Source organism: Schistocerca gregaria, chromosome X, assembly GCF_023897955.1.
Source record: "Schistocerca gregaria isolate iqSchGreg1 chromosome X, iqSchGreg1.2, whole genome shotgun sequence".
In the NCBI taxonomy this organism is placed as follows: Eukaryota; Metazoa; Arthropoda; class Insecta; order Orthoptera; family Acrididae; genus Schistocerca; species Schistocerca gregaria.
Window position 1 is genome coordinate 209,764,054 of NC_064931.1, and position 288,358 is coordinate 210,052,411.

Genomic DNA, 288,358 nt, shown 5'->3' on the forward strand with positions numbered 1-288,358 from the left:
ACAAATAATTGCAAGATATATGGTCTATTCAATCTGATAAGTGGAGGGGACACCTGACTTGTATGTGTCACTAGCAGTAACGGCCTAGGATTCGTTCCTCTGGCTCACAACAGCTAACTCATGCCCTCTCTTAAGATGGCTGCTAGATAAAGGAGCCCATACACTTAGATATAGACACTTGCTGGTTTTCCGAAGCTAGTGTGAAGGCAACCTTAAGGAACATTCTAAAATTACTTTTTTATTACATGGCTCATTTACGTCATTGAACACACCTGTAAGATGCTGTATTGACCCACGTAGTTTCATTAACAACAATCCATTCATTACTTACAAAAACACACCCTACTTGTACTCATTACAATATTATAATGAGGTGTAAAGTGTTGGACATTAAGATTTTACCTTGAATACACCTCTCCCCTGGTTCACATATATCATTCGAGATCTAATAACAACCCCTTCTATGACACAGTCATTGCTGACAAAGAGCAAATCAGCTATCATAGTCAAGTTCAGTGCCTGATGTTTCTGAGAAGATTGGTAGCCGAGTTTACCTGCACTGTGAGAATTTATTAAGTTGATTGTAATAAGAAAAAACCTTTCCAAGACAAATATGCAGGAAGATGTGCCATGTTTACCAGTGTGATTGGAACCTTTAAGACATATGTTATGGCTACATATGTAGTGGTTCATTACAACTGATTTATCACAAGACTGACTTGCATGCACTGTTTCCATTGAAGGGGAAGAAAAGAGTTATGATCAACCGATGAGTTTTATAAGGTTGCTGGCCACACTTTGTAGTACTGAATCTTTTGTTGCTTATAACACAACCCTTATTAAGTAAAAGACTTCTACAAAAACCAATAATGTAATGCTGGACTTCTGGTAGGTTCAATCAACACCCTAGTATTATGTGAACTCAAATTGGACAACACTCTTTACGTGTAAAGACTATTGAGATGTGACATTCATAGCCAGCACAAATTTCATGTAAGATAAGAGAAACTAGGGATCAATAGACTTGTTTTTCTCTAGTGAGTAGCACAAGTTACTACATTGAGTGTGTGTGTGTGTGTGTGTGTGTGTGTGTGTGTGTGTGTGTGTATCTTATGAAGAGAGACGTCATGTTCTAATGATCCTCTTATAAGCAATAAGTGACCTAGAGTTTGGAAAAGCATTTTAAAAAACACAATTAGTCTGTGCTAATATTTGTTTGGAAATATATAATTATATAGCCATGGTCGCTAAAGAACTTACTTACCCTACCTGCGTCTCACTTGGCTTCTTTGTCTTGCGTTATCTGGTGAATGCGGGGGGGGGGGGGGGGGGGGGGAGGGGGAAAGTGGTATGTATCTGCAGCAGTCCTTGATATTTCCACCAACATGTTTGGATACCACTAGATGCCATAGGATTACACCACAACTTTCATGATCGTTAGTGGTTTGGGGGGAGCATTCGCAGCTATGCCACACATGTTGGAGTTCTAGGGGTGGGGTATCATGCATACAACATGCTTTGGTAACATTTTTGGCTGGGGTAGTTGTAGATATTAGTCAGCTCTCACTCCAGGTGCATGTTTCGTAGTGCTATGCTACACACAGAGTTTGGAAGCCTCAGAATTTTACTATGATGTCACATAATCTAGTAACATGGTGGTGACTTAGAATGTGGTTTATCTATTGTGGTAAGTGATTTCTTAGTCATACAGCATCTTTAGTTGGAAATCAGTAAGCCTCAGAAATTTTGCTATGATCTCACATAATCTAGTGTTCTGGTGGTGACTTGGCAGGAGGTGAGGTATTTCTTATACATACACTAACTATATAATTCATTGTTACATCATTTATATGATGTGATGTCATTATTTCTACCAGTTTGTTTGTTTTTAATAGATACACAGTGAAGTTGAGAGCAGCATGATGTTGACACGGCATGATGCAATGTCGTCATGACATAACGCGATGTGATGCAACATTGCTGTGACAATGTGGCACAATACTGATGTGATATCAAAACAGTACTAAATTAATCAGGTAAAATGCTAATATCGTGGCAAATGGGGAAAAAATGAGAGTACTTCCATACATGCCTTGGTGTGGCATTTGCTGGTGCCAAAAATGATGAAATATTCGACTGGTATTAACAAATGGGTGTCAAGTAACATAATTTGTTGTTAACAAATAGACATAGCCTGGATATCTTCCTATGCTGCTCAGCCACCATGTAAACTGCACCCACCCAAGTGGTCCAATTATAAAAGGTGAAGGTTGAGAGGAGAAGGGGGGTGGGGGGGTACTTGATCCTCATTCGTCCATTGAGCTACCCACCATTTTAAACCATGTGACCACTATAGAGTTACATCATGACCTTGAATATAACTAACACAATTGCCCAAGATATGTGGGGGAGTTCCCCTGGATGACCTTGATCAATTCCCAGTGGTTCCCCATGGCAGAGGACGTGAGGGTGCCCTTGAATATATGTCTGGATGTGATAAGATCATTATATCATCCTGAATTGCCTTTGCTACCCTACTACTTCTAGTCTTCATTTCTCATGTATACAGAAAAAAATAATCAGAAAGAAATGATTTGAATGTAAATTCTGTGTATAGCATTATCAGAAAAAAAGAAATGTATAAATTGATGATGAAGCCAATCTGAATGAAATATAAATATTCTATAAAGCATACAGAAATACAATGGGAGTGTAGTATATAAGTTGTCCAATTTAAGTACCTGAGATTATCAATTTTAAAGCAGTAAATGAGAATATAAAGATAGAAGAATATAAATATCAATATAAATAGAAAAGAAATGATTAATGTAAACATAGAGGAAGAAATGTAAATACTGAAACAAATCAAAGTACTGATTAAATGTAATAGATAGTATGTAAGTTAATCTAGTCATAGATGAGATGATTAATTTAAAAGAAAAATTAATGTAATCATGTTACAAGACAAAAAATTAATTTACTGTAAAATAACATTGTAAGTAAACCAGAAAATATTGTTAATAATTGTGCAAAGAATTTTGTTACCAAAAAAGTTACTAACAATAAATTATAAGGTGTTTTTACATCATTGTCATCATTTGCAAACCCTTTCACTGCAGAGAACAATTGACCACACTCATGCAATAATTGAATTACATATAGAGAGAAAAAGTTATTGTTGATAATTTTTCATTGTTCATAAAAACCTACAACTCTCCCCCATGATGCCCAGACCTTGACTGAAGAGGCCTACGCACCATGGAGCTAGTTGATAAAGGAGAAGTAGGAGGTAGGGGTGCTTGATCCTCATTTGTTCAGTGGGTTTCCCACCATTTTATTGTGCTCCCATTGGCTAAGAGGGATTTCCCATCAATATTATATAATGCAATCAGTATCGAGTCCACTTGCATAAGGTGTGTGGGTAGGACCATGTGACAGTCATTGAGTTATGTCATGACCATGAGTATAATTAGCACTATTGCATAAGATGTATGTGTGAGTGGTGGGAGTAGGTATCTTCTGGGTGACATTGATTAATTCCTGGTGGTTCCCTGAGAGTGGTGGTGACCTTGAATATAAGTCACCCAAATGGGTGCCGGCCGCGGTGGCCGTGCGGTTCTGTCGCTGCAGTCCGGAACCACGGGGCTGCTACAATCGCAGGTTCGCATCCTGCCTCGGGCATGGGTGTGTGTGATGTCCTTAGGTAAGTTAGTTTTAAGTAGTTCTACGTTGTAGGGGACTTATGACCTAAGATGTTGAGTGCCACAGTGCTCAGAGCCTTTTGAACCATTTTTGAACCCAAATGGGTAACCTGACACTGGATTTGATAGGATTGTTGTCTGGGCTAGAACCTACTGTGCTATTCTACTATCAGGTCCATCCTGTGGTGCAATGTTTGTTCCTCAATGGAGACAGGACTCCTGTTCACACAGCTTGCATCATCCGAGACTAGTTTTGTGTGCACAAGGATGATTTGTCAGATCTCCTCTGGCCACCACAGTTATCCAGTGTCAGTATTATTGGGGCTTTGTGGTCTACTTTGGAGAGAAGGATGCATGATTGCCATCCACTTCCATCATTGTTATCTGAACTTACCACTATTTTGCAGGAAGATTGGTACAAAATTCCTTTCAGTACCATACAGTCCTTGTATTTATCCATTCTGAGACAACTGGAAGTTGTTTTGAATGTCAGTGCTTGTCCCACAACATATTAGGCATGGCAATGTGTTCCTGGAGTTTCCATATTTTTGTCCACACCCTGTATCTATAGCCCTATGCTTTTTTACAGCTCTTATAATAAAGTAGTCTCCGTTTCCTTAGAAGTTTCCACAGAATGATTGTGTACCATGGAGAGTCCCTCTCATTATAAACTGTTCTGGGTACATATCTATCCAGCAGAATGTTTCATGATTGGAGGGACCCGCCATGGTATGCAGTCACTGTAAGGAAAGTTCTAAAGAAACACTTGTCCAGTGCATGGTCAATTATTCTTTTCAACTTGAGCCATAGTTCCTCTACGTGCTCTAGTTCTGAATGAATACTCTAGAGACGAATGAGAATCTCAGCTTGTCATAAATATGCAATGTGAACTGCAGTTTCAAATCCGACGATAACTGTTCTTACTTTCAGTACCTTAATTTCTTAATGCATCTTTGTTGAGAAGATCCTGGAATTTTGCTTATGTGATTCTTAAGTGGATGAAGTAGCTTCTGGAATTTTCGATATCAGTTTTTTTCAGCAAGATTGCAGAACCCCAGAGCTGATGTTTTCTCTTTATCCAGCCACGAATCGAAACAAGTTTGCTGCTTCTCATTTTTACTGTTTTGAAACAGATAAGCATGAACCCGGTCACTACTAATCTAATGGCCCAGTTTTCATTTATGATAGGACAATGGTGCTACAGCGCTCACAAAATGTCAGAACTGAAGTTGCCCGATCGATGAAGACCAAGAAAGGTTGAATAGGGGGGAAAATCATGTAGTTGCTAATTTGTATACAGTGGTAGGAGAGAGGGCCACGAACAACTTATAAAAAATCCTGACAGTTGGTATGTGAATGGTAGAGTGGGAGGAGGGGGTTGTTTAAAGGTCACTTTTTTGTGTTTTTCTTGAATGACTTGAAAACCACAGTTTATAGCGAAAATGTTTCCCAGTACTAAATAAGCTACATTATATTTGTACAAGAAAGGTCCTATTCATTGTTTCCTATGACCAACAGTTTCAGCATTGTAAGAGACGGAAAATAACAAATTGTTAAAAATAGTGTTTTAATGGTGTAAAATTAATGTTTAATTTTAAATGAAGGGGGTTAAAAACAAATATTAGATGTGTGTACCATGTCTAAGTACAGCACAGCCATATTAAGATATATATTGTGTTGGGGGATGTAATAGTACGGAACTGGGCTATGGTGGATGGTCAGGTGAATGAAGGCAGGTTGATGGATTGGGGTCATTCACTCTGCTCCTTCATAGGTCTGCAAACTGAAGAGCAAGCAGTTTCATCCCGCTCTCTCTGCCCCACTACATCACAAGAAACAACTGCAGGGTGTTTCACATACTTATACCAACTTCCCTACTGCTCACCTTATGAATCACTGGTGACACAGTGCACACACACACACACACACACACACACACACACACACACACACACCACACACACACACACACACACTTGGGAGTATTTGTTTTCCACTAAGTCTGTTAAGTAGAATGTAGGTATGAATCACTAATAATAATAACGCATACGGAGAGATTCTACATAAATCTTTGTACACTGTTCTACACTGGCACAGGGGATTGTTACTCATTCTGTACAGCAGTTGTAGCGTCCCCCCCCCCCCCCCCCCCCCCAATAAGAACAGTTTGCAGTTTGCTTTTCAGTTTACAGAGAGATTCACATCCCTAGCATTTCGTGTCCATTCTATTGTCTGAGTAGGCAAAAGTTCACTGATCTCGTGTTTGTATGTAAAATATGTTGCTACAAACAATGGCTGAGAAATGTTTCGTTTGTATGTTTGGTGTCAGTGACCTATGTAGTGCTGGTTGGAAAGGGATTGAATGGGTAAATGTGGCATCTTGCTGCTACATTTCATTGACAGCTTATTGTAAAACTGGTAACCATGTTGCAGTCAGCTAGTGGTGAATTAATGAGTGCTCATAAATTTTTTTCACTTCTTTCACCATGAATTGTGTTACTGGTAGATTGCTTAAACCTCTTGCATTCAGGGGTTTCTGGCACTTCTAGAGTGTTCTGCACTGAGTGGAGCCACTTACCACACTTTCTTGACTAATGATAAAATATCTGAAATTCCATAACACCTAGGTGACCTACTTCTGTTGCAGAGGAAACCCATTTAAGCCCCTGGGCATTTTCGGTGTTGAGCCAGCTGAGGTAATGCATCTGATACCACTCATGTCCCAAAAAATGTCCCAACCACTGATAGGAGCCAGTTGAAATAAATATTGTCTAATACATGTTGACAGCATGTCAAACTTGGGCAAGTTGCTCAGTGTGGTATGCAGTTAAGAGTCCAGCTGTGGAGCTTTTTTTATATAATAGCTCAGATTACAACTGCAGATAAATGCTGATTTAACAAACTGAAAATAACTTTGGATAGGAAATGCTGGGGAGATGTAGTGTCTCTGTAAACTGAAAAGTGAGCAGGGCTTGTGGTGGGTGAAGTTGCCTCTCCAAGAAGAACATTACAGCTGCCGTATAGGATGACTAAGAATTAATTTCCTATCTAGCGGTGTAAAACAGTGTGCAGATATTTATCTAGATTCTGTTGATATGTGTTCCTTGCTTTGGTATTATTATTAACTCATATTTGTATTCAACGTAGGGTTAACACACCATGTGGGAAGTAAACACTGTCAGGTGTGTGTGTGTGTGTGTGTGTGTGTGTGTAAATTTCATTGCCATTGATTCAAAATGCACACAGCAGTCTGCAGAAGGGTTAAAATAACTTTGTGAAACATTCCGTAGTTGCTTCTTGTGATGTAGTGTAGTAGAGGGAGTGGGGAGTCGCTTGCTTGCTTTCAGTTTGCTGACATATGTAGAGCGGAAGAGCATGGCCACAATCCGGTGACCTGACTTCCCCCATGCGACCACCCTCCACCTCCCACCCACGTCCTATTATACACCCATAACACAATTTATACCTTAATATGACTCTATTGCACTTATATGTGGTGTGAAAATTTGATAGCTGTTCTTAACCCACTTCACTCCAAGTTACACATTAATTTTATATAATTAAAACACTATTTTTAATAATTTGCGATTTTTCCAGGCTCTGCAACGGTGAAGCTGTTGGTCCTAGAGAAACAGTGAATCAGACCTTTCTTATAGTAAATTTAATGTAGTTTAATTTTGTACTGGGAAACATTTTCGCTAAAAGCTGTGGTTTTTTTAGTTGTTCAAGAAAAACATAAAACAGTGGTCTTTAAACGCCTCCCCAACCCATTGCTCACACCCCACCAGTCAGGACTTTTAGCATGTTGTTCATGGCACTCCTTCCCACTAATGTACGACAATTTGCGACTACACGATTTTTTTTCCCCTAAGTGTCCTTCGTCGATGAATTAAAGTGCTCACTGAAGTCGCCATAGTTATTTACGAAACTAGTTTTGCAACATTAGTTTCAGTAAACAAGTTTCGCAAACTAGTGTCTCCGTGTGAGCGAAGCTTAACTTTTTTAGGTTGAGTAAGGTAAAGTTCCAAGTTGTGGCCGTAGACGGGCTAATGAGGCCCGACCGATCGCCGTCTCTTCCTGCGCCAATGGCGTCCTCGGCTGCGATATGGAGGGGCATGTGGCTAGCACACTACTGTACTGGTCGCCGTCGGGTTTCTTGACCTTGGTACCGCTGCTGATCGATCAATCGAATCCAGTTCCCTCGCGGAGTCCGGAGGGGGTAGCTACGCCTGATTCGGGAACTGCTAATTACAAGATGGCGGTCACAAAGTGTCACTAGAATGCACAACAAAATAGGTTCTATTCTATGTCTGCCTGAATCTTAATAAGCGGATGTACTGCTTTAAAACTAGTGCAAAATATGTTGATAGTTCTGCTGCATTATTCCAAAACTTGAATGTGATCCAAACTTTGACAGGCTGATAAGGAAATTGATTATGATTTATTTTCGCTTATCGATACGCTTTTCTCATTCATTCCATTCGCATTATGCGTTGAGATGCACAAGAATTGACAAATTAGACATTAAATTAGCCATACTTTTAAGTGTGTGTAATTTTCTAAATGAAATATCCCACAGGTACAGGGTGTTTCAAAAATGACCGGTATATTTGAAACGGCAATACAAACTAAACAAACAGCGATAGAAATACACCGTTTGTTGCAATATGCTTAGGACAACAGTACATTTTCAGGCAGATAAACTTTCGAAATTACAGTAGTTACAATTGTCAACAACAGATGGCACTGCGGTCTGGGAAACTCTATAGTACGATATTTTCCACATATCCACCATGCGTAGCAATAATATGGCGTAGTCTCTGAATGAAATTACCCGAAACCTTTGACAACGTGTCTGGCGGAATGGCTTCACATGCAGATGAGATGTACTGCTTCAGCTGTTCAATTGTTTCTGGATTCTGGCGGTACGCCTGGTTTTTCAAGTGTCCCCACAGAAAGAAGTCACAGGGGTTCATGTCTGGCGAATAGGGAGGCCAGTCCACGCCGCCTCCTGTACGTTTCGGATAGCCCAAAGCAATCACACGATCATCGAAATATTCATTCAGGAAATTAAAGACGTCGGCCATGCGATGTGGCCGGGCACCATCTTGCATAAACCACGAGGTGTTCGCAGTGTCGTCTAAGGCAGTTTGTACCGCCACAAATTCACGAAGAATGTCCAGATAGCGTGATGGAGTAATCGTTTCGGATCTGAAAAATGGGCCAATGATTCCTTTGGAAGAAATGGCGGCCCAGACCAGTACTTTTTGAGGATGCAGGGACAATGGGACTGCAACATGGGGCTTTTCGGTTCCCCATATTCGCCAGTTCTGTTTATTGACGAAGCCGTCCAGGTAGAAATAAGCTTCGTCAGTAAACCAAATGCTGCCCACATGCATATCGCCATCATCAATCCTGTGCACTATATCGTTAGCGAATGTCTCTCGTGCAGCAATGGTAGCGGCACTGAGGGGTTGCTGCGTTTGAATTTTGTATGGATAGAGGTGTAAACTCTGGCGCATGAGACGATACGTGGACGTTGGCGTCATTTGGACCGCAGCTGCAACACGGCAAACGCAAACCTGAGGCCGCTGTTGGATCACCTGCTGCACTAGCTGCGCGTTGCCCTCTGTGGTTGCCGTACGTGGTCGCCCTACCTTTCCAGCACGTTCATCCATCACGTTCCCAGTCCGTTGAAATTTTTCAAACAGATCCTTTATTGTATCGCTTTTCGGTCCGTTGGTTACATTAAACCTCCGTTGAAAACTTCGTCTTGTTGCAACAACACTGTGTTCTAGGCGGTGGAATTCCAACACCAGAAAAATCCTCTGTTCTAAGGAATAAACCATGTTGTCCACAGCACACTTGCACGTTGTGAACAGCACACGCTTACAGAAGAAAGACGACGTACAGAATGGCGCACCCACAGACTGTGTTGTCTTCTATATCTTTCACATAACTTGCAGCGCACCGAGCGAGGTGGCGCAGTGGTTAGCACACTGGACTCGCATTCGGGAGGACGACGGTTCAATCCCGTCTCCGGCCATCCTAATTTAGGTTTTCCGTGATTTCCCTAAATCGCTTCAGGCAAATGCCGGGATGGTTCCTTTGAAAGGGCACGGCCGATTTCCTTCCCAATCCTTCCCTAACCCGGGCTTGCGCTCCGTCTCTAATGAGCTCGTTGTCGACGGGACGTTAAACACTAACCCCCCCACTTGAGCGCCATCTGTTGTTGAGAATTGTAACTACTGTAATTTCGAAAGTTTGTCCGCCTGAAAATGTACTGTTGTCCCAAGCATATTGCAACAAACGGTGTATTTCTGTCGCTGCTCGTTTAGTTTTTATTGCCGTTTCAAATATACCGGTCATTTTTGAACCACCCTGTACTTGTCTTACAAAGCTGTCATCGTTTGCTCGGAAATGTCACTACTGATGCTAAAATTTTCTAATGAACTACGGAAGTACTCCTTAAGTAAATACATATTAACAACTGCAATTACATCTTGGGTACTACTCAGTATTAAACGAAGTACGCGGCTTTGAAAAGTTCGGTAAATGGTCTCAGAGAATAAAGAAAAGAAGAGTTACAAAAAAATTACCTTTACTGGCTCTTAAAGTAATCGCCACTAGGTACCACACACTTCTGACATCGATTGTAAAGTTATTGGAAACTATCACCAAAGTACGCTTCTTGTGGAATCGCTCGATGCGCCGTGGTCACGCGCAACGTCCACAAATCGAAAGCTTTTGAGGGCTAATTTAACCATCGCGATACCAAGGGGTGGTACTTTATGCTCACTTTTTGAAACTGTCGTAATCTAGTCATGTACTTCACATTTTAAAGTCCTGAAAAAGTAGTTATTGTTTTTATGAGTTCTTATACTAGATTCCGTAACTGTTTTGACTTTTTTTTTTAACTTAATACAACAATTTCAGTCTCCTAAAAGATATCTCTCCACGTTGTGAGCACCTACTTGTAGAACAGTTGGTTGGTTGGGTTGTTTGGGGGAGAAGACGAGACAGGAGATTAGGAAAGGACGTGGAAGGAAGTCGCGCGTGCCCTTTCAAAGGAACCATCCCGGTATTTGCTTGGAGCGATTTAGGGAGATCACGGAAAACCTAAATCAGGATGGCCGGACGCGAGATTGAACCGTCGTCCTCTCGAATGCGAGTCCAGCGTGCTAGCCATATAGAACAGTACCTATTTAAAAAGTATGTTGTTAATGAAAGTTAAAAATTATAAACGAAATTTGTTTCTTTTTTGCGGTAGTCATAAAGTATCTCCAACCCCCCCCCCCTCCTCCCTTTGATAGTACACGCTATGGAAAATGTGTTTGTATTGCTAGTGGTAAGGAGAGGAAATGAAAAGAAGTCTGGTGGCGGCGCCATATCTGGAGAATAAGGATGATGTCGAAGAAGTATTGCTTTGAGCGCTTGGGCCGAGAGCACAGACGTTGCGGATATCCAACAACGCACAGCGCTTCGAGCGATTCCGCAAGAAGCGTTTGCTGGGCAGTTTCCAACAACATTACAACCGATGTCAGAAGTTCAAATGGCTCTGAGCACTATGGGACTTAACTTGTTAGGTCATCAGTTCTCTAGAACTTAGAACTACTTAAACCTAACTAACCTAAGGACATCACACAAATCCATGCCCGAGGCCGGATTCGAACCTGCGACTGTAGCGGTCGAGCAGTTCCAGACTGTAGCGCCTAGAACCGCTCGGCCACCCTTGCCGGCTGATGTCAGAAGTGTTTTGCAGCTTATTGTGATATCTTTGAAGGCAAAAAAAAGTATTTTTTTGTAACTCTCGTTTCCTTTATTTTCTAAGATTATTCATCGAAATTTTCAGACGCACCTTGCACATTTTAATATTCTAGGTATGGCGTATACGTTGCCACTCAGTGTCACGGAGACACGTAGTGCAAATGAAATATGTATTTTTTTTCAACGGGGCATTAGATGCCTAGTTTTCAGAAAAAAGATATGCACTTCCAAATGTGTCTATTTTTACAACAGAGCGACATGTATAACATGCCAGAAAATGTATTCGAAAACAGTGTTGCAAGTAATTTTAAGTTTCTTGCAGTATATACGAAATAAATGCGCCTTCACAATATAATTTAATAAGTTATTCCCAATTATTTGTTACATTTTGAAGCTGTTTCAAAGTTCGTAACTTGTGTAAATGAATGAAATTATGGCTGTACTAATAAAGTATTGCATTATTGTGCTGATCTGTTCCTTCTCTGTTTTGTACAATGTTATAGTCAATGACATACTGTTTGTATACTGAAATAAGTTGAAAAATGGTTCAAATGGCTCTGAGCACTATGGGACTTAACATCTGTGGTCATCAGTTTTCTAGAACTTAGAACTACTTAAACCTAACTAACCTAAGGACATCACACACACCCATGCCCGAGGCAGGGTTCGAACCTGCAACAGTAGCAGTCACGCGGGTCCGGACTGAGCGCCTTAACCGCGAGACCACCGCGGCCGGCACTGAAGTAAGTACTGTAAATAATGCTTAATCATGTGCAGACAGAGGGAAACATTTTGCCTTACAGTAATTTGGAGGATGATGTAGGCTATAGGAATTTATATGCACACTTAAGTTCTATGCTCAGTTCCCTTTCACACTGCAGCGAACACACCCTCGAGAACTCTCTCTGGAGTACACGCTATGCGCACTCGTGTGCAACCGGCATAAGCACTTGCGTTGATTGTCGGTTTTTCAGCGAAGCATCAGAGGAAGTTCGCGTCCTGTGCGCTTCGGCGCTAGCAGTACATAATTAGTTTCCGACTGCAATCTTCTCGACATTTCTTGACATGAGTTGCGTGAGTGATGTAGTGGGTCGATAGGAATGAAATGTTATTGAACGAAGAATGCTGATATCGTGCGTGCTTCTGGGATCCAAAAGATCACAGTGAAAATTCTGAAGCAATAGAACTATGATTCGTACAAAATTGCCGAAACACTCAAAGGCCCAACTGGGACGTGAGAAATTCGTTGCATGTTTGCATCAGGCGCGAACGTTGTGAATAAGCACAAGCTTTGTAATTCTTTTTATTAAGAAGGAAACGCACAATAAATTACCCTGAAAGCAAACGAGTTCGAACATGTATCTACTACGCTGGTTAAAATTAAAAATACAGGGCGATTAAAAAAAAATGTCACTACGGGCATAAAGCAAGAATCAGCAAGGACATATTAACCGGGGGTCGAAAAAGCCACGAGAGGACTATAAGGTCACGTGAGCTTGGCGTCATCGGGGACTGTTTAATTGGCGTCGTCGGGGACTGTTTAATTGGCGTCGTCGGGGACTGTTTAATTGGGCCGTACATCCTCGTGGACACGGTTGATGGTCGCATGTATCTGGCATTACTGGAGAGGTTTTGCCAAACATGCCTATTAGTCACCGCATTCGATTTCAGCACGACGGAGTTCCCGCGCATTTTAGCAGATAAGTAGGGCCATATCTGCAGGTAACCTTTCCCATCACTTGGATTGGTCGCGGTGGGTCAGTTGCATGGCCCCACCACAGTCACCCAATCTGTTCCCAATCGATTTTTTCCTGTGTGTGTGTGTGTGGGGGGGGGGGGGGGTGAAAGGCCATGTGTATGAAACATCCGTCCTTGTGAGCATGATTATTGCTCTAGCAGGATGCGAGATACACGAGGTGTCTTTGAGAAGGTGCGCTGTCGAATGTAGCGTCGATGTCAGACGTGTCTCGATGCATCTGGACAAAACTTTGAGCATCTCCTGTAGTGGACGTCCATTTGTAGCAAGTGATTAAATAACTGCGACGGCATTTAACAGCCCTGAATGGGTTTTGCGACCCCCCAGTTCCTATGTGACATGAATGTGCAAAATGTTGGACCACCGATAACGCTAAAGAAAGCTGGCGCTCCAATACAGTTCTAAGTGAGCGATCTCCACGCATCTCACGGTAAAGTACAAAGCGATATACCTAAATTCTTCCTTTCCAAGTTGTACATTTCTGTTCACCGTCGCGACTATAATGCGCTGTACGGAATAAGTTATGCGATTTTACAGCACAATGTTAGCGCCAAAAAAAAAAAAGTACAAAGCGTATGCTTCCATTTTATTTTCCTCGCGTTCCCATCCGTTCGTCCCAGCGCAAATTCTTATTTTCTCAAGTTTAAGTCAGTGATGTTGCGTACAACAGAATCCCCTGCGCATAGTTTGCGTTTGCGCATTCCGTTTTGATCGCTTTGGTGTGAAGGGTGCTTCGGAGAACACAGTTCTACATCCAGGTGGTTATGATATTCCGCTGATTTCGTCGTCCTCTGGAAATACGCTGAAAGCTGCGATTATGTGTAAATGCTTTAAGCCTGCTTTTCTAAGGAGCAAACAATGTTCGGTTGTGTCCGTTTCGCATATGCTCGTTTGTGTACCGTCAGCTCGCAGCATAGAAAGCATTCGCCTGCTGTATTGCGCGAGCTACTTTTTTAAAAAAATTGTAATAAAAGAACGTAGATAACGTACGTGCTTATGAGACCCACAGCATAAAAATATATTTAAAAAATCTCTCGATGATCCAAACGAAGACTTGAAAAAGACGATAAATTCATTACTGTGTTTGCTTCCATCAGGTGGAAACTGAGTAAAAAGGCATAAACGTTTGGAATTGTTTCTATTGAAAGGAATAGCACTATAAAGTTCCTTTCTTGTGAACAAATACCAATATGTATCTATTAAGATGATTAATGTAAAATTTGAAATATATGGAAGATCATTCTCGTAGCTTAACGGTCAAGGTAGCTATAATTACATCACAGATGTAGTTAAGTTATTGTGGGAGCTTTTGGTGTAAAATCTATCTGTACACCAGCAAACTAAATTTTATCAAGTAACCTATGTGGCATGTCGCATGTGTTTTTCACATTACGTTAATCACGTTATTGACATTATCTTTCTTAAGTATACTTAAGTGGTTTTCATCTGTCACTGCAGACATCAGCCACTGAGATATAGCAGTTAATGAAATGCAAGGAATTAACAAGGTAATAGTCTCCAGTTCCTAAGATCTGACTGTAAGAAGTAGCCTGTCTCCAGGTTTTGTTGCTTATTGGGTGTCCGGCTTGTAAATTACTTCATCAGGTCCAATGAGAAGCTTTAACGGATATACGTACAAGTTTGAAATAAAGCCTGAGACCTCATCAGTTTCCAGCACTGCCAATGGTCGTTCACAGGTGCGATTAACTGCTCGATTGCGGATGTTGACTTTTGTTCGATCTGCTTGAAACGAGTCTCAGCACAACGCGGTACTGTAAAGTCATTTAAATTAAGTATTAGATATTTGTTGTATGGTCGAAAAAGATTTGAAATATTTCTAAATTTTAGAATGAAACACAAGGAAAAGCGTCTCAGATTTTGCAATGTTCGCAGGACTGCACGCTGAGGCAGAAATATACGTATATGACGCACTAAGAGAAGAAGAAAGAAAGAAAACCGAAATACGCCCATCAGTGACCATATAGTTTGAAACTGGTGGTGGTCCGCGCATGGTGAGTGAATCGCATTAATACATGGTAAAGTATATGAGATGACAAACTTGTCACAGATCTGTTCAGTTACATTTTAAGGTAAGCTCACGCAGCAGCGAATACTATTGTTTGCTAATATTCATGTTAAAATTGTAATTAAGTAATGCTGTAGCGTGTGAAATGGCTATTACTTTGTAAAAACAAAAGTTATTCTATATTGTACATGCCACGCATTATGTGGTGTTTTCTTAGCCTTCCGCGATCTCTAGCAACACAAACATCTTCGGAAGCTGTTGAATGGGGAACAAAATGGCTGCCTCCTCCCACCCCATTTATCTCCTGATTTAACGTAATCCTTTTGTACCCAGAACATCGTGCTGTTGAGTATACTGCCTTTTTTCCTGTTGGCCAATTTGCCGTTAATTGTTGCCACACAATCCACAGGTAAGACCATAATATATACATCATAAATATTGGAAATCATTAAACTGTAGGATTTCATTTGTTTATTATGCACCGACAACTATCTGAATATCGTAAACATTCTGGCATTTTGTTTATTGTAAAGTGTTACACAGAACAGTAGGTTCTCAAAGAGCTCCTTTCAGCCACAGTTTTGAGCTGTGTATGGTACCTTACGTGTAGGTCGCAAGCAATAAACATATTTTTTTCATGTATTTAGTTTTATGTTCATTATTGGTTCAAAAACAAACTATGCGATAATGCTTAAGCTGCATCTCAAAATGTGTGCAGCGCGTGGTGTTAATGGCTAGCATTGCATATACTGCATATTAAGTCACAATGCCATTACAACATTTTTATGAATCACACACATATTCAAAAGCAATAAGCGTCTTTTATAATGTAGTATATTTAAATTTACTCATTACAAAACTGCTGTGAAAATTTTGCAGAGTTAACATTCATCTTACTTTGAATGTCAAGCGACATTATTTTGAGTACATCTACCATTGGTCACAGATGTGTCCAAGTATTTTCAAATCATATCTGGTCATTGTTTGTGCATCAACTTTGTCTTCTTCTGTGTTGATGGTATCTAGGGACTTTATTTGAATATGTATTCAGTATAAGTCACCACATACTCATGAAAATTGAAGAAGTTCTCTTATGCCCTTGTAGTTTTCTCCTTTATGTTCAGAAATTTGACAGATGTCTGGATAAGAGACTGTGCATTGTGAAGATCTTTTAATAATTGTGCTGGGTACTGGGTGTTCTCTTGTTAATACCTATAAAGTTTCTAGCAGACAAAGAAAATCAGAAACAATAAAAGTATTTGTGTCACAAAAAGTTGATTCGTTAGTGGCATAGCCATTTATGAAAGAAAAACTACATGAGACTACCTGTGCGATGACAATTCTGATTTAACCTTCGGTATGTTTCGTAATGTAGCATATATTAATATTGTAATCGACTCATCACAAGACTGCTGTGAAAACAATATAAATTGTTAGAAAAATTGTATGAACCTATTTTGTTGTTGTTGAAAGTCAACTTGTGCGGATTCTGAGTGATAAAAGAACATTGTTCAATATAGATCAACCTAATGAGGCAGTACATTTGTTAAGACATTGATCTCATATTATGGAGGGTGGAGTTCGCTCAAGTCATCCATATTTAGGGTTTCCTATATCATGGCAGGTTGGTTCCTACAGCATGGTTGACTGTGACTTTTCCTACCGTCGTAAGACATCCGTATATTATATTCTGTGTGTCTTTATTTTTGAGCTGTTCAGTTTCATCGTGATGACAAATCCCATATAGATAGTATCATGATCAGTTGTTCTAAATAAAATAAATAGAGCGTATAAGATATTCTACACCCGTATACTGATTTCAACCAAAATTGGAAGACGTTCCTCTGAACAGGAGTCACGCCACTGTCAGTAAGGGTAGACAATATCTTACCCAAACAGTAGATGGTGAAATACGATGTCAGGTGAGATACAATTTTGTTGCTTTTCAGCATAAATGCGCATGTTGTATTAAGACATCAACAATGTTATCTGACACTGTAGGAGTATTTGCTCAAAACACAATTCATAAAGGGTGGGGGTTAAATATTTTAATTAAATTACTGTGGCTGTAGGATCATAGTGCCTACACCTAACATCTCAGGTGGAAGAAAAAAATTTATATCCAATTATAATTCAGGAGAGCGAAAAAAGACGGATTGCTTTCAAATACTGTGACAGTGTTAACACAGCTGTATGAGGAAACTTGGCAGGAGATATATTTAAGGCTCTTTTGAGATGAGTTGACATGTTCCCAATTTATTAATTAAATGAGACAACAAAATGTGGTTCTTTGCATCCCCTCACGTACTAATGACACGAAATTGTGAAGTAGCGTAATGGATACCTATGTTTCTGTTATCGGTTTTCTGCAGGTATAGTAAACAATAGAATACTGCTGGCACGCACGTGCAGAGTCAGTTGCCAATCATATGCACCAGGTTCTTATTTGCGACATAGAACATATAGGGTACGGCTACCTTCAACAGACGAAATCTACTTATAAAGTGTGAGATCAATTCTTCGAAATAATTGGGCTACTAAGTTTTATCTGAATTGATTTGATTTTTAAAGGTGTTTTTCCTTGTTGTTACAACACGGTTCGCGCGGAATAACGGGGAGATATTCCGAGACAAAGAAGAAACACTGCAACTGTAGAGAGCTCATTGTGATGTGTGGAACAATAACTTTTAGGTAGAGTTTGTTAGATGATAATATGGAACACAAACATCAAAACTGCTATTTTTATACTGTGAACAGTCAACTGTTCACGAAAGTGAAATGCAACATTTTACAATAGATCTTCCATAAGTTGTACTCCACGGATTTGGTAAAAGACCTATATAAGCTACCATAAAACCATAAGGTTAGTGTATCGCAGTGGTGAGCGATTATTTTTTTTTTCCACTCCAAAGCGTGGGAGTGGTTCGTTCCGAGATCCGGCCCATTAAAGAGTCGGCCAATTATCAGACAAGCTGATAGTGGGGCAAATGGGAGATCCCAGTTGGGAATAAATGGGACGGGCTTATCAGTTCCGGCATTCGCCTTAGAAGCAAGGGAAACCTCCCGAAAACCTTGGTCAGAACTGGCGTATTGGAACCGTATTTATTTCTGGGACATCGTTCTTCGTTGAGACGCCGTCGCAGTCGTAAATTAAAATACTGTGTGTGTGTGTGTGTGTGTGTGTGTGTTTTATTAAAAGGAGTATAGCGTAGCCCGAGATCAAAGTTAGGTTGCGACGTGATAATTTTAAACCAACGAACTTGAACGCTAAACAAAGATTGGTGTTACAGACTGATCTATTGTGTTGCCTGTTACCATTAGCGCCATATTCAACGTACTTTCCAAGGTAAAAATGAAAACTACAATTGTAAATCCGGAATAGTGATATTAGGTAATGGACAAACTGTCAAGTATTTTTATCTCTTTTTCGATAATTTATCGTACGTAAACTACGAAAAATGCAAAGAGGTTCATTAAATATCTTTTCTGTGCGTCTACATTTCTGCTTCGCCACTCTCGTTACTGCAGATAACTTCTGACACGCTCAAATAAGATTAAATAACACGCCAAGTAAAATTCTAAATTTCAGTTGGGATTCTTCCCATACTACTGGACACAACGGTTTTGATCACCCGTTTTCTGAACTTTAAAGCGTATACCAGCAGTAAAGCTACTGGTGATTCACCTGCGAAACAGTGTATTTGTGAGGTTATTTTTTACTTCAATTTTGAAGCCTCAGGTTAAAAATTTTGGCAACTTGCTCAGTTTCGTGGGCGTTTTATCTATTTTTAATTACTTGTAACTTGTGGGAATTTCAATAGGAAGGGCATTCGTTGAAAGATGAACGTCGATTTCGATTGTTTGCTGAAGTGTAGTGTTTTCTTTGGTTTGGCTGTAGGCAAGATGTTCTTTACGCACAAGCTAAACGGCATTTGCGCGCAAACATGCGGATACGTGATCGTCAGTTGTTTGTTGGGAGTCTACTTCGTTATGTAGAGAAACAAGGTTTGTTTGGTGTGTAAATGGGTGTCAACCATGGGCAAATTCCCCGGCAAGCCATCAAAAACGTCGACGCGGAAGCGAATTAAAGTGTCGGAGTGTGTAACGGAACTAGTGAACGAGTCAGTCAGGGCCGCTCAAGTGATATATTATGGCCTTACTGTGTTTAACGAGACGTTTGGAAACGAGGAGCAGGTAAGTGGTTATTGTTGTGTTTGTTTGTTAATGCGGCAACTGCACATATGTAGTACAGATTGTCATTTTGCCTGTATTGTGATACTATCTGAGTTTAGTGTTTACGATAAGAGGTTAAGGGCCATATTTGTATTTATGTGTATAATCGCGTATCTGTATTGTGTTTATGTCATTGTTTATTTGTGTGTGATGCACTGTCGAGGCGTACCTTGGTAATAAATCAAGTATTTATGTCTCTAGGTTATTGACTTTCGTGGATTCACACATCAACAAGTCAAGGAAGCAGTAGAAAATGCGAGGAACTTCCATAAAAGAAGAAAGTCAACTGATGGTGAAAACAAAGATACTGCTAATTTTATTAATAAATTTGAAAGTGATCTAAAGGAGGTTGGGTTTAGTGCAAAGTGCTGTGATGGGCAAGGGAAATCGGATTCAGATAGCCTTGTGGTTGATAGTGAAAAATGTTTTGATGGTGGTGGCAGAAGAAATTCAGTGATTGCCGTTAGACGTATGAAACGAATGAGGAAGTATGACGGCAGGACGAGGAATCCACCCTCTGTGAAGAATGTGATGGCAAGGAAACTATTGCGTAGGGCAAAGAAAACATCTAGTACAACTCCATTGGCTGTCGATAATTGCCAGCAAGAAAAGGGCGCATCAGGTGCATCTCGAAAGTTTGTGCTTCCTAGTCACAGCGCTCATTCTTCTCGTGTGATAAAACCTAATAAGAAATTTATAGATAACGACGCTGTTACTTCTGAAACCTCGACTGGTTTATCTCCTCCAGTAGATCTTAAGAAATCCAAGAGTGTGTCTAGTGAGTCTCTGAATTCGGACATTCCACAATCGGATAAGTGTTTGAGTACAGTGGAAAACAAACAGTCAGATTCAAGTGATGTCAAAAAAACCTTGTGCAACCTTCGAACTGCGAATGCGAGAAGGGAAAGTGCATCCGGAAATACTGTAGATTCCTCAGGCCTTATATTGGAAGGAAAGCGCAAGTGGAAACCTTCATATAAACTAGGTCTGCAGTTGAACTGGTACGGTAGTACAGCTGATGGTGATGATACTGGCAGAAGAAGAGTGAAACAAGATGATAAAACCGAAAGCTCTGCACGTTGTCCAGAAAAAACCGCCTCCCCTTCCTCTACAACAATCAGTGCCAGTGTAGCCGATTTTGAAATTCGAAGTGATGAAAAACAAAGTAGTACTTTTTCTAAGTCGCCAGGTAAAGTGATTTTACGGCAGGCACGTCTGAAGCTCAACACACAATCGTCATCTTCTAATGACGGTCCATTCAGTCATGGCTATGGTGAGTACACACCACCACCACCACTGCTACTACTAATACGGTGTACTGTTGTTATTAATGTAAGACAACGTGTTACTATAGCTAATGTGGATAAAATGTTTAAAGGTAAGGAAATAAAGAACATGAATACCAATGGTAATGTTGCACATAAACGAAAGCTAGTAGAGTAACTGAAATGTTTTGAACATTGAAACCAATAAATAAGAATAGTTTGCATATTTTCGTTTGTTTAAGTTACATGAAATTATATTTTAGGTAATTCCTCACCTAGGAAAGAGCAGTGAGTTGTATACACGAGTTATTAGAACATTGTTTGGTGTTCAGGTACATCGGATGTCATATCTTGTAGACATTAGTTTTCACTATTTGGATTATTAAGTACTCTGTGCTCCTCACAGAATATTCATTCACAGATGAAATTTTTCAGCAATCTATTTGAATTTAAGAATGATATGCAGATTCGCAAATATAATACTAGAAGGAAAAATATCTCCTCCTCTCTTGTATTCCAACTATGGCAGTAAAAGGGATGAGACATACAGATATAAACCATTCTCAAAATGTTTGGCTGGCTTCTGCAGCTTTTTCAAATTGAAATTTATTTATATGAACTATCTATAGAATAATTATTTAAGACTATACATAAGTAATAATTTTCAAACCTGTCAAGAAGTGTACACTACAATTGTTGTTCATTAAATAATAAACATTTTCAGTCTTCAACTGAAATTATTATTTATTTTTCACTGTTGTCCAGTTTAGGCTATTATGTCATTATCAAGTGATAGTTGATGTGTGCACAAGCACATATGACCAAGCTATCCAAGCCGCCAGTGTATGGTGGGCCGACGTAAAACTTACTCAAAGTAGTCATACGTACAATCAGTATAAAAGTAATTTAATATTAGTTATTTTTTGTACCAAAGTGCAAACTTTGCACAGCTACTTTTTGCAAAGACCTGTAACCATCCTTGGCAACGTGCAACCATCATATAGTCAGGCCGACTATTTCGTCATTGGTTTCCATGTTGTTGTTGTGGTCTTCAGTTCTGAAACTGGTTTGATGCAGCTCTCCATGTTACTCTATCCTGTGCAAGCTTCTTCATCTCCCAGTACCTACTGCAACCTACATTCTTCTGAATCTGCTTAGTGTAGTCATCTCTTGGTCTCCCTCTACAATTTTTACCCTCAACAGTGCCCTCCAATACTAAATTGGTGATCCCTTGATGCCTCAGAACATCTCCTAGCAACCGATCCCTTCTTCTGGTCAAGTTGTGCCACAAACTTCTCTTCTCCCCAATCCGATTCAATACTTCCTCATTAGTTATGTGATCTACCCATCTAATCTTCAGCATTCTTCTGTAGCACCACATTTCGAAAGCTTCTATTCTCTTCTTGTCCAAACTATTTATTGTCCATGATTCACTTCCATACATGGCTACACTCCATACAAATACTTCCAGAAATGACTTCCTGACACTTAACTCTATACTCGATGTTAACAAACTTCTCTTCTTCAGAAACGCTTCCCTTGCCATTGCCAGTCTCTCTACTTCGACCATCATCAGTTATTTTGCTCCCCAAATAGCAAAACTCCTTTACTACTTTAAGTGTCTCACTTTCTAATCTAATTCCCTCAGCATCACCCGACTGTTTTGGTTATAGTTACAAGGCCAGATCAGTCAATCATCGAGACTGTTGCCCCTACAACTACTGAAAAGGCAGCTGCCCCTCTTCAGGAACCACACGTTTGTCTGGCCTCTCAACAGGTACCCCTTCGTTTTTTTTTTTTTCCTTCCCCTCCAATGTTTGGCTCCCCTTTCTCTGTAATAAGTAGTGGCTCTGTAGTCAGCTTTGTAGTTCAAAGTGCTGATTAGATTGTGGCATAGTCTCTGCCTCTCTCCTCCATTTGTTAGCACTGTGGTGACAGACTAATGAGATATAGGTTATGTTGAAACGTGATCGTTTAGTAATACCAATGATTGCAAAATAAAGAGTATGGTGTCAAACTGCTCTGGAGGATAGCCCAAGATTAGTGTTTAATCTAGATTTTGTGCATGTTTCCTGCTGCAAGGTAAATATAGAAAAATCTGTTACGTAATAGACAAATTAGTGACAACTGTGTTGGTGCATATGATACACATTTATCATACTTCAACTATGAACAATGCAGAGATCTGCAAGTTTGTAACTTGTAATGATCTGCGGGATAATTAAAGGTTCAAACTCATTTTCATTACATTACACTTACAATTTGACAGCTGTCACCTGTAATTTGTCATTGTTATGTCCTATGAAGTTGTTTTGTTATGCTGGCAATAAATCTCTCTTCAGTCTTATATTGTCACATTGTAACTACAGTCATGGATGTTGGAGTCTAGTTTAGCCTTGTTCTGCACATCCACATCACGCATTCTACTAGATACCGTAAGTGTTCAGTAGTGTTCTGAGCACTCTGCTGTGAATTTCGTAGACACTGCAACCATTAAATGTGATTCCAACTACCGATTTAGTGAATTTTCATTCTGTTTGTTGCAAGTTATCCTCGCTGATGGTGGTAGCAAGTGAAAAATTGTACGTAAGCAAGCAAGAGATATAATTTGTGTGATATGTGCTGTCTTACAGTACAAAGCACATGTATGAGCTTATGGCAACAGTCATGGGGAACTCACATCAGTGCATTCCCTGTCTGCCTTGAGCAGTGCGAACCACCCTCATTCATGAAAGAGGCTGTAGGACAAGTGACTAATTTGAAATTGGACCATACTGTTTGTACTTAAAAAGTCATATTAAAGCACCAGATTTTCTAGTTTTTTTTTTTTTTTTTTTAAAATCAGCATTCAATATGTCGATTTCCTCAAGTTATTTAGCTTGTAGGAGAAAAATATCCACCAGACAGCCATTATCCACCCCCCCCCCCCCTCCCTCTTTTTATTTGCAGACCAGTTTTGGTTACAAAGTTTGCTTCCATTCTGTTTGATGTATTGTGATCACTGACACTACACAAGAGCCTTTCTTTGTCCTTACCTTTTTGTTACTCAGGTTTGGCTTTCTTAATTATGCTGTGTCTTCTGTCCCTCTGGTAGACAATCTTCCCTAGGGCTTAGTTTCTTCATATCACTTAAGATGTTCGTCAGCCTGCTGGTTTGAGGCCTTCATCTCCCTTTCCCCTGTGTAGCCACTGGAAGATAATTTTTCATGACTTGGTCTGTAAATCATTATATTATTTGAATGTGATTGGGCTGGATTCTAAGAATAGAAAATGTGAATACAAAGTCTTAGAATTGGTGACATGCTGATCTCTAGTGTAGCCTGGGGTTTAGGTTGGGTTGAAGTGGTACTGAACGCTTCAACTAGTCTAATGGTTTAGTATTTCATATGTCAAAATATTTATGAAAGGCAATATTTTTGTATGTACAGGTATATTTAGGACGCCTATGTATCATTTGTAATGATAAATTGGCACACAAATGTCTAAGTAGGCCATGGGCTAGTGAAGCTTAGGAAATTTGCATGTTAATTACATTTCAACTGTACGCAAATATACTACGCCATTGTTTGTGGAACTTAATTTTTTTAAAGCTACATTGCATTAAATAAATGTATAAAGATGAGATAATTAAATGGCCTCATTTAAAAATTACTTTGATTTGCAGAATTTTTGATATCACAGTATGTTTCTGATGTAATCCATGTGTTGGAGGAGGGACAAAAAGAAAAATTATTTTCAGATTGAGATGGTACTTTTATTTAACTATGTGTTAATGAAAACTATTTTAGAAAAGACTGATTGTTCATGTAGATGCCTGTTGTCTTGCACCCAAAAAACTTAAATGATATAAATTATACATGATTACTGTAGTGCTGCATAGTGATAGTATGTTTTAAGTATGCTGGTGAACTTACTTAGTATGAATGCGTAGGTTTTATTGTTGTTCTCATACGAAAGATAGTTTATATTTATTCCACATTTCTAATGATGAAAAATGACAGGATTTATTAAGATGATGTCACTGTCTGCCAAACACTTTACTTAAAAAAAGGGGAAGGGGGGCACTACCACAGTATTGGAGCTCATGAGGTATACTTTGTGTACACGGTCTTTCAACTTTTAAGATCCTGTTACTGATCCATGATGTGCTACAACTGTCATTTAAATGTGTAAGTGGAAATAAAGGTTGCAGAGAGTAACAAAAAGAAGAATTTTTGGTAGAGAATTTGTGATACTTTGGGGCACTGTCATCACTGAAAGGTGTCTCCAGATTACTATACAGTATGCAGCACATAACTGTGAGGAGCAGCACACAGATGTAGCATTTCTACATTTGTCTTCATAATGAAGACGCTCCATTGTGTAAGCACTTCTGGAACTCGGTAACGTCGAGTTAAAAACTAACTTAGATGTCATTATTCTTAAAAACCATTTTTTATTGTTTGGTAAAACTATTAGTATTTGCCAGTAGTTGTGTAAATGAGGGGAATAAAATTTTCTGTTAAAGTTAGTAGCTTCTCTAGTGCTGGTATGGGAATACGGCTCTTTTGAATGATGTTTTGATTAAATGACTACACGCCTGCCTTCAGGAACTGTCTCACTTCTTGCTGGACAATTTAATTGTTGATTTATCTCATGTACCGAACTGTGTTATTCATTCATTTAAGTGTGTTGTGGTTGCTCTTCTCTGTAGTCATACATTTTGCATGTGGAACACACTTTTCTCATCCTGTGAGCCTTTGCAGGTATTTTTACTTTAGCCAAAATATTGACAAGTTCTGAAGCAACAAGCAGAGTGAAACTTAGGAAATAAAATGTTAATTTAACCAATAATAATATATTCAATGAAAATTTTTTAATTTTTTATTATCACCAAACTATTTATGCGCTTTTGAGCCAGAAAATATAATGTATGCAACTCATCAGTCATTGTATGTAATGTAAGACAAAATGGTATGGAAATACACACTAAGCCTCAGAGCATCCATCAATCCATTTATTCCACTTCTGTTATTTCCCATGAATGTGTGCTAAATACATGCCTGGTCGTTCACACAAGTCCTTCTGTTACTAGACAATCGGTATTAATAAGTGCTTGAGAGGTGGTATTGCTATTTATTGGCCATGTGCAATAAGGATTTGGTCAAATAATTTGCAATATGAAACACAGGTACAAGTGAAATTAATTAACTAGTGCAGTAATTACCGATTGAAAACCTTAAAAAAACAACCAGGCAAGCTGTGGTTAAGTTTGTGTTTCTTTTTACTGGCAGATTAAAATAGCACTTGGACTGCCATGCAATTGAGTTCAATCAGCTTAAATTTGTCAGCAGGTTACCTGTAAATGTAGCATATGGAAACAGTAGCCAAAAATTTAAGTGCTTATGAAGTATTTTACTGATAACTAATAATAAATTGAACCAAGTAGTGTATGTTAACCCCAATCTGTTTAGTATGCCCGTATTTTTATTGTTATTTAAATTGCACTTTATGTTTCACATTTTTAAGTATTCTGTTCCTTTGCAGTTCCTTCTAGCACATGTGCCCCCCCCCCCCCCCCCCCACACACACACACAAATCAAAACCATTGCTGTTATGCAACATCCTTTCAAAGTGTCTCAGAGTAAAAACTGGTTAATATTTAATTAGTGTATGTCTTGGAATGGAGTAAGAACTTGGAGAGTCATAATAGTACACAGTGCTATGGAAATGCTCACTGCAATCTCACTTTTCCATTCCAAAAGGATGTGACATTTTGATGAGTGTTATTTTCTGGAACACACTGACAAGTTCTGGTGGCTAGAAACTCGATAACTCTATAGTAGTTGAACTCACAGGGAAACACAGTGAGAGAATGTGTGAACTGATTTTTATATTTATGTTGCACGTTTTTAAGTCATGATAATGTGTGGAACCTAGTACTGGAAAAATCTCTTATTGTTTTTGCAGCAACTGGAATTTTTTTATGATTACAATATTTTAATGTAAACCCATGGTATTGCAATTGTATTTAGACATAGATGTTCCAGGTGACCCACATTCAAAATTTTATGGTCTGTTGTTGTTTAATGTGGGTATTATGGTTAGAATGCACCACTAATCCAATGAGTAACTTCATACTTCTAATAAAAGGAGATTTGCATAACGAGATTAGAATTGGAAACTGCATGGCTACAGAAGCATACAGATATGTTTTATTTGGGACTGCTAAGCCATATATTTCATAGTATCCTCCGTTTGTAATAAAATTATTATTCTGAAGTCAAAAATGTCCTAAAGGTAACAAACTACCTCCCCCCCCCCCCCTGCTGTTCACACCTGTGGTAAACTTTGTTGTTTCCTGCTTTTCTTACAGAGATCGAGTGCACAATTTGCTGTCTTCATCTCTCTCTCTCTCTCTCTCTCTCTCTCTCTCTCTCTCTCTCTCTCTGTCTCTCACAAACTCAAGCTTCTCTGCAGATCTGTTTGTACTGAACTTATTTTAAAATATCTTGTGAATACTGTTTGCATAGAGATAGAATGAGAAGTGCAAACAAGTAACACTTTCCTTGATTCGTATTCACAGTAAACATTTTGGGCATAATTGGAGATTGTGGTACCACCTGTTGGTTTTGACCTATGATGTCGTCAAGGTGGCGGACATCCCCTACTGCAGGCATTTACAATATGTTGGCAATTATGTCACTCATTTACACACAGAGATAGTACGAGAAACATTTAATTGCAGAAATACATTGAAACTAACAGGACAACCAGAGAAATTAATGGGTTTCGATGGAGACAGTAAATATACATCAATCATAATAATGAAGACATACTCAAACAAAAATCAAACAAAACCTTCAGCATTCAACAAAACATCAATAAAAACATGGAAAGAAACTGGTATCGTAAGTTTTATCTTGGCCTATTGAACTTCAATGAAATCAACAGTAGCGCAAAACCACATACAACTCAACAGATCTGTTATCTGTCATTTCACATGACCTGAATAGCCAAAGCAAAGTCTTCAGTGCCACAAAACTAAAACTCGCTCAGAAACCTAACCTCAAAAATGTGGGTAAAACAAACTCCACACTATCTACCAATCACAACCTAAGTACCACAACTAACAACACAATCAAAAAATTCATAAAAAAAAATTTCATTGACACCAATTTCGATGTATAAGAAACATATAATTACACACATAAACACATACCATATGTACTACAATAAAGAAAAATGAAATTGTAAATACACACTTACCATTCGAAGTCAGCCTCAGCCATTATAGCAATAGCAAACATAATGTCATCATCATAATGTCTTGAATGGCCAGCCTACACTTCTCAAAGTGAACTACTTCTGATAGAATGCCATGTGTTGTCCTGCCAACAACACTACATCTGCTGACTACTGGTTTGATATGCAGCAACTTTGGCCAGTCTCATACCTTTCACAAACAGAACTCCCCAACCATAAACAACACACCACACCAATATTTCAATAATCCCAAACCCGAAAACTGCAGAAATCAAAATAACACTCTTAACAAATCATCACATACTCTTCCAGTATTATTGTCTTGGATAGCACTCACAAGAGTGCAATGAATCACTAACATCACCCACAAACAATTTAGAAACATGAACTCACCGCAGTAGAGAGTGCCACTGCATTCTGCAACAAGCCCCTTGCAAACATGATGCATTTTGCGTAAGCTGGGCTACCATGATTTCACGTAACACATCCCTCCATTTGTACCGGTTGCTTGTCCGTTCGAAACTCAACTATGGGTGCTTTGTTTATGTGTCTGCACACCCATCCCTCTTACGCCGTCTCAACACTATCCACCATTTTGGCATCCGTTTGGCCATGGGTGCCTTTTGCACTAGTGTCCGTATGTTGAAGCTGCTGAACTACCACTGTCCTACTGCCGTGACTTTCTCCTTAGCAGGTATGCATGCTGTTTGTCGTCCATGCGTGGCCACCCATCCTATGCCGTCTCCTTTGGTGATTCCTTTGATCATGTGTATGGGGTTCATCCCTCTTCCCTATTACCTCATAGTCTGCTTTCGGCACTTCTTACGGTGGTTGACCCACAGCTATCTCCTTCGCCATGAGAACCCACCCAAGTGTCACTGTGATGCAGGGCTGACAGTGGTCCATCTTCCGATGGACTGCCCCCTTGTGGCAGTCCTTCAATTTACCAGCTGCACTTCCTTTAATTCTAGGTGACGATGCCTCTCTAGCTGACTCAGTTTTAAGTTTTATCTATGCAGCTGGGTTTTATCACTCACTCTAGTGTGGGTGCTCTCGCATGATTTCTCAGGCTCCACCCACTGCAGCGACTTTTAATTGTGACGTGGATACCAAAATAGTGTCTTTTATGGTAACAAGTTGTGTTGGTACCCCTATCAACGCTTTCCAGCTAGAGGTTCTTCGTTTTTAGTTGAGTGATTGACCTTTTACTTGATCCATCAACCACTGTAGTTTGTTTTACTCTAGTCAACTATTTGCTCTGCTCCTTTTAAGTGTCCTCCATTTTGTGTTATTGCGGTGTTCATTTTAGCTCTGTACTCTTGGTGTTCCCTCCCTCTGGGTGCGGAGGTTACGCTTTTACTGTATAGGCCTTTTACAAGTATGTCTGTTTGGAACATGGGACTGATGACCTTGATGTTTAGCCCCCATCAAAACCCAAAACCAACCAACCAACTTCTTACAGTGGCTTAACTACACACTACCTGCGACTTTCCCAGTGAGTGCGAACCCTTCACCACCTTTGGCTTCGTGAAGCGGCCCATTTTAACCTTGGCCTTCATTCGCTTCCTAAGGACACTACTCCAGCCTCAGTCTATAGCCTTCAGTTTCACGACCTTCGCATGTAACTTTGTGATAGAACCTTTGTATACACTGATGGCTCTTGGACTGACCATGGGGTCGGGTATGCCTTCATCGTTGGCACCGCGGTCTTTCGATATCTGCTTCCGGGACATTTACAGCCGAACTCTTGGACCTGCATCAAGCCATGGAGTACATCCGGCGACACTGGCTTTTCAACTGTGTCCTCTGTTCAGACACTTTGTGCCCTCCGAAGTCTATGTGTGCTGTACACTGTCCATCCCTCAGTACAGTGAGTCCAGGAAAACTGCCACTTGCTCACTCTTGATGGAGCCAGTGTCATGTTTCTGTGGGTTCCTAGTCATGTTGGGCTGCCAGGAAATGAAGCTGCTGATGCTGTTGCCAAGGCTGCAGTCCTCATACCTCAGCCCGCGAGTACCTATATTCCCTCTGATGATTTCTGTGTCACGGTCTGTCAGGAGGTTGTGTCCCTTTGGCATCGCCTATGGTCATCCTTTCATGGGAATAAGCTTCGGCTTATTAAGCCTCTCCCAGCACTTTGGATGATCTCCTCTTGCCCCTCCGACTGGGAAGAGATTATTTTAACTCTGCTGCATATTGGGCACTGCCGTTTTAGCCATCATCATTTGCTAAGTGGCGCTACCTCACCACTTTGTACATATTGCGATCAACTTTTAACCGTTTGCCACTTTCTGATGGACTGCCCTGATTTATCAGCCATTTTATCGAATGATGCGTGGGCTGTCAACCACATTTTACTTTTTATCCACCAAAGCAATATGGTGAAGGCCATTTAATTTTTAGTTTTGGACCTCAGTTTCTGTATGGTGTTGTTTTTAGCCCTTTTTCCATGTGCCTGTTTTTAGCTATCTTCTCTTCTGTCAATTGGGACTGCCAAATAGTTGTTTAACTCCTTTTGTGTTCGTGTTCTATAGTTCTGACTTGGGCGAGTATGACCCCAGCTGTTTTTTGCACTCTAAAGCAAAACGAAACAAAATGTAACACAACACAGTAACACCTTGGGTCAAAGCAGACAGACGGTACTGCAAACTTCAGTTAACCCACATTTTGAAGTCTGGAATCTGTCATTTAAAGAACTATTATATGTATTTAATAAAAGCTATAAATTATGTGGCTACAAGTTCGAATTTAAGGGTTTGTGTTAGAGAACCTGTGTCTGTTTCTGAATCTATCTGTTGTACAGGAAATGCCAAAGAGAAGCAACACTGATGTGCCTTTTAAAGCACCATAACACTCCCATAAGTGTTACTTCTTTGTTTTATGTTGGAAGCTAGTCTGCTGAACAGCTTTGAGTTCCAATATTGTAACAAAATTGTTCTTTTTTTCACTTATTGGTTGTTACGTTTGCCCAATGCCCATTCTCTTTCCCTCTCTGTAACTGGTGTTACTAAGGGTTCTGAAGAGCACCAGTCTCTTCTGTATTAAATTTAATTAAGTTTTAGCAATGCTCACCAGACATTTGTCTGTTTTATACTCTGTAACACACACAGTTTTGCTCATCCAAACAATATGTTAACACCTAATAATGCTTAACGAACTTATCAACCATTAAATTTACATTAGACTCTTGTCTGTCTGGACTAATGTGACGGAAGGTCAAACCAGACAGGCTGGAGTTCTATAAATTCTCTCTTCTGACCCTGGCCAGATCACAAAACACCCTTTTTTTTAAATACCAAAACCCAATTTTATTAATATTTTCTGACTTCTTGGTGCCTTCCATTCTGCAACATCCTCTGCATCAACATCCTCAGAGCCCGGTACATTTTTGAGCTATGAAACACCATCAGCATTTTCATTTTTGACATTTGTTTCATACATGGATTCAAAGTTAAAATTTTGATGACTGTAATGTGGCAGTGATTCCTGATTTTTCAGGTTTTTGGAAGTTCTAGGTTTCTGTGATTTCGTTATTAATGTAAGCCTAAGCTTGTGGTTTAGCAGTTGCATTACTACAAGCCAATATGGCAAAATGGCACATTCCTTACTTTTGTTGTATTCGGGTGCCGCAGCTTCCTTTTTTGAAGCAAATGTGTATGTAGGGAGCGTCTTGTGATTTAAAGAACTCTCATAGCAGTTGTACAACTTCCCTCAATGTCAATTAACTCCAAAAGATACTCTTCAAACAATGGCTCATCCTGTTTGTTAACAGATAAAGCGTCTCCACTAATGGTAATCTGGTGAATGCTGTATCTTTTTTCTACTGACCCAACCATCCATCACTGACAATAAATTTTGAATCTTGTCCTCTCTGCTATTGAAATTGCAATGTTTTTTTCCTGTAACCATCATACATTAGAAACAATGGTATAATCAGGAGTACCCCAGGGAAGTGTGATAGAACTTCTGTTGTTCTCAATATACATAAATGATTTGGTGGACAGGGTGGGCAGCAGTTTGCTGATGATGCTGTGGTGTACGGTAAGGTGTCGAAGTTGAGTGACTCTTAAGAAGATAAAAGGTGACTTGGTCAAAATATCCAGTTGGTGGATGAATGTCAGCTAGCCCTAAATGTGGAAAATGCAGATGAGTAGGAAGATCAAACCTGTAATGTTCAGATACAGTATTGCTAGTGTCCTGCTTAACATAGTCAATTCATCTAAATATCTGGGCATAATGCTGCAAAGCAATAAGAAGTGGAACAAGTATGTGAGAACTACGGTAGAGAAGGCAAATGGTCGACTTCGGTGTGTTGCAAGAATTTTAGGAAGGAATAGTTCACCTGTAAAGGAGACCTGCATCTAGGGTGCTGGTACCACCTGTTCTTGAGTACTGCTAGAGCGTTTGGGATCCATTCCAGGTTGGATTGAAGGAAGACATCAGAGCAATTCAAAAATGGGCTGCTTTATTTGTAAGCAGTAGGTTTGAACAGCATGTAAATGTTATGGAGATGCTTCGGGAACTCAAATGGGAATCCCTGGAGGGAAGGTGGCATTCTTTTTGACAAGCACTGTTGAGAAAATTTAGAGAATTGGTATTTGAAGCTGAATGTTGAACGATTCCACTGCCTCCAACATACATTGTGCTTAAGGAACTCAAAGATAAGATACGAGACATTAATGCTTGTACAGAGGCATATAGACATTAGTTTTTCCCTTACTCTGTTTGCGAGTGGAACAGGAAAGGAAACAAGTGGTAGTGGTACAGGATACCCTACACCAAGCACTGTAAGGTGGCTTAAGGAGTATTTACGTAGCTGTAGATATTGGCCCAGTAATGAGCAAAGCTTTTCCTCGTAGATGTTTATGTCACAAAAATAAAGCTTTCTAGGCTTCTTTAATCTTAGCTTTCAACATTGTCTTCCCTACATTTATTCCACTTCCACTACCTTGGGAAGCCCCACATGTTAAAGCTTTGAAAGAGTACAGTACATATAATAAATTAATATTCAATTTATGACAGAAAAGTATTATTATTATATTAATTAAATAGGACGAATAGTATGAAGGTTGGATAGTCATGAGCTGGGTAGTAGCATGTTTACTGTCTGTGGTTGTCCTTACAATTTGACACATTATGATATAAAACATTTCATTCTCAATCTCCCCCCTCTCCCCCCTCTCCCCCCTCTCCCCCCTCTCCCCCCTCTCCCCCCTCTCCCCCTCTCCCCCCTCTCCCCCTCTCCCCCTCTCCCCCCTCTCCCCCCTCTCCCCCCTCTCCCCCTCTCCCCCCTCTCCCCCCTCTCCCCCTCTCCCCCCTCTCCCCCCTCTCCCCCCTCTCCCCCCTCTCCCCCCTCTCCCCCCTAATAGCAACTGATGTATAGGTGTGCATAGCTTGATACAAACCTAGGTTTTGTGTGTCAGAGAGTACTTCTGGTACCACTTTAATTTTTCTCCTTTCATATTCCATTCATAGGTAAAAGTACACTTAACATGTCAATGGCTTTTCTGTCATGTACTGCTGTTGGTAACTGTTTGCACCATGAAACAAGGGAAATCAACACAGTTTGAGATGTACGTGGAGGTACAATAAGATCTAGATAGCCAGAGAGATACTTATTCATAATTTCATGTGGTCCGTAAATAAAGTTTGCTGGTATTTTGTCCCATAATATTATAATTTAAAACCATAACACCAGAATGCTCAACAAAATTTGAAATAACACTTAGAAATAGGTTATTTCAGTGAGGTATATCTTGGGCTAAACTACACATCCATCTGTTATGGCAATCTTGTTTTCATGTCGAGATCATTGGCTTTGCCAACTCACAAGCAGGTGCACATTTAATCCTATCCTAGATTTTGGGCTAAACTACATTCAGTCTTTACCACAACCAGTTTTTTTCTTTCATAACCAAACTGTCACATTCCAACCTAATGTTGGCCTTGGACTATGCCACAGGTCAGTTCATCACCACATTCAGGTTTTTAAGTGCCACATTTGTTGTCTTCGCCAACTCACAACCAGACTGTCACATTCGAGCATTACCTAGGTGTCAGAATGCGCTACTGGCCAGTCTGTCAGTACATCTTGGTTTTCCCAGTCGCCAGAGAAATTTCAAAATTTGCGAGCAGCCTTAAAATTAATTATAACCAGATCAATAAAAATTATTGTATTTCTCTAAATATTGTAAACAGATTTAATAAATTAATATCTCCTGCCAAAATAAGTCAGCGATTTTCATTGGCTGTCATATACAGGGTGATTATAGTTAAACTTTTGCTACTTGAGCCAATGTAGATGGAAAATTATTAATCTTATGGTAATGATGTTCAGACTGTGCACTGCAAGATTTGTGTTGCTATTTGTGTTAGTGTAATGACTTGCTGTTAGGCCCTGGTATGGGGACGTAGGGTTAAACACAAGCAATAGTTGCAGACAAACAATGTTGGCGTGGACAAGGTTTGAAGGGCTGCACTTGCAAAGCTGTTTTATCAAATCAACAACAATAGTGCTGCTGATTTTCATGGGTATCGGCACATTAAAACAGTACGGAGAGCTCCTCTTCCGCACTGAGGTTGAAGAACATGTTTTGGAAGTTTGAATTAACTGAAAATTTCGCATGTCTCCTGGAAGAGGTCAATTTCCAACTGTACCACAAATTGTTGCCTGGCTGAGAATGCTGGATGCAATGTGTGATCTTCAAGAAGTGCACAAGCTATGTTATGCCAGCTGAACATTTCATGGTCCACCGTTCGTAAAGTGCTGTGAACCAAGGTGAAATGGTACCTGTAAACAGTTCCAGGCTGTTGCAGATGCGGATGGTTGTTATATTGACCAGTGTTCGTAACCAGGAACGTAAACATGGTATACAGTTAACAAACGTTACTGGCTCACGCGGAAATTAAAACACACTTAACAAACATTACTGACTCTTGCAGAAATTAAAATGTGTTTCAATGATTTACTCGTTATTTCTCTTCCGAATGTCCTTATAAATGCTTCCAAAAAGATTCAGTGTCCTAAAATCAGTCATTTCAAGGAGCAAAATCTTAATTATAACCACCCTGTTCTATTTCCCAATTCGTTACGTCAAACGCCGACGAATTGCCAACAACCACACAACGCAAGAGCTGCTAACACTGTAAGTTTACTTCAGCTCAGTCATGAATGGTGTGTGGAAAAGCTATTTTCAGTTGTTGGTGATGACAGGACCCTTATCTTTTGTTAAGTGGATGTTACTTCTAGTGTGTGTGTGTGTGTATGAAGTCTCACATACTAGATAAAGTAGCTTGTTTAGAAGTGTACTTGTAGAGTTTGTTTTGTCACGTGCCCTGAGCACTCAAAACAGTATTAAAAATAAGTTTCTGTAACACTTTGAAAACAAATTAATTGACAAATTCACTGCATCGTCTTAGAATTCTCTGAATGTGAGTTGTCTCTGTTTGCGTATAATCAGTTTTAATTCTGTGTGCCTTACTTTTGCCTACATTTAAGGTCAGCTGCCATTCGTTACACATTACAAAATATGTGCTAAGGTAATCCTAAATTTGTGTAATACAATGCATTTTTCTACGCAACAGTGCCATAACCAAAGAAGTTTAAAATACAGGTATCTGTCTGAAAGGTCATTTATGCTAAAGAGCAAATGAATTAAATATATCAAAATGGTTGAAGGAAGAGCACTGTCATAATCTTGCAAAATGCAAGTATTTGTCATCAGACACTACAGTGAAGCCATTAGATGTTGGACTGGGAGAGGACCAGATGATGCTAAGAAATATCGGTGCATTTGCTGACTGCCAGGTTGTACGATTTGGTACCATGAAGTCTGAGTGAAACTGCTGCTACCAGAATAAACTGCCACCTGAAATCATGTTTTTTATAGCAGAAGTCACCATCAGCTTGCTCTGTACTGGGGCCAAGTAAGACAGCGGAGCATCAAGCAGTTGTTGCATGTCTCAGAATGAATATGCAGGAGTCACCATCTCATATGAATCTCTCTTCTGAAAGCATGCCACTGGACAGGCAGTGAATAGCAAAGACACATGGCCAACACTGTTGAATGCTCTGTTGAGATGTGTCTGGAATTACACAAGAATTCATAGCTGTGGTTATGGGGAAAGTAAGGGCTACGCCTTACATGGCAGATTTCAATAATTTGATTGCTGTATTGTCTTGTTTACATAAGCAACCTCAGTGTCCTTCATTCTTGGGTGCCCAGTGTTGTGTGTGTTTGGAGAGAAAGCATATTACTGTAGGCTTGGCAAGAAATATCAACAAAGTCATGTGGTATGTTAATCTGCTCAATTTGTGTTTAGCATAAGCAATTTAAAATTGGTATTTTTGATCAAGGCTTACAATTGTTGCCTGAAATCCCTTAATAATGAAATGGTCCCTTTGATTTGCTCCTAATTTATATTTATCTTATGTTAGTTGGTTTTTAAGGTGCTGTAATGTGGTTTGGAATATGTTTTAATTTTGAGAGCAAGTGAGCACATTTGTTTGATCTGTGACATTATTTTTCATGGAACCAGAATTTCCTTAGATTTTTCATGGAAAAATAACATCATTGTTTGGCTTGCTTGTGCAAATCCCAAAACCCCTCCAATCCATTGTTCCTTCAATAAGACCATGGTAGATTGCTTTGGTCATCACGCTCCAGATGAGTAGGTTTCCCATCTCAAATGACGGATAAACTGCAACCTTTTTTCCACCAAAGTTTTTGGCGCAGGCTGCTCATATGAGGTATCTGTAGAGTAAGGTCTCCACGTCATTGTAGCCATGGTGAATGCTTTTACATCAGATCCAGCAAACCTGATGTGCATCTCGGCTACACTCCCCCCCCCCCCCCCCCCCTCCCGCCCCCTCCGGTCCTTTTCCCCTTCAAATTCCCACCAATCCAAGCCCATTGTGATGCTCAATCCTGACTGGCAGTCGTTCGCAGTGGAGCTCCCCCTCACATCTCCCACCAGGTGCGAGTTGGATGCAGCGATCCGTTTTTTGAGTTCGAAAGGCACTCCTCCAGTTGACATTTCATTGTCAGTTATGTGAAGTCTGTGGGCCACAGTGTGTGGACGTCAAAAACATGTTAAAGGGGGTGATAGAGTTCACGGATGGACACAACGGGTGTCCATGATGAACAATGAACTGGTCGGCCTTCGATTTTGGCTGAAACAGTTGCAAAAGTAGAGAAAGAAATTCTTGACGATCGGAGTGTGACAGTTCGTAAGCTGTGTGAATGGATCCCTGAAGTCAGTAAGAGCGCAATTGAGAAGTTTTCAACCGAACATTGACATAATTCCAAGGTGTGTGTGAAATGGGCCCCCAAACTGTTCACTATCGACCACAAACGGCAGCCAGTTGAAGTGGCTCCTGAATTCCTGGAGCTCTGTGTAGAACAAGGCAAGCAATTTTTGGATTTGGTTGTCACTGGCAACAAATTCTGGATACACTACACAACACGTGAAACTAAGGAAACGTCTAGTCAGTGGCGGAATTAGAATTCCCATTAGCTGTGACAGTTCAGACTAACATTGTTTGCCAGCATATTGTGGACAGTGTGTTCAGGAACAGAAAAGGTGTATTGCTGTTTGAATTTGAGCCTTCCGCCACAGCAATAAATGCTCCTAGATACAGTGAGACTTTAAAACAACTGCATTGTGCCATTCAAAATCGGAGGGGAATGCTGATGAATGAAGTGTCTTTTCATAATGACAATGCTCATGTCCATACTGCCCATACAACCACCGTTCTTCTATTCCAATTTGAATAGGACATCCTCACTCATCTCCCCCCCCCCCCCCCCCTCCTACAGTCTAGACTTAGTACCCAGTGATTTTTATCTGTTTCCCGAGTTTAAGTAGTAATTGTATACAACCCATTTCCAGACCAACGAGAAGTTGAAAAACGGGATCGATCAGTACCTGCGCAATGTTGTGGGAGAGTTTTATGAGAAGGGTAAACAAAAAATGTCACTGCACATTGATTGGCAATAAACATGTTTTCTCTCTCTCTCTCTCTGTGTGTGTGTGTGTGTGTGTGTGTGTGTGTGTGTGTGTGTGTGTGTGTGTGTGTGAGAGAGAGAGAGAGAGAGAGAGAGAGAGAGAGAGCTCTGTGGGATCTGTACAAGAGTGGCTAATGAGGATGCTTAAAATTTGTGGATGTCTGAGTAGCATGTGAATATTCATTTGAGTTCTGACCACAAAACACTAGTTTCACTAGCATCCCTTTCACAGCATTGAGGTCTCTTACTATGTACTGTGCCACCACATGGTGTCATAGGCCCACTTTTTAAATATTGCCGTGGTGTTGCAACTGTGGTTTGTAGAGACTCCTTTAATTCCATGAACTGTGAGTAGACTTTCACCGAAATACAAAATGTTTCATTTGCAACACTTTTTCTCTAAATCTCTTAATTTGTAATAGGCATTTTGTTAAAAAATGACAGCACTCGTATGTATTCAGAATTATTTTATAACTGAGAGTAGGCTTACTTCCTCATTATGGCACCGAGCGAGGTGGCGCCGTGGTTATTGCACTGGAGTGGCATTCGGGATGACAGTGGTCCAACCCGCATCTGCCAATTCTGATTTGGGTTTTACGTGATTTCCCTACATCACTTTACGCGCATACCAGGATGGCTCCTTTGAAACGGGCATGGCAGACTTCCTTCCCCATCTTTCCCTAATCTAGTGGGACCGATGACCTCGCTGTTTGGTCCCCTTCCCCAAATCAACCAGCTAACCAACCTCAATATGGAAACCTGAAGGCCATTAACTAAAATGTTAGTGGGTTCAGATCTGTATACACCCCTTTGCATTTTTAAGAAATACAAACTAGTTAAGGAATATTTACTTCATGGGCAGTACCTCTTCCATCAGTATTCCAAAAGTTATCTAATAATATTGTAACATATTGACACAGTCGGAAGATTTTTGAAGCTTCGCAAATACTTAAGATCCCCGCCTCCTCCTTGTTTATAAAGAAACTGAGCTGCTGCTACCTTGCTGGATTGGTTCTTTAGGAAACCAATTTGGGCTTTACAAATTAACTTTATTTGTTTATAAAATAAATGACACTTACTGTAGGTAGCCTTTTATTTTAGTTTGGAAAGGCAAGTGGGGAAAAAAGGTAGACCTGAATCATCCATTTTGGAGGTCGCCTTTCTTGAAAGGGTCATTCCATATCAAATCACCCAATAAAAAATAAATTTTACACCCACCTTAGATTTTCATAAAATTTGGCTCAAATGGTTCTAATACCATTCTGACAACGCCTGCAATTTTTTTTGCTGTATCTCTTATATTTTTTTAAATAAATTTTTAAAGTTTTTGTTTTGCGTTTTCTGAACCTTCGGAAATGGTAAATTTAATTTGTATTCAAAACTTTAAAATTGCTTATCTTAAAAACTCTTTTAGATAAGATCATGAATTTTTGCAGGAAGTTTATTTATTATACATATTTGAAGATAAAAATGAAACTATTAAAATATATTAATATTTTCTATGAAAAAATTTATATGTATTTTTTCTTTTTTTTAACGGATGTTTTGTTTTATAAGAATTGCAATATTTAGAGTCTCAGACCTGATAGAATGCTCAAATTTGTTTTACTTTACTCTTAAACATATAGGCTACTTGATAACAGAAAAATAATGATGGCTTTTTAACATGTTTATTAATCATAGTAGATTACATTAGAATTATGTACAAAGATAGTATACTTATGAAACTTATGTATAACCCAACTGATTGCTTGAAACATTGATTTTTTTGAGTAATTTTGTCTTTTTAATAAACATTAATGCTGATTCAAACTTTTTCCACTTCATCCAAGAGCTTTCAGTTCTTTTGATACAGTCTTTTTTGAAGTAATACATACTTCCAGTGCCGCTTGATTGAGGTGCGTCTACTACACAGACTATGTGCTCCAAAGGCACTATGCAAGAATCTTCCATTTCAGGCCAATAAAATGATGCAGCTGGTCCTGAAGGATGTAGAAATAGAATTTCTGCACCTTCTTCATCATTGACTATTGTTTTTACGAGTCCAAAGTACCAGTTTCCACCATAATTTGCAGCCTCATAGCTATTTATGGATGGTTCAACATGAATCCAATCAGAAGAAGAATGGAAAGAAAAGACTAAAGAGGGTTTTAAACTATCTGTAGTCCTAATTTCAAGGTTGTTTGTTTGAAGTGGTTTGAAGTTATGAAAACTTCTTGTTCCAGGAATGGTTCGGGTTACTGAAAAACATTTTTCTAGTTTTAACCGTAGCAAATCAGCTTCTTTTTTTGTCAATAAAGTGAAAATGAATGTTTTCAATATTTTTTCACAAAACTTGTACACATCGATTGCTGTCATTATTTGTTCTTCATCTGAAAGCTGTAGACTGGCTTTCCTTAAAATTCTTTTAATAGTTCCTCCTAGGCCATCACAAATTGACTTCCCATGACTTGTCTCAAGTGTTCAGTCAAATTTTTAAAACTGTTTCTATTTTTGTACTGCCCAGCACAACCATCTGTAAAGTAGTGAACTGAGTCAATGTCAGTATGATGTAATGACGGCCACTTTGTAATTTCTTTTTGTACAAAGTTAATAACACCAGTGTCATGTTCTTGGTCATCACTAATAAAACAGTGGTTGGAAACAAAAACATCGGTTTCTTCATTTCTTAGAAAAACTCAAAAAACCACCTCTATTCCAGTGGTAACTTTGGATCTCATTTTGTATAACAAAGGAATAATTTTCACTGAAATCCATCACAATAATTGCTGTTTTGGGAGGTGGGTCTTCTTTCAATCTTTTAAAGGCTGCTGATTGGGATTTTGCTATAAACGAGTGCGGGGTGAGCTTTTCCAATGACCTAACCAATAAAGAAATGTAGTCTTCAACACTGATAGACTGTTTGATCATTTCTGCCCTCTCTGTGTTAACCCACTGACTGATCACAATTTCTTCTTCAAAATCATAATCTTCACTTTTTTCAGTTAAGTACTCAGTTGGTGCAGTATTTGCAGGACAGCTGTCGCAATGATGTAGCATGCAGTTTTGGTTTTCCGTGTTGCACACAAGCATCTTAATTAGGTCTTTATAAGATTCTTCAATTTTCACAGCATCCAGTAATAGTTTAACATTCTGGTGGATACTGCATACACTTAGTGTGTGTGCCTGCAGCAACAGCAAGGATACACTATTTAGGTCTCAAGAAACAAAATTTTGAAAATCCTACTTCTATCTTGGGATTCTCCCATTTGAAAGAATAATAGAGTTCTTTCAAGTTACACAAAATGAGTCTCTCTCTCTCTCTCTCTCTCTCTCTCTCTCTCTCTCTCTCTCTCTCTCTCTCTCTCTCTCTTTTTTTCTTTCTTTTCCCTCTCTCTTCATGTACACATTTTTTTGAACACTTACTTTGTCTTTTGTTCCAGGTAGCACTCTGAAAGTTTCATCCTTTTCATAAAAATCTGCTACAAGTCTTACTGTATTTTCAGAAAGAGTTTTACCTTTTTTTTGACCAGGAGTTTCCAAAATACCCTTTTCAGATTTTAGCTTTCTAGCTTGTCGCACCATGTACTCACTTGCATTAAATTCTTTCATCACTTTATTTTGACTCCAAGAATCTGGAGCCAAGGTCTGAATCTGGATTTTTCTAGACCTCCCAACAGATCAAATCTTCTCTTTAATAAGAGAAATCATTACATCAAAATCCTTTGCTTTCGCAACCGCACTTGTATCTTCTTCGTCATCATCAGAACTTGGAGCATCATATTTTAATGCTTTTGAAACCAACTTTTTTGCAGTCTTTTCAATGCTGCTAACCTTCCTTTTAAAATAAGACCCTTTACTTTGTTGTGACAAGCCATGAAGCTTTATTGGTGTTAAACCTAAATTATCAAGAGCAATGTTTGTTTGTACGAGGGATTCATTTCTGGATTCCAATGATTCTAATTCAACTTCATCATCTGTTTCACTTTCATTGACTTAAACTCTTGATTTTTCCTCACAAAAGTTACGACATGTTGAGCAAAGTTTTTGTCCAAGTTTTATGGGAATATTCTTTGTCAGTAATTGTTTAGAAAGATCCAAGCCTACCCTTCTCAACGATTTTTTGATGGGCTTTTTGTGTTTTTTAATGGGTCTACACATGTTGTTTGATACTTTTCAAAAACATTTTAAAAGTAGTAGTTGTGGTGTGAACATATATTCTTAAATTCACACAGATTAATTCCTGATCGTAAGTGGATCAAATCTTTTTCCTCCTCACTCAATTCAGATACCGGTTGTAACTTTTTTGAAGATGTGTAGGTTGTTTCGAAACAGTCAGATTTTTTAAATAACCCTATGCTACAGGTTTGAATATCTGATATACTGATTTCACTTTTGGGCTGATTACTGTTCTGGTTACTTTTATAGGATATTGGAAAAGAATCTGTGTAAACTAAGTAACAGTACTTACTGAAAGTTCGAATAAACTTAATAAAATACTATCGAAGCATTATTTAAGACTGTAATAATTTTTTACTTCAAAACACAGGAGTAACAAAACAAAATCCAAGCGTACATTGTTACTCCAAGAAGACAAACACTTATTTTCGGTCTCTAAGTCACTTGGTACTTTTTATTTGTAAAATATAATTAATATTATTTTAAAAATTAGATAACTATTAAACATCTTAAAAAGCCAACATAATTTTTCTTTTATCTAATAGCCTATACAATTAAGAGTATTTTAAAACAAATTTGAGCTTTCTATCATGTCTGAGACTCTAGATATTGCAATTTTTATAAAACTAAACTTGTAAATTTTTTACAGTTGGAAGATTTTTATATATCTTTATGGTAATTTTTTAACATTTAGATATAATACACAAACTTATTTCAAAATTTTATACTGATATCTTTAGTATTCTTCAATATTCAAATTTTTTTAGTTGTGAGGACACGTTTAAGTTAACATTTCCGACTTCTGAAACAACGCCAGATATAAAAACTTTAAAAATTTATTAAAATTAAACTATAAGAGATAGAGCAAAAAATTTTTACAAGTGGTTTCAGGATGATAAAAGAAGTAATTGTACCAAGTTTCATCAAAATCTGACATGGTTGGTGTCAAAGCCTGGGCGACTTGACATGGAATGACCCAAAAACTAGCGTTACCCGGGATATTTTCTTTCATTTTGGAGTCACAACTTTTTCAGTTACATCACTAACTGCAGCAGGTAGAGATTAAAACTGAACCTCTCAGTACTGGATATAGGCTTTGGCTTGTGACTTAACGAAGTGATATGTTATGTTGGCACTGGCTGACAAAAAACGTGAAGTAGCCAGAAGGCATGGTCAGGTGTCAATGTAACATTGTACATGTGCACACCATCAGAGGGTATATCATTGACTTGTGTTGCAATTCTCTCTGACAGGTAGAACTGCAACCAGAGGGCATTAGAACTGTTCATATTTAGTGTTGTCCACCAGGCATAGAAGGGTGTAGAATAGCTATGAACAGTGTCAGATGTTGAGTGATCTGAGTGTTATCAACACATGACAGAGCTTGAAAGAGCCATTATTGTCAGTCACGATTTGACCGGCAGGTTGAATTGTGCAATATCCAGATTTGTAGGGCATTTGGATGTGAGAGTGGCCCAATGTTACTCTCCATAGGAACATGAGGGCAGGCATGCTTATTGTCAATGTTCCGGTGGGCCACATCTGACCACCATAAAACACATTTAGTCACACATTTCAATGACAAGAACAAGTAATGAACTTGCTGCAACATTCTGTGGTGTCCAGCACCACTGGTTGTACACTAGCACCAGCCAGACTAGGAAATGGTCATCCCATATGTAGGCTGTCGCTAACACCACAATGCAAACAGCTACTTTTGGAGTGATGCTCTGAGTGGGAAGCATGGACTCCTGATGAATAGCATCACATTGTGTCCAGCAATGAGCCACTGGTATGCACTACCTAGGATTACCATTGTTGTCGAGTCTAGTGACAACCTCGGGAGATACCCCATTACACTCTCTCTCAACCAGTGTAAAGTTATGTTTAATTCCCATATGCCCTTCTGGGTGCTTCAAAATAATAATAATAATAATAATAATAATAATTTGTCAGAGAGTATATTTTGAATTGTGTGCAGTTTGATGTGACCCATTGTCGTGGTGAGTTTTAGTGGCTGGAAAATTTTATGAAATGTTGTTATTTCTAATTTACACCTTTTCATTGTGCTTATCTGTTTTGTTTGGGATGGATCCAAAAAAAAAAAAGGAAGTGTAACAGTCAGGTGTTGTATGAAGAGATGCATGAAATGACCGCTTCTGTAACTTATGTTCGATATTCTAGTGTGTTGAGCAAAATGTGAAATGCCACAAATGCGGGAAAATGAATAAAATGATTAAAGTTGCTGTGCCCTGTGTGAAAGATTGGTTTATGTGGCTGTGCTGGGAAGGCATTGTTCAGAGGTCTGTTTACAAGGCACTTTGATTGAAAAGTCCAAGTCTGCGATCACAGTGAAAGAAGTACTTTTATTCCTAGAAAACCATTAATTTGAAGTGCACCCATTAGCAATTGCAAAAGCAACTGAATTGTCATCTGATCCTGTTTTAGCCTTTTCCATGTTTCTTACAGGATCACTAAATGCAGGAAACTGGTGATTTGAGAAACACTTTTTTTTCTATTTAAATAGTTCTCGGTGAATCCTCTAGTCAGTAGTTAAGTATTGTTCCACCCATCACCAATAATGCTGTTTGTAGAAGAATTTTGGCACTAAAAATATTTATTGAGTAGTTGTGCAACATTGTCTCTGCCCTTCAATTGAATGAAGATTTTTTTTGTAATTTTTTATTCTCCATAGACAAATATAGGATTTGTTTTGGAGTGGGGATGTATTTTGCACTTCCTGTCATAACTTTATAGGAACTACTATAAACAATAAAAGACACACTAGATATCTTAATCACTGGTAACTAAATTCTGTTGATACAAATTGTTTATGATAGCAGTACCTCCACCTTCTCTTACACTTCTATCTCTAAAACCCATAATCGGCCTTATGGTTTGTGGCACAGGGTAACCCTGTGGTATTATCATGTATTACCTAGCCTCTGTACATGTTCAAGTATCTCTGATTTCGTGCCGTCGAGGCTATTTTGTGATATAGGTGTATTAGAAAAAAATACATTGTTGTGCTCATTTCAAAATGTATGTCCTTGAATGGCCGATTTTAGAATCCAATATGGATTCCCAAAGAGATTTTTGGACTCTCAAAAAGTCATAATGTGTGAAACACATTACGTAATTTTACAACACTGACATCAGTAATGTGAGACTGTAGTTACATTTAACTATCTGATCACCCTTATGTAAAACTGGTTGGATTTTTATGTTTGTCCCCATGTCTGAAATACCTTCTTACTTTAGGAACTTCTATTAAAATTCAGCTATAAGGGATATATTTCTTTTTTACATAATCTATCCAGAATCATAATGTCCATCTCATTAATGTTTGAATAGGGACTCACAATAAAATAAACATACATTAAATGTGTCAGCCCCCCTGCGGGTTCGGGGGTACGAATAGGCCTGCGGTATTCCTGCCTGTCGTAAGAGGCGACTAAAAGGAGTCTTCAAAGTTTCGGCCTTATGTGATGGTCCCCACTTGGGTTTGACCTGCCATTTTCAAAATTTCCGTTGTTAGTGCGTGCCATTTGGGGAAGGACGCCTTACGTGGTGTTTTTCTATTGGTCCATCGTGCACCTCCATCTTGCATGCTATCTATTGTCGTGTGGAGGGATTTACACCCCATGTCTTCTGGGTTGCCTCCTCGTCTTGTGCGAAATCTCCTTCTTAGCGCCCACGGCAACTGTGGACCCTTTCAACACCTAAAATCCAGCACGGTAGCCAGTCCGTTGTGGTGGGGTCGTCATGTACCCTCTTGGTGGTAGTCCCCTGACCACGCAGGGATCGCACTACAGATGCCAGAGCTGTTTTCTCCCCATGTATGCCAAGGAGTATGTGCCCATCTTGTCTGGGGCACGGGGACTCCGGGCAATGGGATATCGGCCAGGTACCCGTTGCTTTGGCTGGGTGGCGCCCTTGGGGAGAGCCCTCGTTCGGAGTAGGTGGCATCTGGGCGGATGTGGCGCAATGAAGCGCAATAAATCTCACCAAGCTGGTGGTCGCACTGCCACCAGCGTCTCTAAGCTAGGCAAAATTGAATTCGATGCTGCACAATATGATCCTCAGTCGTTCCCCTCGTTGGCTGCGCCATGGGAGGGACGCAGATCTAGTGCCAAGCAGGAGCCTTATGTACCACAATACCTTGTCTGCAGCAGGACTGATGGTGACTCCTTTCTTTCGACAAAGCCTATGTTTTTTGTGGAACACCTGGAGGATAAGTTTGGGGAAGTGGCGGGTTTGTATAAAATGAGGAATGGGTCCATCCTCCTCAAGACGTCCTCCCCAGCCCAGTCACGGGCGTTGCTCTTGTGTGATAAGCTGGGAGACGTCCCTGTTACCGTCACTCCCCACAGTAGCTTAAATATGGTCCAGGGGATTATTTACCATCGCGACCTCTTGTTACAGTCCGATGACGAGCTGAGAGCTGACTTGGAACGACGTGGTGTGCATTTTGTCCGTCGTGTGCACAGAGGACCCAAGACCATCAGGGTGGCCACCGGTGCCTTTATCTTGGCCTTCGAGGGTGCTGTATTGCCTGAGAAGGTCAAGGTAATGGTTTACCGTTGTGACCTCAAGCCATACGTCCCTCCCCCGATGCGGTGCTTCCAGTGCTGGAAGTTTGGGCATATGTCCTCCCGTTGCCCATCCAGCGCCACATGTCGAGATTGCGGACGCCCCTCTCATCCCGATTCTCCATGTGCGCCTCCGCCTGTCTGTGTCAACTGTGGGGAACACCACTCTCCATGCTCGCCGGACTGCCCCGTTCTTCATAAGGAGCGGAAGATTATGGAATTTAAGACCCTGGACCCGCTTACTTATCGCGAGGCAAAACTGAAATTTGAAAGGTTGCATCCTGTCCCTCTTCAAACTTCTTATGCTGCAGCTACGTTATCGTCGCCCTCGCGGGCGGCAGTTGTCGCCTCCTCTGTGCCGCCTTCAGTTGGCCCTCGGGGCCGTCCATCTCTGTCTGCCTCCCTCGTGCCTTCGGGCAAGCCTTCCTCTGTTGCCCCCTTAGCAGTTGGGGGCAAACCCCCTTCTGTCACTCCCCCTGCACATGCTTCAGGAGTGACATCTGCTCCAAAACCAGGGGGCTCGATCCCTCCCCCTCCCCCTCCCCCTTCTCTGCCGGCGTCGTCTCCGCCGGCGTCGTCTCTGCCGGCTCCTCTCTCGCGGAAGGGGTCCCTCGGGGCCCTCCCTTCTTCCGTTTCTTCTGCTACCCCGCCGGATGTCAGCCAGTGGCTGAAGGTTCATCCACATGCTGGTCGTAGGGCTTCTGCGTCGTCGTCAGCCTCTGATGCTCCTTCAGAGAAACTCTCTCAGCCCTCTAAGCCAAAGGACAGACGCGAGAAGAAGGTCCGGAACGGGTCCAAGAAGAAGGACGCTCCGGCAGTTTCAGTACCGCCTGCTGTCAATAGCTTTGGCTCTGGGGATGCGGTGGAGATCCTCGCCTCTGCCGCGGATCTCACCCTCACGGAACCCTCGGGGACCTCCCCTATGGACACAGCTGACTCTCGCTCAGTGGCGGCCGTTGACTCTGCGGCGCCGTCTGCCTCTTAGTCGCCTTCACGCCCTCCCAGTCCCTTCCTGCTTCCATTCTCCAGTGGAATTGCGGCGGTTATTTCCGCCACCTGCCTGAGCTCCGGATGCTTCTGAGTGTTTCCCCTGTTCTGTGCATTGCTCTTCAGGAAACTTGGTTTCCAGCAATGCGGACCCCTGCCCTTCGCGGTTATCGGGGATACTATAAGAACCGCGCTGACTGTCATCGAGCTTCAGGTGGAGTTTGCCTCTTTGTTCACCACTCTGTCTGTAGCTCACCAGTACCCCTTCTCTGACGCCTTTAGAGGCAGTCGCTGTCAGGATTGAGCTCTCGCCGGCTATTACTGTTTGCTCTGTTTACGTTCCTCCGTATGGGCAACTCCCCCGACATGTCTTGGCTGCGCTGCTGGCTCAACTCCCGCCGCCATTGCTGCTTCTGGGCGATTTCAATGCCCACAACCCTCTATGGGGTGGGACTGTCTCTGATGACCGTGGTCGCGCTGTGGAGCATGTGTTGGCTCAGCTCGACCTTAGCCTCTTGAACACCGGTGCTCCCACGCATTTCAGTGTGGCCTATGGCTCGTTCTCGGCCATCGATCTCTCTCTTTGCAGCCCCGGACTTGTCCCATCCCTTCACTGGAGAGTGCATCCTGATCTGTGTGGTAGTGACCATTTTCCCATCTATTTGTCACTGCCCCAGTGTCATTCTTCTGGGCGCCTGCCCCGCTGGGCTCTCAACAGGGCTGACTGGCTGGCTTTTACTTCTGCTGCCACCATTGCTTCTCTCCCACAGGGTGACATTGACGGGGTGGTCCGTGTCTCGACCTCGTCAATTATTTCTGCGGCCGAGACTGCCATCCCTCGCTCTTCTGGACTCCCTCGGAGGAAGTCTGTCCCCTGGTGGTCACCGGAGATTGCTGAGGCTATTCGCGACCGTAGGCGGGCTCTCCAGCGTCATAAGCGGCACCCGTCTCTGGAGACCCTCATCGCTTTTAAGAAGCTCCGTGCCTTGGCCCGTCGTCTTATTGCACGGCGTAAGCAGGAATGCTGGGAGAGGTACATTTCATCCTTGGGCTCCCGTGTCTCCCCGTCGCTCGTGTGGTCCCACATCCGGCGGATTTATGGATACCACACTCCTATGGGTGTCCCTGGAATCTCCCTGGACGGTGCTGTCTGCACGGACGCTGCCACCATTGCTGACCACCTTGCCACGCACTTTGCTACGAGCTCTGCGACTGCAACTTACCCTCCTGCCTTTCGCTCTCTAAAGGAGCGCGCCGAGCGGACGCCGTTATCGTTCCACACACGTCGTTCTGAAAAATACAATGCTCCTTCCAGCGAGAGGGAATTCCTCACTGCCCTCGCCAATTGCCCTGATACAGCGCCAGGACCGGACTGCATCCACGCGCAGATGCTGAAGCATCTCTCCAGGGACTGCCAGAGACACATCCTCACCATCTTTAACCGCATTTGGAGCGAGGGCATGTTCCCGTCGCAATGGCGAGAGGGTGTTATCGTTCCCATCTTGAAGCCCGGTGCGGACCCTCTGGCGGTGGACGGCTATCGCCCCATTACACTAACCAACATTTTGTGCAAATTGCTCGAACGTATGGTGGGGCGGCGTTTGTGTTGGGTCCTTGAGTCGCGCGGTCTCCTCGCTCCATCCCAGGGTGGCTTCCGTCAGGGCCGGTCTGCTGCGGACAATTTGGTGCGGCTGGAATCTGCTATCCGTACGGCCTTTTCCCGCCGTCAGCATCTCGTTGCTGTATTTTTTGATCTGCGGAAGGCATATGACACAACATGGAGGCATCACATCCTTGCTATGTTGCGCGAGTGGGGTCTTCATGGTCAGCTCCCAGCTTTTCTTCAAAACTTTTCATTGCGCCGCTCTTTCCGGGTGCAAGTCGGTGCCGCCTCTAGTTCATCTTATATACAGGAAAATGGGGTCCCGCAGGGCTCGATGTTGAGCGTTTCCTTATTTCTAGTAGCCATTAATGGTCTGGCTGCAGCCGTGGGGTTGTCGGTGTCTCCTTCTTTGTATGCCGACGACTTCTGCATCTCATTTAGCTCAACGACTACGGGAGCCGCCGAACGCAGGCTGCAAGCAGCCGTTCGCAAGGCGGCATCATGGGCTCTGACTCATGGATTTCAGTTCTCTGCGGCCAAGACTCGAGTTATGCACTTCTGCAGGCGTCGGACGGTCCACCCTCATCCGGAACTTTACCTCGACGGTCACCTACTTGAAGTGGTGGACACTAGCCGCGTCTTAGGACTCGTCTTTGATGCCCGGCTCACGTGGGTTCCTCATATTACTCAGCTGAAGCAAAAGTGCTGGCAGCACCTCAACGCCCTCCGCTGCCTGAGCCATGCGTCTTGGGGTGCAGATCGCAGCACGCTGTTGCGGTTGTACAGAGCCCTTGTGCAGTCCAGGCTTGATTATGGGAGCCTGGCCTATGGGTCTGCATCGCCCTCAGTGTTGACGTTGTTGGACCCCATACACCACTGTGGGGTTCGGCTTGCAACTGGCGCTTTCCGTACGAGCCCCGTGGATAGTCTGCTGGTGGAGGCCGGGGTTCCCCCACTGCGGATTCGCTGCCACCGACTGCTCGCCGACTATGCTGTCCACGTGCATTGCTCACCGGGCCATCCCAATCATCGCCTGCTTTTCCCTGCCAGGGTTCTCCCTCTGCCCGACCGGCGACCTAGGTCTGGGCTTTCCATTGCTGTCCGCGTCCAGTCCCTGCTGTCTGAACTGGGGTCGTTCCCTCTTCTGCCGCCCTTCCGGGCCTGTGCACCCGCGCCTCCCTGGTGTATGACCCGTCCGTCCGTCCGCCTGGACTTGGCACGGGAACCCAAGGACTCGGTTCCGCATGTGGCCCTCTGTCACCGTTTTCTTGCGCTCGTCGCCTCGTTTTCAGGCTGTGAGCCTGTCTACACTGATGGTTCCCTGGTGGATGGTCGTCCTGCCTACGCTTTTGCTCACGCTGCCCATGTTGAACAGCGCTCCTTGCCGGCTGGCTGCAGTATTTTTACTGCAGAGCTGGTGGTCATATTGCGCGCTCTTGAGCATATGCGTTCCTGCTCAGGTACGTCCATCGTCATCTGCAGTGACTCCCCGAGCAGCCTCCAGGCTATCGACCGCTGCTATACCTCTTCTCCTCTGGTGTCCTTTATTCAGGAGTCTGTTTTTGCCATTACCCGCTCTGGTCGTTCGGTGGTCTTTGTTTGGACGCCAGGTCACGTTGGCATCCCGGGGAATGAACGTGTCGACAGGCTGGCCAAAGGGGCGGTCGACGCCCCCACTTTGGCGATCGGCCTCCCGGCTCGTGATTTGCAGCTGGCGTTGTGCCGTAAGGTGCTTCAGATGTGGCGTGACGAGTGGCGTAGCCTGACTTCTCCGAATAAACTGCAGGCTGTTAAGGAGACGACCGATGTGTGGCAGTCCTCCCTGCGGGCTTCTCGCAGGGACTCTGTCATCCTGTGTCGGCTCCGCATCGGCCATACCTACCTGACGCACGGACATCTTTTGTGTCAGGAGGATCCCCCCCTGTGTCAGTGTGGGTCCCGGTTGACGGTCGCCCATATTTTGTTGGAGTGTCCCCGCCTGCGCACCCTCCGGCAGACTTTTAATCTCCCGGGCACGTTGCCTTTGGTTTTATGCGACGATGCCTCCATGGCTGACGACGTTTTAAATTTTATCCGTGGTAGTCCTTTTTATGGTTCCATTTAGGGGGGACCTGTCCCTTTCCCTTTCTGTGTATCTTGTCCTCGAGTGTCCCATTGGTCGCAGATTTTAATGTGTGTATTCGGGTGGTTGACTCTCTCCCAATTTTTGTTCCCATGGTCAGTCAACCAGTCTCCGACCCTCTTATTTTCTTCCGTTTCTTTCTGTCCAGTGTTCGTCTGTACTCTTCTTGTCTCTAGTGTTCGCTGCCACATTGGTGTTCTTTCAGTGACTGGGGGGAGGGGCGTCTCCTCCCCCCTTGGGGTTTTACCTGTTCCGTAAATTTTGTTTCGCCGGTTTTTTGGAATGGGGGACTGATGACCTTAGCTGTTTAGTCCCCCTTAAACATCCCAACAACAACAACAACATTAAATGTGTCAGTGTTATTTCTGGTTATCTCTAAGTGTCAGGTGGAAAGCAAATAAGATCTCTTGTCAAAAATTTTGGATTTTGAGGTATTGTAATTTTTACATTCAGCGTTAAATTCTGAACAATTTGTAACGAAAAGTTACATTTCTCTCTAAATTTCAATGAGCTGTGACAGGTTGGATATTGGTGATGGAAAATAGGTGTTTTGAGATAACATATTTTAAAGTTTCGTTTATTACTGTTGTTTAGTCAGACATGTTTAGGAAACAAATTCTGCATATGTATTACCCTGAAATGTCCTTTGAGTGGTATGTGGTTTTTAAAGTTAACACTACACAATAAGTGGTTAACCTCTTCTGACCTGTAGCACGTTACAGTGAAAAAAAAATATTTTAAACCAATAAATTGGCTCCAAATTGAAAGAAATTAGCATATCCTGCACATTTTTACTCTATGCTATGGTATCTTTTAGATTAGATTTTGATTTTGAAGCCATTAATGGGCTCAAAACCACCTAAAATTTTGAATTCACAAGACCACCAAAACTAAATTGCTGATATCCTCTGTTTTATAGTGGCCTAAAGATTTGATTTTCTACTTACAAAATACTGGTCTGAAGGGGGTTCAAGATCATTCACAAACAGCATTTTACCTCTTCTTCTTTGCTTTTTGAATATCTGGCTGGTAAGATTCTTCCTCAGGATCTCCATAATCACTGACTTCAGGTTCAGGTTCTCGTTCTACTTAAAGACATAGAATGTCTTTTTATTCATCTTTGCTGTAGGTCCTGATGTTTTTAAAAAGATAATCCTTTCATTGTTTTGTCATCCCTGCAGGAATTATTGCATCAGGAAACCCAATGGGTCCGGTTTCTTCAGGGAAGATCTGGTGCGTAAATTCATTTTCGTTAATGTCCATTTTGCAATGTACACTAGGTTTGTAGCTATCAATGAACAAAAAAGAGGGTCTATTTAGTTATTTGAGGTGCTTTGTTATTGCTACTAATCTTAAAGACATTTAACGAGTCATATGTATACACAGCAACTTCACCTTTTTCATTTCTAGCAGCAGCAGAATTAACATATGTTGTAGGTGTAGGATTTATTGCTGCAGTTATATAAGCTGTCAGCTGGCATTTTAGGGCTAATGTCTGCAAATTGGTAACAGCTGCAGGCATTTGTAACTCTCATACAAATGGGACCGCTTATCTTGTTTGGCAGTATTATATTCACAAAGCGTTCTTCTTTATACAAAGTTATTCGGAGCTCCTTAAAATGCCTATAAAATTTAGAAGATACTATTTTGTGAAGCATTACATTTTCAGCTGCAAAATTTAGAAAAGCAGCCTCTTGTTGGGCTAGTATTATTTTCCCATAACAACAAAAATTCCTTTGTCAGAAAACGGTCATTGGTTGTTTTTAATGACATTATTGACTTCTGTTGGACTCAAACAACTTTCAAATCTATACGAATGTGTTCAGAATTAAGTAAACTGCCATAGTATACAAAGAAATGAAAATAAATATTTTAAATATCATTGAACTTTTTGCTTGTATTGAAAATTGTTTCTTTGACAAGAGGTCCATCTTTACTTTCCGTTTCTCAAATATTGAAATGACAAATGTTTGTGGAACAGTTTCTACTTGTTCAATGGATCATAAAACTGTATCCATGTAATTACAATTGCAAGGAGTAATGGAAAGCATAAGGTGACATTTTTTGATGAAAATTTGTTATTTTTTAAAGAAGAATGTCCTTTTTTTGTCAAAAATTTCTAATCTGTTGCTCTACACACATTCGGATATTGATTTTGAGTAATATTGGATGGGGAAATTTGGCCACCAATTTCATACATGTGTATGAAGTTAATAGAAGCTTGTAAAAATCCAAAAATATGAGAATCAGTGACAACACTTGCGGCATACTAGTAACCTTGAAAAGTCTGGTTGCATTGGTGTCTTGAATAACAGTTGTGGATGAGATTCAGATTTAACTTCCTTCAAAACGGGAAGTGTGCTTGAGGGTGATACCAAGAGAATCGATACCCAATAGTGTTCAGTAAATGACATGGAAAATGTGTTCAGTGTGAATGTCACCAACAATAGGAAATGGAGAAAAACGATACTTGAAGATGGAGAATGGGGAAGGTGCAGAGTAGAGAGGACAATAAGTAACCAGCACAAGTTTTTGTACAGCAGAGTGTGAACTCTTTTCATGTGCTAGGTGTAGAGTGGCCACCTGATTACATCAACTATTACGGTTTGTCAGTAATTGCTACAGATTTATCATCTTAATTACGGAGTTATGGTAAGCTACTAGGAATTATGAAAATAGGCATTTTACATTTTGGTGTTTTTAAAAAATCGAAAAAGTTACTGTTTTCATTTCACTCATCATATGCTACCAAAATTGTTGATTGATTGTAACGAATTCCTTTTTGGGTATGTAGTAAACCTGTCTCCAAATGATTTCGTCTCCAAGGCTTACTAAGACAGGTTATGTTAAGTGATGACAAAAATTATTTGTTCTACATGTATCAGCTTAAAGGAATAGGAATAAAACTGCTTCTGAACCAGTGAACTTCACAAGGTTCCAAGGCTTCATCTGTAAGCTATTATGGTTTTTCTAACCAGGTGACAGCACAAGACGCGCAGTTCACCTATCTATCCATACTTAACACACCACTCTGATACTATTATAGTAATTATTTTTGATCACCATTGAATATATAAATTCTGTATTATATAAGTATAAGTACAAGCAAAACCCCAGTTACCTGAAGTAAAGGGAGAAGCCCAGGTTAAGCAATGAACATCTAACATGTACTACAATATTTTGTATTGCATGTGTTTTTGAAGGTGAAACAAATAAAAAAATCTCTTTGAAGGGGTTCTGTATTAAAGTTAAAATTACAGTTTTAGAATTACAGTACATTAATATGCAGCATATTGTGCTTCATTGTTTACAGCACAGTATCAAAAGACACATGCAGCCGAAAGAAACAACCACTTAACTGCACTATTGTCGATAGTGTAGCTTTGTTTAAGACTATTGAGTTGGTGGGTGGGTATGCAATCTGAGGCCAGGCATTCACCTCTCTCTGCTAATCGAAGTCCAGCACACTCTCAGCTCAAGTTATTTCCACGAGTACAGGATTTCTTTTAATTTGCGATTTTCGGAGTTGTTTCGGATAATCCACATTTTAGTTCAACCAAGTTCGGTTAACTGGGGTTTTACAGTAGATTGAGGAAGAAGAAGAAGAAGAAGAAGAAAAAGAGGCAGTGAATGAGGAAGGCCTGTAAGTGTTTTTGTATAACACACTGAAGACAGGCTTCTCATATAATAGTGTAAGTGAACTTTGTTTATAAAAATGTAAGTGCATTTTGTTTCCATGTTTTACTCATATTTTCAGTAATAATTTGTGAGATGTATGTGTATTGATTTTGCAGTATTTGAAAATTACATAAATTTTTTGGAGGCACCATTCATGTTTACTAAATTAATTTTTAGCCATTTCCACTTAACATGATTTTTCATGTACAGCTGCTTTTATTCCTGGAAAAGGTGTAAATCAGGCTTCTGATTTTTTAAATTATTTGGGAGTGAGGGCGGACCCACTCCATATTTTCTATGTGATTACTGATAGCTTTTTCTCTAGGTTGACAGCTATGTAATTATGAAGTTTGGAAGAACTGGTCTATAGGGTGTGAGTAATTAAGATGCGGATGAAATTTACAGTTTTGTGTTTAAGCAGTGTGTGGGCAGTCAAAAATATTGTCTATATTGCTAAGCTAACCTAATTATCTTTCGTCAGATGCTGTGACTGCCCAGAATGCTACTCAGTTATTACAGCAGAGTTAGTATGTGGCACATCAGCTATCACAGCCTTTCAAAGGGGGAACAACTTGAAGAAGTGTGCTACACACATGTAAATTAGGGTGAAGTGGGGTAAGTGTAACCATGGGGTTAGTGTAACCACGGCTTATGGTGCCTTAAAGAAGCTGTATTTTTACCTCTGACCTATCACACATATTAATTTATCCCTTTCTTTGTTATATTTAACCATAAGTTGTCAAATCTGACATAAATTGGTAATTTGCGAGTGAGTGACATGCTCGGAATTTGGTAGTCTGTCATTTTTGCAGTTTTAAAGATAACTGCACAATTTTTTGGTTAAAAACTAACTTTTGCATGACAAATTCAAATATGAGATTCATTTTACTCTACTGATAAAGCTCTTGATATGCCAGGCATGGTTACACTTACCCCAACTTTTTCCCATGTGGGGTAAGTGTAACCAACAGGCTGTGGAAAGTGTAATTGGGGGGGGGGGGGGGGGGGTTACATTTGCCCCAAACAAACTTACCGGAACAGATTTATTTATTTAAGCCGTAACCTTGTTTTTGCTATCACACTAAACTGGCCTTCCTGTACATATTGATACCAGAATACCTGATGTGCTGGATTTGTAGGCCTACTCAGTTTGTGTGAGATATATTTTGTTTTTTATTTAAGTCTACTATATTTTTAAACCATGTTTCCTTTTATAAAATATGACACAGTCCAACAGTGTAGTCCCAAAAAAGATTTTAAAGGAAACAAGGATAATAAGGAGAAAGCAAAACCTAAAAGCATTATCGACATAAAAAAGGGCTTGGTAATGAAAGTAAATCTTCCAAACAAAGTGCTGTTACTTTATTCGAAATGGCATCTCGGAATGTTGTGGAAAAAAATCCCTGATTGCTCATATGGGTAACAAGTAAAAAAGACGAAGTTGAATCAACAAGTGAAGAAAGTGAAACTGAAGGCCTATCTTTAATAAGTAGTGATGAAGAAAATGAGACTATAATAACACTGGACGATCTCAGGAAAGAAATGATGAACTGTGAAGAAGGAAAAGATGCAAACTTTTTTGAAGCCAAAGGTAAAATTACAATTGGAAACTATGTTCTGCTAGCTTTTGCAAGAAAATGTAAGAAAGTTCATTTTATTGGCCAAGTTACCAAAATTAATGATTTAGAAGATCCAGAAGTGATTTTCCTCAGATGCAAAAATAAGACAAAGCATGGCACCACATTCTACTGGCTGACAGAAGAGATGAGACGGAAGTTCCATCCTCTGATGTCATTTCAGTGCTGCCTGAGCCTACTTAGAGTTGCAGGGGAAACCTGACATTTGGTGTTAAATTTGATTCACACAACATCCAGTGACTAAATAATAGTTAGGGCCTAAGTGTGAATATATTAAGTTGAATTAGGGCATTTTAGCTTTAAACACAAATTGCCAACAACTTTAGTTCAATTACCATGAAAAATAATAGAAAGTGAACTTATAAAGTGAATTTTTCTTTTCTCTAGATATTTTATTATTTTTGTAAAATTGCCTACTACAGAAAAAATATTACTTTTGTAGAATTTAAACTAATAAATTACTGGCATAAAACACAAATAAATCATCTATGAAGCATTCTGTTTCAGTGTTTTATGGTTTAGGCTAACACTTATTTTTTAGTTTAGCTAACATTTTCTGTGTATTTCATAATATACAAAGAGGCGTGTGCTAAAAAAAAAGTTCATATCTTGATTAAAATTTAAGATATTTTAATAATTTAAAAATCCTCAAATTCATTAAAAATTGGGTAATCAGGTCACCTACCCCAAATTTCTTTTACAACCCTCTGTATGGGTACAACAATGCAGGGTTACACTTGCCCCGAACCATGGGGCAAGTGTAACCTCACAACACAAAATTTTGAAAACAATTAATTGATCATATAATTTATTTTTTCAAAAACAAAATGTAGATTGTTTAAAAGTCAATAAGTCAAACTTTAAGCATGAGAAATTTCAAAATCATATCTTAAATAACAAGTTGGCAATTTTGTGTCAAAGTTGAACTATGCCAAAACGTGGTTACACTTACCCCACTTCACCCTAAATATAAATATTTAAATTTTATGTGCCAGTATTTTACATGTGAAGTTATCTGTATGTATAATTTCAAAATATAAAACTCTCTCAAGATATCAGAACTTGTGGCAATATATTGTAGTAGAAGTAAAGAAATGTGCCTTCTTTTTCAGGTGCAGGTGGAGCACATTTACCAGAAACTGTGGAATGTGGGGTCTGTGGTGCTGTTAGATTTTATCGATTTGTAAAACAGGCCCGGAAATTTGGAATATTCAGTTGTGAGTCCTGTCGAAAGTTCATTTCTAAGATGATCAAGAGACAGTCCTCTCTGAAAGGAAGTTCATCACCTTTGGAATGTCACAAAGGCAAAGGTATACCAGTGAATAATTTATAAAATTTAAATAATAATAATAATAATAATAATAATAATAATATGTCCTAATGCAACCAGAATTGTCATTTCATGTTGCCCTGGGACAGTTTCTGTTTCTAACTAGTGCAGTATGTAATTGTTATCAGTTTGTTTTATTATACGTTAGATTTCTTAGTACTGTCATGTGTTTAGATAACCATATTGTGTTTCCATTCTTTTGCCATCATTGTTGGCTGTAATGCTGTGATGAGGATTGTAGTTTTGTTGTGTTTATTCCAAGGAAGGTTTAAACGCGCATAAAATTGCTTCTCGACCTTCAGAGATAGACTAGACTGTTTTAGAAAAAATAAATGCTAGAATTCAGTCTTCTAACCATTTGTTAATCATTTTAGGATGTGTCTTGGTTTATACTCTCATTCGCTAGTTTTCAGAAGACTAAAATGAAAATACTTTCAAAAAATAGTTACTTAAGATTGGCTTGTTATTGGATAGGAGCAGGACACTGAAATCTTTTAAGAGGATTTGATAGAACCACTACAGATAAAACTGAAATGAAAATATTAAATCTCTAGAGCTGAAGATAGTTGGGAAAAACTCTTGGAAGTTGCTCATTCAGTATTTTAAGAGGGAACATAAAGCTGTCACATTCACCATCCAAGATACCTGTGATGTAAATGACACTGAAATGTGATTGCTTGTTTATTTATTTTTTCATTTTATTGTTTTGTAACTATATCATGGAACAACTTTTCGGATTACAAATAATATTTCTTAAGTAAAAGAAAGTTAATCAGGAAGATTTGTAGCCCTAGTGTGTGAATTCCCTGTAGGATGTTGTTGAAGAGTAAGAATTCCAACATTTTCACACAACTTTATCGCATTGACTCATTCAAAACTTGCAGCATTCACTCTGTGAACATAAGACAGGAAAGCCATCTGAACTGGGATAATATTTCTTTAATCATTGTAGAGGAAGATATTATTATGTAGGTTTAGTTTTCAGAGGGCTTCCCCTTACAGTTCATATGGAATACACCGATACATAATTGCAATTTTGTACTCATCTAGGTATGCTGCCATCATATACGTCATATAAGGACATTATTATATTGTATTGTGAAACCAAAGACACAGCTGTTTGATTATATTGTTTATTTCAATAGACCTATTTTGATCTGGTTGCCATCTTCAGGTTATATTAGCTGGTCTTGATATCTGTATGACTTATAAAATAGTGTGTCAGCAACTGAGACGTTGACGTCATGTGGATATCAAGACCATCTGATACAACCTGAAGATGGCAATCACATCAAAATAGGCCTATCGTAATAAACAATATAATCAAACAGAGCAATGTCTTTAGTCTCTCCACGTAATATAATTATTGCCATTGACATTAATACACCAATCCTCATGCATAGGAAAGAAATGCATGGCTTTATTATAGAAACTCTTTGGGTGCCGATGGATCCAGTTTTCCATGGTGTTCTGCACTTTTCACAGGTGAACCTCTGACCTTTGAGAATTTGTTTTAAGAGGCAAAAGACAGGCGACTCACATGAGGAGATATTACGGCTGTAAGGAAGGTGTTCGAGAACCTAACATTTTTGGAGGAGGTTAAGGGTCTTCTTGGCCTATGTGACTTAACGTTGTCCTTGAGAAGCAGTATCCCATTCGAGAGCTTGCCCCCTGCATGTGTTCTTGATGACCTGTTTGAGCCTCAGCAATTTGTTTCTTTAAGATGATAAATCTGTAGTGTTAAATGTTGCACCCTGTGGTAGCCAGTTGATGAGTAGAGATCATTCTTCACTAAAAATAAACTGAGCATCACTTTTCTGGCCTTAGTGACAGAGTGGGCTTCTTTTGTTTTTGGGACAAGGGGAGTCAGGATGCCGCCACTCTGTGCTCATCCATTTGGAGGCTGGGTCAGAATGGCGATACCACATTTTGTCATATACCACAATGTCAGCAGTGAAATCTGTTACTCTCTCCATGTATCTCAGCGGATGGGTCAGGTAAACGTCAGTTCTCATGATATTCTAATTCTCTGAAAGATGCTTGGGAACCCACTGTGCACAAACTTTGATATAATGAAGCTTCTTGTGTTTATGTGCTTATCAACATTTCAACAGCAAAGTGTCAGATAGTGTTCTGATGGTTTGTACATGTGAGCTCCTCCACAGCCAAAATCGTGGCACTGGTGGTGACAACACGTGCGTGCCCTGGGTGTTGTAGGTCCTGGATGTTTATACGTTCCGTTTCATAAAGCTGACATGACCGGAATATTGTGCAACCCGCGAGACATTGCTTTCCATACATCTATTTTATCCTGTAATAAATTTGTGAGGCATGCTTCCCTTCTGCACAGAGAAATTGGATAACCTGTCTTTGTGCTGATTGGGAGGAATCTGTTGTGCAACAAACTGCGGAAACACCTCTCCAGAAATGAAGAAATTGCTGCAAAGCCATTAGTTCTGTTCGTGCAAACTGGGACTACCAGTATCCAGTCTCTCAACACACACATTCACGCACTGGAATTACATGGTCTCCTTTTCAGTTGGGCATAACTTATAAGTTGAATGTTAATGCTGTTTTTGTTCTTTGAATCACAACACAAGCAGCACAGGTTTATACACTTACTTCTTTTGAATTTGCTCATCAGATGATATTTGCTGTGTTCTGATACATGAACCACTGTTTAGTATAAATATTTGCGGTATTAAAAAAAAAGTCATGATTGGGCACAGTTGCTATATGAACTTCTTTATTGAAATGCTGCGAATTTTGCCCAACACCATACCATCTCAGGTGTTAATAATGACATTAATTTCAGGTCATACATCCAAACATGATCATTTGTATTAAAAACACCGTTTTCCATTACTGTATAAAAATTATAAAATGTAGGAAAGCAGCAGGGTTAAACACAAGGTGCGTTATGTTGTCAACGAAAAGCACAAGACCGGAATCTCCAGTTTGTGTTACCATGTGATGATGAGCCAAGCGTGAAATGGAGAGAGCTAAAGAAACAAAGATAGTTGCGGTAATATGCAATATCTCTTTCCAAAAGTGTATTGGAGCTGCTAGACAACTGTAATAACTGTTCAGCTTGAAAATGTTGATTAGTGTATACATTTTTAAGTTTGTGTTCATATTGGTTGTGTCTAACACACTTATTTTTAATTACATTTTACTACCCTTCTGTCTTCTCAGTTTGGATTCAGAAGTTACGTTCATAGATCGCTGTGTATGGCATACAGGCAGTAACTTCAGACAACTGACCTTGCTACTACATTCCAACAATGGTGGCTATGAAGGAATATTTTGGAACTGTGTTTTTGCATTGCTGCTTGTAATGTAACACAACACATAAGTTTTCGCATTTGTAACTTAATATTAAAAGTAACGATTAAAAAAAAGTACTGGCATATTTCATAATATTTATCTTATTATTAATACAGTGCATTACTAATAAATGGACTACTACAATTATCCAGTTTCGGAGTTCTATTGAAATGTACTTGTTCAGGTGGAGGTACACATGTTTGTTTGGTGCAATAATCATTTTGTTTTTATTTATATATGAGTTTGAAAATGAATCAGATTTAAATTATTAAATTCGTAGATGCAAAGCTTATGTAAAATACGTGCTTATGATAAACATTTCCAAGTCATTTGGCTTTTGAATACCAGTAAGCATAAAGAGGATGTTGGAATAAAATTCATGAAAAGTGCTCCTGTTCAAAAATTGGTTGGTGGATTTTCTAATAATAGTTCTCTTAGTTCCCTTTCAAACTCTGTGGAGCCTTTTTGTGTAAAGGTGGTACATTCTGTTGTTTGAATCAAATAAGTATGTATTGCAAATTTAATAGAAAAGTGTACATAGTGCAATGATCTAGATGACTCCATTAAATGCTAAAACTGTATGAAGCAAGTCTATTATCTTACTATCAAAGACATCGAAGGTAAAACAATTTTTGTGTTATGTGATGAAATATAAGACAAAAATGGACAGTCCATTGCAGGCATTGTGACTAGAACCATAAATAAGAGTGAACTGTCAACACATCATCTCATTACAAGTAAGAAGTTGTATACAACTAAAAGCGTTACTGTATCCTCATTTGTTGTTAACTCTGTGAATTCACTATGGGTAATTTCTGGTGCTGTGAATTACCTAATGGAATCTAGTACCACACTTAAATGTATATTTCCAAATGTAACAGATTTTACGTGCTGGAAATTATTGCTGCAAGTTTTCAACATTTTGGAAGTTTAGTATCTTCTGTGAATCAGGTTTTGTGTTTGTGACAACACTTAAGTTGAAGTAAGCTTTTATATTAATAGCACTTGATTTTCCGCTGCCACCAGAACTGATTACATTGCATTAAAACTTATGGTTGCAGAAAGTGGTATAGTTTACAAATCATTTGGGAACTGTTAGGGTGTTGTAAACTCATTTTATTCTCAACTTCCAGGCTCCATTCAAATTGCCAATAATATGCTGAAATGTGGGAATATATGCTACTGTTTCATGTATGCCCACTGATGCCTTCCTTCTTTTAGAGGCCACATATTCTACTCTTTGTGATTTATTAATTAGACTCAAAGCCACCATCTCTAAACTGAATTCCACCCAAGGAAGAATTGATGATTTAGTAATGAAGAAGTATGAGAACTTACATTCAGAGGACCAGATTGGAAATAAATTTGTGTTTATGAAGAAATTTTGAGGAACAAACCTCCAGTAGTAGAGAAGTAGCTCCTTTGTACACATGTGCTTAACATCCTGTGAGGCAGTGTAAAAATGTTTATATCATTACGAAATAATTGTACAACACAGTAGGAGAGAATTTTCCTTGGAACACTTCAGATATTTAGGGATACGATCTGCAGCAGAAGAGGAATGAAAAAATAAATGTGAGTAAAGTATTTTCATACAATTTTAAGATAATGATAATATTTTTATTACATGTTTTGTAGATTTTTTGTGTGCAACTAAATCATGCACTGCACAATATTCTTTTAATGCGGAAATTGTTCTGTTTCATTATGAGCAATTTACCAGAATAATTTTATTAGTACATAAAACTCTGGTCCCCCCTTGACTCATTCTGTGACCATATACCGTCGATAAAAAAAATACATGTATTTTGCTTCCAGTTAGTCATCTTGATTTTTTGCATGATATTTACATAGAAAAACAGAATCTGCCTTGCAGATTAGTCTGCAAAATAGTTTCATTATTTTCTAGCAATTTGTGTTGTTAATAATGGCATACTTCCTCAGAAATCCCTTGTTTGTGACTAGTGAATTCTTCAGTGATGTTACAATGATGATACTTGGGAAATACACAGTTTCCTTACCATACTTCACCCCTTCCAACATCTTAACCCCACAAATGCCAAAGACAAATGTTCTTTAATCTTTCACAGAATTACTGCTTACTGATACACATCCATATAAGCTTAAATATTACTAACTTCACTGTTGTCAACATGACATTATGTGGAGATGTAACATTACTGTGAAAAGAAAGTAAGGCCTTCGTCAGAAATGGACAACAGACAGACAGGCAGGCACACACACACACACACACACACACACACACACACACACACACACACACACACACACACAAATGCAACTCATGCACATGACTGCAGTCTCAGGCAACTGAAGCCACACTGTGAGCAGCAGCACTAGTGCATGATGGGAGTGGCGACTGGGTGGGAGTAAGGAGGAAGCTTTGGCAGGGAGGGGAACTGGTATAGTAGGGTACGGGTGGCAAACAGTGAAGTGCTGCTGGGGAGTGCACAGGGATGAGGTGGAGAGAGAGTAGGACAGCTATGTGCAGATGTGCAGTCGGGAGGTTAGACAGAGGGCAGGGGAGAGGTGGGGGAGGGGGTGTTATCGAAAAAGGGGAAAGGTAAAAAGACTGGCTGTGATAGTGGAATGAGGGCTGTGTAGTGCTGGAATGGGAACCGGGAAGGGCCTGGATGGGTGCAGACAATGATTAACGGAGGTTGATATGTTGCAGGAAAAGTTCCCACTCGCCCAATTCAGAGAAGCTGGTGTTGGCGGCACAGATTATGAAGCACTCATTGAAATGAAGGATTTCATGTTTGGCAGCGTGCTCAGCAACAGGTTGGTTCACGTGTTTCTTGGCCACAGTTTGCCTGTGGCCATTCACGTGGACAGTTTGTTGGTTGTCATGACCACATACATTGCAGCCCAGTGGTTCCGACATAGCTTGTAGATCACATGACTGTGTTCCACAGGTAGCCCTGCCTTTGATGGGTATGTGATGTCTGTGACTGGGCTGGAGTAGGTGATGGTGGGAGTATGTATGGGACAGGTCTTGCATCTAGGTCTATTACACAGACCATAATTATCCTTCCAACCTGGTACCAAAACAGATCTCCCTTTCCTTATCTTTCCAGTTTACCACCACCTCCCAAAGTCCCACCTTCCGGCCACAGAGGAGCACTCACCTCATAATTCAGTACCACCCAGGGCTGGAGCAACTGAATTACATTCTCCGCCTGGGTTCTGACTGCCTCTTATCATGCCCTGAAATGAGAAATGTCCTGCCCACTGTCCTTCCCACTGTCCTTCCCATCCATCTCACAGTGGTATTTCGCTGTCCACCGAACCTACACAATATACTCGTCCGTCCCCCCACACAACCCCTGCTCCCAACCCCTTACCTCATGGCTCATACCCTGTAGTAGACCTAGATGCAAGACCTGTCCCATATGTCTTACCACCACCACCACCACCACCACCACCACCACCACCACCACCACCTACTCCAGTTTGGTCACAAACATCACCTATCCAACCAAAGGCAGGGATACCTTTGAAAACTAATCATGCGATCTACTAGCAAAGCTGCAACCACTGTGGTGCATTCATTGTGGGCATGACACCCAACAAGCTGTCTGTCCGCATGAATGGCCACCAACAAACTGTGGCCAAGAAACAAGTGGACTACCCTGTTGTTGAGCACACTGCCAAACATATCCTACATTTCAATGACTGCTTCACAGCCTGTGCCATATGGATCCTTCCCACCAAAACCAGCTTTTCTAAACTGCGCAATTTGGAATTTTCCCTGCAATATATCCTCTATTCCTGTAACCCTCCTGGCCTCAACCTTCGTTAGTCATTGCCTTCACCCATCCAGCCTCTTCTCTGTTCCCATTCCAGCACTACACAGGCCTCATTCTATCATTGCACCCAGTCATTTTACTTTTCTCCTTTTCCACTATCCCATCTCCCCTCTTCCCCATCTCTCCCCTGCCCTCTGTCTAACCTCCTGACTGCACATAACTGCCCTACCCTCTCTCCACCTTGTCCCTGTGAGCTCCCCATCCTGCCACCCCTACCCTACTCTCTCTCCCCTCCCTGGCCCAGCCTCCCCCTTACCCCCACCCAGTCGCAACTCCCATCATGCACTGGTGCTGCTGCTCGCAGTGTGGCTTCAGTTGCCTAAGACTGCAGTTGTGTGTTTGTGAGTTGCGTTTGTGTGAGTGAGTTTAATCATAATGGAACACTCTTGACGCTCTTAATCATTAACATGATGCTTGACATGTTACCCATTAGACTTTGTTGATAATTTCTGTGGCACAGTCTTTCTGACCAGACAAACCTGTCAAATCCTACAGCTGTTGTCTGAATTTTCTCTGTCTCTTCTGTAAGGGAAAATAGGCTAGGATCACAAACTTACGAACAACATGAAAGAATCAGTTGGATGTGAAGCTTGTAGGTGACTTCCTTTGTGAATAAATTACATTTCTTTACTATTCTTCTAATGAATCTCTATCCGGGCTCTACCTTCTCTGTCACATTTGTTACTTTGGGCACATAACATTACACCTAAGAAATTCTCTGTGCAGCCCAACAGTAATTCTTGTTCCTTGTTGAAGATATTGAAAGTCAGACGGATAGCCTTCAGTCTTCAGTAACACTTACAATCGTCCTCCCTCCCTCCCTCCCTCCACTCCCCTCCTCTCTTTTGCCCTGTCTTTAGATGAGGCACAGAAAATTATCCACATAACCTGTTCCACATATCCTGCTCTAATAGCAATCACCACACATCCCTATATCACGTCCATAAATAGATACACAGTGCAGTAATGTGTGACCCTTTTTTGTACATTTTTAATATAACCACATTTACTGATGTGCAGTTAAAACTTTTACTTGTATTCCTACTGCAGCCGTGTACATGTATTGTTAAGGAGAAAAAGCAAGCACGAGCGCCGCCCTCTCTTCCCCTCCCCCCCCCAAAATACACACACACACACACACACACACACACACACACACACACACACACACACACACACGGGGGGGGGCATGAGGGATTTGGGAGGGGGGGAGAGAGAGAGAGAGAGAGAGAGAGAGAGAGAGAGAGAGAGAGAGAGAGAGAGACCAAGACCAGAATAATATTAATTAATACTTTTGTTTTCATTTGTGAGATGGTTGCACATTTGATGACAGTTGATTTGATACTGCTATAGAATTAAATTAAATTCATTAGTTTTTATTTTCAGGAATGTGTTCTGTCCCGCCAATTGTCAGAAGCCAACAGTGGAAAGCTGGTCGTGGTACACTGGTCAGGTGTAACTACAAAGCTCGTTGCCCTGCTTGTTGGTTGAAAATGTGTCTGAGGTCTTTCAAGATGCCTGAAGACATCCGTGGGAGGCTGCAGTCTCTTCTACCACGTGCAATGCAGGATAGCTTGGAAACTATTTCTGGTCAGCTGCTGTTGAATCCAGAGGAAACTGCATTACCAATTGCAGAAAGAAGAAGTGAATCAGACTACACCAGCAAAAGACTTAGGAGAAGACTGAAACTGCAACATAAACAAACATTGAGACTGCTCAGAAAGGATGATAATGGCAAGCAAAGTGGAAATACTAAATTGAACACTTCAGTTACACATTCGAGAAACAATATTAGAGTTTCTAAATTCCTTAGAAGGGCAGCAAGTGGCTTAAACCATACGGAAGGTAAAATATGAGATTTTGATTAGTGCCTGCGCATAACTGAGCTAACTACTTTCTGCACGCTTTTTCTTTGCCATTTCCAGTGGGGTATGGAGGAAGCAACTCGAATACCATTGGTAACCGGAATAATAAACTCGTATTGTGCTACTGTCAACGAAAATTGAACCTGCAGAACTAATGAAAATGTAATGTTTCTCAGAATTGAAACTGAATCTGCTTTACCTAGGAGGACTGCAACATGTGCTGACAAGGAACTGTGTTGTTATTCAATTTTTTGCAAAAATTTCTTGAGATGTGCTGGAATGGAAGATACATGGCATTTGAAGGAGGTCTTGTGACTTTTGCTTGTATACATTTTGGTTTGGTTGGAGAGATGGCAGCCATGCTATTTGCTCGAAATAGGGGGCCTAGAGGCAAAGAAAAAGTTAGCGGACAGTATAATTTAGATGACTCCAGTGCTTAGGTCATCATCGTGCCAGTATGAACATCTTTCTTTCCTGCTATTCCCATCATTTATTCGTAACTTAAGGAACCTTAACTTGTAATGCACCAGTCTCATATTTTATCGTTTTCCATTCATTCCCACTCAGAAATTTATTTCGAGGCACACTGTTGATAAATGCAATATGTGTAACATTTACAAACCAGTTTTTTTGCCATTTGCAGTAGTATCCATTGGCTTTTTTTCTATCAGATTTGTACTGTGTTGCACAAATGAAGGGCACTACGTATGTTATCTACTTGACCAAGAAAATAAATCCTCATGATTGAACCCCCCCCCCCCCCCCCCCCACCCCCCAGCTTTTTCCAGGAAATTTCATTTCATTCCTCCACCCTACCCATCACCCCCGTTTCCATGCCTCACATGTTTGAATGTAATTTCCTTGGCCACTTTATCAGCAGGAAATTGTTGTCTTTACAGTGTTATCTTCAGGTTCAGGGGGGAACTGAGTTTAGTATATAGATTTGTGCCAGTCTACAATTTTCACCATTTGTTATGTAGGAAAATTTTTGTGAACCAAGAACACACCATTTCACTTAAATGGCCATCATTGTCTCTCCTCGGTTACTCTATTAATCACTGACTTTTGTAGTAGAATACCAAGAACAGAATATTTACTTCATATAGCAAATGGATGGCCGAGAATTTTGCATGTGTGCAATGCTCTTACATGCCTGCAGAGCTGTGTTGCCTGGCTAAACACTTACCCCACTAACAGGCCATACAGTGTGAAAGGAGGGGGCGGGAAACTGTGAACGCACCGCATGCTGGGCAGTTGGATAAGGAACACTGAATGGTTTGCATGCAGCATGGTTTCATATTTCTCAGCAACATAGATCACAAACAAAACCAATGATTGTAATATTGTGTCGCATTTGCAACGTCATTATGGAGGCAAGGAAATGCTTCCCGAAGAAAAAAATTTAGAGCTCCTGGACAGTTTTAATGTAAAACAGTTTGCATTTTAAATGGGAAGTACGTTGCCTATCAATCAGTTCCATCTGCACATGTGGAGGGGTGCTTTCAACTGAAATGGCAAATGGTCTTGAAACAGCTCAACAACAGATGTAAGATTGGCAGTGTGTGCAAAACATGTAGAAAACTAGCATTGTAATTATTTCATTGCCACAATGAATTCTTCAAAATTCTGGTTTCTTTAGCGCTAGTGAACGTGGCAAATGGATTATGTTTTTTGTCCCTTCCATAGTGCAATTTGTTTTTTAAATTCATCTCATCAGATTGCAAGTAAAATGTTTACCCCCTTGCAGTGACTGAACTGTGGCCAGTATGTTGTCAAGTTGATTTAAAATGTAAGACCTGCAGTTCATTCTGGATCTTGTAATTTTTGTTCCTGCTATCGCTTCTCCTTCAGAATTTTAACACTAGCGGGTTTTAAAGCCAAAAATCATTCCAGGCATGTCCCTTGTCTTACTTACTTCACAGGTATATATAGTCTCCATACACTTTGTTCAGTCCTATCAAAAACTGTTACAACTGACAGTGTAATAACGCATACAGCTTCAGAAAATGTACTATTCCTACCACAAATTTCATCAGGTGCTCCATGTCTGCAAATTTAGTGCAGATTGCTTGTTGTTATACGTAACAATGAATCCTGTACAATTTTTCTGTTGATCTTTGTAATTTTTTGTTCTTTCATTGTCAACTAAATCTTTAAATTCTTTCTGTGCGGTGGTGCTATGTCGTTTCATAGCTAATTTCTGGTACCATCGATTATGTGACTGCGTGATAAATAGTGACAAATAGTGACAATTCTCATTCTTCTCTTTGGGGGCTACCATTCATTTTAAAGATTTGTGACGATAGGTTGCTGGAATGCCTAATTTTGTACAAAAACCCACTGGACCTGTGAAACTCCTTTGTGGCATAAATAAATCGCAAAGAATAAACAGTGCTGACATTATGATTCTGCTGGACTAAAGAAAACTGTGCCGACCAAAAAATACTGCATTGCACTGCTAAATGAAATATCGCGCCAATCCCTGTACTTCCCAGAAAGACTGAGCAAAGCTGAGGTGTACAGAGGAAATGCATGCGGACCGCATATGTGCAGCCATACAGTTTTGCACACTGTGGCCGACTCTAATATAATGCAACTTGCAATCATCTGTCTGTCCCTTGAGCCTAAGTTTTCCAGTTCACTCTGTTTCTGTGATAAGGATCTTCATTCGACTTAAAGATTATTCTGCTGAGGCTTGTTATGTAACTGACTACAAATTTTCTTTAGAATGTATCTCTATTTTCTCCTAGCACATCAAAATAGATGCTGACATACTTCCTACTTAAGTGGTCAACATTTTCTGCACCTGCAGGGATGATGTAACTGTCACAAATTCTCTTTTTTGGACAGTTTGTTGCAAAATTAATCCACAGTTGGTGAAGGTTTATAGCGAGCTTCCTGTTCCCTTTTCAACAGTTAAGAAATGGGAAGTTGAACTGTGACTGTACTTCTTTTGTACTTCTTTTGGTGAATTTCCACTCAAAGAACATTTTTGCTGTGCAACAATGGATGAAAAAAGATGTGCTGAAGAAGAGAATCGCCAATAAAAGGTGTACGAGACAGCTGATCTACTATTCCACTATGCACCTGAAAAGAGCGAGTATAATAAATTTTACATAAAACACTTACTATTAGAATGCATTTTTTGCAATACGGATTTTGCATTTGTCAGATGCGGATCAGAAGTAAGTGTGAAATTAATTTATCAGCAGCCTTTTAGAACATTTTAAAATGAATCCAAATTATTTGTGTGTGGATTACTTACTACTGGTGAGGTGTGGGTCCATCGCCGAACACAAGAAATGAAACAGCAGTCCAAAAGCCGTGGTTTGAAGCTTGTAGCTCTACTCTAAAACAGGTTAAGGCAATGCATTTGCAAGAAATATTGTGTAAAACAGATGCTTCTAATTGAGTAACTTGCAAGAAGGGAAATTGTGTGGATTGAAAAGATGATATTTATCTTTCATTATCACAGTGAGTAAACTTAGAGATTTGAAATATAAATTATTGGAACATCCATCTTGTCCACTAAATTTGTTACTGTTTGACTGCCACCTATTTACTCATCTGAAGGGATTAGTGGCTGGAAATCATTTTGAGTAGATATTTTCCAGCTTTAGATGAGAGTTTACCAAACAGTCCAGAATACAAAAAAGTTGGGATCTACTTGCTGTGAAAAATAGGGTAAAATGCATGTTGTGTGTGTGTGTGTGTGTGTGTGTGTGTGTGTGTGTGTGTGTGTGTGTGTGTATGTGTGTGTGTGTGTGTGAGAGAGAGAGCGCCGGGGGGGGGGGGGGGGGGGGTTAGATTTATTTTCTTGCTGCATTTCTGCAGATACAGAGTGCTGCTCTGTCTTTGCTGCAAAACTAATCTCCTTTGTCACTGATACTGAAATGCAGAAACTTGGTATACATCCTTATTGCAACTTCATTGTCTCCTATGGTATCAGATTTTTTGACAAAATGAGAATTAACAGTCTTAGCCCAAGAAATAGTAGTCAAAATAACGTGTAGTATCAGTTGTCTACAGTGGACTGCAGTTGATAATTTAGACACATAAGGAGCTGCATCATTCACTTAGAGAACACATGATGGAAAACATATTCCAACTTGGGTAACATCTCCTTAACCATTGTACAGGAAGGAATGCAATGTTCTGCAGAATCCATTTTCAGTAGTCTTCCCACAGAAGTGAAGAATTTTGGTGATAAACTCCAGGTTTTTCAAATCTAAATTAATAATCTGTCTCGTATTTTGTGTGTTTATGTAGTGATTTATTCCGTGACTTAATAGCTTTGGTTCATATAATTTTCTGTAATCTGAGGAGCGCACAAGAAAAAGTTTAAATGGCTGCTCAAGCTTATAACTGCTTTTGTCATTGTCAGTAACTGACAGTAGTAACTGAAGATATTATGTCTTGGTGTATATGTAACACCCGACTGCATTATGTTGTGCTTTATTAAACCAAGGAATTCATATATGCGACCAGAGATTGCCGTACCTGCAGTGCATAGATACTTTCTTGATGAGCTAATAATCCCAGTGCATTGATATGTAGGACAAGATTTTTATCTCATTGAACATAATTGTATGGATTTCACAACATTGACAAAATACGTGTAGAATGAGCAATGTAACTTTTATAGCTCTCACTGCGAATGCTAGAATTCTGCCAGCCCCTTAGACCAAAACATGCATTATATCACGTATAGCAGAGCTTTTATCTCCTTGAGTGGTTGAAAGCTGGGTTTATGCCATTTTCTACCTAGAAAACTGGCTATTTGTGTGGGAACAGCCTCGCAGAAAGGGAGGAGAGTTACAAGCAAATCATCTTATTATGATTGAACAGGTACATATTTTCCTTTCTTAGGGATCCCTTCTTTAATATATTGTTCAACACATCCCTTCCTTTGAAACATGTTCTTTGAGTGTATGTTGCTCCAATCCTGGTAGGTATTGTAGCTCTATGTATTTGAAACCTTTCTCTTCTGGGCTGGCTGATGAAGATCTGCCTGCTGATATAGAAGGGTGTTTCACAATTCATGTTACACACTTGTGGAGATTGTGTAGGGGACTTAGTAGATCAAGTTCTACATAGGAACGCATGTCCGGAAATGGCTCGTTTCCGTACAAGGAAAACAAGATTTACAGATTTCACTCCTATTTAATGTGATTTCACAAATGCTATTTGATATGACGACCACAAAGTTCAGTGCGCACAGAGTATCTGTGAATTAAGTTTGCATAAACTCTGTCCAACGTGTGTGTGTGATTAATCGCTTCTGCTTCAGCTATGATCTGTGCAACCAGATCTTCCTCTGAGTGGCCAGAGGTCTGGTAAAGAAGACTCTTCACGTGACTCCACAAAACAAAATCCAAAGGGTTAAATCTGGAATCTTGGTGGCTGAGTTTTTGATCCACCTCGACCTATCCACCTGTCCTCATAGACTACGTTCAGGTGGTTTTGGATGCTCACTGCAAAATGCACTGCCACACCATTGCCCTGGAACCACAATATGTGCTGATTGTTCACTGACACACCTCCCAAAAACTCCGCCAGTACTTTTTATAGAAATATGAAGTACCTGGCAGCCTATAGGTGGGGAGGAAGGGTATACAGCCAAACCCCACAACCATCGCAGATACCTGTCCAGAATTGATGCTGGAGGTGTGCTGAAATATTTGTACACACATTGCTTTGGGGCATTCTTGATCCAAAATGTGGCTGTTTCAAGTGTTCAAATACTTAACCTCTTAAAATGTGCTTAATCAGTGAACAAAATTCGCCTCAGAAACTGAGAAAAATCCACACAATGGTGTGTGAACCAAGTACAGAAATTGACACGTGGCATAAAATATGCCGGGAGCATGGTGTATACCTTCTGAGGGTGATATGCATGGAATTGCTGTTCATGCAGAACACAGAAGACAGACGAGTAAGGCACATGCAATGGTTCGAGTACTTGTTGTTGCGATCTCTTCAACTTGATGAAGCACAGCACTTCTTCTTCCAGTAAAACAGTGGCAGCTTCTTGGAGTACCACAGTTTGCTTTATCGCTTGTGCATTTGCGACTTTTCAACAGTCATTGTTTGACACTGGCAAACAATGGGGTGGAGTCACACGATTTGGAAAGTACTTGGGGTACAGACGTTGAGCTTCTATTCCGTTACAGAGTGTTTCATTGTAAATTTATAACATGTTGTTGCATTCTGTGAACGTTTACTTGGGTGTCCTGTTAATGCAGTACTAGTCACTGTAATATCTATTGATGAACCACCAGGAAGCATGAAAACAAGGGAGATGGAAATAGAGGACACATCATGTCATCGTACCATTCATGAATGTGGGTAACCTACCATAACAGGCAAACTGTGTAAGAAACGTCTAGCATGCAACTGAGTAGCTTATTTTCCTGGTAACAAACAAACGAACTGTTTCCAGACATGTGTGCCTATATAAAACTTGACCTACTGAGTCTGCTCTACAACCTCTGGAAGTATGTAATATGAATTGTGAAATACCCATGTGTCAGTGTACACTAGGTTGTTGTGTATAGAGTGGCTGAATTGCCTATCTGATTCACATGTCCAGAAGTGGTAACTTCCCTTTCCTTTTCATCTCAAATACAAACTTCACATTAGGTGCCATACTGTGCACATGTTTGGTAAACTGCTGAATAGTTTTGATGCCACACAGTCATGTCACTGTAATAAAATTGGGTTACTCCTGTAGACAGAGGAGAACCTGTAGTTATTACGTACAGGTGGTCATCAAAGTATTGTGAAACATGTTGAAAGTCTTGAGAGGATACTGGCCAGCTAACAGCCTCAGAACACATTTTACAAGCAGTTTTGAGAACAGATAGAGAAAACATCCAAGCTGATCATAATTTGATCTGGACTAATTCTGACGTAATATGTCAGTATACATCTGAAATGTTTCAGTGTGAGTCTGCAGTAACAAAGTGTGGGCACCAGTGTCTTGGTTATATATATTTGCCTAGTCTGGAAATCAACAATTCATTGCCAGTAAGGGTAGATCACACCTGAATACCATATTTGTGGATTTTAGGTGAGCTTTACAGACAGTGGGAACAAGGAGTCAAAGCTCTCAGATGCTGTAGCATGGTGTCAAGTCCCCTCAGGGGACTCACAACTCTTTTGTATGTGCATGGTGAGCATGGAGCCCCAAGATATTTCAGCAGCTACTTACTTTCCTGTGCTACAATGTCCCATCTCGTGATTACTACTCCTCCTCTTGCTCTCTTTCTCATGGTGCCAGCCTTCGATGTTGACCCAACTCTCCCCTAGGTTCTGCCTTCCTTTCTTGGAATTTTCTTTCATTTGCCATCTTTAGGTTGAAGAAATTTGTGATCCTATTCTGGGTTTGACCTTCATTTTCTATTTTTTTTCTGTGATGAGGAACAACTGTGGAAGAACACTTCACATAGTGACTAGTGCATACAGTGTGAAAGATCATCTGCACACAATATCTGTGTAGGCTCTTACTTGCATCTCGTTGCCATTGTGGTAGCCAGCCCAATGTAGAGTTTTTATGTATTCTTTCTGCTGAGCCCTGCACACTGCTGACGCCTGGGCTGCTGGTACTCCATGCATGCCAATGGGTAGGTGTCCATCTTCATTGTGCATCAGGACTCCTGGAAATGGCCATCATGTCAGATGGCTTTTGCTGCTTCTGGGTAGTGCTTATGTCCTGATCAAAGTAGGTGGCATCAGGGCATATGTTTAGCACATGAATCATATTAAATTATATCAAAACAATAGCTATTCTGATCCGGCTGTTTCATTACACAGGTATAGGAAATTCGGTGCGGATAGTTATAACCCTACTCCTTCCCAACTCTGGCTACCCCATGGGAAGATGAACAAGCCAGATGTTGAGGAGCAGAACAATTTATTCAGCACTTAGTAGCTACCTGAACTGGTGGGGATACTTTTTCTGTGCAGAAGCCATAATTTTTGTGGAACATATTGAGAACGATGAAGTTGAGTCGGGAGATATGTGGAATCGGTGGCTGTTGACCAGTGCCTCACTTCCTGCGCAATTTATGGCTGTTCACATACCTGAATGTCTGGGTGACATACCATTGTTGCACACAAGACTGAATATGGTCCAAAGAATCATCTTCCACTGAGACCGCATGTTCCATATGGGCGAGGAGCTACCTGCTAATCTTGAGTGGCGAGGCATACATTTTGTTTGACATGTCCAAAAAAGTCACTATGTGTATGGGTCTGACGTGCCCATGAGGTGCTCCTGATGCTTGCGCTTTGGTTATGTGTTATCTGATTGCACAGCCGACCCTAAATGTGGTAACTGTGGATGAACGATCTGTGAGTTCCATGGAACACCATCATCCACTTTCACTGATTTGTGCAGTCTTCAAGAAAGAAAACAAAGTACAGCAATATAAATCTATTGACCACTGGTCGTATACAGCACGTAAAAAGTATGAATGGCTACATCGTGTTGATATATAGCATCCAATTATGCGAAAATCACAGCCATCTACATCTACATACATATTCTGTAAGCCACTGTGTGGTGTGTAGCAGTGGTACAACAGTCTCTGTAAGTCATTTTTATTCCCATTCTACTCGCAAATGGAGTGAGGGAAAAATGAATTTCAATATGCCTTCGTACCAGCCCTAATTTCCCTTATCTTTGTTCATGGTCCTTATGTGAAATGCACATGTGTGGCAGTAGGATCATTCTGCAGTCAGCTTCAAATGCCAGTTCTTGAAAAGAACATCACCTTCCCTCTAGGGATTCCCATTTGAGTTTCTGAAGCTCCTCCACAATACTTGGATGTTAATCGAATCTTCCAATAGCAAATTAGCAGCCCACCTCTGAATTGCTTCAGTGTCTTCCTTTAATATGACATGGTGGAGATCCCAAACACTTGAGTGTCACACAAATGTCATATATGTGATCCTCTTTACATTTGAACCGAAGCTGAACATTTGCCTTCCCCACTACAATCCTAGCATGCTCATTCCAAATCATATCACTTTGTGATGTCATGCTTTGATATTTAATTGACCTGTGTCGAGTAGCACACTACTGATGTTGTATTTGAACATTACGGGCTCATCTACATTAACTTATATTTTCCTACATTTAGATGTAGCTGCTGTTCGTCACACCAATTAGAAATTTAGTCTGCAATCTTGTATCTTTCTGTAGTCATCTAACAATGACACATTCCCATCATCAGCAAACAGCCGTGGATTGCTGCTCACCCTGTCAGTCAAGTCATTTATGTGTATAGAGCGTAAGAGCAGTCCTATCACACTTCCCTGGGCATTTCTGATGATACCCTTGTCTGTGATGAAGACTTGCTGTCAAGGACCAAGTACTTTCCAAAAATCTAGGAATATGGAAGCTATCAGTTGGCCTTAATCCATAGTTCACAGGATCATGTGAGAAAAGCTCAAGCTGAGTTTTGAATGAGTGATTCTTTCTAAAACAGTACTGATTTGTGGACAGAAACATTATCATTTTTTTCAGAATCGATTCTCCCACCATCATCCTCTCTTGTGGTTCCTGCAGCATTGTCTCCGTGTATCACTTCCTGTATAAGGCTGGAGAAGCAGCTTCCTCCTACGGTGTCTACTGATGATAGGACACCCTATGGTAAACCCTCTTTCTGGCAACCTCAGAGGGCCAACACCAGCCAGTGGCTGAAGAAAATGTGACCTGTGGGTCCTTGCAAGAATCTCAACCACCATTGGTGGTGAAGGAGGAGGATCATCAGGACAAGGCTACTTTGATGATCTCGGTGGCACCCAATCTCCCATTCTAAGATAATTAGAAGAACTTCTTGGGCCTTCCATTAGAAATTGTTTCAGCAAGGATGCTGAGCAACTGCGCTGACGTCTTTTCTTCATCCAGTCACAAATTGAAACACGTTTCTTATTATTATTATTATTATTATTTTTTTTTTTTTCTTATGCAGCGATTCCACGCAACAAGCTTTAACTCCATCACAACTAGTGTGACGTGCAGCTCCCAAAAGTTTCATTTCAGACGCGACTCAGGAACCCACAAAACGACAAAACTAAAATGAATACTGGTGTCGCCGTGTCCACAGTCATATATGAAACCACTTGCGTGTAACTCATTCCACTGAGCAAGTGGCGCAACCCAATGTTGCCGTGTAAACTAGGCTTTATGTGTGTGAATGACCTTCCACTTAAATTTCATCAAGCAAAATTAGTTCTCTTTGTAGATAATGCTACTGATCCCATTAGAGAGAAAGTAACAGAAGAGTTATTAAATGAAATTTTCCAAAGAATTATTAAGTGGTTCATTGAAAATGAACTCTCCCTAAATTTTGATAAAACACTCTACATTCACTTCTGTGCAACAAATAGTTGTATCAACAATTGATGTAGCACATGACCAGGAGTCAGTAAGTAAGGTAGAATGCTCCAAATTTTTGGGTATACGTATTGGTGGAAACTTGAACTGAAAAAAGCACATTACTGAGCTTGTCAAACAGTCAAGTTGAGCTACTTCTGGTATTTGTATAATTGTTAATCTTAAAAACAAATGTATTGCCTCCTGACATATTTGGTGTTATTTTCACTCATTAATGCCATACAGAATAATTTTTTGGGGTAACTTGTCACTTGCAAAGAAAGTATTGAATGCACAAAAGTGATGTATGTGGTGTTCACCCACAAATGTCATGTAGGTATTCCCTTAAGAAGCTATGCATTTTAACTGCACTGTCACAATACACATTTTTGCTAATGAAATTTATCATAAATAATCCATCACAATTTGAGAAAAACAGTGTTGTACATATCTACAATGCAAGAGACAGACATGACCTCTATTACATATTGTTAAAAATGTGAGTGGTTCAGAGATGAGTTTGTATGCAGCAATAAAAATTTTTGATCATTTGTCCAGTAACATAAAATATCTGACTAGTAGCTAATCTAATTTAAAATCATTTCTCCTGGACAGCTCCTTCTGTGCCATTTACAAATTTCTAATTAAAAACAATTTAGGAAACAATCTCAACAGCCATCCTTGGTTGTTTGCTGATGATGCTGTTGTTCATCATCTTTTACAGTCATCAGAACAAATTACAAAACAGATTTAGAAACGATATCTGTATGATGCAAAAATTGGCAATTGACCCTAAATAATGAAAAGTGTGAGGTTAGCCACATGAGTGCTAAAAGGTATTTGCTAAACTTCGGTTATACCATAAATCAGCCAGCTGGTGTGGCCGTGTGGTTCTAGGCACTTCAGTCTGGAACCGCGTGACCACTATGGTCGCAGGTTCGAATCCTGCCTTGGGCATGGATGTGTGTGATGCCCTTAGGTTAGTTAGGTTTAAGTAGTTCTAAGTTCTAGGGGACTGATGACCACAGATGTTAAGTCCCATAGTGCTCAGAGCCATTTGAACCATTTATCAGTCAAATGCAAAGGCCGTAAATTCAACTAAATACCTAGGAATTAAAATTATGAACAACTTAAATTGGAAAGAACATACAGAAAATGTTGAGGGGATGGCAAACCAAAGACTGCATTTTATTGGCAGGACGCTTAAAAAATGTAACAGATCTATTAAAGAGACTACCTACACTAAGCTTGTCCGTTCTCCTTAGGAGTGCTGCAATGCAGTCTGGGATCCTTAGCAGATAGAACTATCAGAGTACATCGAGAAAATTCAAAGAAGAGCAGCACATTTTGTATTATCGCGAAGGGACATGATACAGGATTTCGGGTGGACATAATTAAATCAAAGGCGCTTTCCCTCCAGTGCAATCTTCTCACTAAGATTCAATAACCAGCTTTCTCCTCTGAATGTGAAAATATTTTTTTGACACTGACCTGCATAGGGAGAAATGATCATCGTAATAAAATAAAGGAAATCAAAACTCTCGCAGAAAGATACAGGTGTTCGGTTTTTCCATGCACTGTTAGAGATTGTAATAATTATTGGAAGAATTATTGTGATGGTAGTTCAATGAACCCTTTGCCAGGCACTTAAAGTGCGATTTGCAGAGTATCCATGTAGATGTAGATGTAGAAAAACTGGTAGCCAGTTAGAGGAAGACATTTTGATCAAAGAATTGTTCGAATTACCTAAAATTGCAATTAGCTAACTAATCCTGTCTGTCTTCGCCCTTTATTGAGGTGGCTGGTGGTGAATGTGGGTTGGGGCTTTTCTCGCAATTGGTCGAGCTCTTGGAGACCCCTTATGTGCTCTGATCTGCGTAGCAGCCCAATCCATACACTTCTTTATAAATTCTCTTTCATCTCAGTAATACTTTCAGTGCTACATCACTATTTATAGATGGACTACCGCAGGATCAAGGGAATGATGATCTCACTGTTTAGTCCCTTAGATCCCAATCAACTGACTAACCAACATTGTCAGGTAGGCTAGAATTATTCAGCAGCTTCACCATTTTTCTACATACTGGCAGCATAAGATCAAACGTAGAGTTCTTTATTTATTACATTACAGCAGTGGCTGCACTCTGCTGCGACATTATGTTGCATAAAGAATGACTGTAGCTATCCCTTATCAGCTTCCAGCATAAGTAGACCCTCACTCCTTTGCAGAGCCTGAAGTGTTCCTTCCTGTGCTGTACTGATATTTGACTTCAGGTGGTGTCGTTGCTAAACTGCAACTTTTGGTGATCCTTCATCTACATCTACATAGAAACTCTGCAAGCCACCATACGGTGCATAGCGGAGGGTACCTTGTATAACTACTTGTCATTTCCTTTCCTGTTCTACTTGCAAATAGAGTCATGGAAAAATGACTGTCTGTATGCTTCCATGCGTGCCCTCATTTCTTGTTTCGTATCTTTGTCGTACTTACACACAGTGTTTGTTGGCAGCAGTAGAATAATTCAGCAGTCAGCTTCGAATGCTTTTCTCTAAATTTTCTCAAGTGTTTCTCAAAAAGAACGCCACCTTCGCTTCAGGGGTTTCCAGTTCGAGTTCCTGAAGCATTTACGTAACACTTATGTGTTGTTCAGACCTACTGGGAACAAATCTTGCTGCCTGCCTCTGAATTGCTTTGATGTTTTCCCTCAAACCAACCTGGAACGGATCCTAAATGCTTTGCAGCATTTCGCCCAGATATTTAAATAACTTGACGGTGTCAAGCAGGACACTAGTAATACTGCATCCAAACATTACAGGTTTTTCTCCTACTCATCTGCAGTAACATTCATTTTTCCACATTTAGAATTAGCTGCCAATCATCACACCAACTGGAAATTTTGAGTAAATCGTATCCTCCTACAGTCACTCAACTTTGGCACCATCTTTACACTGCGACACCATCAGCAAACAATCATAGATCGCTGCCCCCACCTTCCAAATAATTTATGTATATTGAGAACAACAGTGGTCCTATTACACTTCCCTACGGCATTACTGACTGTACAGTTGTCTGATGAACACTCGCTGTCGAGGACAACTTACTGGGTTCTATTACTTAAGAAGTCTTAGAGCCACTCACATCTGTGAACGTATGTCACATACTTGTACCTTCATGAACAGCTTGCAATGGGGCATCGTGTCAAATGCTTTCAGGAGGTCTAGAAATATGGAATCTGACTCTTGCCCTTCAACCATAGTTCGCAGTACATAATGTGAGAAAAGGGCAATCACAGTTTCTCACTAGTGATGAATTCTAAAACCATGCTGATTCCTGGACATCAGCTTCCCAGACTCAAGAAAGTTTAATATATTTGAATGGAGAATATGCTCAATGATTGTTCAACAAACAGATGTTAGGGACATTGGTCTGTAATTCTATGAACCCGTTCTTTTACCCTTCTTATATACTGGAGTAACCTGCACCATTTCCAGTTGCTTGAGACTTTATGATGGGTGAGAGATTAGCCAAAAATGCAAGCTCGGTAAGGGGCCAATGCCGCAAAGTACTCTTTGTAAAACTGAACTGGGATTCCATCCGGACCTGCTGATTTATTTACTTTCAAATCTTTCAGTTGTCTTTGCCGGGGATGCTTATTACTACGTCACCCATACGGGAGTCTTTCTGAAGGTCAAATGATGATATGTGTGTGCAAGTCTCTTGTGTGAACGATTTCTTGAATGAGAAATTTAAAACTGTGGCTTTCATTTTGCTATCTCCAACTGCCACACTAGACTGGTCAACAAGGGACTGAATGGATGCCCCAGACCCACTTAGCAATTCTATGTAAGACAGAATTTCCTCAGGTTGTCTGCCAGATCTTTTGCATGGTGTGATGGTGGTAGTTGTATGCTTCGTGCATAGATCTTTTCACAGACACACAAATCTCAACTAACCTTCCCTTCTTGTCATTTATGCGTTCCCTTTCGAATCAAGAGTGCAACAGCCTCTGCTTCCTCAGCATCCTTCAAATTTCGTTATTAAGTCATGGTGGGACTTTTACATCCTTTACCCACTTACTAGGCTCATAACTCTTCAGACCACGATTTACAATCTGCCTAAACTTTGCCCATAATTCCTCTGCATCCATCTTACTGGAACTAAGTGATGCCAGTTCGCTGTTCAAAATGAGATGCTAATAGTTGCTTATCTGGGCTGTGTAGCAGAACCACTTTCCTAGCCTTTTTGACTGATTTATTAACTTTCGTAATCGTAATTTGCTGTAATGACATCGATATTGCTAATCCCTGTTTCTATCCTGGCATAATCGATAAGGTCCAACCAAGGTCTGAAATATTTCCATAACGTGGGCTGCCGAGCTCGCTGTGCAAGACACATTTTCAGAAAATGTGTTCAAAAGTATTTTGCATGACTGCCTGCCTGAAACCCCTCCCCTGCCCAATTAACATGGTTTCACCTACACCTATTATACGCGAAAAGATAACTTTACTGTCACACTCCAACTTCACTAGAGACAAAATTTTTGTCAGCTGCAACGAACATTCTCCCTCTTATGGCCTCTAATCTGTCTTCCCAATATACACTCCTGGAAATTGAAATAAAAACACCGTGAATTCATTGTCCCAGGAAGGGGAAACCTTATTGACACATTCCTGGGGTCAGATACATCACATGATCACACTGACAGAACCACAGGCACATAGACACAGGCAACAGAGCATGCACAATGTCGGCACTAGTACAGTGTATATCCACCTTTCGCAGCAATGCAGGCTGCTATTCTCCCATGGAGACGATCGTAGAGATGCTGGATGTAGTCCTGTGGAACGGCTTGCCATGCCATTTCCACCTGGCGCCTCAGTTGGACCAGCGTTCGTGCTGGACGTGCAGACCGCGTGAGACGACGCTTCATCCAGTCCCAAACATGCTCAATGGGGGACAGATCCGGAGATCTTGCTGGCCAGGGTAGTTGACTTACACCTTCTAGAGCACGTTGGTTGGCATGGGATACATGCGGACGTGCATTGTCCTGTTGGAACAGCTAGTTCCCTTGCCGGTCTAGGAATGGTAGAACGATGGGTTCGATGACGGTTTGGATGTACCGTGCACTATTCAGTGTCCCCTCGACGATCACCAGAGGTGTACGGCCAGTGTAGGAGATCGCTCCCCACACCATGATGCCGGGTGTTGGCCCTGTGTGCCTCGGTCGTATGCAGTCCTGATTGTGGCGCTCACCTGCACGGCACCAAACACGCATACGACCATCATTGGCACCAAGGCAGAAGCGACTCTCATCGCTGAAGACGAAACGTCTCCATTCGTCCCTCCATTCACGCCTGTCGCGACACCACTGGAGGCGGGCTGCACGATGTTGGGGCGTGAGCGGAAGACGGCCTAACGGTGTGCGGGACCGTAGCCCAGCTTCATGGAGACGGTTGCGAATGGTCCTCGCAGATACCCCAGGAGCAACAGTGTCCCTAATTTGCTGGGAAGTGGCGGTGCGGTCCCCTACGGCACTGCGTAGGATCCTACGGTCTTGGCGTGCATCCGTGCGTCGCTGCGGTCCGGTCCCAGGTCGATGGGCACGTGCACCTTCCGCCGACCACTGGCGACAATATCGATGTACTGTGGAGCCCTCACGCCCCACGTGTTGAGCAATTCGGCGGTACGTCCACCCGGCCTCCGGCATGCCCACTATACGCCCTCGCTCAAAGCCCGTAAACTGCACATACGGTTCACGTCCACGCTGTCGCGGCATGCTACCAGTGTTAAAGACTGCGATGGAGCTCCGTATGCCACGGCAAACTGGCTGACACTGACGGCGGCGGTGCACAAATGCTGCGCAGCTAGCGCCATTCGACGGCCAACACCGCGGTTCCTGGTGTGTCCGCTGTGCCATGCGTGTGATCATTGCTTGTACAGCCCTCTCGCAGTGTCCGGAGCAAGTATGGTGGGTCTGACACACCGGTGTCAATGTGTTCTTTTTTCCATTTCCAGGAGTGTATGTATTCGCAAAATATTGCAGAGCTTTCCACTTTGGGCTTCAGCCAGCTCTCGGTCCCAAAGATGATCTGAATGTGAGAACTTTCCTGGAGGGTAGTAAATTCGGGAACTTTATTACGAATACTGCAACAGTTTACTGATAAAATTGTGACAGTCAGAAGTGTCTTTATTCTGAACACTGTTTTACTTCCCTTGCTGTATATTGACTGACAAATGTTCATCAGAGCACCTTAAATTACTGCCTAGCTTAAAAACCCTCTTGTGCATTCCACAAGTACTCTGCTATCCAAGTAGCTGCTTGCTATGTTTAGTGCATCCTTGATCTATCAAGGGGATTCCTGCAAATCCCCACACAATAATGCAGATCTAGAAGTCTGCAGCCAAGACCTTCGCAGAGTCGACAATGCCTTGTTTGAGAATCTTCACTCTGCTCCAAACCACCTGACCCTGATCAACTCTGAGAACAATGCTGCAAGTCGCGAGCTCTGCTTGCACGCCACACACAGGGCCAACAGTTTTCACCATCTCCACCAGCTGCCCATACGAGCTGAGAATTGCCTCAGAACCCATGCGACAGGCATAATTGGTGCTGATGTGAGCCACTACTTGCAGATGACTGCACCCTGCACGCTCAATAACCTCAGGCTGGCTGCCTCCACATCTTGAATGAGGCCCCCTGGCAGACATGCCAAGTACACATTTGGCTTTCTTTCCAGCCCAGAACGCTTTCTGCCTAAGGGGCTTCATAACGCACCTGTAGTTGTGTCAGTGAGGATGATTACAGTGTATCATCCCTAAACAGGTAACACCAGTCTTCATGTGGCAGCATGGTGCTAAAATTTATTTGTGTTGCTGAGGTAGCTCTCTGGTGGAGTGCCTTGATCATATCAATCTGTTTTCACTCAAAAGCTGAGGGATGTGTAGATGAAGAAATGGCAGTTAAATAAACTGTTGGCATTAACGTGCTGTTCACACCATGTATCCTTTCTTTAACGGGTAGTCTTCCATAAAGTCGTCTTTACTCCAGAAAATCTGATGGGATTGACCTCAGCAAACTTTGATACTATTTAGTTGTCTTACCGAGCGAGGTGCCGTAGTGGTTAGCACACTGGACTTGCATACGGGAGGATGACGGTTCAAACCCACGTCCAGCCGTCCAGATTTAGGTTTTCTGTGATGTCCCTAAATCGCTTCATGCAAATGCCATGATGATTCCTTTGAAAGGGCATGGCTGATTCTCTTCCTCACCTTTCCCTAATCTGAGCTTCTGCTCCCTCTCTAATGACATCATTGTCAATGGGACGTTAAACACTAGTCTCCTCCTCCTCCTCCTCATTGTCTTGGCGGTGAAGGAAAGCCACATTGATAAGCAAGCGTAAATATTTGTCGCAGCTTCTCAGATGCCCACTGTGTGCAGCTTCGTCCCTGCATACATTGGATTGTGAAACTTCAAGAAGGTTGGTTACTTTACCATGGAAGTGGGCAGTTGACACACACAGACTAGGTGAATTTCGTGATAAGTTGAATTTCAGTAAGACTGGTGGCAAAACTAGCATACCTTCATCTCAGGCATAGACATAATCTCTGGTAGTACATGAGAAATCCTTGCCCATTGCTCGATAGCACCATAATGACAAGTGTTAACATACAAAATATTGTGAGAGCTGATGATGATGATGATGATGATGATATGATGATGATGATGATATGATGATGATGATGATAATGATGAAGGACTTTGCCAAATGCTTGAGCTAAAACTTTATACGTAATGATAATTTAAAGAATTTTGTCCAAGAATGTCTCTGCAAAAAAATAGTTTCCTGTAACTTTTCAATGTCTGGTTTAATAATTTCTACCTTCTTGTGTGAAAAAATATCTAACATTCATTATGAATATTTGATTTTTTAAATATTTGGTAGTGTACTGGGCTACTTATATGTAATCTTTTACAAAGTTAGTGTGTACTACTAGTTTATAACAGAGTTGTCAGAGATCGATGACAGTGTTATAATGGAGCTAACCACAGGACAAGGGATGGTTGAAAAGTTTCTAGCCCGAGATAGTTGCCGTAATGTCTCATACAAACACCACCAGCTTTGTTAGTTTTGCCACAAGGAAGTCATTGTATACCGCAGTGTAAGCAAAACGGCTAATATCGAGAGAATTGAGAACTGTGCTGTGATATCTTCATTTGAAGGGAGTGATGCCCTAGGAAATTGTGGAGTACATGCAGAATATACTTACGGATAGTGCTCCGTCTTATGCTACAGTGAAAAACCGGGTGTCCGACTTCAAACGTGGAAGATGCGCCAGGAAGCGGAAGGCTTATCACCATTGCCACTGATGAAACAGTGGTTGCAATTCATGATACGATTTTGCAGGCTTGTTGAACAACATTGCAGCACATTCAAACCACATTTGGAATCTCCCATGTGTGTGCTCATAAGATTGTTGTGGATGTTTCGGGAATGCGGAAAGTTTCGTCTCTGTGGGTCCTGAAAGATTTGAATATAGGTGAGAGGCTGTATTTGTGTGCAGTGTTGTGAAGAAATCGTCCGCCAGTTTGAAGCGGATGAAGACGTCTTTCTTGCAAGGTATGTGACAATGGACAAATGTGGGTTCATCACTTTGATCCTGTGATAAAATGACAGTCACAAGAATGGAAACATCTTTCATCCCCTATCCCCCCCCCCCCCCCCCCAAAAAAAAAAGAACTCTGGGTGCAAGAATCAGCTGGCAAGGTGATGGCATTGGTGTTCTGAGATGCAGAAAGGGTGATTATGGTAGGGTACTTGCTAAAGGGTGTAACTATCAGTACATCATACTATTGCACCTTCCTGCGCCATTTGAGAGAAGAGATAAAGAAAGCAAGGTGCAGAAAACTGGCGCGCGGAGTTGTTTTGCGTCAGTACAATGCTCCAGCACATAAAGCCCTCGCAACACTGGAAACTCTGCGTGACTGTGGGTTCGAGTTGTTAAAGTCCTCTGCCATATTCTCCAGATGTGGCTCCATCCGACTTTTTTCTTTGCCCAAACCTAAAAAAAGAGAAAAAACCCTCGAAGGACGTCAATTTGACAGTGATGATGCAGTTATTGATGTTGTGAACACTTGGTTGGACTCTAAATTGAAGACCTTTTATTTGAATGGTTTGCAGAAGTATCAGAGCGTGCTCGCAAGTGTATTACTGCACATGGGTATTATATTGAAAAAGAAATTGGTATTATGAAATCTGTCATTCTTTATTTGTTAGGCTAGAAACTTTTTGACCCTTCCTCGTATATGACACAGTGAACTACAGTATAACGCCACATTTACATACCTGGAATTAACATTTTCTAGTGGTTTATGCCTTTTTTATCATTTCCATTAAATGTTAATTTGCACCTGATTTTGCATTAACATATTTATAAATAATTTTCCTGCAATTTACACTTTATGAAAAAATGTTCTTGGAGAAACAGACTGCTGTAAGTGGCATTAAATTATGCTGCCATGGTGCTGGCCATCAAGTAATGCTTACAAGTGTTATGTGGTTAAGTTTCTTTACTCCAAGGTGCTCTACTCAGTAGATCGGAACCGATAAACGGGTAACAGTTGGAACAATTCAAACTTTATCTCCTGCCGCTACCAAGTGTTACTTAGTGTGGTGGCTGATGGGAGTAACTAGCTTCATCTGAATAAAGGTATTGTGACCGACCATAACCATTTCCAAACTCTCTCTACTGTGCATGTGCAGTTTTGTGGTTGTTGTGATCATCTTGAGTGCGTTATTCGAACCATATTTTGCGTGTTTTGTTGTTCGGCCTTGTGTGCTAGTTAACACATTTGCTGACTTTGCGGCAAATGTCTTTGGTTTAAATACGGTGCAAGATACATATTTTTTTCATGCCTAGCAACACATTTTGAAAGTTTATACTCTTTGTCAAATGCAAATATTTACATAAGTATTTTTGCAGTGTTTCACATACAAACAATGTGGTGAGTGAGAGTTTGTGTGTTGTGGTTTTCTGTGTAATTGAGGTGGCACAGTACCTGATAAACTCAAAAAGACAATTACAGTGCAAGAGATACTGACCAACCCATATGCTGACACCATACAAAATACTTATGCAAATATTTGCACTTGACAACAAGAATATAAATTCTCAAAACATGTCATGATAAGCATAGGAGTGGGGGGGGGGGGGGGAGAAAGAAAGAATAAACTGTGTAATGTTTCATTATTTACATAATTAATGACAGTTACAAGCTTTCCCAAAACATCAAGTCAAACGTTTCTATTTCCGAGATGGTTACCATTTCAAGTTACATAAGCAGTTTTCATTAGATAATAAACAAGTCACTGACATGTATTTTGATGCTGATTATGTACATGTATCTTATGTAAAGTGCGGAACTGTAAAATGGGGGGGGGGGGTTCCTATACCTTACTTTCAATGCTTAAAACATTATTTCCCACTTTTTACCACATTTTACATCATTTCTTTCTAGTCTCTTGAAAAGTGTAAAGTAAGTTTTCACTGCATGTGTTACCTCCTTCAGTTTTTGACTAATTTCCTTTGGAAGTGCCTTCACGAACTGCTTCTATTGCAAGTCACTAACTCATTCCCTTGTCTCACTTAAAACAAACAACCCTTGACACTGACACATGCAAGGTACACCACTGCCTTGTACAATATTACTCCATTATTTGATTATTTTCCTTTTCCCCCAATCTGCTTCACTTTTTTTAAATTAGTAGAATGGCTCCAGTGATTTCATGATAATTGCTGTGCACTGATGCCACTGACAGCCAAATAAACCCTTTATTGTAAATGGCACATTTAATAAATGTTCTGAATGTGTCAACAAAATTTGTTTGGGAATATTGTTTCTCTCGAACATTTATCAGTACTTTTTGAATGTTTTTTCATGCTCCAAGAAGACAGTGATTGTGTCGTAATGACACTGTGACACTTTGGTACTGTACATATAATTGTGATTGAAAGCAGTGGGACAGTGAGGACAGATCAATGATCACAGGTAAACAAACACAATAAATTTCAGAGTTTATACCAAGAACTGAGAACAGCAAAATCCTTACACACCCCATCCACCCAAAAAGTTGAGACACTGAGTTTATTTCTGGTGTATAAATGTCAATGCTGTAAATACGGTAGCATCTTGCACTAACAACTGTAAACAACAGATGTGCATTTGACCAGTCAGTTGTGAGCAGGCAATGTTAAGTGGTGGGAAAGTTGTAACTGGCACTCACTGTTCTCTTCTTTAATTTAAGATATTACACTACACACCAGTTCATTCCTTTTCCCTACTTGCTTTCCTTGATGTCATATTGAATTTGACAGGGCAGTTTCAATCTGATCATCCATCCATTGTTTGAAGGGTGCCATAAACTCCAGTATGTGAAATCAAGACATTTGTATGTGGCCGCCAGGGTAACCTTAAGTTCTGTTCAAAAAAACTGCGTAGCTCCCGGCAACATAAATTTTCCATAGAATTCTGCAGAAGTTGAAGACTGTTATCCAAACCCAAGGTGAAGCATTTTATCCTGGAAAACTCATAGTCCCCATAGGAATGACTCTGACCTAATTAATTGTGTGATGGAAAACTGAAATTAACGCAATAGTAGAGTGTTGTTAGACATGATTACTTTAGGTTCACTTTGTTGTTTACGATAATTATAACTTGCCCAGTGCATTGAAAAGTACGAGAAAACTTTTTCATTATGGAGGATACAGTATTTTTGACCAATCCTGTCATCCTGTTTGGAAGTGTTGGTGGTTTTTACCATGTTGTTCTAGACAAATGTTGGGATGATTAGAAGCAACAGCCATTACTGGTGTCTTTCCCTTTCATTCCTCGTTATCAACATTTATGGAATTAATTTAATTTAATTTAATTTTTGTAAGTTATATTTATTGGTGCCTGTGCTAATTATTATTATTATTATTATTATTATTATTATTATTATTATTATTATTATTATTATTATTAATGTTGTTGTTGTTGTTGTTGTTGTTGTTGTTGTTGTTGTCGTTTTCGTTCCAGAATTTCACTGTTCAACATTTCATTATGCTCCGATTTCTTGTTTTAACATGTTCTGGATATATTAGTACTTGTTCAGTGACCATGTGTCATTGATGGGTACCGGCAGTTGTCCAAAAATAAAATAAATAAAAAAATTAATTCATCACCTTGAATTTGTCATCACTCGCAAGGATTTTTAAGGTTAAGTAGAGTAGAATTAGCACAACTCCAGCACTGTTCTGAAATACTTGTGGTACATAACATTTCGAGAGATTTTGTATTGAAGGGACTAACAAAAGACAATTCCATTGTAATATGGATAATTAGTAAAATATACTCTGGAAATGATGTGGTCGTACTAGAATGATACCTTTGTTCTATCAGGCTCCTAAGTATGTTACTGGAGCATTATCAAGTGTCAAAAATAAAAAATAAAGTTTTAGGGGAGCTAATGGAAGGATTTTCTTTATTGAACTAATTTGTGGAAAATTGAACCTGTGTAGTTTTTAAAATGGAACTTATTGGATGAATCTGCCTACTTTTTAAAATGGAACTTTTTGGATGAAAGTTTGTAATCAGAAGGATAAATTTGTTGTTGTTTCGTGGGGAGGGTCATAAAATAGTTGTAGCACTCTTGTAATATATTTTGTTTATAGGACATAATACCAAGATGTGAATTGGCTTTCAGTAGTAGATACACGGGCATTTTTTCCTCATGCCAGTGGAACATGAAGGCTAGGAACTTAATAATAGTATGAAGTGCAGGTTCTCATTTATTCTACTGTGCCTTGCAGAGTATGGATGTGGATCCAGAAAATCTAATTCTCATGTGTTACATTATATGAGAAGTATTATTAAAAATATCTGTGAAGCATATGACTTTTCATATAGAAAACAGTACAACAAAAACAATGTTGCTATGAGCATGATTATTTTATTCAGATAATGTGAATATTAAATTGTTGTAATAATGGAAATGCCTGGATGGAATGTAAACAGTTACCTTTAAGGTGAAGTGCCGAATGTTCAGTAGGCCCTTGAAAAATAACAGCAGCTTAGACTATTAAACATTTCTTCATATTCAGTTTGGAAATAACTAAAGTTTGAGAGATCAACTCACCATTACACTCACATTTGTCATTCAACACTTTATCATGAATGTGAGTGAATGTCTGTTCTCCCAATGACTGAGAATGCTAAATCTTTAACTCTTAAAGCTTCTGTGTTTTTCTATATATCTTTGTAGTTGCTAACCTACTGCAGGCAACACATGTTACTATCACTTCTAGAAAAATGTCTTAAACTTTATTCATAATGTTCACATGTCTCTTGTCACTCCCTGGCCAAATGACTGTATCTGTATTGTCAGCTGATACTGCAACTCTGCTTACAACATCTGGAATGAAGTTTGCAAATTCCATTTTGCACACAATTTATTCTTCAGGTACACTAAGCAGTGATTTTAAGTGTGATCACTGTGCCATCTCCAATCAGACTTTGTGCTTTTGTCACTGTTACAGCCCCATTTATGATAAAGTTCAACTTCAGGTATTCTTTAACTGTCCGTATTCAATTTTATTAGCTTAAGAAATTTTGATATCTTGTATTATGAAACCATCTAATTTTACATTTACTCATTGATTCTTAGATGCAGCTGGTGATACGAATCGCAAAGTGATCACACGCAAGCGAAAGAGAAGGAAGTATTTGCTGAGGAGAAAGAAGTCGGAAACAACGAATGATAAGATTAGCAGTGAGAAATCTGCTCCCGAACAACGTCAACGAGTTGATCTGAAAGGTCCTCGTGTGAAACATGTTTGCCGAAGTGCTTCTATTGTTCTGGGGCAACCTCAGGCAACATTTCCAACAATTAAGACTAGTGGTCAATCAAAGAAGCGAGGTAAGTGTTTGTTCTAAGCCGTATTGTTTGGCTGTTTATACTGTTATAAGTCCGCAGCTCGTGGTCTCGCAGTAGCGTTCTCACTTCCCGTGGCCCGCATCTCATGGTCGTGCGGTAGCGTTCTCACTTCCCGCGCCCGGGTTCCCGGGTTCGATTCCCGGCGGGGTCAGGGATTTGGCTGGGTGTTGTGTGTTGTCCTTAGGTTAGTCAGGTTTAAGTAGTTCTAAGTTCTAGGGGACTGATGACCATAGATGTTAAGTCCCATAGTGCTCAGAGCCATTTGAACCATTTTTTTTGCTCAGAGCCATCACTTCCCTTGCACGGGGTCCCGGGTTCGATTCCTGGCAGGGTCATGGATTTTCACCTGCCTTGAGATGACTGGGTATTGTGTCATCTTCATCATCATTATCGTTCATCCCCATTACGGTCGGAGGAAGGCAATGGCAAACCACCTTCACTAGGAGCTGGCCTAGTACGGCGGTGCAGGTCTCCCAATTCGTTCCCCTAAGCTCTGTCAAGGAGTATGGGACGTCATCATCATCACTGTTATAATTAGTTAAAACAACACACACACACACACACACACACACACACACACACACACACACACACACACACACACACAGAGGGTGATTATAATTAAACTTGAACTTTCAAAATGCTGTAGAGATAACACAACTGGTCAGAATGACTTAAAATTTCAATGGAATATTATCGCAGAAGAGGGAAAAGGTATGTCAGAAGGAAAATACTTACATAACGTAGCAATAGATGGCACTGTAAAAAGTAATAATAGTTGACTACAGGTGACAAATAAATGTACAATAATGCCTAAGGTGTACGTTTGATGTTAAACAAACTGTACTACTCAGTGTGCATGGGTGTCCAGTTGTGAAACTGTTAGTTACGTAAGTTCATCCATCATGCCAAGGTCGTATCACATCGGGAGGGAAAAAGCTGTTTTTAATTGTCCTGAGGCCAAAAGCTGCATAGAAATCATCAGTCATAATCAAACCAGATTATTAATTTCCATGTGACTGGCACAAAATGTGTTCAGTATGCTGTTCACAGTTTTCTGCAACAAGTTGAAATTGAGAAACAGCGTGTTCCACAAGTGATAGTGATGTTTCTGTGGTCATGTTCAGAATGTGTTGTGCAATGCGTGCCTTCAATGCAGTTAAGTTTGGAATTGGAACACTGAACACATCATCTTTCAGATAGCCGCACAGCCAGAGGTCACACGGATTAAGATAAGGTGATCGGGATGGCCAGGCTGTAGGGAAATGGCGGCTGATAATTCTATCATTTCCGAAATGGTTCTTCAGCAGCTGCTTAACTGTATTTGCAATGTGCGGAGGTGCGCCATCTTGCATAAAAATGATTCCGTCCACACTGTTGGAGAGCTGGAATGACGTAGTTGTGCAAAAGATACTTGTAGCGCTTACCAGTGACAGTACAGGTAACAGAACCGGAAGCACCTGTCTCTTCGAAAAAATATGGCCCTATGATAAGTGATGCCATAAACCTGCACCACACAGTGACCTTTTCGGGATGAAGTGGTATTGGTTGCTTTGTGCGTGGATTTTCCATTGCCCATATTCGACAATTCAGTGTAAATACATATAGTGCCAGATGGAAGTGGGCTTTGTCTGTCTACAAAATCTTCCACGGCCAATCATTGTCCACTTCCATGCGAGCAAGAAATTCTAAAGCAAAGGTCTCTCTTGCTGGCAGGTGAACAGGAAGCAACTCGTGCACATGGGTAATTTTGAATGGATAGCAAAGAAGGATGTTTCGTAGCATTTTACGCATCATGCTCACGGGTGTGTCCAGTGTTCGTGCAATTCTCCGTGCACTACACGTTTGCACACCACCATTTGTCTCTTCCTGCCTTGCTGCGGCCATTGCTTCCACTTACGTCGAATCATTTTGTTTCCTCCCTCTACCAGGTTGCATACCAAAAGAACCCATCTTTTCGAATTTCCGAATCATTTTCTCCAGACCCATGGCAGTCATTGGACCAATGCCTTTTTTCAAACCCTTCAGTGTCCGGAACTTCTGCAGAGCAGTGAGTGCACAATCATCATTCGTGTAATACAGCATTGAGACGGTCATAGCGAATGTTGTAGATGCGAAAGGAGGAAAAGCTGTATACCCGGCATGTTCATACAATGCTTTCCCCCTTCTCCGATAATATTCCGTTGCAATTTGACGTCATTCTGACCAGCGCTGTTATTTCTACAGTGTTTTGAAAGTTTAACTTTAATTATAATCACTGTGCGTGTGTGTGTGCGCGCGCGCGTGTGTGTGTGTGTGTGTGTGTGTGTGTGTGTGTGTGTGTGTGTGTGTGTGTGTCAAATTAAACTGAACTGAGGTAATTGTAATTATTCCCCCGTGCTGAAATACAGAATTATGAGGGACAGTTTATTACAGGCATTGTTATTGAATCCTGCCTGTGTCACATCTCATTGCAATTAAGAAGTTAGAAACAACAAAAATCTTTGCCATTTCCCCATTTTTGATTAATTCTGTAAGTTCACTGTGGGTGAAATTTGGATACGCAGAGGCCTTCTGGTCTTATAAGGGAAGCCTGTTCCCACTCACTCTCATCAGTGTCTAGCTACCTATACGAAGTTTGCTACACATCTCTTGTTCAGAATTGTTTTGCTCCTTTGAGATAATTCATGGTGCCATAGTGTATTTGTAGTGGATTAACAGTTGACACAGGAATGACATGTACCACATTTCTTCTTCATGGGGACCATGGAAATGACAGAGGGCTCTCTGATTGACGTTGTTGGTGTCTCACAGCATATTTTCCACATCCTTACGAATTGAAGCTGTCACTTCACTGAGTACACCCTTATGACTGTTGACTAATGGGTGGATGTGTCACAATGTTGATGCATTGCTGATCTGAACTACTTACCTCATTTCTAGATTTGAAGTCGTTAAAATCTGATACAGGATGAAGAAAATTCGTTGGTCATACTTTTTTTAAAAAAAATATCAGACCGGGGCCTATTGGCAATTAGATAATAATTTCTTTGTCAGTGATGCCTGTACTAATAGTGTTAAGTAATTCTTTGTTAGTGGGACTGAGAGCACTATGGCAAGATACTATACTTGGATTTAAGAGGATGACGATTAAAATTACTGTCTGTCGGTCTGCCTTTAGGTAGCCAGCCATGTGTTGTTGAGGTAATAGTATGTATTTATAGATGTCATTTAAAGTAGCTATTGATGTGAGCTTGGAGATAACTGAGGAAGAGCATGGCGCACATTTCGTCACATGGGGCTCTAGGTTGCGTATTGAGGATTTTGTACTATGGCCGCTTCTTGAGACAGGAAGTGAGAGAGCGAGTCCATTTAGTTCAAACTTGGTGAAGAAGACAAATATGATGTCTTTGTGCGGAAGTTGACTTTAGCAGGAAACTTAAGAGAGGCAAATTATTCTGTAGTTCCTTGGGGAGGTGCATGCTCACAAGCCCAATTGGGTGGGTGGCATGGTAGAAGCCATTGATGGAGAATCTTTGGAGTCCACCATTGAAAGAAGGGCAAGTTTTTCAATGGTTGGACAAGTGGTCACTTCTAAACAGTCAGAAGACGTATATGATTTTCACTCAAAAAGATGAGCAAGACACTTATGACTTTTACTGAAAAACTTGGGCATCTGCTTTTGTGATGCTGGGTCCAAAATCCTCCGATGTCACTTTCATGGTGGCAACACACAGTACAGTGCACAGGTAAACTATCTGTGAATAGCAAAACCTTGGTACAATTATTCCTTTGTTTGCTCCCACACACAGTAGAATTCTTTGTGGTCTTCCATCATTGTTTGTGCTTTTTAAGTCATGAAGAATTTATGCACTTTTCACCAGCATTCCCATTCATAAAGAGTCTTGTAAGACCAGCCCAAATAACATAGTCTTTTGTTGTCCCCCACCCACCTGGCTGCTGTGGAACAGATCCATTGCCACAATATTGCTGACAAATCCTGCAAGTAAGATCAAATTGATGCTCTTTGATCCACAGCATTTCTGTGAATACTATTTTGTTTAATGTGCTTGCTTACTCATTTGAGGACGTTGCCAAGCAACAGAAATCAGGTGACTGTCTTTTATTCATTTGTTTCAACTAGCCAGACAGTATCAGTCTCAGGTGGTGACTATAATAGAGGGTGAAAGGGGGGAGGGGGCAGGGGATAGGTGCAATACCACATTCCCTGAAGTCAATCAAGGCAGATTCCAGAATAATTCCTTTGAAAAGGTCACACAAATAATTTCCTTTCCTGTCATTTCTGAACCTTTACCCTATCTCTAATGAGCTCATTGTCAACAGAACATTGAAACGTAATAATCCTTCCTGTCATTATCACTGTCACTGCCCCAGTGGTTGTCTAGTTTGGCTGTTCTCATTCAGATACTCTTGGAATTAAGTTGTGCCTGTTAATGAATGATCCAGACTTGCGCTTGGCTACTTGTGATGGTTATGATCATTACCAGCATGTAGATTGTGTTCGTGAGGTGGAGTAACTTCTTACTGTCTACTAGAGATTTACAAATTAACTGATCTACCTTATTGTCAATAACTGTCAGATAACATTGTTTATAGTGGCTAATAACTGCTCAGAACACCAATTGCACAAATTTGTATGAGTAGACTTGCCAGTCAAAAGCTGTGAGCTTCCACACCTGCAACATAAATCCAAGGATAACATCATCAATACATTTTATTAGAACCATAAATTTAGATGGTTATCTTAACTCATTGATAGTTATTGTCATAATATAGCCCCAACATAATCTCCACCGTGGTGTTAAACAGTGACCCAGTGGTCCATGTCCAGGGGTTCAGGCAGCCTTTCATCAGATATAAATAGTGGGACTTATGCAAGTGTCTTAATGTTTCACCAGAAAATGAGATGTGTTAGAATGCCACTGTTATGTGATTTGTTATGAAGCTGGAAATCTGAGAGCTTTTCATCAACTGTCATTTTTTCCTGTCTGTCGGAATACTGTTACGCTATTTCCATACATGTTTCATAAAATTGTTAAGCACTATTACCATGTTTCCCTTTCACCCATTGTGTTCAAAGTACTGATGATTTAAACACCTAAACTCTCTGTTACATAACCAACGAGAACATAAATTAATAAATGTGAACAGTTATAACTTCTAGTAACAAGAATTCCTAGATTACAGCATTGTATTTTGTGAGTTTCTCATCAGTTAATTACTCACCAAAATCTGAAATCAAATCTTTATTTAATGCTCATATGAAATTATGCTTTGCACAAAGTGTTTAACCTCTGTTGAGTTAAATAACAGGTTTACTAAACATTTTGCTTCAGTATCTGGGTGTATACGCCCCAGAACAAGTGTGTAATCTGCGAAAAACCTGGAATTTCTTTTAGAATTCTGGGAATTTTTATTGTTATAGTTTTCAGTAAAATGTTCGTAATTTTGACCACTAAGAACTCTAACAAAGATTTTACTGTAGACTAGTACTGCAGGATAATGTTGCAGCAATAAAACATAACTGAGAGAATAACACCGAAATAAAACTTCAGTTACCAAGAATATGTGCCATATAGTGCAACAAAACACAGTGCACTCGCAAACTTATGCCAATAGCAAAATGTGTCAAAGGCTTTAGGACAAAGACTGTACAATATTTGCATTTCTAATGGGTCATGGGAAAATATTCCAAATGGTGGTTTGAGAAGCGCTACTTTAAAATTAAATTTCCTTTTATGCAAGATGAACTATCATACATATGGGAATATGTGATGAATTTTTTAAATCTTATTCAGAACTTAATGCTTTGAAGACCAGCCACCTAGAAAAATTTTGGGCCTTAAAGAGCAGCCGTTAACGCCTTTCTTTTAAATTTTATTGGCACATTTGTGTTTGATATATCATAAAGGGTTAGACATGCTAAAAAGACCAATATTGTGTGTGAAAGGTTAGCTCTTCTTGTAGCTATACTGTACGTATATTAATTTAAACCATTAACTTTTCCAATTTGTGTTTCAAGCAACTTAACGTCAATGTTTCTATTGTCTGACTATATCATATGTTTTATGCTCTGAATATCTGCTGTCATTGGTTGGTGAGATCACGTGACGTGAGTTATGATTGACTGACAAATGCGCATCCCAATCTCAATTCCAGTGCTTCGGAAGTTAGCATGCTGTATATGGTGAAATTTGTATTTATACTTTCATAATACGAAAATATGCAGTGTACCTGTTGCCACGCGTGAAAGGTCTTTCCAAAACATTGTTTTTTTCTAGGTTCCGTTCCCTAATGTGCTAGAATGTTCTACACCAATGTATAAAACTTTTACCATTCAAAGGATTGATAAGTTTTACAGCTCCGAGGGAAAGTATATTGTCACTTAACACGGAAAAATGTATTTTCAGCCTGAAAAAATGTGTTTTTAACCAGAAAATTTGTGAATGTTCTTTTTCTTCTCCAAGTATATGCCCTGAATATGGTTCTTCTATCTGTGGAGTACAAAAATGTAATACCTCAGCAAGGCATAAAATTTCTCTCTTTATAACACTTGTGGTCACTTAGTGTAAAAGTCTAAAACCCAAACATGCTATTATTGAGTACTGAATGTCATTATCTGACTTGCTTATCAAATCAGTGACATGGGGCTTGCAGTAGGGAGATAATAAAGAAAAACAATGTGAATTTCCATTTGTCTAGTATCTGTATAGTATGCCTATTTTTAGTTCTTTTTCATGTCCTAGTTGTTATATATTAATCCATAATGGCTGTGTTTTATCACTGATCAAAACCAGTTCATGACCCCATCAGAGCTTAAATTGATAGGCTGTTTAAATGGGCAAAATATATTACAGCCTTTGTGCAGGTTCTAGAGTTTTACAGTATTGTGGAATAAATTAATTTTTTCAGCCTTTCAAAGATGAAATATGAAGAATGTTGTATGCAGTCGAAATCACCTATTTATTCTGAAGTCCTACATGTGTGTTGTTTATTACTTTATTTCTGGGACATTCGTTCGAATAATGCCGATATTTTGTCAGAAATTGTGGAAACATTTAAAAAAACAGTAAATGGCTTAGAAAGTTGTGTAAACTGTGGTTCAAACAATGATTGTTGCAGTAATTAAATTACAGAATACCATCCAACTAAGGCTAAAGAGAATATGTACAGTAATGGCATTAAGTGACAAACAAAAGACTATGAAGTTTTTGGATAATTGAAGGGGGGCGAAAATGCTTAAACTTAAACTGTGTAAAAAGCCAGTTTTGTTTCATAAAATATGAACACGAATTGTATAAATGGAAGAAAGATTTCCATGAAGTCCGGATACACCCCAAATTAAACTTATGAAAGTGTGAAAGAAGAAACTATTCGAAAGGTATAGAACTGCTCGTGAGAGTCAGTGCACTGCTACCGAGGGAAATCTATGAGATTGGGTGCTCTCAATTACAAATGGAGATGAACATAACTGATTTTTAGGTGTCTTCAACCTGGTTAAACAGATTTGCGAAATTAAATTATACGGAAAATGAAGTCACAAATTTATGGAGTTTTCCCCAAATAAACAAATAGAGGAGATGTAATTAACATGTATTACTATATGGAAATTTGTAGCTGACTTGAAGACAAATCATCCTTTTTATCCCCTAAAAAAGCTATGTATAAAGTCAATCAGTCAGGTTTTGTGCAAGGACTGCATGAAAACTGCACTGTATCATTTCAAACTTAGGTGGGGGGGGGGGGGGGGGCTGAAAGAGACAGTCGCTTAAGCAGTTGAAGAATGCTATGACACATTTGTATTGAATAATTCTGGTGATACATATCAGTCGATTACCGTTTTCTGTAGCTTTAGCTTTATACCTGTATTCAGGAACATAAGGCAAATTAGGACCACAAATTTTAAAAGATGACTACCGTGCGACTGCTACGGTCGCAGGTTCGAATCCTGCCTCGGGCATGGATGTGTGTGATGTCATTAGGTTAGTTAGGTTTAAGTAGTTCTAAGTTCTAGGGGACTGATGACCACAGCAGTTGAGTCCCATAGTGCTCAGAGCCATTTAAAAGATGACTGTTTACTTGCAAAACTCTTGTCATCTATGTAGCAAAATCTGGAAAAAATGGGAGAGAATAGTTTTTAGTGTCACATCTGAAAAATTTTGTTACCATTTACTGATAATTATTCATTGCTTTTGTTGAACACTTGGCCTGTACATAACGACACTTCTGTCTTTAGGATGATGACGCAAATCCTGTTAATTAAATTAGGATTCCACCTGGAATTAATAGTGAGTTTCATCCTCTCGATGATAAAAAAATTAAAATTAAAAATTAAAAAAAAGTTTTCCACAGTGTAGAGCATTTTTCAGAATATTAGCGAACAATATAATTTTTGATAGCTCTTTCTCATTTCAGGTTTATCAGCAGAACAATATTGTTAAACTTAGTCATTTTTGCGTTGTCGCCTTATATAAATTTGATAAAGTATGCCTGGTACATAGCACAATATGCAGAATGGCAGCCACGACCATTTCTTACTCCATTTCAGTTCTGTATAAATAAAAATACAAATTACGGTGTTGTACTTTAATTTGTTAATTTTTCATTTAACAGGTGTGCCTGGTGTCAGGAAAATGTTTATTTTCGTCACCCAATAGACGCTTCGCATTTTTTGTGACAATTACAGGGAATAAACAAGAAAATGTTTCATTGTTAGCTAAATATACATTACTCAAAAATTTTATTAGGAACTGAGATGCAGGAATTGTTACAAAATATTTAATATCAACAAATTAAAGTCCCAATTGATGATGGAATTCGTCTGTAATGTAACATTGTACACAACCGTGATTTACTTTCCACTGCTAGTCACTTGTATAATAGTTAACATTTGCAACACTTTCAATATGAATTTGCAAGTTATTCTAAAAATTAATGATTTGAGACACTGTTGGTTGCCAACCCATTGGTTTTTAACACATTGGATCCTAATGGGTCGGCAACCCAGTTAATACCCGTATCCTGAGGAAATTTATTTTAATTTACAATTTCTTAAGAAATTTACTAATCCACTTACCTCTTTAGGCAGTATATCAGCTTAACCTTTCATCCTTGCTCTTTATAAATATGCACATGTTTAGCAAAAATAAATTATACAGGGATTTGTAAATATCACTCTAAAGATACAGTTTTTCAGCATTTTTATTTTTCCTTGAAGTTGACAAAATTTTCATAAGTTGTAGGGAATGGTAGGCTATTGATTTAAAATCACTTGTCAGCAGGAAATACTAAATGCTTCAGTTATTAGTAATGTGTGTATTGTGACATGTTTTTTTTTCTCATTTTTACAAATTAGAGAACTTCACTTGGGTATAAAATTTTTCAAAACACTCGGGTATGAAATCTTCCAAAACACTTGGGAACACAGAAGCCTGTGTTACATGGCCTACAGTAGTACCTTGTCTCTTTCCTCACTACAATGTCTGGCTTTATTACCTCAACATATCCACTCCTATTCTTCCTCACAGTTCCAACTCCCAATTTATTTCTGTCCCATAGTTCTTGAAGGACTGCAGGACTTGTATAAAATCTGTCCATGTAAACCACATGTCCTTTCCACAAGTAAGAGGAACATAGCCTCAGCAGCAGGGATTTGACAGAATTGTCAACATTTCCTTTTCCTCCAGTATAAACTTCAGCATTGCACATGTAGCCTGCTTGAGCATCACTTACAACATACAGTTTTATCCCATATTTCCCTGGTTTGCCTTTCGTATAAACATGGAATCCATTGTTGCCTCGAAAAGGACACATCATTTCATCCACAGTCAGATGTCGTGACGGATAAGACTTTTCTGCACCTTTCTGTGAAAAAGTCCCAAACAGGTCTTATTTTATGCAGAGGGTCATAGTCTGGTTCTGTTGAGATATCCATAGTGAATTATTGTTCACATGCATCATCCTGAATATGGCAAAAAATCTGTTTCATGACATTAGCTGAGAAGCAAATGATTAAGCAAGCACAGGGTCTTCAGACCAATAATTCCTAAGTTCAGGTTTCTTTACAACACACACGTGCAAAACAATTGCAAAAAGTAGTTATACTTCATGTATCCTCACTGCTCTCCATTTCTTTCATAAAGGTTTTGGTTTGATTCTGTTCTGATGGCGAAGTTCAGAAATAGTATCAGTAGCATATGTATTCATCCCTGACTTTACTTTTAGAAACCTGCTGTGATCAAAAAATTGCAACAAACAGTCTAGTTCTGTTGATAATGTATCGACAGGACCGTGAATTTTTTCAAACAGAGCTAATTCAGGGAGTGCATCAAAATGACACCATTCATTATGAAGGGCAGGCTGTTAAACTGAATGACAAACCTGACTTATAGAAACTTGTGCATTAGTTTCATCATACTCACTCCCATCGTTTCTGTCAGCAGCACAAATTTCGCTCTCCAGCTCACGTGAGTCATTGTAGTCTTCTGAAGAATCGCCGATGTCATCCAAAGAATCGTCAAGTTCTGATCCATTGTTCTAGAGTACTTCAGTCTCTAAGTTTGGCAAGTGATGTCTGTTAGTCATATTTAGTATTTGTGTGTTTTTACACATGGGAAGGATGCACACAATACCACAACACATCAGCGGACATAGAACAAAACAAGCTCAACAATATTCCAAGTGCGCGCATAGTTCACATAACGCTGGTGCCATTCACAAGAGACTGCCGCACACTAGCCATCAACAATGCACTTACGACAAGCCTAACAATTAGTCCCACCACTTACAAACATAAAACACACATTTAAATCACTAATAAATAAGTATGAAGTGAAGAACATGTGACATACGTCCGTTGGATTTTCATGGTTAAAACGTAGTGAGCGTATCTAGTATGTCCATTGGCTCCGTTGTCTTAAGCATCTAAAATTTGCTGTGCAGTATTACGTTCTTTTGTCATGACTTCGTCTACTTATCTGCTGACATGCGTGCTAGCCAGAATAGGATGTAGAAATTGCTGTTATAAGCAGTTCTTCGTGTGACAAAAATAAGTAACTTTATCAGTTTTAAATATACTTGCAGTGTGCTTTAACAACTGAAATTTTGACAGTGCAGTTTTTTCGGTGTATTCTTCTTGTGTGAAAAATTTCAGGGTAGGTTTCAATATGTTGGATTTGAACATTACCTTGTTAGTTTGATTAGTTGTTTGTGAAAACAAATACCTACAAAATATGTGTGTTGGCATTTTTAATGTAACTCTAATTGCTTTTCCTTGTGTAACAATAATTTTTTGCCTAAATAAGGATTTACTGTCGCACATTATTGTGTAGCACACAAGTAAGGAAAATGTTTGAAATACGTTAAGATGTCATGTAATATTCATTATGTATATTCATTGCAAATGGGATTTCCAGGCCTTGTACCATAGTTAATATTGAAAGTTGCAAGATTAGCTGATTCCTTGTATTCAGAGATGTGCTTACATTTTTCCATCAGTTAACATTTTACAATTGGTTGAGGGTGTACCTTTACAGAATTAGATATAGCTGGCAACACTTACATTTCAGGCCTCTGTGCGATGCGATGTTACATGACAGTGATCATTCTATAATGTGTATTGGTAGTCCACAGATTACTCATTGGAAAGTCCATATGTAAGGCACAGATTTTCATTAATGTATGAAAAGAAGCACTGTATAGATATGCCTGCTGTTTGTTTACACCCATTTGTTAGGCAGGAAATAATGATTTATGACTCTACTGCTTTACTTTGTGTACAGCATTTTGTTTTCTTTGATTTTACTGAGTCACTTCTTTCAGATGCAGCTAAAGGATTGGGCGTTCCACCACATCATCCTGAGCTACCTGCAACTGAAGATGATGGGAGAAAGTCAAACGAAATACAGAAGTAAGTAAACAAACATTTATTTAGCTTTGAAAGTGACTAGGATTTTGTCCATTGCCTCTCATCAAAGGGAATCGGTGATGTAGCATTATTAAGTCTAATCTGTTACAGGTTTGAGCAATGTGTACATGTTGTTGTTGTTGTTGTCTTCAGTCCTGAGACTGGTTTGATGCAGCTCTCCATGCTACTCTATCCTGTGCAAGCTGCTTCATCTCCCAGTACCTACTGCAACCTACATCCTTCTGAATCTGCTTAGTGTACTGATCTCTCGGTCTCCCTCTACGATTTTTACCCTCCACGCTGCCCTCCAATGCTAAATTTGTGATCCCTTGATGCCTCAAAACATGTCCTACCAACCGATCCCTTCTTCTAGTCAAGTTGTGCCACAAACTTCTCTTCTCCCCAATCCTATTCAATACCTCCTCATTAGTTACGTGATCTATCCACCTTATCTTCAGTATTCTTCTGTAGCACCACATTTCGAAAGCTTCCATTCTCTTCTTGTCCAAACTAGTTATCGTCCATGTTTCACTTCCATACATGGCTACATTCCAAACAAATACTTTCAGAAACGACTTCCTGATACATAAATCTATATTTGATGTTAACAAATTTCTCTTCTTCAGAAACGCTTTCCTTGCCATTGCCAGTCTACATTTTATATCCTCTCTACTTCGACCATCATCAGTTATTTTACTTCCTAAATAGCAAAACTCCTTTACTACTTTAAGTGTCTCATTTCCTAATCTAATTCCCTCAGCATCACCCGATTTAATTTGACTACATTCCATTATCCTCGTTTTGCTTTTGTTAATGTTCATCTTATATCCTCCTTTCAAGACACTGTCCATTCCGTTCAACTGCTCTTCCAAGTCCTTTGCCGTCTCTGACAGAATTACAATGTCATCGGCGAACCTCAAAGTTTTTACTTCGTCTCCATGAATTTTAATACCTACTCCAAATTTTTCTTTTGTTTCCTTTACTGCTTGCTCAATATACAGATTGAATAACATTGGGGAGAGGCTACAACCCTGTCTCACTCCTTTCCCAACCACTGCTTCCCTTTCATGCCCCTCGACTCTTATTACTGCCATCTGGTTTCTGTACAAATTATAAATAGCCTTTCGCTCCCTGTATTTTACCCCTGCCACCTTTAGAATTTGAAAAAGAGTATTCCAGTCAACATTGTCAAAAGCTTTCTCTAAGTCTACAAATGCTAGAAACGTAGGTTTGCCTTTTCTTAATCTTTCTTCTAAGATAAGTCGTAAGGTCAGTATTGCCTCACGTGTTCCAACATTTCGACGGAATCCAAACTGATCCTCCCCGAGGTCTGCATCTACCAGTTTTTCCATTCGTCTGTAAAGAATTCGCGTTAGTATTTTGCAGCCGTGGCTTATTAAACTGATAGTTCGGTAATTTTCACATCTGTCAGCACGTGCTTTCTTTGGGATTGGAATTATTATATTCTTCTTGAAGTCTGAGGGTATTTCGCCTGTCTCATACGTCTTGCTCACCAGCTGGTAGAGTTTTGTCATGACTGGCTCTCCCAAGGCCGTCAGTAGTTCTAATGGAATGTTGTCTACTCCGGGGGCCTTGTTTCGACTCAGGTCTTTCAGTGCTCTGTCAAACTCTTCACGCAGTATTGTATCTCCCATTTCGTCTTCATCTACATCCTCTTCTATTTCCATAATATTGTCCTCAAGTACATCGCCCTTGTATAAACCTTCTATATACTCCTTCCACCTTTCTGCCTTCCCTTCTTTGCTTAGAACTGGGCTGCCATCTGAGCTCTTGATATTCATACACGTGGTTCTCTTCTCTCCAAAGGTCTCTTTAATTTTCCTGTAGGCAGTATCTATCTTACCCCTAGTGAGATAAGCTTCTACATCCTTACATTTGTCCTCTAGCCATCCCTGTTTAGCCATTTTGCACTTCCTGTCGATCTCATTTTTGAGACGTTTGTATTCCTTTTTGCCTGCTTCATTTACTGCATTTTTATATTTTCTCCTTTCATCAATTAAATTCAATATTTCTTCTGTTACCCAAGGATTTCTAGCAGCCCTCGTCTTTGTACCTACTTTATCCTCTGCTGCCTTCACTACTACATCCCTCAGAGCTACCCATTCTTCTTCTACTGTATTTCTTTCCCCTATTCCTGTCAATTGTTCCCTTATGCTCTCTCTGAAACTCTGTACAACCTCTGGTTCTTTCAGTTTATCCAGGTCCCATCTCTTTAATTTCTCACATTTTTGCAGTTTCTTCAGTTTTAATCTACAGGTCATAACCAATAGATTGTGGTCAGAGTCCACATCTGCCCCTGGAAATGTCTTACAACTTAAAACCTGGTTCCTAAATCTCTGTCTTACCATTATATAATCTATCTGATACCTTTTAGTATCTCCAGGGTTCTTCCACGTATACAACCTTCTTTCATGATTCTTAAACCAAGTGTTAGCTATGATTAAGTTGTGCTCTGTGCAAAATTCTACTAGGCGGCTTCCTCTTTCATTTCTTAGCCCCAATCCATATTCACCTACTATGTTTCCTTCTCTCCCTTTTCCTACCCTCGAATTCCAGTCACCCATTACTATTAAATTTTCGTCTCCCTTCACTATCTGAATAATTTCTTTTATTTCATCATACATTTCTTCAATTTCTTCATCATCTGCAGAGCTAGTTGGCATATAAACTTGTACTACTGTAGTAGGTGTGGGCTTCGTATCTATCTTGGCCACAATAATGCGTTCACTATGCTGTTTGTAGTAGCTTACCCGCATTCCTATTTTCCTATTCATAATTAAACCTACTCCTGCATTACCCCTATTTGATTTTGTGTTTATAACCCTGTAGTCACCTGACCAGAAGTCTTGTTCCTCCTGCCACCGGACTTCACTAATTCCCACTATATCTAACTTTAACCTATCCATTTCCCTTTTTAAATTTTCTAACCTACCTGCCCGATTAAGGGATCTGACATTCCACGCTCCGATCCGTAGAACGCCAGTTTTCTTTCTCCTGATAACGACATCCTCCTGAGTAGTCCCCGCCCGGAGATCCGAATGGGGGACTATTTTACCTCCGGAATATTTTACCCAAGAGGATGCCATCATCATTTAATCATACAGTAAAGCTGCATGTCCTCGGGAAAAATTACGGCTGTAGTTTCCCCTTGCTTTCAGCCGTTCGCAGTACCAGCACAGCAAGGCCGTTTTGGTTAATGTTGCAAGGCCAGATCAGTCAATCATCCAGACTGTTGCTCCTGCAACTACTGAAAAGGCTGCTGCCCCTCTTCAGGAACCACACGTTTGTCTGGCCTCTCAACAGATACCCCTCCGTTGTGGTTGCACCTACGGTACGGCCATCTGTATCGCTGAGGCACGCAAGCCTCCCCACCAACGGCAAGGTCCATGGTTCATGGGGGGGGATGTGTACATAAGTGGCTCTAATGTTGAACTTCACTTGATATTTTGTTAAAATCATTTACAAACTTGAAATGGGTATTTGAATACTCTATCTATGACTTTGATTGTAAATTAATGCATCAAACAGTTGCATTTGAAATTTTTAATTCACTTTTCATGATCATCACCTTTCATTGGTTCATCAATTTCACACACAAAAGAATTTCTCATTGAGGTCCAGATGCTAAAGCTAGGTACCCACATGAGGTTTTCATTCTGTGAGTGTTTGCAATTAATATATGTCGTGTAAACAGTGCCATTAGTAGCTTATTGGCATGTTGGAGTGTGAAGCAAGATCTCAGATAGCCGTGCTCTGCAAGTTTAGACCTCTTGTGTAGACGGCAACCTCCATCTCTAGAGAGTTGCTCACTGTAGCTCTTGCACAAGAAAAACTATACCAGCATTGTTGGGAGGGCTGAGAGTACTCAGAGTGTTGAGTGGCCATTTTGTGTCCCAGATTTGTGCCGTATTTTGCAGTTTGAGCACTACCACATATTGCTATTTTGCCATATTTGTGCACCCACAAAACTGCGTATTTTGAGCCATAATACGCGAAACAAAGAAATTGCCAGTTATACTTCCTAAAAAAGCAGCACAAGCAGTTAGGCTATTTTGAAAGTTGTAGACTTAAACAGTGCTGCGCAGCAAATAATATAAAATCATCATGGACATATTATGCAGACTTAACAAAAAAATGAAGAAATTGTCCCTGAAGAAACTCGAATGTGTGTTAATATGAAAATATGAACAAATGACTAATGCTCTACTTACCTCACCACATCAACACTGCAACGATCCTTTTTATAAACACGTGCTGGCATTGTCGGAACAGTTGAGACTACTGTTGCGATGAGTATGCTCCGTGGGTGAATGTCGGCAATGTCGCTAAAAAAGTAATGAAAAGTGCTGCCAGAAAATGGACTCTGGATGGGGACTGAGATAAGAAGCAAGTTTTTTGGCTGAAATGGTTAGTTTTTAACACCTTCACATAGAAGTTTACCAGAAATCTACAATTAGAGGAATCTGCCAAATTTGTTTTATAACATATACTAATTAAGATAGAGAAACAAGTGAAGTCCTATTTGAAAGTAATAATTTTGGAACTTGAAAAATTGCCATTTTATTTCAAGTAATCCAGCTTGTATTTTTAATTTTATATGATGTGGTATCTATTGGTTATATTGGCTGTTGAAAAACATACCTTAAGGAATTTAAAAGTGAGTCCTTGAGTCAGTACAAGTAGAAACAATCACGGAAACGTATGTCTGGAAGCGCTTCATTTATCAGATAGCCACCATATTTGGCTTTTGAACTTGTCTAATTATCAAGATGATATTACTTTAATTGCAGATGCTAGAAATATTAGTGTTACAAGCAGACTGTTTTTAACATTAATGAATTTACTAATAGTAGTATCTAGTTTGGGAATTTTGGGTTCAATTGTAAATAGTATTCTCGTAAAATTTTGATATTGCTGTGGATTTTCCATCAGAAGCTTTACAATGATATTCTTACTTGCTCCAAAATCATCCTTCTGCCAGATCTGCTTTTAATTAGTTTTTTATGTGGCACTCAAAAAATTTAAAAATCGATTCTAATTTCCTAACGCGGTTCATTTGTACTCCTGTGAACTGTCAGTTTACAAACACTAACTTCACACGCAAGTGCCTTATTCGATCATATAGCTTCAGTAAACTTATTATCACTGGAGATTAACAGTCCCTGAATGTATATTATTTCACACGCACAAGCTTCTTTGGTGATCATCGCGTAGACAGATCACCAGTAAGTCTTCACAGCAGCAATAGCTACAGTTCCACTTACTTTTCTAAATATTCCTATACTATCACAGAAGCAATCGCTTACTGTTCATTAAACTATCACAGATGCTTGGCATGCTGTCATTTAACTTATCACAGTAGCTGAGGTATACTGTCCTTCGCACTTCAATTTTTTTTTCAACACCCAAATACTTCATACAGAATTTTCATTTAATTTGAAACACTTTTCTTAAAAGTACCTCTTTAGGTCTACATGGGGAAATAATCCTTTTATTCTTCCAGAATCCGGATATTCTAATAAATACGCACCAGGATTCGGTATATCAGCTATTATATATGGACCTGTATAAATTAGATTCCATTTTCTGATGGTCTTCTTCAACCTTGATGAATTGAAGTGTCTTCTTAAAAGAATTTTCTGTCCGATATTGAAAGTCTGAATCCGTTTGATGTTTCTATCATGGATTTCCTTTCACTGTCTTGCTTTCTCCGTAATGTTAATGAGAGCATTGCGAATTTTTTCTTCACATGACATTTTGGTGTCCAACATCAGTTCATTCGGGGTAAAGTTAGTAGAACTATGTGGTAAATTATTATAAATCTGCTCAAACTTGGTCAAATAGTTTATCCAGGTAGTTTGTTTATCATGACAGAACGTTCTCGTGAATCTGTTTAGTTCTCGGAAAACCCGTTTAATTAAATTCCCTTGTGGATGGTAGTAAGATGTAAATATCTGTTTTATTCCTAGTTGTGATACTAATTTTCTCCATAAATATCCAGTAAATATCTTCGCATTGTCAGAGATTATAGATTTTGGAATCCCTGCATGAGGACTGTAGTCATTTACAAACTTTACTGTGGCAGCTCTTGCAGTTGCTGATTTTATAGGATATAGGTTAACATATTTTGTAAACACATCACAGAATCCAATAATGTACTTAACACCACCTCTGGCACTAGGAAGTGGTCTACAAATATCACATGATATAAGTGATCTTGGTGCTTCAGGTATTATTGAGTGAAGCCCAGTTTTATTTCCCTTGTTGTCCGGCTTAACCTTTTGACAGAGAGCACATTTCTGTATGACTTTGTGCACTTTTCGCCTTATGTTTGGGAAGTAATAATAATATTTAATGTTATTAGCACGCTTTACAACACCAACATGACCCCAGGTCAAATGTGTAAACCAAATTAATCGATCTTCATATTCTTCGGTTATGCAGACACACCACTTTATATTCTGAGCCTTCCCAGATTTAAAAAATAAAATATTATTCACAAGCCGGTAGTATTCCAAATTGACCGTAGGATTTTGTTGATTGAATTGTCTTATTATAGCATTCCATAGCCGATCCTTCTTCTGAAGCTGAGCCATTGTCTTACATAAATGAATATAATATAACTTGTAATCATTTTCTTGAAGAAGCAGCACGGGAAATTCTGCCTTATTATGTACATCCATTTCAGGTGTTATTCCTTCTGGAGATCTTGACAATGCGTCAGCTATAATATTTTATTATCCGGCTACATGAATAATTTGAAAATGCTATTCTTGCAGCGCCAGCGTCCACCATGACAAGCGAGGATGCAGCAACTTACAAGTTTGTAAAAAGGCTAGTGATTGGTGGTCACAATAAACGGTTATCCTTGAGTCATATACATAATAATTAAACCTTTTCAAAGACCAAATAACTGCTAAAGCTTCCAATTCCGTAGTGGTATATGCTCTTTCACAGGTGGATAAAACTCTGCTAGCAAATGCAGTTGGACAAAAGGTTTTTACACCATCGTTGTATACCATATTTACTCAAATCTAAACCGCACTTTTTTTCCGGTTTTTGTAATCCAAAAAACTGCCTGCGGCTTAGAATCGAGTGCAAAGTAAGCGGAAGTTCTGAAAAATGTTGTTAGGTGTCGCCACAACTAACTTCTGCCATCAAATACACGTAGCGCAACACAGGTATGCTTTGCAAGCACAAAGATAAATACTGGTGCCAAAACCCCTGCGTCAGTAAATAAATTGAAAGAAAAGGTAGAAGAACGTAAACATTATGCCATGTATTCTTTTGTGTTTGCTGCTATCACATTTAAATCCTGTCTGTCTAATAAACTCTGTCTCACACAACAGCAAACGCGGAAGAATATACATATCATGTCATGTTTATATTCGTATTATTCTTATGTTAAATAGTGATACAGTCAGAAATGAAACATAGCAACTGACTAGATTCTTAAATATAAGATGACTCTAATTTCCGTGCAGAATGTAATGTACTAAAGAGGCATCTGCAAAGATTTTCAAACGGAGAAAATTTTTCCCTAAACTCTTGTTCAGAACATCTTCTATCATACATAGTCTATTATTTGGTTCTTGTTGATCATTATCAAAGAAAGCAGCAGTGTAAGTAACAACAAATAGCAGTATCATGCCATTGTTTCGCTTATGAGACAATTCCTCTCCTTCTTTTTATTGTAAGGTAGCGCGCACAAAAGCAAGCCATGCTGCGAGCGGCGACAGGTCGTTAACACTCATTATCAGAATGCGACAAACAATGCATGACGCAGTACAATAATGCATTTTCAGCTTAGAGTGAAGTAAACCCCTATAACAAAGAGAACGACACTTATCAGATAAAAGCAAAATAAACAATCGATTCAAACCAGATGAAGCACGCGAAAAAGGAAGCACCTGACACAGCAATGGCTACTTGCTAAAGCTTAACTGTCAAGCTTACGACTCGAACCAAACTACTGTAGCTGTATCTTCATCCATTCGATCTCAATTGTGTTACACGTTGCAATGGATCAACTTTGTTTCGATTTGGAGGGGCGGTCTAAAACTTTTCTCTCACATTGAATTTCGAGTCTCAAATTTCAGGAGCGGCTTAGATTCGGGAAAAATTTTTGTCCCCAGTTTCGAGTTTCATTTTTCAGGTGCAGCTTAGATTCGAGTGCGGCTTAGATTCGAGTAAATATGGTAACTAATTTGAAATAAACAAGATCCTAATCCCACATCTGATGAAGCAGTGGCTAAACAGAATCAGACATTCATATCAGGGTGGTATAATAATAGAGCATTTATCAGTTAATCCTTAATTTAACAAAAAGCCTTTTCACAATCATTAGACCATTGCCATGGTACATCTTTCCTCAGGAGCCAGTTTAGTGCTTCAGAGTTCATTGCTTGAGTTTTAATAAATTGACGGAAAAATGAAGCCAAGCCTATAAAGCCTTTCAGTTGTCTTCTGTTTGTTGGAGTTGGAAAATTTTTTATCGCACTAATCTTCACTTCTGTTGGAAGAATGCCTTTTGCATTAATCATATGTCCTAAGAATTTAATTCTCTGTAGAGAAAATTGGGATTTTTTTTTAGATTTGCAGTTATACCAGTTTGTTTGAACACAGCAAAAATCCTCATAATAAGTTGTACATGTTCCTCCCAAGTTTTAGACTCAATTAATAAATCGTCCACAAAAATTGTTATTCGACTACGTAGTTCTGGTTTAAGGGCATAGTCCAACGCAGAAATGAAAATTCCAGAGCTGATATTGAGACCAAACGGAACGACCTTGAACTGATAGCTTCTCCCTCCATATGTAAAGGCAGTATATTTTCTTGAGTCCTTGTCTAACTGGACTTGCCAGAACGAACTTCTCAAATCAATACTGATTAAATAGGATACATCTTGAAATTTCTGTATTAACTCATTGATGTTTTCCGGACGTGTGCGCACAGGTACTATAATTTTGTTAATTTCCCTTGCATCTAATACCAATCGAACTTTTCCTCCTGGCTTTGGTACAACAAGCAACGGAGAACAATATGGGCTGTTCGACGGTTCAATAAGATTCCAGTTTTTTGTATCTCCTCCTGAAGTGGTTGTTTTAACCGCCAGGGAATGGGGTAGTGTGTGCGGCAAAATGTCTTGTGGGGCTTAATCTGTAATGTACAAACATATCCTCAAATAATTCCGGGCTTCTCATCGAAAACTGACTCATATTCTGTTAATATATTGAATAATTGTTCGCTCTGACTATCCATTAGGCTATCTGACTCAGCAATCTTCTGTTCGACTGTTTGTCTGAAATCCTCTACTTAAATTTACTTGATCGGTAGTCGGAACATATTATTATTTTCAGCACAAATCAACTGCACAGCAGCAGCACGGAAATATCGCTCATACACTGCCTCCTTTCTCAGTAAGATCAGTGTAACAAATTGATCTTAGATTTTAAAATGCACCTTTCCTTCTACCAAGTCCAACTTGCAATTGCAGGCTTGCAAAGTTCCAATGCCAAGAATACAATCTACTAACAACTTTTCCACTACAAGGAGTGTGCATTGTTTAGCTACATTTCCCAATTTTATCTCTATAAGCGTTTGTATCTTGACATTCCGGGATTTTGCTCCCACTGCACCTATAACTCGGCAATTTTGTACTGGTAGAACAGGGATTTTCTTAATTTTACTAATTCTGCTAAACAAAGTTCTGGATACTACGTCTGTAGATGAAGCTGTGTCCAGTACAACATTGGTTAAAATTCCTCTCACTTCTGTGATGATCTCGGACACAGGAACCCTTAAATCTTCGGCTACACAGGCCTCTTAAGTCTCTCGTAGATTTATCTGTCATTAATTCGCCCTCATTATATCTCAACATTGTCACGGAATTAATTTCATTTAAAACAGATTTGCCCCTTTTGTAATTCCCTGTACTTTACCTCCTGATTCAAGGGATGGCGCTGCAAGCAACGCGGGATAGAAACTACATCTATGGAAGTAGAGGGTACCACTTCACTACATGCCATATCGCTGTTGCTATGACGTATTCCAGTCAATCAGAAGCTGTCCTTTGCATATAAAAGTGGGAGCCTCGCTAGTCCACGACAGTCAGTTTTAGCCCTGATGACGACCATGGAGGTAGTGGTCGAAAGCTTGGAGTTTTATCCTGAATTGACGCGGCATGTACATCGAGAGATTTTTATTAAACACTTTTGTAGGCAGTGAGTTGGAGTTCGAATAGCATTCTATCTGAACGCCCTGCATCTGCTGGTTAAATTATTCTCTCGTAAAGTTATTTTTAAGATAATTGTTGGACCACAAAATCCTTTATTAAAAAGAAACACACTTTCAGGATATATATTTTGAATGTAATTTATTTATATGGCATTTCACTATGCCATCTTCAGGCCCCCTGACCAATGTGTAGGAGGAATCCAACTTCCCCTGCTGTTAAAATAGGGGCCAGCATTAAGTGACTGGTATCCATAAACTTTTGGTTTCAGCAATGCCATTCCTTCATTCATTGTTCTTCAGTTGATGAATGAAGGGATCGTGTTAGTGAAACCAGAAGTTTACAGATACCAGTTACTTAATGGTGACCTCTGTTTTGACTGCATAGGTTGTTGGATTCCTCCTACATGTTGGACAGCGGTGCTGACGATGGTGTAGTGAATTGCTAAAATTGGTCGCATAAACAAATTACATTCAAAATATAGATTGCGGAAGGTGTTTCTACTTTTACATTTTATATTGAACAGCCGAGGTCCCTCAACCATCGCGTTGAAAGTTTGACTTCTAGAGACAAAATTCTTTGTTGCAGCGGACAACATTTTAAGTGAACACGTCATGGCTAATGCACTAAATATTGTAACAGGGAGAGCTCATTAGCATATTGAATAAATGAAGGAAGCACGAGGCTACCATTTGTGAGTGAAAGGGCTGAAATGCAAGACACTTAGAGATAGTGAATGCCCTTACATATTGAGGAGAAATGATTTTGTACCTGGAAAATTGTTGCCTGATGGAGTAAAAGGAACAACATTGTAGTTACTACTTGTAATGAAAAAACTGTTTCTTGTAATTTGTGTAGCCGAAAGTTGTGTTTTATATGTTACATATTTCAAGGGCTCTAATACAATAACATAACATTTAGTATAAACTGTAATGGTTTGGACACAATTGCTATTTTTTTCATATGATTTTCATTCGAATGTAATCCCAAATATGATTTTGCGAGATATGTTCAGAATATTAGGAATGCAATTTCCTTCTTTTCTAGGAAAGAATTCGTCACTGTCAGTTTTTATGCAGAGATAAGGTGCAGCTCTTTCAGAGATTTTATTCACTTGATTATAACAACTGAGTTGCCACAGGTTCTGGAAGTCAGGGAATTGCAACCACATCAGGGAAATTTGAAGAAAAATAAAGCTCTAGAAAAATCTCATTTTTTGCCTCAGTAGATGAAATGGTTTGTTTACTGAGGTGTCATTCACAGTCACTGGCTGGGTGCAGCTGTGTCTGTGCACTGCCTCCCTACTCCCTCATTCTTACTGCTTCTCCCCTCAGCTTCAGTCAGTGTTGTCACCACTTCTTGTCACTAGCCTAGCAGCTGCTGATGAGGGGCATGGGCAATAGTTTGTTTGGATCTGTTCCTCTGAGGCTCATCTGGATTTCAGAGACTGTAGACACAGCGGCCTTAGACACTGGTCGTGTGTGCATGAGTTGTGTCTGAGTGATTGTGTGAATGTGTGTGTAGTCTTGTTTTCTGACAAAAACTATGGCAGAAAATTTAGTTGTGAGAGGATAACTGTGTCTTCTATGTGCCCGTCTGCGGGTCACCAATCATCTTGACAGTGAGTTGCTACCTATCTTAATTATTATTGATTCTCAGATTATTTGAACAAGTTATCTGTTGCAAGGATTGATCATCGCAGTCTCATTTCATCGACATGCTGTCTGTGGCTCACGAATATCTGGCCTCACAAGTGGATTTCCGCAACAGGCCAAAACTGCAGGCCGTTTTTGCAGGTATCTGTAATGGATCGGGCCTGCCATCTGAAGCCATTCGTTTCCCACTACTGTGCAGGCCCTGCCCATCGCATCTAGTCTCACCGATCTATCCACAAGCCGAGTGTGTTTGTGTGTTGCGTAATACAGAGGATTTTCGTGGTTTATCCATGGACTGAGGACTGCGGTGCTCCTCGCCAGGCCAGAGGCCACAGGCGATGTATTTCAAGAATTGCGACTGTCTCACCACAAGTACATTATACAGTGTGACAGTTTATAGACATTCTATTTCTTTTAGTACATTTTGGCACTTTGAAAAGAGTTTATGTATTAGGAAGTATGGTGGTTTGTACGTTGTGTTCTCATATATTTCTCGAAAGAAAAATCGTACAATAACTGTAAAGTAATAGATATAACACAGTAGGTAATAACCAACAATAATGAACATAGTAGTACCAACATTTTATTGGTGGTCACCTACAGCGTTGGTTTACACAATTATTTCTAGAGGCCTACTTTTTTCTGAAGTAATTTCTGAAATCAGTGAAGATGTTTTAAATCTGTCTTGCAACTCCAAGGAAATCCATTTTTTGTCACAAAATTTGTTTTGTTTTATTGAATTAAAATAACATCAGTTGTCTTAATGAAATACATAAACCATTTGGCTTGGTTTCTCCATCTAAAAACATTTAATTACAAAAGAAGTTGATGTTAGTATTTACAAGATTTTTGCTCACATCAGGAAACGCCATCTGCTTGCATGTTTTGTTAGGTATTTCCTCGTTTGTGCTATTGTTTCTTGTACCAAAGCTGCAAAGCAGATTGCAACTTACGTCTAAACTTACCTTTGAGATCTCAAAATTTTTCAGCGAAAAATCCTAGAACTTTAACATTTTTACGCTGTTTATGACATTTTTTATCGGTCCTGTCATATTTCCTATGCCCACAACGTTAATTATCACCCTATTTTGCATCAACATATTTATAATTTTCCCGCAATTTATGCATTACAAAAAAATGTTCGTGGAGAAAAAATTACATTGGCATGATGTTGGCCGTCCAGTAGTGTTTACAAATATTACGTGGTCAAGTTTCTTGACACTAGGGCACTCTACTCAGCGGATCTGAACCAGTAAGCATGTAAAATTTCGAACAATTTGTGGCGTATCTCCTGCCACTGCCAAGCTCAACTTGATATGGTGGCTGATGAGAGTAACTAGGTTTGTTTGAATGAAGATATCATGACCAATCACTGCCATTTTTAAACTGCCTCTACAGCACAGACACAGTTTCGTGATTGTTGTGATCATTGGTGACACCTTCGTTGAACCTTATTTAGTGAGTGTTGGCGTATGGCCACTTGGAGCACTAGTTGACACCGTCATTGACTCTGCATTGCTCAAATTGCTGAAATGTTTTTAGTTTAAACACAGTGCTGGTTACTTATTTTATACATGCTGATCAAAACGTGTTTCGAGAATGTATTCTCGTTGTCAAGTGCAGTATTTAGGTATGTATTGTTTGTGATGTTACACAAACAATGTGAGTGTGTGTGTGTGTGTGTGTGTGTGTGTGTGTGTGTGTGTGTGTGAGAGAGAGAGAGAGAGAGAGAGAGAGAGAGAGAGAGAGAGATTTTCTACACAGTTGATGAGGCAGAGTCCTTGATAACCTCAAAAAGATGACAGCAGTGCAAGAGATGCAGAATAACACATATGCAAACACCACACAAAATATTTATCTACGTATTTGGACTTGACAATGAGAAAAAATTATTGAAACGTGTCATGCTAAACATGAAAAACTACATAACAAATTTCATTATTTAATTAAAGAATGGCAGCTACAGACTAACAAAAATGTCGATTATGACACATGAAATTGAGTGAAACATTCCTACTTCCCAAGCAGTTATCAGTTCCAGTTACATCAGTGGTTTTTATTATCTAATAAACCTTCGTTAGATAATAAAAACGTCGCACATAAAGTGCAAGGGGGTTTCTTTTACGTAACTTGTACAGCTTAAAACGTTATTTTCCACTTTTAAGTCCCTTGAAAAGTGTAAAAGTGGGAGGGCGGGGGGGGGGGGGGGGGTGTTCTCTAATGCTTTCATATGTTTTTGGCCTGAAAGCATTTCAAGGAGAAGCTCAGCAGAAATATCTTCATGCGCACTGAAGTATGTTCTCACACATTTCAGTCTGCTTAGTGGTGGTGAGGTCGGCAATGTGGTAGTGTAATCTGGTCCTTTTATTGGCCTTATTTGGAAGATGAAATGACAGTATTGGAGGGAATTTAGTGCAATAGACCAGCAGTTGCATAAAGGCTCATTCAAATTAACTGAGTACATCTAGCTATTTTCCAACTGAAAGTGTGAAGAGGAACGAGTTACTTGACATAGCAGTATATCCCAGCTGAAATGTGAAATTTCTATCAATACCTACCAAGTGAATAGTAGATTTGTACATGGGTGTGGAAAAACCCTTTGATCGAGGACCAGAAATGGAATGGTGATTATGCATGTTTAGTGTAACTGTAACACACATAGTGCTAAATTTTCCAGTATTTTTCTACTGCTTCTTGTTCCTATTTGTATTGCAACAACCATTGTGCGTGTTGATGTGGGTTGTTTACATATATCATACATAAAGTGCAAGGGGGTAGCTTAAAATGTTATTTCTCCTATTTTATTCTTTCCTGTGTTTCTGTTTCTACAACAATTAATGCAGAAAAACAGTGTATCTGAGCAGTACAATGTTGTTACTATCCAGATACAACATTATTTGTCCAGGAAAATATAAAATATTGCTAGTTTTTCAAGGAAAACATAAGCATTTGTGTAATAACTGTTAAAAAATCCATAATGGTATTTTATCTAATATACACTGCCTGCACCAAGAAAGTCCAAATAGGAAAATGTAAAACAGGTGTTTTTCTGTAAAATTAGCTTTTTGCTAGTTACAATGTTTTGTAGGTGAGCAATTCAGTTCTACAGCATAAATGATACCTTCATTTTCACGTCTCTGCAAAGGATCTGTTAGACTCAACACTAAAGTCCAGTCTGGTGAAAAGTGGTCGTGTTTTATACAAATCAAACTGTTCAGGCCTGTTATTGATGTCTTCTGTGATTTGATCAAGTTTTACTTCAATACTTTCTAGATTTTTGTGTGATCGTTCTGCCTCAAGGTTCAGTGCATTGACCACTTTTCAATTTGAGTTGGAATCTAAATTACGATAAAAAATACAAATATACAATCAACAGGTTTAAGGAGGAAGGTACTATAAATGTTTTTTCTCTGTATGTCAAGCCACATGAGAGATTTCACAATCGACAACCTGATGTTTATGAAGTTTTGAAAGAATGCTGAAATCCATAATGGTGCTTTGGCCGCAGAAGGGGCAGCAATCCACACTTCAGCATACACTCTGTCAATCAAAATAACAAACATCAAAAAATGTGTGTCTTCCTGTGGGGATAAATTCAAATTCACCATGAAATACAAATATTTTCAAGCAGTAAGTGACTTTCAGCATCCAATGTGCATGACAGATACTTCTGGAACATTGAAAAACACTCTTCTTTTAATTGTGGTGATGGCATTTTTGAGAGAGTTTTATTATTGCATGTTCCTGGAGGTTGATCAAAATCTAGTAACTTTGATTTAACACTGCAGGAACTTGCTGTCACCAGTTAAGCTAGTTGGTTTGTGTAAAAATGATAGGAAGATCTCAATGATAGCCAGTTAAACGAGGGAAGTAGAAGAAAAAGTAACAGTGGTAAATGTTTAGTGAGTTTTCCTTTAATTTTCAAATTTGTTTATGTATAACTTTTATGTTAAAAGTTCATAAATGAATTACTTAACAAATTGTTGAAATTCATATTCACTTTGTTCTCCCAGCTGCTCTGCTTGCTCAGATACTCCTCTCTCTCATTCGCAGGTAGCTGGTAAGCAATCCCATGCTTGACTCTTGGCCATCCTTTTAACTGTTGGTTGACCAAGAACTTTTTATCTTCTTCCGAAATTATGATATTAAACACATTAGCATGTGCTATGTGAAAAATGTCAGTCTTTGAAAAACGTGTTTGTCTTTGCTTATCAGCATTCAGTGATCTTCCATCAAGTTCTTGTTGTTGCCTCCATTGTTGACACGAAATTTCTAATTTTTCTACACAGTTCCTGAGCTCATGTTTTGTAATTCGTGATTCACCCCGATAAATCATCACATCCCATACACAGATAGTGTGGCACTTTGATCCTCAGTTGATTTATCCAACCTCATATTGTAAGGGAAAACCTTTAACTTTTGTTGAACAGACGACAGTTTGCTTCCAGTTATTGTGTGGGAATAACACCCGAGTAAATAGTTTCTTCGATCACGTCATGTATCGGATTATAAATGGAGATGTTCTTAGATGAGACTCACATGTATCACGTGATAGGATAAAATGGAGAAGCTGACATGTGACAGTCTTGTTGACTCCACACAATATTATTGAATAAACTTCTAGCTCGTGAACCTCCACATGTACCAGCACAAACAGTTAATTGTAAATTAGGAAGTCACTGTTCATAGGACCTCCATATGTGATTTGGATTTTTAAGTGTTGGCTATGCTACAGTGTAGAGACCAACCACTTCATATTGTTACATTCCTTAAAAGGCAAGTCACAAAGTTCAAATAAATGCAGGCAGGAATTTACAGTTTTAAATTTTAACAAAACTGAATTTATTTCAATATGCTTGTGCCACTAATAACAAGTTAATAATGATTTAACATTGGATCAATTGATACCTGTACAAGTCTTAAATGAAAGAGGACAGTGTTTCACAGTCACGTAAACTTCCGGTAAATTATGAGAAGTAATCAAAATTCCTTTAGCGTAATTTTAATATCAAAAGTTCCACAGTGTTAGACTAGCTATAATCCTGAGTGCAAATCACTCACAGAAATAACAGTAGTAAAGATTTTAAGAATTCAGACTAGTTAACCTGACATGAAGTCCCCTAGTTAAAAATACTTCGGGGTATTCACTAACGACCTCACGTCCGCAGCTCAACATGATATAACTTCAACACACATGAGAGGTGAAATAATGCCACTCATACGTACTCCCTTCTCCAGATCCCAAAACCAACTGTCAGAGGAATGCAAACCAAAGAGACGTGCATCAAGGTGGCTGCTGCTATTTCAACCCTCACCTTGATGCGAGTCAAGCACTTACGCTTCAGACTTCTGCTAACATACTCAAAAGCTATAAATTTAATGTGATACACATGTATTGTGTGTTAATTTGCATGTAAATTTCCTAAGCTTTCTAGTGCTGTACTTAGTTTTGCTGTAACTGAAATTTATCATTTATAAGTAATGATTTTGTCCAGGAAAACACTATTTTGCATTGTCCTGTTACTAACAAATATAAATAATTAAAGTTAAGTACAATTATACAGATCAGCTATGTGTTGTTCGCGATGCTACCGCTATTTTTAGTGTTTCATTCATTATTTATGTAAAAGTTCGTGTCATTATGTGAGAAATGCTCAATCGTGCCTTTAGTTTAAAATAGGTAATGTTTATGAAAAACCTACTGTGATAGTTAGATTGTGCTCAATGAGACCTATTAGTGAACACTTCGTTTGTGAAAATTGCTTAAGGCTTTGTCAGGATATTAGTTTTTGAAGTTCACTTTGCACATAAAACATTCAACATGAAATAACTTGAAGCTACACTTTGTACTGACAGCATGTTTTTACCCACACACTCATCTTAATTTTGTTTCGTAACCATGTAAATGGCTTCTCTGTCACTAGTTGAATTCAGATTCTATTGGATTTAGTCGTAATTTATATTTATTCTCAATACTCATTCCAGCCATGGTGGTTACCACTCCATGTTTCACTCCTATGACTCGGTTTTCCCTGCCATGTGGTCGGAGCCTGACGTTACCTGACCTGCAGTATTTGTAATTCTCATACTCGGTGTTGTGCCAGTCACTAAGGCTCAAATGGTGCTGCCATCTATTGACAACACAGCAAAACTCGTGTGGCTACTGGGCTCCACACCAGCTAGTCGTCCTCGCTCGTTTCATCACAAACAGAATGCGCGCACATGGCCACGCCTGTTTTTATCGTTTCTAATCTCAGTTACTGGCATATACTGTCTTAGTAAATAAACTGAAAATGAAGAAAGACATTTCCTCAATACAGCTGCTGTCTTCTCTCAAAGTGATACTATTTGAGTGGCCTGGGTTGTGTTGTAAAAGAGAAAGACTTCTCTCCCTCTTACCTTCCTTCCCTCCCTTCCCTCCCTCCCTCCCTCCCTCCCTCCCTCCCTGTATTGAGATTACTGACCTGTCGTGTTACCCAATCAACGTGGTCTGCAACGTGAACATGGAGGAGGAGACTGAAGCATATGAACTGCCTGCATTGAATAATGAGTGAATCTATCATGCATAAGAAATATTTTGCAAAGTTTATGGTTTTATTTTTATGAATTGCCTGATTTTGAAGGTCCCCCTTATTGTAGTGAGCCAAAATTTCACATAGCTCATTTTTTACATGGAGTAGAACTAAATGTGGTGGGTAGGCAAAGAAAAATCATCAAATTTAAAAGCTACAAATCAGAGCCACACAAATGATGCATGTTAAAGCATTCTGAGGTCATCTCCAAGCTCTTTGTGTTGGAAACATCCTCAGCTGGTGTATGCCTCATAGTCTAACAATGGAAGATATTGGTTGGTGTTTTATATTCTCTCAGTACAGCCCGGTAGATACAATTTCTGTAAATCAAAATTCATATTGACGTGATGAACAGTAACTGGTGTGAATTTGTGATTTAGCTTGCATAAGCATTTTAAGATTTGCACAAGAACCTGTAAGAAATTGACAAAAGTGGGCTTCCAAAGGCACAAGATTTTCTGCAGTTATTACAAATTATTAAATTTGTTGTTGTTGTGGTCGTCTTCAGTCCTGAGAGTGGTTTGATGCAGCTCTCCTCCATGCTACTCTATCCTGTGCAGGCTTCTTCATCTCCCAGTACCTACTGCAACCTACATCCTTCTGAATCTGCTTAGCGTATTCATCTCTTGGTCTCCCTCTATGATTTTTACACTCCACGCTGCTCTCCAATACTAAACTTGTGATCCCTTGATGTCTCAGAACATGTCCTACCAACCAATCCCTTCTTCTAGTCAAGTTGTGCCACAAACTTCTCTTCTCCGCAATCCTATTCAATATTTCCTCATTAGTTATGTGATCTACCCATCTAATCTTAATAAATTATTAAATTTATATCAAACATTATGGAAAAAAACTTTGCAACTTGCTCGTTTCATTGGTATAAAGACTGTTCATTTTGGATTTGTGCTTGAATAATATGAAGTTTTGAAAATGGGTCCCTCATTTAGAATAACCCTGTAAGATGATTAGTGTTGAAAAAAATATAAATTCAAATAAAAGATCAGTGGGGTTCGATCCAGTGATCCAAAGATTACTGAGCTCGAACGCTAACCACACTACTGCTTCCAGTTCGTGCGCAGGGTCACAACGCACCTGTACACCATTGACGTAAAAGACTTCTCTTGACGTTTTCTTGAACTCACCTCAGTAGTACTCCTTAGTACTTGGATGTTGTTATCCTACTGCACTACTAATAGTGTACGAAGTTTGAAGTATATCCGTGATCTGAACATTTTGGGCTCTCTTTTTTTTTTAGGCACCTTAGATCCACATTTTGCCCCCCATGAGTTTTAACTCCTCCAGGAAATGACATTGTTTTGATTCGTGAACTTTTGTCAACTTCTTACAGGTTCTTGTGCAAATCTTAAAATGCTTATGCAAGCTTAATCACAAATTCACACCAGTCACTGTTCATCACGTCAATATCAATTTTGATTTACAGAAATTGTATCTACTGGGCTGTACTGAGAGAATATGCATGAACAGTTCTTTCAAGAAGGCATATCATTATATCTTCATAAGCAACTTACCACCAGGGTGCACAAGTCACAGTACTGTCGATAAAAAAACTTGTAATACAAAACATTTCTGGCTTGCGGAAATATGTAAATTGCTCAAAAATAGGTTTGCACCACCTGCATATCTGTAACTGTAGATGGGCTTAGATTCAAGAGGCACATAGAATAAAAGAAAAAGCATTATGGAAACTAAGAGATACTGTACTGTGAAATAAAAACAAAACTATAAACAAAATAAAGGCTGTGTGTTTAGAAATGCACTTCTTTGAAATTGTGCTGTCAGATAGCATTCAATAGTGTGTTCTTCGGCATGCTGTCTGATGGTGGTACACAAATCACACTCAAGCCCGTCCCACTAATTGACAACGGCCGTCTCGGAGTCATCCAGCGACCTGTGAGGGTTCCTGCAATGTCACAGTCTAACCCAATCGAGTTCATGACAGCAGATACCACAGGCCATTCCATTTATTCAATTCCTGTGTCTCTTAGGAAGGTGTTCTCGATGTGGACATTGTGTGCTTGTGCATTATCTTCACCCAGGACGAATCCATGGCTGAAATATTGGGCATTAGGCTGGAGAATCTTGTCCCAATACTGCACAGCCTTCAGATTGTCCTCAACAGTAATTAGTGATGTCAGTTATCCATACGTGATACTGGCTTGTAAAGTGACTGACTCACCTCTCTGCCGAACCCTCGGAACTACGTGCTCGAGATGAGCATCGGTACTCGGCCACCTTCATACGCTACTAAGATTATTGTCAGGCACTGGACAAATGCTCCATTCATCGATGGAGGGAACCAGATGCTACGCACCAATGTTCTGTTCCAGGGATGCTCTCGCACACCACAGTGCTGAGGTATTTGTTCCGCTCTTTGAAATGGATGCTTGAAGGTCAAATTGGTCACTATCTGTTGGAGTTAGCAGAAAACTCAGTTTCCTCCAAAAAGGCAGTTTGTTTTTCTATTGCACTTTCCTAGGGTATCTGTGAGCAATAATTTCTATGTGTCAGTCATTAGCTGGTGGTGTTAACTGTGGACAGTCACTAAAAGGCTTACCTTTAATATTTTGTGTATCACTATAGTGGTAGTGTGTTGGAATGATGCTGCTGTGTCATATGGCAATTTTGAGGACAACTTCCATGCTGACAACCATTCTTGCTGTGTGTGTGTGTGTGTGTGTGTGTGTGTGTGTGTGTGTGTGTGTGTGTGTGTGTGTGTGTTTTCTAAACTCAGGGCTTGTTGACTGACTGAACAGTGTACACAAGCTGCAGTGTGTGCACTTGGAGGCACATCACACGTGGCTGAAGTGCACTGAGAATGTGTGTATAGTTGTTACCTCCACTACCCAAGTACTGGCTGTTCCGTGTGGATAAAAGGTTATTGGAGAAAAGATGTCTGATCAAAAAATACAAACTGTGCAAGTCATGAGAGTGCTGCGAAAGGGTTCGAAATCTGGTTTTACTTTTTGTTGTGAGCTAAGAAAGGAGGTAGGAAGTTTGAGAGGTTGACAAGAAGTAATTAAAGTTTTTGGTGGTGGTGATTATAATGACGACTGAGAACTGTAGAAGTTATGTAAGGATTCTTAGGAAGGAGGCTGCAAGAGTTAGTCCACAAAACGAAGAGTACTTATGAAGTGAAGTGGGTACAAGATGATGATCAATGTTTCTATAATGTTACTGAAACAGAAAGGAAAAATGAAAGATAGAATGGTGCAAGGGTAAAGGGAGAACTAATGGTGAGGTAAAATCAAGAATTGTAATCAACAGTTACCTAAGGTCCAAACATGCTTCTGGGATTTAAAGTAGGCATTTGTTGTTTATTGCATCTGTAAGTCATTGCCTGGTTAGGACACCAGTAGCTGTAAGACTGGTGTAAACTGTTATGTGAGGGGTAGTCAACCTTTTTTAACTAATGCCTACATTTGTATCTCTATTAGTATGATTTTGTAACCATCCACAAGTTCCACAGTAATGGTGATTGGTGGGAAAGTAACTTAACATTATCTGTACAATCTGTTGCCCTCCCTTAAAGATGGAGCGCCCACTATTGAGCGATAGGACGAGGCTGACTGCCACTGCGTGACACTAAACACTGTAAAACAGTGTTTGTAATAATAGCATACATTTTGCATAAAACATAAGATTTTTAACAACCTTTTGATATATATATATATATATATATATATATATATATATATATATATATATATATAGTGTATCCATTCTGTACTTGGCACATAATTTCTTCAGGATGTGAAAGAAACTTGTCTACCTCTAAATGAAAAGTCTGCTATTTTTACTTTTTATTCTACTTTATTTTACATGTCTAGTCCCAAAGGACCAAATTGATTAGCAATCTCAAAGGTCATGAAATGTGTCAGTACATGAAATTACAACATAAAAGTAATAACAGATAAAAGAAAATGTTTATGAACCCAAAAAAGACAAGCCATGAATGTATATAAATGCAATCAACAATATAACACTGGAATCAGCTTAATTTTTCCAGGAGCTCCTTGACAGAATAAGAGAAGTGACCCATGAGGAAACTCTTCAGTTTAGATTTGAAATTGCATGGATTACTGCCAAGATTTTTGAATTCTTGTTGTAACTTATTGGAAATGGATGCAACATTATACTTCACACCTTTCTGCATAAGAGACAAGGAAGTGTGATTCAAATGCAGATTGGATTTCTGTCTATTGTAGTGAACGCTGCAAATTCTTGGGAATAAGTTGATACTGTTAACCAAAAAATATTAAACATATACATATTGAGAGGCCAGTGTCAGAATATCCAGACTAATTAACAGGGGTCAACAAGTAGCTCATGAACTTGTACCACTTATTACCCAAACCACCCATTTCTGAGGCAAAAATATGAGGGCTCTACCAAAAGTAAGGATCTCAATATTTTACAAATAGAAAGCATTGTCTGTTGTTGTTGTTTTATACATTGTTGCAAAGCTTACACTTTTGTCTGTGGTTCTACATAGTCTCCATTTTTTGACACACTTTTGAAGAAGATGCTCCAACTTTTGTATTCCTAAGTCAAAGAAGTCTCCCGTCAACCGCTTGAAGAAGCGTGTGGCCTCTGCTCGGACTTCATCATTGCTCTTGAAGCGTTTGCCACCTAAGTGTTCCTTTAGCTTGGGGAGGAGGTGATAATCACTGGGGGCTAAGTCTGTGCTGCGCAGGGGATGGGGCGTAACAGTCCACCCAAATTTATTGAAAAGCTCCTGTGTTTGATGAGCAACGTAGGGTTGAGCGTTATCATGAAGAAGCACTAATCCCTCGCGTCTGTTGTCCTCTGTGGTGATTCTGGATTGCTCGCCGGAGTTTGGTCAATGTTTCACAATATCTGTCTGAGTTTATTGTCATCCCAGGTTGCATGAAATCGATGAGGAGTACCCCCTTCAGATCCCAAAACACCATCACCATAACTTTTCCTGCCGAATGCATTTGTTTGAATTTCTTTGGTGGCGGTGAACCAGAGTGATGCCACTGACGAGATTGTTGTTTTGTTTTGGGGATGTAATGAAACACCCACGCTGCATCTTTCGTGATGCTAGAGTCCAACAACTTCTCCTTGTTGTCTCCCCCCTCACATTGTAGAAGAAATTTGCAAGCACAGTCAAGGCATTGCTCCTTGTGTCTGTCAGTCAGCATCTGTGGGACCCAGCTAACACACACCTTGTGTTAACCCAACCTTTCTGTTTAAGTTCTTTCAATTGTGCTGTGGGAACCTTCAGGAATGCATTCAACAAGTTCATGGACAGTGACCCTCGGATCTTTGAGCAGCTCACTGTTGATCTTCTGGACAATTGCATCTGAAACCAGCAGTCTGCCACTCCGTTCTTCATCGTGAACTTCCGTGCGACCCTCAGCAAAAGCCCTGCACCATTTGTGGATGTGCTGAACGGACATGCACTCTTCACCATAAACCTCAGTCAGTTGTCGATGAATCTCCACAGGCGGTAAGTTCCTTGCATGGAGAAACTGGATACTGCTCGAACCTCGCTCTTGGCGGGAGCAGCGATCAACACTTCCACCTCTGATGGCTGCCAGGCCAACACTGAGCGACATAGCGAATCGCAGAAGGGCAGACTCGAAAGTGGCGGAACCACTGCTCACAGCACTGTAGTCGGATTTAGCCTAGTACCTTCCCTAGAGCTCATTGGGAACCTCACTTTTGTACAATCCTCGTACCCTTTGAGAATGGTAAGAGTTACCCCAAAATATAATACCATATCTCATAAACGAATGAAAATCAGCAAAGTAGCCAACTTTTCATATTGAATTATCACTAACTTAAGATGCCATTTGAATACTAAAAATGGCAGCATTAAGTCTTGAACAAGATCTGAACTTGGCTTTCCACGGCAGTTTACTATCTATCTGAACACCTAGAAGTTTGAACTATTCAGTTTCACTAATCATATGCCCATTCTGTGAAATTAAAATATCGGGTTTTGTTGAAGTGTGTGTTAGAAACTAAAAATTTGCGTTAGTTTATTTTCTTCATGCCATGAACTTTGTCTTGAACTGAACTATTTGAAACAGTGCTAATGTTGCACACAACATCCTTTACTACTAAGCTAGTGTCCATCAGCAAACAGAAATATTTTAGAATCACCTGTAATATGAGAGGGCATGTTATTTATATAAATAAGGAGCAGGAGAGGCCCCACCACTGATCCCTGGGGTACACCCCCCCCCCCCCCCCCCCCATCCCTCTTGCCATCTCCTTTAGTTTCGCCCCACTAGGCCGCCCCCCATCATAGCCATTCTCGACACTGTGGAGAACGACCTTTTGCTGTCTGTTATTAAAGTAAAGGTAAACCAATTGTGAGCTACTTCCCTTATTCCGTAATGGTCTAACTTTTGGAACAATATTTTGTGATGAACATAATCAAACACCTTAGTTAAATCAAAAAAGATGCCTAGCATTTGAAACCTTTTGTTTAATCCATCCAGTACTTCGCAAAGAAAAGAGAATGTAGCATTTTCAGTTGTTAAATCACTTCTGAAATCGAACTGTACATTTCGTAGCAAATTATGCGAAATAAAATGAGTAAAATACAGATTATTCACTGTTATGTTTCTGTATTGGTAAAACTATATTTTGTTTTTGGAGGCTTTACTTTTATTTTACAAGCAGATTTTAAATACCACAAACAAGAGCATGCAAATTGTACCCAAAGTCTTTGTGTTGAACCACTCCTGTGATGGGTGCAGTGGAATTAAAAGTAAAGGTTTTGACCTGGAAGATTACCAATTGAATTTCTGTTTAGATTAATGCTTCTGGATTAAAACTGTGTGAAAGGCGAAGGTCTGGAGTTGAGGTGCAATCCAGCATGCAGCTTTAATATGCCTGCATACTTCACTGTTGAGTGGCAGTTTTAATCTTATACTGATTAATTATGTAAAACATTTTTCTAGGAATCAACCAACAGCAAAGTCAGGAGTAGAAGAATCTGACTCTACAAAATCATCCACACATGGATCATCGGGGATACAAGATGATGTTCCTTCATTAGTTTCATCAACTTCTTGCAGAAAAGTGGACAAATTTCTTTCATCAAATCATTCAGTGGTAAGCTTCATTTTATGTTGAAAAATATTCTCAATGTTGCTACTATAATTCCAGGTGATCACACACACACACACACACACACACACACACACACACACACACACACACACACACACACAAGCCATAGACACGACAACTTGTGTTGCTCCTTTTGCCACTTCCAAACCATGTTTGATTTAGGAATTGGTCACTTTAGGTACTTGCCTGTCCAACCAAATTCTCTGTAACTTGTCAACCAGCATCTATGGCACTACATCACCAACACATTACACGAAGGTTGGTGGCCACTGTCAAGCATTTTTACTAGAGACAGTTGCCACTTTACAGGGTGATTGTTCTCCCCATTCTTGTGGTTGGAGTAGTTTGGTATGCTACATGTTTTTGACATCACATTTAGCTTTTGCCACACGGGTAATAGTCCTGTATAGGAGGATTGGGATAAGAGATATTGGCACATTTGTTTGCTGCCATACCTGAGAGACATCCCATCTCCAAAGCCATATGACCATTGTACTTTTTGTGGACCACTGTTTTGAGGGTTTACCAAGAATATCGTGTTAACAGTTAAATGACCACCGCAGATGTCACAAGCAACAGTGTGCTGACCGTATGACTTGTTGCTGTTCACTTATGATTACAAAATTTGACAGCTGGGCCACAGTACAACAGATAACTCACTACTACTGTGCTGGAGAACAAGAGCAACATTAATGTCAGCTTTTAAGTGGCCATACAGACAAGAATTATATCCTCACTGTGAGCAGCAGGAACAATCATGCTGCACTTTTTCCTCACAGGGCATTGACATTGACATTAGCACGTCTGCAGGACTTGGCAAGTTCAGCAGGGCGACGCATCCCTCTGGCATGACCAAATGTTCTTCAGAGTGGTATCTGCATCTTCATACAGTCTCCACAAGCCACCAGTTAGTGTGTGGCGGAGGGTATCCCATACCACTACTAGTCATTTCTCTTCCTGTTCCACCTGCATTTAGAGCATGGGAAAAATGTCCATCTATATGCGTCCATATGAGCCATAATTCCTCTTATCTTATGCCTGTTCAATAACAGTTATAGGTTCACACTGTTGTGATGTAATCAGTGGTATTAATTATCATGTTTGGAGAAATCTGTGCTTTATAGATGTGTCCCATGGAGAAGCTGCACAAGAATATGAGAACTATTTTAGTTCAGCAGTTAGAAGTACATCCTTAGCGAATAGGTATGAGCATCACAAGAGGACTGCATGCAGCTAATGCAGGTGCAGACCAGATATTTAGGCATCTCTCCGCCAAATTTTGGAGAAAATTTGAGAATATGGATTGTAGAAAAATAATTATTTATTTTACACCACATAAAGGAAACTACCAAGACTGCACATATCATGTACCTTTCTAATAACAGTTACAATGGAAATGATAAAACACACAAAAATGACTAATTAACAATGTGTTGTATTATTTTAACAGATTTTATATTTTACTATGCCCCTTACAGCCACATATTACTGCCTCCCCAGTGATAACAATGAGCCATTTCTTTGGGAAGTGCACTGTATGTCCAGTACGTGTAGCTCGTTGGTTTGGCTGATGACACTGGAGTTTTCGTGACTGGAGCTGGTTGTTTACATGGCACAGATACAGGTGATCCAGAATCCATATTCTTCAGCAGAAAGGCCAGCTTGAGTCTGTCGATGGATATGGTCTTCTGACCAGGAGGTGTTTCAATAAGTGTCTTTCAGTGTGTGAATGTACCAGATATGGTCCATCATAGGTTATAGAGGTTTTCTCTGTGCATCATGTCTTATGAATAGTGGAATGTGAAGAGATCATGAATTCAGGATGGATGAAAAGAGACATAGTATGATGTCGAACATTAATTGGTTTAAGGACACCATGTGCAGTTTAGAGTTGATAATGAGAATTGGAATGTCACACTCCACTGGTGTAAGATCAAATTAATCAGCTGGAAGACTAGTTGTCATGCCACAAGTCATTTCTGCAGTGCTGATGTCATATTCTGATATCTCACAGGTACAGAGACTCATTAAAATCGTTGGTAAATTGTCAATTCAGTCATCTGAAAGTCATATTACGTTGTGATGCTGCCATTCAACTTTGCCATTCGAGTAAGCTGTGACTTTGATGTGGTGTATACCTGATGTCTTTCAGAGGTGACTGAACAGTTGACACTGAAACTGCTGTCCTGTGTCAATGGTGACGATTTTTGGGACTCCAAAATGTGTGATGCATGATAAGAGAATGCTGGCAACAATTTCTGCAGAGATGTCTTTCAATGGAACTGCCTCTGGCCAACATGTAAACCGGTCAGTCATTGTCAAGAGATAGGTGAAGTCTTGAAAGCAAGTAATGGTCCCATTAAATCGGCATGTGTATGTGAGAAGAGATCTTCAACTTCACCGAAAGATCCACAAGCTCCATTTTTATGTTTTGAAATTTTTTATTGTTGACAGCTTGCACATTTTTGTCTACAGCTGTGTATCTTGTTTCAGCGAAGTCGAAATGAAGCACTGTCGAATCAGTTCCACTGTGCCTTTGTTGTCAGGGTGAGCCAAGTCACATAATGCATGGAAGACTTGGTTGTTGGTAGGATGGATGGTCGTATGGGCTGAGTTTACCTGTAGAATTCTCATAAAGTAGCAGTTATCTATCAGGTAACAATATTGTTACAAACAATAAGGAAAAGGGGGTCTGAATTCTTCACCTTGACCAATTCTAGGTTACTGCTTTGTGCCTTTGCACATGAAATGGTGGCTGGTAATACCTGCAACACTGGAACATGTAATGGCAGGAATGTTCTCTTCTCAAAGAAGATATTGAATACCTGTGGAGAAAGATTAGATTATATTAGATTCACACTAGTTCCATGGATCATGAATACAATATTTCGTAATGATGTGGAATGAGTCAAATTTTCCAATACATGACAGAATTAAGTTAATTTAACAATATAATTAAGTTAATATAACAACTTTTTTATTTTTTTAATATATTTTTTCTTAATTTATATCTAAAAATTCCTCTATGAAGTAGGAGGAGTTGTAATTCAGAAATTCTTTTAATTTCTTCTTAAATACTTGTAGGTTATCTGTCAGACTTTTGATACTATTTGGTATGTGACCAAATACTTTAGTGGCAGTATAATTCACCCCTTTCTGTGCCAAAGTTAGATTTAATCTTGAATAGTGAAGAGCATCCTTTCTCCTAGTATTGTAGTTATGCACACTGCTATTACTTTTGAATTGGGTTTGGTTGTTAATAACAAATTTCATAAGAGAGTATATATACTGAGAAGCTACTGTGAATATCCCTAGCTACTGTGAAATGACTGAGAAATTCCGTATGGTGCAGTCGCCTGGACGTTGCTTTTTCTGGACTCTGTTAAAAAGCAAATGTTAATTGCTTATGGCTTGTGAGTATTGTGAATTTTCCACCTTCCAAAATATAATGAAAATGTTTGACTGCCTAATCTGCTGGCAGTATGCAGTCATAGGTACTACAGTTATGTTGTGTATTGGTGAGAGACCTGTAGAAAAATGCAAGAGGTTCAGGTGTTCCTATGTGCAATTGGTGTAGCACCTATAGCATAGTCCAAAGCATCGACCATCAAAATTAAGGGAAGATCAGTTGGGTCAGGAAGCAGAGTTGCGTTAGCTAGTTCTTCTTTTAACTTCTTGAGCAATTTGTCTGGCTTGCCAGCTCTTGTAACAAGGAGATTATCCTTACCCTTGGTGTTTTTGCACAAGTTAAACAAAGGCGTTTGGGATTTCTTCAGTATGTGGTAGCATACGCCTGTAGAAATTCACCAGTCCTAAAAAATAACATAGTTGTGCTACTGTTTTGGGGTGATGGAAGTTCTTGGTTACTTTCACTTTTTCTCACAATGCAGAAATTCCTTGATGTGACACACAAAAACCTAATAATGATCATGATCTCTCTTTCTCTCCAAAAACACATTTTGCTATGTTGATGTTTAGATGATATTTATCTAACCATTGAAGGAGTTGTTGCAGATGCATTACATGCTCTTCATCTGATGTTGAATCAACAAGAATATCATCTAAATTGGAATACACAAAAGGCAGACCATTCAGAATGTATGAATAATTCGTTAGAATATTAGCGCTGAATTGTATAGAACAAATGCCATTTTCAGTAGTGCAGAAAGTCCAAATGGTGCGATGACGGCTGTTTTAGGCTCATCTTTTGTTGTAGCAGAAATGGGGTGATTAGCTCAGATAAGTTCGATTTAAGGGAATATCTTTGTTGGAGAGTGGACAGTTGAAATATTGTAAATGTGGAATTGGGTAACAGTCTAGCACTGTGACAGCATTTAAAGCTCTGTATTTTCCACAGGGACCCAAGTTCCATTTTTCTTTGGAACAGGATGCTGAGCAGTAGACCAGCAGCTTTTGGAAGGACGATGTATGCCAAGATTGTCTCCTGAAATTCAAGTTTTGCTTGTGCTAATTTTTCTGGTGATCAGTGTCCCACTTGTGCATACACTGGAGCTCCTGTTGTTGCCATTGTGTGTGTACATTACCTTCAGGAAAATCATCATTAGGTTTCTTCGTGGGAATTTTAGGTTATCTCTTTAGCAAGCTTTGATGTTTATGCTCTGGGTCAATCAGAAAGACTAAACTCTCTGTAGGTATGTCTACAGAGCCTGTACTAGCAATTAAAGTTTCTCGGTCAAGTAGCTTTATTGACTTAACATCAAGCAACAGATAATAATTGGTTGGTAAATATCTGCAAGAAAGAAATCTTTCGAGCTTCAGTAATCTTTCACCGTATATGTGTATTACGAAACCATTTGCAGCATAGAATTGCTGTTTTTGAATGTTTTTGTGATGTAATACTGTTGGCAATACAGAAATCTCTGCTCTGGAGTAAACTAAAAATCGAAGATGTCTGTTGCGATCAGTTAGTAATAGGCAGCAAGATGACTTGGCCTCCTCACTCTGTGCAATGCCAAGTGAGTAGCATATCAATTTTCTGTCTGAGCATTAGTGGACTGATGAGAAATAAATGAACATGGTGGTGTATACTTCTTTGCATTCTGTTTGACTGTATAGTGGTACCAGAACACAGAATGTTTCTGTGCACACCACGGTGATTTCAGTCTGCTTTCTGATCAAGACCCAGTTTGTAGTTTCTGAATTGCGGTCTTTACTTTCAAAAGCTGTCTTTCCAGAGGGGGAAAGTCTGTCATCTTTAGATGGAGACAAAACAGTTTCTGTACTATATATGTACTGACAGGGTGTCGTAATCTCTACAATTTTGTAGGCCATAGAAACTATTTACATAGAAGATTTACATCTTGACTAGTTTCTGTTATAGAACATGCATTGATTGGTAGTAATTGAAGAAATATAGTTCTTAAAAAATTGTTTGTTACTTGCGTTCCAGCAAGAACACGCATCTCATGGAGCAAAGTAGATGTCTCCTTGTTCTAATTTGGTTAGCAACTTTTTAACCTTGCAGTACTCTGATTCTTCAAATTCTGCGGTAAGCTGATAATGGTTTGGACATGAAATTTCAAATCAGCTCAGCAACTTCGCTGTTAATTTAAGTAATAATGATTAAGTAGTTGTGGTGGCCTTATCATACCAAGTACTTACCAATAGTATTTCCCAACTGCAGAGTGATTATGACAAACACACAACTGAATAACAGCAAGCAAAAAAGCAATTCTCATGTGTATTTTAGTGTCTCCAGTGCTTTTACTGTTTGTTTACTTTTACAGACTAGGTTGCATACCTTGCCTCCTGCTATGGGGAAGGATAGGTCACAGGAATCTTCCCATCAGATGACCATAGACTTTTGGGAGAGCTATGACCCAGATGAGGTTTGCAATACAGGATTTGCTTTAATTGCGTCTGAACCATTCCCAGTACGAGCAGTTTGTTTTCTTTGTGGAAGTGCTGGTCAAGAACAAGTAAGTTATATTTGTATTGCTAGCTTATACTGAAAGAAAATTAGTTGTGAGGCTGCTGCAATGCAATTTATGTAGCTGACTAGTAAAGTAATTCATACTTTGCATGTTCAGTTTGTTTTTAGATTGTGTGTAGAAAATAGAGAGAAAGCTTAGCACATTATGTTTCCTTTGTAATGTTTACCACATGAAAATATTATTTAGTGTATGTAGAATTTCAAAGAACTCAAATGAGATGATGTCATGGACTCCTAACTCATTCACTTACAAGGACAAGTACAGCTGTTGTGACAGTTCTGTTTATGCACTACAGTGATGGCTACAGCTGTCACAGTGCTGTAGACATGTAATGTGTTTCCTCTGTAGATCAGTGATTTTTGTAGTAGCTCTATTTTAATACCAGTAGCTGGAATGAGTTTCGCGTGCATGAAACTATGCCCAAAGTACAAGCTTACACGGTTTAGTCTGTGTTTCACAAGCACAATGACAGCATGCCGTGCCCGTATGAACAAGAAGTCATGATATTATTGCATCTTTATAAGAAAGAGAGATTAATGATTAGGAGCTGGTGAAGATTGTGACAGTGTAAGTGATAAATGGGAAAGCAACAAGAATGTTAGGGTTATTGACTCAGAGGAAGCTGTAATGTTCATAATAAATATTGCTGCCTTACAAAAAAGTGTTCTGCGGAATGTTCGTAGGTGAGTGATAGGAACTGGGCCACTGTAGTTCATCATCCTGAAATATAACCCTCAGTTTGATGAATCTGCTGTTGCTGAACATAGCTCTATAAACAGACATGATCACATTTGATGAAATGAAAATCTTTTGCATCCATCTACCTACTGGGACTCTGCCATTAAAGAAGTCAGTGAGATTGGAATGTACTACTACTACTACTACTACTAATACAACAATAATAATTAGTGGTGGTGGTGGTGGTGGTGGTGGTGGTGGTGGTGGTGCTGCTGCTGCTACCAGGACAACGGCTATAACCTTAGTGGTGCATGGAAATGGACACTCAATCCTTAAAGACTACAGAGAAATAAGGTGAATTATTTACCATCTAGCAGAATCAGTGTTGCACCTAGGTTCCTCCATCATAGACATCAACATTATCTTTGGTAGCATATGGAATTTCCTTGACTTTTTAACATATCTGCAACATAATTTGGCCAACAAATACGAACACACTATTAATATGACAGACACATTATGACTTCGATGACAGAGCAAGTCATTGAAAGCTTGAATTTAGTTACAAATCATATGAAGCAAGAAATCTGAGAAGCATTTGTACAAGAATATCACCATAAGAACTAGATTCTCATATAGGTTTATATGTTGGAGGCAAGTGGATGCATTCTCAATAGAGTCAGCATTTACTTATGTGGATATTATAAGTCATTGTGGAGCCGAAACTTAGACTGCTGGTATTGCTACTTGTTAGAGCGAATTTGTATTCAATAGGAAGTAATTTAGCACATAAATTATGAAATTCATTTTGCATAGTGGGAGCTTCAGTGGTCAACAAATGTACAAATCTATTAGCTGACTGGTAACATCATGTCACTTGACAGTTCTCCCAAATTTAATTAAACTGTAAATTTTCCTCATCAGTGTGTGTGTGTGTGTGTGTGTGTGTGTGTGTGATAGGTTAGTGTTAATGGAGCAGCCTGCTAATTTTATGATTTTAATGTTATTGTCGCGAAACAGGGTTATCGCAATTAGTTACATGCGCCAAGTCAGCACCACAAAATATATCTGGCACTGAAATGGAGGTACCAATAAGCACGGGTTTAATGACTGGTATTGGAATGAAGTGACTCATTGGCACTAATTAGGGCTGATTGTATAAAAATCGCTGACTCGAGATCAAATTTGACATAAGATCATAAATTGAATTATGTTCAGGATTCAGCTCTGTTGTATAACGCTAAACTTGGATCCACTGAAGCAGGTTCAGATTTGATCTTACCCATACTTGGCAACGAGGCTAAAATTTGCTGGCGCGTGATTATTGTACTTCAACTGCAAATATTTATTGTACATCGTAATAGGCAGCATTTATTATCGAAAGTGTCTTGCTATAAACCTGGGAGCAAGTAAACAGAAAAAGGAGCAGTCATCAAACAACTCTCAATACGAGAAATATTTGTTGCTGGATATTGTGTCGGGCCAGTATAAAGATACAATTCACTGAAAACGAAACATTTCTGTGGTGTGTGAAATCTTAAGACTAACAGCAACTTCTACATTGCAGTCAGGGGTTAGTTTCTTTTGGATGATTTCATCAGTCTCGGAGCCTTAGTTCCAGTTGCTTTACAGTATTTTTCTCCAAACAAAACCTCAACTTAAATGACTTGTTATTTAACTCCAACAATGGGCTCACCCTTTTATGAAATGTGTGGTGAGCTTGTTGGGTCTTGCCATCATCATCATCAGTGAACACATCAGAATGCTTAGATATCTGTAAAGGAAACAATGCAATTCACATCGCATAGGGTTATTGCCGCAGCTCGTGGTCTTGGGGTAGCGTTCTCACTTTCCACACATGGGGTCCCAGGTTCGATTCCCGACAGTGTCAGGGATTTTTCCTCTCTTGAGATGACTGGGTGTTGTTGTCGTCGTCGTCGTCATCATCATCATGATCATCACCATCACCACCACCATCACCATTCATCCCCATTACAGTCAGAGGAAGACAATGGCACTCCACCTCCACTAGGACCTTGACTAGTACAGCAGTGTGGGTCTCCCGCATCATCCCCTATGCTCCTCGGAGTATCGAGCATCATCATCATCATCATCATCATCATCAGGGTTATTGCACACAGAATTTTACCAAATAGTGATCCAGAATGTTCAGGAAGCAGAGAGTAAGGTATGGTTTCAGTGGTATGGAATGGCATGTTAATGATGTTATGACTATCTTTATGACCCATAAAGTAGAGAAAGTAATAAGAAATGAAAAAAAAAAAAATGTTTCAAGAATTGATGTGGATTTGAACATGTGATCTTCTGCACTGCGGGGCACAGCATAACCTCTGAGCCATCGAAATTAATGAGACAGTATTATGAGGTTAGTGTATTTCAAAACACTTGCTTATGTTCTATTTATCAACACACATGGAATTGTCATAGCAATTTAAGGAAATGTTCAGTAGTTAAAAATTTAATACAAATGTCATAGTCACTCCTACTTGAGCTGAAAGAGACCTTATATATGTGATTTTTAATTATTATTGGCTGCTGTCAAAATTCCCATACTTAACTGTTTACTGCAAATATTTTGAATTCTCCTTTAATTAGTCTGCTGCTAAGTGTCTATAAAATGCCTTTGAACTAATCACATAAATTAAGTCATCTCCCAAGAACTCTCATTAAGTACACACAGTAGCCAGTAATTTCCTTAACCTAACATTCCAGATTGAAAAACAGTATTTTGAGCATCAGCGGCATGGTAATGGCACAGTCACATATTTACATGCCTTTTTTGTGTTAATAAGAACATTTTTTATTATTTCATTTGGTATCTGTTAAAAAAAGCAATGAATTGTAGTGCCACTACACTATAAACTGGGAATTAGAGCTGATCCTGACTTTAAACCGCGAATTTTCACCATCAAATATGATCAGATTTCATTGTGATGTGATCGAGGACTAATGTTTATGCAATGCAGATTTCCAGGTTAACTTTGATCTGAGGTCATTTTCTGTATTAACAAAAGGTTAAATGCTTTATACAATCAGCCCTTAGAGTGGTCAGTGCCAAAACTGAACCAAAATACTTAGTATTTGATACTGCTTAAAATGAAAATGACAGAATTGGCAATTAGGTCCAGGTATCATTTTTCAAATATCAATTATGGTAGGTGTTTAGTGTTTAACGAACTGTCGATAACAAGGTTGTTGGAGATGGAGCACAAACTCGGATTAGAGAAGCCTGGGAAAGGAACTTATCCATGCTTTGTCAAAGGAACTGTCCCGGCATGAAACTATATAGGGAAGTCACAGAAAACCTAAATCTATATGGCCGGACATGAACTGAGGGAGGCTTACAGCAAACTACAGACATATAATAGTCAAAGATATCGGGTCATGAGTTTCAAATGAATGATGTATCATAAAAAGAAAATCTTATTTGGAACATGATTTGGAAGGTGAAGCTAATGTGGAACCATAACGAATTATTAGATAAACTTCATGATGAGATGTTTGAAAAGAAGAGTTGTTTTGAAAACTAATTTAGAAGCAACTAGAAGTACATTTGTTGATGAAATGACAAATAATTTGAACAATAAATGTCATTGGATTTCAGAGTTATCTATTATCTGGAACATTTTTTATTCACAGATCCTGAGTAAATGTCATTATTCATGTTAATGAATAACATTTTAAATTAATATTTTTATTTGTCATTCAGCATTTGAATAAATGTGGCCCAACTCGGGTCATAATCGATGTCCTTTGTGTATGTGCACACTGAATATTGGTAGCCTATGTACAAGTGAATGTAAAAGTGTAACATCCACGTGACCATGGGCAATCGCTCACTTATTTATGTTATTAGGTGAGGCAGCATCAGACATTGTCGGCAACTTCTGCAGACATCCAAAAAGTGTATTCACCCTCTCTCTCACACGCTGCGGGCATGTGCAGACCCTGCAGATAGTATTACAGGGCTCTAGTAGACAGTGCAAGGTTTTTGCAGAACTCTCCTTTAACTGTGACATGTATAGTTCATTAATTCCATTATCACACATGTCCTACTTTGAGTGCTGGACTGGAGAGCTCTAAAGCCTTCTGACTTCATCCTGTTGTACTGGGTAACTAGCTCTTTGTATTGCCTTAAACTCGTCAGCTCACACTGCCCGTAGCACTACTGTCAATGTCTGCTGGGAATCGCCACAGAAAATGCCCCTAATATTACTGTTTGTGGGCCAATGATTTTATCTGATGGCATTGAAAACTCCTGTTAACTGCCTTTATCACCTTGCAGTGTACTGTACTGTATTTGTTCCTTTCATTCAGAATGAGATACACGAGATCAGAGCACAGATGGATTTTTAACATGAATGTTGTACCACAAGTACTCTCCACCACATACCATAAAGTGGCTTCAGGATTATAGATGTAGTTATAAAAGTTCTCATAGATTTGCAGTTATTTGAAAAGATTCTGTGTATAGTGTAATTACTGTAGAATATGAAATACAGTCTACCATTTTGTTGACAGATGACCTTCTGGCTTTTATATGTAATGGTGCTGCAGGGAATACTTCATAGCTTTATTTAGCAGTTGCATCATGATCAGTATAGGAAACTTACCTGGTACTGTAGGGAGCAGACAACATTTCTCCTAAATCACTGTTAAGTTTTTGGCCCTTGTTTATAGAACTTTTCTTTGTTCTTTTCTTCATTACACTTCTGGTTCCTGGCAGTTACAGGCATCCTGGTCCTCCTCCTGATTCTTGTAATTGTATCTTCCTAATTCTTTCAAACTATCTAATGCACTAAGGAAAGCCTGATGGCAAAAAGAAGGAAAACCTTAGTAACATATAGGAGGTGGTCCCCAGGGTTAAAGACCAAAGGGACTAGATCCTAAATTCAATTGAGTTTATTTGAAGGTGCTATCAGTTTGAAACAGATGTCACATTTGTGAGAATCTGTGTTCATTCATTACAGAGAAACACACATTCCTCCTCGTATCTTAAGAATATGGACAAGAAAACTTTTTGTTAACGATAATGCAAAAAATAATGTGAAATTGGCAGTTTTTTTAGCGACATCATGAATTGGCTGTTTTAACAAATTGTTTGGATATCTACCATTTCCTATACAAAAGACTATCATAAATGGCAACAATTAATTAATATTGATGACTGAAGGTAATTTAACTTTGAAATTGAATCTTGACTTTAAGGTTGACTTTTGCATGTAACCTTGAAATTACCAATCTTTTGTGCTTGTTCATTGCTTGTTTCAGTTTCACTGATGTAATGTTTCAGCATATTATTATTATTGAACTCATCAGTATGAAAGGCGATAAAAATTCTGATTACTTGATATACACACACCAATAAAAGTTTTGCATCACCTCGGTTCCGAGAGTTCCGGTACCTGTAAAGAAATCTGGGATATAATGTAAACATCATTTCCGGCCTTTTTATTGCTCGTGAAAACCACACATTGCATGTTGTACCACCATACAGCAAGACCTTCAGCGGTGATGGTCCAGATTGCTGTACATACTGGTACCTCTTAATACCTAATTGGTCCAGATTGCTGTACACACTGGTACCTCTAATACCCAGTAGCACCTCCTCTTGCATTCATGTAGGCTTGTATTCTTCGTGGCTTACTATCCACAAGTTCATCAAGGCACTGTTGGTCCAGATTTTCCCACTCTTCAGCTGTGATTCGGCATAGATCCTTCAGAGTGGTAGAGGGGTCACGTCGTCCATAAGCAGTCCTTTTCAATCCATCCCAGGCATGTTCGATAGGGTTCATGTCTGGAGAACATACTGGCTACTCTAGTCGAGTGATGTCGTTACCCTGAAGCAAGTGATTTACAAGATGTGCACAACGGCGGAGTGAATTGTCATCCATAAAGACGAATGCCTCGCCAATATGCTGCTGATATGGTTGCACTATCAATCAGAGGATGGCATTCACGCATTGTACAGCCGTTACGGCGCCTTTCATGACCACCAGCGACATACATCGGTCCCACATAATGTCACCCCAAAACAGCAGGGAACCTCCACACACAGTGTAACTCCAGGCAAAGTATACACGCAATTTCAACAGAGCAGTGTACAAGGGAGTACCAAAAAAGAAAAAAAGTTGGAACTATTTTTTAAAAGCTGTTTATTTTCAAATTGTTTACAAACAACCTTATCCCCTTCAAAATACTCTCCATTACAAATAATACATTTGGCCCACTGGTGCTTCCACATTTTTTGCAGTCATCTGTAGAAATGGCTGACAGCTCCTCCCTCGTTTTTTCTTGAGTCCTTCAGTGTTGTCAAATCAATTTCCCCTTTTCATGCGTAGAAATAAGACAAAGTTGCACAGAGTGAGGTCAGGCAAGTAAGGTGGATGGGACAGCGGAACCAAGCAAATTTTAGCCAAAAACTGTGTAACAGAGATGGCTCTGTGTGTGTGTGTGTGTGTGTGTGTGTGTGTGTGTGTGTGTGTGTGTGTGTGAGGGGGCGCGCGCGCGCATTGTTGTGATGGAAGAACCAGTCTCCTGTCTGCCACAAATTGGGTCTTTTTTGATGAATATTGTTGCCCAGTCTTCTTAAAACTTCCAAATTGGCTGTCGACAGTCTGTGAACACAACCTTTAAAATGTTGTCAATATTTTCGTCAATTCAGCAAACCGCTCGTACGCTTGAGTTTTTCCCATGGTGTCATCTGGGTAAGCTGTTTTCAGCATTAAAACAGTTTCAGCAGAATTTTTACTGAGAAGAAAACAAAATTTCACAGCTGCACCTTGTTCATTAAACTTATCATAAAAAATGAAATGAGGACAAAATAGTGGTAGCAAGAGCAGTCACTGCAGTTGAACAGAACAAGCCATGTCACCAACAGAGGTGGCAGTGAACTGGCAATGAGTTGCGCTATGCACGCCTAGTGGTAGAAATGCGTACTACATAAGCTCCGCCCACAGCAATGTTATTCTGGTTTTTGTGTGTGTGTGTGTGTGGGGGGGGGGGGGGGGGGTTGTACTCTTCTGTACAATACAGCTGAGGGATTGTGTGCACTTTATCAATTAAAATGCATATATTTGTAATACACAAGTATAAATACAGTGTGTAAATTACCATGGCAGTTGCTCAGGTTGTTAAGGTCAGCCAGTCGCAGCACAAGATCCACGACATCATGGAAACATCACTCTTTCATCACATGAACTCAAAAACACTGCCATTTGAGCACACAAAACATTAAACATGTGAAGTTTAGGAATGAAAATACCAAAACCATTAAGCGTGTAGCGAAGCTTACACACACCGCACTAAAGATCTCTCCAAAGCATGTTTTTAGTATGATTTGTTGTGGTAAACTGTCAGGAAATGTAACGTTAAGGGATAAATTAGCTTCCTAAAGATTTTATGTTGGAGTTAGATTTTGAGATTACTTAGTAGTGGATAGAAAGAAGGTACAGTATGTAAGTGTTCGGCTAGTGTGTGACATTGCCCCCCCCCCCCCCCCCCTCCCCTCCCCGTTTGAAGTCGTGGTTGTGGTGACAAACGACAAGCTGCACCTGATATTAGCTAACAGAAATGTTATTTGATAGTGACTGAATTTTGTAGACATTGTCATGAAAAGTAGTTCGAAAAGTTTCTATGTTATATACAATTGTGTTTATACATGTGACTGAAATGACGACACTGCAACCATGTGTGAGGTCACGTGACATCCCTTGCTCGCTTAAATAATATTGTGCAATCTGTTGCCACAACATGTATTTGGCATTCACATTTGTTGTCCTAGTCAACTTTCCACCAGATTCTCATTTCAGCCTATCTTAGATTGGGTTATGCTACAGATCGATCTGTCACCACAACCAGATCTACAAATTTCAGTCGAACACCCAATGTATGTCCTCACTGAAGCAACTCTTATTGAGTCAAAATTCATCTTGATGCAAGATCTTCGGCTGTTCAGAATGATTGTTTCAGATCTTTCTCCAAAGACTCAAGCCTTGTCCAGTGTCCACATTTTTTTGAGATTTCTCACTGCGTACTTTGAGATTGTTCACGAAGTAGGATTCGCAATTGTAAAAACATCATGCTCGCAGTTACTGCAACAACAGACCATGGGCGTTTGAAGGTGATGCTTTGTATGCTCCCGATAAGTTTACAGTGTTCTGTAAATACATCAGCAGTGGGATAGTGTGGGAAAGAAAAGATACTGAATTAACACACATGCCAAGTGAAACACACAAGGGAAAGAAATCAAACAATTCCAGTGTGAAAATGAAGGGACAAGCTTTGAAGTGGCTGAGGAGAAAAACAACTGTGAATATATGGCTCAAAGGGGTATCAAAATGTTTTTATAAGCCAAAATTCTGCTACACAAACTAGAAAATGAAGATTTTCGCAGTATGCAAACGAATTCATGGAAGGTAAGCTAGAATTACTGATAGTAAACAGCATGATAATTCAGATTATTGTTTTCAGCTTGCCACTGTCTGTTTAATGAATTAATAAATTTTATTAGTACAGATTCAGATTAAATTATTTTTAAACTGAATGGTAACAGTAGGATAATTTTGTTTAAGGTGCTGGTCCCATGTGTCGAGACAATGAGGACAACTGTTGTGTCTTAAGTACAAAAGCAACAAAAGATGAAATGATGCAGCAGCTAGCTGCCAGTGCTGTCGTGGTAGCTGATGAGACCACTGACAAGAGGTTGTTGTGTTTTTGCAGTTAGTGAAGACAGTTGAGGCATAGAATGAACAAAACCTTTTTGTTGCTAGTAAACAGATTCTCAACAAAAACTCAACACAGTGTGTTCATGCAATATTCTGTGTTTTGCAGAACTATAACATTTAGTATGACAATGTAAATCTGTTGCTAGTGACAGTGCAAGGTACACAAACAACTGTGTCAACTCTTTTTAAAACAATTATAGTAGACCATTTGAGCTGTGTTCAGTATTGGACACACAAGCTGCATATGACTGTAAATGTTTCTTCATAGGAACTTCTCAAGTGGAATACTGCAGTAACTAAATGAAAGGGTGCTTTCCTGAATACTAAGAAGAGAAAGCATTTATATCTGCAGGTTTCAAAGAAGTGGAGAGAGTCAAAGGCATTTCCTCTTCAAGTGTTAATGTTTTGAAACTCTTGGCTTTCCACAGTCATTTAAATGACAGATTATTTCCACACTGATGATATGCAGAAGTTCTATTGATATCTTAATCCACATTTCGGTGATGACATAAATTCAATTCTTGTGGAGGCCTCGTTTATTTAGGAATATGCAAATGGTTTTATGAAAATAAGTGCAGACTTAGTTTTCAAAGTATCGTATCGTCCATGAATTAAGTTCAAAATTAAAACAGCTGGAAAAATCTGTTATTGTGGCAGATGACGTTTTTTGGTGAAGAAACCAACAAGATGAATAATGTAAAGAAACATACACTTGAGGTGGAGATGGGAGAAATACTTAAAAGCACTGGATTATTCCTACAAACAAAGCTGTCAGTGCTCATGGCTACAGATTGCATGCAAATTTTTATTCACAGCCTTATGGTTGTGCTTCATTCATAGGGTAGTAATCACAATTTCTGTCAGTGCTTACATGGCCAAGTGTCTGTCAGGTATATGTGGTGCAACAGCTCTTAACAATATAGATATTCTGTAGGGATACAGATCCCGTCAGAATATACTTGAACAGCAGCTTTTAGCAGGAAATATGGACGTTGTGAAGTATCTGCAGTCAACTACACTCAACAACCCGCAGTTAGCTGCTGTTGGGTTGAAGGCAGTTCAGCTTCCATGTTCCAACATAGACACGGAGTGGTTAGTTTCCCAATATATTGAAGTAGTGACAAATTAGAGGCATATCTCTCAGAAGAGAATTCGGAACTGATGACACTTGTTTCGTAGGAAAAACTTTACTTCTTATGTAGTTAAAAAGAGTCATTTTTCCTTTGAGCAAATCAATATGTTCAATGTATATATATATTTTTCAGACAAAAAATGTGAATGAATTTAATGTTTAAAATAGTGTAATTGAGGGGTATATTTTCATTTTCAACATAGTACTGAAAAACAATGAAATGAGACAAAAATAAGGAACAGGCTTGAGAAATACACATTGAGAAAAATCAGCAAAAATGACTAAAATAACACATAAATTAGCTATAAAATAAAACATTTTTCCCTGACGTGTCACATAAATAATTTTTGTGTGTGACATGAAGAATATGTTGTGTCTATCACTTGAAGTGGACGTGTGTTACAGATTGTCACAGTTTAAAACATAATAGAATTTAGAATTCTTTAACTGTAAGAGATTTTGTTCCGTCTTTATTATATTATGGTTGCTGCACTCAAAATTGACAAATAATGCTTAGCTGACTTATAATGCCAGATGCCAAACAAGAAAGCATAGTGTCTGAAAAATCTGTATATGATGATGATGATTATGATGATGATAATTTAAGAAACTTATCAATGTTTAATACGTCCTGATTCAAAAATGGTAATATTTAAACTGTAAAGTAAATTCTCTTCAAATCCCAGTCTGTAAGTGGTCACCTACTTCTAACAAATATCCAAATCGCAAAGCAAATTCCTGACATACGCCATTGGTACAAGTATGACAGTATTCATCACAACCTTTGAAAGAACAACATGATATAAGCACTTCCATTATACAGGGTGATTCAAAGAAACATTTATAAATGGACATGGGACATGAGGCATACAACAAGGCTCAATAATCACATATGAATCAGGGGTTGTAAAGGCCATCTGTGGCTACTAAATGGCATTGCAGGTAGCAGCAACCAGCCAAGACACAAGTAGTAACAGAGAAGTAACTGATTTTGTGACATTTTACGACTTCCTAACAAGGAGCAAATTGTATATTTTCATCTGTGTGCTTTGGTATTTTAGTTTTGTCAGTTTCCACATGTTAATGTAATATTTAATAGACAAAGTTCTTACATTTTCGTTTGTGTTGGAAAGTAAAGCGATTTTGCAACATATTACTACACTCCTGGAAATGGAAAAAAGAACACATTGACACCGGTGTGTCAGACCCACCATACTTGCTCCGGACACTGCGAGATGGCTGTACAAGCAATGATCACACGCACGGCACAGCGGACACACCAGAAACCACGGTGTTGGCCGTTGAATGGCACTAGCTGCGCAGCATTTGTGCACCGCCGCCGTCAGTGTCAGCCAGTTTGCCGTGGCATACGGAACTCCATCGCAGTCTTTAACACTGGTAGCATGCCGCGACAGCGTGGACGTGAACCGTATGTGCAGTTGACGGACTTTGAGCGAGGGCGTATAGTGGGCATGCGGGAGGCCGGGTGGACGTACCGCCGAATTGCTCAACACGTGGGGCGTGAGGTCTCCACAGTGCATCGATGTTGTCGCCAGTGGTCGGCGGAAGGTGCACGTGCCCGTCGACCTGGGACCGGACCGCAGCGACGCACGGATGCACGCCAAGACCGTAGGATCCTACGCAGTGCCGTAGGGGACCGCACCGCCACTTCCCAGCAAGTTAGGGACACTGTTGCTCCTGGGGTATCGGCGAGGACCATTCGCAACCGTCTCAATGAAGCTGGGCTATGGTCCCATGGTCCCGCACACCGTTAGGCCGTTTTCCGCTCACGCCCCAACATCGTGCAGACCGCCTCCAGTGGTGTCGCGACAGGCGTGAATGGAGGGACGAATGGAGACGTGTCGTCTTCAGCGATGAGAGTCGCTTCTGCCTTGGTGCCAATGATGGTCGTATGCATGTTTGGCGCCGTGCAGGTGAGCGCCACAATCAGGACTGCATACGACCGAGGCACACAGGGCCAACACCTGGCATCAAGGTGTGGGGAGCGATCTCCTACACTGGCCGTACACCTCTGGTGATCGTCGAGGGGACACTGAATAGTGCACGGTACATCCAAACCGTCATCGAACCCATCGTTCTACCATTCCTAGACTGGCAAGGGAACTTGCTGTTCCAACAGGACAATGCACGTCCGCATGTATCCCGTGCCACCCAACGTGCTCTAGAAGGTGTAAGTCAACTACCCTGGCCAGCAAGATCTCCGGATCTGTCCCCCATTGAGCATGTTTGGGACTGGATGAAGCGTCGTCTCACACGGTCTGCACGTCCAGCACGAACGCTGGTCCAACTGAGGCACCAGGTGGAAATGGCATGGCAAGCCATTCCACAGGACTACATCCAGCATCTCTACGATCGTCTCCATGGGAGAATAGCAGCCTGCATTGATGCGAAAGGTGGATATACACTGTACTAGTGCAGACATTGTGAATGCTCTGTTGCCTGTGTCTATGTGCCTGTGGTTCTGTCAGTGTGATCATGTGATGCATCGGACCCCAGGAATGTGTCAATAAAGTTTCCCCTTCCTGGGACAATGAATTCACAGTGTTCTTATTTCAATTTCCAGGAGTGTAGTTTCTAATTAGGAGAGAGTTATTTAGTCTCAACTGAGTGCGTTGGTAGTCCAGTTTTTAATCTGTGCGGATTAATATAATTTCTTAGACAGGGTTCTTTCGTTTTTTTCAGTAGATTTCTGCAGCACATCGCTCTACCGTTTGTCAGCATAGTGTAGTTTTCCATAGCCTTTAGCATGGATTGGGACTGCGATTGCTGCGTGTGGATGTGAGCCCAGTTGGTGACACTTCACTCTGAACTCAAGCTGTGATGGCTTTAGATACACAGCCTGAACCTGCAGTGGATGGGCGTCACTGTTGTGGGCTGACCATGGGGATCCAGTGGACATCCAGCACTCCTGAGTCCTCCAATCAGTTTACACTGGTGGCCATCCCAGTTACTCTTTGCACTGAGGTTGGCCCCTCACTCATGGTTGAGTGGGATGTCTTCTCGAGGCATGGCAGGTGGCAAAAGACAACTCAGGAGGCCACACTTAAGGCGTCCATGATTAGTCTGACAAAGAGTTTCCAGGTGCTGTCTGTGGCTGACGTGTCGTAGCTGTGTTGGGAAGGTACTAGAGCTCCAAGAGCTAATAGAAAGCGCTGATGCTCGAATTGTTATATGCACTGAAAGCTGGCTAAAGCAAAGAGATAAGTTCAACTGAAATTGTTGTGAGGAACCTAACTGTGTTTTGAAAAGATAGGCTAAACACAGGTGGCAGTGACATTTTTGTTACTGTTAGAAGTAGTTTATCTTGTTGCAAAACTGAAGGGAGTTAGTATGGGCAACCCGAATAAAATAATAGTAGGATCATTTTACCGACCACCCAATTCAGGTGATACAGTTGCTAAAAGGTTCAAAAATAACTTCAGTTTAATTTTAACCGTGTACCCAACTCATAACATCATCCAAAATTGTGCTTGGTCCATTCTCTGAAAATTATTTCATGCAGTTAGTTCATGAGCTCATGCGAATAGTAAACAGTTGTGAAAACACACTTGACCTCCTAGCAACAAATAACCATTAGCTAATAACGAGTATCAAAATGGATACAGGGATTAGTGAACAGAGGGTTGTTCAAAAATGGTTCAAATGGCTCTGAGCACTATGGGACTCAACTGCTGTGGTCATCAGTCCCCTAGAACTTAGAACTACTTAAACCTAACTAACCTAAGGACATCACACACATCCATGCCCAAAGCAGGATTCAAACCTGTGACTGTAGCAGTCGCACGGTTCCAGACTGCGCGCTTAGAACCGCGAGACCACCGCGGCTGGCACAGAGGGTTGTCATAGTGAGATTGAATATTGTAATCCCCAGATCCTCCAGAAATAAACGAAAAATATACCTATTCAAAAAGCAGCTAAAAATTTACTTGACTCCTCCGTGGGAGACAATCACCACTCCTTCCAAATTAACAGTGTAAGTGTAGACCAGATGTGGCTTGAATTCAGAGAAATAGTATTGACATCTATTGAAAGATTTATACAAAATAAATTAATAAATGATGGAGCTGATTCTCCTTGGTTCACAAAACAGGTCAGAACACTGTTGCAGAAACAACAACAAAAAAAAAAGGCATGCCAAATTTAAACGAATGCAATACATCCTAGTTTGGCGTTCTTTTACATGGGCTTGAAATGTAGTGCGGACATCACTGCGAGATGCTTATAAGTTTCCACAACGAAACTTTTTCTCAAAATCTGGAAGAAAATCCAGAGAAATTCTGGTCGTGTGTAAAGTATGCTAGTGGCAAGACAGTGTTAATGCCTTCTCTGCAAGATAGCAATGGAAATACTATTTACAAATGTGCTGGAAAAGCAGAATTGCTAAATGCAACATTCTGAAATTCCTTTACCGAAGAAGACAAAAGTAAATATTCCAGAATTTGCATCAGGAACAGCTTCCACTATGAGTAACTTACGAGGGGACCTTCTGGAAGGTGCATTAAGTTATGAGCTCCCACTTTGCCTGCTTATAGTGTGGGTAGGCACCTAACACACCCTAAAATTGTAGGTGCCAGTGAGGCCACATTTTTGAAATATTGCCTGTTTAAGTTTGGGCAGCTCTTTATATACAGAAAAGTTTCACTGTTGTGTCAAGTGAGCAACTAGCTGAGTGGCAAGCGAGCGATACTCCCTTCCAGGTGACCCTGGTTCGAGACCCGTCTATGCCACTTTTTATGCTTGTAATTCTTGTATACAATTCTTTGTGGAATTTTCATGATTAATTATAAATTAAAACAGGCATTTGAAAAAAAGAGTATCATAGACGGGTCTCGAACCAGGGTCGCCTGGACGGTAGTATTGCTCACTTGCCACTTGGGCTACTCGCTCACTTGACACAACAGTGAAACTTTTCTGTATATAAAGAGCTGCCCAAACTTTATCAGGCAATATTTAAAAAACAAGGCCGCATTGGCACCTGCAATTTTAGGGTGTGATAGGTGCCTATCCACACTATAAGCAGGTGAAGCGGGAGCCCATAACTTGATGCACCTCCCAGAAGGTCCCCTCGTTAGAAGTAGATATCCTTGGAGTAGTGAAGTAACTTAAAATCAATTAACAAAAGCAAGTCTTTGCGTCCAGACTGTCTACCAATTAGGTTCCTTTCCGAGTATGTTGATGCAATAGGTCCATACGTAACTGTCATATACAACCGCTTGCTCAACGAAAGGTCTGCACCCAAAGACTGGAAAGTTGCATTAGTCACACCAGTATTCAAGGAAGGTAGTAGGAGTAATCCACTAAGTTACAGGTCCATATCATTAACGTCAATATGCAATATTTTGGAATGTATATTGTGTTCAAACATTATGAATGACTTCGAAGAGAACGGGCTATTGACAAACAGTCAACACTGATTCAGAAAACATTGTTCTTGTGAAACACAACTGGCTTTTCTCACACACTAAGTGTTGAATGCTATTGACAGGGGATTTCAGGATTGATTCTGTATTTACAGATGTCTTTTGACACTACCACACAAATGGCTTGTAGTGAAATTGCGCTCTTATGGAATATTGTCTCAGTTCTGGATTTGTGATTTCCTGTTGGAGAGGTCACAGTTCATAATAATTGATGGAAACTCATGGGGTAAAACAGAAGTGATTTCTGGCATTCCTCAAGGTAGTGTTGGAGGCCCTCTGCTGTTAATTATCTATATAAACAATTTAGGACACAATCTGAGCAGCTGTCTAAGGTTGTTTGCAGATGATGCTGCTGTTTATTGGCTAGTAAAGTCATAAGAAGATCAAAACAAATTGTAAAATGACTTCGAAAAGATTTCTGTATGGTGCAAAAATTGGCAGTTGTCTCTAAATAATGAAAAGTGTTTGTGCTAAAAGGAACCCATTAAACTTCAGTTACACAATAAATCAGTCAAATGTAATGGTGGTAAATTCAACTAAATACCTAGGAAGTATAATTACAAACAACTTGAATTGGAAAGAACACACACAAAATACTGTGGGAATGGAAACCAAAGACTGCGTGTTCCTGGCAGAACACTTAGAAAGAGTAACAGATCTACATAAGAGACTGACTTATACTACAATTGTCCATCTTCTTTTAGAGTACTGCTGTGTGGTGTGGGATCCTTACCAGATAGGATTAACAGAGTACATCGAGAAAGTTCAGAGAAGGGCAGCACATTTCATATTATTGCAAAATAGGGGTAGAATGTCACTGAAATGGTACAGGATTTGAGGTGGATATAATTAAAACAGGCATTTTCATTGCGGTGAAATCTTCTCACGAAATTTCAATCACCAACTTTCTCCTCAGAGTGCAACAAAGTTTTGTTGGTGCCTACCTACATATGGAGAAACGATCATCATAATAAAATAAGGGAAAACAGAGCATGATAGAAAAGATATAGGTGTTTGGTTTTTCCACTTGCTTTCGATTAATAATAGGGAAGTATTGTGTAGGCGTTTGATGAACCTTCCAGGCACTTACATGTGATTTGCAGAGTATGTTACTGTAGATGTAGATTTAATCAGAATGCTACAAATGGACGTGCATTACAGGAGATAGTCAACGTTTTAGCCAGATGCATTGAGACACCCCTGACATTGACACTACATTGAATGGTGCACTCTCTCAGAGGTACCTGGTGTATCTCAAAGACATTGTGCTACCACGACAGTCCTTCCCACTAGATCCTCCGGCGATGTAACAGTTGTTTCATACATAATCCTCTTTGGGTACCTCCACAGGACAAACTCGATTGGGGACTGGTTGGGTGATCATGGTGGCCATGTAACTGGCCACTGTGACCAATCCAGCAGCCAGGAAATGTCGCCAGCAGATGTTGTCACTTGTCTGCTGAAATCGGTGGGAGCTCTGTCATGCAGAAATCGAATGCGGTGACAAATAGGTGTGGAAACATTCAGCATGGTTGGCAGGACCTCTTGCAGGAATATGAGATACGTGTGACCATCAAGTCTGTCTGGGAGATTTTATGGCCCAATTAAACAGTCCGCGATGATGCCGGCCCACATGGTAAGGGTAAATTCGCATTGTGAGGCATGCATATGTGTAGCATGTTGGTTCATGTCCACCCATGTATGCAGGTTGTGAATGTTCGACACATCCTAGAGTGAGAATGCCACTTCATCGGCGATGAGAACACTATGAAGCTTTGATCTGAAGCGGATTCCTGCAGAAACCATTGTGCAAATCTCATGTGCTCGTTGCTGTCCCCTGGTTGCAGTTCCTAGGTGCGTTGAAAGTGAGACAGATGTGGTCCTTCGTTGTGTACAGTACACCAATTGGAGGACTTGGGGATATCAGTGGTGCAGGATACACTTCGTGTACTTGTTGATGGCGCACGCTCTACACTTTCCAGAATGCTTTTTTTCGTCCCGTCTGTCTGTGTTGTTTGTTGGTGACCAGCATCTGGCTTGTGCACATGGAACAAGCCAGTTTCACACAATCGGTGATGTGGGGTGGCGAATAATTTGTGGCACAACACCTTTCTGTCAGGATATTTCGCATGATACAATTGTGTGGCTTCTCGTCCATTGCATTGCATTTCAGCCATTTTGTGGTGCATGTAGCTAGCTAGTCATATTGCTCCCAACCCTTCTATGGTATGAATGGTGGTGGTCTTCTTGCGCTCCACCCATGTTTGTATCTGAATACCCTCTCATGACCATAGCACCCTTTTGTGGCATTTGCGACCTCTGGTTCCTATGTGATTACTGATTCTTGCTGTGTGTTCAATGCGTCATGACAGTTTTTAAACATTGTATTGAATCACCCTGTATATTTCAAGTAAAGCGAATAATTGCATGCTAATGTACATGTTCCACAAATTACTTCAATTAACATGTTGGTTTTTGTGTATGGAAAAAAGTCTCATGTAATGAAAAATGCACTGATATTTTTTAAGAGGTCTTCACTCGCGTTATTCGCAAGTGCACTTGTGTGTGTGTGTGTGTGTGTGTGTGTGTGTGTGTGTGTGTGTGTGTGTGTTTGTTTTGGATGAGGACTCTTTGGATGAAGGCTCAGCATGTCATTTCTATTTGTCTGTCTGCTGCTCAATGACTCTCATTTAATCAAATATATATTTTGATTCTGTCCTGCATTGTATGTTTGTACCTGCAGTACCTTGCTACGTACCATTTCCTCCCGTTACTGTGTCCAGCCTACAGTTGCAATACTTTGTTCATTGTAAGATTAATACAGAAGTAAACATTGCACTGTGGATTTCTCGAAATTTGTTGTGACCTCATTGGTGTGTCTGTTTCGTTAAATGTACATGATGCCTTGTAGAGTACACTTGGGTACAGTTAGTGCAATCTTGTTGTGCTGCGAGCCACCAAACAGTGTGTCGTGAAGGGTATCCTGTAGTGTTAAGTCCTTTCCTGTTCCACCCACAGAGAGAGGAAAAAAATGACTTTGTCTATGCTTCCCTATGAGCCCTAATATCTCATATCTTATCTGTGAGGTCCTTATGTGAAATACAAGTTAGCAGCAGTAAGATCATTTAGCAGTCAGCTTCAAATGCTGGTTCTCTAAATTTTCTCGATAGCATTTCTCGAAAAGAACGTCTCCTCTAATTCAGGGTTCTCATTTGAGTTCTCAAAACATCTCTATAATATCTGTATGTTTATTGAACCTACCAGAACACTTAAGCAATACTCAAGAGTAGGTCGCACTAGCATTCAGATACTTAAATGCCAAGGCCACTATTAATGCTGTGTCTGAGGATTACGGGTTTGTTTTCCTACTTGTCCACAGTAACTTATATTTTCTACATTTATAGCCAGCTGTCATTCATCACACCATCTAGAGATTTTGTCCAAGTCATCCTCCTGCAGTCACTTAAATTCAATACATTCCCATTCACCATGGCATCATTAGCAAACAACCACAGGTTGCCCACCCGGTCCGCTAGTTCATTCGTGTAGACAGAAAATAATAGTGGTCCTATCATATTTCCCTGGGGCACTTCTTACAATACCCTTGTCTCTGATGAACACTGACCGTCTACGGCAATGTACTAGGATCCTATTACTTATGAAGTCTTTAAGAGCCACGTGCATATCTGAAAACCTATTCTGTGTGCACATACCTTAGTTAACATTGTGCAGTGGGGCTCTATGTCAAATACTTTAACGTGCAGCTGCGCTGAACTCCCCATAGCTGGAATCTGCAGCACACTAGCCTTAGGCTATAAGTTGCAGCATTAACGCACTGCTACAGCTTAACAATGAAACATCAAATTCTATTTATAGGTGATTTGTGAACAGATTAACTTCAAAATTCACTTAGTGCAATTTGAAGAACAATGAAATAATGCACAGTAAAACTCTGTAATATGCTGCACATGAGATCAAGTGGAAAGTGAAAATTACAAGAGAGTATGAGCAGCGGAAAAGCCTGTTGCAAACCTACAATATTGCAGCTGCATGAGATAGCTCTGATGTAAAAGTATATTGCTGATATATCAAAATTAGACTGTTTACCTGTGTTCCATTTTTCTTCCCAAGCACCTAATACACTCATCACAAAATCTCCAGTAAACTTGAATGTTGTGTCCGAAATCTGCTGTACTGGTAGCAAAGGATAATATTTCCAAGAAATCTGGAAATATTAACCACGATCTGTTCTTCACTGCTTTTTAATGGTTTTCCATGCATTTTTCCCTCTTACATAACACGAAGCAACTTCACTAATTTCCACAGCATGTACAAATGTTAAGACCACATGAGCTAGAGATGTAACGACTGTCCAATGAAATTTAAAACAAGAACTACACAAGTTAAACATTTAACATGGTGATTGACCTAAACAGTAAATAATGCAATACTTTAGCTCATGTCGTTGAATAATTCACATTAGAATAAGAACAAAATAACTAATATGTAAGTAGGGACATTTTCAGTGCTATCACAATATCTGGTGTGGGCAGACTGAGCCTGACCATCAATACAAAGCCACGGAGCGTGTCGAGTAGACATTTGTTTACATTAGATTCAAACATAAGATGAGCAAAGTATAGTGATCACAGCCGGTGTTGTTAAAGGGAGGAGTGGGAGTTTCGCATCAGGGAAGGGTGTTGCAAATCATTAAGCTGGTGCGGAACTTGTAGGTGTGCAGGCAGCAGAGAATGAAAGCAGAGGAGGAAGTGGCTTGGAGAGATACTGAGGAGGATGTTTTATGGAATAGTTTTATCAGGTTATCATTTTGTGAAGGAACAGGAAATTTTACAAGCATTAAATAACTGAATGCCACCACCTAGTATTTTCTGCAACCTATCTAAAGCATGTGACTGTGTGAATCACAATATTCTCCTAGATATACTGAAGTTTTATGGGATTGATACTTTAGCCAACCATTGGATAATGTCAGATTTAAGCCAAAGAATGCAGAAAGTTGTACTTAGTAATGCAGCCAGTGTGGTTTGAGGACATTATTCAGACTGGGGACAAAGCATATATGGAGTTCTCCAAGTCTCAGTCTTAGGTCCACTAATGGTCCTCATATATGTAAATATTCTTTTTGCAGATGACAGTAGTATTGTAATCAGTCCAAGCATACATACAGCAACAGAAGATATGTTAAACAATGTTCTTAAAAGTATCATTGACTGATTTTCTGGGAATTGTCTTGCCCTCCATTTTGAAAAGGTACTACATATTCAGTTCTGCATAAGCAGGGGAACCATGCTAGTAATAAGTGTAACATATGGCAAGGAAATAATAAATAGGGTGAAAACTTCAGAATTCTTAGGTGTCAATGTAGATGAGAATTTAAACTGGAAAAAGACACATTTTGGAATTCCTAAAATAACTTGGTTTGGGCACGTTTGAACTTAGAATCGTTGTAAATCTTGGGGTGAGACAGGTCAGTAAGTTCACATATTTTGTATATTTGGAATAATGAATTATACAAATGTGTGGTGTCTGTTCTTTCGGACATGTTCGCAGCTGTGATACATATTATGAAATTGTAAGTGGTGGGGGAGGGGGGGGGGGGGGCAGGCACAGAAAGGAGAGAACAGACACAGTGCATTTATATAATTTATTCTCCTCAATGGGCTATGAATCCAACACCTTCACTGCGAATTAAATATCACATTTGACCTCCTGTGGGAATCTCAAAGTAGTAAGCAAAGAGGACATAGACAGAGACTGTGGACAGGTGGTGCTGGATGGGAATGTGGGTTTTCTGAGTGACGTACCAAGATACCTCATGTAATTGCAATAAACAATGTGTCCGGGTGGCACAATGGTTAATGCAACTGCCTAATAAGCTGGAGATCTTGGGCACAGATTCCAGTCTGACACGCATTTTTGCTCGTCGCCACTGAATCCGTATAAAGTCCGAATGCAGCTGACATTCCTTCCCTCTCCTTCCTCTCCCATCCCCCCCCATCAGCTTCAGTTTTTATAAAATAGAATAATGTTTTGTGGTAACTCACCTTTATGAAACTAAAGTGTGCGTTGCTCAAAAATGTGGTGTGAGAATAATACAGGGTGCTCACCCATGATGATCTTGCAAATATTTTTTAAGGAATTGGACATACAGACTGCTGCTTTACTTGTATATTTATTCCCTCATGAAGTCTGTTGTAAATAATCTACCACAGTTGAAAAGAAAATTAAAAATTGAAAAATAAACCCAAAAAGTATCTCCTCAACAACTCCTCTTGTTCTGTAGAATTATTTCTGTTATTGTATGTGTACAAGTTGGTGGGTCGGAATAATCAACTCCAGTCTTCATATTTGATATTAGTACTAACAATAATTTACAAAAGACGTATAAATGTTCAATTTGCAGCAATACTTACAAATTAATTTGCAATGTGAATGTAATATGACTCATTCCACATCGTTATGATTTATCAAGCAAATGGTCCATGGAACATGAAACTAACTTGCACACGGTTTACTTACAGATGCACTCAACTTTCCCAGGAGCCTTTCAACAAATCTAAATATTATGTTTGCCTTCCCGTTTTTTGAAACATATTTCTTAGGCGTGTGCCATTCATATGACTTGTTGAAATGATTCAGAAATGAGGAGAAACGGATTTTTAATGTATCTACTACATCCCTTTAGTGGTATTACAAATGAGTATAATAAGAATGAACTCTTGACATTTAGTTGTACATATTATAACAGTCCTGGCGAAGTGTGGCTCAAGAACCATTCTCCTCCAGCGAGCAGCAGCTGCCCCCACCCTCGTCGCCCCAGCACTACTTGTGCGGTAACATCAGCAACCCAACACAGCCATGCCCACCAATTGCAGAGATGAACATCAGTCATTGGGGATCATGAGCCCTACTTACTCTCCATACAAAAGAGTCACAAGAGTTAAGCTATTAAAACATAAATTTTATACAATGTAAGTTTACACTGAAATTCAGTAATATCTGCAAACATATGAGAAGTAGTGCATTTCTTTCTGTGCAGCTGTAGGTTCAGAAAATTTCACCGATTTGCAAAATTTGTTAGAAATGTTAATTCTGATTTTAAAAAAATGAATCCTTACATTTATTTTAAAATTCTGTAGCATCAAATTTCACATTTAAAAACTTGAAAATTCTGTTCTAAGTGGGGTGGGGTGGGGGGAGGGGGGCATTTGCTCAACCAATGAATTTCGGAATGGAGTAGTACATTTCTATATTCTAAATCAACTTCTTCCAAAAATTGTGTAAATTTTCAAGAGATGGTGATTGTTTTCCTCCACCTATTACTTTTGCTTTACATTGCCTTTTTGTGGACAGCACTCTGAGGCTTTTCTCAATTTGTGCTTCTTGGTGAACAGTAAAATAAAAAGTTAAACAATTTGTTCTATTTCTTTTGACTAAGGAAGCAAAGTTCGCTGCACACTGTAGCTATTGTGCCGCTGGTACAAATTGCAGAGTATTTTCTAAAACTACCAGTTTTGTGAACACTCCTTTTAACTGCACTAAAAGTATCCAAACATGATATTCTGGAAGCAAAGTGAATACCTCTTCATCTTAAAAGGTTGTCCAATCTTAGGCAAATAAAAGTAGAAAACCAAGATATGTTTGATCAGCACTCTCTTCTGCATACCAAAAGTAATACTGAAAGTTTGCAGTTAAATTGTTTAATATATTTTTAATGTTATCATTCATATAAAGAATTTGATTTTTTAGTGATATGTGTCAAAGCATCATAGTGACAGAACATTTTTGCCATTTCTGTTGCACATTCTCTCACGAGTATGCCACCGCTGTAGCAATTGTGATTGTCTGAAAATTTGAAGCATACCATACAAGATACAGCTAAACTCTTTTCTTAAGGATTTACTGGTTCAGACAACTCCTGTATTTGTTTTTTTAACTTGTTCACTAAAGCTCATCGTTTATAATGTGAGTAATACCCATGTGTTGCTTCGCCATTGCTTTGAGTAAATAATCAGAGAGATGCTGCCTCCCTTGATCGCTTACAGACAAGCGAACTGTAGTCTGCAGAGAAGCTGTGATGGCACGATGCAAGTAGAGTTTGAGGGGAAAGCACTTGGTAGAGGGGAAAGTCTCGCAAGACATGCTTCGCCATAATTATATCATAACCTAGACAAGAGAGAAATTTTTCAACACATGTGAAAAATAAACACAGGTTTACACCCAAACAGGAGGAGCATTTGTTATAAATTCAAATTCTACGACACAAATTAAGAGCAATGTGTCTGAAAGTGACATTTCAGTGAGCTTTCTGGTTGTCTTATGATGGCCATTAAATATTAAGGATGTGGGTAGTTTCATGTAAACACTAAAAACTGGTGCAATTAGGGATGGTGTTGTTGCTGTGCCAGTAATAGTTGAAGGTAAGATATTTAGATGCTGCACTGAGTGGGGTAACACAGTGGTTATCACACTGTGGACTCTCAAAATTATCGTGTGGGCTGTGATTTAGGTTTTCCGGGAGTTCCCTAAATTACTCGGTTCTTTTGAAAGGGTATAGCTGGTTTCCTTTGCTATCCCACCTTGATCCAACCTTGTGCTCCTTCTCTTAATGACCTCGACACTAATGGGATGTTAAACACTTATCTTTCTTTCTTTCTTACTTACTTACTTACTTTAGTTACCACAATCAGACCAGAATCTAGATGTAGGTACAAAAGTACAAATTGTTATTCCCTAAACTCACACATTTATTGTGTTAATGATCAGCAGTATGGAAATATTTTTTGGCTTTGCCAACAGAATTTCAGCAGTAATAGTGTGTTGACTTAATAAATGTGCAACAAAGTTTATGTGTTATGTTTCAGAGTTTATTTAGTGTGCATCACACAGGATTCTTATGATATACTTTTTCTAGTTTAGCTTGCATTATTAGGTTAGCGGCATCTTCAGCTTCTCAAACAGTGTACTGTGATATTTCATCTGACTCTTACTGGCTTAATATTTTGAATTTTGATATTAGTTTTTAACTTACATATCTTATGTCGGAATGTATCATTTGCATATTTATTCATATTTCTTTCCTCTTAACCAGCTTATTCACTGTGCCTCATGTTGCGAGCCATACCACAGATTCTGCCTGGAAGACGGCCTTCGTGATCCAAACATAAAAGCGTTTGGTGGCACCTCACTGTCAAACTGGGTGTGTCAACGCTGCACGGTGTGTTCTGTGTGTGGTAATGGGCAAGGACAGCAGCTCAGCTGTCAACGTTGCCATCGCACTTACCATACAGATTGCCTGAGTGGTCGACGACTCCACAGTGCTGATAGGCCATGGGTAAGTACTATTGTATATACATACATACAAAACTTGCTGGTACAAATGAATATTAAACTTTAGGACCTTACACACTTCTGTTTAGCATTTGCCAGTAAATTTAGACTGTGCAAGTTAAAGGCGAGTTGGTAGTGGTGGTGGTGGAGGGAAAATGTGAGAAGGAACTATAAAGTGAAACTCAGAAACTTAAAAAAACATTTAATTTGTCTGAATAAAATAAACACTGGTTAGATAACTAGTAGGATGTGTATTTCAGGCAAGTTAAAACTTCAATTTGGAAGAAAATGAAACTTTTTGTTGTCTTGAGGTTGAAGCACTTCTGTCTATGTTTGCTTACAAACTAATTTGGTGTTGGAAGGGGTTCTCCATGAGGTAAACATTTTTTTTTCTTCTATTACCAAAGCAGCAGCATCCGTGGGCTCTTATTCTCTTTCTTGTTACCATGTGCTGTGGTTTTCTTGGTTTTTTATGTTTTGCATTATGGTTTTCCTTTCACAGTCTCTCATTTTTTTCTGGGTTTCCCTGTTGCCTTCATTGTGAAAAACTGCACTATTTAACTTTTACTGTCACTGTTTACAGACTGTGGACCCCCTCCAAAAACGAATTTGTATTGTCATTTTATGGTAAATATAGAAGGTTTTAGGTAAAAGCACACAACGAGCAAGTAATGGCATTGACAAGTGAATGTAGAGGTAATTTACAAGACATAGAAACTGTATCAAGGAAGAACTGAAGGGAGAAATGTACAAAAAATACTTGAGATAGTGATTACTTCTGAATATTGACAAATAGTTATTCCGTTGAAACACACATTATTTGAGGTACAAGATATGTTCACTGGCCAGGATTTTAAAATTGTTGGTTTACACATAAGATACTCTCTTTGATGTTAATAGTGATTTGCAGCCATTTGGAACTGGAACCATTCACACTATTTCTTTGTTGATAGGCAGAGACTAAGGAGTAGTTTGTACAACCATTATGAATTACAATTACCTTACTTTGAGCTCTTATTTTTGGAAGTGACAACAACTGAGGACCCAGCGCATTATGCAATACATTTAATGCACTATGGGTTCTACACGTGTTCCTGTACACACACATTTTCCCGCAACCCAATCCACTTGGGCTGTGCTTAGCCATAGTTAGTGGCAGGGCACTGCCAAATTGAGCATCAAAACAGACTATGAACGTGGGACTGTACACCTTAACACTTCCATCAGCAGTATAGGTATTCTCAGAAACTATAAGATTAGCTGGGCCAGCCCATTTACCTATTGTGCTACTATAGCATCATTGATGGGAGGGTTCTCGTAGTTATTGGGAACATCATTCTTAGCAGAAAAGGATGAAAGAGAACTACCTACCTACTAATTGTCTTAGCTTTGGCATCTTGTAGAGAGCTGTGCTTCCATTGCGACTGTGATAGCTGTTATTTTAAGGTATCTTGATTTTCATAACAGAATTTCACACTTTCAGAATTTTTATTATTTTTAGATGTGAGCTTTATATCTGTGACCATATCTTCTTTCTCATTGTCCCTAGATAATAAATGTCTGCACATACACTACAGTGATTCTTCTAAAAAAAATTCAAGGAAAGAGAAATCAATTGCTAGAAAGAGCTTTTTGCACATACCTTTGTGAGACAAAAGACCTGCTGTAGGCATGCTGAAACAAAGACTTACGCAGGTACCGACTGCCAACTACCGACTGATAGTCAGTTGTATATATCAAAACATGGACTACTTGAATGTTCTAGAAACTGTATTGTTAAAATTAATGATTATAGTGACATTCGGCTTGGGTATTATTAACAATTTTATGTTAACTTATGTTTCTTCTCTCTTGTAAAAATCAAAAGTATAAAATAATTGTAAAAGTTATTTTATAAAGTTGTAAAATAGAAATTTTGGGTTTACAAAATATGTGCCACATTTAAAGGGCAGTATTTAACTGCACGGCACAATTTAAAGATCTCCTTTTTATATCACATCACAGTGCGTAAGCGTGAAGCTTGGCTGAAAGTTGCCTATGGCCTTCCTCTGTAATGGTGCAAAATGTGGCGCTCTGTGACGTCACCTTCAGGCTCATTGACAGTTCTAACTGCATGGTGTTGACAAATGTGGGGGGAAAAAGGCCAGAACTCAGAAGTTCATGTAAGGTGTAAGTTGGGTTAATGATCCTCTTGCCCACATTTCACACTTTCTTTTGACGCTTCTGCAATGAAGATTAGAAGTGCGATTCCTAGTGTTTAAAACATGACATTTTCATATGAGTGGCCGAGGAAAGCATTTCACACACACCACTGCTCAGAATTGACCTGAAAAGGCTTCAGGGGATGGTATAAAAGGTGTCAAAGAAACCATCTCTTCCTCTGGGGCATTGATTCCCACATGTTTTACAGTCAAAAACGACAGTTCGCAGTGTGATGAGCAACAGGACAATGTCCATGACAACGTTTTGTACTGCTGACACCTCCTGGATGGTTCAACACTTCTTTGCTTTGGAGTGTCATGAGACGGCAATCAATTTTTGCTGTTGAGTACAGGGCAGAACCGCTAGAGACCATTCATTCCTGTTTGACAAAATGTGAATGTCATCCAAAGCAGCAAAGGATGTTTATACTTTTTCAGTCCTCATGTATCACACCTTTCTATGTCATGATCATGGGAGGGGGGGGGGGGGGAGGGGGACACGGACATTGTTACATGTTTGAATAAAATGGCAGGTTGTCCCTCTACACTCCACACCTTCAGTTTGGCGACAGCCTCGGTGCCTGTGGTATAGGCAACCCTTTTGACACAATTATATCTCAAATGTGGCCAGCAAATGCCAGTGCAGTGGTGTAGTGCAACTCACCTATTTGGTTTTGATGGACAAGGAAATCATTTTCATCGCAAAGAAAGATACACATTCCTATTTCAATAATTTATTTATTGGTTACAATGAATATTCAGAAACAGGTGATACCAACTCTGGTAGTAATAACAGCTTGGCATCGGCGACAACCACTGTGGGTCACAGAATTGATGCAGTCATGGGGGATGTTGGTCCAGATGTTTTGTAAGGCATTGGTCAATTTCCCACTTTTTCCTAGTTGGAGATGCATGTGCCTTAGCCTTCATTTCATGTATTCCCACACACTTTCAATTGGATTTAAGTCGGGGCGGATGGCCACTCCAACCCGAATGACGTATGGCTCCTCTGTCTCGTCCCGCTAGCGCTCTACACTCAGTGCTGGAGGTGGTTCAGCAAAAAGGGCATTTTCTCGTCACGTTTGGTGCCTCCGCAAACTGTGATAGGCCTGCCATGAATTGCAGTGTGTTGGGAAATGACATTCGACTGATTTCTTGCTTCCTCATCATGATTGCCAAACATCGGTCCTGCAGTCATGACCTTCTGTGGAGAAATGTGACTCACCCATGAATAGCATCTAATGCCTCAACGCTCCATACGCCACTGAATGTGTTGTTTGGCAAACTCCAACCTGACCAGGACATCACATTGTAAGGCCTGTCTCCTGATAACATTGCCGCACTCTGGACACCACATGCCGAGGGACGCCAAACATGTCCGCAATATAACACTGTAACCTACCATCTCCAGACAGTGCAACAGCTTGGATAAGTCCAACTGAAGAAAGTTGTCTCCATAACACATTTCTGTAAAACACAATAAACATTTGTGTACTTTGTGTTGAAGTGAGCCAGAGTGTAAGGAACACTTTTAACATTTTTTTATTCCCAGATTACATTTTTTTATTCCCAGATTTCATACAATGCACTGAAAAGAATCATTTTTGTCCATCAAAGCAAAATAGCTTGGTTGCACACTTCTCTGCACTATCATTTGCTGGCTGCATACGAATTGTTATGTTTGTGGAAAGTGTTACCTATACTGCTAGTGCTTTGGTATCACTAAATGGCCTCTCACCACACAGGTACATGTTAAATGTGGTCAGTGGTACACATGTAGCACGAAGGCTGTTGCCGAACTGGGGGATTATAGGGGGACCGTTTGCCATTTTATTCAACCATATAACAATGTCAGAGCCCCCGTCCCCCAAGTCTGTGATCATGCTACATGCCACAGGAACGTGAGGGCTGAAAAACAATAAACATCCTTTGCTGCTCCAGATCACATTCAAATTTTGTCGAATTATTTTGAATGGTCCGTAATGGTTCTTTCTACCCAGTACACCAGGGCCGGCAAGAAATTCTGCACACATGGGGAGCTGCTGCACATGTGTGACTTCCTGGCCACAGTGTGTACACTTACCATATGTGTAAACAAGGAAACAGAACTATACCCGCTAATTCAGTATGTGTGTCTAAACACGGATGTCACTGGTTCACTTTCCCCACTAGCTGGGATACACTGTACCTAGGGCTCTCTCATGCTCCTTTCGCAGTGTGCAAAGCTGTTGTGGGAAGGTACTGTGTTATTCCATCACCCTGTCAACAAACGACATGGTTAAAATAAAAAGTGCAGAAATATGCTGGATTTGTTTTATGCCCATGTTAGGTACCTAAATACCCTTCATTTCACCGATATCACATGTTCGGCTCAGTAATTAAAGAATAATTTTTAAGCATGTAAGTATGAACAACTGGTTCAATACCAAATTTTTCAGATGACAATGTTCGCCTCTGTAATATGGAACAGGATGAGACACAATTAGTAAATAAAAGTTTTAAATTGGACAAAAGAAAGAAGTCCAAAACGTATATATCATTGGTGATGAGAAACTATAAAGTTAATACAATGAAATTTTCACTCTACAGCGGAGTGTGCCCTGATATGAAACTTCCTGGCAGATTAAAACTGTGTGCCGCACTGAGACTCGAACTTGGGACCTTTGGCTTTGGCGGGCAAGTGGTCTACCAACTGAGCTACTCGAGCACGACTCACGCCCCGTCCTCACAGCTTTAATTCTGCCTGTACCTTGTCTCCTACCTTCCAAACTTCACAGAAGCTCTTCTGCGTACCTTGCAGAACTAGCACTCCTGAAAGAAAGGATATTGCGGAGACATGGCTTAGCCACAGCCTGGGGGATGTTTCTAGAATGAAACTTCCTGGCAGATTAAAACTGTGTGCCGGACCGAGACTCAAACTCGGGACCTTCGCCTTTTGCGGGCAAGTGCTCTACCAATTGAGCTACCCAAGCACGAATGATGCCCTGTCCTCACAGCTTTACTTCTGCCAGTACCTTGTCTCTGCTGTAGAGTGAAAATTTCATTCTAGAAACATCACCCTGGCTGTGGCTAAGCCACGTCTCCGCAATATCCTTTTTTTTCCCATTAGTTCTAATTCTGCAACGTTCGCAGAAGAGCTTCTGTAAATTTTGGAAGGTAGGAGACGAGGTACTGGCAGAAGTAAAGCTGTGAGGACGGGGCGTGAGTCGTGCTTTTGTAGCTCAGTTGGTAGAGCACTTGCCTGCGAAAGGCAAAGGTTCCGAGTTCAAGTCTCGGTCCGGCACACAGTTCTAATCTGCCAGGAAGTTTTAAAAAAGTTAATATCAGGCACAAAAGCACAATACAATGATAAATTCAAGGAGTTACGAAGATTTCTGTCAGTAATACTCGACCGAAACGTTGATTTATTCATTACAGAGAAAAGTCTTTCACACATGCATAGGTTGAAACCAGACATGGACATAACTCTCATGGCTTCATGAGACGGGCATGGGAATTCTTGCTGTGGAAAGTTTTCATATAATTCTTTTGTACTTTGTGTTGCAAAGAACTTGTCCTTCAGCCGTGTATTACACTGCAGGTCGATCAGTTCCATCTGTAGATGATTCGGAGCACCTTCAACTCATGCTGTAAATGGCTGTGCAAAGCAACAAATGGTAGGAGACACACTTGTAACGTCCACAAATTGTGCTTAAAATTGCTTCTTAATTTTTATAATTATTGACACACATTCTTGAAATGCAGCACTTTCATATACCAAACCAAGGGTAGGGAAACTTTAAGTGTTTTCAGACAATAGTTGGATCTCCCAAAGAACAAGCTGCCTATCAAAAGTATTTACTTGTTCCAAAATGTCAGAAATTAAAATTATTTTCACTTGCAAACTGACACCCAGGCTGTTCATGCGAGATGTAATGTCCGTGAGAAGTGTGAGATCTGATATCCAGCAAGGATCTTCCAATTTTGCTTCACTCTTTCCTGTCTCGTGTAAGAAATGTACTAGACCAAACATAAATAAAAAAAATCTTCCCAGCATTTCACTTCGGCTGACCCAGTGTCCTTTGTTGTAGTAAAGTATGTCACTGTACTCCTCTTCTAATTCCTCCAAGAACTGCCGAAACTGGCAATGTATAAGCCCACATGTTTTCAGATAGTTTATAGTGTGTGTAATAATTCGCGTGATGTTTTCTAACATTACTGATTTTGCACAAAACGGCTCTCTATGTAGAATGCACTGAATTCCATACAACATCTCGTTTGTGTGCATTCTATCTTTTTGCGTATCAAGTCTATGAGCCCTCTCTGATGGCATCACATTGCTGGTGCTCCATCCGTGATCACTGATATTAAGAGATTCCAATCCGTACCGACACCATTGATCGTTTGGTTGACAGCTGCTAGGAAATCCACATCTGTCGTAGGCACTTTGAAAGGCAGTAACAAGGGGACCTCCTGGTCTTGGAAATTCAGTTCAGGATGAGACTTCACAGGTTGGTAGTGCACCTCAGGGGTGTCCACTCATAGAGGTCTTAAAGCGTGCTTTCAAGAAAAAAAAATTTAAAAAAGAAAGGGGTGGGGGGAGTGGATCGAAAGTTTTAGGCGTAACTCATACGCACCTCATATATGGTAAGAAGTTGCATTCTAGCATATGGATAAAATATCCATGCTAGAAAGGCATACGGACAATCTGGGTGTGATCCTACCTACCTGCTGATACAATTCAGTTTATTTTTTAATTGTTTTAAAAATTATAACAACTTTTAAATGAAGTTAATGACCGAAAGTGTTATCAATTAAATCATAAACAATTTTATTTATCTTATGAAATGACTGTCTCAGCTACTTAAAATGTGAATTACACTTATCAATATTTTCTTTTTGAAAAGTTAAATAATTTCAAATGCATTTTTAATGGAGGTAAATTAATTACTACTGTCACAAAATGTTTTACAGTGGCATGGTCATATGTCAATTTTGTATTTTATTTCCAAGCATCAGAATGATAATTGGCAGAAAAACAGTGAAAACAAAAAATATTTTCGCATTTTGCACAATTTATGAAGGACGATTGTTTACAGGAACAAAGGTTTTTTTAAAGGTTTGTTGAAAAACATACTTTGTTGACATTCATCAGAACTGCTGTTTCATAAGAAACCCTGGAAGCATACCAGTCATATCGGATCATTTCCCTTAAAATTGGCAGTGTCCGCTGAAGATGGATGGACTATTGATGGTATTTTTATACAGTCTTCACGAGAGTTTGTCAGTTTATGTCTCTACTATTATCGATACAATAAGGGCAATTTTGTATATGCTTCATCAATTTTTTTTATTGTCTATAAAAATAGACATCAATGGTTGAATAAGTGGAGTACCTATCGGAGGAGTCACTTTAATTGTACATGTTGATTATTTCTCATCATCCTGAAGGATTTCATCGTATAATCGTCCACCCCAAGAGTCAATAATTAACAGAAACTGTTCTTGACCCACATAAAGACTTCAAACACTGGTTGAGAAAGTCAGTATACCTCTCTGTTGTTAGCTTCCCAGATTTTCCTGTTTTCTAACTCGGGGGCCAAAGTTACCAGTTGCCTTTTGTGAACACACACACACACACACACACACACACACACACACACACACACTTTAGGTAGGATTAGGTAGGATATTTTCAGACATATTGAGAGCATATAGAGCAGAGTATGTACGCATCACTTTATTCATGCCATGTCTTTTGGTGAAAATAGTTTGTACACAGACTAATACTGACTTCTGGAAAGAAAGAACAAACAAAATCGAAGAATTTTGTTAGAGAATCATAAAAACAGAGAGAGCAAAATCCTGTCTGGTTCGTGTTGATAAAAAAATCTTTATTGAAACCTGGTATTAGTTTTAACATCTGGGTTCGAAAAGCATGTGCCGCAGCCAAAGTTTCTTCGATCATCGCTGTGTTGTTTTTTCTTGAAACAAATCTTGTCACTTTTTGCTGACAAATTCCATATTTATTTTTGAACATATGAACCCAGTTGTCAGAAGCTTTAAATTCAAAATCTGTAAACTGTTGTGCTGCTACTAAAGACCACTGTTGTAAATTTCGTGTAAACATTTACTGATAATTGTCTATGGCTTCAACAAAAAATGATGGTATGTCCAGGAACTGATTGCTGCATACTTATCAAATTGATAGCCCCCTTTTTTGTGTCTTCTTCCCATTGGGGTAAATATTCTTTCTTTCTTAACTGGCTGCATTTTTTTTTGTAATATTTGTAGTTTGCACCTGGGCTGAGGCTTTGTGAGGATCTACTTCTCTTTCCTTTTCTTCTGTTTCGTATTCATCGGATAACTTGTGGTTTTCGTACTTTTCAAATGGTTCACATTCACAGTTTTCATTTTTGTGAGCAAGTTCATCAGCAGTCACAAGCATTTTTTCAGCCAACATGTCCATAGTAAGTCTATAAATTTCTTCACTCATTAACATTGCTTCACGAGAAATTGTTGTTCAAGATTCTGATGCAGTCAAATTATTTGCAGCAAGCTAGCTTTTGTAATAAATAACTACATCTTTTACATCATCCTTATCACTTCACTGTAAAGTCAGGAATGAAGTGGTACTGTAGCAGGTAAGGTCCATTGCTCGATTAGTTCAGTGCAAGCCTTCACATTTCCTGACTGTCTGCCTGTTTCTATATACAATAGGGCAACAGCTGTACTTTGCTTTTCCATGAACACACCTGTTCCTCAAATTTACAATGAATATTTATAACCTTTCCACAGCTTACAATATCACCAAATTTTATTATAATATTATAATGACAGTACTTAACATTTTTAATTTACCTCGATTAAAAATGCAGTTGAAATGATTCAACCTTTTAAAAAGAAAGTATTGAAGAGTGTGATCCACATTTTAAGTAGCTACTGACAGCCATTTCAAAAACAAAATAAAATTATTTGTGATGTAATTGATAATACTGTAGGTCATTAACTTTATGTAAAAGTTGTTATAATTTGTAAAACAATTAAGGAAGCAAAGTAAAATCGAGCCTCCAGGTAGGATCGAACCCAGATCGGTCATATGATATTCTAGCACACTACTGACTGAGCTATTTCACCTGTATGCTGGAATGCTACTTCTGACCAGATATGAGATGCATATGGAACTATGTTTAAAACTTGGGAGTCCTTTTTCTCAGAATTTTCTAAATAGTGTGCTTTCAGTCTTCTATGAGTGGGCACACTTGAGGTGTGCCACCAACTTGCAAAGTCACATCCCAAACTGAATTTCCGAGATTGGAAGGTCCCCTGGTAAGTCCATACATCCTCTGTTACATGTAGAGCGTTATACACATCTGATACGTATATTACTACCTGAGCTTTATTTGTAAGATCTGTTGCTTCATCAAGTCCAACTAATGAAGCAACAAAGCCCCTAGTGAGCCATAATACTTATGGCCCGTGTCACTGTTTCGAAAAACCAATTTCTTAAAACCTGCTGATGTTCGTGGACACAAAAGTTCTGCAGCATCAAGGAGACAGTCTTTTACAAACTCCCCTTTTCAAAGCGGTTTCCTGGATCTTGCAATTTTTAATGCAATTTTGAGACTTGCTTGCAATGCAGATGTACTGTGATAGTCATTCTGGATAATTGAAAACAGTATGTTGTACAGTAAAATACACTGAAGAGCCAAAGAAACTTGTGCACCTGCCTGATATCATGTAGGGCCCCTGCGAACATGCAAAAGTGCCGCAGCACGATGTGGCATGGACTTGACTAATGTCTGAAGTAGTGCTGGAGGGGATTGACACCATGAAACCTGCAGGGCTGTCCATAAATTTGTAAGACAATGAGAGAGTGGAGATCTCTTCTGAACAGCATGTTGCAAGGCATCCCAGACATGCTCAATAATGTTCATGCCTGACTGACAATTGGGTCCATGGATCCATGAGGTTGCCTCCATACCCTTAAACATCCATCCACTTGATACACTTTGAAATGAGACTCGTCCAACAAGTCAACATGTTTCCAGTCATCAACAGACCAATGTTGATTTTGATGAGCCCAGACGAGGCGTGAAGCTGTATCATGCAGTCATCAAGGTTATATGAGTGGACCATCGGCTCTGAAAGCTCGTATCGATGATGTTTCGTTGAATGGTTCGCTTCCTGACGCTTGAAGATGGCCCAGAATTGAAATCTGCAGCAATTTGCAGAATGGTTGCATTTCTGTAATGTTGAACAATTATCTTCAGTTGTTGTTGAACCCATTCTTGCAGGATCTTTTTCCAGCCCCAGTGATATCGGAGATTTGATGTTTTACCGGACTGCTGATATTTACAGACAATCATGAAATGGTTGTCTGCGAAAACCCCCGCTTCATCGCTACCTCGGAGATGTGTCCCATCGCTCGTGCACCAACTATAACACCATGTTCAAACTCACTTAAATCTTGATAAAGTACTATTGTAGCAGCAGTAACCGATCTAACAGTTTTGCTACACACTTGTTCTATATAGGCATTGCCGCCCACAGCGCTGTATTCTACCTGTTTATATATCTCTGCATTTGAATACGAATGCTTATACCAGTTGCTTGGTCTCTTCAGTATAGTTTACTAATTACATTTTTTACCTTCCTTTCATTAACACAATATCACAAAAGCCAGTTTTCGATAAGTTAATAACATTTTAATTAATCAACAGAAAATGAAAATATTTTATTTTTCGATACATGTCATGTGAAGAAACATTCCACATGGGAAAAATATATTAAAAAAAGATGTTGTGACGTACCAAACAGGAAAGTGCTGGTAGATAGACACAATAAAACACACACACACACACACACACACACAAATGTCAAGCTTTCACAACCCACGGTTGCTTCATCAGGAAAGAGGGGAGGAGAGGGAAAGACAAAAGGATGTGGTTTTTAAGGGAGAGGGTAAGGAATCATTCCAATCCCGGGAGCGGAAAGACTTACCTTAGGGGGAAAAAGGGATAGGTATACACTTGTGCACGTGCGCGCTCGCACACACACACACACACACACACACACACACACACCTGCACATATACAGACACAAGCAGACATATGTAAAGGCAAAGAGTTTGGGCAGATATGTTAGTTGAGGCGGAAGTACAGAGGCAAAGATGTTGTTAAGTGTCAAGTGATGAACGAGGGGCGGCAAGTTGAAATTAGCGGAGGATGAGGCCAGGTGGGTAACGGGAGGAGAGGATATATTGTAGGGCAAGTTCCCATCTCTGGAGTTCTGATAGGTTGGTGCCAGTGGGAAGTATCCAGATAACCTGGACGGTGTAACACTGTGCCAAGATGTGCTGTCCGTGCACCGAGGCATGTTTAGCCACATGGTGATCCTCATTACCAACAAACACTGTCTGCCTGTGACCGTTCATGCAGATGGACAGTTTTTTGCTGGTCGTTCCCAAATAGAAGGCTTCACAGTGCAGGCAGGTCAGTTGGTAAATCAAGTGGGTGCTTTCACAGGTGGCTCTGCCTTTGATCGTGTACACCTTCCAGGTTACAGGACTGGAGTAGATTGTGGTGGGAGGGTGCATGGGACAGGTTTTACACCGGGGGCGGTTACAATGGTAGGAGCCAGAGGGTAGGGAAGGTGGTTTGGGGATTTCGTAGGGATAAACCAAGAGGTTATGAAGGCATGGCGGACGGCAGAAAGACACTCTTGGTGGAATGGGGAGGATTTCATGATGGATCTCATTTTGGGGCAGGATTTGCTGAAGTTGTATCTTTGCTGGAGAGCCACATTCAGAGTCTGATCCAGTCCCGGAAAGTATCCTGTCATAAGTGGGGCACTTTTGGGGTTTTTCTGTGGGAGGTTCTCGGTTTGAGGGGATGAGGAAGTGACTCTGGTTATTTGCTTCTGTACCAAGGGATTCGGGACTGGAGCAGATTCGTTTGCCACGAAGACCTAAGCTGTAGGGAAGGGACCGTATGATATGGAATGGGTGGCAGCTGTCATAATGGAGGTACTGTTGCTTGTTGGTGGGTTTGATGTGGACGGATGTGTGAAGCTGGCCATTGGACAGATGGAGGTCAACGCCAAGGAAAGTGGCATGGGATTTGGAGTAGGACCAGGTGAAACTGATGGAACCAAAGGAGTTGAGGGTGGGGAGGAAATTCTGGAGTTCTTCTTCACTTTGAGTCCAGATCATGAAGATGTCATCAATAAATCTGTACCATACTTTGGGTTGGCAGGCCTGGGTAACCAAGAAGGCTTCCTCTAAGCGACCCATAAATAGGTTGGCGTACGAGGGGGCCATCCTGGTACCCATGGCTGTTCCCTTTAATTGTTAGTATGTCTGGCGTTCAAAAGTGAAGAAGTTGTGAGCTAGGATGAAGCTGGCCATGGTAATGAGGAAAGAGATTTTAGGTAGGGTGGCAGGTGATCGGCGTGAAAGGAAGTGCTCCATCGCAGTGAGGCTCTGGACGTGTGAGATATTTATGTATAGGGAAGTGGCATCAATGATTACAAGGATGGTTTCCGGGGGTAACAGATTGGGTAAGGATTCCAGGCATTTGAGAAAGTGGTTGGTGTCTTTGATGAAGGTTGGGAGACTGCATGTAATGGGTTGAAGGTGTTGATATACGTAGGCAGAGATACGTTCTGTGGGGGCTTGGTAACCAGCTACAAAGGGGCGGCCGGGATGTTTGGGTTTGTGAATTTTAGGAAGTAGGTAGAAGGTAGGAGTGCGGGGTGTCGGCGGGGTCCGGAGGTTGATGGAGTCGGGTGAAAGGTTTTGTAGGGGGCCTAAGGTTATGAGGATTCCTTGAAGCTCTGCCTGGACATCAGGAATGAGATTACTTTGGCAAACTTTGTATGTAGTGTTGTCTGAAAGCTGACGCAGTCCCTCTGCCACATACTCCTGGCAATCAAGTACCACGGTCGTGGAACCCTTGTCAGCCGGAAGAATGACGATGGATCGGTCAGCTTTCAGATCACGGATAGCCTGGGCTTCAGCTGTGGTGATGTTGGGAGTAGGATCAAGGTTTTTCAAGAAAGATTGAGAGGCAAGGCTGGAAGTGTGAAATTCCTGAAAGGGTGATTTTGAGGAAGAGGAGGTGGGTCCCGCTGGGATGGAGGACGGAACTGTTCCAGGCAGGGTTCAATTTGGATAGTGTCTTACCCCTAAGGTAAGTCTTTCTGCTCCCGGGATTGGAATGACTCCTTACCCTCTCACTTAAAACCCACATCCTTTCGTCTTTCCCTCTCCTTCCCTCTTTCCTGATGAAGCAACCGTGGGTTGCGAAAGCTTGATATTTGTGTGTGTGTGTGTGTGTGTTTTTTTTTTTTTTTTTTTTTATTGTGTCTATCTACCAGCGCTTTCGCGTTTGTGTGTGTGTGTGTGTGTGTGTGTGTGTGTGTGTGTGTGTGTGAGAGAGAGAGAGAGAGAGAGAGAGAGAGAGAGAGAGGGGGGGGGGGGATATAATTTCCGGCATACTTTGAAATATTAATATTACACATTCGCACTTCTCCTGTACAATTTGAGATGAAATCGGCCTATAAAAATTTCTGTAATAGTTTCATGCAATATTAGTGGAAACATGTTACTAAGTTACTTTGGCAGTCTTTCTATTTTAGAAGATTTTATGTTGAGATTTCTTTTTCTTTTTTTCGAAATGTGTAGTTCTCAGTGTACTGTGCAAAAAATGCCACCCTTCCTCCCTGGTGCCAACATTGAAGTATGAAGGAAGTGGTGTTATGGTATGGGTATGTTTTTTGCGGTTAAGATGTGGTCACATATTGTGCTTAAAAAAATGCTAAATGCGGAAGGATATGAACTCATTTTATAGCATTTTATTTTGCGTATAGTGGAGGAACAGTACGGAGACTATAACTGTTTGCATTAGCATGGCAATGCACGTGGTGATAAGCAGCATCTTTGAGGCAATAGTTTGTGGCCATAGTTTGTGGCCAATAACATTCCAGTAATGGACTGGCCTTTCCCAGAGACACAACCTGAACACAACAGAACACCTTCGGGATGAGTTAGAACTCCATACCTGAGCATCCAGCATCACTGCCTTCTATGGTTTCAGCTCTTGGGAAAGAATGACCTGGCATTCCTCCACAGATATTGAGACACATAATAGAAAGTGTCCCCAGCAGAGTTCAAGTCGTCATAAAGGCGAAGGGTGGATGCACTCCACATTCGTGTCTACTAATAGGTGTCCACATACTTTTGATCAGATAGTGTAGATAAAATACACAGAAATACCATACTTGTAATCACAGTCTTCACTTATGTCCCTGTTAACTTCACGGCTGGTGTTTGTTTCATCACTCCCAGTATTTACATCACACTCCCCCCTGAGTATGATGAACATTTCTCGGAAATTAAATGGACGTGCCTGACAATCATAATGGAAAAAGGAACAAATTGAGCCAACTCATAAATTACAAACTTAGTCTGTGGGATACCTGACGTTTAATGAACATTGATGTTTAAATAAGAGTTGTTTGGTGAAAGTGGCTCTTCATTAGGAAAGTTGGCTCTCTTCTGCTATTCTCGCTGTGAATTTTTAGATTTTGGAGTATGGGAGAGAACAATTCTCCACACTTTTCAAGAAAAGCTCTTGCGTTGTAGACGTCTTTCTTTTCCAGTATCGCTCAGAAATATGAAGAACAGTCGTACATACCTTCGCCATTTTATCAAAAACTTTGAGAAGTCTTAAGTGAATGGCAGTTTTGAAAACCTCTTTCTCTATATAACATTCTTCTGCAGTTAATAAAAACTGCAATCTTATCCTTTAAGATAGTTCTCTTCATTTTTAAAGCTCAAAATGTACCATTGGCATTCAAAATGTCATAATTCTCACAGTATTAAGGGAGGATGGTCATTGTATCTGTGACATTTATCACCCTATACTGTTGCTGTTCAATTAAAAAATTGTTATAATTTGGTTTAAACAACTCTTAAGCTGTTTGAGCGTCATTGTTCTAAACATCCACATACACTGCTCACATGACCTTCTGAGCAAAACAACTCAAAAGAGTATAGAGAGTACATAAGGCGCTTATGTTCTAGATATTTCATGAAAATACATTTGCTCCAATCCTGCTATGTAGTAAAGTGATTAGTGTAGTCGTTAGGTCAGTTCACAAATGTCCATTCTTCTTGGTGATGAAGGCAATGCCACTATGTTTTACTGATTGATGTGTACATAAAAATGGTGTACAGGGCATGTGCTTCATCAACATAATGTAAAACTGAGGAGTTACATAGTCAGGGTGCATAGGAACTCCAGCTGCAAACCACAGGATATATCCATCTGTTTGAAGCCACATAGCTCTGTGCCTTCTGATTATTATGGCCTTTGCAAGGGTCACAGAGTCGTGCAAAAACAGTTGAAGATAGAATGAGGCAAGCTTAGTGGATTAAAGAATACTTACGCTACAGTAGGTGTATTGAAGTGTTATTAGACTAAGAACAACAAACATGTTAAGAAGAAAGGGAAATGCAGACATCATGCTTAGAGTTACTCTTAAACACACTCCTTTTAGACCAAAAATGAGCAACCAAATTCAGTCTATAATGTTCACCACATATTTAACCAAATTGTTGAGGCCTTTTGTTGGAAAGTGCACACACAGTTTTAGCCTTTCCACTGCTTTTATTCGTAAATAAAACACTTAGCTGTAACAGATCAAGTTTGTTAGTTAGCTTTAATGTGTTTCCTTGTGTGCTAGAATATGGCTTCTTGACTCTTGGTCAGTGATTGGTAACTGCATGGATATAATCTCATAATTTAAGCACACACTAACCTCCACATATTTCTTACTAACATATATTTTGAAAAAAGAGACTGTTACCATGGGTAGCCCTCATTCACTTCTGATTGATACCATCTATGATGAGCAATCACCTCGACCATTATGCTGTCTGATTACGATTCTGTTCGCACATACCCTGTGGAAGAAGTGCTGGCTGTAGTGTTCAGAAGTAATATTAGGCAATGTCAGTGACAATAAAAATTGGAGTCAGGTATGGAGACTCACTCAGATAGTCTAATGATTAAAGTGACTTTTTGCAATAAGCGAGAGATTTAAATTTGAGTCCTAGTGTACCTCACACTATCCTTTATCTCAACATAGTCATTCTATTTCAGGTTCAGCAATAAGGAATGGTTTTCACTTGACATCATTTCATCTGAGTCCATATTCATTAATTTCAATTGACGTTGGTAAATTGAATTCAGTTGATATTGTTCAGTTGGAATATTAAGCTTACCATGGAATATAGAGTTGGAATAATAGAAATAATAGAAAAATAATAGAATAGTTGGAATAATAGAGTTGGAATAATAGAGTTCTGGTATTTTTGGAGTTATTCATTTTGGGAGAGGAAGATTTGTAGACAGGACATTCTGTTTACCACAAGCTTGTCCGTATGGACTTGCAATTCCAGACATTGAACCACTGCTATGTTCTGCAGCCTACAAGCACCCTTAAAATTTTATTTCCCAGTATACCATCTGTATTATTAAGCAATAACGGGTATATGTAATGCCAGAACTCTAGAAAGACTGAGGGAAGATGAAGAGGCTACTGGTGTTCTCCAGTTGATAGCTCTTCTATTATTAGTGAAAACTAGTTCTTAAAAAATAATCATAATCATGAAGAACTGTGTTGTGAAAGTTATCCCTCCACACTGTCCAAAACAGTCAATCTTCTGAGAAATGTAGCGCACAATCTACAAACACAAATTTGGGAATCTTTAAAATTCTGTTGGAGTATGGTAAGTGTCATATAGATCAAGTGATAAAGGTTAAAGAATGGTGCACTGAACATCAGCAAAAACACCCAACTTCTTCATATAAATAAATCATTGATGGTATAGTCTTATAATTTCTGCTGGCCACTGAATGAATTGTGAAAATTCAGATCTGGGCCACAGCTGCCTCTTTTTGAGCTTTTGCGCTCAATTAACTGGTGGAAATATGTTAGATACACTGCAAATAAAGTAGAATGATAGATTCCATTTAGACAGATTCTAGAATCTTTCTCTATCTTGTTTCCGCTATCACAGCAGTTTTTAAGAAGAGGCTTTGCTGTGTTTACGTTCTGAAGTCTGCTACCATTTTTACAATGTTCCACCTGACTCATAACCTATTCAGACTTGTAGATGTTGTAAAGTGACTCTGTGCTGGTATGTACGAGTTGCAAAAATTGATATTTGGTGAATTTTTATTAAGCTGCGTCAGTTATGTTGTCTGAGATGCCCACGTGTTGACATATCGAAGACTAAATAGGTTCAAATCTCCATTCAGTCACCAGCTCACTTCAGCAGTAGCTGGAAGACTTCAGTTGGAAATTTGGAGGAGGAAGAAGAAGAAGAAGAAGAAGAAGAAGAAGAAGAAGAAATGATAACCCAGATGTGTGCATGCCTGCAAATGGAAAATGGTTGAGGGTCTCTGGAATGCAATCACATTTCTCACATCGTGTAACTGAAATCTTTGCTATTCCTTTCATACTGAGACAGGGCTGTGTGTACATTGTATGTTCAGTATGGACTAGGCATCATTGCAGGTTCAGTAGTGCACACTTTGTATTTGCATTCAGAGGCCGAGGTCAATGTGCAATCAAAAACCTAACAGACTTCCAGAGAGGGCAGATTGAGGGGGCCCGATTAACTGGATCATCAGTAACCAAGACAGCCAACTTATTGAATGTTTCTACGGTCATGACAGCTTGCACAAATCGTGGAAAGACATTATCGTGTAAACGTAATAGTGGGCGCAAATAGAAACTAAATGACAGAGATCGACATACACTAACAAAAATTGTGTCAAAACAACACAAAAGTATGGCGGTCATAGTTACTACAGAGCTCAATAGCCACCTTAGAGAACTGTATACAGCAAATATTAATGGATGAGCTGCTATACCAAAACCATTAATGATGACAACCAATGCAAAGAAGTATAAAACATGGTATCAGGAATGCAAATCCTGGATGGCTGATCAATGGAAACACGTCATATGGCCTGACGAGTCAACCTTTTCGTCATTTCCAACACTGGGCCAGGTTTACGTCTGGAGAATGCCAAAAGAAACCTACAATCCTGATTAGTTGATTCCAACATTTAGGAATGGAGGTGGAAGTGTGATGGTGTGGACAGCTATATTACGGTATCCTGCTGACACAGGCATTAGTCTCAAAGGTCACATTACAGCCAGCGATTATGTGAACATGTTAGGTGATCAGGTGCACCCCATGTTTCAAATGTTATTTCCCAACAATGATGACATATTTCAGGATGATGCACCCTTTCACACAGCCAGGACGGAACAATCATGGTATGAGTAGCATGCAATTGAACCACAGCGTCTTCCCTGGCCAGCACGGTCCCAGGACTTCAACGTTATTGAACCCTTGTGGGCGGTATTGGAGTATGGATCCCCCAGGGGCTCAGCATTCACTTACTGAGTACGGGCTTGGCGACCCTGGGGTCCTGAGCTGGGGACTGGTCTGCGCCGCCGGTGTCCTGTCACCGTAACCCCCGGACATGCTTCAGCGACCACTGTACGGCGCGGCAGTGAAATGTTGTGTGCTGCGGGGAATGGTAATCTTGACTTGACCGCCTGGATTGTGAGGAAGGCCAACCTCTATAAAAACCCCTCAATCTTTTGGTGTGCTCCGCGCCTAGAAGATGCATGGCTGTTGGGGTGAAACAGTCGCAAGCGGGCAACCTCTGGGGCACCTGCCCCACCCCAGTTGTATAAGGCTTACTCAGACTCGCGGGGCTCTGTCTGAGCGGACTTTTAGTTCTCTAGCTGCTCGTGGGACCGCAATGGACCCTTCGACCTCTACATTTCCCCCTACCAGTGGCTTGGATGGGCCGCTGGTAGGAAAACACACCCCATCGAAAAAGCGGATACGCGCTGCGAGTCCTCCAGCGCCTGGTGTTGCTAGAGATTTAACAGAATGTAGTAACGGAGCACATGCTGATAATCAGAATGTGTTTTTGATTATTAAAAGGAAGGAGGGTAGCTTTGAGAGGGTTTCTCCCTTTTACATCCACAAGGGTCTTGAGGGAATTGCAGGAACACTGAAATCTGTAAAGCGACTGCGCAATGGGACTCTGTTAGTTGAAACTTCTAGTTCCCATCAAGTCGCTGCCCTTCGGAAAACAAACCTGTCTAGGAGAGTACGCTGTCGAGACCGAGCTCCACTTCACTTTGAATTATAGTAAGGGTGTTGTGACGTGTAGGGACTTGGTGGATATCCCCATAGACGTGTTAAAATCTGAGTGGGCTGACGAAGGAATTGTTGATGTGCAGCATATTATGAAACGAGTCAGTGGGGACCTCGTCAAATCTGACTCGTTTATTCTCACGTTCAGTTGCCCGAGACTCCCAGAGCATGTTAAAGCGGGGTTCTTACGTTTGCCCGTACGGCTATATTTCCCCAACCCAATGCGCTGTTTTAAATGTCAGCGCTTTGGGCATACTACGTTGAGGTGCAATGGGATAGCCACTTGTGGTAAATGTGTTCAGCCTGCCCATGACGGAGCCGATTGTTCATCGCCTGTGAAGTGCGTGAATTGCTCTGGAAGTCACCCTGTCTGGAGTCGGATCTGCCCCATCTATCTCGAAGAACGGAAGGTACAGGAGATTAAAACATCTAAGCGCATCCCCTATGGTGAGGCCAAGAAGCTCTTTAAGACCATGCAACCTCCTGTGTTTTCAACATCTTTCGCTTCCGCTCTCAAAAAACCGGTACAACTGGCCACTGTTGCTACGTAAACGGAGGTTGCTAGTGTTAGCACTAATACCTGCACTTGCCAGTGCACTTGTGCTGCTGCGGTTGTTTTGCAATCTGCGGCTCTCCCCGCTACATCGGACAAGGCTGTGGTTGCTGACATTGAGGTACTTCCGGCCTCTCCCCATATGATGCCTTCTGCCCAGGTGAATCAACCTCCAACTGTTTACAAGGCTCTGCATTCCAAGCCCCCCAAGACAAAGCCTCAGAAGATGAAGGTTCTGCCACCTGAGGAGACTAGTCAGCGTCGGTCCGATGACGAGGCCATCGTACTGTCTGACATCTTCCGTGGGTCGTCATCGGAGCTTATGGACATTGATGTCGACGGGGGGCGATCTTCTCGCCCCAGGAATAAATCTCCGGCCAGTACGGTCTCTCCTCCAAAGCACAGAGGCAGGGTGAAAGTTCAGCCACCCTGATCACTGGCTCCCATAATACAGTGGAACCTGAATGGGTTCAGGACGCATGTGGCCGAATTACAACTCCTTATACGAGAGTGCCCCTTGTGCTTATGTCTCCAAGAGCCACATTTTCGGGCCACTGATTCTCTTTCTTTACGGGGCTATACCGTATATCGAAAAGATGATCTGACGGGGCAAAGGGCAAAGGGTGGTGTTGCGGTTTTTGTCCGTGACATGCACCCCTCATCTGAGCTCCCTCTCGTCACCGACTTGCAAGCAGTTGCAGTTGACATTCTTGTGGGTCGGAGGCTCACAGTCTGTTCAGTTTATTTACCACCTCCGGATGCGATAGACTCTGAGGCTCTCACGGACCTTATTAGCCAACTCCCCAGCCTATTTCTTCTTCTGGGGGACTTCAATGCTCATAATGTCTTATGGGGCTCTCCGACTACTTGCCCCAGGGGTCGCATTCTGGAAAGCGTCATGATGTCTGAAGAACTGTGCCTCCTCAACTCTGGTGCTCCCACTCATTTCTGTACTGCTTCCGGGTCGTCATCGGCTATTGACCTTTCCTTTTGCTCTCCAGCACTCGCGGATTCTGCTCTGTGGGAGGCTGCAGCTGACCTCCATTCTAGTGACCACTTTCCCCTTTGGATTCACCTCCTGGATGAGGCTGTGGCATTACCAGTGCCGCCCCGGTGGCATCTCTGCAGAGCTGACTGGACACTTTTCAGCCAACTGGCTGTTTTGGAACACCGTGCCAGCGTCCACGAATGGGTAGACCATGTTACAGCCGTGATCTCCCATGCTGCTGAATTGTCAATCCCACGGTCATCCGGTCATCCCAAGAGGCGTCCTGTCCCTTGGTGGACCACTGAGTGCCGCGCAGCCATCCGCGCCCGCCGTGCAGCACTGCGCCGCTTCAAGTGCCGTCCCTCAGCTGACAATCTTGCGGCCTTTCGGGTAGCAAGGGCCAGAGCGCGGCGAGTGATTAAAGAGAGCAAACGACGGTCATGGCAATCGTTCTTGAACTCCATCTCTCGCTCCACTAGTTCTACGAAAGTATGGGAAGCCATCAGGTGGATTTCCGGGAAACAGCCAGCTCCCTGTCATGGCATTGCTGCATCAGGGATGTCTCCTCATGGCGCCGAGAGACATTGCCCAGACACTGGCCATGCATTTTGCGGACTCTACCGCCACTATTAACTGTGATCCAGATTTCTGCCGCTACCACACTGCCATCGAAAGGGGTCACTTGGACTTCCGGTCTCTAAATTCTGAACCCTATAACTGCCCCTTCACAATGTGGGAACTGGATTCTGCGCTGTCTGTGGGTCATGATACGGCGCCTGGTCATGATCAAATCCGGTACAGCATGCTGCGGCACCTGTTGCTGCCATCCAAGGAAGTTCTCCTGAACTGTTTCAATATGATATGGTTATCCGGCACGTACCCTGACTCGTGGAGGGAGGCGATTTTGATTCCCCTCCTCAAATCAGGGAAGGACCGAACGCTTCCCAGTAGTTATCGGAGTATTGCTTTGACGAGCTGTGTTGGGTAGACGTTGGAACGCATGGTCAACTGCCGCCTCGTTTGGCTGCTCGAGACCAGGCAGCTCCTTAGCCCTTCTCAGTGTGGCTTTCGGATATGTCGTTCCACTATAGACAACTTGACCCTGCTTGAGGCCGCCATCCAGCAGGCCTTTCTACGTAACCAGCATTGTCTAGGGGTCTTCTTTGACATTAATAATGCGTATGACACTACTTGGTGCCACCTTATCCTCAATCAATTCCATGAGTGGGGCTTTCGTGGCCGTCTCCCCATCTTCATTCGGTCCTTTCTTTCTCACCGCCTCTTTCGGTATCGGGTTGGTAATGTGCTATCGGATTTGTACGTGCAGGAGAATGGTGTTCCTCAGGGCAGCGTTTTAAGTGTCACCCTCTTTGCCGTCGCTATTAACAGTATCACGTCCACTATCCGGAGTCCTGCCCAATGCTCCTTGTTTGTGGACGATTTTGCTGTTTTCTGTTCTTCCTCCAGTCTTGTCACTGCTAGTCGACAGTTGCAGCTTACGATAAAGCGCTTAGAGGCATGGACTGCAAAGACGGGTTTTACCTTTTCTGCAGACACATCTGTGTGTGTTCATTTTAATCGTTCTCAGCGTCTTTTTACCTCCCCTGAATTGCGTCTGAGGGACACCGTTCTTCCTTTTAGAGACACTGTGAGGTTCCTGGGCCTCACTTTTGATTCAAAGTTGTCGTGGTTGCCTCACCTTAAAGACCTTAAGGTTCGGGCCCTGAAGGCACTGAATATTTTGAAGTGTCTGAGCTATCGGTCCTGGGGAGCAGATCGGGCGCGTCTGCTGCAGTTTTATAGGGCTTTCGTCCGATCGCGTCTTGACTATTCTTGCACCGTGTATGGGTCAGCAAGGCCTTCGTATCTGAAGATCCTTGACGCAGTACACCATGAGGGTCTCAGGCTGGCCACTGGTGCCTTCCGTACCAGTCCCATCCCCAGCCTGTGTGCTGAGGCAGGGGAACCGGCGCTCGCCATCCGGCGGAAACTCCTCATGGTGCGACGGGTGTGTCATTTCCTTGCCTGTCCTACCTCCCCTGTGTACCCTACCGTTGCCCGACCGCCTATGGAACGTCTCTTTTCCAGTCGTCCCAGGGCAACGAGACCATTTGGGATTCGTGCCAAGCATTTGATTGAGTTCCTTGGTGTGGAGCGTGTGGCCCCCCAATGACAAGGTTTTACTCGCCTGCCTCCCTGGTTGCTCCAGAGGCCCAGCATCCTTCTAGACTTGTCGGAGAACTGGAGGAACTGCACTCCAGCGTTTGTTTTTACCTCCTTATTTTACGATATTTTAAACCAGCATCCGGACCATGTACCTGTATTCACAGATGGCTCTAAACAGGGGGACTCTGTTGGTTGTGCTGTTGTTTTCCCTGATCGAGTCGTCAAGTTACGGCTTCCTGCGTCGTTTACCATCCTCGATGCCGAATTGTTTGCAATCTCGCGGGCATTGGAGCAGATGAGATGTGTTCCCAGTCTTAAGTTCCTCGTCTGTTCTGACTCCCTGGGTGCCCTTCAGACCATGCAACACTTGTACCCAGCGGATGCGGTTGTCCAGAACATCCATGATGCCCTACTCCACCTGCAACGACAGGGGAAGGAGGTTTCTTTCTGCTGGGTGCCGGGGCACGTGGGTATTAGGGGAAACGAACTGGCGGATGTGTCTGCCAAAGATGAATGTACCCTCCTTCACGTTGTTGAATGTGCCGTCCCCCTCCATGCTGTAACCTCCCTTTTGCGTTTTCGTGTTATGCATCAATGGGAAGAGGAGTGGCTGGCAGTTTCTGACAATAAGCTGCGTCTGGTAAAGGTCACTACGCAACCATGGCGTGCGTCCTGCCAGGCATACAGGCGGGATGAGGTTCTCCTCACTTGCCTCCGCATTGGGCACAGTCCCTTAACGCATGGTTTTTTACTCCGGCGGGAGGACCCCCAATCTGCAGTGCTTGTGGCGTCCAGATTACTGTCCGCCACATTTTACTTGACTGTCTTTTATTCTCTGACCAGAGGGCGGTGGTTTCCTTGCCACCGGATTTGCCCTCTATTTTGCAAGACGACGCAGCGACTGTGGTTAAGGTCTTGCTGTTTTGTGTCCTGTCCAATCTGTTGCCTCGGATTTTAGGGAGAGGGTTTTAATGTGCTGCTGGGTGACTGGCTCACCCAGGTTTTAGGTAAGAGGTCCGCCAGTCACGATTACCTTCTTGTTTCCCTTCGGTATCTGTTCTCTTTTCCTTGTGTTTCCTTTCATTTTTAGTGTGTTTCTTCTCCTCTTGTTTTGCCTCTGTATGTGAGCATTTGGAACTGCGTCAGGCCTGTGTCTTTTAGCCGTTCTCCTTGTTCGGTGTCCGTCTTAGTCCCTTCACCTCGTGTGTTCCTGTTTCTATGCGTTTGGGCGCTGATGACCACGCTGTTTAGCGCCCGTAAACCTCAAACACACACACACTGGAGTATGGAGCAGATTTCCGACTCCCTCATCACTACAGGAGTTAGAAGAGGTTCTGATCGAAGATTGGTATAACATTCCACTGGAGATTATGTGATCGTTATATGCCAGTATTGCAAGAAGCGTCACAGCTGTATTACAGGCAAATGGGGTTCCAACTGTCATTTCCCGTGTCGGGTGGAGGCAAGGGCATATCAGCTCCAGTAGCAGCATACCTGGTAGAGCATGACCAGACTTCAAGTTAGCTTATTTTCCTCCAGAAATATATTCATTACGTACTACCCTGTGTACAGAAAATGGAGGTACAATTATATCGATTATCTTCCAAATTGTGTGATGCATAGAATGCAACATGTATTCCCAGAAAAGAATTGTTTTTCCAGCGTAGTCGTGCTTTATATTAAGAGAATAAATGAGCAACTCTCACAGTTAGCAGTTCAATTCCTTTGTCAAGTGCCATTGCTGTGTAACTGTTAAAAATTTCGGAAGACATAATTTACATTCTGTGTAGTGAATGGAAGCTTGACATGATTAGGAATAAATGCTAGTTAAAATGGACAAATCGGAGAAAGAGTCAAGTAGTATGTGACAGAAGCTTCATGGCATATCAACAGTGTTTACTGGAACAGGACTCAAACATGGAATCTTTTTTTAATGTCCTAGGTTTGTGTCTTGGTATGGCACACAGTGCCAGGAAGTTTCAAATCAGCACACAATGTGCTATTGCGTGAAAATTCATTTTGGAAAATGTGTGTGATACAGTAATCCTTCAGGGGGCTGCACATCGATTACAAGTGTTGGGTAAAAATTGTGCTATAATATGAAGCAGTTTATGGCATAATGATGTAAGCCAGGTGTGGATGAAAATGAGTTAAGCACCATGTTATGTAGTGAACACTGCACTTATTTGCATGGCATAGTGATATATGTCTTTACATGCACAATAGCATCACAGATGGCAGAACAAACTCTATTTCGAAATGGTTTGTATGATAAATGTTATGGCAAAATGAAGTAAGTCTCACTTGCAAAACGATTCCATGAAACAAAATGAGACATTCTGTTTACGTGTTACTGCAAAGTGAAGTAAGTGTGACTGGTACCACAATGCCATAAAACAAAATTAGATTTTCTGTTTCACCACCAGAAGTTTTCCTTTCTTTATTATTATTTTGCAGAAAAGTTTGTTTTATTTTAACAGTATAAAAACTGTTTTCAGCTAAGTTTTGTATTATAACGTTGTCTAAACCCTTTTCAGAAAAGTTTTGTATGATAATATTGTCTAGACCATTTTCAGACAAGTATTATATTATTATATTTTTTGTCTAAACTGTTAGCTTTATTATTTGGCAGTCATTGCTGGTTTTTGAATGAGCTTATGTTTATGGTAATATGAGTAATTTAGAAAGGCTTAGAGAAATCATGAACGAAGAGGAAGAAATATTGGGTTCTGCTTCAGAATATTGTTCATCTGAATGTGAGTACAAAGAGGATAACTAATGCCAAAGGTGTGGAAGAAAATGACAGAGAGAAGATACAAGTCAGGAGATGAAACTGGAAAGAAATCGAGGTGAAGCATATAGTACCAGAAAAGATAAAACAGTTTTTGCTAATATATTTTGTAATTATGGTTGCCACTGTACACTACATTGTGCTTAAAAATAACCAAAGAAGAAAGGAAAGGAATTTTGATAATTTTAGAAAAATGGTATATTTTAACTCTGGAAGTGCCTACCTATGTGAACTAATCAAATCAGAAACGCCTGCAGCAAGTAGACCACTAACTGGATCTTGATCTCCAAATGCACTGTACATTTTCAGAATTATTGTCTGTAAAAAGTGTTTTCTGAGACCTTTTCGAATTTCCAACGGCAGAATGTGTCAATGTACATGAAGAGTATAGCAAGCAGAGAGGTACATTACTGATTAGAGAGGTCGTCATAAACCTTCCAATAAAGCTCCGTAAGGTACAGTTCATCATACTCATTCCCGCATTAAAAGTTTTTCATATTATCAAGTTGCATTATTCTCCATTGAAAAACCCTAACAAACATTACTGAGTCCTGAGTTGAACACCACAGTTGTGTAAAATTTATTATATAGAAAAATTTATTTGAAGATAACATTAAACCAGTGCCAGAGCATTTGTATAGAAAGATTTTCAATCATGATTTCAATCCAAGTTCTCACCCGCCAAGAAGAGAGAAGTGCACATCATGTAATATGTACTAGAAGCAAATGTAAGTTGATGAAGGTGAAAACAAAAAAACAGACAGTAGAAATGCCACATGAATTTCATTTAAGGAGAGCCAAATCTGCATGAAATTCTTTGAAAGTCCATAAGGAATGATCAAAATCAAACTCTGAAATTTTGTACACTTTTACATTAGATTTGGAAAAATCTCTGGCCTTTTCAAGTTAACATGTTCAGTAGCACATTATAAATGCAATGTATATTGTTATAATATTGGCTCTCATGACCTCGGAACATGACTGTTGTCATGTATGTATGGTATGAAACTGTAGCTTTGAAAGGAAAACAGGAAATTTTATTATGCATAGTGCATCACGGAAAAGAATTAGTTTGTGCAAGAAAACACCAAACAGTGTACAGTAATGCCTGCACTGGACAAAATAGAAATTTTAAAATTACACTTTGCTTTTGAAACTTGTGACAGATCACTACTTCAGATGGATGTTCTTGAGCATAATTTTATGACAAGTGGGCATTCGTATCTCCCAAACTCCCAAATGATGCTGATTTTGGATCTGTGGAACTTCAGGCAGAAGGAAAAACTATCTACACACTGTCAGACTGGGGTAAAATCATTGCTCAATCACAAAGAAGGAAGTCATTTGCACTGAGGTGACAGAAGTCATATAGGATACCTCCCAATATCATGTTGGACCTCTTTTTGCTTGGCGCAGTTCAGCAGTTCAACATGGCATGGACTCAACAAGTCCTTGGAAGTCCCCTGCAGAAATATTGAGCCATGCTGCCTCTATAGCCGTCCATTATTGCGAATGTGTTACTGATGCTGGATTTAGTGCATGAACTGACCACTCGATTATGCCCCATAAATGTTTGATGGGGTTCATGTCTGGTAGTGTGAGTGGTCAGATCATTCGCTCGAACTGTGCGGAATGTTCTTCAAGCCAAGCGCAAACAATTGTGGTCTAGTGACATGGCGCATTGTCATCCATAAAAATTCCATTGTTGTTTGGCTGCAAATAGTCTTCCAGAAGCTGAACATAAATAAGTCCAGTCAATGATCGGTTCAGTCGGACCCAGTCCATTCCATGTAAACACAGCCCACAGCATTATGAAGCCACCACCAGTTTGCACAGTGCCTTGTGACAACTTGGGTCCATGGCTTCATGGGGCCTGTGCCTGACTCAAATCCTACCATCAGCTCATATCAACTGAAAATGGGACTCATCTGATCAGGCCATGGATTTCCAGTCATCTAGGGTCCAACCAATATGCCTACGAGCCCTGGAGAGATGCACTGTTGATGTCCTGGTGTTAGCCAAGGCACTCCCATTGGTCATCTGTTGCAATAGCCCATTAACACCAGATTTTGCCACAGTATCCTAATGGGTTTCTGTTGTTATTTCATGCAGTGTTGCTTCTCTGTTTGCACTGACAACTCTACACAAATGCTGCAGCTCTCTGTCGGTAAGTGAAGGCAATCACCCATGGTGTTGTCTGTGCTGAGAGTAATGCCTGAAATTCAATATTCTCCGCACCCTCTTGACACTGTTGATCTCAGAATGTTGAATTCCCTAATAATTTCTGAAATGGAATGTCTCATGTGCCCAACTTCAACTGCCATTCTGTGTTCAAAGTCTGTTAATTCTCATTGTGCATTCATTATCACATCTGAAACCTTTTTACATTAATTACACGAGTAAAAATGACAGATCTGCCAATGCACTGCATTTTTATGCCTTGTATACGTGATACTACTGCCATCTGCATACGTGCATATCACTATCCCATGCCATTTTACACCTCAGTGTAGAGTAGTACAGATGAAGCAAGAAAATTTGTATTGACAGTAGCTTTGCAGAAGGCAGTAGTTAATCCCAATACGAATGAATTGCAGTGTCCAGGTTCTTGGCTACAAATTCAGTGATTGCAGTATAAAAGATTTGAACCTGGGAAAAAAAAATCACAAGACAACTGTGCTAAAAAGGAATTTTACACCATGCATATATATGAAAGGGAAAGAAGGGATGTCTAGTCGAGCTCAACATTATAAAACAGGAACCGCTCTACTGTGAAATACAACCAGCTGGTAATTTGAAGAAAAAGGACATGTTAGCCTTGTTACCATACATCCTTCCTGTTCACCATGTGTTCTTTTATTCCCTGAAAGAAACTATTGAGGGCAAGGATAACTGAATGTATTTTTGTTTTAATTCAGACTGAAATTCATGCAATTTGTACACAATTATGATGTTGATGTTAATATTGCTACATGTAATTGTGCTCAGGTATTGTTAATTCAAAGTGAAATTGTTAGTTCAAAATGAAATTAAATTCATAGACTTTATTAATTATGGTCATAATATTAATATTACTACACTTAATATATGCTCCATTATTAATAATATCCATTAATAGACTCAGTATCCCTATATGCACTTCATTTAGGCTTTCTTACTTTTTCTGTACAATTTTTCACAAAATGTACAATTTCTCAAAATGAGCAGAATTGACTTACATAATTATGCCATATATCCCTTCATATGAACTGCAATAAATGCACGAAATTAGTTGTGAAAAGTTTGTGGTTTAGGTTTAATCCACACAAAGATCTGCAGTGGCGCTAACTATTGTTTTTATGAGTTGTGTGGCTAGTAGTGAAACTTAAATATGGAACAGCTAATGAAGCACACATACTCGATTGTATTGAATTGTAATGTTAGTTGCTACTTTGTTGCACACCTGCCTGCTCTGTAATGGTGGTGATCTTCCTCCAATTGTCTCAAAACACACTCTGCAAAATAAGTGTACATGATTATTTTGAGAACAGGTTGCCTTGAAAATTGTAAACTTTTTACTGTGATTTGAGCAGTTAACTGTCAGTTCACCACCTTCCACAAAAAGCATAATAGAGTTGAATTATGAAGTTCAATTTGTTGCAGGAATACCCAAAAGAAACATCACAAAAGATGATATGAAATTAGGGACAAAACACTATTAGAGTTCCCATTAATACACAAAAAAAACCATAATCTCACCTCTACCATATTTGTAAAGATGGTATAATGTTACTGACACCTAGGATAAATTTGTTTTAGGTATGTTCAACATGTCTCCGATGCAAGAGCTGTGGTACTGAAAATGTGACTAATTTTGTGGGTAACATTCCACTCTGTAAAGCATGCTTTAAACTGCGACAGAAAGGGAACTATTGCCCTTTGTGCCAGCGTTGTTATGAAGATCATGATTATGATACCAAGGTAAGTTCCCTGTCATTAATAATAGCCTGACGTAGCAGTTAACGCTGCTTTCTTTGTGTATGTTACCAAAAAATATCCATAACATATTTTCCTGTAATTGATTACCTTATTTTCCTGTTAAGTGTAGAATACTCAGTTTTTTTGCATTCAACCATTAAATGGTATTTTTCCACTGCATATAAAAGTGTGATCGCTCACAAGCTATTAGTTTCATTCTTGTCTAATTTGTTCTCTTCGCAATTCAATTTGCCATTGTATTGATTGCTGATGGCTGCATTAGATTTTGTATACGAAAGCTTCTTGCTCTGTGCATAAAGTAGGAATGTACAGCTGCTGGCAGCTGCAGTAAGTAAATAGAGTTCTCGGTCTCAATTTTTATTTCAAATAAATATTCTTATGACCAAATAGCAGTCATTATTTCTATATGATTGTGATCTGCCCTGATAGCTGTGTGCGTTAGCATGACGGCACTTCCAGGATTCTGGGAGGTACATCGTGAGCTGGTCGGCATAGATGTGGTTTTTAGGCAGTTTCAAATATCTGACTAGGTGAATACCAGACTGGTACCCATGTCAGTTACATGACTCATAAAAATTTAGAAAAAAACCTTTCACAGACTTTCCTATTGTATAACAATAGATGCAGTCTGGTGAGGTACACAAAATTGTCAGGGGGGGGGGGGGGGGGGGACATTGCCAAATCCAGTAATTGATGTGGTGACCCTGTGAAAATACAGGAAAAAGATTATTTCTTTATGACTTTGGAATCAAAATTTATTTTAATTTTTATTTCCTAATTTTTTAAATCACAGTGTTTTGTGTAAATCCCAGGAGTATAGGCGTGAGATTACCTAACAACTTACTTTTTTTGACAAACACGTTATATTATTATCTAGTAATAACTGTGTCACATTTCTTTTGTAAAGTAACTTGATGTTGTTGTGAACTGCTCTGAAACAAGCAACAGTGCTGTTCAGTGGTATTCTGAATCATCAGAATAGTTATTTCTATAACACTTGGTGAAACATTGATGTTGGACAACAATGAAAAAACCTTTTAATGAAAGTGGCCTATTCGTTAGGTTTTTTTTGTGTTCTGATTACTGATGTGATAATTAAAAGAGGAGAATTATATGCACAATCACAAAATATGTGTGCATTCTTCCACTGTCAGACTGCAATACATGCATGATCAAGTGAAAAATACATTAAAAGAGGCACTATCATTTTTGTTCTCAATTTGTTAATTCACTTCCCTTTTTGCACAGTTAACAGCTAACATTATTTTAAATTTGTCCTGTGGGGTTCCTGCATGTATCAGTCAAAATATTTTTGTAGCAAAAAATGACCCCTCTACATCACAAGAGCTATAGGCACAAATTTGAACAAACATACTTGTGAGTGCCAGATGAAGTTCTTCATTCATACTTCAACCACAAAACACTTCCATCACTAAACAAAAGAATCTGTAGTCTAGGTTCCTGCTTATGACACTGTTCGGTTTGTTCTTTGCCATGTAATCCATGTAAAAAATATTTTATGGTGCCTTTTTGTAATCCAAAAAACTGCCTGCAGCTTAGAATAGAGTGCAAAGTAAGTGGAAGTTCTGAAAAATGTTGGTAGGTGCCACCACAACTAACTTCTGCCATCGAATATACATAGCGCTACACAGGCATGCTTAGCAGGCACAAAGATAAATACTGGCGCCAAAACCTCTACGTCAGTAAATAAATTAAAAGAAAAGGTAGAAGAATGTAAACATAATGCCATGTATTCTTTCGTGTTTGCTGCCTAATGAACTACGAAACTGGAGTGAGACAAGAGCAAATGCGGAAGAATATACATATTATGTCATGTTTATATTCATATTATTCTTATGCTGAATAGTGATACAGTCAGAAATGAAGCACAGCAACTGACTAGATTTTTAAATCTAAAATGAATCCAATTTTTGTACAGAATGTAATGTACTAAAGAGGCGTCTGCAAAGATTTTCAAACGGAGAAAATTTTTCGCTAAACTCTCATTCAGAACATCTATCATACGCAGTCTATTATTTGGTTCCTTGTTATCAAAGAAAGCTGCAGTGTAAGTAACAACAAACAGCAGTCTCTTGACATTATTTTGCTATATATATATATATATATATATATATATATATATATATATATATATATATATATATATATATATATATAGCAAAATAAGAATCAGAATGCGACATTTATGACACAGTACAATAATGAATTTTCAGCTTAGAATGACGTAAACACATATAACAAAGAGAACGGCACTTATCAGATCATAGCAAAATAAGCAATCGATTCAAACCAGACGAAGCATGTGAAAAAGGAAGGGTACGCGTATAAATGCGGATGGAGCGCCTGGCACATAGCAATGGCTACTTGGCAAAGCTTAAGAGTTAAGCTTACGACTCAAACCAAACTATTGTAGCTGTATCTTCATCCATTCGACCTCAATTGTGTCTCATGTTACAATGGACCAACTTTGTTTCGATTTGAAAGTGTGATCTAAAACTTTTCTCCCTCCTGCAACTGTAGCGGTCACGCGGCTCCATACTGAAGCGCCTAGAACCGCTCGGCCACACCAGCCAGCCTGCTGTAAGTGATTCAATGGTTAGAAGATGGGTCAGGCTGTTCAGTGAAGGTCGTGATCAAGTGCACGATGAAGAACGATGATGATAATGATGATGATGAGTGGCTTGTGGGGCGCTCAACAGTGCGGTTATCAATGCCCATACAATGAAGAACGAAGTGGACGCCCGTCTGAGGTTGCTGATGAACTGGTTCACACAATTGAAGAGGAGATTAAGCATAACCATAAGTTTACGCATAGTGCCCTTGCTACGGAAGTCCCACAAATGTCACGATCACTAATTCATGAAATTGTTACTGAAAAACTGAAATTTTGAAAACTTTGCTCGTGTTGGGTACCCAAAATTCTTACTGAACAACACAAAAAACAATGGAGGGGAAGTGCACTTCAGTTTTTGCAACACTACAATGAAGAAGGCAATGGTTTTCTTTCTCGGATAGTCACAGGGGAAGAAACTTGGATATTGTACGACACCCCTGAAACAAAACGGCAGTCAGTGGAATGGAGGCACACTTCATCCCCTACGATGGTTAAGCCCAAGCAAATCTTGACACCACGAAAAGGCATGTGCACCGTTTTTTGGGACAGAAAGGGCATTTTGCTGATTGATGTCTTACCACGAAGCCAATCAATCAGTGCACATTGTTACTGCGAGACCATTAAGAAATTGTGCTGCGCAATACAGAACAGGCGCTGAGGATTACTGTCAACAGGTGTTGTTTTTTTCCACGATAATGCCCGACCTCACACAGCGAATTTGACCAAACAACTCTTACAAGAATTTCACTGGAACACATTTGGTCATCCTCCATACAGCCCGTTTGTGTACCAATGTAACGTGATATTATGAGCACCAGTTTGAAGACAGGTAGATATTGATGATAAAAGATATTTTACCAGTCCACTTCCTAATTAGTGAATTTGTCACTGCTACAAAAATCAGTATTTATTATTTGATTTCGTTCTAGAAGGGTTATGTTTGTGTAGAACCGTGTGTGTTGTGCTAATGTCATCTTGCAACATAGTGTTCAGATATTTAACTTTTTGTTATGCTTTATGCTCTGTTCTGTTTGTAATATGTGATACTGTCTTACCCTAGATGATGGAGTGCGTGAAATGCAATTGCTGGGTCCATTCAAGATGTGAAGGACTTTCAGATGAAAAATATCATATACTCAGCTACCTTCCAGATACTGTAGAGTTTATTTGCAGGTAAGTTTGCAATTTGAAATAGTAACGGTAATTCTGTGAAAATTATTTAACGAAAGGACTTGAACTGTTTTGTTTGTGTCTGTGTTTGGTATCTGAAGAAAAAGGAATGCATTTATCTCGTTAAGTTTTGGATTGAAGACATGGAAAATTTGCTTTATCATAGCAATCTCTCTCTCTCTCTCTCTCTCTCTCTCTCTCTCTCTCTCTCTCTCTCTCTCACACACACACACACACACACACACACACACACAACCTTATTTATTTATTTATTTTTTCCCCTACTCAATTTGTCGTTACTGATTGGTATGGTCAAGCAAATTCTCATTGTCTTCAATCCATGCACACGCGACATTTCAGTCCAGTAATGGTCTCACTTTTCATCACCATTTTCGGCAAATTTTGGATCTCACTATACAGTTTTGTGTTGGGCATTTTTCCTAGGAATTTATGGAAGGGAAGTCCATACATACTCAACTGTACCAGCTTTCTTCCTTAAAGAAGGATTCTTAGTGTCCAAATATATTGATCTTCTGTTAGCACTCAATGAAATTATCACAATTGGAGACTTATTCTTCATTACCAGGTAATATTGATGTCCACTGTGATTTTTAGGTCTTTTTGATCATTTTTACTTTGCATATAGTTGTGATATTGCTACATATCATTCCCTCATGAAAATTTCTCAATATTGTCTTTGTCTGGTTGTGTTTCTTCCAAGTGCAGTGCTTTATTCTGTTTCATTCGTGAATATTTTTCTGTAGGATCTCGCTTTGCTACTGGATAATGGAGTGTGAAATGTGTAGTAGCTGATTCCATTCAATTTGTCACAGGGTTATTGCTTTTATGGTAATTTTTCATACATTTTGAAAATAATTAGGCCCATGGTGCTTCCTCATGTGCAGTGTTAGATTTTAAAAACATCACTATGTACTGTTGTCCACTTAGTGCTTTGCGTCTAAGGAAAGTTTGTCCATGTGCTTTTTCATTTTCGTGATTTTGGCTGTACAAAATACAAACAAAATTACAATGTTTTTTCAGTTTCACAAGTATACTAGGGACCAGAAAATTCTCATTTGTGATAAATGTGAATTTAGATGCAAATTTTACCTCAAAATGTGAACTTAACTAATAAATGCTATTTCACAGCAGATTGTATCTAGATGCACTATTTTATCAGAAGTAGATTGAAATAGCTTTATTTTCTGCATGTAAATATATAAAAAAGTAAAAAACAATTGGTTACTGTTATTGCACAACATACAGTGAATCTCTATTTGAAAGGAGAATGTGCATAAAAACATATTTTCAAAATAACTAAACACACCGTGGCACAAATACAGCGACATCAGTGTGCTTGCTCTCATAAATTACGCTCTGGTGCCACGTCAGCCATTAGCAGAGTGATTGAATTGTGTCTCTGCGGTACATGCCTTATTTCAAGTTGTATTTAAAAATCAAAACAGATATGGTTAATCATAGTGGCTCCACCTCTCAGGGACTTGTGAGGAGTTGTACTAATTTTAGTAATTCACGTGGAAACAACTTTAGCTTATTGGACACTTAAAATTATCGTTACATCACAAACAGAGACAGCAGTGAAGATCCGCGATATCTTTCAAAATATTCCGTGTGGAGCTATTGCAGTTGGGGCCACTAAGACTTTTGCAGACTCTACCATATCTCATGTTTGAGTCATACGTCAGTCTTTTCATTTCAAATGAATTTCATCTGAAGTATTATTTATTTCAACAAAGTATATAGTTTTCATCCAAGAAAGGTACATTTTGGCTTGACACACAGCATCACAGTTGATTTAAAGGATATAAATTTGGTGAAGAGCAATCTATGTATTAAAGACACTAATTTGTATCATCTAGTTTCGATTACTTTTTTAACATTCTAAGCAGTATATTTGTCTACACAGAATGATTTCCAGCACAAGTGATCCATACAAAGTGTGAACTGTAAGTATTGTCATCATTACAGAAAATGTTTCTTCTACAGTATCACCTACATCAGTCAGCGTTGCTCGACAAACAAATTATGGCAGCTGTAATAGGTACCACATGCAAGTAGCTGTGAGCGGTGATATCACAGGCAAGTCGTGCTACAGAGAAGCCCCAAAAAATGTGGCATGCATGAATACAAATTTACAACTCATAGTAGAACACACACACACACACACACACACACACACACACACACACACACACACACTGTCTTTCTCATTTGTAGTAGCATAGGCTCACAGACTGACTGGATACCATCGCCTGTCTACCAAGAAAATTGATTTACGATGAAATGTGAAAGTTAGAAATATATTATTTTTTAAATGCATGATAGATAATTTTATTCAGTACACATTTCAAAGATTGGTCAATCCACTCACACACTTGAGACAAGCTGGCACGCTAACACTTCGTGTAGGTGTTAAGTGCTTAGCTTCTTTTGTTAGCCATTGTGTGTATATATTTTTAAGTCTGTCCTTAAATGTTTTTTTTTAAGCAGACATCTAATGGCTGTTAAATTGATGTCATCCCTCCTGGAATTACAGCAAAATCTGTTCTACTCTCTACTGATTTCCTCTTTACAGCTGGGTAGTATGAATAGCATACGAATCTGGTAACAGCATGTTTGGCAAACCTAGCTAGGCATCAGTACGATGTTGTTATACAAGTTTAATCCACTCTAAACCAAGTCCTCTGTGAACCAGCCATTCATTAGCATCTACCATAACACATTCTGGAAATACCTCGAACTTAGGTAACTTCTTGCGTTTAAAAACATTGAATTGTGGCGGTTTGTGGCCATTGGCTGTGCAGGCAAGCATGACAGATGTACACTGCATTTCACCACCTACAGAGATTATCTTCACATCTTTGTTCTCCAGTTGCTCCTAGGATGTAATTTCTTGGTATATCGAAATATACCAGAGTTTGATCCACATTACCTATCTGACCAAGAAGATAATGGAAGCTCCATATAGGAATACCAACAATGTAGGAACAGATAGATTGCTGTGTACAGTCAACAAAACAGAAACACACACAGTTCATACACACAAGAATGCTCACCTCACACACACGACTGCCATCTGAGGCAGCTTGGGCCAGAATGCCATTAGACTTTGCCTCGAGTCTAAGCCACAGCTACATTTTTGGACACCAAAAATTAGAAATAAGGTCGGCTTGCATTTGGGAAAATACAGTATATAAAGAATGACAACAGATGAGGTGTTATCTTTAAGATACAAACCACTGCACTTCTGCAGTTGGTAGTCACGTGTGCGTGAGGTTTGCTTTCTTGTGTTTATGAACAGTGTGTTTTTCTCGTTTGCTGATGAAGGCTGTGGCCGAAAGCTTTGTGTAAGTGTCTTATATTTGTGCCTTCTGCAACTTAACATGTCTTCTTCATGGAGAGTAGCAATCTGTCTCTTCCTAAATTGTTGACGAGGAAGATAATTATTTTTGGCGCACCTTCTGATTATGAAATGTTGAAATTCAACGAGTTTTTCCTCATAGTTTTCTGGCAGCTTCTGTGCAGTTGAAATGTGCCTACGATGAGAAAATCCTAAATTTTTTATGATACAGGCAACCCAATTGCGGATTCATTTGAAATTAACGATTTTCTGCTATCGAGCAACTCCGTGTAACTTTCACTTGGATAATTTCTGAATTCATGGGTAAGCACATCTGTCAGTGCTACCTAACAGGATCATTCAGCACAACTTCTAATGTATAACACCAGCCATCACTTCTCTTTTCAACTTCACAGTATAGTAAACATCTTTAAACCTGGCACTTTACAAAAGTACGAAAGTAGCCTTAAGCAAGGGGTGAAATCCAAATGTATTGTCTGTAAATGTTGAGCAAGCACTGCTCTCATTCTCCTAGGGGTCAATGGAAAAAACAAAAATGGAGTTAGGGGAGAGGAGGGGGAATGATGCAGTGGGAAAGTTTCACTCATTGCATGCACTGTGTATAACATATGATTCACGTCAGTCATGTGCTATAGTAGAAGTCTCGCATGGAAGTAACAAGGTTATGTAAAAGCTTGTTTATAAGGACCCTCTTGTTCAGATGTGGAAATTATTGGTACTCACGAATATGAAATTAATTTAAGGCAGTGAAACATTTATTATTGTTACATCATGAATATTAACAGCATTAATAAATGGCTAAATGTGCATCAGTGTGTGCCAGCAGCTTCCGAATCCTGGAGCTGTCGAAATGCAAAACTGTGCTTACCATGCTTGCCAACTTCTGCAGGTTTCTTAAAAACATGTTTCATTTGATCGCGCATGGGGAGGGGTTCATTTGTGTATTGCTATAATTATTTGAAAAATTGCTAAATTTAAAGATGAGCTATATTAAATTTGAATTTGCTGCCTGATAAAAAATACTTAGCATTTAATACTCGAAGTACTAAGACAATGGCTTCTGAGGCAAAATAACTGCTTGCAGAGGCTTCTAGCAGCATTTTTCAGAACTTCCTTAGACTTTTCCATTAGTCTGAGCTGCAGATACATTTTTGGACCGTGAAAATTGCCAATAATGTCAGCTTGCATTTGAGTAAATACATTATATAAAAATGACTACAGATGAAGTGTTATCTTTAAGATACAAACCACTGTGTAATTATAAAAGGCCTAGTCAGAATTCAAATGGTTTACACAGCAGACCAAATTAATAAAAATAGTAGGGAAGTAACAGGGCCTTAAAACAGTGTGGGAAAAGATACTTGTCCTTGATTGCTGTGTAAATGTTCATTCCCCCCACCCCTCCCCTATGTGCCAGATTTCAGTCTTGAATTAGTTGGTGACTTACAAGCGAAGAGCCTGTAGCAAGATCAGTTTTGAATTATTTACCTTTGCAGAGGGTTTGTAATTAAATTCAGGGCAAGCATTCTCTTTTTATCATACTTTTCCTCCCCCATACTGCAACCACTTTGAGTTACCATCACGGCATTCTTGGAATCTGAGCTGTTGACAGGGAAGAAATCTGACCTTACCAAATGATACTTCATATGCCCACATGCAAAAGGAACCAGAAGACGCCAGATATTATTGTAAAAATTATGATACTACTTACTCTGTGTAATATTTTTGTTATATCTGGATATGTCTCATAATAATATTATGCCACTATTTATGTGTGGGATATTTTAAAAGATTCTAGAAGAATGGAGTACCTCCCTATCACTATTTGCATTAAATATTACTAGGTAGTAGATACAAAGATTGTACATCTTCATACTGTCATCAGGAATGACTTTTCCATGCTTCTGCTAATCACCAATCCTGTGGCGATAACTTAGTATTGCTGTAAATTTGCAGGGTTTTTCTCATAACCTATACACTTTTGGGGTTGAGAATCTATGCTGTCGAAGATTATTGTAGTTGTCATTTTTGTAAAGCTCTTGTACATACCGTTACATACTGTAGATTATTAATGTGCTAAATTATTAGTACGTGAGGAACTTTATACTTGTCTTTTACCATTTTCATTTTGAACACCGTAGGTGGCTAGAAAGATTACTTTTCCCTCCAACTTTCTTCCTTTGTATAACTTCTTAAAATTCTGCAACGATTTTAAACTAGCCCCTTTGTTCTGTGGTAGTTACGTTTTATTGTTTCATTTTTGTCTGCAGTGATCTATCAAGATATTCTGATTTTTTATTTGTTTCGAAAATATCAGTAATTGTACACTTCAAATTTTGATGGATGGTTTTGGCTACAGAAACCTTTATTGGTTTGCTTCCCTCTCAGCCTAAATTTATGTTTTCTCTATGTAAAAGTTGCTGTTAAATGTGTGTGTAACACATGCGCTTGTGTGAAGGATGTAGGTTGGACTCCCATTGGCTTTCTCCAACCATTTAGTACTTTTAGTCTCCAAGAAAGAAAGAAAGAAGAAAATAAGGTGATAATTTTGGAAGAAGTGTATAATTTGTGATGGGTTTATGTGGTTGATGCTTGAGCATCAGAGAGATGACAAGATAACGTAAATGGCTTACAAAAAGGTGACCTTCAAAATTTTACAATATTTTTCTATCAATGTAGTGCTCACCTTCGTTCATGTGGTTATGAAATTGAGGGGGGGGGGGGGGGGGGGGGCGCTTGCAGTTAAGATGTACCTTACAAGAAGCACCAATTTGCAGAACGGGTAAGGGAGTGCATTTACAAGTGAAACTGGCATGAGGGACCTGTGTGCATCATAAAACACTTTGTGGCTTGCAGAGTATAAAAGCAGTGGCAGATTACAAACTTCATAATTTTTAAAACTTTAGATTGCACAAAGCAGTATACCAATGGCAGTCAGTGAAAACCTCATAAGTCCATCTGTCTGTGAAGACTTGTAATTGCTGTAACCAGTGACTCCATAATCAAAGGAAGATTTGAAAGTGCTCAGCTTTCTCTAATCTGTCAATAACTGGACTTCTACTATACAGTTACACATGTAGCAACTTTCTGTCTTGCTTTACATTATTTTTAAGAAACCATTTTATTTTTTAAGAAACTGTTTTTGCTTCAGTTGTAGAATTTAATAAAATTGACTTATGGGGTTTTCATTGCATACCATTGATATGACAAATGCACATTAGTAAGGAAGAATGAAGCACATTTTACCAATAACTTTCCAAATTTTTGTACACGTTATAAATGGATATAGTCTATTCGACCCTTACACATTGTAAAATGTCCTTTTAACAGCATCTGCCTCCCCTTTTTTCCCCTCCCCCTCCCCTGTAGGTGTATAATTTCCAATATAAAATGAACATTTTTTTAAAAAATTATCCTGGCTGGCTTCTATGCTTCTCACCTTATAGTTATAAACATTGTTCAGTGCTCTCTCTTTTCAAATATTTAATAATCCCTCTTTCTTCCCTACAGGAAGTGTTGTGAGAAGCCTCCTGCTCCATGGTGGTATGCTGTTGAAGAAGAGATGAAAGCAGGATACCTAACTGTGCTGAAGTTACTGAGCAAAAATCGTAAAGCTTATTCAATGCTCAGATGCAGTCCAAAGAAACACTGTGAATACCATCCCAATTTAATAGATGATGATAACATAAATACACATTCGGATCCCACTGCCATTGGAAATATGTGCTTGGGTGAAAAGACTGACTCAAATTGTGAAGACAACACATTTCTAAGTATTACAGATCTGCACGTTGAAAATGTAGAATATAGTGTGGAAGTAAAAACGACGTATGAAGTTGATGATGACAACAATGAATTTTTGGCAGATTCAAAACGTGATAATATCTGTGCCAGAGATCAGAGATTGTCAAATCGTGAATATAATTTGCATAATAGCTGTTCAGAAGAAAAATGTTTTCCTCACTCCCAAGGGCAAAATGTTGTACCATACCTGTCAGAAAACTCTCTTAGACTTTGGCGAGAGAAGTATAACTTAAAAGAATGTTCTGTTCGTGTAAAGGACTGTGTTTCCAAAGACTTGCAAAATTCACTTTTCCCAGTTAAAGTTGATGTTCAGTGTGCTGAATTATCTGATACATCTGCTTTCGATACTACTAAATCGCCTTCCAAAGTGCATCAGGTTTCACTTGCGACACCTACAAGTGATTCTGGCATTAGCAGCACTGATGAAGAATTGAAAATTTGTGGGGGAAATGATGCAGAGGAGCTGAAGGAACATGCATTATCATGTTTGGGTTTTGTAGCTTCCAGCCGTTTGCTGTCATTAGAACAGTGTAGCAGCAGCAGCAGCAGGAGCTTTGAAAATTTTACTGAGGCCAGTTCCAAGAAATTGTGCAGTGACGATGTACCAAAGGATGAGTTCCTTGAATGCAACTGTTTGGAAAATTTGAAACACAAGTCATCCTTAACATTTCTGTCTGTAAAAAATAAAGTAAATTCCAGTGAGTACACATCAGTTCTGCAGTTTCATCAGGAAATGGAAGACATCTTAAATAAATCTCACTGCTCTGATTTACTACAGCTATATTATCATAATATGCAGGAAGTTTTCCCATGGTTTAACCCTAAATTTGCACGTGTTTCAAATAATCCTGTTTCTGAACGTAACTCACAACCAAGTAAGAGGAGAAGAATCATTTCAGAAAAATCTGGCAGTGATGATCATAATAGTTCAATGGAAGTGTCAATATTGGATGATTCTTTTCATGCTGTTCCTGATAAAATGTTAGGGAAATCCTTGGATGATTTCTACAGCGGGTATTCTGTCCAGGATAATAGAGTTTGTGTCCTTTGTAAAGGTGTTGGTGATGGGTTGCCCGCTGAAGAAGGCAGACTTTTGTACTGTGGACAGAATGAATGGGCACACACAAACTGTGCTCTGTGGTCAGCAGAAGTGTTTGAGGAAATTGATGGATCGCTACAGAATGTTCACAGTGCAATGTCTCGAGGCCGTCAGATACGATGTGATCATTGTGGAAAAAGAGGTGCAAGTGTAGGATGTTGCACACGAAATTGTCCAGAAACCTTCCATTTCCCCTGTGCGAGGAAAGTGAATTGCACTTTTATGGATGACAAAAATGTTTTCTGCCCATCGCATGCAAAAGGTGCCACTGGTAAAGTTCTGCACAATGAATCAGATTTTGAAATATGCCGCCCAATTTATGTGGAACTAGACCGTAAAAAGAAGAAGTTTGCTGAACCTAAAAAGGTTAGGTTAATGATTGGTTCACTTTCAGTTGAAAATATAGGAGAATTTGTTAGTGAAGTTTCTGATACTCCAGAGGCTATTATACCAAATGGGTTTTCATGTACAAGATTGTTTTGGTCTTCGATAGAACCGTGGAGAATAGTTCGATATCACATTAAAACTGTGCTATGTAATAAAAACGTACCTCAGTCTCCCGACTGTGGAAAAAACATGACAGTAGATCATAGTCAAGAAAGGCATGTAGTCGAGGAAAAACTAAATGAAATTTCCAAATGGAGACATGAAATTAAAACAAATGACACAAAGAATCTGAAAGATAACTCAAAATTATCTTTTAAAATTAATCAGAAGAAATTTTCCAAATTTAAAAGACGAATTCCGTACCGCAAGTATCAGAATAAGCGAAAGTGTCATTCACTTGATGATAAAATTGTTTATCAGGTTGTCAATTACATGTTAGACATAGTGAGCAGTAAAGATGTTGATGAGAATTCACTTCATGACTCACAAAATGCAGCTGATCTTTTGCCTCCTGAACTAAAAGAAGCTATCTTTGAAGATCTGCCTCACGACCTTATAGATGGCATTTCAATGCAGGATATATTACCTAAGCTGATGATATATGAAGAAATGGGAGCTATGGAGAAAAGTGATGGATTTTATGGGAACGATCCATCAGTGACAGAAAAAGAAATTAGTAGTACAGATGAGGCTAGTCTCGTAAATAGTCACCATATGGGAAACGCCAAAAAAACTGGTTTTCTAGAAGTGAGTGTGCAAGATCAAGATGATTTGTGCCACAAGAGCACTCTTTCAAAGCAAAAGTCTGCAGAGAATGCTGGTTTGAGTAAAAATAAAGTAAAACGAACTAAGAGAATGAAAATGAGAAGAACAAAGCAAAATAATGTTGTCGACATTACATCTGATGAACCTCCTAAAAGACGGAAACGAGCGTGTAGTACGACATGGAATTGTAAACCTGATAGCAACTACTCTTCAGCATACAAAAGACGGAAACTATCTCACACCGTTGGAAGGAGTGTGTGTGAAAATCCGTTTGTTGTTGTTGTTGATTCAGATGCCTCACATACTTTGCAGGAATTGCGCTTGCCAGAATGCGTTCACGTAACACTTTCAAGATCACCGCCGTCGGGTGTTTCATCTACTGCAACTGAGTCACCTGCAGAACTCAAGTGCGGAGTCGATGAGGAGTCGCCGTCGGACAGCAGTAAGGGGAAAGTCACACTCACAAAGGAAGAAGGGAAGGAAAACAAATTCCTACCTTGGAACGGCCGCCCACAAACACGATTCCTCCAGTTAGATGGTACTGTCGATCCCTTAAGTAGCAGTGGCAGTGAAGGTGGTCGATCTCCTCGTTCTGATGATGAAAAGCTGTCAGACTGTGCTTACGAAGCAAGTTCCTCATCACTGAGAAGTTGTGGCCAATGTCAACGTTGCAGTTCAGATTTTAATTCTGGAAGTAATTTTGGAGCTGTTTGTAACTGTAGCTCTAGCTCAAGCCAGGCGCACGGAAAGAGTTGGTACAAGACATATGATACTGAAGAAGAGCCAGTGCGCTGCACTCAGTGTCGCTGTACCTACAGGACAAAGAAAAGTTTTGAGCGCCATTTGTCAACATGCTGCAATGATTTTATGCTTTCGACAAGTGAAAGTGATTCAGAAAATACACGCTCTAGTGAGGAAGAATGCACCAAAAAGCAGCAGTTTGATACAACTGAATCTTGTTGTAATGTAGGTGAAAGTGTTCTGGGAGAGACTGATGCCACAGATTTGTCTATGCGGAGTGAAAGTGTTGAGTGCTCTGCTACACCACCTCAGAACTCACCTGTACTTGAAAGACTGAAATCCAAGTCATCCTCGAAGTTTGAAGTTGAGAGTAATGTGGTCGAGGGGGCGAGTACCCATACGTCGATTGTAGATACTGATCCGCATTATCAACAGCATCTGTGTCAGGGTAACAGCTATATCCAGGTTCAGTCGAGTCAACATTCTAATGCACCAGCAGTAATAATGCAGCAGGTACCATCTCCGAGCGTTGTTCCTACATTTATTGAAGCTTTCCAGCAACAAACAGGACAGAGCTTACAGCTGGTTGCAACTATTGATACACATAGTAATGGGTATAACAAACAACAGTTTGTCAGTGCAAATCCTTTAGTCTCAGGAAATTACCCTGTTCAGGCACCAGAGAGTTTTGTAAGGCTTCCCTTAATGCCAAATGTCCAGTCACCAGCTCCACATTCTGCATTTCTTGGGACAGTACTTCCTCCCACACAGCAAAATGCGGTTCATTGTGTTTCTGCAGAGCAGACAATGATTGGTTGTACGCCATCTTTAGACATGTATGGGACACAGCCAGGAGGAATGTATTTAGCTGGACAGCCTATGTATATTTCAAATTACGAGACAGTAGTCAGTAATACAGTTATGTCTTCAAGCCAACTTGTCTCTGCTGCGCTACCTGGTGTGGTTGCTGCGAGTAGCAGTTTTTCGGCAACTACGACACAAGTGTTTCAGGCTAGCAAATTAGGATCTGTAATTGAATTAACATTAGAACCTGTTGTGGAAGTCCAGCCAAGTTACCTTATTATTAACCAACAAACTCCTATTTCAAATTCTCCTGTTAGAAATACAGAGTATGTAAACTGCCCACCTTCGACTGTCAGCATGCAAGTGCCTTCGTATGATCACTCTTTCTTGCCAGTTCAACAAGTGTGCACAGAAGATCAAGCTGTTCAGTACCCTGAATCATCTAGCACGTGTACATCAGTTACGTTAAAGACAGTTATGAGAAGTGAGAATCGCAGGCGAACAATCCCTGAAGTGACAAAGATTGTGACACCCAAATGTGCGAGCACCAGTGTTGATGTGGCCCCCGAAATGTCTAGTGTTGTGACTCCTAGGTGTGTGAACAGTGGTGGGCATACGTATTTTGAAATGTCAAAGGTCATGACACCCAGATGCGTGAGCAATAATGGTAACCCGAATTCTGAATTTCCAAAGATCATGACGCCTAGACGTGTGAGCAGTAGTGTTGGCACAGATCATGAATTTCCAAAGATCATGACACCTAGACGTGTGAGCAGTAGTGCTAGCACAGATCATGAATTTCCAAAGGTCATGACACCTAGATGTGTGAGCAGTAGTGTTAGCACAGATCATGAATTTCCAAAGATCATGGCACCTAGATGTGTGGGCAGTAGTGTTAGCATAAATCCTGAATTTCCAAAGATCATAACACCTAAATGTGTGAGCACTGGTGTGAACACATCCTTTGATATGTCAAACGATACAAAACCTGAATTTCCAAAGATCATGACACCGAGATGTGCTAGCACGAAACCTGAATTTCCAAAGATCATGACACCAAGATGTGTTAGCACAAATTCTGAATTTCCGAAGATCATTACACCTAGACGTGTGACCAACTTCGGTAACGCCGATTCTGAATTTCCGAACGATTCTGAATTTCCGAAGATCATTACACCTAGACGAGTGAGCAAGTTTGTTAACGCTGATTCTGACTTTCCGAAGATCATGACGCCCAGACGTGTGAGCAACTTTGTTAACGCTGATTCTGACTTTCCGAAGATCATGACGCCCAGACGTGTGAGCAACTTTGGTAACGCTGAATCTGAATTTCCGATCGATCCTGAGTTTCCGAAGATAATGACACCCAGGCGCGTAAGCACTGGTGTCAACACGCCCTATGATAAAACAAAGATCATGAATCCTAGACTTGGTGTCCACACACGTTTTGAAATGGCAAGGATTATAACACCTAGGTGTGTGACCAGTGGTGTTAACACGAGTCCTCCTGCGTCACCTGTCAGAAATGCTTGTGACAAATGTTCAGGCAAGTCACAGTCTGACCGTGAGGACTGCCTTATCCAAGCAGAGCAGCAGCTGTCTGAAAACAGTGGACATCAGATATTCTGCACATGTCTGCAATCTAATACCACTATCCTTACAAAGCGTGCAGAATCAGTGTCAACAAGAAAGAAAAACCAAATTTGCTGTTCATGCGTGTATTGCTATGCATTTGATGTTTGTTGTGCATGTAAGAAGCGCTGTGAGGCAGCAATAGGAGGACAAGTGCTGACGCATGTAGTAACGGAAGACGGGGCTGTCAGTTTGAATCAAAAATCTTCGGATATTCCAGCACATCTGACAAATAATCCTAGCGAATTGTGGGTAATCGATAGAGAACCTGACCACAGTGTAGAAGTTAGCACAGAATATAATGAACCAAAATGTCTTTCTAATTTGCCGAATCGAGCAATTAGCTATAACCACAATCCTTCCTCTAAAGATCAACATTGCAATAATGATACGTCCACTTTCAATACATCAGCACCTACAGTCATCAGTAGACGCCCTGGACACAAAGTAACAGAATCTCCCTGCAGGAGGGAAACACTGTCACATGGAAAATACAAAAGATTGGCTACTAGACAAACCAGTCCAGTTAACGATAATTCAGTTGAAGAGCCAGATAAAGAAGGGAACGGCAGGTCAGTGTTACACATTACTGACGCAATCCCACCCTCTAAAACAGTTGTAAACAGACATAATAATATCAAAGTTAAAGCTAGTAATTTATCTGACAAATTGTCTTCATCAAAACCTATTTTGCAAAAGCAGGGAAAGTTCAGTACATCTCTAACAAATGATGAAAGCCGTATTTTGAAACTGCAGAATGTTAAGTATGTTGATGTCACAGAAAGTGATACCTTTGCAGAAGCTGTACTTGTGAACAGAGGTGAGGAGGAGGAGGATGTAGAGTGTACCTCTGGAATCAGCTTGGACCGTTCTCCAAAAAGAAAGCCTTCATCAGAATGTAACACTTCTGTCAGCAGCCCACAATATGATGAACAGAATGTGGCACGACTGCACACTCAGACAAATTGTCCAGAAGAGAGGAAATCCTTTTTCACATGCAACACTGTTCCACAAGTAAATGCTGATGTGTCTGTATATAGCAGTGACACTGAAAAAGAAAGAGCAGCATCTCCATTGACAAAAGGTGACTGTGATGGCAGTAGCTGTGGCGGCGGCGGCAGCAGTGGTGGCGGCGGTGGCAGAAGTGCTACCAATAACAGGGGCAACTATATGGATGTCAGTGATGAAGATAATGCTGGTGATGCTTATAGCAGATTTGGACCTCCAAGTGACTGTAATATTAGTGGCAGTACCGAGAAAGACAGTAGGCCAGATATACGTGATTTGACTACTGAAAAGAATGTCGATGACACTGGTACTACCGGTTACAATGATGAAGAGGATGACGATACTGAATGTTGTGAAGATGACGACGAGGAGGAAGAGGAAGAAAATGGTGACAATGATTGTGACGAAGGTGACGAGGATGAGAATGAAGATGATAGCGGTGACGAGGATGATAATGGTGGTGATGACAGTAGGGACACGTCTCTAGTATACTGTAATGGAGAAAATTCTGAAGAAAAATCATCTTATATTATGTATGAAATCTGTTCTCAAGATGGTTTTTGCTGCACTTCAAAATCGTTTAGTGAGGCATGGCAGAAAGTGTTTGACGCTGTTCAGAATGCTCGAATTGTGAACAAAATGCCACCACTACCACAGAATCCATTTAGTTTGACGCAGAAAAGTTTACAGATTCTCGGCTTGAAGCATAATGCTGTTAGATATCTTGTTGAACAATTACCAGGAGTTGGTCGATGTGTAAAATACAAACCTCGTTACCACAAACAACGGACATCACGACCAGAGGATGACTTGGACACTTTGCCACCTCCTAATAAAAGTGGATGCATTAGAACTGAACCTTTTAAATCTCGAAGACCTTATGACATGTTCAGTTGGCTGGCCTCCAGCCACAGGAACCCTCCGAAATTTGTTCAACAAAATGACAGCGAGTTAATGAGTAACAGGTAGGTTTTATGGTATATTGTAGTGTCATGCTTTTATGTAATTACTTAAGTAGTAATATGGTATTGAAAAAATCCATTCTTCCTAGGTGGAATAAAAACAACAGAAAGAGTAAAGATAACAACTCACTGTATAAAGTTCTGAGCAATAACGGAGGCACCAATAAGAAAAAAAGAAGGGGGTCATCCATTTGGACCAAGACACCCCCACACCCCCACCCCCCTCCCCTCTCTCTCTCTCTCTCTCTCTCTCTCTCTCTCTCTCTCTCTCTCTCTCTCTCTCTCTCTCTCTCTCTCTCTCTCTCTCTCACACACACACACACACACACACACACACACACACACACACACACACTAGCATTGAAGGTGACATGCCCAAGAACTTAGCTGTATGTTCAGTCGTCTGTATGTGCCTTGGTTATATGGCAAGAGGCTATCTTTACTCTTTCCAATGTTTAAATTCTATTTATTACAAATATGCTGTAATAGTAACTAAGTGTGAATTTATTAATCTATTCTATCTAACCAATTTATAATTTCATGATATCATCTGCTGTTAAATTGGGGGGGGGGGGGGTGTTGAGAGGGGGTTTCGTCACATACACTGTAAAACTACTACTTCTATTAAGCACTAATATAGAAATAATTTTGACAGTTATGATATAATAACCTCTCTATTATTATAACATAGCATGAGCAAACAGTGCATCTGGTACAGAAAAGGAAAAAAATGAAAATTGAATTGAGACCTAACAAGTACCACTGGGATAAAAACACTGTGGGCTTTACAGATGTGTGTTGGTGTGTAAGGCGGCTTGTGCAGAGAAACTGTGAACACTCTCTTGTTATCCTATGATCCGTTTCTTGTTTTCTCTATAAACTGCAGATATGGAAAATTTAGTTCATTTTGAAGCAATGCAGAATACTTATTTCCATTCATAAGGATGCAAATAGTCATCACATTCACAGCGGCTTAGATGTGATAGGTACATAAAAGAAACTGTGAAACTTGACTTTTCTCTTTGGGCCATTCCGTGACAAGTGGTCTAATTTTGGAAGTAGTTCACCCATGAACATCACTGATTTAGCTGAAATTCATTTCCATTCATAAGGATGCAAATAGTCATCACATTCACAGCGGCTTAGATGTGATAGGTACATAAAAGAAACTGTGAAACTTGACTTTTCTCTTTGGGCCATTCCCTGACAAGTGGTCTAATTTTGGAAGTAGTTCACCCATGAACATCACTGATTTAGCTGAAATTTTTGTGTGAACATTCACACATGTTCCCAATGAACACACTTTTGCTAATATAATACTGGCAGAGAGATAGTCATTTATTTGACCCCATAGCACTGCTTTCAACAGAGTATCCCTGACTCTTTGGCAGTTTTGATGCATAGTCTCCAGCAACTTGGCCACCTTGTACAACTTTTTGCACACTCTTAAGCAAAATAATAACACAAATTTTTGATCAGTTTTTGTGTGGATAATGTGAAGCAAAGTAAGCTGGGGAAAAAAAGGACACTTGTGGAGAAATATGAATTTTTGTTTTTTATATCTCTGGATGTAATTATGGAATACGCTTGAAATTTGCACATAATAACTTAGAATATAAAATTTCATTCCCCTACTGCTTTCCAATAGATTACAAACTGAGGAAAACGTTGACATACATTGGAAAAAAAACTGCCAAGAATGGCTTTTTTTAGCCCATTCATCATTAGTTTTTACTCATTGCTGAGTGTTGTGACCTCATTTGCTCATTCATTCTTATGTAGTTGAAACTATAGACAGATGTGTCCTTTCACAGCGATCTTTGGCGTTTCTTAATATGACGTGAAGTGGGAGGCTGGTAATCTTCTTCACTTGATCCAACCATCTGTTCCCTGCTCTCCCACCTGATCTCATGCTGTCAATTTTTTCCTGCACGTTGGTCTTCTCTAAATTATCCCCTTTCCTTCTCAAGATGTACCCAAGGAACTGAAGGTATCTTTGGCTGAGACGAGAAGATAACCTTCTTGTGATTTTAAATTCTTCTATTATTTTGTTCTTTTTTGTGTCCACAATACATGTAGCATTTCCGTCAACACCACATCTCGAAGGCATCAATGCGGTTTTAATCACTACCTTTCACGGTCCGGATCTTGCATCTGTATAAGAATACAGGAAACACCAATGCTGCTACCAAGCACACCTTCATTGTCTTGGATATTGCCCGATTCTGCCATATCTTAGTGAGTTTGACCATTGCGGCTCAGCCAAGAATGATTTGTCTTCTTATCTTTTTATCACACTTTCCTTCTCAAATTGATCAGAGCACCGAGGTATACATAATCACTCACTATCTCCAGATTCCTTAAGCATCCTGTAAGTTGGTTTTGATCGATGCCTTGATGATTTATAACCATTTTTCTTCTTCTTCTTCTTCTTCTTCTTCTTCTTCTTCTTCTTCTTCTTTTCTCCCATGTTTATCTGTAGGTCAAGCTTTAGACTAATATCTCTCACTCCTGATTACCAAGTTCTTTCTCACGTCCTTCTATGAGTGTAGTATCATCTGCAAAGCATAAATTGTTGATATTTCCGCTGCCGATTGAAATCCCAACATCCCAGCCATCCAGCACTCTCCTGGTTACACTCTACATAGATATTGTAGAGCTGAAGTGACAGTATGCAACCTTATCTGACGCTGTGTGTCACATCGAAAAATTTGGAGTATTTACCATCTACTTTTATGGTTGCAGTATGGCTATTATAAAGACCTCTTAGTAAGGATACCAGGTGTTTTGCTACCCCAGACTTGTTGAGCTAGAGCCTATATGCTTGATAATATTGAAATCGGGTGACTTGTTGACGGGGGAGATGTGACAATTCATCCTCATGCTTACAAAACCAGTCCTGGATGATGCGAGCTGTGTAAAAAGGGATGCTGTCAACTTGGGACACAGCAACACCATTGAGGAACAACCATTGTACCATGGGATGGACATGCAATCCTTGGGAGTAATGTGGCCTTGTAGATTACCCACAGGGCCCATGCAGTACCACAATATGGCTGCTCAAATCATCACCGAACCTCTCCCATGTTTCACTTTTGGGATATAACTCAGTTAGAAACAGTGTGAAGCAAGACTCGTACAACCAAATGACTTTCTTCTGTCGCTTTACAGCTTCAGCACCACATTTTCCTGTTACATCCATTTGCGTCACTATGGAACTCCTTTCATTTTGTTTTCGTTCTGATACGGTTGATGAGTGTGACATTCAGTTCTGCAGCACTTTGCATGGGTTGTTCCCTTATTTTCCGTCACAATTCTCTTCAGTGGGTGTCTGTCACAATCACTCAGCACACACTTCTGTCTGCATCGTGACTTAGCACATGATGATTTTCCACTTTCATTATGTGTGGTATAAATCTTCTATAAGGTGACTCTCGAAATGAGAGACATGTCAGGTACCTGGTTACAGAATCATCCACCATACTAGCACCAACAATTTGACCATGTTTGAATTCACTTATCTCTGAAATAATGCACTCACAACTACACAGTACACTGTTCTGTAAACGACTGACCATTGCAATGCATTGAGAACATTGCACAAGTGCTGTTCATGGTCAAATATAACAGCGAAACCTGAAGGCTTGATTGGTATCTGCATTTGTGTTAAAGTGTGCATTTCTCTTTGTGTTTCCATATTTTTGTCCAACCCTTGTATATTTCCGATAATTATGCACTATATAATACTTGTGTGAAGAAGCAAGCGTGTATGTAATCACATCTCTCTTCAGTCCCCCATAGAGCACTACATGCTCCTACTTGGAACTGTGATAGCTGCGATGAGTAGAGATGACACATCGGGATGTCAAAAGAGTGAAACAGATACAGAATCTTTGCCCTCAATTACCATAGCTACTGAAATATGTTTCTATCCAGTCAGTATTTGTTTGAGCACAGCATCCAAAGGGTGCACTGACAAAGACTGAAAATCTCAAGTGTGTCCAACTTTGTCACAGCAGGGATGACTAAAAGTTACAACAGTTTAAAAAAAATTTCTTCTGAGATATGCAGATATGCATGGAGTGGGTTGATCCCTTCTTCAAACATGGGAATCATCTTTCTGAGACTGGTATTACTGTTTAATCTGGATATACTTATTCTTAGAGGTGGAATGCAACTGTTCTACTCTGTCTTCCTTCTTTTTCTTCTTCTTCTTTCAAAAAATATTTTATTACCCTTTGAATTATTATTATTGTGTTCTTTCTTATTAACTTCTGTTCTGATAGGGGCAACACTATGCTTTGTATTACATGGTTTTTATATTTTCATGTGCTCTTTGATTCATCGTAGAAAGTTAATTGGTATTTTAAGTTGTCGTAGAATATTCCTGCCAGACAGTATGTGTAAATGTAATGTGTAATAAAATAACTGAAATAGTGAATTATTATTTGAATGTTGCAGAAACATGTTGCGTTAAACTTTGAAATAAAGGATAGCAGTTAGAGTGCACTTATTGCCGGAAGAAGTGCCAAAAAGTAATAGACATTCCCAGAATGATAGATTGTGTGGTAACAGTGAGCTACTTTGCTTATTTGTATTTACACATTGCACTACAATTGTAGGCAAAGTTAATTCACAGTTTAGATTTTGTGTCTTGAAAATCATCCACTGTTCCGTACAACCTTTCTGCATTTTCTTCCTTTATGATGATTAGATTCTGTGTTAAAGGATTCAGTATGGGGTACTCTTGAGTTGAGTGTTGGATACAAAAACGAAGGGGGATATGATTGTTTTCATTTAGCCCACACCAGGACTTTGTAATTTTAACATGATGTTATCATAATACAGTTTCATTTTTGAGTATTGAAATATCTTTAATTTCAGGCGTGCAACGAGCTCCAACCTGCCAATGGCTATGCGTTTCCGGCATTTGAAAGGAACAAATCCAAACAAAGCTGTTGGTGTTTACCAGTCGCATATTCATGGAAGAGGACTGTTTTGTCTGAGAGATATTGAATCTGGTGAGATGGTTATAGAGTATGCAGGTGAAGTCATTCGTTCAACTCTTACAGACAAGAGAGAGAAATTGTATGAATCGAAAGGCATCGGTTGCTACATGTTTAGAATTGATGATCAGTTAGTGGTGGATGCTACTATGCGTGGCAATGCAGCGAGGTTCATCAATCATTCCTGTGATGTAAGTAAAGTTTTCTAGTTTCATTTATTATATCTTTGTAAACAATGCATATTGATGATTATAAAACCTTTTTATTTCTGTGTATCCTTTAATACAGCTAACGTTTTGATATTGTCATACTTGTGGTCAAATAATGGTAAGAGATCTATTATTTCCAACAAATAAACTTACTTGCAACTATTCGCTGAAACAGGCATTGGATGTTAACGTCAAGAACTGATTTCTTAATTTTGTATTTTAATTTTGCCTTCCCCTCCTCTTCACCCCTTCCTCCTCTTATGAGAGATATAGGTAAAAATAAGGAAATGGTTGAATGTATTGATGGTAAGAGTGTGACAAAAGGACTTAACATTTACATATTTACACCAGTGGGCAGCATGCATTGTATAAAGGGGATGGGTGTATGTGGTGTACCAGAATCATTTCTCCACCTACTATTCCATTTATAGATAGTTTACGAGAATAACAGTTTTTGATAACCTTGTAATCAAAAGGATAGTTGCTACTCACCATATTGCTCTATATGCTGCAACACAATAATGGTGAGTAGCAACTATCCTTTTCATAATATTGTCATTACTGTATCCTGGATTCTCCATTATTTAATTTTCCTTATTTTACTGTCTAGTTAATTAAGTAATACCCGTGTTCCACAAGGTAATAGATTTCATTATTCATATTGTAATGTAGACTACTAAAGTTTCAAAAGTGAGACACATTCGTAGGGTCACCCACCAGAGTTTATTGAACATCTTTGTGATGCTCTTGGATTGACTAAGTAGTTTTTTGTCAAGAGAAACCAGTGGCTCTATCTAGACCTAGTTGTGGTGGCTATTGAATAATTCCTAAATGTGGTATTGAAAGCTCTGACAGAACGTAAATATTTGAGGAGTAAGGAAACAACTCAACGAGTAGCGGAAGCGTTGAGTCCTCAACAGGCACACATTGCCATTGTGGATATTTTATGGATGTTGATGTATTCTCATTTGTACTTTTTTTATATAAAATTCAATCAGCTGTACGTATTTTAGTTCTTTATGAATCCCTGTGTAAGCCAGAGAGCAAGCTCCATCTTTAACATTTAGATTTTAATAGAAATCCATCATCGTGGTTAGGTGGATTTGTCGCACCTCTGTTTAGTAGAAACTGAACAGGAGACAGGTACCATGGACGATTTTCCAGTTTTTTATAAACCTACAAGAAAGCTTGACATGTATAAAGTATTAGAGCATACTGAAAACTAAATACAGTGTTTTGGCCTCAGAAGTGGCTTAGAACCATGCTTCAACATACACTGCGATAAGGAAAATATAAAATCACAAATTTCATTCTCTTCTTGTGGTCATAAATCAAATTTCTTCTGTCACACGAACATTTTCAAGCAATAAACATCTTCGCCATCCATTTTCAATAATGGTTAACCCCTGCAGCATTGTAAGATACTCCTCGAGATGGTACTTCGACAAATGAAATCACAGTTAATTCTAAAACTACACATGAATGGGTTTTCCAGTTCTCTTAATTAAAATATATTTATGTCTAAAATTTGAATTATAAGCACATAGACACACAGTGCATATGCACTTTACCCTCAGCTCTTCATGACTGCCTCTGCTAACTCAGAAGATCTTCTCACATTCAACTGTTTATTGATCAAAACCTCACTATCTTTTTCCATAGCAATGATTGTTGAAGTATTAGCATAATCGTTTTCCTCTTTGCTTTTGAGCTTCTGACAATCCGCCAGGATACTCTTGTAGGTTCTTCCATTGTTGATGCAAAGTTTCCAGTTTTGATATGAAGTTTTCCACCTTTTGTATCACAGTGTGTTGTTTTTCCCAATAAATCACTTTCTGCACTACTAGTGTGGACCTAAGATGCACAGTTAATTTACATATGCCCTAATTGCAGAGAAAAACAGTTGGTTGGCAGATGTCAGTTCACTTCCAGTTATTTGAAGTGAGGAATACACAAGTAGACATATAACATGCTGTAAACAAATTAAAAAGATATTGTACTTGCTAATGACTGTTACTGTTGCTCAAAAGTTAAAACTAAGGAGATGGACCGGGTTTGTTCGTAAAACGACTTGAGTCAATCTGCCCTGTCTCTACCTGTTTTGAAATCGCTGACCCCTCATGTCATCTGACCGATATCAGTGAAGGAAAATTAAGGAAATTGAAGTAAACAATTTACCTACATTTAGGCAATTGATGAATTTATCATGTAGTTGATGGTATCTTCTTTATCGTTACATTTGACTAAAAACAATAACAAAATGATAAAGGAGCAAAATTCCAGTGTTTGACAATGAGAATGAGTGTTACCGGTATCTGCAAAATGGAGGTCTTCCCAAAGAAATTCAAATACAAGAAAGAAAACAAAATAATAATTTAATATTAAATGCATACTAATATAATAATGACCTACCAGAGCTGCATGTTATATTTTATGTACTGCTACCAGTTTAAAGTGATGGCTCATTCTCAGGCAACAGGTAGATACATAAAGCTATTGTCAGCACACATATATATACCGGGTGATCAAAAAGTCAGTGTAAATTTGGAAACTTAATAAACCACAGAATAATGTAGATAGAGAGGTAAAAATTGATACACATGCTTGGAATGACATGGAGTTTTATTAGAACAAAAAAAGTTCACAAAATGTTCAACAGATGGCACTGGACAGCAAAACGTCAGTGACTGCACATGACAATCGTGTATAAAAGGAGCTGTAATGAGAGAGAGAATCAGATGCACCAGCAGTCACAGCATGTTGACGTTACCTGAAAAGACACTTTTAGTGAAGCTGTATTATCAGAATGGGGAATGTGCTAGTTTAGCGTTACGATCCTATCGCCATAGGAAGGGGATTCGAATGGGTAAAGGTCTGTTGACAAATGCAGCTGTGGCGAGAATGATTTCGTAGTTCGAAGCCACGGGTTGTCTAGATGATAGACCCCATAGTGGCACAAGGCGTAATGCTGCTGAGACAGTTCAGGAAGAAATGGAGACTGTAGTGGGTTCATCTATGCACAGGGAAGTCAGCACTCGTGCAGTCGCACGCCACACCGGCATTCCATAAGCCACTTAGGCGTACCCTCCGATGCTATCCGTACAAAATCCATCGGCATCACTTGATCTATATGACACTTACCATACTCCAACAGAATTTTAAAGATTCCCAAATTTGTGTTTGTAGATTGTGCGCTACATTTCTCAGAAGATTGATTGTTTTGGGCACTGTGGAGGGATAACTTTCACAACACAGTTCTTCATGATTATGATTATTTTTTAAGAACTAGTTTTCACTAATAAAAGAAGAGCTATCAACTAGAGAACACCAGTAGCCTCTTCACCTTCCCTCAGTCTTTCTAGAGTTGTGGTATTACATATACCCGTTACTGCTTAATAATACAGACAGTATATTGGGAAATATCATCATGTGTGGATGGGATTATTTTTATGCAAGATGGTGCACCTCCACACATTGCAAATCCAGTAAAGCAGATGCTAGAATTATCAGCCACCATTTCCCTACAGCATGGCCGTCTCAATCACCTGATGTTAATCCTTGTGAGTTCTAGCTGTGGGGCTGCCTGAAAGATGTTGTGTTCAGCGTTCCGATTGCAAAGTTTAGCTGCATTCAAGGCACACATTCGTCTACATCTACATCCATAATGCGCAAGCCACCTGACAGTGTTTGGCGGAGGGTACCCTGAGTACCTCTATCGGTTCTCCCTTCTATTCCAGTCTCGTATTGTTCGTGGAAAGAAGGTTTGTCGGTATGCCTCTGTGTGGGCTCTAATCTCTCTGATTTTATCCTCATTGTCTCTTCGCGAGATATATGTAGGAGGGAGCAATATACTGCTTGACTCCTCGGTGAAGGTATGTTCTCGAAACGTCAAGAAAAGCCCGTACCGAGCTACTGAGAGTCTCTCCTGCACAGTCTTCCACTGGAGTTTATCTATCATCTCCATAACGCTTTCGCGATTACTAAATTATCCAGTAACGAAGCGCGCTGCTCTCCGTTGGATCTTCTCTCTCTCTCTCTCTCTCTCTCTCTCTCTCTCTCTCTCTCTCTCTCTCTCTCTCCTATCAACCCTATCTGGTACGGATCCCACACTGCTGAGCAGTATTCAAGCAGTGGGCGAACAAGCGTTCTGTAACCTACTTCCCCTCCCCCCCCCCCCCCCCCCTCTTTTTTACATTTCCTTAGGATTCTTCCAATTAATCTCAGTCTTGCATCTGCTTTACCGACGATCAACTTTAAATGATAAGGGATCTATCTTTCTATTATCTTTCTATGTATTCGCAGCACATTACACTTGTCTACATTGAGATTCAATTGCCATTCCCTGCACCACGTGTCAATTCGCTGCAGATCCTCTTGCATTTCAGTACAATTTCCCATTGTTACAACCTCTCGATACGCCACAGCATCATCTGCAAAAAGCCTCAGTGGACTTCCGATGTCATCCACAAGGTCATTTATGTATTCAGAAGACTTCTCTCCATTGAGAATGACACGCTGCGTTCTGTTATATAGGAACTCTTCAATCCAATCACACAATTGGTCTGATAGTCCATATGCTCTTACTTTGTTCATTAAACGACTGTGGGGAACTGTATTAAACGCCTTGTGGAAGTGAAGAAACATGGCATCTACCTGGGAACCCGTGTCTATGGCCCTCTGAGTCTCGTGGACGAATAGCGCGACCTGGGTTTCACGCGACGGTCTTTTTTGAAACCCTTGCTGATTCCTACAGAGTAGATTTCTAGTCTGCAGAAAAGTCATGACGCTCGAACATAATACGTGTTCCAAAATTCTACAACTGAACGACATTAGAGATATAGGTCTATAGTTCTGCACATCTGTTCAATGTCCCTTCTTGAAAACAGGGATGACGTGTGCCCTTTTCCAATCCTTTGGAATGCTACGCTCTTCTAGAGATCTACGGTACACCGCTGCAAGAAGGGGGGCCATTTCCTCCGCATAGTCTGTGTAAAATCGAACTGGTATCCCATGAGGTCCAGCGGCCTTTCCTCTTTTGAGCGATTTTAATTGTTTCTCTATCCCTCTGTCGTCTATTTCGCTATCTACCTTTTGTCATCTGTGCGTCAATCTAGAGAATGAACTACAGTGCAATCTTCCTCTGTGAAACAGCTTTGGAAAAAGACATTTCGTATTTCAGCCTTTAGTCTGTCATCCTCTGTTTCAGTACCATTTTGGTCACAGAGTGTCTGGACATTTTGTTTTGATCCACCTACCGCTTTGACATAAGGCCAAAATTTCTTAGGATTTTCTGCCAAGTCAGTACATAGAACTTTACTTTCGAATTCATTGAACGCCTCTCGCATAGCCCCCCTCACACTACATTTCGCTTCTCGTAATTTTTGTTTGTCTGCAAGTCTTTGGCTATGTTTATGTTTACTGTGAAGTTCCCTTTTCTTCCGCAACAGTTTTCTAACTCCGTTGTTGTAACACGGTGGCTCTGTTCCATCTCTTATGATCTTGATTGGCATGTACTCATATAACGCATATTGTACTATGGTTTTGAACTTAGTCCACTGATCCTCAACGCTATCTGTACTTGAGACAAAACTTCTGTGTTGAGCCATCAGGTACTCTGTAATCTGCTTTTTGTCACTTTTGCTAAACAGAAAAATCTTCCTACCTTTTTTAATATTTCTATTCACGGCTGTAATCATCGATGCAGTAACCGCTTCATGATCGCTGATTCCCTGTTCTGCATTAACTGTTTCAAATAGTTTGTGACCAGAAGGTCTAATATGTTATTGCCACGAGTCGGTTCTCTGTTTAACTGCTCAAGGTAGTTTTCAGATAAAGCACTTTAAAAAAATTCACTGGATTCTTTGTCCCTGCCACCCGTTATGAACGTTTGAGTCTCCCAGTCTATATCTGCTAAATTAAAATCTCCACCCAGAACTATAACATGGTGGGGAAATCTACATGAAATATTTTCCAAATTATCCTTCAGGTGCTCAGCCACAATAGCTGCTGAGCCAGGGGGCCTATAGAGACATCCAATTACCATGTCTGAGCCTGCTTTAACCGTGACCTTCACCCGAATTATTTCACACTTCATATCTTTGTCAATTTCCTTCAATACTATTGCACTTCTAATTGCTATAAACATGCCTCCGCCTTCACTGTCCAGCCTCTCTCTGCAGTATACATTCCAATCTGAGTTTAGGATTTCATTACATTGCTAACACATTGTGAACCTCACCTTGGAAACACTTCGATTAGTTGTGGAACGTGCTGTTTCTTGATTTCAACTTGTTGCAGAAAACGTTGGACAACATAGTGAGCATGTTTTGCGCCAGTCACACATAAATTAATGACCTGATCTGATTTTGATTGATGCTTTTTATGCTGGTTTTTGCCTCAGGACTGTTAAAAAGCCAATGAGATTGATGATTTTTATGCAGTTTTTGGTCTCAGGATGATTAAAAACATATTTTTCCCATCCAATGTGATATGACCTTGCCGTGGTATATGGGCTTATGTAACTAACACTATCACACCTGTACACCCATGCACACTGAGTAGTGCAGTTTGTTTAATGCCGAACGTATAACTTAGGGGTTGTTGTATGATTCATTTGTCATTTGTAGTCAACCACTATTAAATTATGATGCTTACAGTGCCATATAGTGCTGCATTTTGTAACTATTTATTTTTCTTGTGCCGTACGCTTTCCCCCTTCTCCGATAATATTCTGTTGCAATTTGACGCCATTCTGATCAGTGGTGTTATTTGTACAGCGGTTTGAAAGTTTAACTTTAATTGTAATCACCCCGTACGTGGTCATGGGTAGCTGCCTTGCAGGAACCCAGGAAAATATTTTTAGATTAATTGGAAAGTAAATTTTTCTGCGAATAAATCCAATGGGCAGATAATGTCACTTATTGTCATGATGTTGATGATACACTCATTCTATTTCTTGGAAATAATGACAAAATTTAACTAATTTCACCAACAAATTAATAAAATGCGTAACAGCATCAAATTTACCATTGGATATGAAACAGGCAAGAACACTTCTTAGACATAAAAATAGCTAACCATAAATTTGCCACATGTTGTAAAACAACAACAGATGACTATAATTCATCATGTGACCCACCAGCACATAAAACAGCACAACAGCTATGATTCTAATTTACTCCATGTACAGAAAGAAAACTAGGGCCAAATGTGCAACATAAATGAAGAAATTACTGTAGCAAAAATTAGCATCTGCACAGAGAATAAACAAGGGATGAAGATAACGGACAAAACTCAAAAACATGACCAATCAAAAGTATGCAAAGACCACTCAAAAGTATGTAAAATTAAGTGCAGTGACTGTGATGTATTCCCAATGGGATAAACAGGATGAAAATTTACAACATACAAAGGACATATAACCAAAATCATAAACAACATCTCCACTTTTAGTATACATCTATGAGAAAAACTACACTCTGCACAAAAAAACAGAGTTCAGAAATAATAAATATATTAAGAACTTAGACAAAATTCTTATTGGTGACAAATAATTCAGAACAAAAGGCAATCCTGTATTTTAGATACAATATAAATTGATTTTTATTAAAGGTGTAAATTTAATAGCAAACTATATTTCTGACACACGAATGGTTAATGTAACAACTATGCACAAGTATCACAAAATAAAAGACCATATTTGAAAAATAATATATAAGATCTTATTACCTAAGTAAGAACTTATAATACAACCATATGTACATAGATGTATGAGCTAACAATAGCTTGAGTGTATCTAGGTACTCTTTGAGAGTGAGCCAGTACTGAAAACCAGTAAAAAAACTGAGCTCTGGTGCTCCTTTAAGTGTTTCAGTTTGTGCAGGAAACATACAGACACAATATTATGCTTCAAATTTACACCTGCTGCTTTAAAAAAGTCTTTTCTGGACTTTTCCATGTGTTAAAGACTTCATGAATGTGCAACCATGTTACTGCTGCATATTTTATCAGGCAATCCTCCAGTCGTTTCTTATCTCTCTGAATCCAGAAAAGAACTTCATCAGTCCATCTATCACGCATTTATTTAACTACTTGTCTTTCCAGCCACTTCATTCTTATAACAGCCCAAATTACGTCTTCTGCTCCAGTCCCCTCTGAGTGAGACGGTGCAAGATTTAGACACTGGACCCGTATTTGGGGGAAATCCTCATACAGCTGGGGTGGCCACCCTTTTTGGCAGGTGTGCCAAATTTTGAAAGGGAATTTCCTCGCAGGCTGCATTACCAGTTTTTGTTGTATGAACCAAAACTACTAAGAAATATTAATTTACTTTTTAAAGAAAATAAAACAAATCTGAGGAAAGAACATTTATTATAAAATTTAATGAAATACATTGTTAGTGGGATGTCTGGCTTTGACTGACTGAACTGAGCAAGCCAGTGTTGATGTCAACTGAAGTTGTTGCTACATGCAAGCAATTTTTTCAGATGAACATCAGTAATTCGTGTTCTCATTTGTTATTTGGTGTAATTCATCCAACTAAAAAGCTGTTCACACTCATAAATGTTTCCAAATAATCAAATTACTTTTAAAGCATGTTTGTAAAATGCTGGCTATTTCTAATTGTCCAAATACGTTTTATAGAACTCTTCCAAAGCAACATGATAAAATTTCTCTTTTAACTGTGCGTCACATCACATCGCATTTCGCAGCATTCCATTTGCAAAAGCCTCTGTGAACTCATTTCTATGGAGAAGGGCATAGAAAGTATAGAAAAATAGCTGACGATGTTTTGTAAAATTTTGAAATCGGTGTTTGAATTCGTTTTAAATCAGATATCAAAGAAGCATATTTAACCACTTCCAGCTGTGTGACATATGATTGCTTTGACAGTGTAGGAAAATGGGTGAAATTTTTTGTTTGTAATTATTGTTCCCAAAACCCAAGTTTCATTTTCAATGTGAAAATAAAATAATCCAGGACATTGTTCATTTGATCTTTCCTTGGAGTTGAGCATTAACATCATTTAGGTGGCTAGTTATATCGACCAAGAACGCAAAGTCGGAAAGCCATTCTTTATCTTCGAACTCTAGGAGCCTCATTGACTTGCTTTCAAAGAGGATTGTATATCTTGCTTCAAATCAAACACTCATTTCTACATTGTTGCACTTGTTAGCCATCTTACTTCTGTATAATATGAAATGTTATCATGCTCTGCATCTGAGAACCATGTATTTTTAGCCCCAATAGGTTCTTAAGTTTTAACAAAAAGTTACCTAATGTCGATATAACTGCTTCCAACAATTCTCTTTGCTTCATCGTATCCTCAAGTGGATACAATTCTGCTAATTCTTCTGTTGTATTAAAATAGGCATCAACACCTCTGACATAAATCGCCACTTGGGCAGTATCTGCCATATCTGTGCATTCATCATAAGCTAGAGAATAAGGTATAAACTCAGATGCACGATTTGTTAAATTATCTCAGTTTGTCTTCCAATGTCGTCCACACTTCTAGCATCTAGTAACAGTTTGACGAGGCAGGTTTATTTTTTTATAAATACTTTTTCTTTCCTGGAGACACAATTCAGCGAGTATTTTGCCTTCTGAATATGGCTTTGATTTCTTTTTCAGTATTAGAGCTACTGCATAACTCACTTTCACATAGCAAGTTGACTCTGAATTCGCCCTTGTTGAGTAGAAAGTTTCTTGTTTAAGTCATTTACCTGGTCTTGTCGAAATTGTCTTACGAAATGTAACTGCATGTTTAGTCTCATAATGCCATTGGATATTATATTATTTTGGAACTGAGACACATTCATTGATGTCAGACGTATGGGTTTTGTTTTATATTCCTCAAAAAAATAGTTTGCAGTACATTTGTCTTGAAAAGTTCTCAACTCCTCTGCAATTTTCCCTTTGTTAGGTCCTATTTGTTTTAGTTGACATCATATGAAGTTTACTTCTTGAACTGTAACAGACATTTTTTTTACCATAAGTCTGAAACTGATAAAGAGACAACACAGGGATCAGAGTTTGGTAATTTTTGTATGTGTGTGGAACCTGACGTTCAGAATCAAATATCAGTTACCTAAAGTGGTTCGATGAAACTCTCTGAAATTCTCAGATTCCCTACAAAATCTTCTTTGAAGTTCCCTGAAGTTGTTTATCATTGTAAAGCAAGTGGGCAGTTTTGATGGGCTTTGTGGCTCTGTGGTAGTTTGCCCAACTGCCACATGGGTGGCCTTCGATTCCCAGTTGTGTTAAATACTTAAAGATAGATTTGTGTTCCACAGGCATTTATATGAAGTGTAGTGTACATGACAATGGGAAAAAAATTAATTTGAAACTTTTTTTAAACAAATTTAATTATAAAGGATTGGTGATTGGGGATTTATATCTACAATGAAAACTGGATTTTTGTGCTTTATTTGTAATTATAAATAAAAAGACATGTATTTTTCATAAACATGAAAATTAAATATGTGCTAATTAACATATATTTATATGACGTAGTTATTCGAACTAAACTAAAGTAGTAATTACTGCAACTAGGCTCAAACCAGCAATGCACAATTACCTCACGAGCACTACTCTTTTTCATTTTTTCCCAATCTTTATGTATTTCACGCTTCACAGAAGTGGTTGTAGAGCATGCAACTATGTTTGAAAATATAAATCAACTATGTACGTATGCTAATCCTGGTCCTTCACATGGAAGTCTGTCATTGTACCACAGAGCCACACTGCTTGTCGAGTTATCAGTCTTTCATTTGAGTATCATCCACACTTGGGAAACTTCATAGTCTTCTCTCTTGAGGAGGTTTTTGAGAGTAATATTCAACTGCTTTAGGAGGCAATTGATATTTTAGTTCTGAACATCATGTATTGTAAATATAAAAAGTTACATATGCTTCACTAAACTTAACAGTCTTACTTTAAAATTTCGCCCCCCCATTTCGATTTCTTTTTTATGATTGTTTCTTAAAACTATTACACATTTCAAGTCGATAACATTATTATTAGTTGCTGTAAGTAAGAGAGAAAGGCAAGTAGCTGAAGTTGCGCTAGATGGTCCCTTTTCTACCCTCGTAAGACGGAATCCTCAAAAGTCATGAATAAACATGGATTTTACAATTATTTATTTTATACTACTAAAATAAAAAGAAGGTACTGAGGCAGAAACCATTGCTAATGTCGATTGGTGTACCTGCTCACCATAGTTGAAAGCATAAAATAAATGCTAGCATATTAAAATTAAAGGCAAGCATCGCAAATTATCTATAAAAATATGAAAGCTGGCTTTATTTACGTGAAGTGATGGTGGTAGGTCTATCTCGATCAAATATGCACCAAGTATACACATGAAGGGCTATCTTTGTGGCCAGTAGTATTGCGAGTTAGCAGTAAAATTAAATATGGAATGTATTGACTATTTCTGGCGCTTGTTTCACCTGCACTGTGCAAGAAATGTATCCAGTTGTGCAGTCCGTAATGCTCTGGACTTTTTTGGAGGTTTCACGTGAAATAGAAGTAAATTTTTCTTTAACAGGAAACAGCTTCATGGGCCAAAAATTTGGGCCACATTTGGCCTGCGGACTGCTGGTTCGCTACCCCTGCTCATATGGCATCCCCAAATCACTTGAATCATTTGAATGTCAGCACATTTCCTTTGAAAGGGCATGTTCAGTTTCGTTGCCTGTCTTTCCACAATCCAACTGTGTGGTATTCTTCGTACCTTCATTAAATTTTCACGCCTCAATTGGCATTACATGCACAAAGTCATTCTCTTCATTAACTATTTGTTTTCTTACCTGTTTCATACACTACGAAAACACATAAGAAAAGGTGGGATGCTTCTAGAATTTTCTTTCTGTTTTTAGTGTGTGATCTGCCATATTTCCTGATGAATTGTGGTGTCTACCCAGCATGAATAGCTCATCTCATTTCTTCATGCTGTTATACTTTTCTGTTGTTTCTCATACTGGGTTTTCATTATTTTCCTCACATCCTCTAAAAGATATGCAAATGTAGTTTTGTTACTTACTGTTAGTAACAAAACATACCTTTGGCTAAAATTGCCAGAGTTAATTGGTGCTACAAGTGAGCATAAATGTACATACTACGAGAGTGTGCTGAAAAGTAATGCCTCAAAATTTTTAATGTGAGAACCCTTGAAGTTTTTAAATAAAACAAATGTCATTAACATTCTACATCTTTATTCTTCATGCTATGCAGTTATTGTTCAGCATAGTCACCCTGCTGATGAAAACATTTTTCCCAACGAGAGACCAAGTTTCTTAATAACATCACTGTAGAATGTTTGACTTTAATTAGGGAGCCGCAACCTCACCTTTGCTTGCACCACTTTATCACCATCAAGTGAAACCCTCAAAGATGTCCTTTAAATTTTGGAAACAGATAACAATTGGATGGGGGCCAAGTCTGGACTGTGTGGAGGATTATGATGTGATGACAGTGAACCCAAGACTTTGGATTATTGCAGATATCACAGCACTTGGATATGTGGTCTGGCATGTCTTGCTGAAGAAGGGGATGCTCCATGTGTAAATAAACTCTCCCAATCCGAAACTTGATTATAGCATGGTGTGTCTTGTGCACAGACATAGTTATGTTACATGCTACAATTTGGAGCCCTCTAGCGGGAGAGGGTTGCAAACATGTAGACATGAAGAATGAAGAATAAAGATGTAGAATGTTAATAACATTTGTTTTATGTACAAAGCTTTAAGAATTTTCACATAAAAAAATGCAGAGTGAAGGCATTGCTTTTCAGGATGCCCTCATACAAATTCCAGACTAGTGAGGATACATCTTAATAAAAATGAGCAAAAAAGTAAAATACAAATTGTATTTTTCTTTTAGTTGAACAACTGGGACAATCTCTATGAGCCTTATAGCCTGTAACAATATTTGGTTTTCATCTAACAATTCAGTAGAACAGATAACATTTTTGATACAGCGGTCGTATGTTGTTGTTGTTGTGGTCTTCAGTCCTGAGACTGGTTTGATGCAGCTCTCCATGCTACTCTATCCTGTGCAAGCTTCTTCATCTCCCAGTACCAACTGCAACCTACATGCTTCTGAATCTGCTTGGTGTATTCATCTCTTGGTCTCCCTCTACGATTTTTTTACCCTCCACGCTGCCGTCCAATACTAAATTGGTGATCCCTTGATGCCTCAAAACATGTCCTACCAACCGATCCCTTCTTCTAGTCAAGTTGTGCCACAAACTTCTCTTCTCCCCAATCCTATTCAACACCACCTCATTAGTTACGTGATCTACCCATCTAATCTTCAGCATTCTTCTGTAGCACCACATTTCGAAAGCTTCTATTCTCTTCTTGTCTAAACTATTTATCACCCACGTTTCACTTCCATACATGGCTACACTCCATACAAATACTTTCAGAAACGATTTCCTGACACTTAAATCAATACTCTATGTTAACAAATTTCTCTTCTTCAGAAACGCTTTCCTTCCCGTTGCCAGTCTACATTTTATATCCTCTCTACTTCAACCATCATCAGTTATTTTGCTCCCCAAATAGCAAAACTCCTTTTCTACTTTAAGCGTTTCATTTCCTAATCTAATACCCTCAGCATCACCCGACTTAATTCAACTACATTCCATTATCCTCATTTTGCTTTTGTTGATGTTCATTTTATACGCTCCTTTCAAGACACTATCCATTCCGTTCAACTGCTCTTCCAAGTCCCTTGCTATCTCTGACAGAATTTCAATGTCATCGGCGAACCTCAAATTTTTTATTTCTTCTCCATGAATTTTAGTACCTACTCCGAATTTTTCTTTTGTTTCCTTTACTGCTTGCTCAATATACAGATTGAATAACATTGGAGAGAGGCTACAACCCTGTCTCACTCCCTTCCCAACCACTGCTTCCCTTTCATGCCCCTCAATTCTTATAACTGCCATCTGGTTTCTGTACAAATTGTAAATAGCCTTTCGCTCCCTATATTTTACCCCTGCCACCTTCAGAATTTGAAAGAGAGTATTCCAGTCAACATTGTCAAAAGCTTTCTCTAGGTCTACAAATGCTAGAAAAGTAGGTTTGCCTTTCCTTAATCTAGCTTCTAAGATAAGTCGTAAGGTCAGTATTGCTTCACATGTTCCAATATTTCTACGGAATCCAAACTGATCTTCCCCTAGGTTGGCTTCTACTAGTTTTTCCATTCGTCTGTAATGAATCCGCGTTAGTATTTTGCAGCCGTGACTTATTAACCTGATAGTTTGGTAATTTTCACATCTGTCAACACCTGCTTTCTTTGGGATTGGAATTGTTATATTGTTCTTGAAGTCTGAGGGTACTTCGCCTCTCTCATACATCTTGCTCACCAGATGGTAGAGTTTTGTCAGGACTGGCTCTCCCAAGGCCGTCAGTAGTTCTAATAGAATGTTGTCTACTCCCGGGGCCTTGTTTCGACTCAGGTCTTTCAGTGCTCTGTCAAACTCTTCACGCAGTATCGTATCTCCCATTTCATCTTCATCAACAACCTCTTCTATTTCCACAATATTGTCCTCAAGTACATCGCCCTTATATAGACCCTCTATATACTCCTTCCACCTTTCTGCTTTCCCTTCTTTGCTTAGAACTGGGTTTCCATATGAGCTCTTAATATTCATACAAGTGGTTCTCTTTTCTCCAAAGGTCTCTTTAATTTTCCTGTAGGCATTATCTATCTTACCCCTAGTGAGATAAGCCTCTACATCCTTACATTTATCCTCTAGCCATTCCTGCTTAGCCATTTTGCACTTCCTGTCGATCTCATTTTTGAGACGTTTGTATTCCTTTTTGCCTGCTTCATTTACTGCATTTTTATATTTTCTCCTTTCATCAATTAAATTCATTATTTCTTCTGTTACCGAAGGATTTCTACTAGCCCTCGTCTTTTTACCTACTTGATCCTGTGCTGCCTTCATTACTTCATCCCTCTAAGCTACCCATTCTTCTTGTACTGTATTTCTTTCCCCCATTCCTGCCATTTGTGTTCCCTTATGCTCTCCCTGAAACTCTGTACAACCTCTGGTTTACTCAGTTTATCCAGGTCCCATCTCCTTAAATTCCCACCTTTTTGCAGTTTCTTCAGTTTTAATCTACAGCGGTCATATATAAAATTATATACTTGATATAAGAGAAATACAGATGTCAGCCGCAATTGGGCATAGAATTAAATTCAGTGGCAACAAGAGAAAATTTGTGCCGGAGTGGGACTCGAACCCAGAATTCTCGCTTTATGCTTGTAATCACCTTGACCGCTTCAGCTATCTGGACACACTTTCCCTGCAACCCAAATTCTTAACTTTTCACACACACACACACACACACACACACACACACACACACACACTCACTACCATCTATTGTCCTCATTGCATGCCCCTTTAACTGATTCCTGTAGGAGTTCAGACATTTTGTGCAACCACACTGAGGTTATCATTACTATTAAGGTATCTGTTCTGTCAGATACGTCCAACAGAAGACCACACACACAATAATATAGCCTTTGTTTTAATGACTGCCACCCCAGCTTACTTATCATATCCACAACATTCCCCCCCACCCCCATGTAGTGATAAACGAGCCGCCCTTCTTTGATCATTTTCAACATCCTCCATCAATCCTTGTCAAACATCACTACCTTTTTTGGTTCCCTCCACAGTCATTCGGACATCCCATTGAAAGTTTCCTCAGCAGAATTCAAGCCGACACAAAGGTACAGTGTGATCACACCTTAAACTAATGTCCTCTTATAGGTGTGTGGACACTTAATAAATACTAGTGAACTGCCCCACATTAACCGTAGTGGTTCACTATCAGCATTCACATGCACCATAGTGAACCTTTGGATACTTAGGCTTCCATATTTTATGTATGCTTGCTCATCTGTGGCTGTTGGCAGGAAATGAAATGAATGAGGACATGCTGACAAGTAATGCCTCTGCATTTTTTATGTGAAAACTCTTAAAGCTTTTTAATTAAAACAAATGTTATTAACATTCTAAATCTTTATTCTTCATGTCAACATACTTATTTCTCAACGTACTCACCGTGGTGATAAACACATTTTCCCCAGTGAGACACGAGTTTGTTGATTTTGACACTGTAGAATGTTTCACATTGTTGCTGGAGCCACAATCTCACCTCTGCTTGCACAGTTTCATCACTATTAAAGTGAAGTTTTCAAGATGAAAACAGATGAAAATTGAGTGGGGGCAAGTTGGGGCTGTATGGAGGGTGATCTATGACAGTGAATTCAAGGCGTCGGATTTTTACAGATGTTGCATCACTCTTGTGTGTGGTCTGGCATTGTCATGCTGAAGGAGAGGGTTCTCCATGTTTGAATGAACTCTTCAAATTAAAACTCAATTGCAGCACATCATTTCCCATGCATGGTCATAGTTGTTACACGCTACATTCAGAGTCCTCTTGCGGCAGGGGGTTGCAAATATGTAGACATGAAGAATAAAGATGTAGAATGTTAATAACGTTAGTTTTATTTTAAAAAACTAGGCATTACTTTTCAGCATGCCCTTGTACATAGGTTATGTTTGCAACAGGGTGTTTGCTTTTTAAATCATCAGTGATGTAATCTTGTGCCATTCATTTGATTTTTGTTTAGAGTATAAGTCACTTGAGACACATACTGCAGCTTCTTGCATCCTTTGACGTAACAATAACAAGATAATTTTGTGTGCAACACAGTGTCTGATATATAGCACCTAACGAAAAAAGTGAAGCACACAGACGTCATTGTCGGAAGTCAACTTACAGTTGCACCCCATTAGGGTATGTGTAAATGATTTGAGTTACAATTCTCTAACGCAGGTAGAGTGACCATCAGAGTGGATTAGTGTTCAGTGTTTTACCAGGAATGGTAGAGAAAATAAAGGGTCTGAAGAGTAGCAGATATTGAATGGTATCGTAAGGAGACGTTCCGGTCTTGGAAATTCAATTCGGGATGACACTTCACAGGTTAGTAGTATACCTCAAGGGCATCGACTCATTGAAGTCTTTAAAGTGCACTATCTAGAAAATTCCAAGGAAAATGGCTGTAAAGTTTTAAGCATAGTTCATACACACCTAATATACGGTCAGAAGTAGCATTCCATCATACAGGTGAAATAGCTCAGTCAGTAGCATGATAGAATGTCATGCGGCCGATCTGGGTTTGATCCTAGTTGCAGGCCCAATTTTATTTTGTTTTCTGAATTATCTTACAAATTATAACAACTTTTAAGTAAAGTTAATGACCTAAAGTATTATTAGTTAGATCATAAATAATTTTAGTTTGTTTATGAAATGGCTGTGACGGCTATTCAAAAAGGGAATTACACTCACCAATATTTTCCTTGTAAAAAATTGAATAATTTCAGATGTGTTTCAGTGGAGGTAAATTAATTACCACTGTCACAAAATTCTTGGCAGAATTTCAATTATATAAAATTTTTGCAATAATGTGTTCATTTGTCAATTTCATATTTTATGTGCAAGTACCAGAATGATAATTGTCATAAAAACTTTGAAAACAAGAGGTCTTTGCCATCTTGCACAGTTTTGAAGGATGATTGCTTACAGGAACAATGTTCTTTTAAAAGATCTGTGGAAAAACATATTTCACTTACGTTCCTGAGAACTTGTCTTTCATCAGGAAGCCTGGAAGCAAACCAGGCATATCGGATCATTTCCTTAAAAATTGGCATTGAGAGCTGATGGTGGACTATTGATTAAATTTTTATACAGTCTTCACGGGTGTTTGTGTCTCTCATTTTCTATATGATAAGCACAATTTTGTATACACTTTCTCAGAGTTTTTTCTTGTCTATGAAAATAGACATCAGTGGTTGAACAAGTGCAGTACATATCAGAGGAGCCACTTTAATTGTACATGTTGGTGATTTCTTATCATTCTGAAAGACTATGTTGTATAATTCAGGCTTTGCTTGTTCACCCTAAAAGTGAATAGCTAACAGAAGCTGTTCTTGACCCACATAAGAATTCAAACACTGGGTGAGAAAGTCAGTGTACGGTTCTGTTGTTAGCTTGCCAGATTTGGAAGACATATTACAACATTTTTATAATTTCTTTTCTGTTTTTTTGAACTTGGGGTCCAGTGTTACTGGTTGCCTCTTGTGAATACACACACAGTTGAGGTAGAATGTTTTCAGATAGTCGTGTCATTTGATGAAAATAGTTTGGCTTTCTTTGACAGCCTGAGTCCTGTTGTACACCAACTGATACCGACATCCTGCAAAAAAAAAACAACCAAAATCGAAGTATTTTATCAGAGAATTGTAAAAATAGAGAGCAAAATGAATTTTTAAATTTTCTGCAATAAATACTTGCCTGGTCAGTTTTGATAACAAAATCTTTGTGGAAATTCGGTATCAATTTAAACATCTGGTTTCAAAAAGTGTCTGCAGCAAGTAAGATGTCTTCGATCATCGCTTTTTTTCCTTGAAACAAATCTTCTCTCTCTTTTCTGACAAATCATACTTATTTTTGAATCTATGGACCCAGTTGTCAGAAGTTTTAAATTCAAAATTTGTAAACCAGTGCTGCTGCTAAAGCGCACTGTTGTAAATTTTGTATAAACACTTGCCAATAATTCTCGTGGGCTTCAACAAAATGATGATACATCCAAGAACTGATTGCTGTGTACTTATCAAATTGATAGCCTCCTTTTTTTGTTTCTTCTTCCCATTGGGATAAGTGTTCCTTCTTTCTTAACCGGCTGCATCCTTTTTTTTTAGTTACCACCTGTGGTGAGCCTTTGCAATAAGAACAATGTTAATTTCATGCTCCAAAGAAAGACAGTCTACCTATCTTGCCTTCTTTTCTTCTGGTTCATATTCATCCAATAAGATGTGGTATTCATACTTTTCAAATGGTTCACCTTCACAATTTTCATTTTCGTGAGCAAGTTTATCAGCAGTAGCAAGCATTTTTTCAGACAATATTTTCATAGTAAGTCTGTAAATTTCTTCACCTATCAGCAGGCTTCATGAGAAATTATCGTTCAAGATTCCAGTGCAATCAAATTATTTGAAGCACGCAAGCTTTTATAATAAATAACCGCATCTTTTAACATCATCTTCAACACTTCACTATATAATGAATCTGCAGCTTCTGATACTTTTGGCGTGTCTTCATTGACAGACATTTTTAATTCACAATATTGTACAAATTCTGATAATATTTCACAGTACATAATCCTGCAGTGTCTGTGAAAGTCAGGAAAGAACTGGCACTGTAGCAGGTAAGGCCCATTGCTCAATTAGTTCTGTGCAGCCCATGACACTTCCTGACCATATGCTTGTTTGTATGTACAATAGAGCAACTGCACTTTTTTACAAAGACACCAGTTCCTCGAATTTACAGCGAATATTTATAACCTTTCCACAGCTTATAAGGTCGCCCAATTTTGTAATAAGATTGTAATGATAGTAATTAACATTTTAATTTACCTCCATTAAAAACGCATGTGAAATTATTTAATTTTTTAAAAATAAAGTATTGACGAATGTAATACAAAATTTAAATAGCCTGTGGCAGCCATTTCATAAACAAAGTGAAAGTATTGATGATTTAATTGATGATATCTTAGGTCATTAACTATATTTAAAAGTTGTTATAATTTTTTAAACAATTAAGAAAACAAAATAAAATTGATCTTGCAGGTAGGATTGAACACGGATTGGCTGTATGACATTCTAGCACCCCACTGACTAAGCTGTTTAGCTTGTATGCTGGAATACTACTTACGACCATATATGAGTTGCATATTAGCTACGCTTAAAACATTACAGCCTTTTTTCTGGATATTGTGCTTCAAGACTTCTGTGAGTGGACACCTGTGGGGCATTCTACTAACCTTCATAGTCCCATCCTGAACTGAATTTCTGACATCAATAAGGTCTCCATGTCAGTGAAGGACAGGGAGTTGCTGCAGACTTGGGTGAGACAGTGTTAGCAGCACCTTGACGGAGTTTGAAAGGGTGAAAGGGGCCTCATCGTAGGTCTCCATTTGGCCAGCTTGTTGCGTCATCCAATATCTAGATCTGTTGACCATTTGCACGTAACAGTGGCCTGATATTGGGCTACATGGGAATGTGAGGCAGGTATTCTCGTCAAGATTCCGGTCGACCACGTCTGACCACTGTGAGGGAAGATCACCGTATCGTGCACCAAACATATTGTAACCCTTTCACATCTGCAGCTACTTCTGATTGCAAGTAATGGACTCCCTGCAACATTCTGTGTCACCCTGCAGCACTGGTCAGATACTAGCAGCAGTCAGATTAGGTAATTGCCATCCCATGTGTGGGTTGCCATTGACACAGCACAGATGTCTATCTTTGGAATGGTGCCATATCCCGAAAGAGTAGACCACTGATGAATGGTGTTGCGTTTTGTTCAGCGATGTCCCATTCTTCCAAAGTTTGGAGTCATGGCGGTGTTACTCTTGGTGTCGTGACATGGGGAGCCATCGGATATGATTTCAGGTTATGGCTGGTAGAGACTGAGGGAACTTGGACAACAGAAGTGTAAATCGTGGACATGTTGCATCCTCACCATATAAAACAGAAATGGGGGCAAACTCTGAGACATCAATTTCGTCCCAGTGGCAGTACCCAGGATATAAAGGATGAGTTGCAACAGCTGTGGACCAGCTTGCTGCAGGAGAGAATACAACAGCTTTATGACACCTTTCACAACTGAATCGGTGCATGTATAAATGCCACAGGGGGTACAATATCATACTGATGAGTGTGCTCTTACTGCAAAATTCTATGCAAATTTGATTTCATTTTTTTAAATTCCATTTTGTAGTTGTTGTGGTAACATCACAATTGATCTGAAGCCGTGAAGTTTCATGTCATTTTCTCCTCCCTTTCCGGGTGCTTGACGTTTTTTGTCAGGCTGCTAGCTCTCCAGATCTGCCTCTAGTAGGACATGAATGAGAGCAGCTGTGGCATCAACTTTGTCCCAGTGCCAGTATCCTGTATGTAAATGCTCCTTGTGCTGAATTATAGTTCTGAGCTTGTTCATTAATGTATGGAGTATTACTTAGTTACATCAGCTCATTTTTTTTTTCCAATCTTTATTGTTAGTAGTAAGGATAATTGGCCATTAAGATTGTGTGTTGCAATTCCATCTTTATTTTGTTTCAGCCCAACTGCTATTCTCGGGTGGTGGACATACTGGGGAAGAAACATATTTTAATATTTGCACTTCGTAGGATTCCACAAGGAGAAGAACTGACATATGATTACAAATTTCCTTTTGAGGATGTAAAAATACCATGTACCTGTGGTTCACGAAAGTGCCGCAAATATCTAAACTGAAATTCTCGTTTTGTGTATATGTAGATATGTGTGTGTGTGTGTGTGTGTGTGTGTGTGTGTGTGTGTGTGTTTGCTCTCGCGCTCACCCGTGCATCAATATGAGCGTGTGGCTTGAAGACGAGAACAAATCTCATAACAATTTTTCATGTGCAAGGTGTTTGTAAAAGTGGTGACCAAATATACTCTTGTGATAAAAATTATTGTAAAAGTGTAGTTCTTAAAGTATTATATTTTAAAATATGAACTTTCAAGTGTGTTGTTGGAGGAAATTTTTGGAATATTTTTGAGCTGTGAAATGTGATAGATATCCAATGTGACATTCATTTTCAGTTCTTTGTTTAATTTTCCTGTGGTTTTTTAAGTAACTGTATTCTGATATATAATTTTGTATGTTCTGTGTTAATTGTGATACTTGTGTATGTCTGAGTTCCAGTGCATGTGGGTATGAACATAAGTTTTATTGCCCAGGCTGAAAACTTTGCATGAACAGGGCAAATTATGTCAGACCTCTCCATATTTTTATTTTGCTAATGCATTTTCCTGTTAGTCTGTGAGTCATCATATGTGATTAAATAAAAGAAGGGACACTGAAAATTGCTTTTGTGGCAAATTGAAGAAATAACCAAAGATTTCATGTTGTATTCAGTCCTGCTCTTAGTAATATGTTATGGTGATAATTGTACATTCAGCCAGGATGCATATTACTGTAATTGTATATGTGTGAGTCATGTAAACAGCAAAATGTGTTTTATAAATAATTGTAAGTTTTGACTGCTTTGTTTTTAAAACAACTGTTTAATTTTGAGAGACTCAAGCCTTTCTGGCAATGGCTGGGTGGCTACATGAGGGCTAATAGCATATTTGAAATAATTGTCTGTGTTGGAATTTGACAAAAAAAATCATTGTAGACACTGTGTCTCCCCTCTTTGCAATATGCCTAAATGGAAAGTGAGCCACGAGTATTAGTCAGAAATAGTAATTTAAACTGTGAGTTACTGACACATCAGTATTTTGAGGAACAGGATCTGCAGCAGTTGCATATTAATGTATGTTGACTTCAATATAATTTTATCAGAATGTATTGCCATCTTTACTAATGTTTTTTAATTAATGGGACATCTTGACTGATTGTAGATGAAAAATGCCAATGCAGCTTGTGTGATTTATTTCATAGTAAGTTATTAATTTTAAGCACATGTGCTGTATCTGTAACTGGCTGAACAGCTGCCTTAAAACCATTTATCAGACACTAAATAAATTCTTAAATTCTGTGCTGTGATATTCCGCAGTCCTTTACATATGGTAATGATTGTGTAGCTTTAGTTTACCTTAAAAATAGGGAAGACATATACCTTCTTGATATTATGTTGCATCTGCTTTGGCGGAAGTGGTACCATAGTGGGAGAATAGCATGCTAACTCTAATGTGAGAGCAACTACCAGTCCAGTTTGCAAATGTGACTGGTGCCTGTAATCACTTAGAATGATATCCCTGCACTGTTTGTGTGTTGGGTGCCTGTATCTGAGAAGCATGACTGCATCCTGCTTTGAGATATCTGAATTTGTGGAATGTGGGTGACATTTGGATTCTCGTGAAGTTAAAGCTTGCATAACGCATGGCTTTTGTACCATTACACATTGCATTCGCAGTATTGTATATAACAGCTGACAGAAAAGTTTAAGTGTGTTTATTGTCAGTGTTACTTAAATACATCTACTTGATTTCGATGTCACAGTACCAGCTAACTATAAATAGAGACTGAGATAGAATGGAATGTTCTGGTGAGCATTGAAAAAGTCCCCATTTCTTGTATCATTGCAGAACAGTAAACACCCCAGCAGCTTCACATTCAATCTTTCGTGTTCAGGTGATAAAGAAGTATATGAAGTATTTGAGCTCAATGTGAGTAATTCACAAGTGTACTATATCCAACAGATGAGAGAGAGAGAGAGAGAGAGAGAGAGAGAGAGAGAGAGAGAGAGAGAGTACATTTAGCGACTGTAAGAATGCTCAAGCGAATGTCAGCAACGTGAGGATTTTTTAATATATAAATTAATCACGAAGTTGCAGCATGTTGACTTTATTGGGTAAATCCTCCATAAAAACTTCACTAATCTATTGGTGGAAGCAACCATGCCCTGAAGTGAAGTTGTTTATGGTCAGAATTTTTTAACTTTGCCAAAAGTATTGATTAATACACTGGTTGTGTAAATTTTAGTGTGTCTTAGATTATTTTCACTTGAGTTATGAAAAAATGATACAAAGCAGTTTGTTCAAAATGGAATACATGAATGAAAGAGTTGCATCTATACTGGTAGGGCATGAAATTGCTGAATCTAGAGACTTTCTGGCTGTACCAATCACTGAAAGGGATATGAACTAAACAAATTTGTTCCCCTTTCTTATGCCACACTGTCCAGACTTACTTATTTACATAATTGAAATTGAATTCCTGTAATGAGTCTTCTTATTGACATTTACTGTATGGAGCATGGATATATAAAACAATTAGACATAAGACTACCTATTCGGGTAATCTAAGTTTCATTTGTGGTATGTAATGGAATGCTGTAATATGGGATATGGTTTATCCTCTAAATTAGCTATAAATAGGAAGTGAATATTTGAAAGATGGGAATGTAGGTCATTGACAATTGTACATTTTCTAGAAAAAAGGTTTGTGTGTGTGTGGGGGGGGGGGGGGGGGGGTTTGAAAGCATTGGTTTCCTGCACAACTGGGTGCCCCAACTGATGTGCATGTAGATAGCTTGTTGATTATTTTAAGTTATTGAACAGTGTTTCATCGCTCTCTCTCTCTCTCTCTCTCTCTCTCTCTCTCTCTCTCTCTCTCTCTCTCTCTCTCTCTCACACACACACACACACACACACACACACACACACACACACACACAATCATTCACTCACTCTTCTGTCCCATGACACTGATGAGTAGTTGTACTGCTCAGCTACCAGGAACAAATAATTTCCGAAAGCCTATTGTAAAGAGTTATGATTTTTCAAGAGCAGTAAATAAGTGAATGAAGTGTTAGTTTTCCTAAAATATAAATAAGTGTTACACTCTTTAAGCTAAATTAAATTGTATATGAAAACTGTATGAACACTAGTAATCAATCATGCCTGCAAAATTCTTCACTTTCCTACTGACATTTACGTGTTGTAGAATATGTTCGACAACTCTGCAGCTTTTGTTGGCTATCCATTACTCTGAAATATGTGTGGAAACACATGTAAAAGATAAACTGTTTGATGAAATAGAACACGAGACAGATTACAAACAGACGTTGGTCATTATGCCACATATTATTTCTGTTTCCATGCTGTAGAACAGTTACACACAAGTGTACAAAAGCTATTGTATCTCACCCATGTATCTTGTGCTGCATTGTATGAATGTGAAAACATTTACTCCGATTGCAAAACTCCATCAAATATAGTCGGAGACACAGTGATCAGACACAAGGAACTGAATCCATAAACAACCAGTTGTATGTTCACTTTGAGAGAGTATCTGTACTAGAAACTTATCAGTAGCCTAGTCTTGAGAAATAAGACGAAAGAGTACTTCCAAGCAAATTTAATTTGCAGTGGAAATGTTGAGGAACAATAATTATTATGTGAATATCATTATTTATTTTGTTCATTTGTATTTTGTTGCAAAACTCTTCTGCTTATAGGGTGTAATTCTGGTACTACCCACTGTCTTTGATGACAGAAAGTTGGCAGTTAAAATTTGATTGTTTTCTGTAATGATTCTCCAAGGAATAGTACTGGTTCCGATTCTGATGAATCATTATCAAAACGTACTTTCCTCCAAGAGTGATTAAATAGGGGTGATGTAAGTCTGTCTACTTACCACTGCAGTTCTTGAACTATACAGTAATTAAATCATATGGAAATAAGACCTAGCATGATGTTGTAAAGAATCATCCCTGTTAGGCTAAGAGTCATTGATTCATTACACATAATTCATTTGTATATTCTCCAAGATCGTATGGAATGTGTCGGCTTCATTGCATGAAGAACCGATATGAATAGATGACAATATCAAAACGTTCATGACGAACTCAAATATGTGCTCCTAATTACGGCAAGAAGAAGTTACAAAAATGTGCGCTAGAAATATCAGGTATTACTGTTTCTCTGGTAAAAGAATATTAATACAAATATAAAGGTCAGTGTGGATGATATGGAGAAACCATTGAAATATGCAGGCAAAGCAGTTGGTGCATTACATGTCACTATCTGAAATATACCCTCTTTTTTAAAATAATAATAAAAACAGGTTTTTTTAAAAAAAATTATTAATATTTAAAACATCAGGGATTGATTGCCAGATTAGAAAAGTATTTTGGTATTATTATATATTTTGCTAATAAATATGTCACTTTTTATATGTTTCTGGCATCACTACAAACTTTTTAAAAACCAGTTTAAATTTAATGTTCAGTGTCTTATAATTCATGTGATAAAACGCGCGCACGCACGCACGCACGCACGCACACACACACACACACACACACACACACACACACACACACACACACACACACACACCTTTGTTTAAATTATTTGTTTATTATTTATACCTGATTTAAGTCTTAGAAGAACTTTTAGTAAGTCATTATTTCATATCATGTTGGCTAACTGTATACATATGGTTCTAATGTTCCCTATTTTCCGCTAATTAAATATTGTTAACCTATAAACTCACAACCTTCAAATTTCGCTTCTCGTTTGTTTAATTTTGTAAATATTGGCAAACACAGTAGTGAATATCATTTGTCGCTGCATACTTTTAATAAGCAATGTATTTTACTGTAACATTGGACCAAATGAGAGTCAGTGTACTTCTTGTCAGGATCCCTTGGCAAGGGTTTCTTTATGAAAAAGAGATTTCTGTTCTATTAAGCTTTTTATTGGTGCAGTTGAGTGCATGAAAGTGGGTTCATCCTTGAATGAGAGTCTGCATTTATTATGAAATGTTCTTAATTGAAAGCTATTGAAATTTATTACTGGGAAGCAGGAGCCTATCATTTTCTCAATAGAGGAGAAGAGAATGAGTGTCAAATATGTGTAATTTCTTTATTGACTGCTGAATGTAGCGGTGTATCTCAAAAATACCTGTAACACTTTCAGAAAACGCTTTGAACATGTTGTAGTCAAAAACTGACCACCAGATTGTATGAGCTCTTCTGCATTTTAATAGTTCAGTATCATATGGTGGAATAAGATTTGTCTCTTAATCCTTGGATATTTCCTCAAATGGCACACTTCAAAAGCCATATTATCAATGCAGAATTTAAGAAGTCCTCCCCTTCCTCTTCCCAAACATCACAGCAAGTTGGGTGCCAGTTTTACAAATACCCTGTATTAAAAAATTGTGTAAATAAATTGTCTGTTATATTCAGACTGTTATTGTATGTTATGTTTTTTAAAAAAATAAATGTTAATTGCAATATTTTTTTATTTCTGTAATTGACTAGAAGGAGTAAATAAGTGCACATGAAATAAATTTGAGGGGTGCTCTAAATTACCTAACTCGTATTAGCTCTATACTTCACAGTATGTGAAAATTTCTCAGCATTGCATTTTTCGAATTGCTATCTGGAATTGTAGCGTAATTAATACTGTCATAAGAGTAGGTAATTTAGTTTTGCCCCAATTCTCATTACTTTTTTGTATTCCAAAATAAATCCTAAATTGTTGTTACCTTTCAGCTGTTAAGACAGCTTTAGAAAAACTGAATGCAAATACTTCATAATTTTGAATCTTTTTGTGTGAAAATTGTGACACACTTGTTAAACTAGGCAAAACTAAAAGCATAATGTACACAAGTGGAGAATGAGGAGTTGAATACATGTGAATAGAATCATCATATCTGCAGGTGGCATTAAAGGCACTGAGTCGAGTAATAGACCGTGCAGTTACCAGGAATCAGGTACTGGCAATTATGTCCGTATCAAGTGTATTTGACTTGGTGAAAGGGTTATCTGTTGTCCTGAACACTAATGAATTAATAAAAGTTCTTGACACAGAACAGTGTCAACTGGGACAGTCTGTGAAATCAACTAAGTTTCAGCAAGATTGTAATTAGGGCCTGCAGGAGGTAGGTAGGTGTTTCCAAAGAATTCCCAAACACATTGAACATTTCTTGTTTCCTTTTTATCAGTGCTGTTGCCATTGATTCAAGGAAATTGTATATGCTCATCATCTTGGTTGCAGGCAGAGCAGATACAGTTCCACACCAGGCCCGCACCCATCGGTGATTACGGTGACCACAGCACAAATTGTTAATGTTGCGCCAAGAGTGTCAGCTAGGCCCATTGGAAGTGTTTGCTGGTAGATAATTTTAAAGAAGCTAATGGTTAAACTTAAAATGAAATCTTAGAAATAAATTTAAGAAGTTGTGTTGGGTTACAAGATTGAGACAATACTAATATATGTGTGTTCTCTGCTCCTCTTTCATTTTTCTCAAAGGTCTTCTTCAATCAGCAGACATCCTTCATTGAGAATGTCTGAATTGTTGTAGGTGGCCTTTGGACCAGTCTGCATTACCCACTGTATCTGTTCGAAAAACTGTGACAACAAAAGGAAGTGATGAACCACATATTTGCCAGAAAATGGTATTGCATCACCATGCAGAAAGGTTTCAGAGATCTAGTTGACAAGGAAAGAGCTAAGAATGACAACAGTTGAGAGACTATTTGTATGAGATTCATTGTTCTGTGCATCAAGAAGTGCATTGTGTTAAATATGTAGGCATGGAACACTTGATGGAATTGGTGGTGTGAGTAGTAAATTTTCTGAAGCTGCATGTATTATTACATCATTAGTTGCAAGTGAGTATGGATATGGTTTATATTACTGCAAAAGTACTTCAGTTAAGTCAAAGGACATGCCTGGAATGAGTTTTCGATTGAAGACTTGTTATTGTTGAATTTCTGAAGGAAAAAGGAAAGCAAAAACAAAAACTAGAAGATCTGGAATGGGTTTCAGAGCTTCCATTTTATTACAGTTGACTGCATACTCCCCTCAGTAAGACATAGCAACTTGAGAAACAGCTTGTTTCTGATTTCATGGCGAATGTAGGTGCATTTAAAAAGAAAATCACATTGTGGAAGGGACAACTTTTGACGAAGAGTACCATACATCTCCCCAGGCTCACTGGCATTAAAGATAATGTGAATTTTGAACAACCTACTATGGTGGTGAAAGAATTACAGGAATAGCCTTCAAAAAATTTGAGGACAGTTCCAGTCTTGTCTGTTTTTGAGACGGCTTCTCTTTTCAGAAGAAATGTGCCCCTGTGCATCTGCAGATGGAACTGGTCGATCTGCAGTGTAATCCTATTTAAAAGACAAATTCTTTTACATTGAAATTGTCCAGGAGTTCTACATTCTTTCACATCTGCGTAATGAGGCTGCAAACATGTTATCAGTGTTTCGATCAACAGGTGTGCGAAAGGCTTTATTATTATTATTATTATTATTATTATTATTATTATGAAACTAAATAAGTCACAATCATGCAGTAATCTGAGTGACAAAAAATCTGTGAAACTTTCTGCTTGTGACTCTCTGCTGACAGCTTGTGCCAGATATAAATTTTATTGTCTTTAGTGTGCTTAAAAGAATTAAATAATGCTAAAAATTTGCTTTGTGTGTGATATATGTTTTTGAGAAATATGAAAAATAGTGGCATATAGCACTTTGCAGTTTCGCATCCTTCCTCCTCTTGCCACCCAGACAGCGTGAGGTGGTAGTGGGGGAAATGTGCTTTTGGGCGGGTGGGATTGGCATATGTACACAAGTGCATGAGATGAGTTCTTGGCTATCACTGCCGTACACCAATGAACTCGTGCTATTTTGTGTGGATATACAAGAGAAAAAACAAAAATTGAAAACAATTGTTTGTTGAGTATATCTTCAAGTTTATTTCATTGAAGTGCTCAGCAAATCCTTGTGGTGCTAGGGAGTGTGAATGTGGTTGGGAGTATATATATGGTGGGGTGATTTTCAAGAACTGTTTCCAGAGTGGTGGCAAAGCAGTTACATACAACAAATGAAAGTGGAATTAGTGGTCAGGAAGGAGGGATGGGGAAGGCAGGGGGGGGGGGGGGGGGGGCAAAGAGTAGTGTCTGATTATGGAAGAAAGAGGATTGTGAATGTTCATATAGACTGAACAGTAAGAGATTAATGTTGCTTATTGATGGGGAAAAATTGAAGCTGATCAGAGGCAAGAGTGAAATTCAGCAGTGAAAGAGGAAACTATTTTATGCCATTTCAGTTATTTATAATAAAACATTAATTATTTTGAAGAAGGTGTTTGATGCTTAGAAGAGGTTTTCCACTATACTGGGTCGGTATGAGACCAAGTATTACTCGAAAAACTGACTTATCATAGTGGCAACTAACCTGGTCACCTGTTGAGGTACAGGCACATTCTACTTAAAGAGAATGTTGTTACCTTGCAGTGCAACCATAGGATGCGGTCATGGAAAATGTCTTTGCAGACAGTCTTCACAGATTGCTATTAACATCATTAAATTTATTGACAATGAGATAGAAAATGTAGTGATAGATGGAAATAGTGAGTGTGTGCAAGCAAAATGTTAAAAGCTTGGTAAGTTGATAGAATGCTAGTTGTGGCTGGAGGGACATGATGTCAATATGAGAGGAATTGAAGCAGCAGCAAAATGTACACAATAAATATCACATTGATGATATGGATAAATGTGTTCTTGGCCAGCAATTCCGTTTTTATGAACAAAACAACAAAGTACTAGCTTCATGAAAATGAGACCACTTTTATCTTGCAGAACCAGGCTTCAAGGTTACCACGGATACTGTAAGAAAACCATTTCTGAATGTGGGATTGAGCTTTAAAAAGGGATCTAAATAGAATAAGTTGTGCAGTGTTCTGAATGTCCACAGTTTATTCACTGGACAACAGAAAATGTATCTTTCCTAATGTATCAATGCACCTTATATAAAAACTGGAAAGATATGAACTGTGTTTGCATATCATGTCTGTTGTCCTCCATAGTAAGAAAATACTGTGGATCTGTTGATTGGATTAAAAATGGCCAGGCAAACAAACCTTAAAAACATCTGATGCTCCTCTGATTCAATGTAGCAGTATTTCTTATTTCAGCACATCACATTTCCAGAAATTATTTACTGTATGACTGATAAGAGTGTTTATTTATTCACATCGTGTAGTCGTTAGTGGCATCAGTTTAATCTGATGCAATGGTTCCCTTGCCATGTCTCATTCTCTTCTTATCATTTGGATAATTGGATTTTTTGCCCTTGAAGGCGCAATCATGGTACTGTTGTCGGGACAAGTTCACATCAACAGTCTGAACACTCAGTTAAAACTGTGAAGCTGTAGTCAAGTTTAAAAATTTACTTTGCCAGGAATGATTGTAACTGTCACAAGTGTACATGGATAGATCTGGGTCACCAATTGCAATGAAGAGTTCCAACTCATCCCTAAGGGTTTGTGTGTACGGCCAGCTGAACCTGTCCTGGAAGGTCAGCTCAATGTCACTGAGCATCATGCTACACTGCTATTATGAACTATTAACTGAAGGAATATACTGTACGGACACCAGTAGGTCCTGGCATGACTTAAGAACAATAATGAAGAGATAATGTTATTCTGTTTCAGTTTTCAGGTACATTGAATTTCGGGAACAAGAAGAGACCAACTAGGTGACCCAATGTGAAACACAAGGGACAATCACCCCCCCAGTCTCATTGATAAGGGCTCATATTGGATCTCTGCACCTGAATGACTGATAATTCAGAAGGAAGTGGGGGAGATGCTGAAAGACATAATTCAGCTGTCAGAAAGTCCTTGGTCCTCTTCTGTGGTCCTAATGTTGCAGAAAGATAATACATGGCATATCTGTGCCAATTATGAGCAGCTGACTTGTATCTCATAAAAGGATGTACACCTATTGCCACAAATTAAGGTCACTTTGGACTAAATGAAAGAAGTGAAGTATTTCTCCACTATGGATTTGCCGTATAGTTACTGGGAGATGAAGGTTGGTGAGGCTTACCAGAAAAGACTACTTTCGTATCCTCCTCTGAGTTCCATAATAGATAACCTGCTTTGACATTTAAATTATTGGTTGTTGAAAAGTGTGTCGAACCAGGTGCATGACTTATATAGACTTTGTCTTTTCTATGTGAATGACGTTGTTTTCTTGCAGACATTTGAGGACCATTGTGACCATATAACAAAATAATAATACATTAGTGAAGTGGCTTAATTAAAGTGTGTGACCAGCTCTAATGTTTGTTGACTACGTTGATGTCTAGGAGGCACACACACGCCTTTTGTATCATCCGATTACTGTTCTGTTTTATCCTGGAAATTGATTGTATTCTAAGCAGGATATGGGTGACAGAAAGTAGGCATCTTCTGTAGTGTGTGATTGCAGTTTACTGAATATATTGTTTATTTCACATGTTATTATGTGTTTTCCAATTGTTTGACTAGTAATTGTGATACCTTGAAAAAATAATTTAAAATTCTGGTCATTACCACAAACTCTTGTAGAAATTTGTCTTGAGTATTACACTGCAGTTCAGAGTTAAGAATCTGTAAAGTCTGCTGTGGAATACCTTTCTAAATCTGCAAGTCCAATAAGAAATTTTGCTAGTCCGTTGACCTGTTGTGCATCTGCATGTATTCGCTCTTCCACATGTAGCATACGATGACTGCTAGCAGTTGTTAGACTGACCTCACCTTCAGTATATCTATGACCCATACTAAGCCTTCAATCTACGGTTGGAAAACTCACAAAATTGCATTTGATAGATATATTAGTATGCAAATTATACATCTGAATATATCACACAACCCATGGTTTGCATTACAGTACTCGTATGTGAGGTTCATTGTGATTTACAGCTAAATCTTATGTATTGTTTCTCATCCATGATGCACAAACTTTACAATGAATAAAAACTTACTGGTGTGTTGTATATCAGTCTGAGCTAGAATTTCAGTACCTTTTACTTGCTGTCCTTGGCTTTTTGCTGGGTCATTTAATTTGGATCTTATTCTATGCTATTTTAGTTAATCAGTCAAAAGTGGCTTTACATAAACTATTTACTTCTACATTGAATTATGTATCTACAGATTGCTGTAATGATTTTGAATAATATACTGTCATCATGTCTGTTGGTTTTTCAAATCATTTTTACTCATTTTGTTTTTTAATTATCAAGATCAACACTCCAGCACAATTTTTAAATTATATTTATTTAATAAAGAAAATTGATACTGTCTTCTGATAACACCAATCTAGCTCTGTCAGCAGACACTTCGTTTTGAGTGCTTAAGGTATTATTAATTATTTAGAGAAAGGTAGGTGTACATTTTTCATCATCTCTAGTTGATGTAGAGTTACCATGTACAGAATGGGCCCTTAACATGTTTGACTGCCACTAAGCCATCGGCAGACACAACAGAGCCTGATGCATGATGTCGTGTGCACACCAGTGGTCACACACTCGACTCTGTTTAGTACAGTTATAACTTCAGATGGCATTGTTATAATACAATCACAGACACATGTGGCTTGTTGATGATACATATACTGTAGATGAATGTGCCCTGAAATGTACAATACGTGGTCAAACGTATCCGGACACCTGCCCGAAAATGACTTAAAAGTTCGTGACGCCCTCCATCGGTAATGCTGGAATTCAATATGGTGTTGGCCCAACCTTAGCCTTGAAAACAGCTTACACTCTTGCAGGCATACATTCAGTCAGGTGCTGGAAGGTTCCTTGGGAAATTGCAACTCATTCTTCGCAGAGTGCTGCACTGAGGAGAGGTATCGATGTCAGTCGGTGAGGCCTGGCACAAAGTTGGCGTTCCAAAACATCCCAAATGTGTTATATAGGTTTTAGGTCAGGACTCTGTGCAGGCCAGTCCATTATGGAGATGTTATTGTCGTGTAACCACTCTGTCACAGGCTGTGCATTATGAACAGGAGCTAAATTATGTTGAAAGATTCAATCACAATCCCCAAATTTCTCTTCAACAGTGGGAAGCAAGAAGGTGCTTAAACATCAATGTAGGCCTGTGCTGTGATAGTGCCAAGCAAAACAACAAGGGGTGCAAACCCCCTGCATGAAAAACCACGACCACACCATAACATCACCGCCTCTGAATTTTACTGTTGGCACTCCACATGCTGGCAGATGACGTTCACAAGGCATTCGCCATACCCAAACTCTGCCATCGGATCACCACATTGTGTACCGTGATTCGTCACTCCATACAACGTTTTTCCTCAGTTCAATTGTCCACTGTTTACGCTCCTTACACCAAGTGTAGCATCGTTTAGCATTTACTGTGATGTGTGGCTTATGAGCAGCCGCTCGACCATGAAATCCAAGTTTTCGCACCTCCCACCAAACTGTCATAGTACTTGTAGTGGATCCTGATGTAGTTTGGAATTCCTACGCGATGGTCTGGATAGATGTCAACCTATTACACATTATGACACTCCTCAACTGTCAGTGGTCTCTGTCAGTCAACAGACTAGGTTGGCCTGTACGCTTTTGTGCTGTACGTGTCCCTTCACGTTTTCACTTCACTATCATATCGGAAACAGTGGACCTAGGGATGTTTAGGAGTGTGGGAATCTCGCGTACTGATGTATGAAACAAGTGTCACCCTATCACCTGACCACGTTCGAATTCCGTGAGTTCCGCGCAGTGCCCTATTCTGCTCTCTCATGGTGTGTATTGTGTACTGACTACCGATGTCACTGAAATGATGTACCTGACAGTAGGTGGCAGCACAGTGCACCTAATATGAAAAACCCATGTTTCTGATGACATAGTGTAAGTCTTCAGTTGGTGGGGTAGTGTCAGTTTAGCTTTGCTCACAGTTGTGGCTTCGTAAGGTTCTACTTGCTGTACATTTATTGCAGTGCACTGCAATTGCCATTAGCACCACAATCGTCATCGTCACTGCTGCCACAATCAGTTGTGACCAAAAATGCATCTCCTTTGTTAGGAAACTCAGATAATCTTGGATCACAAGCATCAAAACCTTACTCTTCCAACTTCTTCAGTAACTGAAGTGTGTGCACGAATAATGCTGTATAGCACATTTTAGAGATTTTAGGAAATCGACGAAAACTGTTAATTCCAGAGAATTAATACAAATTAATAATGTAGTAACAGATAGGTATTGTTTGTATATACAGACTGTTGAAAATACTTGGTTGTGCTTTCTAAAATTCCGCTGAGCATAGTTTTTTGAAAATAAGTAAGTATTATAATGGAAAGACGCTGTGTAGGAACGGTTATACTGCATTATTCCAAATCACTCAGTACCTTATTCTGCTGTAATGACAAGGTTGCCTAGAATCCAAAGTTCTAAGTAAGAAAATTATAACAAGATACAAATTAATATTTATTGTAAATTGAACATGAGTTTATCAAGTCCAGAAACAAATCTGGTACATTAAATACAATAGTCACACTGCAGGTTTTCGTAAAAATGCCAATATTTTGACTCCATATATTTCGCCATGTCCAATAGACCACTTTCCTTCTCCTCGGAGATGGCTCGTGAGTATATATTCTGGGTGTTCACAAGTTTTTAGATTCAGATAAGATGATAATGTGAAATTAATAGCATATGCTGTATAACATTTATTCTTATCAACATATTTATACAACTACATCTACTGGCAATAACAATAACAACAACAGTAGTAGTAGTGTGACTAACTTGTCTGAAAAAAGAAGGAATTGTTTTTGTGGAGTATTGTTGTTTTCTACATAATTAACGTTGCAGTGGGCGCACCTGTGAAACTCGCACAAGCGAATGCGTGCAGCACTGACTGTTGCTTCCATAAAATCGGCTTTTCCGCTCATGTAGCATCCCCGTATTCGACGTAAGGGGACAATCATTAGAAACAAATCGCGATGTCGAACTGAATTATATATTTGGTTCTTGAGCATATTACAGCCTCTCAGTATAATGTATTTTTCCAATGTAAACTAGAAATCGTTTCACAGTAAACTATAAAATATCAAACGCAAGTAATTAAAGCAAAAATATATTTCATTATCGGTGGTAACACATCCTTTTGAAAGAAAGAATGTACGCCTTTTGAATACAGCCAATTTCACAAGATTAAAAATCAGACCTGTAATAAAATATAATCAGAATTTGACAGGCAAAATAGTAGGTAGCTGCTTACGCTGAGAACATTGTCAGAATAAACAACATTGAGCAAGAGTACAGTAAGTGAACAGACCACTATCGGTGTGAACATAATTTGTAGGTTCCTAATATTCTCTCTTGAAAATCGAGATAAATAGAAAACATTTGATTGCAGGATTTTCAGATGTATCACAATCTTTACACTTTGAAATATGTCGTGAGTGTTTCTTACAGACAAATTGTTTACAATCATTACGTGTGATAGTTTTACGATTTCACTTTTTTCCTCCACATAGATGACTTGGCTCACTTCGTTTTGCAGCATCTGGGGCTGCAATTTGTTGGGGTGGCTCGCGGTATCTTACAAGAAACAGTCTGATATCTTTTTGAAGTGTGCACATGTGAGCCCTTATTTTCAAATGAGCCTCTAGAAGTTTGAGCGCTAATTCACTGAGAAAGTCGTGACGGCGTGTCATGGATTCAGGATTATTTTGGAGAAACACCACTTGTGAATATATGCCAGCAAGGTCCCAAAAACTGAAAAAAAATTCCTTAGAGGCCATCTCCTTGTTTGCTGTGCATTTGAGTAAGCAACGCACATTTTATCGACTGTATTGACACCTCCCTTGGTAGAAACATAATCGGTGTTGATCTGTGGTTTACCTGTCATTTCATCAGTAACTTTGCGGTCATGCATAGTCGATAGAAGGAGTACATATATCCTTCGCTTGGTCTGGATGGAAACAAAGGTTTTATCATATTGAATCCCTTAAAGACATGAACCGATTTCCCGTGATTTTGAGATAAATTGAGGAGGGTTTTCTCTTTTGCTGGCTTTGAGGGTACCAATGACAGGCAGTCTTTCTCAAGAAGGATATCAGCTAATGGAACACTAGTGTAGTAGCTATCCATTGTAATGTTCCTGTTGGAACAATGACTATCTTGAGCAAGTTTTTGAACTACATCTTTGGGTTTTTTGATACATCCCTAGGGCCTGACCTCTGCTTTCCACAGTACACCTCGAAATTTGATGTATAACATGTTTTACTGTCACATATTGCATAATATTTCAGTCCATATTTGGCCGGTTTGCTGGGCATATATTGGACAAAACCACATGTACCTCTAAATGCGAACAGCATCTCGTCAATTGGTGTGAATCCATCACGACTGTAATTATTCCTACAATTGGACAAAAACCTGTCATAAATATTGCGGATGGCTGCCAGTCTGTCAGTCTTTTCTCTCTCCACTCTTATACACACATAACCAAACCTCATTGATCGAAGCAAGAACAGGAAGTGCTTGTAACTGCAGCCGCCCTTGTGATCATCATAGCTGTTCCATCATTTTTCCATTGCTCTCTGTAGTTCGCACGATTCCCATGCTTCACACCAACTAGGAATAAAAGACCCAAAATACCCATAATATCATTCCGTGTAGTGTCCTTACAGTCCCGATGTCTCGAGTGTTTTACTTCATCCCTTATGTTCGCAGTAAAAGCATTGGTACAGTCTACAATTGTATCAATAATGTCAAGGCCTTTAAATGTGAGAAATGTATCAATGGGTTTTGGAGTATCCCTGCAAATCCACTTTGGGCTGGGAAAATTTTTGGTGATATCCTTTGCTAGTACTCTTGAAGCAGCTTTCAGTGGGGGTTTGCTGCACCAAATAGATTTCTTGGTTGTGTTCTCTCAATATGATTTCATCTTTTAGTCAAATTATGCTATAAATTTCTTTTCTCGTTGATTTCATTCAGTGCCTCTTCATTAACTGCTCAACCTACCCATTAATTTTTAGCTTTCTCCTGTGCATGACATTTTGAAAACTTCTATTATCATCTTGTCTGTACTCTGTATTGTATACCCATTTAAGGGATCTTAACATTCTGCACTGTGACCTGTAGAACATCAATTTAGATTTTCTTGATGACAACATCCTTCTGAGTAGGCTCCACCTTTAGATCCAAATGAGGAGTTATCTTCACTTCAGAACATTTTAATCAAGAGGATGCATTATCATAAAATTATATAGGAGAATTATAGGTCCTAATATGAAGGTGAATTAGAAAGTCTTTGATTCTATTTTTGGTAAGTCAAAAGAAATTACATACAGATAATTACAAATACATGAACAGTTCTACATACCTTAAGCTAATTTTCCACATAGGCACCGCACTGTTTCAGACATTTGTCCCAGTGCAACACTAAATTTGAGATGCCCCTGTGGTAGAATTTGTGTGGCTGACTGTGGAACCACTGTTGGACTGCTGTCTCGGCTTTCCTGCCAGGAAATTCTTCAGTAGACTTACAACATGGAAACTGCTAAGGGTGAATTTCAGATTGTATGGCGCGTGATCCAGACTATCCCTGTGAAATGACTGGAGCTTGTTGGCAGTTCTAATTTCAACAAGTGGCCCCACATTGTTGTGAAGAATAATCACATTATACACATCGAGAATCCCTCAGCACTATTTCCTGATGGCAGTCTGGAAATATGACAGTGTGGAATAAACTCTGTCATCACTGATGTTTGCACATAGCGGCATGAAATCCAGCAGGCGTTACCCACAATGCTTCCAGAAGACCATTAACACCACTTTCCCAACAGATGGCACTCACCAGAATTTTTTTGTCACAGGCAATCCTGGACTTTAACATGCCGTGCTCTGCTGCCTGTGAAATGCAATGTCCACGTTTCATCACCAGTAACAATGTGGCCCAGGAAACTGTCACTCTTCTCAATATACCACTGCAGGTAATTCAGTGAAGCAATCATTCAATTACTTTTCATCATGTCATCCAACTGCTTAGGCACCCACTGACACTAAACTTTCCAGTGGCCCATGAACAATGTCGTAAACACTCCCATATGAAATGGCAAGCCCCGAGAGACATCTTTGAGGTTTATATACTGATCCAGTTTCACCATTGCATCCACAGGGATAATGTCATCAGTCAGTCACAAACACAACCACGTCAAATACTCACTGTCATTCAAGTCTTCATCGACTTTTGAGAACTCACACCACCACCTCCTCCTCCTCCTCCTCCTCCTCCTCCTCACACTTCTCAAAGCAAGACACCTTTCCCCATACATGGGCTGCATTTCCCTGCTGATTTCAGTGTCTTCAGTTGCTCCAAAGAAAATGAATTGCACTTCATTGCTCATACGCCATGGATGTGTGAAGCTCAAATGCCATCTTCGGTAATGTTCAGGAACACTGTACCATGGAGCTTGTAGCAGACAAGGCTGATTTGGTCCAAGAAAGGTCCACCACTGGGAATGGTTAAGTTGACTTCACATTAAGAACTGTAATTTGTCACAAAAAAAGGGGGTGGAGGCAAAGATTACCAATCCTGGGAAATACAGTGCTGTAATTTCCACTTGCTCTAAGCCATTAGCATTACCAACATAGCAGGCCCCTGTTGGGTGATGTTACAAGGCCTGATCAGTTAATTATGCAGCCTCTTGCCCCTGCAGCTGCTGAAAAGGCAGCTGTTTTTCCTCAGGAACTTCAGATTCGTCTGGGTTCTCTATAGATAACCCTCCATTGTGGTTGTCAACAGGACTTCCTAAAAAAAATCTGGAATTTAATAGGATTCAGTTATTCTTGCTACATCAAAGATAATGTCCTAACTATTAACCAAGAAATCAAAACTGCCAAGTATGTAATGTGTTATACGCAGTTGTGTGTTTATTAAGTGACGCTCTTTTCTGGTATTGGAAGTTACTCTCAAGTTTTCTGCAGCTCAGTGAGTCTTCTGCTGCCGAACACCTCAATTCTAAGTTCATCATAGGCAACAACTCAGAAATAGAAGAGACTGCTTGTAAGAGACCATTTGGAAATTGTCCATGGAATTACAATATTCTAGACTAGATAATGGTAAGATTTATCCATCCTAGGAAAACCTTTTAAAAAAAGAGGAAAAAACTTTTGTGGTGAATTACATGCTCGCAGAAAAGTTCTGATGTTGTGCAGGCTCTTGGATTGCTTTAAAAGTCCATATGCCCAAAGGTCTATCCTGATGAGCAACACATTGGGATTCATGTATTTTGTATCATTTGAAATAAAATTCATAGTTGCCTTTTCACATTAAGGAATTGTTTTCTCATATGACAACAAATCTCTTTTGTATCTATCAAACAATGGAACATCCAGGATGGAATGTAACAGTATTATGAAAGTTTTTACTAACCCTGTGTGTGTGTGTGTGTGTGTGTGTGTGTGTGTGTGTGTGTGTATTGTTGATGAAGGCCTTAGTGACCAAAAGCTTTAATTGTGAGAGTCTTTCTGTTGTGCCTATCTGCAGCTCTCTATATCTTTTGTATCTACATTGTTCTGATTTGAATAAATCATTAAACTATCTTAATTCCACGTTTAACAAGACTGCTGACTTTCAACAAAGCATCTAATTAACTTCAGACAAGAACTCATTACATGTCTAGTCAGTCAGAGAAATAACAACAGAACATCATTATAATTTGTTAATTGCTTGTTAACAAAGTCCAGACAGAAGCTCAGCATGCCACAGTCAGAAATCGAAGATTGTATGTTACATAAAAATTTTAGTTAATGTTTGCATGACTTGCATATCACCAAGCTCATCTCACCTTGTTTAAAAAATAACATCGTCTTATTGGAATGTCATTCATAGACAAAAGGGGGCAAATATTAAAGTTCTCATGTTACATTCTTGAGTCCATTTGAGGTGGAGTGTAAGCTCCATCAAAGTAATTGCTTTCTTTAATAATACAATTATCTATTTAATTTTATTTCGTTTCATCTTTTCTCTTTGTTTGACTTTTCTTGTAGCCCCCTGCTTTGGTCTCTCTCTGCAGTTGCCACTTCATCATTTGCCATTGCTGTTGATCTAATTATGAACAATGTCAATAATTTCAGTCTTTTTTCCCCATACTGGTTCTTTCAGTTTCTCTACGTTATGAATGACTTACTGACTGATGTCTTTTTCACTGTTAACTGATCAAGTTTTTCATACCACGACTCAGAATTTTGATTTACCTCTCACCAAAATCCTTCCTCCTTTCCTTTTCTGAGGGGTAAGGCAATTTTCATTTTCTGTTAATGTATATGACTGTGGGAACTGGGTGAGGATAAGTTTTTTTTTTTATATTTTCTTTCATTGTAGTTTTTGTTAAAGATCCTTTTTCTAAAGAGTGAATGAATGATTGATTCAGTCTTAGAATAGTAGCTTGTTAGTCTGTTGTTGTTAACTTAAAAAAAAATTGTAAGTAAATTTCATACAAAGGAAGATGTTAAACTTCAGCAACTATTAAGATACAAAGTTTAAGATTGTACTATGTGGTTTAATAGGATGTGTTCTTTATCCAGCCACTGTAATGAAAAGTAATGCAGTAAATGAAAAAGTCTACAAAAATAAAATTTTGTGACCTTTTGGCAAAGTAAGATGTTTATTTCACATAATATTTACTTTGTAATGCATAATTTGTTTTGTATTTCACTCAATGTACAATCTTTCATCTTTACTGTATTGAAAATAAAGTGCATCAAGTGTTATCATTTAAGTAAACTCTTCCTGTTCAGCCTGTTTGAAGGCTGGTGAAGTATGTCAGTTCTCTCTGATTATATAAAGTGTCATCAAAAAATATCCACTTAAAGGCGGTACTGTCCAGAACTGGTATCCCAACAACATAGAATCACTGTGTGCATTGAGGCTATCTTCCCACTGACACACTGGGCTGAAGATATCTGTTTGGTAAAACGTGTCGTGGACATGAAGAAATACATAACTGCCTTCTGCACATTGTCATTTGATTGAATTCATTGACCCTTCAAGTCATTTTCAAGTGATTGAAGGTATGATGATGGTCGCATAGGGAGAGATCAGGACTGTAGGGCAGATGCTCAAATGTCTCCCATTTGAGTTGGCATAACTTCCATGTGTCTTGTGGCAAATCAAGACCAACATAACTTGGTGCACCATTCCACAACAGTGAGTTTCAATGGACATTCTGCCCTATACAAATTATTCATTCCCCGATGGATATCAACTGGTGTTTGTCCTTTGACAGCCAATAAAGGAATAACAGCACAGTCCTATTTGGACACATATGGTAATTACCTCACCATACTAATCCCTTGCCTACATATTGGTGCTTATATACTCAAATTGGAGTCTCACTATGCTGCATATACGCTGCAATAATACCCTCAAATGGAGACTTTTTGGCTGCTACTTACGTGTTTTGTACACATATTAGCTATTACACTAGAGTTTATGATAATAGAGAACTTCTTAGCTGGTTCTGACCTTTTGGAGGATTGAGCATAGTTGAAAACTTGCTGAACAGAAAGGAACATATATTGGCTATGTCTCCTGCTTGGAGTCTTGAGTCTTCTAATTTTGTGTCTTATCTTTTATGCTTCATTTTGCTGACAGCCATCTCCTGATGTTTCAAAGACTGAAATAAAACTCTTACAGGAATTAACTAGGCATGGTCTAGATATCTGTAGAATATTTTTAGGCATAGAAATGTACTCTTAATACTCACTGCAGGGACTGCAAATGCTTTAGAAAAGCTATTTTTAAATTTTCTTCAGGAAATATACCAACTGTATCTTCTTAACATGCAGTATCAAAACATTGCAAGTGTATTAAGACACTAGTAGGCTGTTTCTCACATAGCAGTTTTGGCTTTTAAGCTCTCTTCTAGTCATTTGTGTAATGATACAGATAATTTTGATAAATGATTTTAAAATATTTTCGCATTGCTGCCATATTCCAAATGACAACTTCACTGAAAACACAAGCTTGATGTTCTCTCTCTTAAAAGTGGGCAATATGAAACTTGTGCAATGATAAAATTAAGACTTTTTGTGTTTGTTGGTAGTCTATGTGTGTATTCGAAGCTTTGTGGAGAGGAATGGTATATTATAACGTGCATTGTTTGAAAATCAGTAATTAAGTTGACACAGATAACTGCATAGGAGTGAGAGTGATAAATGCTTATTCTGCTGGCAGCTGTTGCAGTTTTGTGATAGGATGGTGATGTTGCAGTTACATAACTGCTTATTGTACAACTATCAGAGGAGATGAGCATAGGTCTGTTTTGCATAGACTAGGTTAGTGAGTTTAAATTTCAAAAAGGCACTGAAACTCCCATAAACATGGCTAACAACACATTATGGGAAAAACAAATAAGACTTCATATGTACACATGTGAGGGCATGCTGAAAAGTAATGCCTCCAAATTTTTATAGGAAAAAATTCTTAACCTTTTTTACATAAAACAAATGTTATTATCATTCTGAATCTTTATTCTTTATGTTTATTATTCATTTCTCAATGAAGGCACCTTGCTAACAAACACATTTTTCCCAAGAAGAGACCATGTTGTTGATACCATCACTGTATAATGTTTGATTTTGTTGGCAGAGCCACAACCTCATCTCTGTTTTCGCCACTTAATCACTATTCATTTCGAAGGTATTCTTAAAGTTTTGGAAAATGATGAAAATTAGATGGAGCCAACTCAGGACTGTATGGGGGATGAAATAAATGGTTGTAGCTTCATCATAAGTTGCACTGAGAAGTACCTATTTTTTTATTTCTTTATGGTGGCTAATTTTAGTCACCATATTCATGCTGTAATTGTGATGGATATAGGCAGTAGCCCATGTATAAGAACTGACCCTGCTGTAAGCAAAGTGGTATATGGCTAACATTAGAGAACTCTAATGTCCATCCTGTGTGGTGTAACATGCCATTGTTAAGGTGGCCATATACCACTACAGGGGCAGTTTCTGTACATGGGCCGATATTTGTCACACTTACAGTGCGGATGGGTTGAAAATAGATACAGGTAACCAAAACTAGTCACCATCAAGAAATAAAAAAATAGGTAATTCTTAATGCAATTCATTTATTTCAATTACAAGACAAGTTTCAGACCTATTTTTCACCTGCAGCATGCTGCAAGTTTATATTTATGGGGGATGATCGATGACAGTGAATGTAGATGTTGCAGTGCTTGTGTTGTCTGGCATTGTCATGCTGAAGGAGAGGGTGCTCCATGTGTGAATGACTTGGAATTTGAATCTATACTACACTACACTACACTACACTACACTACACTACACTACACTACACTGTTCCTGACAGACTGACATATTTACATTACACAGCACCATGTTACAAGCTAATTCAGAGCCCTCTAGTGGCAGAGGACTGCAAAAATGTATGAAGAATTAAGCTGTACAATGTTAATAATGTTAGTTTCATTTCAAAAGGTTTAAGAATTTTCACATATAATTTTAGAGGTATTACCCTTCAGCACATCCTCATATTTAAAATACAGAAAATGTGGACAGAAGATTGAAAATCGTCTTACTCAGGAAAATTAGTAAAAAATGACAAATCTCTTTATAAAATCAAACAGTGGGAAGTCCAGGTTGGGATAACAATAGTATGGAAAGGATAGATTGCTTGCCGCTTACCATAGAAAGTTGGTGTTGAGTCACAGACAGGCACATTGAAGAAAATATTTAAGGGGATCTCAAAAGCCCTGTCTTTCCAATGTTAAAATAGTGCTCATAAATTGTGTGTTTTCTCAGAAAGTATTTGAGCTAGGAAGTTAAAATTTTTACATTTTATTTATTGAAGTATTGGCTACAATTTAACACAGTGATTTTCAAAACTCTGAATTCAGTTGTTAGAGATTAATTTTTTCTATTGTAATGAAAATTCGCTACTTTTTGTGCCATTTTTTTGTTTGTAAATTCAGCAATATAAAGGTTTTTGGAAAAATGCTCTGTTAACCTATGCAGAAGAGAATGTGTAACATTTCCTGAAAATCTGAAGCAAATTTGTGTGGTAGACCCTGAGAAAGAATGTAATTTGCATGAAAAATAAAACTTTTGGGAATCCAGCACCAAAGTTTGGATTACCTTTTTAGTGCATTCCAGGTCAATATGAGGGCAGAGTGGAGGGTAAAAATCGTAAAGGGAGACCAAGAGATGACTACACTAAGCAGATTCAGAAGGATGTAGGTTGCAGTAGGTACTGGGAGATGAAGAAGCTTGCACAAGATAGAGTAGCATGGAGAGCTGCATCAAACCAGTCTCAAGACTGAAGACCACAACAACAACAACATGATGGATTACCTTTATTTTCTGCAAACTCCTTCTCCAGCTTCCTCTTCTCCTCCTCCTATTTACTCTGCCTTGTATTTCTGCTGCAAAATTCCTGAAAATAGGTTTCATCACCTCTGTTATCACATCAGGCAGACTATGTGTATGAGTGTATATTTCACCAGTTAGCAATCTGTTGTTGTACTTACACCAACTGTTTTCTGCTTTGGGACACAAGTAATGATGGGGATTTTCGTTGGTTAAAAAAGTATAAAAAGAAGGAGCCCAAACAGGCTTCTTCATTTCATTGACACTTTGTGTGTATTTCCTAACAGCCATTCCATAATTTTTCTGAATTTTGTCAATTACATTGTCAGTTAACGTTCCCTTCCCATCCAACCATTTACCATCACTGAGTTTGTTTATTTTTAATGAAGCTTTCAGCCACCGAAGACTTGATCCCATTCATTTCTGTCTGTGTCCAATACACTGCACTACATCATCATCATCATCATCATCATCATCATCATCATCATCATCATCACTGTAGCATTTCAGTTCTCTAATATGTTTGAAACTTTTGGAATCACCATCATCAACATAATCCAGATATTGTACTTCACCATACATAACAGAACACTGAAATGTACTAGCAATACCAGCCACTACCACTCCTCCACTACTGCCATTTAGTTAGTTTTGCATATTTTCATGTCTACCTTTATTTTTTTGTGGACACCTACAATATTTAGATATTACTACTTCATCAAAAACTTACAAACTGGTGGCAGATACTACACCATGAAGACATGTGTATCCCTGTTTGTCAGGTATCATTGAATCGTGCTGTCAAGTCTCTATCACCACTGTTTTCTATTACTGCTTTTTCCACAGCTTTCTTCATAGGTTCTATACAGACATCTGCTTTAGATCCTATAAATCTAGTATAGTTTGTAAACTTAGTTGGGGGATTTGGAAGATTCATCAGGCTATGGAAAACTGCACCTGCAGTAGTATCCTTACCAACTGTACACAAGGCATAAACAAATCTAAAGTTGTGTTCACAGATTTTGCTGCCAGTTTCTTCATTTGGAGTTACTGCAACACTGTTTCAAAAGATAGTCATTTATTAGCATTTACCACACTTCAGTTCCATTTCACTGGCAAGTCCTACATGATTTTTTATAGAAAGTTACAGACCAACTACATTGAGTGCATCTCACACAGTTTGCAAGAAATCTATTGAGAAATGACATATCAAATATTTCATTCAGATCTGATTCACGTATAAAACGTTCATACTTTTTACTAGCTGAACCAAGCCTCCTCTGGAAAAATACTTTCTTTCTCACTTTCATTGCAATGGGCAAGTGTACCAGCAAGGTTAGGTTCACACACTTGGTTATCATCTTTATTTTATTTAATAACATTGCAGCCAAATACAGTTACTTTGCTAGATATTTTACATTTACATTTCACATTTTTGCATATTCATTTATTGATTTCACTCTTCTACTGAACAGTTCTATGTGATATCGTTCACAGGCTTCATTACACAGTTCACATACACGATAAGTTTTGTTTTTGCAGATTAGATGATGAAAGCCGTGAATAGAAAGTCTAGTTATGACATGTCGCTGTTAGAAATATGGTGCTGTCCATGAGCGGTTCATCATTGCTTCGCTGCCATAGAACTATGGCCATATTTTTTCTTGTTTGTCCTCCATGATCTTCAATTGCTTTCTGGAAACCCTGGTGTGTGGCATCATATATCGAAGTCTGATGTCTTCAATTAGGAATGTCTCCCTTGTTAGCTGGTACACTAGTCTAGATCTTGTTGTCTTTGAGATACCTAGTGCTCTTTTTAGATAAGTCTATTTTACCTTTTCTAGTGTTTCTAGATTTTTTTTTTTTTTTGTCAGGTGGTCCCATATAACCTCCATCCCATAGACCAGGATTGGCAAGATTTTTGTGTTGAATAATTTCATGGCTGTTTCTAGACTGAGTAGGTGGATGTTTTTGATGTCCTGTATTGCTGTTATTGCTTGGGCTGCACATTCTATTGTATGTTTTGTGAAGCATTTGGCTGTTGTTTGCAATGTCACCCCTAGGTATTTAAAGTTTGATGAGATTTTTATTTTTGTCCTCTGATGCTGATTTCCGCATTCTTGGGTGTTTTGCCTCTTTTCTGAAAATTACCATTTCTTTCCTTGTTATTTTTATGTGTAGTTTGTGTTCACTGCACCATTTGTCTATTTTCTCAATGATTCTTTGCAGCTTCTGTATATCTTTTGAACCTACAGCTATGTTGTCAGCATATGCGTATACATATAAATCTTCTTCATTTTCTCCAATTAGGAGTACTTCTTCAGTGGCAAGAATGTACAGCAAAGGGCTGATTGGGTCACCATGCAAGACTCTGTTTGATTGCAGGATGGAGTTTGAAAAAGAGAGGTTGTCTGATATTGTGATTAAGTTGTATTTGAGGATAGACTTGATTATTCTTGCCCATACATTATCTTCTCCCATTGTGTTTTCCAGTTTTTGGACTATGAGATCTCTTTCCAGTAGGTCAAAGGCTTTGGTAAAGTCTACAAACACTGTGTAGAACATTTGTTTCTTTTGTAGTGCTTTGTCGATGTTGTTTAGAAGAAGCCTGACTGCTGTAAGTGTTGATCTTGCAGATCTAAATCCCATTTGTCTTTCTGGGAGATGGCTGTCCACAGAGGCTTGGATATTTTGTGTAATTATCTTCGAAAACATCTTGAATTGAGTATTTTCCAGGGCTATGCCTCTGTACTTGTTTGGGTCCATTGGGTCTCCTCTACCTTTGTAGAGAACTTTTGTTGTCGAGTGTCTCCATTGTGTCAGAATTCTTCCAAGTTCCAGGCATTTGTTAAATAGTTTGGTCCATATGTGTTGGAGGGCCTCTTCTGCATCTTTTATATGTTCAATATATATATATATATTATCAGGTCCTGCTGCTTTCTTGTTCTTCAGTGCTTTTATTACTTCTTTTACATCTTCTTCATTTATAGGTTCCCATATATTGTCTTTTTCCTTAGTTTGATGTTGTTTCTCTTTCTTTGGGGATGTTTTGATTCCTCATTTGTTCAGTATTTTACTGAAGTGGTCTTCCCATTCCTTCATATCTATATTTGGCATATGAACCAGCTTTCTTGGTCTCGCTGATATGTATGAATCTTCCTCTGCTTCATCCGCTTCTCTTTTTGCCTCTCTTTCTACACTCCTGGAAATTGAAATAAGAACACCGTGAATTCATTGTTCCAGGAAGGGGAAACTTTATTGACACATTCCTGGGGTAAGATACATCACATGATCACACTGACAGAACCACAGGCACATAGACACAGGCAACAGAGCATGCACAATGTCGGCACTAGTACAGTGTATATCCACCTTTCGCAGCAATGCAGGCTGCTGTTCTCCCATGGAGACGATCGTAGAGATGCTGGATGTAGTCCTGTGGAACGGCTTGCCATGCCATTTCCACCTGGCGCCTCAGTTGGACCAGCGTTCGTGCTGGACGTGCAGACCGCGTGAGACGACGCTTCATCCAGTCCCAAACATGCTCAGTGGGGGACAGATCCGGAGATCTTGCTGGCCAGGGTAGTTGACTTACACCTTCTAGAGCACATTAGGTGGCACGGGATACATGCGGACGTGCATTGTCCTGTTGGAACAGCAAGTTCCCTTGCCGGTCTAGGAATGGTAGAACGATGGGTTCGATGACGGTTTGGATGTACCGTGCACTATTCAGTGTCCCCTCGACAATCACCAGAAGTGTACGGCCAGTGTAGGAGATCGCTCCCCACACCATGATGCCGGGTGTTGGCCCTGTGTGCCTTGGTCGTATGCAGTCCTGATTGTGGCGCTCACCTGCACGGTGCCAAACACCCATACGACCATCATTGGCACCATGGCAGAAGCGACTCTCATCGCTGAAGACGACACGTCTCCATTCGTCCCTCCATTCACGCCTGTCGCGACACCACTGGAGGCGGGCTGCACGATGTTGGGGCGTGAGCGGAAGACGGCCTAACGGTGTGTGGGACCGTAGCCCAGCTTCATGGAGACGGTTGCGAATGGTCCTCGCCGATACCCCAGGAGCAACAGTGTCCCTAATTTGCTGGGAAGTGGCGGTGCGGTCCCCTACGGCACTGCCTAGGATCCTACGGTCTTGGCGTGCATGCGTGCGTCGCTGCGGTCCGGTCCCAGGTCGACGAGCACGTGCACCTTCCGCCGACCACTGGCGACAACATCGATGTACTATGGAGACCTCACGCCCCACGTGTTGAGCAATTCAGCGGTACGTCCACCCGGCCTCCCGCATGCCCACTATACGCCCTCGCTCAAAGTCCGTCAACTGCACATCACGTCCACGCTGTCGCGGCATGCTACCACTGTTAAAGACTGCGATGGAGCTCCATATGCCACGGCAAACTGGCTGACACTGACGGCGGCGGTGCACTAATGCTGCGCAGCTAGCGCCATTCGCCGCTAACACCGCGGTTCCTGGTGTGTCCGCTGTGCCGTGCGTGTGATCATTGCTTGTACAGCAGTCTCGCAGTGTCCGGAGCAAGTATGGTGGGTCTGACAAACCGGTGTCAGTGTGTTCTTTTTTCCATTTCCAGGAGTGTATTTATTCTTTTTTCTTCTCTTCTATTAATATTTTGTAGATTCTCTACTCTTCTGCATACAGTTTGTTTATCATCTTTATTTTTTATGGTAATAACACCTACCTTTTGTTCTCCAACATTACTCCTTTTCTTAAAAGCCTTCAGAGAATTTCTAGTCACTTTTCATTTACCCATGATTGTTGTTGTTGTTGTTGTTGTTGTTGTTGTGGTCTTCAGTCCTGAGACTGGTTTGATGCAGCTCTTCATGCTACTCTATCTTGTGCAAGCTTCTTCATCTCCCAGTACCTAATGCATCCTACATCCTTCTGAATCTGCTTAGTGTAGTCATCTCCTGGTCTCCCTCTACGATTTTTACCTTCCACGCTGCCCTCTAATACCAAATTGGTGATCCCTTGGTGCCTCAGAACATGTCTTACCAACCGATCCCTTCTTCTGGTCAAGTTGTGCCACAAACTTCACTTCTCTCCCGTCCTATTCAATACTTCCTCATTAGTTATGTGATCTACCCATTTAATCATCAGCATTCTTCTGTAGCACAACATTTCGAAAGCTTCTATTCTCTTCTTGTCCAAACTAGTTATCGTCCATGTTTCACTTCCATACATGGCTACACTCCACACAAATACTTTAAGAAATGACTTCCTGACACTTAAATCCATACTCGATTTTAACAAATTCCTCTCTACTTCGACCATCATCAGTTATTTTGCTCCCCAAATAGCAAAACTCCTTTACTACTTTAATTGTATCATTTCCTAATCTAATACCCTCAGCATCACCCAACTTTATTCGACTACATTCCATTATCCTCGTTTTGCTTTTGTTGATGTTCATCTTATATCCTCCTTTCAAGACACTATCCATTCCGTTCAACTGCTGTTCCAAGTCCTTTGCTGTCTCTGACAGAATTACGATGTCATCGGCGAACCTCAACATTTTTATTTCTTCTCCATGGATTTTAATACCTACTCTGAATTTTTCTTTTGTTTCCTTCACTGCTTGCTCAATATACAGATTGAATAACATCGGGGAGAGACTGCAACCCTGTCTCACTCCCTTCCCAACCACTGCTTCCCTTTCATGTCCCTCGACTCTTATAACTGCCATCTGGTTTCTGTACAAATTCTAAATAGCCTTCCGCTCCCTGTATTTTACCCCTGCTACCTTCAGAATTTGAAAGAGAGTATTCTAATCAACATTGTCAAAAGCTTTCTCTAAGTCTACAAATGCTAGAAACGTAGGTTTGCCCTTCCTTAATCTAGCTTCTAAGATAAGTCGTAGGGACAGTATTGCCTCACCTGTTCCAACATTTCTACGGAATCCAAACTCATCTTCCCAGAGGTCGGCTTCTACTAGTTTTTCCATTCATCTGTAAAGAATTCGCGTTAGTATTTTGCAGCTGTGACTTACTAAACTGATAGTTCGGTAACTTTCACATCTGTCAACACCTGCTTTCTTTGGGAGTGGAATTATTATATTCTTCTTGAAGTCTGAGGGTATTTCGCCTGTCTCATACATCTTGCTCACCAGATGGTAGAGTTTTGTCAGGACTGGCTTTCCCAAGGCCGTCAGTAGTTCCAATGGAATGTTGTCTACTCCGGGGGCCTTGTTTCGACTCAGGTCTTTCAGTGCTCTGTCAAACTCTTCACGCACTATTGTATCTCCCATTTCATCTTCATCTACATCCTCTTCCATTTCCATAATATTGTCCTGAAGTACATTGCCCTTATATAGACCCTCTATATTCTCCTTCCACCTTTCTGCTTTCCCTTCTTTGCTTAGAACTGGGTTTCCATATGAGCTCTTGATGTTCATACAAGTGGTTCTCTTCTCTTCAAAGATCTCTTTAATTTTTCTGTAGGCATTATCTATCTTACCCCTAGTGAGATAAGCCTCTACATCCTTATATTTGTCCTCTAGCCATCCCTGCTTAGCCATTTTGCACTTCCTGTTGATCTCATTTTTGAGACGTCTGTATTCCTTTTTGCCTGCTTCATTTACTGCATTTTTATATTTTCTCATTTCATCAATTAAATTCAATATTTCTTCTGTTACCCAAGAATTTCTACTAGCCTTCATCTTTTTACCTACTTGATCCTCTGCTGCCTTCACTACTTCATCCCTCAAAGCTACCCATTCTTCTTCTATTGTATTTCTTTCCCCCATTCCTGTCAGTTGCTCCCTTATGCTCTCCTTGAAACTCCGTACAACCTCTGGTTCTTTTAGTTTATGCAGGTCCCATCTCCTTAGTCCCACCTTTTTCAGTTTCTTTAGTTTTAATCTACAGGTCATAACCAATAGATTGTGGTCAGAGTCCACATCTGCCCCTGGAAATGTCTTACAATTTAAAACCTGGTTCCTAAATCTCTGTCTTACCATTATATAATCTATCTGAAACCTGTCAGTATCTCCAGGCTTCTTCCATGTATACAGCCTTCTTTTATGGTTCTTGAACCAAGTGTTAGCTAAGATTAAGTTGTGCTCTGTGCAAAATTCTACCAGGTGGCTTCCTCTTTCATTTCTTTGCCCCAGTCCATATTCACCTAGTACCAAATTCCAGTCACCCATGACTATTACATTTTCGTCACCCTTCACTATCTGAATAATTTCTTTTATTTGATCATACATTTCTTGAATTTCTTTGTCATCTGCAGAGCTAGTTGGCATATAAACTTGTACTACTGTAGTAGGTGTGGGCTTCGTATCTATCTTGGCCACAATGATGTGTTCACTATGCTGTTTGTAGTAGCTTACCCGCATTCCTATTTTCCTATTCATTATTAAACCTACTCCTGCATTACCCCTATTTGATTTTGTGTTTATAACCCTGTAGTCACCTGACCAAAAGTCTTGTTCCTCCTGCCACCCCACTTCACTAATCCCCACTATATCTAACTTTAACCTATCCATTTCCCTTTTTAAATTTTGTAACCTACCTGCCCGATTAAGGGATCTGACATTCCACGCTCCGATCCGTAGAACGCCAGTTTTCTTTCTCCTGATAACGACATCCTCTTGAGTAGTCCCCGCCCGGAGATCCAAATGGGGGACTATTTTACCTCCGGAATATTTTACCCAAGAGGACACCATCATCATTTAATCATACAGTAAAGCTGCATGCCCTCAGGAAAGATTACGGCCGTAGTTTCCCCTTGCTTTCAGCCGTTCGCAGTACCAGCACAGCAAGGCCGTTTAGGTTATTGTTACAAGGCCAGATCAGTCAATCATCCAGACTCTTGCCCCTGCAACTACTGAAAAGGCTGCTGCCCCTCTTCAGGAACCACATGTTTGTCTGGCCTCTCAACAGATACCCCTCCGTTGTGGTTGCACCTACGGTACGGCTATCTGTATCGCTGAGGCACGCAAGCCTCCCCACCAACGGCAAGGTCCATGGTTCATGGGGGGTACCCATGATTGTCCTTCAATAAAACAGAGACTTCAATGAACAGAATTCACTATGAGTATTTTCAGGATTAAAAAAGAGTAAATAAACATGAAACAAGTGACAATCGAGCAAGTGATATATATTGAACTGTCACGGGTTATAGCCACAACATTTATTTTGAAACACTTCTTTTCTCTCACATCTTTAAAGTGTATGTGATGAGCATGTAGATTCAGCTAAAAAGAAAAAAACTGTATGTATTGGTAATACTGTTTTTAATATTGTGTTTGTATTTATTTGTAATCCCTAGGAATTAAAGGTATTTCACTTTGTTTAACCAAATTTTAATTTACAATGAATACTCACCTTTTAGTTTGATTAGCAGTTGAAAATAAGACATTATTTTTATTAGAAAATTATGGTCCAGAATTTATTAATTAACATCTCAGATTGACAATAAATAGACACGGTGTGCAAAACTTAAGAACGAATGTAACTTTTCCATAATTTGTCAATGACAAGTAATGTACCTTCATGAAACTTATGCCATACATAGAAAGAACTATTACAGTTTGGTACATAAGATAACTGAATGAAATGCACAAGTAGATGAACAGAAATGACACTTTTATTCAAAGACAATAATAACACTGACAACACTGCAAAAGATTATGGTCTCCTGCACATTGTAAAAGGCAGGACAGGGTTCTTAACAGGGTACTTGATCACCAGGGATGGCAGTGCAGGCTCTGCAATTTGCTCCCATGCTGGTCACAAGGTTGGTGAGGAATTCTTGTAATATGGTTTTTCATTCCTCCACCAGCACAGTATACAACTGCTGGACAGTCATTGATCCATGTGGACATGCTGAAATAGGCAGTCTATTTGCCAAATATCTTCTTACTGCAAGAGCTCCTTCACTTGTGCTATTCAAAGTGGTTACATATTGTCATTGATAACGATGAAGTCAGGGCCAGCTGCACCCAAGAAAAAATGCAGATGAGAAAGGACAATTTAACAAAAACACAGACTGCTGATTGTACTGTGTTTGACAGTTCGGAGGTCAGAACACCCATGCAACATTATGCAACAACTCAACCACCAAAAGATCATGTTTTACAGTGTTTCTGTGTCCATTACACGTTCCCATCTGTCACCATATACATCCAGAATCACTACTGAGACTGCATCTGCTCTCATCTGAGAACAGCAGGCCACCCACCTCTCATAGGTCCAGTCCCTATATCTGTTGCACAATGTGCAGGTCATCTGCTGCTGTGGTTGAGCTTGGTCAGCCACCTCCTCTCTTCATGCGGAAGTGCCTGTGCTTCAGAATGCTCCCCATGCATGTGAAACAATGCTGTGAGCAATATCAAACTTGTGGGTTACACTCGTTGCACTTAATCTTCATTCCAGTTCCCCATGTGAAGTCACCCATATCAGGCCTTGCTGTAATGAAGAATACCACCGCAGTGTATCATAACTGCTCTCTGATTGACAAATACTGTCTTTTTCCATTCCTCTAACTGCCTCGTATTGTGGGGCCAGCCCCATTTGGCGCTATAGTTGCGCTGACCTCGTGCCATATTATGCCCAACTTCCTATACACGCCAGGGAGACCTCTGGTAACATGCTCCCACACTTTATCGTTTCCTCTGAGCGGGTTATGTTATTTACTCTAGCTTGTTGATAAGTTTTGCAGAGCAGTGTATAAGACAAATAAAATTTAAAAAAAAATTGTGTCTAGATACACACTGTGTGTGTCACCCCACTTTCCTGTTCCATTTGTGAGTGGTCTATGGGTGAAATGATTTTTGGTAAGCCTATTTACAAGCTCAAATATCTCTAATTTTACATCTATGACATTATGAGGAGTTAGAATCTAACCCACAATCTCACGATTGCGAGACGAGATGCTATGCACACAACTGCATATGGCTTTGTAAATGAGATTACAATTTTTTGTACTTAACATTGGTTGAAAATCTTTAAAAAGTAATTTTTTGGGTGCTTTTGAGAAGTATGTTCTACTGCTTCAGGAACTTGATGTACAGGCAAATTCTATAAGTACAAAAAAAAAAAATTGGAGAGCTGTCCTCTTACCGCCTGCTGTGGCCGGGCAGTTCTATGCACTTCAGTCCGGAGCCATGCTGCTGCTAAGGCCACAGGTTCGAATCCAGCCTCAGGCATGGATGTGTGTGATGTCCTTAGGTTAGTTAGGTTTAAGTAGTTCTAAGTCTAGGGGACTGATGACCTCAGATGTTAAGTCCCATAGTGCTTAGAGCCATTTGAGCTGTCCTAAGTCTAATAACTTTAACTGTATAAACAATGTTCTGTTAGTTCAATTAAAGACATTGAACATATGTATCCACCTAGAAAGAAGACACACTATCATCAGTCAATTTAATTTTGCTTAGTTTTAAAAATCATGTCACATGACACATTCAGAAGACACTTCTTTGCTCATGTGGCTGCAAGCTGTCTATAATAACCAGTAGTGGTTGGCATTATTATTATTATTATTATTATTATTATTATTATCACTATAATTATTATTTTATTTATTTTATGTGTTTTAGGGTTTAGGAGGACCAATTGTGGTGAATGCTGTCCTGTTAGCACTTTTGGTGAGGACTGTGCACATCACTGCAAGTGCAATAACGGTGCTACGTATTTACCAGAAAATTGTCATTGCATCTGCATGCTGGGCAAATTTGTTGCTAGAAGCTGTCTCTTCATTTTCAGAACAAAGGCTCTCCATATGAAATTAGAGTGATGCTTGTCTGCACTCTTGGCTGCTTCTAATAATGTCACTCCTATAACAAACTTCTAATTTCTGAACCATTGTGCATGTGAGTATGAGAAACTATGAACATCTGTAGTAGCTTACACGAAAATGCTCAGTTATACACTCCTGGAAATGGAAAAAAGAACACATTGACACCGGTGTGTCAGACCCACCATACTTGCTCCGGACACTGCGAGAGGGCTGTACAAGCAATGATCACAAGCACGGCACAGCGGACACACCAGGAACCGCGGTGTTGGCCGTCGAATGGCGCTAGCTGCGCAGAATTTGTGCACCGCCGCCGTCAGTGTCAGCCAGTTTGCCATGGCATACGGAGCTCCATCGCAGTCTTTAACAGTGGTAGCATGCCGCGACAGCGTGGACGTGAACCGTATGTGCAGTTGACGGACTTTGAGCGAGGGCGTATAGTGTGCATGCCGGAGCCCGGGTGGACGTACCGCCGAATTGCTCAACACGTGGGGCGTGAGGTCTCCACAGTACATTGATGTTGTCGCCAGTGGTCGGCGGAAGGTGCACGTGCCCGTCGACCTGGGACCGGACCGCAGCGACGCACGGATGCACGCCAAGACCGTAGAATCCTACGCAGTACCGTAGGGGACCGCACCGCCACTTCCCAGCAAATTAGGGACACTTTTGCTCCTGGGGTATCGGCGAGGACCATTCGCAACCGTCTCCATGAAGCTGGGCTACGGTCCCGCACACCGTTAGGCCGTCTTCCGCTCACCCCCCAACATCGTGCAGCCCACCTCCAGTGGTGTCGCGACAGGCGTGAATGGAGGGACGAATGGAGACGTGTCGTCTTCAGTGATGAGAGTCGCTTCTGCCTTGGCGCCAATGATGGTCGTATGGGTGTTTGGCGCCGTGCAGGTGAGTGCCACAATCAGGACTGCATACAACCGAGGCACACAGGGCCAACACCCGGCATCATGGTGTGGGGAGCGATCTCCTACACTGGCCGTACACCTCTGGTGATCGTCGAGGGGACACGGAATAGTGCACGGTACATCCAAACGGTCATCGAACCCATCGTTCTACTATTCCTAGACCGGCAAGGGAACTTGCTGTTCCAACAGGACAATGCACGTCCGCATGTATCCCGTGCCACCCAACGTGCTCTAGAAGGTGTAAGTCAACTACCCTGGCCAGCAAGATCTCCGGACCTGTCCCCCATTGAGCATGTTTGGGACTGGATGAAGCGTTGTCTCACGCGGTCTGCACGTCCAGCACGAACGCTGGTCCAACTGAGGCGCCAGGTGGAAATGGCATGGCAAGCCGTTCCACAGGACTACATCCAGCATCTCTACGATCGTCTCCATGGGAGAATAGCAGCCTGCATTGCTGCGAAAGGTGAATATACACTGTACTAGTGCCGACATTGTGCATGCTCTGTTGCCTGTTTCTATGTGCCTGTGGTTCTGTCAGTGTGATCATGTGATGTATCTTACCCCAGGAATGTGTCAATAAAGTTTCCCCTTCCTGGGACAATGAATTCACGGTGTTCTTATTTCAATTTCCAGGAGTGTATATGACAGAAAAAAATTACAACACCAAAAGCTAATTAATGTAGAATAATCAAATCTCTGGAATGCATTTGTCTAGGTAAAACAATAACCTACTGACATTGCAAGACTACAGGATTACTTTAAGTGTGAAATAAGGCTTTGCAAACATGAAATGGTGGTACATTTAATAACAGCTGTAGCAAACAGAATGTTGAATGCAAGCATCCAAGCACATATGTGTTGTTGTACAGGTGCTGGATATTAGTTTGTGGGATGGATTTTGTGCCTGTTGCATTTGATTTCCCATATATGCTTGATTGGAGACAGATATAGTGATTGGATAGGCCAAGGCAACATGTTGACACACCATAGAGCATGTTGGGTCACAACAGCAGTATGTGGACAAGTGTTATCAAGTAGGAAAATACCCTCCGATCTACAATTTTGCAGTCAGGGAGAGTGGGATAACAGCGTAAATGCACCTGCTGTCATATGATATCACACTCGAGACTACTGCAGGTATAGATCCAGTGTGTCTAACATGCAGGCAGGTTGGTTGCAAGATGGAATAGCACCCCAGACCATTACTCCAGGTGCAGATGCAGCATATCTAGCATGCGGACAGGTTGGCCACAGATCCTCAAATGATCTCCTCCTAACCAACACACAGTCATTGCTGACACCAACGCAAAACCAGATTTCATCAGAAAACATGGCAGACCTTCCTTCTATCTTCCTATGAGCCCTCACTTGACACCACCGAAGTCACAGATGGCTGTTGTTTGGGGTCAGTGGAATGCACACTACAGAGCATCTTGCTCAGAGCTGTCCGTGAAGTAACTGATTTGTAACAATTCATTGTGTCACTGTGGTGCCATCTGCTGGTCAAATTTCTGCTGCAGAGGCAGTGTGATGCCCCAGATATGCTGTACATGATGATCTCCCCCCTTGGTAGTGCCAGTGGCCATCCAGAGCCTGGTCTTCTTGTTACAGAACATTCTTGTGTGGCCACTGCTGCCAGCAGACATATGCAGTGGCTACATTCCAGAAAAGTTTTTCTGCTGTATCACAGAAGGAACATACAGCTTCTTGTAGCCCTGTTACATGACCTTGGTCAAACTCAGTGAGGTGTTGATGATGGTGTGTTTGTTACCTTAAAGGCATTCTTGATCAACATCACGTCACCACGGCTAATGCCAAATTTGCCAAAAGCTCACTATCTTTACAGTGAGTCTAATTTGCATCCACATAGTGGTGCTATAGTACACCCTTATGTGACTGGCACAAGATCTCAATAGACATTATCTTTCAGATGTGACCACCATTCAGTTTATCCTGCACAACTGCCCCTTGGTGCTGTGATTTTTTTCTGTTAACTGTCTGCAAGATGGTGATACACTGCTATGCTCAGGAAGATCCCCATACCTCTCTCTGACAGAATATGTGGGAACAGATTGGGAACATTAACCCTTTTCCAGTGCCAATATTGGGGATATCAAGAACTTTACAACAGTTGTCAGCCAGCTTGCCTCAGGAGAGGATAAAACTACTTTGTGACACCATTCCCAACTGAATAACTATGTGCATTGGAGCTAGAGGGGATTGCATCTTCTGCTGATAAGTACATTCATGCTGACAGGTTCTTTATAACTTTGAACTCTTTTTTTTTTTAATCACCGATATACACTGAAGAGCCAAAGAAACTGGTAAATCTTCCTAATATCATATAGGGCCCCTGTCAGCACGCAGAAGTGCCACAACTCGACGTGGCATGGACTCTAATAATGTCTGAAGTTGTGCTGGAGGGAATTGACACCATGAGTCCTGCATGGCTGTCCATAAATTCATAAGAGTACAAGGGTGTGGAGATCTCTTGTGAGCCATGCAGGGTAGCCGTGCGGTCTGAGGCATCTTGTCACGGTCCATGCGGCTCCCCCCGTCGGAGGTTCAAGTCCTCTCTCAGGCATGGGTGCATATGTGTCATCCTTAGCATAAATTAGTTTAAGTTAGATTAAATAGTTTGTAAGCTTAGGGACCAATAACCTCAACAGTTTGATCCCATAAGACCTTACCACAAATTTAAAAAAAAAAATCTCTTTGGAACAGCATGTTACAAGGAATCCCAGATATGCTCACTAATGTTCATGTCTGGGGAGCCTGGTGGCCAGTGGAAGTGTTTAAACTCAGAAGATTGTTCCTGGAGCCACTCTGTAGCAATTCTGGACATTTGGTGTGTCGCTTTGCCCAAGTCCGTCAGAATGCACAATGGACATGAATAGAGCAGGTGATCAGACAGGATGCTTACATAGATGTCACATGTCTGAGTCGCACTAGACATATCAGAGATCCCCTATCATTCCAACTGTAGATGCCCCACACCATTACAACGCCTTGCCTAGCTTGAACAGCTCTCAGCTGACTTGCAGGGTCCATGCATTCATGAGGCTGTCTCCTTACGTGTACACGTCCAACCACTCAATACAATTTGGAATGAGACTTGTCTGACCAGGCAACATGTTTCCAGCCATCAATTGTCCAATATCAGTGTTGATGGGCCCAGACGAGGTGTTAAACTTTGCGTCGTGCAGTCATCAAGAGTACACAAGTGGGTCTTTGGCTCAAAGCATATATCAATGGTATTTTGTGGGATGGTTCACATGCTGTTATTTGCTGATGGTTCAGCTTTGAAATCTGCAGAAATTTGCAGAAGACGTGCACTTCTGTCATGTTGAATGATTCTCTTCAGTCATTGCTTGTCCCGTTCTCTGGCTGCAGTGATACTGGAGATTTGATGTTTTACCAGATTGCTGATATTCAGGGTACACTCGTGAAATGATTGCAGGGGAAAATCCCCACTTCATTGTTACATTGGAGATGCTGTATCCCACTGTTCATGCGCAGATTATAAGATCATGTTCAAACTCACTTAAATCTTGATAACATGCAATTGTAGCACCAGTAACTGATCTAATAACTGTGCCAGACGCTGTTGGTTTATGTAGGCATTACAGACTGCAGCACCACATTCTATCTGTTTACATCTCTCTGTATTTGAATATGCATGCCTGTACCAGTTTCTTTGGCACTCCAGTGTAAAATCAGCATCACACACTCTCTCACCTCATGAAGCTTCATTTTGTTTCCTCCTCCACTTATGAGTTTTCACTTTTTTTCTCCAAGCAGTGTATTAATTCAGTATCTACCTTCTCAACACAATTCATTTTACAAAAATGAAAACAGTGCTTCAAGATGGACAGAACGCCATGTGTAGCAAGGTCAAAACTGCAAAAAATACACAGCTTGCGATACAAGGAATTTGTGTGTCCAGAATAAGTTCCAGAGCTCTTAGCAAATGTTTATCACCTCTGCTGCGAGCAACTTATTGCTGAGCAAGTTTTCAATGAAATATGGTGAAAGTATGAACCTTTGAAACATTATGTTATGCCTAGTTGATTTCAGCATCCAGTGGCAAAACTGACAACAAAACTATTAATTATTATATCAGAAAAGCCTGTATAGTCAACACGACACGTTGTTCACAAACGTTAAGAAAATAATGAGATAAATGTCTTGTGTCTGGAGACACCTAGGATAATTTAATCCTTAATATTTGTTATATCTCGTTTGCTGGCTTTTTAACTGCTTATTACAATCTTGGGGGAGGTCAGGCCTATTGTTACACCAGAAGGAAAGCTTTTATGGTATTAATGATATACAGGAAAGATATAAGCATTTTTGTTAATTTTGATTATTTTTCTGTTTACTATTCATATCTTCAGGTAGTAAAGAAATAGGTGTTATTTCTGCAGATACATCCTTGTCACTGTGCTGTCTCATTAACCCTTTACATTCCATAATGCAGGCACAGAGTGTGTCTATGTGACCTAATTTCAAATAGCCACTGCCCTGGCAGTGAGAGTACCACACAGAATTGTGCAAGTCTCTTTGTGGAAACAGTGAGGCCACTGCTAAACAGTTAGGGTACACATCAAAACAAAGTGTGCATTATTCAAGTATATTTACATAAGCATTACCGTACAAAACATTCACTGTGTGATATGTTTTATTTATTTATTTATTTTTATTTATTTATTTTTATTTTTTTTTTTTTTTCAGGGTGGACTGTTTCCATTGTCATTTCACTCAAATTGTTTACAAATGAATCACTTTCATCATCACAATCACTGTTGCTTCCATTTTAACTTAGAAATTCTTCTTAAAGGTCTAAAATCTTTTCCTCTGAAAGGATGTTGCATGAAAAACTAGCCATTTTGCGCCCACTAACTTGAAAGTAAATATAACAACCTTTGTCCCAATACAACTTGTTATAATGCCAAGTTGAACATATATTTAAAAAAGGACACAACACATGTAAGTCATAGAGCAAGTAGACAAAGTAAGACACGTGTACACGGTAACATTCAAATCAGCACCGAGTCCAAGTCTAGCTGCCGCTGGCTGGCTGGCTGCTCAGGTGGCGCAGCTGCTGCATGGCTGGCAGACAGCACCGTATGTAGATGACGCGAGTAACTGTGCAGCGGCACTTTGAAAGATCAGCAAGTCACAACACTTTTCTCTCCTTTGAATTTTTTGCACTGGTCTTGATGGAGGTGGCCTGTAGATTGCTAACGTGCATAGGTGTTGTTTGACTGTCCGTAAAGTCTCGAGGAGGAGGCTTGCCGTACGGAAGGAAGTGTCCCCGATGATAATGGGTCGAGATGACAGGAGACGTAGGGGTCGAATCTGCTGGGACCCCGTGCATCAATCTGCCCATTGCGCAAGTCCGGTTGTTATAACAGGAGACATGGGCGATATGTCGGCATCCGTAGCAGAAGGAGGCAAGTAGATTTGCTCCGACAGATGATGGTCATCCAGTTCGTGCATGGGCATGTCTCCTGGTGGCGTCCGTTCTTGTGCTGGCACCGAGATGATGGTGAGAGGGCTGCGTTGTGAGTAATGGGAGATGCCAAGATCCCGAGCATCAGGTAGAGCCGAAGGTGGTGTAGCGGCGTTCGGAACAGGCGTTGCTGGCATACGAGGCCGAAGCTGGTCCGAATGATTACTACAACACACGAGTCCGTCTGGATTTCATACAGGCGTCGGCCACAGTGTCTTAAGATGCGGCCAGGACTCCATTTTGGCCACCTGCCATATCCTCCTACCCATACATTGTCGCCGGCAATGAATCAGCCAAGCGAAGGCACCTGCAGCTGTGAGGTGGAAGGCCGCAGAAGATGAAGTGGTGTCGGCCATGTAAGAGCTCAGCCGGGCTGTGGTCGCCCATGGGAGTGAAACAGTAAGAAGCCAGAAATTGGAGAAGCGCATCATCAGCAGCGGAAGAAGTCAGGAGTTTCCTCATCTGAGCCTTAAATGTGCGGACCAGTCGTTCAGCCTCACCTTTTGACTGTGGATGGAAATGAGGGGCCGTGACATGCATGACGCTGTGACGGGAACAAAAGAGTAGAGGGAAGGCCTTCCAAAGAGAAAATGCGTGCTGGAGCACTTGTGGTTGCCGCAGTGGTAGGCGACGTGCAAGGGACAATGAAAGGAAAGTTAGAGTAGGCATCAATAACAAGTAGCCAATAAGTACCTAAAAAAGGTGCCGCGAAGTCAGCATGAATACGCTCCCAGGGCTTCTCAGGCGAAGGCCACGGTGACAAACATGCCTTCGGGGCAGCGGCCTATGACGCACAAGGGCCGCAGGCAGCGACCTTGTGTGCGATTTCAGAGTTGATGCCAGGCCAGTACACATGATGGCGCGCCAGAGATTTTGTGCGAGAGACACCCCAGTGCCCTTGGTGAAGGAGGCACAAGACCGAAGCACGCAAAGACGCAGTTACCACAACATGCAGCAAAGCATTGTCAGTGGAAAGGAGGATAACACCATCCCTAGCCGTGAGGCGGGAGCGCAAAGCGAAGTAGTTCCACAACGAATCAGACGTCTTAGCGGACAGACGATCTGGCCAACCCTTCAGAATACAGCGTAAAACCCAGGAGAGGGTAGGATCAGAACCCGTAGCAGCCGCCAGCCAGTCCCCGGTACCCATCCAAAACCAGCTGCTCGGCAACATCCAGGTGAAACACAAACATTCGTCCCTGCCGAATGCCAGAGCAGGACCCATGGGAAGGCGAGACAGTGCATCAGCATTCACATGTTGAGACGTGAGCCAGAAATGAATCTCTCAATTGAAACGAGACAGTAAAGAGCCTAATGCTGGAGGCAGTGTGCAGCCTTGTCGGGAAGTGACATTGATGGATGAAACAAGGAAACAAGAGGTTTGTGATCCATAACAAGATGAAATTTGGATCCATAGAGAAAAACACCAAACTTATGAAGAGCATAAATAATGGCCAAATCTTGTTTTTCAATTTGAGAATACTTTTGCTGGCCATCTGTGAGCATTTTGGAGGCATAAGCAATGGGTTGTGCAGAACCATCAGAAAAACGGTGCGCAAGGACTGCACCGACCCTGTATTGAGAGGCGTCATTCGGACCGACAGTAATTTCCCTCAGTTTCTCAATGAAGTGTAGAGAGTTTTTAATATAATCAGCTGGAAAAGTATTTCTTCCCTTCATCCATAACATCACGGATCGCATTGTGAAAGTACTAGCCAAGTTTCAGGTGGAGACTATTTTCAGACCTACCAAGAAAATTAGTCATTGCCTAAGATCAACAAAAGATGCTCGTCACCCCCTAGCCACCCCAGGGGTATATAAAATTCCGTGTAGTTGTGGCAGGGTTTACATAGGAACTACAAAAAGAAGCATCAATACATGTTTGACGGAGCACAAAAGAACTTTTGCTTGGGACATATCGACAAATCGGCAGTAGTGGAACATGTTTTTAAGAATGGAGATCACGAAATAAAATTCGGTGAGACAAGCGTGCTAGCGAGGACGTCGCATTATTATACACTTATGTATAGAGAGGCAATCGAAATCCACAAACATCAATACAATTTTAATCGTAAAGAAGAAGGATTAAAATTGGACAAAATATGGCAGTCAACATTGCATCAATCACGTGACAATCGATTGCCTGCAATCGAGAGAACAGACGATAGCCAGAGATAGCTACACATCGACGCCATGTGACGTGCGGTGGCACCCTCTACGATCTCCATATAAGCGGTGGCCCCAGCTCCTAGCAGCCAGTCGTCGAGTCACGTCAGAAGATGTTCTCCGTAGTTGAGAACGAAATGTCAGGGAGAAGAAGTCCTACAGATCGACCGCAACAATTTAGCCCGGAAGTGTTTACTGATGAAGATGCCGGCCATGAAAACCTACATGGGATGACTTACATGTTTGTTCGTCCGCGACATGAAATGCCAAGAAGTGCTGTCGAAGACGTTTTTCGTAATCAGACCAGTCTTCCGTCGTCTTGTCATAAGGAGAAAAAGGAGGTATAGACAACAACGAGAAATGCCCCACATTTGATGCCGCGATGAAATTGCGAATCACCGATTTGAGAAACATTTGCTGTTCAATGAGACCTTGCAATAGTTGCTTTAAAGTAGGCATGGAAACCTGTGGGTCAACGATGAAAAGGAAAAAAAAACCACTACCTCGTTGCCAACTGTTATAACGTCAAGTTGAACACATATTTCAAAAACAACACAACACATGTAAGTCACAGAGCAAGTAGACAAAGTAACACGTGTACACAGTAAGATTCAAATCAGCACTGAGTCCAAGTCTAGTGGCCCCTGGCTGGTTGCCCGCTCAGGTGGCGCGGCTGCTGCATGGCTGGCAGACAGCGCGACATGTAGAGGACACGCCGTAACTGCGCAGCGGCACTTTGAAAGATCGGCGAGTCACAACACAAATGCTATAGTTTGGCACAGACTTTAACACAAGCAGTACTATGCAGCACTACTGCCTAGTACAGTCAGATTTGTGAACAAATCATGTGACAGTTACGAAAAATCGTGTCAAATGAGGCGTGACAGCAGAGTCAAGTGTTATTGTTTACAGTGTCAGATTACAATTTACCTTGTCCCAGATGATGTTTATAGTTTGAATGATTTCACATTATATACAAACAAACTGGTGTTGGAGACTACTGAAATTGTCACATTGAATCATCTCCTATAATTTGTGAAAATTGGAATTACTGGCCAGTATTCACCTTCAGAAGTTGAAATAGTCCCACTGTTAGGTACATGTAAAGGATCAAGTAACTATTTTAGCTTTTGAAGCTATTAGTTCTTCACAGCATGTTGGCCCCTCTCATACTTAAGTCTGAAAAAATATACCCTTTGTTTCTAACCTTTGCCAACCTATCCTTCTCCCCTTCTGAAGGAAAGAACTAATATTTCTGAAAGTCAGGATAGAGTAATGTAACTTTAGATATTGGTAAGCCAAAACATTATGACAATGGAAATGTAATCCTGAAATTTAACTTTGCAGTAATGGGTATAGGTGTACAACCTAAAGTGACTTTTGACAATTTGTGCCAGGCTAGGACTTGAACCTGGATTTTATGACCATTGCTGGTGGTTGTCTTCCCACTTAGGCTACCAGAGCACACTGCTCAGACTGACCAAAACTCCATATGGCACACACCTATCTATTTCTTCTTATAGATTATTAATTCACTTATCTCCATTCACACATCTGGCAGGTTTTCAAATCAAGACACTGAGAAGCCATTTTTGAAAATGGTACTGATAATCTGACTTTGTGTTGTCTCAATTCTAAAACCTGCACAGGTATCTCAAGGTGTGTGGATGTGGGTAACTGAATTACTAGTCTCAAGAAGAAACAGAGAGGTGTGCCACATGTGGAACTTTGGGTGCTCAGATAGCCTAAGTGGTAAGCTGACTCCTTGGGATAAGTTGAAAACTGGGTTCGAGTCCCTATCTGGTGCAGATTTTCATATGTCGCTTTAGGTTGTACATATATACCAATTACATTTAAGCTCAATTTCAGGAACAGATTTTAATAGGCCTACTGAATACTTTAGCTCATCATCAAATATCAAACTATGACAATTGCCTGCCATGAGTTTGAATGTTGCCTGATGTTCTCACAGGCACGTAACGCAGGAAGGAAAGTATGTAAGTGGAGAAGAGGTGAATGGTGAATCATGCTAATGATAGTACAGTCATCAAATGGCAAAATCAATTGACATAAAGTGACTTGGACGAAAGGCAGATTGTTGTGGCACAGCAGGTAGGACTGAGCCCTCAGCAGACAACAAAGCTGGTCAGCTGTTTGGATGCTGCTGTCGTGATCATCTGTGGAAAGTGGTTGAAGGATGCTGAAGTCATGAGTAAGTGTGGAGCCATTAAACATGAGACTCTGCAGCAGTTCACCCCTCTGTGTTCCCATGTTGACCCCATGATACTGTCAATTGTGATGGCAGTGGGCACAGTGTCATTGAGATTCAGGGTGTATTCACCATGGGACAACTGGAAATCCAGGAAGAATGTGGGAATTTTTTCATCTGGGAGCAATCCAAGGAAAACCTGGTCATTTTTAGAATTCTAAGAATTTTCAATTGTTCCAGTTTCCAGTTAATTTTTTATAATTTTGGCTGGTAAGAACTGAGGATCTGGCAAAGGATTTTATGTTAGCTTCCTACTGCAGAATAATACTACAGGAATAAAACATAAATGAGAACAAAAACCTAAATAAAACTTTTGTTGTAGAGAAAATGCACTATTTACAACAACAAAATACAGTGCTCAAACACAAGCATCTGATGACAGCATAATGATGGCTGTGCAATACTTCTTAACAACAGACTACTTTTGATGTGCATAACAACACAACTGTTTGTACTTTTAACTGGTCAGAGGAAAATATTGTAATTGGTGTTTTGAGAAGCATTACTTCCAAATTAAATTTTCTTTACACAAGATGAGTTATGTCATATGTGAGAATATGGAATGTATTTCTTAAGTCACTTTAAGGGCAAGCCAGTTGGAAAAATTTTGGGCCCAAAAGATCAGCCATTTATGCCATTTTTCAAAATTTTACTGACACATTTGTGTTTGATATATCTTAATGGGTAAAACACATTAAAAAGACCAAACTTTAATTTTATTTTATTCATAGATACAAATTACGCAATAACAATGTCAGAAAGTATAATTATCCTATAAAAAGTGCAAGTTAAGTTATTGAGCAATTTCACTTGGCTTTTCTATGGAAAATTCAAAGTGTTCTGGCATGCAAAGATATGTTTGCAATCAGAGAAATATCTGTTTGCCAGTTTTCTGCTTGTTTTCTTGTCTTCTCCAAACCACACTCCAAACAGTTCTAAAATTCACTGCTGCTTCTTTCAAAGTAATTCTATAAACAGAAAACAGAAGGGCAGCACTTTTATATTAATTTAAACCAGTAACTTTTCCTATTTGTGTGTTTGAGTTGCTTAACAAAGACGTTGCTACTGGCTGGCTACATCATATATCCTATGTTCGGAGTATCTGCTGTCATTGGCTGGTGAGATAAAATGACATGAGCTATGATTGGCTAACAAAAGTGCATCACACAGTACAGTCTTGTTTTCAGTACTTTGAAAATTACAATACTGTATTTGGTGGAATTCATGTCTATATTTCCATAATATAAAAATATGTAGTGTACATGTTTCTGTGCGTCAGATCTTTCCAGATAATGTTATTTTTTGATAGGTTTCACTTCCTAAAGTGCTGGGAAATTCTACACTGGTGTATGAAACCTTTATCATTCAAACCATTGACAAGTATATTGTCACTTAACATGGAAATAGTGCATTTTTAACTGATAAATCCAGCAAAAATCTGTGAATTTTTTTTCTTGTCCACATATACACTGTGAAATTGGACCATGGATCAGCAGAAATGTGACACTTGGTTTGATGAATCATGTTTCTTGTTACACCTGGTCAATGGTTGTATATTACACCATGGGGAGGATGGTGAGGGAGGAGGGGGGGGGGTCTTGGCTTTTGTTTGACTTTCAGTGACACTTTACTTTTTTGTGTCAAAAAAATTTCTCTGAAAGTTCTTCAACCCAATGTTGAGCCATGTCAAGTGCTCCTTTCTTGTCAAGCTGTAGGTCATCAAAGGTACATATTTGGGCAACTGTGACATTGTAGATGAACTTCCATGGCATGCACTTCAGCATGTCACATTTGTTGTCTGTTTCATCTTTAAGGCTCCATTTTATGTGTTGACTAGCAATACACTTGTTCTGGCATGATTCTGTGTTCTCCAAATCTTCCAGCTTGATACATTGCCACTGGTTATCTGTTGTGAAGTGTAGTAGTCTTACTTTAGTTCAATAGTAAGGAATCTCTTGTGGGATTTAATCTGTGAGGTCCCCATGAAGCACCATGCAGGGGGTGGTACTCATTGAAAGTCTGTTGAAATTTTTCTGTATGCTCATGTGCAATTGTTTGGGTTCAGAATTTGACAATATATAGCTTCGCAAGTGGTGTGAGTTTCATACACCCTGTTGTTATCCTCCTTGTGTGATTAAGTCTTGTACTGATTTTTTTGGCATGTTTGTATCCGGACCCAATGGGACATGCATATTCTCTTGTGTAAATTCAAAATGCTTGGACAGCTGTTTTTAATATAGTTGGTCTGGTTCCCCATTTACTATTTGCTAGTTGTCTCAGGACATTGTGGTCCATAACAGCTTAGAATATTCTCATATATGTTGCTAGCCTTATCAGGCTTCATCATATTAATGTTTAAGTCACTACAGATAATTACATTTGCTTTTGGTCCAGAAACCTTGTCTAAGCTTTGATTCAGTTTTGAGAAGAATATATCAACGTCTCCACTGGGAGAGTGGTACACACAAAATATGACTAACTTTTTTGCTATGCCAGGTCCTATTATTTCAACAGCGGACAGTTCAAAATGTTTGTCCTCACCTAGATCTAAAAGATCATATCTAACTTTAAATGACATACCTTTTTTTTTTTTTTACATAGATACATAAACCTCCATCATTCATTGAGATTCTGCTATAGTAACATGCAAGGTCAAATGAGGCTAATGCAATGTGTTCAATTTCCTTCCCTTTGCACCAGTGTTCAGTGATACACAAAATTTGGCTATCAAAATTTTCCAATTCTACTTCTAGCTGTTGTGGTTTGTTATTTATGGCTTGAATGTTTTTGTGAAACACTGTTAGGCATTTGTTTTCACTTATCTTGGTGGCGCCTTTCCCTTTAGACCAGATGCTAAAAAAGCCTTTAGATGAGCTGGTGGCGTGCTTATTCTTCTGTTGATGACATTGGAGGTGAGTCTGTTACCAGTTAGACTTGGAAGTTGGTGTATCTGAAGGTATCTGCCTTATGTTAGTCTTGTAACTGAGGTCGGGTACCAAAAATCCTACAGAGTTGTAAGTTTCCTGGTTCTTGTGCTTCTTCTGTTTGCTTCTGTTACTGCTGATGATGGTGAAACTGGTGAAAAGTCTTTCACTGTTGAAGACTGAGGAGGGGCCAATACTGATGAAAGGTCATTGGCTGCTGGCACATCAGGCGTTTTTTTTTCTTGTTAATGATTCAGTTGCGTAGTATGTAGCTGCTTCTGCTGAAGTTGCTTTGGAAACTTCTGTCCTAGTTGAATCATTTATCTCAGCTGTTTTTGAGGAAAGTGGAGATTCTAGTGCTGGACCTGTTGTCAGTGATTCAGTTTCATTTTCTTGTTGGAAATTTTCAGTTGCTGTGTTTGGTGGTGAAAGTGGTATGGTTGTGCTATTCTTGTCCTTAACTGCCATCACTGCAATAAATTTGAAGGATCTCTGGGTTCAAACACATTTCCCAAAGATGCACAGAGAGTCAAGCATATCATAGAACTATATATTGGGAAGGATCTATTTGAATATATTAGCAATAAAACCAACAAGTACTACAGTCAAAATTGCAATAGAAGGAAACTGGATAAAAAATTGCCAGATTTGTCAAATTTATGGGACCTGAAATAGAAAATGGTTTGGGCTTACTATCCTTATGGGAATTGTAAAAAAAGCAAGAATCAATGATTATTGATCAATGAATCCATTGATACACACACCAATATTTCACAAAACAATGTTCTGCAACATATTCAGACAAATATTATCATTTTTACATTTTTCCAACTACAATAAACCAGATAATGCTGACCAGCTTTTCAAAGTGCAATCCATAATTGATTATTTTTTCAAAAAGTTTAAATAAACTTTTAATCTAAGTGAAAACATCTCAGTTGGTGAAGGGCTGATACAGTGGCGTGGACAGTTAAATTTTAAAGTTTACAGTCCATCAAAAATTACAAAATATGGCATACTCATTTGGATGCTGTGTGATTTGAGTATGGGGTACATTTCCTCATTCGACATATATTGCGGCACTGGACAGCCTTTAGCAAAAACAGTGATCAAACTATTGATACCTTATTATGGAAAGTGGCATCACCTCTACATGGATAATGATTATAACAGTGTATAACTGGCAGAGAAGTTACTTGAACAGAAAATTTCAGTTTGTGGAACGATATGGCAAAATAGAGGATTTCCAGAAAAATTAAGGTGTGCAAAAGTCAATGTGTTTGAAGCTTGTCATCAATGGAAAGGTGTAGCACTTGCACAGGTATGGTGGAGTGCTTTGAAAACTGAAATGATATGAATGATCTCTACAATATCTAATGCCACTTTGACTGACACTTGAAGAAAATGTAGAAAAACCAATTACACAATAAAAAACCTGAAAGTGCATCAGACTACAACAAATACATGAAAGGAGTGGACCGGGCAGAACGATATTTGAGTTATCACCCTATATACACAAAAACTATAAAATGGTCAAAAAATGTTTGCATGTACCTCTTTTATTGCACATTATTTAATGTATTCTGTACATGTCAATATTTCAATACAGAACATAAGTCTCTGATTTCACAATTTTTTTATTGAAAGTATCTGCTTCATTGATAAAAGACTGTGTACCTGCTTCTGAGAAAAACTTAGAGGTTGCTACTACATCGCATACATCTCATCATGTTCCAGTTGACAGACTTTTCGGTCACATAAAGCAACACCGACTAATACTTATTTCAAACAAAAACAGAGAAACTGCCATGTATATTCCAAAAAGAAAAAAAGAACAACAAACTTATTGTGCAAGTCTTGTGGAGATGCATTACATCTTGGAAACTGTTAGGCTGCATATCATATGAAAGAGAAATACAAAGTACCAAAGACAATGCAAATAAACAAATATATGAAACAAATTTTGTATTTATTTACCTATGTATATCTTCAAAATTTCATGAAAGTAAGGGAACAGGGTTGAGAACTTATGAGAAATAATGATGAGATTAGTAAAACTTAAGAATTTATAATCTCCAGATTATGTCAAGAATGGCTGGCGACAAGCCAAATTAGCGCTTCCGGTGCCAAGTGAATAAATTTGTACAAGATGTGTGGGAAGCAAAGTGTTAATATTGAGTGTGTCCACCCTTCACTTTTATGACAGTCTGAACTCAGATGTGGTCACTCAGTGATTTGTCTGAATATCAATGGGGAAATGGCAGTCTGTTCTTCCATAAAAGCCAAAACCAGAGATAATCATGATGGTGCATGCTCGGGTCTGAGGCGAGATCAGTGTTCTGACACTAAAGGTACTCCCAGTGTGCCGCCGTTGGATAAGCAGCTGCAGCAGCAAGTCGTATACCCCTAGCTTACTTATTTGTTAAAAGTTTAATTCTTAATTTCTTAGCGTGTTTTTGGGTACTTGCATTGTTTAATTCATAAATTTCGGGCGTATTATAGTATTTGAGAGGTGTAGCATCGCGCTTTAATGTTTACTTCGTAGATTCTTACTTAAATTGCGTGTGAGTTTCGTATAGGAGGTGTAATTTCGAGTTTTAGCTACTGTAATCGTAAATTCAGGCAGGTTGTAGTGCAGTCGTTAGGCATTTGTACAGGTTAGTTAATACATTCTTTGTGTGTTTCCCTTGCGTTATCTAGGCACGGACTCATGTTTCAGTAACTGTTGTTCAACATCGATTAGAATGGACAGGGACTGTGACTGCTGTGTTCAAATGAGGGCTGAGTTGGCATCCCTTCGCTCACAGCTGCAAGCGGCGCTGACTTCGGTCACACAGCTTGAGGCTGTTGCCAATGGGCACCACTGTGGGGAGCCGGACTTGGATATCACGGGGATGTCAACCTCGTCCCGTCTGTCCCCAGATCAGTCTGCCGCTGTAGTTGCCCCGGTTGCTGCCCGCAGTGGGCTGAGCCCTCGCCTGTGGTTGATTGGGAGGTCGTTCCAAGGCATGGCAGGCAGCGAAAGACGTCCCCGGAGGCTGATCAGAAAGCCTCCCCTGTGCGTTGACAAACAGGTTTCAGGCACTGTCTCTGGCTGAGCCAGATGCAGCTGCCTGCCCTGTTTCAGAGGATGATTCTCAGCCTTCAAGATCCGGGCAATCACAGAGGGTGGGCTTATTGGTAGTTGGGAGCTCCAATGTTAGGCGCGTAATGGGGCCACTTAGGGCTATGGCGGCTAAGGAGGAGAAGAAATCCAGTGTGCACTCCGTGTGCATTCCGGGTCGAGTCATTCCTGATGTGGAAAGGGTCCTTCCGGATGCCATGAAGAACACAGGGTGCAGCCAGCTGCAGGTGGTGGCACATGCCGGCACTAATGACGTGTGTCACTTTGGATCTGAGGAACTTCTCTCTGGATTCCAGCGGCTATCTGATTTGGTGAAGGCTGCCGGTCTTGCTTACGAGATGAAGGCAGAGTTCACCATCTGCAGCGTCGTTGACAGAACCGACTGCGGACCTTTGGTGCAGAGCCGGGTGGAGGGTCTGAATCAGAGGCTCAGACGGTTTTGCGACCATGTTGGCTGCAGATTCCTTGACTTGCGCCATAGGGTGGTAGGGTTTCGGATTCCACTGAATAGGTCAGTAGTTCACTACACTCAACTGGCGGCTACACGGGTAGCGGAGGCTGTGTGGCGTGGACTGGCCGGTTTTTTAGGTTAGAAGGCCTCGGGAAAGTACGGGGTGGGCTGCAATCTCAAAGGGTGCATGGCAAATACAGGACGTGCTTGGATCAAGGAACAGTCGGAATTGTAGTTGTAAATTGATGTAGTTATGCTGGGGAAGTCTCTGAGCTTCAAGCGCTAATAGAAAGCACAGAAACTGAAATCGTTATAGGTACAGAAAGCTGCCTAACGCCTGAAATAAGATCTGCAGAAATTTTTACGAAGTCTCAGACGGTGTTCAGGAAAGATAGATTAGGCAGAATTGGTGGTGGAGTTTTTGTGTCTGTCAGTAGTGGTTTATCTTGTAGTGAAGTCGAATTAGATACTCCGTGCGAATTGGTATGGGTGGAGGTTATACTTAACACCCGAACTGAGTTAATAATTGGCTCCTTCTACCGACCTCCAGACTCCGATGATATAGTTGCTGAACAGTTCAGAGAAAATTTGAGTCTCGTAACAAATAAATACCCCACTCATACGGTTATAGTTGGTGGGGACTTCAGCGTTCCCTCGATATGTTATCAAAAATACTTGTTCAAAACCGGTGGTAGGCAGAAAACATCTTCCGAGATTGTCCTAAATGCTTTCTCCGAAAATTATTTCGAGCAGTTAGTCCACGAACCCACGCGAATTGTAAATGGTTGCGAAAACACACTTGACCTCTTAGCCAGAAACAATCCAGAGCTGACAGAGAGCATCATAACTGATACAGGGATTAGAGATCACAAGGTCGTTGCAGCTAGGCTCAATACCGTTTCTTCCAAATGCACCAGAAACAAACGAAAATAATTTTATTTAAAAAAGCGGATAAAGTGTCACTAGAAGCCTTCCTAAGAGACAATCTCCATTCCTTCCGAACTGACTATGCAAATGTAGACGAGATGTGGCTCAAATTCAAAGACATGGTAGCAACAGCAATTGAGAGATTCATACCTCATAAATTGGTAAGAGATGGAATTGATCCCACGTGGTACACAAAACAGGTCCGAACGCTGTTGCAGAGGCAACGGAAAAAGCATGCGAAGTTCAGAACAACACGAAATCCAGAAGATTGGCTAAAATTTACAGACGCGCGAAATTTGGCACGGACTTCAATGCGAGATGCCTTTAATAGGTTCCACAACGAAACATTGTCTCGAAATTTGGTAGAAAATGCGAAGAAATTCTGGTCGTATGTAAAGTACACAACAGGCAAGACGCAACCAATACCTTCCCTGCGCAGTGCCGATGGTACTGTTAGCGACGAGTGTGCCGCTAAAGCGGAGTTATTGAACGCAGTTTTCCGAAATTCTTCACCAGGGAATATGAATGGAATATACCAGAATTTGAAACATGAACAGCTGCTAGCATGAGTTTCTTAGAAGTAGATACCTTAGGGGTTGCGAAGCAACTCAAATCGCTTGATATGGGCAAGTCTTCAGGTCCAGATTGTATACTGATTAGGTTACTTTCAGATTACGCTGATA

General features: G+C 39.7%; 1 protein-coding gene across 2 annotated transcripts; it reads left to right on the top strand.

The window, feature by feature from the left end:
- The first annotated feature begins 19,125 nt into the window (after positions 1-19,125).
- LOC126297780 (histone-lysine N-methyltransferase trithorax-like) lies at positions 19,126-240,693 on the top strand. 2 transcript variants are annotated; one of them, XM_049988961.1, is made up of 14 exons: positions 19,127-19,444; positions 19,685-20,756; positions 57,890-58,087; positions 66,651-67,109; positions 91,218-91,469; positions 103,308-103,395; positions 128,834-128,987; positions 134,753-134,944; positions 160,070-160,312; positions 190,043-190,204; positions 193,918-194,030; positions 200,920-208,614; positions 213,496-213,808; positions 235,041-240,693. In XM_049988961.1, the coding sequence occupies exons 1-14, from the start codon at positions 19,286-19,288 to the stop codon at positions 235,212-235,214; spliced, it is 11,274 nt and encodes a 3,757-aa protein (XP_049844918.1). In that variant the 5' UTR covers positions 19,127-19,285; the 3' UTR covers positions 235,215-240,693. The 2 variants fall into 2 exon arrangements, with proteins under 2 accessions (XP_049844919.1, XP_049844918.1); XM_049988962.1 differs by lacking the exon at positions 66,651-67,109 and having other exon boundaries at positions 19,126-19,444.
- The last annotated feature ends 47,665 nt before the right edge of the window (positions 240,694-288,358 follow it).

Coding starts and splice junctions, on each gene's coding strand:
- LOC126297780 (XM_049988961.1), top strand. CDS start 19,286: ATGGGCAAATTCCCCGGCAAGCCATCAAAAACGTCGACGCGGAAGCGA. Junction 128,988..134,752: donor TTTCATCAAATCATTCAGTG/GTAAGCTTCATT, acceptor TTACTTTTACAG/ACTAGGTTGCATACCTTGCC. Junction 134,945..160,069: donor GAAGTGCTGGTCAAGAACAA/GTAAGTTATATT, acceptor CCTCTTAACCAG/CTTATTCACTGTGCCTCATG.